The sequence below is a fragment of the Telopea speciosissima genome, chromosome 5 (assembly GCF_018873765.1).
Source record: "Telopea speciosissima isolate NSW1024214 ecotype Mountain lineage chromosome 5, Tspe_v1, whole genome shotgun sequence".
Classification (NCBI taxonomy): domain Eukaryota; kingdom Viridiplantae; phylum Streptophyta; class Magnoliopsida; order Proteales; family Proteaceae; genus Telopea; species Telopea speciosissima.
In genome coordinates, this window is record NC_057920.1 from 63,125,437 (window position 1) to 63,397,672 (window position 272,236).

The 272,236-nt window shown below is 40.3% G+C and overlaps 5 protein-coding genes, 1 long non-coding RNA gene and 1 pseudogene across 6 annotated transcripts; 6 read left to right on the plus strand and 1 right to left on the minus strand.

Moving 5' to 3' along the window:
• Positions 1 to 10,284: 10,284 nt before the first annotated feature.
• On the plus strand, positions 10,285 to 41,408 carry LOC122663239. The gene is made up of 8 exons (XM_043858930.1): positions 10,285 to 10,364; positions 11,465 to 11,472; positions 14,227 to 14,231; positions 25,045 to 25,156; positions 25,484 to 25,660; positions 26,628 to 27,761; positions 37,687 to 37,929; positions 40,209 to 41,408. Exons 1-8 carry the CDS (start codon positions 10,285 to 10,287, stop codon positions 41,345 to 41,347), a joined length of 2,898 nt encoding a protein of 965 aa, XP_043714865.1. The 3' UTR covers positions 41,348 to 41,408.
• Positions 41,409 to 56,392: 14,984 nt separating this feature from the next.
• Positions 56,393 to 179,316, plus strand: LOC122663240 (annotated as a pseudogene).
• On the plus strand, positions 60,203 to 61,406 carry LOC122661549 (wall-associated receptor kinase-like 1). The gene has a single exon (XM_043856974.1). It carries the CDS (start codon positions 60,341 to 60,343, stop codon positions 61,400 to 61,402), a length of 1,062 nt encoding a protein of 353 aa, XP_043712909.1. The 5' UTR covers positions 60,203 to 60,340; the 3' UTR covers positions 61,403 to 61,406.
• On the minus strand, positions 95,458 to 109,107 carry LOC122661550. Its single transcript, XR_006332902.1, has 5 exons — positions 108,989 to 109,107; positions 108,680 to 108,734; positions 108,526 to 108,598; positions 97,241 to 97,242; positions 95,458 to 95,470 (listed from the first exon to the last, which is right to left on the minus strand). It is a non-coding gene; the product is annotated as an uncharacterized LOC122661550 (long non-coding RNA).
• A 47,883-nt stretch (positions 179,317 to 227,199) lies between the features above and the next one.
• On the plus strand, positions 227,200 to 231,794 carry LOC122661548 (putative wall-associated receptor kinase-like 16). Its single transcript, XM_043856973.1, has 3 exons — positions 227,200 to 227,898; positions 228,439 to 228,615; positions 230,529 to 231,794. Exons 1-3 carry the CDS (start codon positions 227,253 to 227,255, stop codon positions 231,704 to 231,706), a joined length of 2,001 nt encoding a protein of 666 aa, XP_043712908.1. The 5' UTR covers positions 227,200 to 227,252; the 3' UTR covers positions 231,707 to 231,794.
• A 3,520-nt stretch (positions 231,795 to 235,314) lies between these two features.
• LOC122663241 (L-type lectin-domain containing receptor kinase IX.1-like) lies at positions 235,315 to 236,451 on the plus strand. Its single transcript, XM_043858932.1, has one exon. It carries the CDS (start codon positions 235,315 to 235,317, stop codon positions 236,449 to 236,451), a length of 1,137 nt encoding a protein of 378 aa, XP_043714867.1.
• A 28,533-nt stretch (positions 236,452 to 264,984) lies between these two features.
• LOC122663242 (zinc finger protein 3-like) lies at positions 264,985 to 265,683 on the plus strand. The gene has a single exon (XM_043858933.1). It carries the CDS (start codon positions 264,985 to 264,987, stop codon positions 265,681 to 265,683), a length of 699 nt encoding a protein of 232 aa, XP_043714868.1.
• The last annotated feature ends 6,553 nt before the right edge of the window (positions 265,684 to 272,236 follow it).

The window sequence follows — 272,236 nt, forward strand, 5'->3', positions numbered from 1 at the left end:
TTATAAAATAATTTAAATTAATTAAACTTCAAACTTCAGATTTCATGCTTTATTTTAACACGTAATTCAATTAGATTGGACTGAAACTTGATATGTGAGCAGAAGACCTTAAGATCTATTTTAGTCATAAAATTTTAGTTCTAAATAATTTGCCACATGGCATATCTTAAAGGGTCTACCCACCATTGTTGCCCGTGAGTTACGATACACCAAAACTAATCCCATGCATAATATGTATCGCCTCTGCCTAACACATGCCAAACGTATTGCCGATGGAAGGAGCTGACCAGCACACCTCGTTTCCCTCGTTTCAAGAATTCTAGTACTTCATTACTACCCTTTTGTTCCACCAAAAAATAAAAAAATTACTTCCCTTTTGTCAAATTTTTTTTTTGGTTCTTTTTGTTAGAAAAACAAAATGAATTGTTACACTTTATGTCATAGTTGGAAAGTCAGATTTTGACTAGACCGAGTCGCCAAACATCTAGGAAAAATATCTCTTCCAATTCCTTGCTTGGCTCAGTTCCCAGTTCCTCTTAAAGGGGATGGTGGAGTGGGGAACTGGCCGGGCAGGGATCTAGAGAAGATAAAGATCCTAATCATCCATGGTTAGAGAATACATCTATGGATATACATGGATGATCAAAGATTGCTATGTACAGATTCCTTTATATCCTTCCCACATAAAAAAACTATGGAATTTATATTGACATTCTTTCTTCTATTCTGATCTTATAGATCCCAATTCCAATGTGAATCCCATATGGATAATACCATTTTACAACCCCCTCTTTGATGCAATGTGCATGGATGCATAGTCATAAGTCTATTTTTGTAGGGAGAAAGTTCTCTATCCGGGAGTGCTGACCACACTCCCATGAGTCTTTCTCTCTCCTTTTCATTTAAAAAGACACTTCTACCCCCTTGTTTTAAGGAAGAGAGAAATAGACACATGGGAGTATTGGCGTACAATATCTGATCATTGTTAGAAGGAACTAAAAAGATTTTAAAGGAGGGTTGAGGTTTCTCACAATGGTATAGTGGGAAATGTAGGAAACTATACCAATGAGAGGCTGCGAGATGAATTTGTTCAATAAAATAAAATTATTTAGTAGAGCATCTATATTTTGATAGAGGAGAGAGAGTTTCAATGTGGACTCCTTGGGTCTTATGTAAGAAAGCGTGCACTTCGACATTGTGGGGAAATTATTCATTATAGTTCTCTTGTAGAAATCCAAATTTGAGAGAGATACATGAAGATGAGATGCCAAGGTTTAATAACCGGAGACTTGGATTGGTCTTGGCTGATATGATCCAGATTTGAATTGGATTGGATCGGAATCGCCCGGATTGGCCTTGGAATCAGAATATTCTAAGCACCTAGGTTTTCTTTGTATAGAATGAACCCAAGCCGGATCAAAGGGAATCAAGATCAATCTTGCCCGATCCAATCGGATTGAGCTCTGATCCTCTCCAGGGTGCCCAGTTCTTAGGGACTGCCTAGGGGGCAGCCAGTTGATGGGCTATGCCGCACACATCCCGATGGCTAACTAGATGCACGCCAAGATGTGTGCAGCATAGCCCAACCTTTGGATGCCCCTCTGGCCCTAGCACTCCTTGGGCGCTGGGTTCCCTGAAGAGGAGCTGGATCCGATCCAATCCGAGTTTTTATTTTTAAAACCTTGTGAGATGTGGTCACATATATGTAGATGGTAAAAACTGTTTTATTTGGGAGGCCAATTTGGTCATTGTTAGAATCCACTTAATATGCATAGGAATATAAAAAAAACAAATTGGCCATGTTCACTGAGAAGATCGAACCAACAAAGTGCATTGAAATGTCAATAACTACATTATCTTCGAGGACTATGGCCGTTTTTTAAGGAGAGAGAGAGAGAGAGAGATTTTCACTTGCAAATGCCACATTTAGGGTATGTTTGGTTGGTAATGACTATTTTATTTGGGATGGCTTTGGTTATTATATAGGAAGTAGTCCACCTATTAAAGATTAAACTGACCATGTTCACCAAGAAGATCAAACCAACAAAGTGCATTGAAATAGGAAATGGTTACATTATCTTGGAGGACTATGGCCGTGTTGTTTGAGAGAGAGAGTTTAGTAGAAATTATTAATGAATAGAATCGCATGTAAGATCTTCCAATTGTGATAGTAGTTGAAGTTTTTAAAGATTTGGATAATGGCCAACTCAAAATGTTTTCTTAGTCTAACAATAATTTGTAAAAAAAAATCTGAGAAAATTTCTCTTTGGGGAATATACTGTCCACGCCCAAACATATAGGTGGGCAAAATGACCGCCCCGCTTCTCATGAAAGGCAAAAATTCCGCCCTCATGATGCCAATGTGTGTATTCTCACTGGCTTTGTGCACATACAAAGGTCACATTCCCCCACAGATGAGAATGTCGACTTAAAAAAAAAATTTCGAGTATTTACATTAAAATTCTTGAATCACATATATATGTATCATATATACATTTTTGGATAGAATCACCTATTGTTGACTATGGAGGTTTAGAACCCCGTGGGAGAAAAATAAGAGATTAGTATAGCAAACAATGAAAATGTCTTTTGTACTTTTATACAAAAGTATCATATACAATAACACCCTATGTGTCTATCTCTCTCTTCCCCCTTTGAAATGACTCCCTTAATTTTCAAAGGGAGGGGGGGGGGGGAAGAGAGAGAGATAAATAGGACTAACATATGATATATACAATTACTATACTCCTCCCATGTAATATATGTATCAAAATTACTTTTAACTATCTGTATATAATAGGAACTGCAATTGAAGTCTTTTCAAAGCTCAAATGGCGTTTGAAGAATTCTGGACGATTGATAGCATGAAGTTCAATGCCAACAGCAGCGCAACCTCGGTGTCTTATCCCTTGATATGGGAGCCCCTCCCCCCCCCCCCCTCTGGCACCTTCAAGGTCAATTGTGATGCAACTTTAGAGGTGGAGGCTGTTGCGTGTGGAAACCTCCGGTGCCGGGTCCGCTCACGAATGAGCCTGCAAAAATCGAGTAGTGAGCACAAGAGAGTCGGTGTGGCTCCGGCCTAGGGCTCTCCGACGCTCAAGTCAGGTCACCAATGCAACAGCGTAACTGCTAGTGAAAAGCAAGATGTCTAATTGTGCTCCATACCTGGGTATTTTATAGAGTGCGGATGAGGTGAAGCGGTTAGGAGAGTCCTAGTATGGTAGGAGTTCTTCTTTCGGAAGGCTCTCTCACGTAGAGCGGAGTGGGGAGTCATTTTTGGGGTCAGACTCTTATTAAGGTAGGAGTCCATATTTGGCGTGATTTCGTATTGTGTTGGGATCGTGACTCGATCCTTATCCCATGATTCTCAGGACGTGCTGACGTGGCTCCGCGATCCCCTGTGGGGCGTTATGGTTGCTTCTGTGGTAGAGAGCTCGGCCTCAAAGGTCTGCTTTATAGCTCGGCCTCGGCTTGGACCTCGGCCATGGTTGACCTGTGTGAGCTCGGCCACACCAGGGGATTTAGACTTTGGTCATCGACCGCATAGGCTCGGCTAAGGAAGTTGGCCACCGCACGACTCGGTCGCATCCTCGGTGGGGCGCGTGCTCGGCCAGTGTTTGGGCCACGAAGGGGGTGGACCAAGCGATGACGCCTGTGTCAAGTCCGCTTACCTCGGCTCGATTCGGTTCATGGGCATCCACCTCGGCTTGGCCACGTGGACACTCCGGTTGGTGAGGTGATTTCTGCCTTATCGAGGCCCCCCACTCATCGGGGTCGGCTTGGCCCTGGTGAGTGAAGTCTTTGGTTAGCTCGACGCCTCTTCTGTGGCCGAAGTCGATCTCATCGAGTCGGTGACTTGATGGTGTACGATGCCCCTGGGGTTCGCCATCCCGAAGAGGGGAGATGGGCCGAGAGCATAGTTACCGAGGCCAATCTCCAACACCTAGATGACTCTAGTTTGTGCTATTCCTTTGCCAGAGCTACAACCTTCACTAGTAAGCCTCCGAGCTCCTGCACTCGGAGAGATCGGCCTGCTTCATGTCGAAAGCCTTGCAATGGAGGTGGCTTCCCTGCATCGCCTGAAGCCAGCCATTTGACTTCCTGGATCATAATTAATTATTATTTGTGGTTATCGCCACGCGGCCATTCGCATGGTCATGTTACAAATTATTGATCATGATACGGGCTTACCATTGACTCACCATGGCAATGGAAAAGTAAGTTCTAGCCTCAAGTCTTATTAATTATTCTTCCTTGGTAAGTGCGGGTCCGGCTTGAACCTCGAGCTATTTCATGAGAGAAGGGAATAATTTAAGTTCGGGTCCCACGTACCTTTAGGAAGTACATTGGGGACTTATACCCATCTCTTCGGTGAACCCATCTAAGAATGGGCTTTTCCCTAATTAAGGTTGTGGGCAGGCCCATTTAACTCTATTTGACCCAAAGATGGGTTAACCCATTCTGTACCCTAAATAAGACCATGGGTCAACCCATTAAGCCCTCTTGACCCATTTAACTTAAACTACCCATTTGGCCTAATGACCCATTTATCTTGGATCCACCCATTTAACTATTTGACCCATTTAACTTAAAGGACCCAAGCCCATTTTCTATAAATAAGACAAAGGGGGGAGAAGGATTCATTTTCATTTCTTCTCCCATCTAGCCTAAATCGTGGAAGAGAGAAAGAGGAGAGAAAGGAGAAAGAAGAAAGAAGAAAGAAGGAAAGAAGAAAGAAGGAAGGAGAAAAGGAGGAAGAAGGGTGGAGAATCTTGGTTGGAGGTTTGGAGATCACTTCTTGGAGCCTCAACATGGAGCCTTCTACCTGGGGTGGGTAAGCCATTCAATCCCATCTCTTTTCTTCTATTTTGGGTTTTGGGGTTTGGGAAATGGGAGAAATTCGACCTAGGGTTCTCTTGGAACCTAAGGAATCGATGGAACCTCTAAACCTAGACTATGGTGGAGTTATTTCACTCCATTACAAGCCCTAAGCCTAAGTAATCTCTTTCCATTTAAGAAATTTAAGGTTTCTACCCTATTATGTCTTAATTTAGGTTCTCTTTGTTTTCTCTTAAATCCATGGGATTACATGGACCTAATGAGGTCTTAGAACCCTAATGGACCTAGGAGGAAGCTTTCTTGAAGCCTCCTACCTTTAAACCCCTTGGAAAATGAATCCCTAGTGAGAAACCCTTCAATTTTCGGTTCTGCGGTATGTGGTTTTACACTCGGATTCGATTTTACAAACCACATCCGCATCCGACCTTGACTAAAACTATCCTAAGCCCCTGGTTAGCTAGGATTTACATGTGGTTTCAGGACACTGCAAGAAATCACCCCGAAATTACCTTTCCGAGAAGGCCCCCGTGAAGGTCGGATTTACACTCGGATTCGTTTTGAAACCACATCGCATCCGACCTTGACTAAAACTGTCTGGCCCCTGGTTTCCTAGGATTTACACTCGGATTCGTTTTAAAACCACACCGCATCCGACCTTGACTAAAACGTCCGGGCCCCGGGTTTCCTAGGATTTACATGTGGTTGCAGAATTTGGGCATGAAACCACACCGCAACCACTTCACTTACGAAACCTTATACTTAAATGATTAATGGGAGACCTTTTGGGGATCCGTCCCTTTACTTAATTAATCCTGTTTGCACTCTTTATTTAGGTTTAAAGTTTTCATCTTGTGACGTGTTACTTGATTGCGGCGACAACTCATAACATCGGGACATAACACAAATAGTGAGTGGGTTTGGTTGTTTGGGCTTGATATTATTATTGCATTGTATATTATGTCATCATTATAAATTATTAAGCATGCTTGCGCATATTGCATATTTTTATATATGAATGTTATGATGTTGATTGGTAATGTTGTAACTTGATGGGTCTCGGTGCGGTGGGTACGGTGGCGAACCCGAACACTATATACATTTATGAAGAAATTTTGTTGAATGTCATGTTGAATCTGTATGCGCCGTGCCGTCTTGGTAACCGGGCACTAAACCGGATGAAAAGTTGATGCGCCGGATTACCTCTCGGGACGATAGGACCTGCATGTAGTATATTGTGGCTAGGATTTCACACCCTTATGCTACGACCCTTACCAACGAGGGGTTTAGGTGTTGGGTAATCAGCACACGGATTACGTGGAGGTGGGAGAGGCCGATCATGGTAGTATTGGTTATCGGGGTCGCACTTGAGTGGTCTTGGAGGCTTCGATCGGCGTAGGTCCCACGTGACAATTGAGGTTTCATTGTGGCGATAAGTTAAGTGACCCACAGTGTCTCCCGAGTTGTCACAGAGCATATGCCATTGACTTAGTTGTTTGTTAGGTGGAAAAATGGACTTAACATGTGCATGCATCATTGGACTATGTGAATTGCGTGTTTGTGCATCCCCATCCCCTCACCGGCTCGGTGGAGCTAACCCCCTCGTGTACACAATTTTTAGATTATGATGCGGTGCGGAGGAGCGGAAGTCGTGTTAGAGGAACATGGCAACGGGTGTCCTTGTGACAATTGTGCCTACGGGCGTGAGAATTCTAGGGACTTGTTCCCCTTTTGTTTATTTTAGGCGTAGGCCCATGTAAAAACATTTTTGTTATACCCTTGTTAATCATTATTAGATGGTAATGAAAAATGGATTAACTACAGTATTTATCATCTAGGCTTTGATCATCTTGTAACTATTGATTTTATACGCTTCCGCAAAACTACGATCATTTGGAATGTAATATTTCCCCTTTCCGCACTCGATATTATATTGTTTTAATATTAGTTATGGTATGCGTTGGGACACTCGTGTCGATGATCCTGGCGCTTAGTAGGATGACAAGCGTTGTCCTAGTCACCCTTATAATGTATTTTATCCCTTGTCTCGGGATGGGGCGTGACACTTCCTGTGCTTGGCCGGTGGACCAGATCTTAGATCACTTCCACCGTCCCAGTCATTGGTGCCAAACTCTTGGCTGATGGTGTTCGGCTTCTATGCCTGTTTTGTGAGATGGGCCGAGGTGCGAGCGTGGTGCTTTTCTCTCGGCTCTTTTTCTTGAAGAAGTCGCCAGAGAAAGGGTGGTATTACTTCACCAGCCGAGCTGGGAAGAATGTGGCCCTGAGTGGCCATAAGTTTCTGGTCGGGACGCCGAGCTTCAATGAACACTGGAAGCCTCGATTTTTCTTTGCCTCCATTCCCGATTGTCCCTTCCGAGCCGAGTGGAAGGAGATCCATCTGGACTATGTCAACAGGGCCTTGCCCTTGACTGAGAATGAGCAGACCTCACTAGATCTGGTTCACCAGCATCCCCCTTTCAACGTCCTTCAACTCCAGGATGAGGGGTTTTTACAGAGGTGGCATATGACCCCCGGTAGGAGTCTGAGTTGATCTGGTCTTTGTCGTCTGAGCTGACCTATTGTCTTAGTCTTTTCCTTTTTTTTCTATATATTGCTAACGCTCTGCTATTTCTTGCAGTGGTCGGCCACATTCCCCTGATGTACAGGGCTCGGCTCCTAGCTAAGATCCAGGAGGAGTGGAGGAGGAAGAATGCCGAGAAGAAATCTCGAGGCGAGTCCTCTAAGGCATAGAAGGGTAAAGCGACACTGCCGAGCTCTACTGGTGCGGTGGTCGGCCTAGAGGCTAAGAAGACTGTTGACCCGACTGGCTCACTGAGGAAGGGGAAGGGCCGTAGGGTTGAGAAGAGCCCTACGAGAGACCCTAAGCGGCCCCAAATTTCTTTCAACCTCACTAGCAGCAACCCTCCTCGGGTTCCCCCTCCTCCGAGCGTAGGTCGATTAGTTTTGGGGAGGTCTTCTGCCGACCACCTCCCTATCCAGTTGAGCTGGCATCTCTTCCCAAGGGACTCAGCTCTCACTTTAGCCGCGCACGCCAAGGAATGGCTGGACGCAGGTCGGCTTCCTACCGACCGGGAGAAGCTCGGGGCACTGTCCGATCCCGAGCTCCTCTCTACCCTGTTTCAAGATTTTAACATGGTAAGTTTCCTGCTCGGCTCATGTCTGGAATCTGACCTATTGAGCTCGGCTTTGCTAATGCTCGTGTGTGCTTTTGTAGGGGTTCTCCAAGGCCGTCGAGACCCTCCTCCGCTTCGAGCAGCTTTTGACGGCCAACAACTCTCTCAAGGTTCAGATAGAGAGGGCCAACAAGGAGGCGCTCAAGGCCATCGAGGCCTGCCGGGAGACGGCCGTCGAGCTTACTGCGGCCGAGGCCAAGATCAATGGCGTGGAAGAGGTGGCAGCCAAGCGAGAGGAGGAGGTCGAGTCCCTAAGGGCTCGACTCGACCAGGCCAAAAAGAAGGCCACAGAGGACCTGGAGCAGGCCCAGGCAGCGGCGGTCACGGCCTACCTTATATCCGAGGAGTATGCCCAGGTCTGGCACGAGATAAGGAAGCTGCCCTACGGCGAAGGCTACGAGGTAGGTCGGGCCGACATTTTCGCCGAGATTAGGGCGGCCTATCCCAACCTCGACCTCTCTCAGTTTGATGACGATGCGACCACCGTCGCTGAGGGGTTGGGAGAGGAGGAAGGCACCAAGGTTACACAGGCTCTGTCGATCGATGACCCTCCGTTGGCCGACCCTTCCATTCACTGTACCGACCTCCCCGATCCGTCCGTCAAGCTCATTACTGTGGAGGCCGTCGACGTCGCTTCCAAGGATGGCGTTGAGGAGACCGCTCCTTGAGAAAATTTTTCCTTTTGATGTATATACCCCCTTGTGCAGGGTTTTAAACAAGTTTTCTTTTTCTTCTCTCTTCTTTTTTTTTTTGATGTACTGGGCCGAGCTGCCCACTTTTTGTAAATGTGCCGAGCAATCGGCTTTCAATAAATGAAAATGTCTTTTCCTTGAGTTTGTCTAAGTGTTTGAGCTCGGCTTTTGTTTACCTTTTATTCCTTGTTTGTGTTGTTCTTGATTGTTTGTGTGCTGTGGCCGAGATGTCGATCTGGTCCCTGAGCTGAGCTCAGGGATTTAGATGTTTTTGGATATACTGTGTTGGGCCGGTCAGGTCGGCCTCTAGCTTTTCCTTGGTAAAAAATGCCTATGACGGTTCGAGGTTAGGAGGACTTTCACCTTGGTCAATTTGCAGTCCCCAGAGGTCACATTAGGTCGGCTATCACATAGGTGGCTGTGTGGCCGAGCAGACTGCATGGCTAAGCGTAATGCCTTAACTTAGTTGTAGACTTTGTTCATCTCGGCCATGGAGAGTTTTGCTCTTACTGGTTCAGACGTCGGCCAGGTCTATGAGGACTAGTCTTACGACTTGGTTGCCGACCTATGAGGGTCGGTCTTTGAGGTCGGCCAGGTCTATGAGGACCGGTCTTACGACTTGGTTGCCGACCTATGAGGTCGGCCAGGGCTATGAGGATCGGTCTTACGACTTAGTTGCCGACCTATGAGGGTTGGTCTTTGAGGTCGGCCAGGTCTATGAGGACCGGTCTTACGACTTGGCCGCCCGACATGTTGCAAGTGTGCTAAGCAAGTGGAGAAAAGACTTTATGTTAGTGAATCAAGAATGTCGAGGCCGAAGTCGAATACATAAATGCTTGTCACGAGCTGTGCCGAGCAGAATACTTAAGAGAATTACTGAAAAAATTTCTTCAAATTTTTTGAGTTCTAAGGCCTCGGTACCTTCTTGCCCCCCGGAGTCTGCAAGCGATATGTCCCTGGGGGAATTTGCTTGGAGACTACGTATGGGCCTTCCTAGTTTGGTGTTAACTTCCCTTGCTGACGTGGTTGTGACGCGCTGAGCTTTCTGAGGACGAGGTCACCTTGGCAAAAAAGACACTCTTTCACCCTTGAGTCATAGTGCTTTACCGTCCTCTGTTGATATGCCATATTTTGGAGTAGGGCATTTTCCCTAACCTCATCAAGAAAGTCAAGGTTGGCTCTCAGCCCATCTTCGTAGGTCTTCTCGTCAAAATTGATCACTCGGTACGACAATGCCATGACTTCGACTGGGGGTGAGGGCCTCGGTCCCATATGCTAGTCGAAAAGGGCTCTCCCCAGTAGGTGTTCTTATATTCGTCCTATATGCCCATAGGACACTTGGGAGCTCTTCTACCCATCTTCCTTTCGCCTCGTCCAACCTTCTCTTGATTCCAGCGAGTAGTGTTCGGTTGGACACTTCTACTTGTCCATTGGCTTGTGGATGAGCAACTGAGATCGGTCAAAAGTCAATATAAAAGTGTTGGCAAAATTCTCGAAAGGCCGGATTGTTGAATTGCGTGCCATTATCTGTGATGAGCACTTTTGGTAGTCCAAACCGATAGATGACCTTATCCCGGAAGAACTTCGCCACGTTCTTCTCAGTGATGGTTGCCAAGGGCTCCGTCTTGACCCACTTGGTGAAGTAATCGATTGCCACAACCACGTATTTTCGGTTCCCCGATGTCGGGGTGAAGTCACCGAGAATGTCCATCCCCCACATAGCGAAGGGAATCAGACTCATTATAGACGTCAGCTTTGTTGCAGGTCGTGTCACGCCCCCATCCCAACAAGGGATAAAATACATTATAAGGGGTGACTAGGACGACGCTTGTCATCCTACTAAGCTGCCAGGATCACTGACATAGTGTCCCAACGCACAGTCATAACCAATATTAAAACAATATAATATCAGAGTGCGGAAAGAGAAATATTACATTCCAAATAAAATCAATAGTTTTTGCGGAAGCGTATAAAATCAAATAGTTACAAGATGATCAAAGCCTAGATGATAAATACTGTAATTAATCTATTTTCCATTACCATCTAATAACTATCAACAAGGGTATAACAGTAAATGTTTATACATGGGCCTACGCCCTAAAATAAACAAAAGGGGAACAAGTCCCAAGAATTCTCACGGCCCGTAGGCACAATTGTCACAAGGACACCCGTTGCCATGTTCCTCTAACACAGCTTTCGGCTCCTCTGTACCTGCATCATAATCTTAAAAAAATGTGTGCACGAGGGGGTTAGCTCCACTGAGCCAGTGAGGGGATGGGAATGCATAAACACACAATTCACATAGTCCAATGATGCATGCATATGTTAAGTAAATTTTTCACCTAACATCACAACTAAGTTAGAGGTATATGCTACTGTGACAACTCGGGAGACACTGTGGGTCAGTTAACTTATCGCCACAATGAAACCTCAATTGTCACCTGGGACCTACACCGATCGAAGCCTCCAAGACCAGTCAGTGGTAGACCCCTGATAACCAATACTACCATGACTGGCCTCTCCCACCTCCACAGAATCCGGTGTACTGATTACCCAACACATAAACCCCTGTTGGTAAGGGTCATAGCATAAGGGTGTAAAATCCTAGCCGCAGATATACTACATGCAAGTCCTATCGTCCCGAGAGGTAATCCGGGCGCATCAACTTTTCATCTGGTTTAGTGCCCGGTTACCAGCACGGCACGGCGGATACAGTTCAACATGACATTCAACATAATTACTTCATAAATGTATATAGTATCCGGGATTCTGGCACCGGCACCCACCGGCACCGAGACCCATTAAAGTAAAGCATCTCCAATCAACATCATAACAATCATATATAAAAGTATGCAATATGCGCAAGCATGCTTAATAATTTATAATGATAACATAATATACAATGCAATAATAATATCAAGCCCAAACAACCAAACCTACTCACATATAAGTTATGTTCCGATGTTATGAATTGTCGTCGCAATTAAGTAACACGTCGCAAGACGAAAACTTTAAACCTAAATAAAGAGTGAAAACATGATTAATTAAGTAAAGGGATGGATCCCCAAAAGGTCTCCCATAAATCATTTAAGTATAAGGTTTCAGAGCCAAGGTGGTTGTATGGGTGGTTTCATGCCCAATTCCTGCAACCACATGTAAATCCTAGCTAACCAGTGGCTTAGGAAGGTCTCTGCCAAGGGTGGTTTTACAGGTGGTTGTCTCAGAATATGAAACCGCACCTAAAACCGACTTTAACAGGGGCTTATTCAGGGGGTGGTTGCAAGTGTGGTTTCTCATAGGTCTTGAAACCGCATGTAAAACCACATACCTGCAGAATTGAAATTTGAAAGGTTTCTCACCAGGGGTTCTTTTCCCAAGGGGTTTAAAGGTAGAAAGGCTTCAAGAAAGCTTCCTCCTAGGTCCATTAGGGTTCTAAGACCTCATTAGGTCCATGTAATCCCATGGATTTAAGAGGAAAAACAAAGAGAACCTAAATTAGGACATAATAGGGTAGAAACCTTAAATTTCTCAAATGGAAAGAGATTGCTTAGGCTTAGAGCTTGTAATGGAGTGAAATAACTCCACCATAGTCTAGGTTTAGAGGTTCCATCGATTCCTTGGGTTCCAAAAGAACCTTAGGTTGAATCTCTCCCATTTTCCAATCCCCAAAACCCAAAATAGATGTAGAGAGGTGGGTTTTAATGGCTTACCTTCCCCAAGGAAGTGGTGCTCCACGTTGAGGGCTCCAAGAAGTGGTCTTCAAGCCTCCAACCAAGATTCTCCACCCTTCTTCCTCTTTTTCTCCTTCCATCTCCTTTCCTTCTTTCTTCTTTCTTCTTTCTCCTTTCTCTCCTCCACGATTTAGGTTAGATGGGAGAAATAAAGAGAAATAATGCTTTTCCCCCCCTTTTGTCTTATTTATAGAAAGTGACTTGGGTCCTTTAAGTTAAATGGGTCAAGAGTTAAATGGGTGGATCCAAGATAAATGGGTCATTAGGCCAAATGGGTACTTTAAGTTAAATGGGTCAAGAGGGCTTAATGGATTGACCCATGGTCTTATTTAGGGTAAAGGAATGGGTTAACCCATCTTTGGGTCAAATAGAGTCAAATGGTCCCTCAAGTTAAATGGGCCTCTTAACTAAATGGGCCTACCCACAGGTTTCAAATAGAAAAGAACCCACTTGGGGATGGGTCCATCCACCATGGAATTATAAGCCCATCACACGCTCCCTTAAATAAGTGGGACCCACAAATAGAATATTTTTAACTCAACTAAAATAGCCCGGGTGGTCTAAATCTTGACCCGCACTTCGAGGGCATCGAGGGAAAGGATAAATAACTAAAATTAAGGGCTAGAACTTACTATTTCCTTATCATGGTTTGTCCCCCATTTTCCTGAATAGTTTCCTCCACAGGTAAACCCGCACTATGGTCAATAATTTTGTAGCTGGATTTGACCATCAGTGAGAACAGCTCACCAGCATACGTGGCACTGATAACCACACGTCACGGGAAAGAAATAATAATTAATTATGATCCGGGGTACGGGTATAACAGGTCGGCTAGGTGCTAGCGCGAAGAGCTGTCACTTTTTGCATGTCTTTACATATTTCATGGCCTCTTCTTGCATTCTCGGCCAATAAAACCCTTGTCGAAGTATTTTTTATGCTAGTGCTCGGCCACCCATGTGGCTTTCGCATATTCCTTCATGCATGTAGGGCAAGCCGTACTCGGCTCCTTTCGGTCCGAGGCAATGGAGAAGGGGTACCGAGATCACTCTTTTATAGAGCACTCCATCGATCATAGTGTACTTGGCAGCTCGGATCTTGACCTTTCTTGCTTCGTCTCGGTTCTCCTGGAACTGGTCATTCTCCAAGTAGTTGACAATGGGGTTCATCCAGGTCGGCCCGTCCTCTTCAATATACTTGACGCTTTTTTCTTGCAAGGAGGGCTTCTCCAGGATCTCTATGTACACTGATCGGCTCAGGTTTGGGAGGTCGACCTCAGCCAATTTTGACAGGGAGTCAGCCGCAGTGTTCTCCTTTCGCGGTACTCGGGTAATTTCAAAGTGCTCGAGGTCGGAGATCAGAGCTCGTGCTCGGCTCAAATAGGATATCATTCTTTCATCTTTTGCCTCGTAATCTCCGTTGACCTGGTTGACCACGAGTTGGGAGTCTCCCCGTATCTTTAGTCGTTTAACACCAATGGCCTTGCTAACTCAGAGTCCGACTATGAGGGCTTCATACTCGGTCTCATTATTTGAGCTGGGGAACTTGAATCTCAGAGCATATTGAATCCGAAACCCCTCGGGGCTTACTAGGATCAGCCCAGCCCCGCTTCCTCCAAAGTTGCTCGAGCTATCGACATTTATGGTCCAGGTTGGGTCGGCCTTAGCCTTAGCTTCTTCTGCTGTCTCCTTTTCTCCAACTTTGTGGTCGGGTATGGTGCACTCGGTGATAAAGTCAGCCAGTGCTTACCCTTTGATCGCGGTCTTCGGGTGGTAGCTTATATCATACTCACTCAGCTCGATCGCTCAGGTGATCAGCCGACTCGACACATCAGGCTTGTGCAATATCTTCTTGAGGGGTTGGTCGGTCAGTACCACGATCGGATGAGCTTGAAAGTAAGGCCTTAGCTTTCTCGCGACTGTGACAAGGGCGAATGCTACCTTCTCGAACTTGGAATATCTCGTTTTAGCATCGACGAGAACATGGCTAATGTAGTAGACGGGCTTTTGAGCTCGGCCTTCTTCCCTAACCAATACCGTGTTGACCGCTACCGGGGTAGCGGCTAAGTAAATTTGTAGCTCTTCCTTAAGAGCGGGTCGGTTGAGAAGAGGTGGGTTCTCCAAGTATTTCTTCAATTCTTCAAAGGCTTGTTGACATTCATCTGACCAGACGAAGTCCTTTGGGTTTCAGATGTTCTTAAGGGCCTTAAAGAAGGGTAGGCATTTGTCGGCCGACCTCGACATGAATCTTGCTAGTGTCGCGACTCATCCATTCAATCTTTGTACTTCTCGGATCGTCCTTGGTGGGTTCATCTCTTGGATGGCCTTTATTTTGGTCGAATTTACTTCGATGCCTCTAATGGAGACCATGAAGCCAAAGAATTTTCCCGAGGTCACACCAAATGCACACTTGGCGGGGTTCAACTTCATTTGGTTCTTCCTCAACACACCGAAGGCCTCTTCCAGGTCGGCCAAGTGGTGCTCGGCCTTCAAGCTCTTCACCAGCATGTCATCCACGTAGACTTCCATATTCCTCCCGATCTGCTCACAAAATATGTAGTTCACAAGCCGCTGGTAGCAGAAATTTTTTTGGTCAGTTCGGAATGCCGTGTATGAATCGTCCTCCTCATGCATCATGATTTGGTTGTAGCCGGAGTATGCGACCATAAAGCTTAGCATTTCGTGTCCAACCGTGGCATTGATCAAGAGGTCGATCCGAGGTAGCGGGTACTCATCTTTTGAACAAGCCTTGTTGAGGTCGGTATAGTCGACGCACATTCTCCACTTCCCGTTCGGCTTAGGGACCATAACGACATTAGCCAACCAGGTTGGAATTTTTCCTCCCGGATGAACTCTGATCGACGGAGCTTCTCCACCTCTTCCTTGATGGCAGCTTGGCGATCGAGTGCATAGTTTCTTCCTTTTTGTTGAACCGGCTTTCTGCTCGGATCTATGTGTAGTCGATGCTCAGCTATATGTCGAGGTATACCGGGCATGTCGGCGGTCGACCAAGCAAAGACGTCGGCATTTTCCTTCAAGAAATTTCCAAGCCGATTCCTTTGCTCCTCGCTCAGCAATGATCCGAGCTGTACTACTCTTGTCGGGTCTTCTTCGCTGAGGGGGAATGGGGTCAGGTCTTCCCCAGGTCGTCCTCTTCTTTCAGTAAGCTCATCTCGCTGGTCTTCCGGGGAGTGTTCGACACACATGGCCATTCCTCGGACATTCCCTTTGTTTTGCTTGACGAATGCAATATAGCATTCTCGGGCCCTCTTCTGGTCACCTCGAATTTCATCGACGCCGTTCTCGGTAGGGAACTTCATCTTCAAATGCATCGATGAGATGATGGCTTGAAGGGTGGTCAGCGATGGGCGGCCGAGAATGGCGTTGAAGGCCACCACTGACCGTACTACCATAAATTTAACTTGGATCGTCGTTTGACATGGAGCTTGCCTGAACATGACCAGTAGATCAATGGAGCCCTTGATGGTGGCGGCGGCTCCCTAGAACCCATGGAGCGAGGTGCCTTCTGGCTTGAGCGCATCATCGTCGAAGCCGAACTATCGATACGGGTCGAGGGACATGAGGTCCACGAATGCGCCTGTGTCGACCAATACCCGATGAACGGGTCTTCTTGCAATTTTGACCTGCACCCCCAAAGCATCATCATGAGGTAAACTTATGCCTTCTAGGTCGGCCTAGGTGAAGGAGATCGTCGCCTCGGGCTTGAGCTTCTTAGTGGGCATTTCAGCGACTCCAATGAATCGTGCGTTTGCTTTGGCCTTCCGAGTAGACTCTTGTCCGGGCCCTCGGAGGATTGTGTATATGGGAGCTCCTTTGTCGCTGCTCAGCCCTACCTCCTTGTCATTTTTGTCAGGTCGACGACCCTCTGACCTCGGCTCTGTCTTCCTCTGGTCGCGATCGTCGCCTCAGTGACCACTTTGTTCTTCCCGATCTCCTTTAATGTACTTCTTCAGGCGCCCGGCCTTGATCAACTCTTCAATTTCTCGCTTCAGCCGATAACAATCTTCGGTGTCGTGGCCATTGTCCTTATAGAACAAGCAATACTTGTTCGGGTTTTGGGATGAGCCGGCTTGCATTGGGCGAGGTCGGCGGATGTACCCATCGTCTTGGATTTGGATTTGCATTAAGATCTCTTTTCATGACGTATTCAATGGAGTGTAGTCGGGACTTCGAGCTCGGTCCGACCTCTCAGCTTTGCGGTCAGTCCGAGTCCTCTTCTCATTCTTTTGGTCACCAGTGGATGACCTCTTCTTCTCACCTTTGCTTTCATTCCCCTTACGTGCTCGGAGGACGTCTTCCATGTTTGCAAACTCGTTGCACCGGTCGAGGAGCTCGGCTATGCTTTTGGTCGGCTTTCGGGCCAAGTCCTTGATCAGGTCTTCATGTGTGAGTCCATTGCTCATCGTAGTGTGAGTCATGGCTTCGTCCAAGTCTCTGACATCTAAGGACTCCTTATTGAATCGGGAGACGAACGACCGAATTCACTCGTCTGACCTTTGCTTCACGCTGAGGAGGTTTACAGTCGTCTTCTTGTGCTTCATGCTGCTCTAGAAGCACTTGACGAAGGCTCGACAGAGTTGAGCAAAACTCGTGATGGAGTTCGGCGGCAGCCATGAGAACCAAGAGGTTGCCGCACCCTTAAGGGAGGAAGGGAAAGCTCAGTAGAAAACAATCTCGGTCCCCCCGTACATGGTCATCATCGCGTTGAAGTAGTTGATGTGGTCGATCAGGTCGGTAGTCCCATCGTATCGATCAAAAGGAGGTGGCTTGAACCCTATCGACAGAGGTGCGATCATGATCTCCGGTGGATAGGGGTGGCGTCCGACCAGCGAGTAAGCGTCCGGGTTGGCTTGTTTCTTCAATCCTTCCACCTGCTTGGCCAGCTCGCGTAACTTCCTTTCCATTTCAGACTCCGGAGCTTGGCCATTTTGTTCATTAGCTAGGATCGGGTCTTGCTCTCCGCACTACCGAGGTCGGCCATGGTGACCTTCGTCTTGTTGCAAATTATCTTGCTCACCCGGCCGAGGTTGGCCATCATTTTCTTCAGCTCGGATCGCCTCACGTGGTCATCTCTCAGAGGTCGACCATGGTGGTCGGCCTGGTCGACCTCACCCCTTCTTCTTTCCCTCGGGTGGTTGGACCCACGAGGGCTTCTCTGTTGCTCTTCTCGCCGAGGTGGGCTCCTGCACCGAGGACTATAGAGAACTCTTTCCCCACGCTGCTGGTAGCTTTTCGGTCGCCCCTGCTCTCATAGTTGACCAGAAAACACCGACCTTCTAGCGGCCGACGTCGCCGCTTCGATCTCTCGCCTAGGCCTCGGGCTCCGAAGATGCTCTTGCTCATCTCGCCAAGCGCTTCTATTTCACTATGGAGGAGGGGTCCTCTATCGCGGTGGACCCAAGGAAGCCGCCCGGCTCGGGTCGGCCTGGCGGTGACTCCCGTTCTGCTGCGGGTTTCCCTCAATGAGCGTGGGTGCTAAGCGTGGTGCCACTAGCGGCTGACCTAACCCTCCACCCTGAGCCATCTGTTACCCCATGAAAGTTCGCAGCATCGCGTTGGTCTGCAACAGTTGGAGCTGAAGATCCATGACTTGTCGATTGTTTACCGGTGCTTCGGGGTCCAAGTTGTCCGACAAAGGCGGTGGGGGCGGCAAGGTCAGCCCATTCAGGTTAGCCTCGGCTTGGGGCCTCCCTTCCCCTGCCGCCGTGTCCAACACGCTTCCTCCATTCCCACCCTTCGACGGTGGAATCGGGTTAGCTGCGGCTCCTGTGCTCCACTAAGTTGTTCCCCCTAGCGGGGGTCTTCCCGTTGCGCCTTGCCTCGACGTTTCAGGAGGTGGCGAATGCCTCGCCTGCCTATCAGGCTACAGTTCATCTCCACGGGAGGTTGAGCCATGTTGACCTGATCTTGTGTGCACCGTTATTGCTGCTCTTGATGTTGGTAGAAACGACAACGACTTGCTGATGTCGTTCCCACAGACGGCACCAAATCTGTTGCGTGTGGAAACCTCCGGTGCCCTATCCGCTCACGGATGACCCTACAAAAATCGAGTAGTGAGCACAAGAGAGCCGATGTGGCTCTGGCCTAGGGCTCTTTGACACTCAAGTCAGGTCACCAATGCAATAGCGTAACTGCTAGTGAAAAGCAAGATGTCCAATTGTGCTCCATACCTGGGTATTTATAGAGTGCGGATGAGGTGAGGCAGTTAGGAGAGTCCTAGTATGGTAGGAGTTCTTCTTTCGGAAGGCTCTCTCGCGTAGAGCGGAGTGGGGAGTCATTTTCTGGGTCGGACTCTTATTAAGGTAGGAGTCCATATTTGGGGTGATTTCGTATCGCGTTGGGATAGTGGCTCGATCCTTATCCCGTGATTCTTGGGACGTGCTGACGTGGCTCCACGATCCCCGGTGGGGCGTTATGGTAGCTTCTGTGGCAGAGAGCTCGGCCACACCCGAGGATTTAGACTTTGGTCTACCTGCATAGGCTCGGCTAAGGAAGTCGGCCACCGCACAGCTCGGCCGCATCCTCGGTGGGGCGCGTGCTCGGCCAGGTGTTTGGGCCACGAAGGGGGGTGGACCAAGCCTGATGACGCCCAGGTCAAGTCCAGCTCACCTCGGCTCGATTCGGTTCATGGGCATCCACCTCGGCTCGGCCACGTGGACACTTCTAGTTGGTGAGGTGATTTCCTGCCTTATCAGAGGCTAGTTCAAGTGGGATTGGATGTGTGATTAGGGATCATCTTGGGACGTTACAAGGAGCGATTTCAGATCCTCTTGTTTTTGATGAAGTTCTTGTTGGTGAGACTTTAGCAATTCAGGCAGGTTTGTTCAAGGCAATCGAGCTAGGATTAATTACATTAAGTTAACATCGAGATAGATAACTTGGAATTGGCAATCATCCTCAAGGATCCAGATTCTTCAACTCCTAGCAGCATTTCAAACCTTATCTGGGATATCCGACAACTAGCTAATCAACTGTTCTCATGTTTCTAGGGAAGCAAATGTTATTGCACACTCCCAAGCACGGAAGGCCCCATCTCTGGCTAGTAAGATGGATTCGCCTATTCCACGCCTTGGTTGATAGATGCTTGTAATCTTGATCCCTTGTGTTCTCCTAGCACTTCTTATCAATAAATTTGCTTCTTACTCAATAAATAAATAAATAAATAAAATAGAAACTGCTAAACAAGGAGGGTGAGGCTCTCTTGTCTGTAATCTTTTCGTTTAAGTAAACAAGATAAAGTCTCTACCCTTAACCTCTTCATTGATTAAAGTGGTACAATAATCTCAATCTTACCCTCCAAATGAGATTGGATACAACAGGTAAATAGGTATCCACTCACAATTATTCTTCAATGAAGTTCCAACTTATTTATCATACCAAATTGCGAAACGATTAGCAGTTCTTCTGCTTAATCAACTTTCTTATTGCTTGTTGTAACTTATTTATCAATGTAATTTGCAGAGAAATTCTCAAATTTTCTTCTAAAATGTACTTTTTTCATAAAAATCTGCTTGATTAACAAAATGAAAAAGATTTGACAGGAGTGACAGGACCTCATTCCTGGTGGGCTTAATGGGCCCAAGGTCAATAAACAGCTAAAAAGCTTCACTCGTATTTGAAAAAATAAAAGCCCACTCGGCTTGGACATGTTATTTTCTTCTTTAAGTGCCATAGCCCATAGCCATGGCTGCTGTAGATGAGGTTCTTGAGATATCATTAACGAAAGCCCAAGTCATAGTGGATGGTGGATATCCTCAGGATATTGTACATCGCTCCTTATTTGAAGAAACCTATACAATAGCTTAAGTATGAACTGAACCAATCATGGTTCACATGGTCAGACAACAAAATGTTCACAGCCATCGGATGCAATATCGCTGCATCATACATACGCCTCGGAAATTTATGAGCATGTGCATGTCTCTGTGCGATATTGTACTGTGCCGCTTGAAGTGACAGAGGAGTACTGTTGATCTAGAATTGGTTGTTGCCAGACCTCAATTTCTTCAGGTCTCAAAACTCGTAGATGCACTGGGCAGTGTACTGCACTTGTGACGATAAAGATCCGCCAAATTGAAGTAAAAAATGGGCCAAACATTTATCTTTCACGCCTCAATCCTTGCCAGCCCCATGTGAACCATCAATTTTGTTCAGACAAAACTTTTCCCCATTATTATTTTTTGGGTACCAAAGGCTGTTTTGCTATATAGGAGTACAAATAAATGGGTCAAATATGGGCTAAATATTGGTATAGTTCGTACCCGGCCCAATTGCTAACCAAATATCTGATATCTGATTAAAGAACAATCGTATGTATAATACTTGATCTTTATCTTTACCTGATTAATCATCCCAATATCAGATATCCGATTAAATTTAAAAGCAGAGGATTCTCTACCTAGTAGCGTGTTTCCTGCACCTGAGTGAGGACCAATCACAAGGTGCACGGGAGTATCAATAGGACTGGGTTTAGCATTTCATGAAGGGCACATCAGTCATTTTGCCCTATACTGTGCGGGGCAACGTCTTTTTCCCAAATTTATAACTTATAAATACCAAAAAAGAAAAAAAAAAAACATAATTAACTTAAATAAAATAAAACATAGAAAAAACAAAACTAAATATATGTATATTAAAAAATATGTAAAATATTATATACCACAAAATACCTTTACTTTATCTTTGAAAAAGACTTCTAAAACCTTATTCATATATACAATGCCACACATATAATTTACATATACTTATATGGGTTTTTTACAATTATCACCCCAAAATCTTTTGTAATTACGATTACCCTCCCAAAAACTTTGAAACAACTGTTACCCTCCCCTATTGCATACTAATAACCAACTGACCCCCACCGTTACAGACCAGTAACAGAAGGGTTAGTCGTGAGAGTATGCCTCTGTCACGAATTTTTTAGGACCAAAATACCCTTATGTCAAAACGAAAATTTTCTTCACATCATCTGCGCTTCATCTTCTTCACTTCCTCTTCACTTCACCTGCACTTCATCTTCTTCACTTCCTCTTCACCTGTTGCAGCAAATCGGTGGAAGAACTTCTTTGTGTTTTTTTTCCTTCCGTTTTTTCTCCTTTTAAGCTTTCCTCTCTTCTCGCTGTTTTCTTCCTCTTCGATCAACCCGGAAGCTATGTGCAACAGCAGAGTATACATTTCAAACACCAGTCTCTCCTCTTTAAAGAAGATCTTCTTTCACACCATGGGAGTAAGGTTCGAGCAGCGTTGTCTCTGTTCATAAGCACATCTGCCACAACATTTTCTTGTGCAATCACTCGATCTCCTTTATTTCGTACAACTTCGGACTTCTCAAATCTCAATCATGTTCGGCTGTGTACTCTGCAATCATCGCGAACCCAGAATCCAATTCTCGCTGTAAGAAGAAATCGAAGAAGGATCGAAAAACCATCTTCGTCTCCCTCTCCTTCTCCTTCTCCTTCCTGCTCCCATTTCAGGTATGATTGATATAAGCAATAACAGTTTTGAATAGTTCTTTCATGGGTGGACTGAGATTTGGATATGTAAATTATAATCTTTTCTTTTGCTAAAATTACAGTAAACAACGTCACTACTACTTGGCCGTCAATAGACCCAATTCAAGATGGTAAAACCAGAATCTATTATGCCCTTATCGAAATTTATTTTATTTTCCTGAAACCAAATAGATTCGGAGGGGGAGGATTTGAGGGATGGGGATTTGGAAAGGATTCGGAGGGGGAGGATTTGAGGGATGGGGAAGGAGGAGGGAGATAGAGGGTTAGTTGGGTGTTTGTGGTTTGATGATTTTGTTGAGTAATAGAAGGAAACCTGAGACCGATTTGGCCTGTGGAGTTTTAGGGCTGTTACTGTTAGGATCTTTGGTTTGGGATTGCTAGAAGGCGATGAAGAGGTGGGTTTTGGGGTTCTGCTCTTGTGCTTTGATGGTGATTTTGGGGTTAAGGAGTGAGCATTTACACATACGCTTTAAAGATTTAAGGGTTCGCTCTCCCTTCATAAAGATTGCCAGCAAGGAGAAGATGAGCTACCTAATTTAGATTTGACAAAAAAAGAGGAGAAATTTTTCTGATGAATTCTATTCTCCACAGTTACAACTGTTGCTAGAACTCTCTCTTTCTTCATTGAAGAAGAATCCATTACTCACTCTTGATGTAGTGATAGAATTTTTTGAAATATCTGTCTCTGTGACATTATCACAAGAAGCTGGACGGCGAATCAAAGAAAACCCAAATTCTGAGCTCGTTTCCAAATGGGTTTGATTCTGATTCAAAGTTCTGGAATCTTGGTGGCTTTGATACAGAAAGTTGGGATTAGATCCCGTTGGATTGATTGTGCTCTCTTGGAATTCAAACAAAGGGAAAGGATCAAAGACTTGCTTGATCACAGGCTGAACATAGTAGTTTGAATCGTTAATGGAAACTGTAGTCCCAAGTTGTAAACTTGATAAGGTTCTCTGTTTCTTGGGCTGAGATGTTTGCAAGTAGTCTTCATTTCTCTGCATTTCTTCTCATCTTGTGCTTCAGTTTCAGTCAAGGGCTTGTGGGTGTTTGGGTCAATCCCTATCAGTGTACAATCTTCCCCTAGTCTACACCGTTTTCTCTACAACCGACATCATGGAAGAAGAAGAAGGAGAAGGAGGAGGTGAACGGACGGTGATGGGGGTGGGAGGTATTTTACAATTACCACCCCAAAAGGGCATTTTGATCCTAAAAAATTCGTGACAACGACATACTGTCACAACTAACCCCTTCCGTTACGGGTCTGTAATAGTGGGGGTCAGTTGATTATTAGTATGCAATAAGGGAGGGTTACAGTTGTTTCAAAGTTTTTTTTTTTGGGGGGGGTAATCATAAATACAAAAGATTTTGGGGTGATAATTATAAAAAATCCTACTTATATTAACACCCAAGATAATCTGATTCGATAATAGGTGGGTTAAATATGCTGTTTACCCTAACCAATTCAACCTTACTACTATTATATTTTTTTTTGGTAAATACCTTACTACTACTATTACTATTACTTTATATTTGAGTAAATTACTCTAACCTTTCTTGACCTTGTTAACAATTCACCGACAATTATTCAAACCTCTCTTACTTTTCAACGAAATTAAAAACTTGAGAAAAGTTAAACGATGACAGGTTAGGGGTTTGTATCAATAATAGAGAGAGGAAAAATATATCTGCCGTGGGGAATGGTCAATATTCATGATAGAGAATTTTGATTGCATCGTGAGTAACACGGTGTTTATTGAAAGGTGAACGTATATGTGAGAATCAATCACGTATCCTATTTTTGTCATTTACAAGAGGACGATGGATTTTTATGAAAATAAAATTAAAATATGATTGCCTCTCAGAGATTTACACACATGATCTCTGCTATGCCGTCGGATGTGCACTGTCGCCCCACCCGTATTGTAGAGGATCCTGATCCTTTACGTTCACCTCTGTTAATACTGCAGTCGATTCATTCTCTATCCTTATGCTTGATTGAAACGATTTGATTTTTTTGAACTCTGATACAGACAAAAGACAAGTCACCTCAAAGATTGAGACTATAGAAGGACGCTATTAAGTTGTATAATGACTTGAGAATACCCAAAAAAGTAGTGGTGGAAAATTCCAAATACTAGACAGTTCCTACCTTGACAAAGTCTTCTTGTGTTCTTGATTAACTCCGGAAAAAAAAAAAGGAATATAAACAGGGAAAGGTCGAGAAAGGTGGAGAAAGACATTCTTCCTTGAATTATTGAATAGATCCAAGGGCTATAAGCGTAGCCATGGTTCCGAATCTTCTGAAACTTCTTAATCTTAGTTTCTCATTAGTTGCAGTAGTAGCCATGGCGGTTCCTCCACCACCATTAGCCTTGCCGGGTTGCCAGGAGAAATGCGGAAACGTGAGCATACCTTACCCATTTGGCGTCACAGAAGGATGCTTCAAGGATCCCGGTTATCTAATTACATGCGAGGCCAAGAATGACAGCACCGGCCGCCTCAAACCCTATCATTTTAATGGTACACGTGAGGTTTTTGAGATCTCATTATTGGAATCTCATGTGATACGGGAAGGTAAAAATTATGCTTATCAATGTTTCAATTCTCTTGGACAGAAAACAGAGGAGCTAGTCTACTCGTATACACTGAACGAATCGGGGCCATACACGTTCTCGTCAAGCCGCAACAAGTTTATAGCCATCGGATGCGACACCGTTGCTTATATTAACGTGGGTGACAAAAACATTACGAGTGGATGTGTGTCTCTGTGCGGTAGTGTGAATAGTGTAACAAACGGATCTTGCTCTGGAATTGGTTGTTGTCAATCCTCAATTCCTTTGGGACTCAAAATTTTCAACGTTAGTCTAAATAGTTTTTATAACCGCACTGGGGATATTTGGAAGTTCAACCCTTGTAGCTTTGCTCTCTTGGCCGATCAAGAATGGTTTACCTTTTATTTATCTGATCTTTCGGCTCATAGATTAAACAGATTGAATTATCAAGTGGTGTTTGATTGGGCAATTGGGAATCAGACATGTAAACAAGCAAATTCTCACGATTGTGGTCCAAATAGCTATTGCTCTGATTCAACCAATGGCCGTGGATATCGGTGTAACTGCAACAATGGTTTTGAAGGCAACCCTTATCTCCCTCAAGTAGGATGCCAAGGTAATTACTTTCTAGAGATATAGAGCCACGCGTAATGATTGTCTTACTCTTTTGTTAGAGTGCCTTGCCTGAATCCAGGTAAGGTAGTCTTTGTTTGCCGTCCTATGTTTTCGTAGGACAACGCAGAACAGACAGTGCACCGTTGAAGATCTGAGTCTTTAGCTTCTTTTTCTGAATTACAGGGTTTTTCACTTCCACCCTCCACCCAAAAATAAAAAAAAAGGGTGTTAGATTGCTTGAAATGCTTAATTTTATTTGTGTAAATAGCTAACAAATTTTCATCATTCTTGTGATATTTGTGATGCGGTGGTGAATTTGATGATGAAGATATAGATGAATGTGAAAATGGGCACAACAATTCTTGCCATCACAATGCTAAATGCCATAATACGATTGGGAGTTATAACTGCTCGTGTCAAAAAGGATATCATGGCGATGGTTGGAAAAATGGGACTGGCTGTACTGAGTACCAAGGCAAGATTCCATGGATAAAAACTATTTCAGGTAATTTTATTTTATTTTTAATAATAAAATTGCTATATTCTTGTTTGATTGTTTCGGTAAAATTCTGTCAAGGAAAACTTTCAGCTAAAATTAGTATAACTACAAGTCAAGTCTATGCCTTTGGATAATATCCGAGGTCGTACAGTTTAGAATCAAAAAGCAATGTTACCTGGATAATCTTCGGATCGGCTGATATCGGCTGGATCATTGGATATCGAATCGGCATCGAGATTTGATTGATCTGACAAAATATTCTTGGTTCATTCCTTGGATTGGTCAATTCAGTTGGATTGGTCGACCGATCTGTTACTTGTCATTTTTTGGGGTTTTTATATTGATATTTTGGGGATTTTGATCCTCTTGAATTTTTGTTCAATTTATACCAATTTTTAGTATTTTATTAATATTTTTGACCGATCCAAACCTGATACAATAAAACTTGGATTTTGATCAATTTTAATCAATCCAAACCGATTTTAACCGATTCGAATCGATATCTGCTATGACAGCTCCCGAGTTCGATACTTGGATTACGAACCTTGGGCTGGTGGAAAGTAATCTCCAAGACTGATTTTTGTGTGGAGGGGGGGGCGCAATATTAGTAGAAATGTTCTTTACGTGGGATGCAGGGAACACACCCAGACACATGGGAACAGAAATTACTGGCGTGCCTCCATGAATGGCTGTTGCACCACTGACGTGCCAGCGCATGAGTTCTCATTGACTGCCACGTTCGATGTACCCCTACATCCCACACAAAGAATACTCCCCATTTATTAATATTGGAGTTCAACATGAATTCATCCAAAACCCAGCTCAAAATAGGCCATAGACAATTAGCTATTGAAACAACTCACTCCCTACTAGTCTTGTATACATTTAGCCAAAATTCTCAATGATAGAGATAATTAATTTTGAGATTCAAAAAAGAAATTAAATGTCTAATTAAAATCTATTTCTAATGCAGGTGTTGGTGTGGGATTTATATTTATATCTGTATGTTTTTGTTTTTCATACTGGGGAATTCAACGGAGAAGAATCATCAAACGTAGAGAAAGATTCTTTCAACAAAATGGAGGTTTGCTATTGCAACAACAAATTGCTTCACGTAGGGGTGTCACAGATATTGCCGGGATTTTTACCCTAGAACAACTCGAGAAAGCAACCAACAACTTTGATGAGAGCCGAATACTTGGCCAAGGAGGGTTTGGTACAGTTTTTAGAGGAATCTTATCAAATGGCAGAGTAGTGGCTATTAAGAAATCCAAAATAATGGATAAAGGCCAAATTATACAATTTATCAATGAGGTTGATATCCTTTCTCAAATCAACCATAGAAATGTGGTGAAACTCTTGGGTTGTTGTTTAGAAACAGAGGTTCCATTGTTGGTTTACGAGTTCATCTCTAATGGAACCCTCTTCCAACATATCCATAACGAGAATCAAGCAGTGTCTATTTCATGGGCAAATCGTTTAAGAATTGCCGCGGAAACAGCTGGAGCATTGGGGTATTTGCATTCTGCTCACTCAATACCCATCCTCCATAGGGATGTCAAGTCTTCCAATATACTTTTAGATGATAATTATATGGCTAAAGTATCTGATTTTGGAGCTTCAAGATTGACTCCTTTGGATCAAGCTCAGGCCACAACATTAGTTCAAGGGACCTTAGGTTACTTGGACCCAGAATGCTTTTATACAGGTCGACTTATCGATAAGAGTGATGTTTATAGCTTTGGCGTTGTCCTTGTCGAGCTTTTGACCAGGAAAAATCCAATTCGATCAGAATTGTCTGAGGAAAGTGAAGGCCTTGCAATGCATTTTGTTTCTTCAGTGAAAGATAACAATCTTTTTCAAATTCTTGACTACCAAGTAGTGAATGAGGGAAATAGAGAACAATTAGTGGCAGTTGCTGAACTTGCAAGAAGATGCCTGAAGGTTAAAGGAGAAGATAGACCAACAATGAAAGAAGTTGCAATGGAGCTTGATTCATTGAGGATGTTGTATGAGCACCCATGGATACAACATAAATATGAAGAAAGTGAAAGATTTCTTGGTGAGCCATCAACAAGTTCTACTACCAATGGGATGTTCATTAGAGGTTTCTAGTTGAATGTTCAACACTAGCAGATGATCTTTGCATTTACAACATAGTTCCATTTTAGTGTCTTGATCTGTTTAAAGTATTGTAGACCTACATAGCTATAAAACATTGTAAAAATTTATGGGAGATCTATTGGCATTAAATTCTTCTTATCATATATGCATGTGGCATGAACTATTAGTGGGATTTACCTCTCCCCTAAAAAAATAACAAAATAAAATAATTGAAGTTATTTTTATTGGAAAAAAATTGGTTATTGGCCGTCACGGGCTGCCACCGTGTGATAACGGTTGGTCATCGATTACATACATCTCCAGGAGATAAATTAGAATTCATAATCATAAATGCTATAGCGGAAGACTCCAACATCATAAACCATACATATATAACGGCTCTGGTGGCCCTAACACCCACAGGATCGAAATATCGAATAATTACATTCTAAATCATTGTTAGATCAACATTATAACATTCATATCCATACCCTATACCGTCTAATAACAATTTTCTAAAATGTTCAGTTACACTAAAGCATATTTAACATAATATCGTATCTGTATCATATTACATCATATCTCAAAATGTAAGCAAAAGAAACATCTACTATCCCTGTGTCATCATCACCCCTCTGAGGGTGAAACTCTTCGCTCTTGTGCGATTTCCTCTGCTTCTGTGCGTGATAACTCATCAATCTCTTTCTTAGAAATAAACTACAATTCTCACTACCCTGATTAGTTTCTTCATGGCAACTCCTCTTGAAAAACTTCAGATATCTCATCTTGGAGAAGTTTCTGTTCTCCAACAGTCTCTACATCCTTCCAAAATACTAACCTCTCTTTTTTGCTAGAAGATCATATGTATTAAGAGAAATTAAAAAGGAAAAAGAATGTACAAGCTGGGTCAGTGAGAAAGCAGAAACAAAAACAAAAATGCAAGCAAAATGAGGCTACCCTCCACCAATGGGCAAGGCCATCGGCAGGGGTAGGATTCATCTACCCACAGACTACAAACTAAAGAAAGTGAAATCTTGGTCTATGCTGAGCATTGACCCGCAACTCATCTTGAATCAGAGGGGGAAACCTTGGAGGTAGGGTAGATTCTCCACTGTCAACAACCTTTTTTGTTAGAAAACCTACTATGGGATTTGCCTCCCGGTAGTAGTGAGTAATTTTCTAATGAATATCAGCAAGGTAAGGCTGTAGAAACCACCAAATTTGCAAAACAAACCAAGGAATCTTACCATTGTAGACCGCAGACGACACAACGATCGAATCCGATTCAATCCAAAGATTTTGGATTCTTAAATGCTTTGCAGTCATGATACCATTGATCAAACTCAGGAATTCTGCTTCATAGTTTATTTTTATACCAAGAAAATCTCCAAAACATGAGATAATTCTTGACTCGTGGTCACGAATCACACCACCACCCCTAGCTCTTCCTGGGTTACCAAGCGAACACCCATCTACATTTACTTTAAACCATGGAAAAGAGGGAGCACACAAGAATATTTCCAACGGTCTTTGCATCCTATAGGTGCGAATAGGGACACCCAATCTTCTTGAAGTTAAGAAATCATCCATCGAAAGGGTTCTACAGTTGCAGAAAGGCAATTGTTCCTTTCATGCATATAAAATCTGCCACATAACTAACTCCACCCGCATCAACTTATCCTCGAATCTTCTTGAGTTTCTTTGCAACCAAAGAAAAAAAGAAACCAAGATGAGGCCTACAAGCCAGGCTTCTTTGAGCCAAACTTGTATACTCTTTGCCTTCCACCATGACACCAAACCACCAATGGAATCTTGGGGAAGGGCTGCCAAGCAATATTGAAAAGAGAAACAAACTCCTTCCAAACTGTTGTGGAAATGCAACAATCCAAGAAGCAATGTTGCATCAACTCTGATGAATTCCTACATAACTCACATCTAGAAGTAAGTTGGATACCTTTAGATTGAACCACCTCATCAGAAGCAGTCTACCCCACACCCACTTCCACCCAAATAAAGATTGACGAGGAAGCAGGTTATTTTTCCAGATCAAAGAAAACCAGGGGACTATTGGATTTTTCCTACGAATCTCCTCCCAAGCCGACTTGATCGAAAACGATCCCGACGGATCTGGATTCCAACAACACATGTCCTCAACCTAATGTGTAGGAATTCTAATATCCTTCACCTTGGCAAAAATATTTTGCACTAAGATAGAATGAACCTGCGGCAAGACCCAAGAAGAATTTTCAATAAAATCTCTAACCAACCTATCCCAAGGAAATAGAGATGGCTCAACACCTAAATGTTCTTCAAGGGATTGGTTCCCTATCCATCTATCCTTCCAGAAACGAATGCAATCACCTTTCCCAATGATCCACCTTTCTTTGGATGAAGTGAACTTCCACGTTTTTTTTAATTTCACGTCAGACAGAAGAAGATTTAAATGTTCCTCTAATCTCACTTGACTTTGATAAAAATCTTGCGCGGAAAAAATACTAACCTCTTCAACATCAAGTTCTTTTAGTACCTTTCCCTTCTCCATTACCATATGCCACTATGAATTGTTATTGTCTACGATTCCCAAATCGGTGCGGTGCCCTAGTGCCTCTCACAAGAGGGGGGTGGGACCCACCCGGGGCACCTGACCGAACATTCTGCCTAGGTGGGGTCCACCCTCCTCTTGTGAGAGACACTAGAGAACCGCACCAGTCAGGGAACTGTATACGATAAAAATTCATGCCACTATTCCGTCCACAGGTCCATCTACTTCCAAACCACTAACCTTTCTAACCTCTCCCACATCATGTGCCCTTCCTACACCTATCCCAACTCCTTTACCATCTACCACTATTCCCTCGACTGACCCATCTCCCTACCATCCAAACTTCTATCCACCAAACTATAGATGACACTCTAGTCTTTGCTACTGATTTATCTTCATCCGATTATGATACTTACACGTTGGTTGAACATTTGGAGGATCGTATTGTTGTTGACTACGCATACTCCCTGGTTGGCGAAGGGGGTGACCTGGGGGAGGGGACGGGGGTAACCCAGGGAGATATTGGGGGTATTCGATTGGAGCAGGTGGGGGGAAACTCAGGTAGAGGGAGGGGAAGGACAGTAGTAGAGGGAGGGGATGGCACCATGGGGGATGGGGAGAATGGGAAAACACCCTCATGGAAGATGACGTCCCTAGATAAAAAGATAGTATAGGAGGTGAGGTCATATACATGGTAGCCCTTCTCGCCATAAGGATAGCCAATGAATATGCAATCCTCCATGGAGATCTCCATGAAGAAGTCTACATGCGTCTTCCACTAGGTTATTGCAACAAGGGGAGACTCGTTTCTATAGGCTCAATAAATCACTTTACGGCCTTAAACAGGTGTCCAGGAATTGGTTTGCCACTCTTACAAGCCCTTACCGAAGTACCGTCAGTCATTAGCCGATTATTCTCTTTTCACCAAGTCCGACAGCTCTAGTTATACAACCTCAGTTCTTATTTTTGTGGATGATATCATCATTGTCGACAATGATTCGCCTGCAATTCAAGGACTCATCAACTTTCTCCAACTTCATTTTCACATCAAGGACTTGAGGTAGCTTAAATATTTCTGCAGGATCGAGGTTGTACAACACTCTACTGGCATCTTCATCAACCAGCACAAATATACATTGGACGTTCTCTCCAAATATGGTTTGCTTGCCGCCAAACAGGTCACTTTTCCTATCGAACATCAGTTTTACCTTGATCATGAAACTGTCCCTCTGCTAGTTGATCCTTCTTTGTCTCGTCGACTCATTGGGCGTCTCATATATTTCACCATCACTCGTCTTGACATCACCTACTTCGTCAATACCCTGAGTCAGTTCATGCAGGCACTGCGACAACCGCATTTGGATGCAACAATGCGAGTTCTCTAGTACCTTAAATCGGTTCTTGGAACTAGTTTATTTTTCTCGGCTAGGAGCTCTCTCCACCTCACTGCCTTCTCAGATTCCGATTGCCTCTCTAGATGTCGCTCTATCACTAGCTACGCCACTCTCCTTGGTAGCAGTCCCTTGTCTTGGAAATCTAAGAAGCAAAGTATAGTTTCTCGTTCCTCGACGGAGGTGGAATATCATTTTATGGCAACCACCACTTGCGGGCTTGTTTGGCTAATTCGTAGTCTTTTGCGTGATCTCAGTGTTTCACAATCCACCCTTATGCACCTCTACTATGACAATCAGGCCGCACTACACATCACCGCCAATCTAGTCACTCATGAGTGCACCAAGCACATTGACATCGATTTTCATGTTGTTCGGGAGTGTGTACTATCTGATTGCATCGCTACTGCTCACGTCCCTTCCCATTTGCAGCTCATAGATATCCTCACGAAGCCCCTCAGTCGTGATCTTTTTCATTCTCTCTTTTCCAAGTGGGGCATTTGTGACCTTCACACTCCAACTTGAGGGGGAGTATTACATGGCCTTATTGGAGGGAGGCCAGCTGTTCCCAGCCGTACCCTACTTGTCCTCCAAGTCTATTGAAGTCTAGTGATATTTCTTTCCTTAGGATGAGATTGAGTCAATCTCTCCTTACCTAATTATCTCTTGTATTTTATTCCATCATATCTCAATTTCCTTAGATTAAGATATTAAAATCCTTTGCAGTGCACCGATCATGCAGTGCATTGCAGTTCGGGCCTGAGAGCTCGACATGTGGAAGATGCTTCATCCAACAGTGCGAGCTCGATTGACCCAGTTTTTTATTTCTCTTTCTTCTAGAGCTCGACACCATTGGATGTCGCATCTTCCATGTGTATCCCATTACCATCTGTATTCACCGGTTGTGTATATCACTGCACACATGTGATAATAAGATTATTCTAGCGAGTTCACGCTGCAGCATTCTCACGTTTCAGAATTTATCAGTATCTTCAGTGTGTAGCCATGGTTTTAGTGCATGGTATCGAAACAGGGTATCAATAACTTGTAAAACCAATATTATACCGATATGGTATTGGTCGGATCGCCTGTATCAGAAAACTTTGCTCCTGATTCTCCTTAAAAAATGAGTTTTTTTTTTTTCACTTTTATCCCTTGTCCGTATTATGGTATTGATACAATCTTGACACAGTATCAGTATCAGCGACCAGTAAAACCGGTACATATCACCTGATACGGGCGATACGATACTAATACCTCAAACCATGTGTGTAGCATCTTCATGTTCTTCTCCACTCCCATGTATATGAATGCAGTAACTACATACGACATATGTACAGGTAAATGAACCATCGAAAAGCTCCCTCTTGAGAGGAAACTGCACATAAATTCTTACTTTGACTTCAGTAGGATGTCTCAACCCAAAAAAAAAAAAATTCATAGGATGTCTTATGACTTATGAGTAAGGACCACGGCCACAATAACTTTTAGCCCAATTTAGTTTCCTTGTCGCGTATAGCAAAGTTTCCAAAGACTAAAGAGATATTGTTTGTAATTTAGCCAAGCACAAGCAGGATTTATAGGTTGTATGTATTTTGTTTTCTCATCAAAAAAAAAAAAAAGAAGAGATATTTGTCCTGGCGAATCTCCAAAGACTTTAAGAGATATTTATCTTGACGAATCGCCCCACCTCACAAACAGACACCAAAAAAAAAAAAAAAAAAAAAAAAAGAGAGATGAAAATTTCTCGCTAATGGCTAGGTTTCTACTAGATTGAAACGGTCAGAATTTTCGACCTACACACAGACATGATCAGATTACTTATTTTCTATGTTGACTCTGAGTAATGATGGAGAATTCTATGATTCATCGTTCTTGTGATGCGGTGGTGGATTTGATGATGAAGACATCTATGAATATGAAAATGGACACAACAATTCTTGCCATCACAATGCTAAATGCCATAATACGATTGGGAGTTATAACTGCTCTTGTCAAAAAGGCTATCATGGCGATGGTTGGAAATACATTGAGGGGGAGAAGAGGTCCACGACAGTTAGGATTGAGTAGTAGATCCAAGAGTCGCTCAGCAGTCAACAACCGCATTTGCCTCACGTAGGGTATGCTGGAAGGAAATAGAAGCAAAGTGTTGGGCTATTGAAATGCAATCCTCAATAACAGTTGCCATACGCCAAGGAGGGACCTGCGAAGGATTGTTGAGAAGATGTACCACAAGCCAATTATCACTCTCTCTATGATGAGCCTGTTGAATCCCAGTTCTACAGCCATTTGCAAAGTTTTCCGGACTGCTAAGGCCTCAGCTACAAGCGCATAGTTTCTCCCAATTCCCTGAGCGAAGCTGCAAAGAAAACTTGAGTTGTGGTTTCTACAGACTCCACCAATGCCAGCATTACCTGGATTACCACTACTGGCTCCATCTACGTTGAACTTCAGGAAACCTTCTGGAGGGGGTATCCAACTTACCCATCTTGTTGCTGCCTGTTGAGGCATTGCGTGACATGCAATCTACTCTTTGGCATAAGTAATAGCTCTCAACATGATTGTGTTGGAGTTAAAAGGTTCATTCCTGAAGAGAAGATCCCAATAGCCTCTCCAAATAATCCATATCACACTGCAGAAAAGAGCAGACTTTAGCTTGTTGTCTCTGGTGGAGCTAGAATGCTTCATCGCTGTAATTATTCCAGCCTTAACCGCCTGGGTGTGAAAAAAGTCGAGTACGTAATCCGAGGGAGGCCCATATAACATGCACTTTTCGGCAATTCAGGAAAAGATGGTTCGCACTCTGTTGCTCCTCATTGCATAAGATGCAAACTGGATTGAATTGAAACCCTCTCTGATTTAGAAGATTCGGGAGGGGGAGTTTCTGGTTCAATATTTTCCACACCAAGTGTTGGGTTTTTGGAGCTGTAGGAAGATGCCACACTTTCAACCAGATTGGACTTTGCATTATCCTATCATCCTCAATGTCCATCTTATAGGCAGAAGCAACAATAAACAAGCTAGATGAGGTGCCCAACCACACAATACGGTCCTGGCAAGGGAAGGTAGGGATGGGAATAGATAAAATCCGGAACGCTATACATATCTGGTGGCCACCAGTGAAAGATCTGATTTCTGTTCCATGTCAGAGTGTTAGAATCAAATAAAAGATCAACCGAAAGTGGGGCAAGAGGGTGGAGGGGGCCGGAGAGGAGCTGCTAGGGGGGACAGTCTGGTATACAGTAGTAGTCAGTCCATGGGTTGATAGAGCATCCGTTTCCAAGGAGAAAGAAAATTCATACACACCATAAACCATTGCCACACATATCTAGAAGCTTCAGCAACTCTGTCAACCTGACCGTATTGCCAAGTCATTGTCTGTGACTGTAGGTCATAAAAACTTCACTCCCAGTACTATCATAACAATGTACATATCTGTATTGCCATTAATTGGTACACTGCACTCACAACTACCTCTCTATACTAACATTGTGCTGATAATATATGACCTTCCACACTGACATCTGACTCTGACTGTTGCTACAATGTCATTAGTACATGCTCATCTGAATACTCTATATCATCACAGGTGTATTGCAGTTGTGCTATGTACTTTGTACATGTGTCCATATATATACTATGCCACATCAGTTTTGTACATGTGTACACATCAGTCTTGTACATGTGTACACATAAGTCTTATCACTATATTACCACATCACGTATGTCCACCACATACGTTCATTGTACCACATCACACATGCTATCTATCTACTATTTGATTGTGTGAGTGTGTCCATTATGTCTAAGTGTCTATCACTGCTTCTGTGTTCGTGTGTTTACACTGGCTATGTTAACAATAATGACAACATCAACTGTCATTTGCCCAACCAGTTTCCCAATAGTTGGAAGTGTGTCCATCAAATTTAATTGATTAATTATTTATTTATTTATTTTTAATGCTATAAAGGGGTGGAGGGGGTGGAGGACAAAGGGGATAAAAAGGGGGTGGACTAGATGCCTTCTATACTGCACTAATGTGGTGGAAAGTAACAAGATCTAAACTAGTGGGTCTAATAGCATCTAGGTCTAGTACCCAAAAAATGCATCTTTTTGAGCATATCTATATGTACACGTGAGTTTCAAGTTTCACTAAATAAAAAATAAATAAATAAATAAAGGATGATGAACAATGGCAGCACCAATAAAGTTTGATCGAATAAGAAATTTAAGTTTAGACTTGTCCAATTAAGTCCAAATTTTTACAAAAAACTTATACTCTAAACCTATATATTGAGATCTTAAAATTTTTAATTTCAGGACTGAGCATACTCCGACTCTGAGAGTGCGAATTCAATAATCTATACCTAAAAATGCCATTTATGGAAGAAAGATTCGGTCACTGAGGTCTAGATGTCTATATAAATACAATTTGGATCCTCTACTGCCGAGCAGCTCGGCAGGACCCTATTGCCAAGACACAGCAAGGCGAGGAATGACCGCCTTACCCCTGCCCAAGCACCTTGCCCGAGTAAAGGTAGGACAGTCATTTACCGCTGTGTCTTGATAGTAGGGTCCTGCCGGGCAGCTTGGCAGTAGAGGATCTGAATCCTTATAAACATGGGTAAATGACCCAAATCCAAATGTGTGCTCAAATTCAAGTGGTTCTTTCTTCTTCTTCTTCTGTTTTTTTTTTTTTTTTTTGGATCACATGTTGGAGCTCTACTCCTCACATTTCAATTTGATCATTTTGGTACTTTCTATATACTCCAATTTATTTTCTTTTACTTTTTATTATTTTTTGATAGATAACTACTGTGAAGGTTTCATATGTAAGTATCATACACATCAAGACAAGTTTAATGATAGCTAATCCTCTCACCAAGGCATTAGCGCCTAAGCATTTTACTAATTTTGTATCTGACATGGGTTACTGGTCATATTATGTTAGACACTTTCACTTATTGAAATTATCATATTATGTTGTTTTTGAATATTTCTTACTTTCTATATAATCATCTAAGCAAAACGCTAGACATATTATCAATTATATCACAAATGCTCTCAGGAGGAGGTATCGTGTAACTCAAATTGTACGCATGGAAAATCAAGCTAGGGCTGTTGTTGACATAGAAGGGAAGGCATAGTTGAAGAAAAAGTAGGATCAACGGAACTTCAACGTAGGGTTGCCAAGCATAGGGAAGAACACATTGTTGAATAAGAAGTAACTGTTGAAAGACTCTCAAGTTAACACAAAGTCCTTGAAGCATTCCCTTGAATCTTGAAGAGTTCTCATTGAAACCTAGAAAAGGAATGTAAGCCACCTTATTAGGCAATTAGGCATCTAGCTAGAAGGTAGTCTTTTTTTCCCTTGGTAAGATCTTGAAGCTAGTCCTTTATTATTAGGGGAGTCAATTCTAGGCCCGACCTAGCTGAGCATATTGATTTCCAACCCCAAGATGAAGATTGTGGACAATGGGCCTTAAGGAATGGTATTTGGGAAATATTTTGACTTCATGACGGAGGACCACTGGGAGAAAGATGGAAAGAGTAACTCCCAAGCCTTTTTGGCTAGCAAAGCCTGGTTCATTAGACCAGAGAGCTTGGGTAGCGGATCTGAACACGATGTTAAGTCCTCCAAGCCTTTTTGAAATGGTCAATATTCAAGATAAAGAACTTTGACTGAATCCTTAGTAACACCGAGTTACAGACAAAAGAAAAATAGGCTATTAATTTGTATGTTGACTTGAGAGAGAGAACCCAAAAAAGTAACATGGTGGAAAATTCAAAATACTATACAATTCCTACCTTGACTAAATAGGTCTTCTTTTGTTCTTGACTAACTCCGAACAAAAAAAGGAAGATAAATAGGGAAAGGGTCAGACAGGGGGAGAAAGACATTATTTCTTCCTTGAATTATTGAATAGATCCAAGGCCCAGAACCGTAGCCATGGTTCTGAATTTTCTGAAACTGCTAAATCTTATTTTTTCATTAGTTGCAGTAGTAGCCATGGCGGTTCCTCCACCACCACTAGCCTTGCCGGGTTGCCAGGAGAAATGCGGAAATGTGAGCATACCTTACCCATTTGGCGTCACAGAAGGATGCTTCAAGCATCCTGGATATCAAATTACATGCGAGGCCAAGAATGACAGCACCGGCCGCCTCAAACCCTATCATTTTAATGGTACACGTGAGGTTTTTCAGATCTCATTATTGGAATCCCATATCATACGGGAAGGTAAAAATTATGCTTATCAATGCTTCAATTCTCTTGGAGAGAAGACAGACGAGCGAGTCTACTCTTATTCACTGGGCGAATCGGGGCCATTCACGTACTCAGCAAGCCGCAACAACTTCATAACCATCGGATGTGACACCGTTGCCTACATTAAAGTGCCTGACAAAAACTTTACGAGTGGGTGTGTGTCTGTGTGTGGTAGCCTGGATAGTGTGACAAACGGATCTTGCTCTGGAATTGGTTGTTGCCAAACCTCAATACCTTCGGGTATTAAAGATTTCAACGTCAGTCTAACTAGTTTCTATAACCACTCTGGGAATATTTGGAAGTTCAACCCTTGCAGCTTTGCTCTCTTGGCCGATCAAGAATGGTTCACCTTTTATTTATCTGATCTTTCGGCTCAGAGATTAAACATATTGAATTATCAGATAGTGTTTGACTGGGCAATTGGTAATCAGACATGTCAACAAGCAATAAATTCTCACGATTGTGGTCCAAATAGCTATTGCTCTAATTCAACCAGTGGCCGTGGCTATCGGTGTAATTGCAACAATGGTTTTGAAGGCAACCCTTATCTTCCTCAAGTAGGATGCCAAGGTAATTAATTAGCTTTTCTTTTTGAATTATAGGGTTTTTTCACTTCCCCCCCTCCCTCTCCCTTGACCGATCTGGCTCTCCTCCTGCAGTAGCGGGAGCTAGAGGGTCCCATCTAACGTAAACAAGGGTATGGTCATCTAGGGGGGGTTTTGGGTCCCACCTTTGAAATGATCAAAACCTCCTTTGTTTCGTTCTCTTTTCGTGGAAATAGCTAACAAATTTTCATCATTCTTGTGATGCGGTGGTGGATTTGATGATGTAGACATAGATGAATGTGAAAATGGACACAACAATTCCTGCCATCAGAATGCTAAATGCCATAATACGATTGGGAGTTATACCTGCTCTTGTCAAAAAGGCTATCATGGCGATGGTTGGAAAAATGGGACTGGCTGTAGTGAGTACCAAGGCAAGATTCCGTGGATAAAAACTATTTCAGGTAATTTTAATTTTTTAAATAATAAAATTGCTATATTCTTGTTTGGTTGTTTCGGTAAAATTCTGTACAGGAAAACTTTCAGCTAAAATTAGTATAATTACAAGTCAAGTCAATTCAAGTACGTCTATGCCTTAGGATTATACCAAAAATCAATGTTATCCGGATATTCTTTGGATCGTCTGATATCAACCGGATATCGGATCGGCATCGAGATTTGACTGTTCCGACTAGTTATTCTTGGATGATTCCTTAGACCGGTCAACTTGGTTGGATCGGTCGATCCAATCCGATACTTGTCATTTTTTTGGATTTTTTTATCGACATTTTGGGGATTTTGACCCTCTTGAATTTTTGCCCGATTCATACCAAATTTTTTGTATTTTATTGATATTTTGCCCGATCTAAACCTGATACAGTAAAACTTGGATTTTGGTCAATTTTGATCGATCCGGATCGGTATCTGCTATGACAGATACTGAGTTCGATACCTGGTTTATGAACCTTGGGCAGGTGGCAAGTAATCTCCAAGACTGATATTGGGGGGGGGGGGGCAATATTAGTAGAAATATTGTTCGAGCAAAACTCATTTTATTTATGGAGAAATGTTCTCTGCGTGGGACGCAAGGGCCACGCCCAGACACATGGGGGCGGAAATTATTGGCTCGCCTCCATGAATGGTTGTAATTGCACCCTAATGTGTCAGCGACTCAGCGCACATGCTCTCATTTAGGGATGTAAATGAATAGCCGAAATCCGTTTCCGTATTCGTGTTCGTATTCGTTTAACACTATCCGAATCCATCCGAAAGTTAAACAGATACGAATATGGATAGGCTATAGCTATCCGAAAAGCTATATTTACATGTAAATGGATAAAATATTCGATTCATATCCATGTCCGTATCCATTTAGCACTATCTGAATCCTGTCCAAAAGCTAATCGGATGCGGATGCAGATATAGCACTACGAGCCGAATCCGATCCGTTTACATCCCCACTCTCATTGACTGCCATGTGAGGCATGGTCCCTACGTCCAACATGAAGAACACTGCCCATTTATTTAAAATATAGGAGTTCAACATGAATTCATCCAAAGCCCAGCTCAAAATAGGCCATACACAACTAGCTATTGAAACAACCCACTCCCTACTAGCCTTGTGCACTTTAGCCAAAATTCTCAATGATAGAAATAATTTTGAGATTGAGAAAAAAATAACATGTCGAAAATCTGTTTTAAACGCAGGTGTTGGTGCAGGATTTATATTTGTACCTGTATGTTTTTGTTTTTCATATTGGGGAATTCAACGGAGAAGAATCATCAAACGTAGAGAAAGATTCTTTCAACAAAATGGAGGTTTGCTATTACAACAACAAATTGCTTCACGTAGGGGTGTCACAGATATTGCTGGGATTTTTACCGTAGAACAACTCGAGAAAGCAACCAACAACTTTGATGAGAGCCGGATACTTGGCCAAGGAGGTTATGGTACAGTTTTTAGAGGAATCTTATCAAATGGCAGAGTAGTGGCAATTAAGAAATCCAAAATAATGGATAAAGGCCAAATTATACAATTTATCAATGAGGTTGATATCCTTTCTCAAATCAACCATAGAAATGTGGTGAAGCTCTTGGGTTGTTGTTTAGAAACAGAGGTTCCATTGTTGGTTTACGAGTTCATCTCTAATGGAACCCTCTTCCAACATATCCATAACGAGAATCATGTAGTGTCTATTTCATGGCGAAACCGTTTAAGAATCGCCACTGAAACAGCTGGAGCATTGGGGTATTTGCACTCTGCTCATTCAATACCCATCCTCCATAGGGATGTCAAGTCTTCTAATATACTTCTAGATGATAATTACATGGCTAAAGTATCTGATTTTGGAGCTTCAAGACTGACTCCTTTGGATCAAGCTCAAGCCACAACATTAGTTCAAGGGACCTTAGGTTACTTGGACCCAGAATGCTTTTATACAGGTCGACTTATTGATAAGAGTGATGTTTATAGTTTCGGCATTGTCCTTGTCGAGCTTTTGACCAGGAAAAATCCAATTCGATCAGAAGGATCTGAGGAATGTGAAGGCCTTGCAATGCATTTTGTTTCTTCAATAAAAAATAACAATCTTTTTCAGATTCTCGACTACCAAGTAGTGAATGAGGGAAATAGAGAACAATTAGTGGCAGTTGCTGAACTTGCTAGAAGATGCCTGAAGGTTAAAGGAGAAGATAGGCCAACAATGAAAGAAGTTGCAATGGAGCTTGAGTCATTGAGGATGTTGTATGAGCACCCATGGATACAACATAAATACCAAGAAAGTGAAAGCTTTCTTGGTGAGTATCAACAAGTTCTACTGCCAATGGAACTCGTCAAGAGTATTTAGGGGATTCTATCATGCTAGCATCAAATATTGATTGTTGAATGTTCAACACTAGCAGATGATCTTTGCATGTATAACACAGTTCTATTTTAGTGTCTCGATCTGATTGAAGTAATCTAGACCTACATAGCTGTAAAACATTGTACAAATTTATGGGACTTCTTGGCATTAAATTCTTCTTATCATATATGTGTGTGGCATGAACTATTAGTGAGATTTACCTTCCACCCTAAAAAAATAATATAATAAAATAAATTAGTTGGCAATTACTAAACTTGAGCTTGCCCTCCACAAGAACTTGGCATGACATGGTGACCATACTTTTTTTTGGTTTATCCTACCCAAGGCCAATAGGCCATAAACTAAAAGCTAACACTACAACTACCGGGGGAGAGGGGTGCGTTTTTCAGCATAATATATATGCAATCCAGTAGAGTCGATTCTTTGACCTCCTGGGGGCATGCACTCAACTGGCAAACCACCGACCAACTAAGCCAACTTCAAAGAATTGAATTAATGAGATTTGAAACCATGCTACGATTTGAGTTTATTTCTCTATAGCTTTAGATTAGGTTTTGGATCTATCTTCTGTCTTTGAAGGTTCTATACTACTTGAATACTTGTCTAAACAACATAAGCATAGATATGGTTAAGATGATTAACTGTTTGAATTGCATATATCCCAACATAGATATGACGAATGGATGTTTTGAGAGTTAATGTAGGGTATATTTTGTGGAAAAAAATTTGTGCTACACTTATAGCAGGAATGTTCTTGCTACAAGGCTGGCAGCAACATTCCCAACCAGTTGGTACCCCTAGTCAGATAGGTTAACTAGAGACAAGTAGGTGTTTCACACGGTCGGCTTGATATTGGGTTATCATCATCAGTTGGATATATTATTGGATATGCCCACTCGACTGGGACATATTATTTTCTTCGAGTCCCATGGATATGGCTGCTGTACGTGAGGTTCTATTGGACAAGTGTGTGTCCATCAAACCTGGTTTAGTCCGGTTCAACCCGGTTCACCTTTGTATTGAACATTTATACATTTTAGTTTAATATTGTCACATGCGATATAAACTTTTTGAGCATTATGTGTCCGTAAGTTATACTTAAAATGGTAGTCACGACTAGGGTTTGGGTTGGGCACTCTTATTATATGGTCGTCGCATTGGATATGCCTAGACATGTGATGTCAGGGTACGAATGCGAGTGCTCACATGTTTGATGTGTGCATTGGCGAAGAATCTACTTTGTCGATTCCCTCATGCATTACTGCCAGATGTAGGAAGGGATAGACATGTGTCACCGACACCCTGCACTGAGGGAACCTTGTCACCGCAAAGTGTGATCGTATTCTTTGGTTCATCAATGACCGAGACTCAAGCGAGTCAAAGCCGGTGTTCGGGAATGCATGAACACTTTGTGAGTGAAGGAGTTATCCAACACGGTCACCTGCCCGATTGGGGAACACCAAGATAGAGACTGTCGTGCATGGTCGGATCGAACGGATCGATCGTTTGAAAATGGTTTTGCAAAATTTATTTTACATAAAATGATACATTATTTATAGTTATTTCAAATAAAGTGTTTTATCGAGTTTTGCGGGACCTGATCGGATGCACAGACGCTCTTATATGGACATGTACTATGGATTGGGGTTTGGCAGTACATGTGTACATACCCTAGATTCCATAATGATGGTGTTGATTAGTGGGGGGGTTGTATATGATAAATTGTTATCATATAGGGAGTTATTTGGAATTTGCTAATTTAATTGGCTCTTTATTTAATTAATGGATTTGGTGCTAATTATAATTATCCATTAATAATTAAATAAAGAATCTAATTAATACTTTTCCTATTAGATTCTGCTTCTTCACGTGTAGCACTTTGAGTTTAAACATAACGCTGATCGAGAGAGAGAGTCGACCCTCACTAGGGCTCTATTAAATCTATCTAGGATTTAATTAAACCCTATTATTATAAATAGGGGACCAAAAAACGTAAAAGAGGAAGCTCTCCACATTTTTGGAGCAGACACTCTCTCTCCCTCTTGTGATCTCTCTTCTTCTTCTTGCTTCTCTCACCTGTGTTTGAGAGTTAGGGTTTGTGAAACCCTAGATCTGTGCTGAGGAGTTTGAGGGCATCTGGGACTGGCATGTAGAACCTTGGTAGCACCATTGGAGGTTCAGATCTGTTTGCTTGGAGCGCTTGCTGGAGGAAGATCCACTATCTATTGGAGGAGCAACACTTGAGGCTCACCAGGTTAGCAGTTCTTCATTAATTCCTTCAGTTTATTGATTATTAATATTTATGGGATGCGAAAGAAACTTGAATCGACCTTTTCCGCTGTGCATTCGAGTTAGGGATGGATCCCCCTTGCCATGCGATGGACTAGGGATGAGTTTCTTCGTCCCTGCTGTGATAATAAATTTTATGGGACACATGAGGGAAGGAGGAACCCTAACAGGGATGCACCAGGGTTCCCATGGGCAACCATGGGAAGCCCTAAAAATTAAAATGGGGGACCCATGGGACACCATGGGCTAACCCAGGGCGTGCAAAACCCTAAGAATAAATATATTGGTCTCCTTAGGGAACCATGGTTTGATCCCTGGACCGTTGTTTGGCCAACAGTGTGGTATCAGAGCCACCTTTCCCACCCATGAATATTAGATAATTAATAGTTTAATATAATTATTATGAGTGGGATGCAAGTTGGCACTGGGTGGTTAGACTATGGTTGTTGTAACAACCTTCCCATGTGCACATGGGTAGTTACAAGGTTGTTAGTGTAACAACCTACCAATGTGATGATGGATTTGGTTTCTTTTATTTATTCCAATTATTGAAGCATGTATCCAATTAGGTTGTGATTACTAATTTTTAATTTTAAAAATTTTTAATCATATTCTATATGCGGGGGGGGGGGGGGGGAGCGCACGCTGCCAAGCCTCTATACACGCCCTCCCCCATGAACCTACCCTTGTGCGCATCCCCTTGAGGGCTGCTGCCTACAGGCTGCGGGCCTGCAGCCCAAGGCTGCTGTCCGTGGGCCTTGTGCATATGGGCTGCGCAGGGAGTGCCTGCAGCCTGTGCAAGTGGGCTGCATGCACCCCCCTTGTTTTCCCTCCAGTTTAACAATAAAAAATAAAAAATAAAAACAGATTTTTTAAAACAGAATTTTATTATTTTGTTTTGTTTTTTGGAGGATGATGATGGGTGAAGAGATTCCATTTTTACCCACTTGCAATTAAAATGCGATTTTAATTTTATGGGCTTGGATACATGTTATCACATGTGATGTGGTGGTTCAATAATTGAAAGAATCCATGTTTTAATTTTTGGTTTACTTGCTTTAATGCCCATGCATGAAATTATATTATGATGTGATTATGGGAATGACATTCTAATAAATGGATGGATTGTTTATGTATGTGATACATGGGGTTATGGGTGGATGTGATGCTTCTCTCTCTCTCTCTCTCCCCCTATCTTTTTTATAAACAAATGTACTTCACCCCATGGGCAGCCCAAATGGTGGGTAGGTTTCTCCATGCGGGGTTTCTTTATTATTATGGAAAGGAAAGTGTATAGAATTTTTTCTAAGTTTCCATTGTAATTTTAGAGGAGTTAGGACTCCCAGGGCATGTTGATGGTGATCCACATGTGGTGCTCAAAGCTTATGGAGATGCAAGTCATCTACTTTGAAGACGTAATCGGGCGGAGGAGATGATCGAGGCGTGGTATCCATGGCATGATAAATGCACCCAAAGTTATTAGTTTTATTTTTATTGGGAGGGTTCTTTAATTGCTTTTGATAAAAATGCCGCCATCCCATAATCACTTTTAATTAATGTTGATTAATTATGTTGTTTAAATCTATCCATGTATGTGAGAGTTAATTAATCCCTCTTTATTCACAATACATGTATGATATAGACTAGTCTTAATCGGTAGACATGTCCATGGCCTCCTATTGAAGATAAATGTAGAAAGTATGTGATATGACCCCGCATAAGCCAACAGGACATTGCCAGGACCTCTGTCACACATTTATCTATATTTACCTCTATCTAGATACGTTAGGGTATGGATAGTGAGAGGGCACTGCGACAGTGGGCCATCTTTCATGATTCCATGATTCTAACTAATGCAATAGGTAAGTACATGACTTGGGTATATGTCAGTCGACAGGATCTAGACATGACACCCAGGTGGCCAAAAATATTGGAAGCCCATGAGGCGGATAGCTTAGTCCACACTACCATGGTGTGTATAATGACTCCCGACAGAGTAAGTTATGCATGCAAGGGTTGTAGGTATCCAATTCATCTTTTGGGTTATGAGGGAAACCCAAATCATGAAAGACCATTGATGTGTGTGTGCTCAATTTATTATTTTCAATGGTCATTAATTAGCATGTGGTTATTTACTTGTGCACGTGTAGATTAATATGCGATGGCTGCCGTTAATTCCAATCTGTTAACACTCATTAGCGAATACAAACTTAATGGTACAAACTATGTCGATTGGTACCGGAACATTAAGTTGCTCCTGACTGCTGAAGGACTATACATAGTTCTAGATGAACAAGTTCCTCCTCAACCCGACCCGAACGATTTTGAGGCAAATGAAGAGATGCAAGAGTTCCTCATGAGGGATTCCAAGGCATCACTCTATATCCTAGGATCGTTGAAAAAGTCAGTTGTAGACTCAATCAAGGATATACGCACTGCTGGGGGTAAAATGGATAAGCTTGCTGAATTGTTTAACAGGCAGTTGACACACGCACATTCTGATGCAGTGAGTCAAACCCATAACTCTAAGATGTCCCAGGGGACTCCAGTGATGGATCATGTAATGAAAATGATCAACCTATTTGAAAACTGAAATCCATGGGGACTGATTTCAGCCTGTGATACAAGACTAATGTGATCTTAGCGTCACTCACTTCTGCCTACACACCTTTTAGGATGTCCTACAAGATGTCCGAGAAGGAGATGGAGCTCACTGAGCTTGCTAATGCACTGGTAGAGGCTGAAGCATCCTTGAAAAAGGACAAGGCTGAGGTCAATGCAACTGAGGCAAAGCCTTCTTCAAATGGGAAGAAGAAGAAAAAGGGAAGTAAAGGCAAGACCCTGAAAGCCAAGGGTGGGAAGTCTGGCAATAAAGGCAAAGGCAAGTGCTTCTATTGCAAGAAGGAGGGTCATTGGAAAAGAAACTGTCGTGCTTACCTGGCAACTTTGAAAGACAAGAAGCCGGATGAAATAGAGGCTGCTAAAGAAGGTACATGTGATGTTCACGTTCTTTATGAGTCTAATTTATCTTTTGAACCGACCAATTCTTGGTTGGTGGATAGTGGATCCACTGTTCACATTTGTAATGATTAGCAGGGGTTCAAGGAGACAAGGAACCTGGAAAGAAATGAAGTGTGTCTTCGGATGGGCACTAGAGCTGAGACCATGGCATTGGCTGTGGAAACTTTTATTTTAAATTTTAGTTCAGTTTAGTTTTAAAGGATTGCTATTATGCACCCTCTTTCAAGAGGAAGATAATTTCAGTTTCAAAACTAGTTTTGGACGGATATAGTTTTTCCTTTAATTCTAAATTGATTATTCGTTTTAATAATTCCTTTGTGGCATCCGGATATATGCAAAGTGGTTTGTATTTTCTAGATTGTCCTATTAGAACGAATGTTGTTTCAAATGTTGATTTGAAACGGAAACCAGCTTTAGTGAACTCAACATGTCTGTGACATCTAAGATTGGGTCACATAAATATGGACCGAATCAGTAGATTGGTGAGGGATGGGCCCTTAGAGAGTCTGAGGGTGAAACCATTCCCCACTTGTGAGTCATGCCTTCAGGGCAAAATGACCAAGAAACCCTTTAGCAATAAAGGTGCTAGAGCCACAGATCTGTTGGAGTTGATACACACTGACGTGTGTGGACCCATAAACATACAAGCAAGATATGGGTATGAGTACTTTATCACGTTCACCGATGATTACTCTAGATATGGTTACATATACTTGATGCGTAGGAAATCGGAAGCCTTTGATAAATTCAAAGAATTTCAAGCCGAGGTCGAAAGACAGCTCGATAAATGCATCAAGTCCTTACGATCAGATCGTGGAGGAGAGCATCTATCGGATGAATTTAAAGAACATCTCATATCCCAAGGGATAGTTAGTCAGCTAATTAATCCAGACATACCACAACAAAATGGTGTATCCAAACAACGCAATCGGACCCTATTGGATATGGTCAGGACGATGCTCACTTATAGTGAGCTTCCTCTTTCTTTTTGGGGGTATGCTTTAGAGACGGCGATATATATCTTGAATAGGGTTCCATCTAAGTCTGTAGCTAAGACACCCTTTGAGTTGTGGAAGGGGCGAAAGCCCAGTATTCAACACCTTAGGGTATGGGGTTGCATAGCACATGTGCGAAAGCAATGATGCACAAGTTGGAATCCAGACTTCGAGATGCTATTTCTTAGGCTACCCCAAAGGCATGATAGGCTATTATTTCTATGACCTAGTTGACCAAAAGGTCATTGTAAGTAAACATGTCACATTTTTTTAGGAAGAAATGATGACCCAGAGATCCGAACCAGTAGTCATAAAAGAGCTATCAGATGGCTAAAAAACATCACTTCCAGAAGTGAGACCAACTGACATACCCGCTGAAATACTAACACTTGAGGAACCTCGACGCAGTGGGAGGACTATTAGACCACCCACCAGGCTAACTCTTCTAACTGAAGAGGAAACTGTGGAAGAGTTCCACATGGTATCGATTGAATCGGATGATGATCCAATGACATACGTTGAGGCTCTAAAGGATGTTGATGCCACTAGGTGGCTGGGGGCAATACGCTCTGAAATTGATTCGATGCATTCCAACAAGGTCAGGACTCTAGTCTATCCACCACTTGGCGTCAAGCCAATTGGATGCAAATGGATCTTTAAGAGGAAGAAGGGCACAGATGGAAAGGTCGAAAGATTCAAAGCGAGATTGGTAGCAAAGGGCTATACCCAGAAAGAGGGTATAGACTATGAGAAAACCTTTTCACTAGTAGCGATGATGAAATCCATCAGGATTTTGTTGGCTATCACAGCACACTTTGATTATGAGATTTGGCAGATGGATGTGTAGACTGCATTTCTAAATGGGTTCCTTCAAGAGAAAATCTACATGGAATAGCCAGAGGGGTTCTCTTCCTTGGAGGAAGAAAGAAAGGTGTGCAAATTGTAGAGGTCCATTTATGGGCTGAAGCAGGCTTCCAGGAGCTGGAACATCAGGTTTGATCAATCAATCAAATCATTTGGTTTTGACCAAAACATGGATGAACCATGCGTTTACAAGAAGATCAGTGGGAGGGCAGTATGTTTTCTTGTTTTATACGTAGATGACATATTGCTGATTGGTAACAATGTAGGATTCCTTTCATCAGTAAAACAGTGGCTATCCACAACGTTTTCGATGAAAGACCTTGGTGAAGCTAGCTATATCCTTGGGATCAAACTCGTAAGAGATCGCCAGAAAAGGATGTTAGGCTTGTCACAAGCTACCTATATAGATAAAGTCCTGGCCAGATTTAGTATGGAGAACTCCAAGAGGGAAAGTATTCCCTTCAAACATGGAGTCAGTCTTTCCAGATCGCAATGTCCTCAGTCTCAGACAGACATTGAAGAGATGAAGAGGATTCCCTATGCCTCAGCAGTAGGGAGTCTTATATACGCCATGTTGTGTACGAGGCCAGATATTTGCTATGCAGTAGGCATGGTAAGTCGTTATCAATCTAACCCTGGACACGAGCATTGGAGTGCTGTCAAGAATATCCTCAAGTACTTGAGAAGGACTAAGGAATATTTCTTGGTTTTTGGATATGATCAGTTGTTAGTATTGGGATACACAGATTCGGATTTCCAAACTGACAAGGATGATAGAAAATCCACATCCGGGATGGTATATCTAATGGGTGGAGGTGCCATTGTGTGGCGGAGTGCGAAACAAAAGTCTACAGCCGATTCTACTACCGAAGCAGAATACCTTGCAGCTTGTGATGTAGCAAAAGAAGGTGTTTGGTTGAGGAAATTCCTATCAGATTTGGAGGTAGGCCCTGATCTTGTTAAGGGCCCTATTCCCCTGTTATGTGACAACAGAGGGGCCATTGCACAAGCTAAGGAGCCTAGGGCTCATCAGAGGAACAAGCACGTGCAACGGAAGTATCACCTCATCAGAGAGATTATCCAGCAGGGTGACGTGAGTATCTCCAAAGTGGACACAACTGAAAATGTGTCTGATGCCATAACAAAGGGTTTGTCACCAGGTGTGTTTGAGAAACACATGGAGGGCATGGGTTTAAAATGTATGGGGAATTGGTTTTGATGTACAAGTGGGAGATTGTTGGACAAGTGTGTGTCCATCAAACCCGGTTCGATCCGGTTCAACCCGGTTCACCTTTGTATTGAACATTTATACGTTTTAGTTTAATATTTTCACATGCGATATAAACTTTTTGAGCATTATGTGTCCGTAAGTTATACTTAAAATGGTAGTCACGACTAGGGTTTGGGCTGGGCACCCTTATCATATGGTGGTCGCATTGGGTATGCCTAGACATGTGATGTCAGGGTACGAATGCGAGTGCTCACATGTTTGATGTGTGCATTGGCGAAGAATCTACTTTGTTGATTCCCTCATGTATTACTGTCAGATGTAGGAAGGGATAGACATGTGTCACCGACACCTTGTACCTGAGGGAACCCTGTCACTGCAAAGTGTGATCGCATTCTTTGGTTCATCAATGACTGAGACTCAAGCGAGTCAAAGCCGGTGTTCTGGGAATGCATGAACACTTTGTGAGTGAAGGAGTTATCCAACACGGTCACCACTCCCCGATTGGGGAACACCAAGATAGAGACTGTCTGTGCATGGTCGGATCAGAATCTGGATCTAGTACCGTTTTGGAAATGGTTTTGTAAAATTTATTTTACATAAAATGATACATTATTTATAGTTATTTCAAATAAAGTGTTTTATCGAGTTTTGCGGGACCCGATCGGATGCACAGACGCTCTTATATGGACATGTACTATGGATTGGGGTTTGGCAGTACATGTGTACATGCCCTAGATTCCATAATGATGGTGTTGATTAGTGGGGGGGTTGTATATGATAAATTGTTATCATATAGGGAGTTATTTGGAATTTGCTAATTTAATTGGCTCTTTATTTAATTAATGGATTTGGTGCTAATTGTAATTATCCATTAATAATTAAATAAAGAATCTAATTAATACTTTCCCTATTAGATTCTGCTTCTTCACCTGTGTAGACTGAGAGAGAGAGAGAGAGAGAGTCAGACTCTCACTAGGGCTCTATTAAATCTATCTAGGATTTAATTAAACCCTATTATTATAAATAGGGGACCAAAAAATGCAAAAGAGGAAGCTCTCCACGTTTTTGGAGCAGACACTCTCTCTCCTACGTTTTTGATTTCTCTCTCTCCCTCTTGTGATCTCTCTTCTTCTTCTTGCTTCTCTCACCTGTGTTTGAGAGTTAGGATTTGTGAAACCCTAGATCTGTGCTGAGGAGTTTGAGGGCATTTGGGACTGGCGTGTAGAACCTTGGTAGCACCATTGGAGGTTCAGATCTGTTTGCTTGGAGCACTCGCTGGAGGAGGAACCACTGTCTATTGGAGGAGCAACACTTGAGGTTCACCAGGTTAGTAGTTCTTCATTAATTCCTTCAGTTTATTGATTATTAATATTTATGGGATGCGAAACAAACTCGAATCGACCTTTTCCGCTGTGCATTCGAGTTAGGGATGGATCCCCCTTGCCATGTGATGGACTAGGGATGAGTTTCTTCGTCCCTATTGTGATAATAAATTTTATGGGACACATGAGGGAAGGAGACACCCTAACAGGGATGCACTAGGGTTCCCATGGGCGACCATGGGAAGCCCTAAAAATTAAAATGGGGCACCCATGGGACACCATGGGCTAACCCAGAGGTGCAAAACCCTAAGAATAAATATCTTGGTCTCCCTAGGGAACCATGGTTTGATCTCTGGACCGTTGTTTGGCCAACAGGTTCTTGATATATCATTAACGAAAGCCCAAGTTATAGTGGATGGTGGATATTCTCATGATATTGTACATCGCTCCTTATTTGAATAAAACTATACAATAGGTTAAGTATGAAATGAACCAATCATCATTCACGTGGTCAAACAGCAACATGTTCACAGCCATCGGATGCAACATCGTGGCATACATTCGTCTCTGTGCGATACCGTGCCACTTGAAGTGACAGAGGAGTCTTGTTATGGAATTGGTTGTTGCCAGACCTCAATTTTGTTAGGTACTTGATCAATACGCTAAAAGCTCCAGAGCTAATAAAACGGGTTAAATCAAGTCCTTTAACCTATCCTATACTAAGCTGGTGCAATCTAACGCCTATACACTAGAATGGACCACATTAGACACATAACAAATTCCTTCATAATGATACCACTAGATTTGTTGATACGAGTAATCCAGCTGAATCCTTATGAAATGACATTGTTTCCATGGCAACCCTTATCTGTGAAGGTAATAAGCTTATCTTTACTGAGTTATGTATTTATCGGATCCAGCTCCTTGAATACTTAGGAGCATCTCATGGCGCTGGGCTGCTGGGTATGCAGGGATGTGTGCCTGGTGCACATTGTGATGCGCCCAGTAACCCAAATGACAAAAGTGTTAGATTGCTTGAAATGCTTAATTATATTATTATTTTAGTTTTGATTTTTTTATTTTTTGGCCAAAGATTTCATACACAGCCGTACAAGCATGCACGGTCATGTCCCCTCTCACAAGGAGTTACAAAAGTCATAAAACCTCACTCCTATTTTAATGCCTTGAAATTCTCACCATCTCACGTGCATGGCTTACACAGCCGAGTATGAAAACTGTCCCATTTCTTTTTTAATTTTTTTTAATGTTTGAGTTTAGTGTTGGTGTTGTCCAAAATCCTCTCGCCATGAAAGTTAAAATTGGGGCATTACATGAGCCAGGCGCTTGTGCCAAATTGAAATAAAAAATGGGCCAAACATTAATCTTTCACGCCTCAATCCTTGCCAGCCCCATGTGAACCATCATAATTGTTTCTTTTTTGAGCCACTCGAATATCAAATATCCGATTAAATTTAAAAGGAGAGGGTTCTCTACCTGGTAGCATGTTCCCTATGCTAGTGTGGGACGGGGGGCGCAGGAACATCAAGAGGGTGGAATTTTAACATTTTATGAAGGATGCATCAATCATTTTGCCTTAGACTGTATTTAGGCGTCAAAACCACCATACAAGGCAACATTCTTTTTCCCAAATTTAAAAATACAAAAAGAACATAATAAACTTACATAAAATAAAAAAAATATATATAATTTGGTAAGTTAGGAAAAAAAAAACACTAATTCTATGTAAATTAAAAAATTATATAACACAAAATACCTTCAATTACTTATCTTTGAAAATGACTTCTAAAACTTTATTCATATAATGTGACACATCTAATTTATATATACTTATACTAACACGAAAGATAATTCTACCAAAAAACAAAAAAAAAAAAAAAAACATGAAAGATAATCTCATTTTATAATAAGTGGGTTAAATATGTTATTTAGTCCATCGCATTTTACGATATTTGAGGGGCACTATTACTTTGGGTTTGTTCTTTGGCCGTGGTTCTTTTGTTTCACTAACGGCCTATTTCGATTTTGACTGGGCTGACAGCCCAGATGATCAGCGGTCAAACACTGGTTTTTGCATTTTTCTTGACGCCCATCTTGTTTCATGGTGTTCTCGGAAACAACACACGATGTCTCCGAAGTCAACTATATAACCCTAAAAAAATGAATAAAAAAACCAAATTGATTGAATTTTCTATTCACAAATTAATTGTGCCTGGGGTGGGATTGGTAAAAGTCTCCAACGTGAAAAATACTCTCATTTTTGCGGAAAATAAAAAAAAAAAAAAAAAAAAAACTGGAATCCGCCATTTTGGACTGTGTCAAAGTTATAATCTAGAAAGGGTTTTAAACATTCAAAGGTTGTGGAATTTTCAGAAGACGTGTTAGAAAGAAAACACAAAGAGAGAGCGAGAGAGAGAGACGATCCATAAAAACTCAAACTGGTCATTATTAGCATCTAGCAGCAGCAGCCTTACTGCCATGGTTTCCACCAAGTTGATCTTCTCAGTCGTAATTGCTGTGCTCACAATAATGGCGAGTGTTTCTCACCTTGTAAATGGAAGCTCAATTACGGTATGGAGTGGTCCAGGTTGCAACAACCATGCTGAGAGATATAGTGTGTGTGGATGCTCGGAGATACACCAGAACGCAGGTTATGAATTCACCTACGCTGGACAAGCTGCTGTTATGTACAACCAGCCCGGTTGCAGTTTGGAAAAACATTTCATATTTAACGGCAGTGCCCGGTCTTGCACCCCTGTTGGGTGGAAGAGTATCTTCATCCAGTGCTAGAAGATCGGAGAATTTCAAGGCCAAGCCCAATTGCATGCCCTATTCATACTACATGTGGCTATATTGGATCATTGGATTAAGGAGGATTTTTATATTAAAGTGGATATCAATAAGGCTTCGTCTATCGTTACTACTATAGTACCAGTGGTTTGTTCATCTCTCAAGGATATTTTTTTCATGTATGTTTTTGTCTATTTATGCTACCAATCACTTAGTCTGGAAGGCCATGTCGATGACATGCGAGATACTTTGGCCATGATCCATTCCATGGCTTTGATTCTTTGTAAAATCCAAACCTTGTATTGCTTGATCATGTTGTTTATTTGAATAGAACTATTTCTTAACAAAAAAAAAAAAAAATTTTATAATAGAATTAGTAATTGTTAAAACAAACACTGAAAAACACAAATTAAACAAAAACAAAGCAAATAAAGATGACACAAATTTAACTTGGTTCACACACCAATATGATGTGCTACGTCTATGGGTGAAGCTGAAGATGATAAACTATGTAATAATAGAAGAAGATATAATGTAGACATCTCTCAAGAACACGGTACCCCGAGACCGGCAGTAAGAACTCTCACCCAAAATTTTAGCTCGAAAATCCCTCTTTTCATGTCTTTTCGCTTGTTTACAAAACTAGACATTAAAGCATAAATACTCCTCCAAACGGGTCGATCCATTGGGTCGGGTTGTTGAGCTTGAGCCCTCCACTACCATCACATAACTCAAAAAAAATCTCATTCGGATCACCACCAAAAAAATGTCAGAGCGGATTAATCTACGAAACAGGTACAAGAATTCAAGACACATATAATAGTAAGTGCTTGTACCTTGGGGAATTGGGCCGAACAAGGAACTGGAAGAGATAAAGATCCATATACGACTTGTAGGGATGTCTTTTTGGCACTACCATGAAATTCAAGAGAGTTGATCTCTTGACCTCCTGAGGGGATATGCACTCAATTTACAAGCCACCAACCAAACGAGCTAACAGTTGTTTGCGGTGGTAGATAATGAGTTAGGGAAGTTTGGTGGAATCCGGGTCAGCTCCGGTCCTGTACGAGCATCTCTATTTTCTTGTGGACCTTCCATGGCATGTGTCAATGGAATTGCCGTGTCCGTTTACTTCATTGGAATGGGCAAATTTGTCACCTACATGAGAGAGAGAGAGAGAGAGAGAGAGAGAGAGAGAGAGATTCTTCCATGAGCATATTGTATTGATAGGGCTGGATCAAATTAAAACATAAGCGTAGCCATGGTTCTGAACCGTCAGATATTGCTTAATATTTTTTCATGTATCTAATTATCTATTGGGTTTTCAAAAAAAAATAAAATTATCTATTGAATAAAAATATTTACAATTATAAGGTTGAACTAAAATTTTTAACCCAAAGAAAAGTAATAGTCAATTGAGTATGAAAGAAACTAATACCTAATAACAGGACAAGTTAGGACCAACCAGGGCCTAATAAATTTGAATCCGAATCAGCTACCCAGGGGATGGGTGGGGACAAATTTGACCCCTCCATGGGGTGTGGGTCCCACACCCTAAAGGCAGACCCCACACCCCCATGGAAGGTTCAAATCTGTCCCCACCCGTTCCCATGTGGGTAGTAGATCTGAACTCAATAAATTTGACCAATCCAATGAAGTCTACTTGCAGCGTAGTGGGGTCCGTTATAGATACGACCTTTAGATGTGTCTTTTTGGAATTTGGATCGTCTATGGTGCATGCAGTTGCCCATCCTGTCTATTCTGTGTAGACACAAGGCCGCATGCAAAAACCGTCTTACCCCTGCTCGAGTGGGGGTAAAGCGGTCTTTGTATACGATCCTATATCTGTGCATCGCAGGTAGGACAGGCAGCTACGCCGTAGACGATCTGCATCCATCTTTTCGGGCACAATATGCAATTCACAAGAATTAGGGAAGCCACCAACCAAACGAACAGGCGATTGTTTGCGGTGGTTGGTGCGGTGGTGGTAGATAATGAGGTAGGAAAGTTTGGCTGGGTCCTGGTCAGCTCCGGTCCTATTTTCTTGGGAACCTTCCACGGCATGGTCATTTTTGGTGGACCTTCTATGGCATGCATCACTATGGTGGATCCGTGTCCATCTACTTCATTGAAACGTCAAATTTGTCACCCACAGAGAGAGAGACATTATTCCTGAGCATATTATATTGATAGACTTAGATCAAATAATTTTGGTGGACCTTCTATGGCATGCATCACTATGGTGGAGCCGTGTCCATCTACTTCATTGAAACGGTCAAATTTGTCACCTACAAGAGAGAAAGAGAGACATTATTCCTTGAGCATATTATATTGATAGACTTAGATCAAATAAAAATGATAATCACACAGGAGTCAACGATGACGTTAATTTCCTGTAAAATATAAAAGAAACAACAATATACAAAAGAAGAAGAGAGGTGCTTGATACCGTCCACCGGAGCCCGAATGTGCAAAGGAGAAGTTCCTCCACCATGATTATGAATCTTCGTATCCTGCTTAATCTTTTTTTATTAGTTGCAATAGCCATGGCGGTTCCACCACTAGCTCTGCCGGGTTGCGACGACAAATGCGGAGATGTGGTCATACCCTACCCATTTGGCTTCAACCAAAGTTGCTTCATGGATCCTGATTATCAAATTACATGTGATGCCCGGAATGGCACCCTCAAACCCTACTATTCGAATTTCACGGAGGTTCTTGAAATATCATTATTGGAATCCCAATTCAAATTGGGGGATTTATATACTTCTACTGAATGCTTCAATGCTTCAGGAGGGACCACAAAAGCTATTTATTTCGGGTATAGTGTGGCAGACTTACCATTCACCTTCTCAGCCAGCCGGAATAAGCTGATAGGCATCGGTTGTGATACTCTTGCTTACTTAGATTCAAATTTCGGTGGGAATAACGTAAATTTTACTAGTGGGTGTATATCACTGTGCGATAATGTGAATGGTGTGAGCAACGGGTCTTGCTCTGGAATGGGTTGTTGCCAGACCTCAATCCCTTTGGGCCTAAAAAATTTCGTAGTGACTCTTCAGAGTCAAAAAAATCACAGTCAGATTTGGAATTTCAATCCTTGCAGCTTTGCTTTCTTGGGCGATTATGAATCTTTCACCTTTAGTTCATCATATCTTTCGGGCAATACATTTGACAGATCAAGGATTCCAATTGTATTGGACTGGGCAATTGGGAATAAGACATGTGCAGAAGCAGAACCTAATACGACTTGTGGTCCAAATAGCTATTGCTCTAATTCAACCAATGGCCCTGGCTATGTGTGTAACTGCAAGAATGGTTTTGAAGGCAACCCTTATCTCGCTCAAGTAGGATGTCAAGGTAAATTATCTTATCTTTTCTGATTTATACATATGGCGTTTAATTTGTAGAGGGTGGGCTTTGCGGCAACGGTAAGGTTGCTCCATTGTGATCAATTTGTCACGAGTTTAGAAACAACCTCTCTACGAAAGCCAAGGGTAAGGCTGCGTACGCCCACCCCCCAAAAAAAAAGTGTTTCATGGCTTGAAATGTTCAATTATATTATTTCTTGTGTGTTTGTCAATTGTTCACTTTAGCTTTGTTATAGTAGCTAACAAATTTTCATCATTCTTGTGATGTGGTGGTGGATTATTTGTTGAAGACATAAATGAATGTGCAAAAGGATACAATAATTCCTGCGTTAAGAATGCTATTTGCGTTAATACGTATGGGAGCTATTACTGCAATTGTCCACAAGGCTACTACGGTGATGGTTTGGTAAGCGGGACTCTCTGTATTGAAGACATGGCACGCATTCTGGTGATTAAAATTATTGCAGGTAATTTTCTTTTGGGTAAGAGTTCTTTGTGGGGGAAGTGTGACCCCTATGCGTGCATGGGACCAATGGGAGAATGCCCGGTGGCATCAACTGGGTAGTGATCATTACCGCCTATTGTGAGATGGGGCATCATTTCGCCTCCCATGTGTCTCTGGGCAGGGTACACTTCCCCCACAAAGAACACTGTAATTCTCCTTTTCTTTTTAGATAATAATTTTGCCATTTTCTTGCTTTTATATATAGCTTCCCATCTGTTTCTACGTGAAAGAAACATAAATCATATTTTTTCCTCATATTTTTAAATTTGGTTATTTAATTAGGCACGGTTGAACTGTTCTCATTCCCGCAAGTTATGACCCTCTTTTATTTTAGGTGGAAGTTTTCATACACGGCCGTGTAATGTACGATCCTGTCCCCTTTCACAAAGAGTTGGAAAAATCATAAACCCTCACCCATTAATTAATGCCTTGAAACTCCCTCCCTCTCACATACACGGCTTAGACAACTGTGTTTGAAAATTTTCCTCTTTATTTTATATGAAACCAATTGAAGCGTTAAGTATAACTACCAGGCACTTGTGCCAAATTAGAATAAAATTTTGGGCCAAACAATTGACTTTGGACGGGTGTGAGACCCACCTCTGGTGTGTGGGACCCACACCCCATGGAGGCTCTGCATCTGGATCCTCTAATTCCAAGCTGTCTAACCTGTTGTGGGCCCCACACATAGCAAGGTGTAAAAGACCGACTTACCCCACTCATGTAAGGTGCTTGGGTAGGGGTAAGGTGGTCTTTTTGCCACCTTGCTATGTCTAGGATGCGCACAACAATAGGGGCAACTCGGCAATAGAGGACCCCGACGCTTGGATCTGTCCTCACCAGTCCCCAGGATGAGCCTCCTAGGATCCTTTTTGATTGAGCTGTGAATAGACTGAGAGAGCCGAGCGGGGAGTCCCACAGTCGACCAGTACGTCCTCTAGCTGAAACCCACAATCCACACCGGCTTCCTCTCTATGTTTTCTCTCACTACAAATTCGGAGGTCAGCAGCTTTTGAATTTATTCATCAAGTGAAGTTCGAAAAACTCTATAATTGCACTTCGTTCTCTCTTTTTGGTCATTTTCTCTTTCTCTCTTTCTCTTAGATTTAGAAGAGTAGTGCATAGAAAAATTCTAAAACCCAAAGATTTATGAAAATCCATAACTTTTCTTGGTAATTCATTTTTAGGGTTTGGCTGATTCTGATCCAGATCCCGATAAAAATTGATAGAGATAGATCTTGTGTTTGATTCTGTGTTTGTAAACCTTGATCAATCTTGGACAAAGATTCCAGACTCATGAGTCTAATTAACCTCAAGTATTGTTTTTTTTTAAGACCAATAACAGTTTTGGTGCATAAGTTGATAGGACTTAATTTTCTTCCAGCCACGATTAAGGGAGAATCCCATGACTGCAGCCTTTGGATGGGCAGAAGAGGGTATTGTGCATGACTTGGGGGTAATGTCGACTTCATCTAATAAGGGGTTTTTAATTACCCAAGGACCAGCCACCTCTGGATGAAAACTTTCCCCTAAGGTGATATGTCCCAAATCCATATGGAATTTGTAGTCTTTTTTTCCCCCATTGTCTCTCTACTAAGTAAATTTTGATTCACTTTTGTATCTACTTCCTTTGATTTGAAATATATAAAATTTTAACTAAAATATTCACAAGATTTGAAGTTAGTTACACAATAGTGATTACAGAACTTTCATTCTCTTGTCTAAATTAATTGGGTAGTTATTACTTTCACAATTTTTTGTGATTCTTTCAGAATTCACAATAATATTATATGTCCATTTTCATTGTTTTTCCTCCCAAAATTATCTAATCCTACTCAAAATTGGGAGAGTCCACACTAATGTCTACAGTAATGGTACACATGCATGGACATACAGTGGATGCATGCCAATACAAAGGGTATTTGATTGAATTAGACTTTGAAATTTGACAAATGGCTAATTTGGATCATGTCTTCTCTATCTAATTATTGGAATGAACACATCATCTTGCGTGACAGAATAGTTGCCTTGTGAGCAAGGATATAATTCATGGTATCGGTACCAATAGGCCAACACCGATATGGACCATATCGGGTCCGAATCGGCTGCAAGTTTAGAAAATAACACATTTTTATTCTATACCACTGATCCATACGAATATCGTATCAATATTGGTATACGCCAATACTGATATGTACAATATGATATCCATATCTAAATCCATGCTTGTGAGGTTTAGAAAAGTAAGCCCAAGCCCAAGTAATTTATATTATGTTAAAATCCTAAGCCCACAAACAAAGCCCATTTGAATAATGGACTCTAAGATTTGTCCAATCCCTTGCCAGCTCAGTGTCTGGCTAAGTGCCCACCACCAGTTAAAATCCTTGCACACCTCTAGCTCTAGCCAAATAAAATCTTCTATGTTAAATATAGTTATAAATCTAAATCTGTTTTTTGTGCAGGTACTGGTTCAGGTTTTTTGGTTCTATCTGGTTTCATTTGGATTATATACTGGGCAATTCAGAAAAGACGTAAACTTAGAGAAAAATTCTTCCAACAAAATGGAGGTATGCTATTACAGCAACAAATTGTTTCAAATAAAGGGGACAAAGATATTGCCAAGATTTTCTCCATAAAAGCACTAAAGAAGGCAACCAATAACTTCCATGAGAGTCAAATTATTGGTCAAGGTGGGTTTGGTACAGTTTATAAGGGTATCTTATCAAGTGGCAAAGTTGTTGCCATTAAGAAATCCAAAATTGTGGACAAAGGCCAGATTTTACAGTTTATAAATGAGGTTGATATTCTCTCTCAAATCAATCACAGACACGTGGTGAAGCTCTTGGGTTGTTGCTTAGAGATAGAGGTTCCATTGTTGGTTTATGAGTTCATCTCAAATGGGACCCTCTTCCAACATATTCATAATGAGAATCAAACACTTTCTCTTTCATGGGAAAATCGTTTAAGAATTGCTGCAGAAACGGCCGATGCTCTAGCCTATTTGCACTCTTCTCATTCGGTACCCATCTTTCATAGGGATGTCAAGTCTTCTAATATACTATTGGATGATAATTTCAAGGCTAAAGTATCTGATTTTGGAGCTTCAAGATTGGTTCCTATGGATGAAACTCAAAAGATGACAGTAATTCAAGGGACTCATGGGTACTTAGACCCAGAATGTCTTCCTACAGGTCAACTAACTGATAAAAGTGATGTTTATAGTTTTGGAGTTGTTCTAGTGGAGCTTTTGACAGGGAAAATGCCGCTAATAAGGGAAGAATCCGGGGAATGTATAGGCCTAGCAGCGTATTTTTTATCTGCGATGAAAGATGACAATCTTTTTCGTATTCTTGACGATCGAATAATAAGCCATGGAAAGAGAGAACAATTATTGGTAGTTGCTGAACTTGCAAGAGACTGCCTAAAGAATAAGAGGGAAGATAGACCAACAATGAAGGAAGTTGCAAAGGAGCTTGATTCTTTGAAGATGTATTATGAGAAACCATCATTACCACATAATCAGGAGACTCAACCTTTTCTAGGTGAACCATGGACAAGTTCTACTGATGCAACTTTTGAAATAGAGAATGGTTATAGCTTCACTGATGATGATCGATCTTTCTATACATAAAAAGGTAATTGTTTACTGACATGGCATCATACAAATTTTATTAGAGATCTATTGGCATTTAAATTAATAATATACACAACCTTGCCACCATTGTGAGGTCTGGGGAGGGTCATAATATACGCAACCTTACCCCTGCTTTACGAAGAGGCTGGTTTCTCTTTGGAATTTATATTTTTCTATAAGTTGGGTAATTTGAGAGGCCAAAATAGATGGGCCTTTTTGATGTGTTGTGGGAGCGATTATTGTGATGTTAACTGTTTTAGTATTGTTGTTGATTATATCTTTAAGAATAATAAAGGGGGAGATTTCAGGTTTTCAATATTTATTCTAATGAGTTTCTTCCTTGTGCAGGAGAGAGGAAAGGCATACTATTGAGTTAAGCACTTCAAGGCTTATTCTATACTTGGACGTCGGAGGAGTTGTGGAACCTTTTTACTTCTCTACATGTTCTTCGTATGTGGACTAGGGGTTTAGGAATGTTGGATCCAGATCCTCTACTACCGGGCTGCCCGGCAAGACCGTTCTGCCTAGACACGTGTGTAATGATTACCTTACCCCCACTCGGGCAAGAGTGCTCGGCAGTAGAGGATCCATATTCAGGAATGTTTGCTTAGATTTTCTGTACTTGTGAGTGTCTTTTGTATCCATCATTATTTTATGGTGTGATGCTCAATGTGGGAGAATAATCACAATTTGGAAGCTTAATTTGGCTCTAGTCTTGATGGGGTTTTTTATTGGCCCGGTTCTTTTCTTCCTTGGTTATACGTCATATCTAATCGATTGAAGTTAATTTTTATTGAAGGAAAAAAAAATGGGTGTTGGCCCTCACGGGCCACCGCCATGTGATAACGGGTGGTCATCCATTACATACATCTTCAGGAGATAGATTAGAATTCATAATCATAAATGCTATGGCGGAAGATTACAACATCATAAACCATACATATATAACGGCTCTGGTGGCCCTAACACCCACAGGATCGAAATATCGAATAATTAAGTTCTAAACCATTGTTAGATCAACATTATAACATTCATATCCATACATTGTGCGGACTACTAACCATTTCCTAACAAGTTCAGTTATACTAAACCATATCTAACATAATTTGAAGGATATTGCTTTAGGTGGCTTTCTTCTTGATACAATAGAATGTTGTGAGAATTAATTTTCTTCAGGTTTGGAATTTATGGACAGAGAACTAACTGATCAGATTGGAATAGTATTGTATATGTCATGGAAATAAATTGTTTATTTCTAGTAATAAGCTATGAAACATGTTGTGGAGTTCTGATTTGCTGTCAGCGGATACCTGCAAAGTGCAAAGGAAAGGGACACCAGAGATGGTCGGAGTGGACTCCGGCCTGATGCCTAAGTCCATTCTCTGGCAACAACAGAGCATATTCACACAGCTTAGAGTTCGCCCCTACATGTTCGAGTGAGATCTTATTTATAGTGCAATACCTTGTGATATAACACAGGGATTAGAGTCATTCTTGGGCACGTCGTCTTCCCCAGTTAGTAGTTTTCTTTTAGGAGACGGAATAAACATGTAGAGTCATGTTATGGGAAGTTTCCATTCATGGAGTTCTTGGGGAGATTCCCTTACTAATTTGGGAGTTCAATCCTGCTTTCTTAGATCTTCTTTAATTGGTTATGGCGAGGTGATGCATCTTTCTAATTCTGAGTAGGATACTAATAGTAGGTGCTTGATTTGAAGTTGGTTTCTATTTGGAAATATATGACCTGGCACAAGGATCCAACTCACCAATCTTCTTCAAGATCTACACTGTCCACGTGTCATATTTTGGACGGTTGGTTTATTTTACCGGTATCAAAACCCACAAAATACTTTAGGAAGGATTGTTAGTGGGTTCAGTACCTATGTTGTCTATTTCTGATTTTTCTCATGTTTGAAAAAGATTTTTCCATACTACGGCCGCATATATGGTGTAAAGTAAAACAAGCTTAAAGAGTGAGGTAGATGGAAGCGAGCACCTAAACGAGGAATATGACATGAGTACCCAAAAGAGAGAAAAGTTACAGTGGAGATGAAGATGGTTGGAGCACTGTAATATCTGCTAGAATGCCGGACCCAACAAAAAACCAACAGAAATGAAAACTGGCCCTGACGAAGATATTGACATTGAATATGTTTTACGAAAGGAGCTGGAGATAAGGATTCTAAGAAAGGAAGCATATCTATAGCTACTATGATTTTATCTATACAATCAAGCAAATCAAATTCAAAAGAATTCAAAATCATAAAGTCTCAGTTGAGATTTTATCTCCAATACAAACTAAAGTGGACAACGTGTTCACAAATTACTTGGGCCACGTGGGTGGTCGATATTGAGTTAGGCTAGTTTGGCTGACAAGTTGAGTCCTGGTAAGCTCCAGCCAGGGTCTTGTAGGAGCCAATTCAACTATTCCACAATCATCACCCTTTTACGTGGAACTGTGTCCATCTCTACTCGATTGAAGCTGTCAAATTTGTCGATCTACATACATATATGAGACTATTCACATGAAAAACATGTATCAAGTCGATCTGTGTCTCGCTCGTAAAGCATTATTTTCTTTTACTTCTATGTATATATTATTGCTACTACAAGTGAATAAATGCGGTAACTACATCTTGTGTCGTAAAACTCAGGCAGCCCAAGGCAACTCAGGGCTCTCTTTGCCATCTAAAATCATCAAATTATTCTGCTACAGAAGTTGAGTTTCCAAAGGCAAAGGTCACCCCTTTTTTAAACTAAAAATTAAAATGTGGTGGAAAACAGAAATGGAATAAGTAGCAAGTGATTGTAAAGAAAAAGATCAAAACTCCAGTCATTGGAGGGGCGAAATAGAGAGGGACTGGAAACACACATTCCTTCAAAGATGAGATTTCACAACAATTCCTACTTTGTCTTCATTATAGGCTTTTAAAAGAGAGAGGGCGAAATAGAGAGGGATTGGTAACATACATTCCTTCTAAGAGGAAATTTCACTGCCATTCCTACTTGGACTTCATTATAGGCTCTGAAAAGAGAGAGGGTGAAATAGAGAGGGACTGGCAACACATATTCCTTCTAAGACGAGATTTCACAGCAATTCCTACTTTGACCTAATTATCGGGTCTTAAAAGAGGGAGGGTGAAGTAGAGAGAGCAATTTTTATCACCTCCAATTCGCTGCCCCTCCAATTCCCTCCAATCCCTCACATAGGAGTAGAAATGACCACCCTACCCCACCTTGGATAGTGTGTTTGGGAAATAGGAAAGGTGGTCATTTTTGCTACTATCTGAGAGATTGGAGGGAATTGGAGCGGGTAGGAATTGGAGGTGATAACGATTCGTAGAGAGGGACTGATAATACACATTCCTTCTAAGAGGAAATTTCACTGCAATTATTTACCAAAAAAAAAAAAAAATTTCACTGCAATTCATACTTTGACTGAGTGTGCTGATTGGATCTAGATCTTCCAGACAGGGCAAGTTCACGCCAACCCAGACCTAACAAATTTGACCATTCCAATGAAGTTTGCTGGCAGCGCAGTCGGGTCCGCTATAGATACAACCTTTAGATGTGTCTTTTTGGAATTTGGATTGTCTACGTTGCAGCTGCCCGTCCTGCCTGTACTGCATAGACACAGGGGCCATGTGCAAAGACCGCCTTACCCCTGCCAGAGTGTCTTGTTCAAGTGGGGGTAAGGCGATCTTTGCGCATGGCCCTATATCTGCGCAGCACAAGTAGGACGGGCCGCTTAGCCGTAGACGATCTGCATCCATCTTCTTTGGCACAATATGCAATCCACAAGAATCATGAAAGCCACTAACCAAACGAGCTAACGGTTGTTTGCTTGCGGTGATAGATAATAAGTTAGAGAAGTTTGGCTGAGTGCTGGTCAGCTCCGGTCCTGTACGAGCATCTCTATTTTCTTGTGGCCTTCCGTGGCATGTATCACTATGGAAGAGCCGTGTCCATCTACTTCATTGAAACGGTCAAATTTGTCACCTACGACTTAATTATAGGCTCTTAAAAGAGAAGAGGGCGGCATAGGGGAAATTCACAGCAATTCCTACTTTGAATTAATTATAGGCTCTCTAAACAAACAAAGACAGAGTTTGACTCAATCCTGATCAGTTCCGGTCCTGTTCAAGCTTCTCTATAATTTGTTGGAGGCTTAATTTGTTTGTTGACTTGAGAGTTCCCTAAAAAGTAGTGGTGGAAAATTCCAAATACCAGACATTGAGTACCGCAGGCAACTCCTTCAGGTCTTCAGCCACAGTGGAGCTCAGGTCGTCGGGCGAGATGACTTGCAAATGGTTAGGGTTTGGAGGAGGTGTTTGATTTTCTAAGGTTAATTGGTAAGTTCATTCCATAGCTAAGGATAGATTTGCCATTTTAATTTTATACTCATCTGACGTAAGCAACTAACAACTTACTGACTAACTGAAGGGGCCGTGAGTACCAGGTTTTGTGAACTAGGGGTGATTAGTGTAGTTTGTAAAACCTCGAGGGTGGTCAGTGAAGCCTAATTAAGTACAGGAAAGATTTGAGTAATTTATACTTGTTTCTATCTTTCATTTCTTTTTAAAGCTTCGCTATTAGGTATTGCTTAATTTCTTTGGACTTCCACTAAGGAGATTCAAGGGTGGGTCATGTTATTTTCTTCATCGGAGGGGCGAAATAGAGAGGGACTTGTAACCATGGAACAAGGAACAAAAACTCAATCGAAACTCATCGAAACCACCAAGTTAACTTGGTTTCCTAAGTTTCCGAGACAAGTTGAAGGGGGATTTTATAAAATCCCTAGATTCGACCAGGTTTCAACTTGTTTTGACCATATTTCGGTGGTTTCGACAAATATGTCTATCAAAACTAGGAGAAACTTGGCTCGAACCCAGGACAGATAGTTATTTATATCAGAAACCAGGACAGATACTTAGTTATGTCTAATATCATTTAAGCATTGCTGGACATGCAGGGATGTGTGCTTGGTTCGAATCCCAATGCACCAAGTAGCCCAAAAGACAAAAGTGTTAGATTACTTGAAATGCTTAATTACATTATTGTATGCGGATATCAGTAGCTAACAAATTTTCAAGGATCTTATAATGCAAGACATAAATGAATGTGAGAACTGGAGAAAGTACTCGCTGTCATGATAGTGGGAAATACAATAATACGATTGGGAGTTATGACTGCTATTGTCAAGAAGGCTACCAGGGCGATGGTTTGAAAAATGGGACTGGCTGTACTAAGGACCCGAAAGGCATTCCGGTGCTAAAAATTATTGCAGGTAATTTTTTTTTTTAAATAATAAATTTGTTATTTTCTTGCTTGGTTATTTTGATAAAAATCATACTAATTAAGTGAAAATTTTCAGCTAAGATTTGTACGCAAGTTCTCATTTGTTTATGGACTAAGTTTCCCTTCACCCATAGAGGACGGTTCACCCACCATCTTAGGGTTCACATGCCCCTCTTAGGGTTTTAGTATTTTTTTGAACATGGCTTTTCAGTTGTATTATGGCTTTTGGGATCAATATATATTAGTTTTGGTGTTTTGTTTTTTTTTTAATGTTTGCGTTTAGTATTGGTGTTGTCCAAAATCCACTCGCCATGAAAGTTAAAATTTGGGTATTACATGAGCCAGGCTCTTGTGCCAAATTGAAGTAAAAAATATGCCAAACATTTATTTTTCACGCCTAAGTCAAAATTTTGTTTGAGCCATCCGACCAAACTTTTCGTTATTATTATATTTTTGGTTACCAAGGGCAGCTTTGCTATATAGGACTGTATTAAATGGGTCAAATATGGGCTAAATATTGGTATAATTCGTTCCTGGCCCAATTTTTAACCAGATATCTGATATCTGTCTGATTAAAGAGCAATCGTATATATAATACTTGATCTCTATCTTTACGTGATAAACCATCCCAATATCAGATGTTCGATTAAATTTAAAAGGAGAGGGTTCTCTACCTGGTAGCGTGTTTTATGCACTGGGTAAGTGTGCAGGAAATTGTTCCATCCCTTTCAAATTCAAAAACTTATCTTCCCCAAACTCTAAACGATTTGGAAAAGATGAGTTGCAAAGGTTTTTTTATTTTTTATTTTTAAATAAGGTTATTTTTATCATTCTATCCTATCAAGGGGCAGAATGATCCATAAACTTTCAAAAACTAGGATCCATTATAACATAACGTCTGTGACTAAGGGGAGAGACTATATTGGTACTTAGTTTGGAAAGTAGAGGTGTATGTGGCATTAGTGAAAGTTCAGGGGGGCAATTGTAAGTTGGCCATTTTCAGGGGGGCATTTGGAAATAATCCAAATAAAAAAATACAAATTTAATTTGGAAACTTAGAAAGAAAAAAACTAAATCTATGTAAATTAAAAAAATATATCTATAAAATATTATATATCACAAAATACCTTTATTTATCTTTGAAAAAGATTTCTAAAGCCTTATTCATACAATGTGACACATTTAATTTACATATACTTATATTAACACGGAAGATACTCTCATTGGATAATAAGTGGGTTAAATATGCTATTTACCATAACCAACACAATTATTAATCAAATATACTCTAATCAGATTGGATTTTTTTTTTTCTGGCTGGATATCACTATATTTGAATTCGGTTTAAGCAGGCTAAATCTAAATATGGCGCTAGATAGTATCTGACCAATTGACTGCCCTACTACCTTATATTATGTTACAATTGTAAGTTAGAGCTGGGCCCATTTAATTAATATTGGACTAACATGAGTTCGTCTTTCTTGAAAAATCTAGCTTTTCTATAAGACTTTTATTCTTTTACTTATTTGATTGATTTAAAAAAAAAAAAAAAAGGCATGAATTCATTTAAAGCCCAGCCCAAGGTAGGCCAGACCCAAATATATATTGAAACAACCCGTATGAGCTCTATCACTTTAGTCTTGTGCACATTTAGCCAAAATTTTCAATGAAAAGAGCCAATTGTGAAATTGGAAAAACAAAAAATTAAATATCTAAAATCTGTTCTGTTTTTATGCAGGTGTTGGTGTAGGCTTTATATTTTTATTTGTCTTTTTTTATTTTTCATATTGGGGAATCCAGAGGAGAAGAATCATCAAACGTAGAGAAAAATTCTTCCAACAAAATGGAGGTTTGCTATTGCAGCAACAAATTGCTTCGCGTAGAGGTGTCACAGATATTGCTGGGATTTTTACCATAGAGCAGCTTAAGAAGGCAACCAATAGCTTTGATGAGAGCCGGATACTTGGCCAAGGAGGGTATGGTACGGTTTTTAGAGGAATCTTATCAAATGGCAAAGTAGTGGCAATTAAGAAATCCAAAATAATGGATAAAGGCCAAATTATACAGTTTATCAATGAGGTAGATATCCTTTCTCAAATCAACCACAGAAATGTGGTGAAGCTCTTGGGTTGTTGTCTAGAAACAGAGGTTCCATTGTTGGTTTACGAGTTTATCTCTAACGGAACCCTCTACCAACATATCCACAGTGAGAATCAGGTGGTGTCTATTTCATGGTGAAACCGTTTAAGAATTGCTGCTGAAACAGCTGGAGCACTTGGGTATTTGCACTCTGCTCAATCAATACCCATCCTCCATATGGATGTCAAGTCTTCCAATATACTTCTAGATGAAAATTACATAGCTAAAGTATCTGATTTTGGAGCTTCAAGACTGGCTCCTTTGAATCAAACTCAAGCCACAACATTAGTTCAAGGGACCTTAGGTTACTTAGACCCAGAATGCTTTCATACAGGTCGACTTATTGATGAGAGTGATGTTTATAGCTTTGGTGTTGTCCTTGTCGAGCTTTTGACCAGGCAAAAGCCAATTCTATCAGAAGAATCTGAGGAATGTAGAAGCCTGGCAATGCATTTCGTTTCTTCGATGAAAAGTAACAATCTTTTTCAGATTCTCGACTATCAAATAGTGAATGAGGGAGATAGAGAACAATTAGTGGCAGTTGCTGAGCTTGCAAGAAGATGCCTAAAGGTTAAAGGGGAAGATAGACCAACAATGAAAGAAGTTACAATGGAGCTTGATTCACTGAGAATGTTGTCTGAGCAACCATGGATACAACATAAACACAAAGAAATTGAAAGCTTTCTTGGTGCAGCATCAACAAGTTCTACTGCCAATGGAACTGATCAAGAGTATTTAGGGGATTCTATTATGTTATCATTAGAGGTACGTAGCTCATTGACTATTCAGCACAAGCAGGTGATTTTTGCTATTATGGCAAAGTTTTCTTTTAGTGACTATGGCTGGTATTCTAGACTATTGTACACATTTTATTAGAGATCAATTGCCATTTATTCTAATTATGTAATTATGTATAGGGTGACCGGTAGCGGGACGTGCGTGGAAATAAGCTGGAAAAACGTTGTTGAAATCTGACCTTCCATTTCAAACGTTTTCTTTTGAGCTGTCGATTATGCGTTGAGCATTTATGTGTTACTCTGACAGCCTGATAGTTGATTTGTATTTCTCGTTTTTTTTATAGGAGGTCAAATTGGTCAATTACCCCGTTTAAGTTTTTTGGTAGAACTGAACCGAGTTTGTAAAACGTCATATCACGTAATGGCGGGAAAGGGTAAAAGAGGGTTTTACATCATCTTCCCTTTTTCATTATTCACTTTCACGCACGGACCCAGCATCTCCTTTCTTCTCCATTTTTACCGATTTGTTCTACTCTGGCATCTTGTTTGTAGGCGCAGACCATCGGGCATCTGATTTGCTGTCCATATTTTCGTCGTTATACCCCTGCAGCTTAGATTCATCGCCACTGTTTTCCTTTGGTATCCATTTTGACATTCTTCACCACCGACAAGGTTATCATTCAACACATTTGCAGAGGTTAGTATGTTGTACCCTTGCTCCTAGCTAGTGTGGCATATTAATGAACTTCATTCCGTCAGTTCATTTAGAGCTTCATTCCAGCAGTTGATTTTCTTCTTCCCAGTTCATACCAGAACTCATCTTTGAAATGGCTTAAAACTCAATTCTTTTTGAGCTTTATTCCGGCACTTGAATATTTTAAATTATTTTTTGATAAGTTCCGGCAGTTGTTGTTCCAATTTGTAGACGTTGATACTCGAACTGATCCAATTTGTTTTTTTTCAATAAAGTTGTTGAAAATGGCTTAAAACTGAATTTATCTTATATAAGTCACAGGTTCACTTTGTTCTGTATACTGTAATGATTCATTTGAGTTGATTAATGGTGAAAATACTGATACATAGAAGTGCATACAAATCTTTGTTTACAGGGGGGTTCGAAATGGAAGGCAGTAGTTTATCTGAAGTCGAATTATCCATATTGCTTCCGGTCCCAGAACATAATGTTTTGGACCCTCATGAGGCAATAATGGAAAGGGGGAACAGTTCAAGAGATCAAAATGCAACTGGAGAGATAGTTGTACGAGGTAAGAAAAGGATGGGGATTGACAGTTCATCCGAAGAAGATGAAAATGATATGGATGATTGGTCTATCAGTTCTGGTGAGCAAGGGTCAGATTATATGGATACCGATGGGAGCGATGATAGCAGTGCATCTTCTGGGTGTAATGTTGATGTTGGTGGTGTTGAGGTAATGAGGAGTAAGGATCCCCAAGAAACGAAGTTGAATGAAGATGACAATAGCAATGTTAGAAGTTCAATCCCGGTATTGGAACCATGTCTTGGCATGGAATTTGAATCCGAGGATGATGCATATAACTTTTATAATGCTTATGCAAAAGATATGGGATTTTCAGTTCGGAAATTCAAGGTGGAGCGCTCCAGAGTGGGTAACCGTGTACTTGCTAGATCATATGTGTGTTCGCAACAAGGTGAGAAATGGTGTAATGATAAGAGGAGAAAGGGAATAGATTACAAACCTCATGCAACCAAAAAATGCGATTGCCATGCAGTAATGAGGATCAAGTCCAGGAATGGGAAGTGGGTAGTTGATCTTTTGGAAAAAGAACACAATCACCCACTGGTGGACCCTAGCCAATCATTTAGACTTCGGTCACACCAGAAAATGACAGATGCTACGATGCAACTAATTAGCAAACTGCATCAATGTGGGATTAAATAGAACGACATCATTTCAATTGAATCGGAGTTTGCGGGTGGCGAGCAGAATGGTAGTGTGAGCGAGGAGCGTTGCCGGAATATTTTCAGAACGAAGAGTAGGAAAACCTTAGGTGTAGATTGTCAGTTAGCGGTGAACTATTTGAAGAGCAAAGCAATGTCGGATGCATAGTTTTTTTATGCAATCAGTATGGAGGCGGAGCAACGATTGACAGGGCTTTTTTGGGTGGATGGTCATTCAAGGGAACAGTATAAAAATTTTGGAGACGTGATTATGTTTGACACAACCTACAAGAAAAATAAATACAAGTTTCCATTAGCTCCATTTACGGGGGTTAATCATCACATGCAATACACACTCTTCGGTTGTGGGTTAATAGCCAATGAAACCAAGGAATCTTTCATATGGCTGTTTCAGTCGTGGCTTAAAGCAATGGACAATCTCCAACCAAAGTCCATATTGACCGACGAGGACTCGGCTATAATGAGAGCAATTAGACATGTTTTCCCAAACTGTGTACATCGTCTGTGTGGTTGGCATTTGGAGTAGCATAGGACCAGTCACATGGGTTCCTTATACAAGAAATACCCCGATCTGAAGAACGCATATTATAGTTGCATACATGATTCGAAAATAATTACAGATTGTGAGCAAAAATGGCGAGGAATGATTGAGAGATTCAATTTATAAGAACATAAATGGTTGAGGAGACAGTTCAAACGACGGAAGCATTGGGTTCCATGTTACTTTCCTGACATATTTTTTGCTGGTATGAGCACAACCCAAAGAGGTGAGTCAATGAACAAGTACTTCAAAGGCTTCTTCTGTCCATCTACTCCAATTTGTGAATTTATTACACAATATGATGAGGCTGTTAAGAAAAGAAGAGAAAAGGAAGTGAACGCAGACATCAAATGCATGACCTCCTTACCATGTTTGCATACAGAGCATAAAATTGAGAAGTAAGCCAGACTTTTTTATACAATGAAGGTGTTTGGGGTATTCTTAAAAGAATGGCGTGCATGCTTTGGACTTGTGGCTAAGGTTATAGAATTTGATACCCACGAGAGAAGGTATAGGGTATTTTCAATGGATGGCAGTCGAGAAATTGACTTGAACTATGTGGTTGACAATGAAGATGGTGAAATGAGCAGTTGTAGCTGTAAGAAGTTCGAGTAGTTAGGCTTACTATGCAGGCACATACTGAAGGTGTATGTAATAACGGATAGATCCGAGATCCCCCAAATCTACGTTTTGCGTAGATGGACCAAAGGTGCTAATACTAGTGTTGGACAACATCGTGGGGGCTCATCTCAGCAGCAGACCCTACAGCCTATGTGGTTACTTCAAGACATTGCTAACCGGATATCTAGCAAAGGAACCCTTTCCACAGAGAGGTATGGTTTGGCGCATGAGCGTATAAGCCTATGTCTTAATGACTTGTTGAATTTGCCATCAACCAGTGGGGTTTCCACTACCAATTTGGGATCACAACGTTCCACTGTACTTCCATCAGATCTGAATACCACACTCGTCTATTGTCCAAGGGAGTCGTCTTTAAATAAAGGGAGACCTAATAGTAGTCGGTTGAAGTCGGCCCTGGAAAAATTGAGGAATAGACATCCTTACCATTGCTCGTGTTGTGGAAGTACAGGACATAACACGGTGAAATGTCATTTATCTCGTAAGTGTTTTATAGCCTTAAAATATTGTGATGTCGTCGTAGTATTCTTTTTTAATAAACTAATTGGTTACTTTTATGTAGGTTAATGGATATGCAGGTGATGCTAACAGTCAACCTCACAATCAATGAAATCTGCATAACGATTTGTAGGGTACAAATATGAGAGCAATTACATTTTGCAATGGGTAGATAAGTCGGATCATGGATTCGTGAATAGAGCAATATCGAAGATGTTGTGTGATGCACTCAACAATTGTATCATTAAATTAGTTATTAGATGATGGGTCACATTGGTCAAAATAATGGAGGATACTCATTCATAGTTATCAGAAATGATATTTTAATCAAAGTCTTTTGCGGATTAGTTGCTATCCTGGTGTTCAAAATATTATGTGTTGAGGTTTCCTTGGAGGTGTTTACAAAAAAAGAAAAAAAGGTTTCGATGGAGGTTTCGAAACCGTGGTATGAATGTATAAAATTTTAGGGTGTTAAAGAAGCCCCAACATGACCTGATTCAATACCCCAACTCAAAACCCCATATATGAAAGTGTACAAGGAACATGAAAGTAAAGAAACCAAATTTGCACGGTCATGCCACTTACAACACATGCCATATTTCAATGTGCACAGAACTTGACAAGTAGATGGCAAATATATGTTTACTGGGAATGTTGAAGTTTGTAAGAGTATAAACTCAGTCTCTCAGTTCATCAGGTGCAGGTAAGTAATGAATTTGTAGAGAAGCCCTGTTTCTTGATTTTTGTAGAATAGTAGTACAATACACATAACCGTTGAAAAATAAATGGAATAACAAAAAGGATTGGACTTGTAAACCCTTATGCTTCACAAGTTTAAATTCTTGATAGAAATTCCAAGCAAGGATAATGGCAACCTAGCTGTTTGATTCTACTCGAGCTTTAGTCCAATAGCTTGTTACCCTTACAAGAATCCAAATATCAGTCCTAACAATTGATGTGTTGAGATTAGGTATAATGATGAGTGGTTTCAAAATCATGATTAAACTTATCAAAATGTCATCAGTTCATCTGCAGTTTATGAAATCTAAGTACATCTAAATAACGTCACAGCAAATATTAAGTGAATATAGTATGAAAAAGTGCGCAGAATACTGTTGTAAAGGCAAAGAGGAACTGAAATTGCGATATACTCATGTTACATGAATAACATTTAAAATGTATTAGGCTAATCAAAGTCTAACAGAACACAACCCATATCTTTGTCAAAGATATTAACTGAGTAACCCTTACTTAAAATTACAGAACACACCAAATATATATGGCTTATCATAATGTAGGACGTATCCCAGTGGAAATATTGTTCCCTCCCCCTCCCAATACTATAATCATTGTTCGACATCACTAACAAGTACACCTTTAACAAACCTTTCAAGATCAAACTCCCCTAAAAATAGTTGTCCTGAATATAGTTTCAGTATCTGTTTTGTCAATTAAATCAAAAACACAAACATCCCCCAAATGTATATTGTTTGTCTTTGCAAATTCAGCCCAACCAGCACCCAATCTACCCTAACCTTTGCATTGGGCGAATCCAACAGCGAATCTTCTACCATGCGAATCCAGGAGTGTGACTGTATCACCTGCATCCATTAGGTGCTCACAGACGAAAGCCGCGTTGACAATCTGCAATACACCCATTGAATACAATAATGGTTAAGAATAACATAATTGATTATGGAAAATGTATGTGCATATAGAATTATTGGTTGGATCCTGACCATGCCTTCTCTATGTGCATAGCTTTTATGCATATACACAGAGTAGAATGGGTAGTTAGAGTTGAAATTACTTGCAACTTGACAAGTAGGATGGCAAGTACGCATTTTTATCTCCCTCTACTTCAGAATTGTAGGAGATACAAATTCCTGATGTGGATATGATAAATGTATGTGCAATCTTTTTTTGTTTTTTTTGATGAAACAACAACAAAGTGAAGTGCAATCACACAAACCACACTACAGCACCAAAAGCTTAACCGACTTTTGGAACCGTGGAATGGCGGATATACACAACACATACACCACACACACACCCGATGTGGGACTAAACCCACCCCTTTTTCTTTTGATGAAACAATAACTAAGTGAAGTGCAATCACACAAACCACACACCTGCACCAAAAGGTGTATCTGCAATCTTTTGTTCATAACTTCCTCCCAAGTACTGCAATTAGCTGTGATGCAATAACTACAAATGATCTAAGTGGATCCCACAATATAGTGAGGGAGATGACAGGTGATCAGCCTTATTATGACCCGATCTTGGTAAAAGCATTTGAATGACCACTTCAAGTGACAATTCAAAGCCTATTAGTAGAGTGGAGGGAGGGAGTGATAATGAGACTGTATTGGGAAGGTAAGGTAAGTGTACAAGAACGAGTAATATGTTTCTTTGGTTTTTGTTTTTTATAAACACAAGCTAGAGTGATTGATTTGATTAATTTCAGAGTAGTGGTACACTGGATTTAAAAAACAATAATATAAACAACGATATGTGTACATCACGGCCCATGAGAAGATTAGTTTTTCCAAGTGGGTCAGTTCCAAGTCAAAGCCTAGTAGAGGAAGGGAGTGACAATGACACTAGATTCAAAGAACAATAATATAAAGAACTCTGAGTCGAAAAAGTTTGTGATCATCCTGTCAGACCTAAAGACCCAAGTTAAACCCCAAAACAAATTTGAACCGGCCGGAAACATGTGGAAGGGTAGGTCAGACCCCGACAATGCTCGGCGAATCGGAAATTTCTACCCCTGCTTGTGATACCACTTGTTAGCTAGTTGAGTCTCATCTTCAAAAACTAGATACCACGGACAGGGTATGCCCAAGTACCTATTAACCACCTACATCCCATTTCACATCCGATGTGGGACTATTTATTTTGCCTTATGCATGGATATCCCAACATCTGCAACTGCGTTATACATGGTGCGACAAAAGCAGCATCTGCAACTATCCCTCTCTATTGTTTATATTACATACGTCAGATAAAAGAGCAAAGTCCATTCTTCTCTTCTGTTCTTCTCTCTCCATTCTGCTGTGCGTCCACCAAACTCCCTTCTTCCCTTATGTTCTTAAATGTCTTTTATTTTTTAACTTGATATTGGGAAAACGTGCTACTCTTGTTTTGCTATTCCCATACCAATAATTTGTCTGTAGCAGGCTTTGAGTCTTGCATTCACGGCCTTTGTTTTTGTCGTTTAATTTGTGATTTGGAAAAATATCTGAGAAATCATTTGGAAAAATATCTGAGAAATCAACCAAAATCCCCTCAACTCTTTTTATTACCCAAATATGAAAGTAAAAGTCATCAAACAAGATGAACAAATGTTCACCTAGGATCAATTTTTAAGCTATCAACACAATAGTTCTAATTTAGGACATACCAAATTAACCGAGAGTAGACGTAAAGATAGCTAAACAAGTATTCAACGTTTTGGATTATCCTCCACTTTCAATTAGGTCTATCAACGAAAAATCGATGAATGAAAACCTAATAGAAATTCGAAATAAATGGTTGACACACTATTTATAAGAAATCACAATAATTGTTGCTAATCCGTTATAGAAAATGTTCTTTATATACAGAAAAATATATATTTCCCTAATGTAAGGTATGATGTATAACAAGTTCGTACCATACGTCTTGGAAAACACAGAACATCTTTTCGATCCCGTAAGGTCTGCTTTTCCAAAACTAATGGTCTACATCATAGCTTAAACTAAGGAAATGTGAATCTTTCATTAATAGAGGACAACCTTTGAATTGGGTTTTACTGTAAACGCTCATGAGAACACCGTACATTGATCATAAACTCGTTCCATGAGAAATTTTTTTTTAGTTAAACTTCTCAAATTACCCTTATTTAAATAGACTTACCTAAAAATACGGGAGTGGATAATAGATTTGTTTATATTTTTTTTTTTTTTTTTTTTTGATACAGGATTAATGAGGGGTATTTTTTTTAGATTTATAGATATTATTGAAGGGTATTTTTGGTACAAAAAGATTTGCCATGACTTTTGAGTTTCTATAGTATGAAATATGAAGTATGATATGATAGTTGTTAGGGACTTGGGTCTCATCCTCAAAAGTTAGCCTTTATGATATGACAGTCGACTGCTCATTATTACAAGTCGACCCTTTGATGACAAATAAGTAATACCACTCTGGGTAAGAGTAATATCCTTACTTAACACTGTACATAGATTTGTGGACTACAAAATAATTCTCAGTTTTCCGAATCTGGGTAATAACCTTAAGGATATGGAAATTGAGATGATTGGACAAACAGGGGTAATATATAGTCGACCGCTAATTGATGACAAGTCGACAGTATGGTCGTTGGAGAACAGTCGATCACCTCTACTTTCTTCATCTTCTTTTTTCTACCTAGTCGATCGGTTCTTCAAAATCCCCTACTATTGAAGAGGACAAATCTGCCTTCTTATACATTACCTAAGATGTCGTATCTGCATACTGTTTTATCTTCAGCAAAGAACCGGAGTAGCGAGAGGGAGAAAAAAGGTGTTATCTTCTGAAGCAAGATAACTCCATTGTTTGGAATGATCTTCATCAGACGACTACATACGTTGACAAAAGATCACCCCTGCTAGGAATAATTATATGCTCCGGTTTCCTTTACCGGTGTAACATCGACAGAAGATCACTCCTGAATATGAAACAATAGTCTTACATAAGGAGGGTAGTCGGCCTGTCCAACGAAAGTAAGAGCAGAAAAGGGCCCTGAGTAAATCCATAAGGGGTAAAACGAGAGCAGACAGTCAGAAACCAAAACAAATATGCACTAGTTAGCTACTCATGTTTGTTGATCTTGTGTGAGTAAAATTTAGGAAGTAAATTTGAAAGATATATTGGAAAGATGCGCAATAAATGTAGTAGATAGAGTGGAAGGGAAGGTGAGAAACAATAATCACTTTTGAAGGTGTCATTGTTATGGAATTTGAAAAGTCTTATTCATTACACAGTTGAATTGGTACTTGATTCACCAAAAAAAAAAAAGAATTGGTACTTGATAGATTGTGTTGGAGGATGGAGAGAATGAGGGAGTGGATAAGGAATGAGGGATTGAATTTAGCTAAAAATTAGGAGAATTAAGTGCTCTCAAATTAAAACAGTTTCATTTAAAGAAAACGAAGTGTATGGAGAGAAATAAGGCAGCTGGAAATTAAGAGAATTAATTGGGTGGGGGGGGGGGGTTATCGATTGAACAAGTGTATAGAGAGAATGATGGAGTGGATAACGAATGAGGGAGTGAAATTAGATGAAATAGCAATGTAGAGTCTTATTTTTTTTTTTTTTTACAATGGAAGACTCGTTTTTTTTTTTTTGTTTTTTGAATAATGGAAAATTCCTTTTATTTTTCTCAATTTAATTATACTTACCTATTAGGAGAATTAACTTTCCCTCAACTTGAACCAGATTCATTTTAAGAAAACGAAGTGTATAGAGAGAATGAGGGAGTGAATTTAGCTGAAAATTAGGAGAATTAATTGAGGGGGAATTTAGATGAAAATAAGGAGAATTATTTGAGAGTAGAGGGGGGGGGGTTTATCGATTGAACAAGTGTATAGAGAGAATGAGGGAGTGAATTTAGCTCCAAAATTAGGAGAATTAACTTCCCTCAAATTAAAACAGTTTCATTTTAAGAAAACGAAGTGTATGGAGAGAAATAAGGTAACTAGAAATTAAGAGAATTAATTGGGGGTGGGGTTTTATCGATTGAACAAGTGTATAAAGAGAATGATGGAGTGGATAAGGAATGAGGGAGTGAATTTAGATGAAATAGCAAAGTAGAGTGCTTTTTTTTTTCGTAGAAAGGAAGGGTCGTTTTTTTTTATTTTTTATAAGAATGGAAAATTCCTTTTATTTTTCAATTTAATTATCCTTACCTAAAAACAAGGGAAAAGTTTGTTATTTTCTTAATTTATGAACATTAATTATGAATGTAAGTTTGTTATATACTTACCTAAAAACAAGGGAGTGGATAATAAACTCGTTTCATGGGAAAGTGTGTTTTTTTTTAACTTTTTGAATAATTACACTTACCTAAAAAAAAGGGAGTGGTTAATAACAGACTCGTTTCATGGGAAATTTTTTTTTAGTTAAACTTCTCAATTTATTTAAATATACTTACCTAACAAAACGGGAGTCGATAATAGATGTGTTTGTAATTTTTATTTTTTTTAAACAGGATTAATGAGTGTTATTTTTTTTAGATTTATAGATATTATTGAAAGGTATTTTTGGTACAATAAGATTTGCCATGACTTTTGAGTTTCTATAGTATGAAGTCTGATACCATTTGTTAAGGACTTGGGTCTCATCCTCAAAAACTAGCCCTCTAGGGGAAGGTGCCACCCACATCCCCTTTCATATCCGATGTGGGAATCTTTTTCAGCCTTATGCGTGGATATCCCAACAATAGTATGATATCATATGTTATAATAGATTATTGAAGTGCTACATACCCAAGTAGTACACCGTTTTACAGTCCGTCAAATGAAATTGAGCATACCGCCTATTTCCAAGTCCCTGTGCTTTTAAGGATTTTTAATGGTAAGATCCGCATAAAATCTGAACGATTGACAGTGGAGGTCAGTACTGGCAGTACATCACAGTATAAGAGGGATTTATCTATTCGATAATCTGAAAAAGTTGAGTTTTCTGATCAAACCTGTCATGACACATTACCAAATCTTAGTTCTTACTTTTATAATATAGTATGATATATATTTTTTTGACTTATACTATGAAATCTTAGTTCTTATAAGAAATCTTGACTGGATACATTAGTGTTAAAAAAAAAAAAATACCCAAAATATATTGGTTTGATTGTAATATATATCTACTATTACATAATCAAACTTATAGTTTAAAAAATAATTTAGATTTAATGTCATATATATATCTACTATATATAGGGAGAAGTATATCGAGAGATAGAGAAAGAGTTATTTTCGGTTGCTAATTAATCGTTGGAAAGTAAGTTTAATTTTATTTTTCTTTTTTTTTTTAAGTTGTACTTTCACAAAACTTTAGATAATAGTTACGTGGGGAAAATAGATATTGGCGTGGTCAATCTTGATTTTTTTTGCATGATTCAATGTTGCTTCCTACTTTTCCAAATTCCACACTGCACACGCCACCTATGAAATTATCAGGGTTCCCTTCATTTTTCTGTTTCTTTGTTTTAAGTCTCACAGTACCCTCTTATGCACGATATTGTCTTGTCACACCTCAGTTACGTAATACCATTTTGGGTAAGATATATTGTCACAACTCACAATACAACCAATTCAACCATGGTTTATAGACTTTCATATCATGGTCGTTGGACAACAGTCTACCTATCTACGATGACAAGTCTACTGAATTTCGCAACACAGTCCACTGCTCATTATTACAAGTCGACCCTTTGATGACAAATAAGTAATACCACTCTGGGTAAGAGTAATACCCTTACTTAACACTGTACATAGATTTGTGGACTACAAAATAATTCTCAGTTTTTCAAATCTGGGTAATAACCTTAAGGATATGGAAATTGAGATGATTGGACAAACAGGGGTAATATACAGACGACCGCTAAATGATGACAAGTCGACAGTATGGTTGTTGGAGAACAGTCGATCACCTCTACTTTCTTCGTCGTCTGGTTTCTCCCTAGTCCATCGGTTCTCCAAAATCCCCTACTATTGAAGAGGACATATCTCCCTTCGTATACATTACCTACGATGTTGTATCTGCATATTGTTTTATCTTCAGCAAAGAACCGGAGTAGCGAGAGGGAGAAAAAAGGTGTTATCTTCTGAAGCCAGATAACTCCACTGTTTGGAATGATCTTCATCGGATGACTACATACGTTGATAGAAGATCACCCCTGCTAGGAATAATTATATGCTCCGGTTTCCTTTACCGGTGTAACGTCGACGGAAGATCACACCTGAATATGGAACAATATTCGTACATAAGAAGGGTAGTCAGCCTGTCCAACGAAAGTAAGAGCAGAAAAGGGCCCTGAGTAAATCCATAAGGGATAAAACGAGAGCAGACAGTCAGAAACCAAAACAGATATGCACTAGTTAGCTACTCATGTTTGTTGATCTTGTGTGAGTAAAATTTAGGAAGTAAACTAGTGAAACCCATAGTATTTATAAGGGTCAGGATGTCACTTGATGACCTACAAGAGGGATTTGTTTATCTCTATTTGTAGATTGTAGATTTAAAATCCAAGGAACATGAGAAACAATCCATCTACTCCATCATATCATATATCGGATTTCTCACACGTCACATCGCCGCTACTTTTTTATGTTGTAGTTAATGGCAAGATGCGTTTGTACCAAAAAAGATATATTGGAAAGATGCGCAGTAAATGTACTAGATAGAGTGGGAGGTGAGAAACAATAATCACTTTTGAAAAAATCTTCCTTTCTACAAAAAAAAAACACTCTACATTGCTATTTCGTCTAAATTCACTCCCTCATTCCTTATCCACTCCATCATTCTCTCTATACAATTGTTTTTTTTTTTTTGGGTGCAATTCAAGGGCCCACCGGCCAACAACCTCAACAGGAACCCACAAGGAGGCAATGAGGGGACCCACAATGGGTCAAATATGGTACCCAAAGGCTCCACTTCTTGGAAAGCAAATAAATGTGGACTAGGTGTCGCTAAGGAGACTTGAACCACCGATCAAGCGCCTGACGCAGATCTCCCAAGGGAGTACCGAACCACCAGGGCAAGCCCTAGATCGACCTCTATACACTTGTTCAATCGATAGATATTGTTGAAGCTATTTTTGGTACAAAAAGATTTGCCATAACTTTTGAGTTCCTACTTCTATTTTATTTTTGTTTTGTTTGGAAGCCGATTAATGAGGGGTATTTTAATACTATAGTAGGGTATAGTATGATATATAATTTTTTGACTTATACCATGAAATCTTAGTTCTTATAAAAAATCTTGACTGGATAAATTAGTGTTCAAAAAAAATTATAAAATGCGTATCCATTGCAGAATTAGTTTAGATGGTAGTTAGGTGGACATTTAATAAATAATGGCACCATAAATAATTTAGTTTGATTGTCATATATGTCTATTATTATCCTACTCAAACTTATTGTCTAAAAAAAAATTTAGTTTTAGGCTCATATTTTTCTTTTTTTTTTTTATGGATGTAGTTTCACAAAACTTTAGATAATAGTTACATGGGGAAAATAGAAAATATTGTAGGGTCAATCTTATTTTTTTTTTTGGTAGAAATCTTGATTTTTTCCGCATGATTCAATGTTGCTTCCTACTTATCCAAATTCCACACTGCACACGCCACCTATGAAATTATCACTGCCCCCTTCATTTTTCTTTTTCTTTGTTTTAAGTCTCATAGTACCCTCTTATGCACGATATTGTCTTGTCACACCTCAGTTACGTAATACCATTTTGGGTAACAGATTTTGTCACAATACAACCAATTCAACGATGGTTTATAGTCTTTATAGTCGTTGGACAATAGTCGACCTATCTATGACGACAAGTCATCTGAATTTCGCAACACAGTCCACTGCTCATGATTACAAGTCGACCCTTTGATGACAAATACGTAATACCATTTTGGGTAAGAGTAATATACCCTTACAAAACAGTATACATAGATTTGTGGACTCCTGTTTTTATGACCCCATCTTTTCCGAATGTCGGTAAAAACCTTCATTAAAAGTATGGATATGGAAATAGAGATGATTGGACAGACATCTATAATATACAGTAGACCGGTTAATTGATGCAAAGTCGACCGAATAATTATTCACATGCGAGTGGTCCATACTAACCAATCCACCTTGTAACGAGACTAAAGCAATAGCATAAGTCAACAGTAGAGAAATACAGAGGGAGAGAGACAGAGACACCTAGAGTACACAATTATGGTTGTCTAGTCTTAATTGTAGACATTTCAAAGTTCAGAATATAATATATAATGGTATCTCTGTCGTAGTTAATGGGAAGATCGGCAGCACATCTGAACGACTGAGGCTGGATCGTCGCAATTATAATGTAAATTAACTAATTAATACAAAATAAAAAATTGGTGGTATGAATGCATTAAGGTTGACTTTGTATGCATTCTTGATTGTAAACATGATATTGTCACAATACAACCAATGCAAGGATGGTTTATACCACGCTTGTTGGAGAACAGCCGACCTATCTATGATGACAAGTCGAGTAAATGTCGCAACACAATCGACTGCTCATGAGTCATGATTAACTAGTCGACCCTTTGATGACAAATAAGTAATACCGTTCTGGGTAAGAGTAATACCCTTACTTAACACTGTACATAGATTTGTGGACTACAAAATATTTCTCAGTTTTCCGAATGTCGGTAATAACCTTAATTAACAGTATGGATATGGAAATAGAGATGATTGGAGAGATAGAGGTAACCACTGAATGATGACAAGTCAACCGATTAATCATTCACATGCGACTACTCCATAGTAACAAATCCACTTTCTAACGAGACTAAAGTAATAGCATAAGTCAACAATAGAGAAATACAGCGGGAGCGAGAAAAATAGAGATAGTGTACACAATTATAGTTCTTTTGTCTAAGCGAGGAGATTTCAAAGTTCAAAACATAATATATAATGGACCCTAATAAAAGCCAGTAGGTCATTTGACTACATTTCAAACAGTAGACTGACCATGCCATCACTCTTTACCCAACACAATTTTTTTATTAGGTGCATACACAAGTATATAAAACATAGTTGCCAACCTCATTACAAAAACACACTTCATTTCCAAGGGTGATTATGACCGGGTTTAGCCGATTGGTGATGCTGCTGCTGCTGTTGCTATTGCTGTTGAGCCTTAGGAGGTTTTTGGGGTTGATACTGAGGATGGGACTTATACTCATGCTGTGGTTGAGACTGATGTTCAGCCTGATCAAAATTACTAGTTGAAAAGAAACTATTCCAATCAGGCTCTGCTGCAATTGTGAGTATTGCCTTTTTTATCTCACCTACTTCTTTCAACAATTCTCTACAAAAACCTAAGTTTTTTAACTATCCTCATTCCATTTTTTCTGACCCTCTCTTGTTGCAATGGTCAGGAGATGTAAGTTGCCTACATCCATTTTAACCTCTTCCACTACCTCCTTCAGACCTGTAATTTTAGATTGAATGTCTTTCATCCAATTTTTCATATCTCCAAATGAGGATTTGAACCACTCTTTCAGTTCCACCATACCATTCTCAATACTAACAATCCTACTCATTACATTGGGCTCTAGGCTCCTAGTGTTAGTATTACAACCATCTGCTGTCCTGTCCTGTACTCCTGTTCTTAGGGGCTGATCAGCTGAAATTGATCTGTCAAAACCATCTATTACTCTTCCAAGTTGTTCAGGCAAAATTGATGTTTCATCATGACGAGATGCATCTGGACTGCAATGAATGTGGTCTTCATCACACAAATTGGGGACGGTCGATTGCTGATGTTCAACATTGTGAGAGCGAGTTGGAATTATAGACATCCCCATTCTCTTGAACTCACTCAAATTGAAATCCAATTCCAATTTCTTTTTTTCCGCTTCTTCACTCAAGTTTATCCCAAAGTGTTTCCAAACTAGAGTTAACATCCTTCCGAATGGCAAAGCACGTGACTTATTTTTAAATTCAAAAACAAACATGTACTTCCAAATTACATATCCAAGGTTCAATTTCTTCCCCACTGTGACACAGTAAATAAGAAAACCTAGGTAAGGGATAACACTGTCCTTGTTGCCTTTCCTAGGGAGGATATTGGACTGGATGACCAAGTTGATTATCCTTTGCTGATCCCTCAATCCTAGTTTTGTGGTCTTACTGGTTTTTTTGTGCAAACCTTCTTTGCCAATGGCCCGGAATAGATTAGATTTGGTTACATGCTTTTCAATTTCATCACCACCATAGAAGAAAATTTCATCTCCTTCATATGATATGTTTAAAATTGATGCTAATTTTTGTGCATCAAAATTAATACGTTTACCTCTTACAAGAGACACAATCTTTTGATTATCCCCTTTTGTTTCAATCTTTAGATTGCAGTAGAACTGTCTGACAAGGCCTGGGTAACATTTCTCTTTGCATGTTATAATTCCTGTCCAACCTAAGTGATTAAACAACTTCCCAATGTCAAATGCCTCAAAATCCTAAAGTTAAACATACCTACCTGTGAATACGTCTCTGTCATCATAGTTCTTCCAATTTTTTCCGGCTTTCCGATTAGCATACATCTCATCCATCTTGTATTTCGTTATGTTTTCACATTTGAGTCGCCCTTGATCGGTGTTACTTGATGATGACTTTTGCCTCCTATCATTCTTTTGTCTCTTTTTCCTCTTATCTTCGTCTGAATCTGCCAATGCGTCATCTGAATCTGCCGATGCTTCCCTGGTTGCTGACGGTTCATACTCAGAAGTATCTACCTCACCAGACTGACCCCTTTCATTATTGCTTCCTACTTCAACTGATTGCTGTTGTTGGGGGAGCCTTCTCAACTCTAAAGACTTGGTCGATGACTCACAAATCCTGCTATCACGATCGGGAGATGAATCTTGGGATATGCTGTGGTTTTGCGCTCTACCCTTCCTTTTTGCCATACTCAGTCGTCAGAAACAAAGGAGATGGTTGAACGATGTATTTGCAATCAGTGGAGGGAGATGGAGATTTGAATGAGACCTAAGTCGGTTCATCAGGTTGAAAATAAACATTACAAATAAAGGGATTTCAAACACATAAAAAATTAGGGAAAATTTCACTCACACCCCCTAAAAGTATCCAATATCTCAGAAACTTACCACATTATTTTTTTTCTCTCTTTCGATAGGTAGGGGGGATCAGGGATGTAGGATGTGAACTGGGAGGCTTGAGGCCTGAATTTATTTCAATTTAGTTCACTCCGTTAGTCTCTACAGTTAAGTCTCAGTTAATTCTTTTATAATGGCAAAGTTACCCTTACCATAGGTCAACTTCCCATAATAGCCTTAAGGGTATTACACAAACGGATTTTTGACACCTGGACAGAGATGATGGAATGGTCCAATTTTATCCCTAAACCTTAACCCCCTAACCCTATTCAGATACGGCAACCGCTCACCTCTCTCTCTCCTCTGTCATTGACTGCTAGAGTTTGTATTCGTAGGTGATGGCAACTGCACTGATAGTTCACCTCCTTCTCTCTGTGTAGCAGGTGTTGTGGACAGGTAAACAACCTGTATAATTTTCAACACCATGAACAACCAAATGAACTGTTATAAAAAAATTAAAAATAACCAACAGAATTGTACCGACTTAATTCCAATACATTGACACAAATGCCCCTATATGACCTGACTTATGAAAAAAACAAAATAATAAATCCAAAAAGTATACCGACTTAGGTCCTATACCGATCAGTTGGCGATCGAAATCGATCGAAATCGCATAGTAAAAAATGGTTAAATCCCCCTACATCCCCAACTCCATGCACCCGCGGAGTTGAAGCGAAATCAATAAGTAAGACAATAAGGACCTTAAACATCATTGTTTACATGGAATGAAATATTCCCTTCATTCTTTTAGGAAACAAAAATACTTAACAATATTCCCTTCATTTATTATATGGTCATACACGGTCACATTCCCTTTTTATACCTTAGTTTGAAACCTTATATGCATTGTCCTTGTATAAGACATTGATTATTTGGTAAGAATTAAATTGTATAAGATTCATTGAAACACATACTTATGTATGTGTGAATGGGATCTGCCAAAAATTTGGTTTGTATGATATTAGAACAAATTTCTTTATTTTTGAAACAATAATATAATCATAAAAAACATCAACCCATCGAGTCATTGAGGATGACAAGTCGATCGATTAATGGAATAAAGTCGACTGTACATTTGGAACATTCGACAGATACAGTTAAAGACTATAAATGGCTTAGGTAACAGTACATACATATATCATTACAAGTCGACCGATTATTGTTACCCTAATTCCTATTATTCTCCATACAGAACGCATATAATGCATTGTTGCTCATTGATCCATCATATGCATACAACACATGACCGGTTACTAAGAGCAGATCCATCCATCATAGCCGTCTTGGTTCCAAGTCATAAAAGCATACTAAAGAATTTTAGTGACTTTCAATTGACCAAACAATTCTACCAAAAATATATTATCAAACAAAAAAAACTTTAGGGACTTTCATATTTGATTTACATGACGAGGTTCGAAGAAGCTCTAACACTGATCTTTCGAAAATACCACCAACATCACTTCTCACAACCGTCCCATTATGAACCAAAAAAGTAGGGGTGTAAATGAATAGCCGAAATCCGTTTATGTATCCGTATCTGTTTAGTAGTATCTCAATCCGTCGGAAAGCTAAACAGATGCGGATACGGATAGGATATAGCTATCCGAAAAGCTATATTTTCATGTAAACGGATTAAATATCCGATCCGTATCCGTGTCTGTATCCGTTTAGCACTGTCTGATTCCGTCCGATAGCTAATCAGATGTGGATGTAGCACTATCCGAGCCTAATCCCATTTGTTTACAGCCCTATGGGTATTAGATATCTTCTATCGGGGTTAGGGTTTTGAATGAATTTTCATTATTCCAATTGGTACTTATTTTTTATGGTATAAGGCTCAAACACAGTAATTAGCCAATTAAATGTTACAAGGCACGATTTTCTTCTATTTTGTTGATATATTTTGTTAATTTTGTTTTTTTACTTGCACAGAGTATAAGTCAGAAGACTCAGAACCACTGTTAGGAGGCACTCGATAGCAGGAATTCAGTTGTAAAGAAGGTACATGAACAGATGACCGATTATGAAGATGAAGAGACTGAAACTTCCAATGTTAAGTTCTAATCAGTTTACCGGTTTACTAAATGGGGCGTCTTGTTAACATGATCCGTCTGCGTGTATGTGTGTCAAAGTCCGATTAAGATAGTGGGCCAAATTATTTTGTTACCTTCGTCCTCGTCGTAACAATGGCCCTTTACACCCCATTATCTACCATTACCAACTGTGCTATTATTCAATTGTTTACCCAAACAAAAAAAGTTAAAATTATTTAACAATTCCTCAACAGCAAAACCACAACCGAGATACGCCAATATGTTAATTTCCATTAAATAGAAACTGGTGAAAAGAACTTCCATCATAATGCCCGGGACCAAAAAAACACAAAACCATTCACCCAAAAAAAAAAAAAAAAAAAAAGACGATAAAATAAAGAACATCTTGGCCAAAATAAAAATAAAAAACTGAGAAAGGATATGAATTCATGACCGAAACAACAACGTCAGCATTATGGGGAATGTCGCAGACGCTTGTGTAGATTCAAGGCTTGGGAAAAGCCTTCATCGACTGTGGCAGATGTGTTCTTCCAACGCCTATTCATCTCTTCCATCTCCGTCTGGTAACGAACAACACGTTTCCTGAGCTCATATTCATCCTCTAACGCCTCCTGCACACCCCCCTTAATGTAATCTAAGACCTTCCGCAACTCCTCCATCTTGGACTGCAACACCGAAGTCTTTCTCACAATACACTCCTGCCCATGTACCAATTGGACAACGATCTTGTTCATGTCCTCAAGCTGATTATCCAAATACACGACCCTGTCTACAAGGTCATTGTCAGGGTTGACAGTGGTCGCCTGGCGACTGAACCCGGGAGGCGAATTCGGCCACAGCGGAATACCACCCAAGTCATGAGAATTGGGCAAGCGCATTTCAGAAGTACCTGCTGTTTTTGTACCGGAGGTCATCCCCGCCGAACCTACTACGGCGGATGGGGTTCCCACATCAGGAAGATACCGTTCACCAGATTCATTCATGGTCTCGGACTCCATCTTCACCATTCTGTGAATCAACTACCGTCCAACTCTGTAAATTACTTTATAGGAAAACGGGTCCATTCAAATGACGGTTCATACGGTTGTGCCCCCTCTCACTAAGAGTTCAAAAAGTCATAAATCTTCAAACCTCCACCCCCAATCCCTTTACCAAAAAAAAAATTAAAAAACCCTTCCACCCCCAATAATGAATTCGAAAAGTCATTGTAAGTTGTCATTTGTATTCCTAAACTGAATAGTTACAACAGATACAGTTACAATGAGACCCATTGGGTTAGGATTCTATGAAGGATTTATTTGTGATAACTATGGTACTTACTATGCTACCAAAAAAACACTATGGTACTTACTATATCTCAGATGCGATAATAATAGAACGATTCTATTATCGCATGTGGTGGTTAAAGGTAAGAGGTTGAGACTGTTAAGTAAACCGAGGATACCCAATATCGCACGTCACTAGAATGGTAACGGATAACGGCTATATTGGTCAATACTGGTAAACGGATACGGACACGAATACAAATCGGATATTTTATGTGTTAAAATGTAACTATAGCTTTTCGGATACATATGGCCTATCCGTATCTGCATTCGTTAAGATTTCGAACGGATTCCGATAGTGATACACGAATACGAAAACGGATTTTGGCTATTCATTTACACCCCTACATACACAAACTAATAATCGTAGCACCAACTAAGGATGTAAATGGATCGAATTCGGTTGGATAGTGGCATTACCATATTCGTATCCAATTATATTCGGACGGATTCGAATAATATCCTATCGATTTTCGGCAAGATTCGGATAATTTCTGGATAATCATTTTTTGAATACAAGTTCTCCTAAATGGATATGAATACGGATCAAGCCTCAATTTTTTGACTATCCGTTGACATATTTAACATTTTTATGATGAGGGTTAGGGTTGAGAGTTGAGAGTTCAGTGTACCCTTTTTTCTATTCTTCTTCATCTTTATTTATTCTCTTACATTTTTTACTTTTCATTTTAAATTTTTTAATAGATATGTAATTCCATGTATCACATTGCGTAAAACAACCAACAATATATATAATAAGGGTGTTAAACGGTGCGGTTTTGGTTAAACGGTCCAGTTCGATTCAGTTTGGAGTGCTTGACAGTACAAACCATAACCAGACCATTTAACTAAACGGTTGCATATCCAAAACCGTAACCATTTGGTAAACGGTTTCGGTTATACGGTTTTAAAACCGTTTCGGTTTAATGGTTATTACATGGTTTTAAAATGGTTTCAGTTTAAGGGTTATTTAATTTTTCCTTCTTTTTTGATTGCAAACTGTGTATCTTCCATAATTCCATTTACTAATTACTAATTAGTTATAATTTCTTTTCTTTTTTTAAAAGGAAAGCATTTATTGAAGAAGTGGAGACGTGAGAGGGTGGAGTTAGTGGTTAGTAACTTAGTAGTTCAGTTTTAAAACGGCCGTTTAGCTTTAAAAATAAGTTTTAAAACAGTCTGGTTATAATCGGTTTTAATTGGATTAATCGGCCTGAAACCGTTGGATTAACCAGTTAAAACCAGACCGAACCGTTTAACTTAACGGTGTCATTTTAGAAACCATAACCGGACCATTTATTGCAACGGTCTGCCGGTTCAGGTTTAAAAGGTTCGGTTCAGTTTCGGTTTTGTTTTGACAACCTTAATATAATCCAATAGCAAATATACAAAAAGAATCACATTATCTTAACTTATAAATAAATATAAAAATAAGATAACAAAATCCAAAATGGTAACTTAAAAGGATAGACAAACACCGAGTTATATTTCACACATTTTATTACCGTCACACCGGTAAACGATTCGGATAATAATCGGTCCGATAGGGGGATTATCATATTCGTATCCGATTAGTTTCGGACAGATTCGGATTCTCCTAAATGGATACGAACGTCAATCGAATGCGGTTTACGAATATCGGATCATTATCACCTCCAATTCCCTCAAATCCCTCACATAGGACCTGAAATGACCACCCTACCCACACTGCCCAAGGTGGGGTAGGGTGGTCATTTCAGTACCTATGTGAGGGATTCGACGGAATTGGAGGGGTGTCAGAATAGGAGGAGATAAAAATCCCCATACTTGGGATGGGGGATGGTTAACACTTGTGAAAATTCCAAGGGATATTTACTTAGAGCCCACATAGTAAGTGACGATAAAGGCAAAAGTTGAGCTTCGCTTCGGGATACACAACTGTTCAGCTTTTTATAACCTCAGGTGTGCAGTTGTATCACAACATAGCACGATGAAGAGTACTGAAGACACTACAACCTACTCTCATTGATTTGATTGACACTTATGACTTGATGGCCTTATCTAGCCCATTCTCCGGCGTGCACATTAAATGCGTACATACATAATCATTGCGCTTTGGAGAGGAAAACCCTAAATCAAAATATCGGATGTTGCATGGTAAGTGGCTTTTTTTGTTTACCAAAAAAAAAAATTGGGTAAATGGTAAGTGGCTTTTGGGATTGAACGACTCCCTTTTTTTTTTTTTTTTTTTTGGTAACAGGATTGAAGGACTCCCTACAGAGAACTTTTTCCCTAAGTTAAATATGGGATCGTGGCCAATGATGTGCTCAACGATGAACCTTTGTTTTTTTTTATAAGAGATGAACTTTTGATGGATGTGTAAATTTTGTAGGATTTGAAAAAATTTGCATGGATTATGAAATTAACACTCGGCCTTAAAATATAATAAATTAATGGTACTTGTGTGGGGATATCCACGCATAAGGCTGAAAAATAGTCTCACATTGGATATGAAAGGGGATGTGGGTGGGTTGATAGGTACTTGGGCACCCTCTCCTTAATGGCTAGCTTTTGAGGATGAGACCCCAGTCTCTAACAATTGGCATGATGTGATTTGTAGCATTAACCCAAGTATTTTTTTGTGGGAAAATTATTGGGTTTTTTTTATAAGAGATGAACCTTTGATGGATGTGCAAATTTTGTAGGATTTGAAAAAATTTGCACGGTTTATGAAATTAACACTCGTCCTTAAAATGTAATAAATTAACGGTACTTGTATGATGTGTTTTGTAGCATTAACCCAATTATTTTTTTGTGGGAAAATTAACCCTAACAGTGAACTGATCAGGTTACTCGGGTGATGATGAAATGTCATAAGTTGATCTATTATTTGTACCACTCGACCGATCATTGCTGACCACTGTAATAAACCCATCCAAATAGGTTGATTGATATGAAGGTGGGCGTATTCATTCTGAAACGTCTAAGGTGAATCTGACACTCTTACATGAGTGAAAGTACATATAGCACAGTATGGGTCTGTTTTCCCATACACTCACAACTACAGATGTAAACGGATCGGGTTTGGGTCGGATAGTGCTATATCTGCATCCGCATCCGATTACCTTTTCGAAGAATTAGGATAGAGGTAAACGGGTACGAACACGGATCAAGCCTGGGAGATTTAATCCGTTTACATGTAATATAGCTGGTCGGATTGGTATAGCCTATCCGTATCCACAGCAATTTACCTTTCGGATGGATTCGGATAGTTCTAAACGGATACGGTACCGGATGTGGGCTATTCATTTACACCCCTACCTCACAACTGTTACACTATTAAATATTGTATATATAAATTACCATCAGCAGGTGTTGTATGGGTCAATAGGGTGTTACAATTGATTGTGTATGGTTGTCAGGGAAGTTAGGGTAAATTTTGTGTATGTGTTCTATATATGTAATTAGTAAGTCTGTATATGTGTTAGGGGTGTAACGGTTACTTTGAGTTATGTGTATACAACATTTAATAGTTGTCACTCAAATATAAGATATCGGTTATCTTCATAGTCTGACTCGTGTCAACATGTGACATTGGTTAGTACACTTATGTATGTGTCTGAATGTCTACAGGGGGTGTAATGATATTTGTTATGTGAATAGGATATATGGAATTAGTACTTGTGGTTTGGGTATGAAAGGTCCCGAAACGAAGTTTGTGTTTCCCTATATCAATTATATATGTATATAATTCATAACTGTGTATCATTGTAAGCATTCGAAGGGGTTTTTTTTTTTTTTTTGTTTTACGTAATCTTAAGGGGTTGCACATGACTGATTTTATATGAATTCTACATATGTAATTGTGAATGTGTCAACGAGATGTGCCACAAATTAAATGTTTTCTATGAAATAATTTTTAAAATTTTGGCTTAAGAGTTTCTGTGAAATCTTATTAGTTATAAACTCATTCTGTTGATATAAACAAGCTCTTTATTACTTATAATATCAAGGTATTAATGTCCTAAATTAGAAGAAATTTCTTAATATTTGAAATAGTCTTATAAAAATCAACCCATCAATGATTCCAAGTCGACTGCAAACTGGGCATATTCGACCGATAGAGTTAAATATTGTATCATTACAAGTCGACCGATATTGTTACCCTAAACAAAAAATTTAGTAAGAAAAGTGAAATCAAATTAAACACTAAAATTATTTATTGTTTATCAGTGCCAAATCTCAATAAAACGACGGTCAACTTCCGCAAATACCACCAACATCACTTCTCACAACTTGCTATTTTTAAGTGCTAGGGCCTATGATGGGAGGTAGGATGTGTACCCGGAGGTAAACCTTATACTTTATTTATGTATCGTAAACCTTTTGTTAATACAACCTCTAATACCTGCACAACCATTATTCAAGCAATATTCACAAGATAGGCCAAATCTTAGTTATCTAAAATGTAATTTGTATTGACTAAATTACATCAAAGGTCAATATCACTGGATTCTTATCCAATGATTCACAGGTTGGTTGCGTGGAATAGACACTACCTACACGACCAAGTACAGTTCTTTCTATATCCTGTCGTCTCATACATACATCAAAACCTAATTCCTAGTATCCTCCATACACAAGGGTAATCATGCATTATTGCTCATGGATCCATCAGACGCATACATTTCATGACAGGTTACTAAGACGAGATACATCCATCATACCTGTCTTGGTTCTAAGTCATGAAAGCATACTGGAGAACTTTACGGACTTTCAATTTATCAAAAATACTTTAGCAATAAGCCAAAAATGAATTATCAAACATAAAGACTTTGGGGACTTTCACATATATATATTTTTGGTAATTGGGAGCTTTACATATATTTGATAGAAGGGGACTTTCATATGTATATATATATATATATTTTAGGGACTTTCATATTTTGTTTTTTTTTTAAGGGACTTTCATATTTGATTTACCATCAGGAGGTTTGAACAAGCTCTAACACTGATCTTCCAAAAATACCACCAACATCACTTCTGACAACCGTCCCAATATGAAAAAGGGAAAATGTTTCATAGACGGTGCTAGTGTCAAGGCATTATTATTAGGTGGCTGGGGGTTTATGACATTTTCAATTCTTTTTGAGAAAGGGCCACAACCGTGTGAACCGTCATTTGAATGGACCCATTTTCCTTTAAAGTCTTTTTTTATTTTTTTTGGTTAAAATTGAGCTTATATATTATAAATTACCAGTAGAGAATTACATTCTTAGATATTTACACACTTGGACGGTCGTTACTTGGTTGAATCAGAGAAGGGTGAAGATGGAGTTCGAGACCAAGAATGAATCCGGTGAACGGTATCCTGTCCGAGTGGGAATCCCATCCCCCGTAGTCGGTTCAGCAAGGAAGACCTCCGGTACACAATCACCAGGTACTTCTAAAAAGCGCTCTGCAGAATCTCTTGAGTTGGGTGGTATTTCGCCGTGGCCGACGTCGCCTACCGGGTTCAGTCGCAGGGCGACCACTGTGATCCCTCTCAATGATCTTATAGGCATGGTCGCGCTGGATAATCAGGTTGAGGAGATGAAGATGATGCTTCTCTAATTGGAACATGAGTAGTATTATCAGAAAGACTGGGGTGTTGCAGTCGAAGATGGGGGAGTTCCAGAAGCTGTTAGATCAGATGAAGGGGGGTTTGCAGGAGGCTTTACAGGATGCAGATCAGCAGTGGAAACGTGCTGATCGCTATGAGAAGGAGATGGAATAGATGAAGAGTCTTTGGAAGAACGCAATTGCCACACTGGATGAAGCCTTTTGCCAAGCCTTCAATATACCCAAGCGTCTGCGACATTCCCTATAGTGCTGACGGTGTTGTTTCGGTCATGATTTGACATCCTTTCTCAGTTTTTTTGATTTTCGGTCAAGATGTTCTTTTTGTTGTCTGCTTTTTTGTTTTGGCCCCATAGCTGGGGCATTATGATGGAAGTTCTTTTCACCCGTTTGTCTTTAACGGAAATGAACAAGTTTGTGTTTCTCCTTTCTGGTTTTGCTCTTGGGTGTCTATATGAAGGCAAGTCAGAGGACTTGTTAAATTTTTTTTTTCTGTTTTGTTTGGGTTAACGTTTGAATAATATCGCAGTTGGTAATGGTAGATACTGGTGTGTAAAGGGCCATTGTTACTAGGAGGACGAAGGTAACGAAATAATTCGACCGACTGTCTTAATCGGACTTCCATACACATACACGCAGACGGATAATGTTAATAAGACGCCCCATTTCGTAATGTCAGTAAACTGATTAGAACTTAACATTGGAAGTATCAGTCCCTTTATCTTCATAATCGGTCATCTGTTCATGTAGCTTCTTTCAAACTGAACTCCTCATATCGGGTGCCTCATAACATTGGTTCTGATTTATACTCTATGCAAGTATTAAAAAAAATTAACAAAATATATCAACCAAATAGAAGAAAATCGTGCCTTGTAACATTTAATTAGCTAATTATTGTCTTTGAGCCTTGCACCATAACAAATAAGTACCAATTGGAATAATGAAAATTTATTCAAAACCCTAACCCCGATAGAAGACATCTAATACCCATACACATAACTAGGGATGTAAGAGGATCGGATTCGGCTCGGATAGTGCTATATCCGCATCCGCAGTCGATTTGCTTTCGCACGGATTCGGATAAGGCTTATTGTCATTTTAAGTTGCGATTTGTATTCCTAAACTGAATAGTTACAAGAGATGATATTTATAGTTAGAATGAGACCCATTGGGTTAGGATTCTATGAAGGATTTGCATGTGATAGCTATGGTACTTACTATATCTCACATGCGATAATAATAGAACGATTTTATTATCACATGAGGTGGTTAAGAGGTTGAGAGTCTTGAGACTGTTAAGGAAACGGAGGATACCCAATATAGCGTGTCACTACAATGGTAACGGGTAACGGCTATATTGGTCAATAGTGGTAAACGGATACGGACACGAATACGGATTGGATATTTAATCTGTTTAAATGTAACTACAGCTTTTCGGATAGATATGGCCTATCCGTATCCACATCCGTTATCATTTCACACGGAATCAGATAGTGATAGACGAATACGGACACGGATACGGAAACTAGGGATGTAAATGGATATTCGTAAATCCGTATTCGATCCGCGTTCGTATGCATTTAGGAGAATCCGAATCCGTCCGAAACTAATCGGATACGAATATGATAATCCCCCTATCTGACCGATTATTATCCGATTCGTTTAGCAGTCCAACGGTAATAAAATATCTGAAATATAACTATGTGTTTGTCTATCCTTTTAAGTTACCTTATTGGATTTTGTTATCTTTTTTTTATAAATTTATAAATTAAGATAATGTGATTCTTTTTTCTAGATTTGCTATTGGTTTAATATATTGTTTTATGCAATGTGATACATGGAATTACATAACTATTAAAAAATCAACAGTAGAAAACGAAAGAGAATAAAAGACTAAGAAGAGTAGAAGAAAGGGTAGTTACAGAACTATCAAGTCTCAACCCTAACCCTCATCATAAAAATGGTAAATATGTCAACGGATAGTCAAAAATTCGTATTCAATCTGTATTCATATCCATTTAGGAGAACCTGTATTCAAAAAATCCCTATCCGAAAATTATCTGAATCCGTCCGAATATAATCGGATACGAATATGATAATGCCACTATCCGATCGAATTTGATCCGTTTACATCCCTAACGGAAACGGATTTCAGCTATTACACCGCTACATACACAATTAATAATCATAGGACCAACCATACCCATACATAACTTTTTTTTTTGGTTGAACCATACCCATACATAACTACTACTAATTAATTTCGTAAGGAGATAGCTACAAATTTGGAAAGGACCTGATCTATTCCTAACAATATGTTATAGGACCAATTATCGTAATGAAGGGTAGGTACGGATCAGTTATCCTTGTCACTACATTAATACAAAATCAGTCCTCCTAGTCGTAACAAAACTCATATGCTACCCATATTATTCCAATAAAAAATTAATGACAAGCCGTAATACCCAAATATGACCCGTAATGTACAAATTTTCATTTTCCCTATTGGTTTTTGCCTTTACACATTTCCCTTCAACTAAGGACGAAACCTTGTGGCCCATACTTGGATTGGTCAACAGTGGTGAATTTTCCAAGGGAAATTTACTTACTTGCCCACCTAGTAAGTGACGAAAAGGTAAAAGTTGAGCTTCCGGATACAAATAGCTATGCAGTTGTATCACAACATAGCACAATCAATAGTACTGAAGACACTACAACCTATTTGATTTGATATGATTGACAGTTAAGAGTTGATGGCCTTGTATATCTTCCCCGCCGTGCACATTAAATGCCTACATACATACTCATTGCGCTTTGGAGAGGAAAGTGGTAAGTGGCTTTTGGGAGAGAAGGAGTCCATAATAAGTTAAAACCCAAAATGGGAAGGGCGGTACAAGGTGTGGAGATAAACTCCCACAAATATATATTTACCCTAATCAGGCGAAATAGTACAAAACGAAATTAGGATTGAAGTAGGTGATCCACAAATTCAGGATTGACGGTAGTATCAGGAAGGTTAAAATTAACTGAAACTTGACGTTAACAGATCTTCACGTGAAGAAAGATCTCTGAAAAAAAAAACAACTAAAATTAAAAGGACAACAAACAGAGCCACTATGGCTTTGTGTGAGACCTTGAAAGAAAGAGAGACAAAGATTTTCCGGGAAAAGGAGTGTAGTTGGCGGGAAAATATAAGCAAGATAGCTATGGTAATATGAGAGAAAGACACCCAATTACTTGAAAACTTTGAAAAATCTGACAAGGAAACAAAGAACTTTGCCCGCCAAATTATTTCCTATAAAAGCAAGGAAATGGTATCAGGCTATCAGTATCACTCCACTCTACTCCATCCAAGAACTCTTCCTTTAGACCACCGATGAAGATTCCTATGAATGTTCAAACTATCAACCACAGCAGGAGGCAGATACCCCCTCTCCAACTGAGAAGCGCCCAAAATCATTGACGCAACCACCTGGCTCTTCTCCATGCCCACCGCCGGATTCCTGCTCAACATCAAAGGCCGGGTCCAAGTGCCTTGAACCCAATAATTATACCTGATGATCCGATGGTGGTGGAATACATTGACATCACCTCGAGTTCTGACGAGGAGGATGAAGTTCCAACTATCAAAAAAGAAGAGGGAACTTCTAATCTCCCTTTTTTTATAAAAAGAGAGGAGGTGGAAGCGACTGCGATGGGGGATGAAGTAAAGGTGAAAGGCAAAGGCGTTAGCGCCACTGCTACCAAAGATTGGGCTGGACCGAGTACACCAGCAAAGGGAAACATGGTACGTTCAACGTACTCTGTACGTCCTGATCGTGTACTCACTCTCCCACCTTCATATTTTAGGTCGATGTTGCTCAAGCGTCGTTCGTTATCTGCATTATCTTGTAGCAAGTCGAACACAGCGGAAAACTCTACCAAATAGTTCACTACCTATCAACTTTTGGTGGGCTGACCAATTGTGCACCACTTTTGTTTGGTCTGGGAAGCTTCTATGTCTCAGACTTTTTTTGGGAATGTTTTGCATATGTGTGTTTCTTTTTTTTTTGGTAATGACTTTTCTATGTTTCGTCCTTGGTAGCTTACCTTTTGCTCTGGGAAGCTTTTGTCTTTTTCACCTTTTTTGGGATGTTCCGCATAGTGTTTGTTAGCGTAACTTTTCTATGTTTGTGTACAAAGAAGGAATCCTGTTTATTAGCGTAACTTTTCTAAGTTGTAAGTTTTGTTGGGGTAATGTTCACCTGCTCAACCTTACGTCCTCAACTCAAAGTCATACAATATTATAAAATCGTTCCATCTGAATGACTGTGAGTTGACTCTGTACGCCCATTTACGTCAACATTCATTCACCTCCTCACAAACAACTGCTTAGCTCAGTTGGTGAGCCGTGGTGCGCTTCATGCCCATGCTCACTAAGAGGTCTCGAGTTCGAGTCTGTTGGCTAGTATCTTATCCCCTCCCTGGTTCGATCCTCTCCCCCCCCCCCCCCGCCCTTCTATCAAATTATATATATATATATATATATATAAAGCTCCCAATTAACCAAAAAAACATTCACCTCCTCCTGTACCCGTGTCCAAATATTTAATGAAGTACTTTTTGAATCTTCATCTTCTTTATATTAGGGTATTTTTACTCAATTTCTATATGCTATGACCTCTTACCATAAAAAAAATATATCTTATGAGGTCAGTGCCTCATTATAGCTACACACTTGGTTTTGGTCCATTTACAACGGTAGCGGATGGACTGAATGTTGTAGATAAATTTGGACCAATTTCGTCATGGAATGATGGAAGAACAAGCCCGATGTGTTGGGCCATGCCGCACACATTCCTTTTCAGTTTTTTCATCAAACCAGGTGGTGATATGAGTGTCTGCCAAAAATAAGGGGCTGATATGTAATTTATCCTTTAAATTATCCATTTCCCATCTCACATTACTATATCCAGCACTCTCATACTACAAACACTTCTTCATAGTATCTACATCAGCTACCCACATGGGTAAGCATGCACTTTACAACATGTCATCCATCATACCCCTACATGACATGACGTCTGACAGAAACTACTTCATTTTGTTTGATAATGAGAGAAACTACTTCATTCATAACCCTACTTTTTTGTTAAGTAAGGCACTTGAGGATTTGGAAGGGTCAGTGGCGCTTTCGATTCACTATCCCTCTTTGCTCCCCTCTTCTTCTGCTCTGTTCTCTACTCCTTATTCTCTGTCGGGTCCTTTCCTCTACTTTGGCACTAACCGGTTCTGCTTCCCTGTTCACCCCACTGATTGCGGTGTCCTACGGCTGTGTACTGAAGCTTGCATTGCTCCTCTGGAGCTTTGCTTCCCTGATTGTGGTTGACCACTGTGATGGCCTCTAGGCACTCTGATTCTCGCTATCGTCGTCCCTATCACCGATCTACGGATCGTTCTATTTTTCGTCGCAGTTCCTAGATTAATCAGGGTTTACCGGGTTAAACATGGATTTCGGCACAGAACTCTTGCCCAGTCGATGCCCCTCAGGTCGAAGCTCACTCTCTTTATCGGTTTACTATTGGTTTTCCCAATCCTAAAATCGAGGATCTTGGCAACCTTCTTGGTAGGCTATGGGAGCCTCTTGGAGTTGTGACTATTCGCTTTTTTAAGAACACATGTTTTTATGCTGAATGCCAAACTTTGACTCAAAGGGATCTAATTCTAACGTTAGCACCATGGTGGTTGAATAAGTGTTTGATACAAGTGTTCCAGCACCCTCCTGATGACCCACATTTTCGCTTTGAAAGGGAAACGGTCCAGATTTGGGCCCAGGTTAATGGGATACCTGATAACTATTTCTCGGCCAACTTGGTTGGCCAAGTGGTTGTGTGTGCTGGGAAGGCACTTGAGGTTGAACTGAACTTTGGTGATCTAGGACTACCACGGGGGACTGCCAGAGTTAAAATTGCATTTAAGAAGCACCGGTCCATCACTAGTTCCTCTAAGATCCGGGACGAGTTGGGTATTGGATACCCTATCCAGATTTGTTATGAACTGTTGCTTTTTTGCGAGTGCTGCGAAAGTATCTGTCATGACATCCGTCATTGTCCTTATCTGAGGCTGAGGGGGGCCCCTGATCCAAACCTCCCCCCGTTAGGGTTTTATCAACGTGCAGTGGTTCCCCCTATACAGGTCAATATTTACTCGGTGCCTCAACAGCGAAGCCCTATTAGGGTTGAACGGTCTTCGTCGGCTTTGGAGGCCTCACATGATGGCGAATTGAAATCCTTGGACCAACCCCTTTCAATCAGGCTTCTGTACAGGATTGTTCAGTTTTGGCCCCTACTGTACCACCCAAGCTGGCCCGGATGGATTCCGCTGGCACTTTTGATATTAAGAATTTGCCCGAACTTAATGTTGCACGGACACAGACTCACTCAAATTTCTTTTCAATGGCTGAACAGATGCATAGGAACTGTCTTGATGAGGTGAGGCCGATAATTTATGCCTACTCCATTGTCGGAGGCCCCTCCTACAGTGGCCATCCATAAAGTTTTTGAATCTGCGAATTTCTTCCACAACACAGTCATCGTTGCTGTTGGCTGTTCGGGGGAGCAGTATTCCAAGCAGGCTGTGTCTTCGGGTGCAGTTCTTGTGGGTGCTCAGACCGCGCTGCCTGTGTCTAAGAAGTGCAAAATTACTTTTCCTGCATGGCCCTCCGCTGTGCTCTCAGAGTTTGACAAACTCAAGCAGTCTCTTTCCCATGTTCTGGAACTGTCCTCTGATCCCCAACTGCTCATTGCTATGCTTCAAGATTGGTTTTGTGCCATTTCGTTCTCTGATCACGACGAATTGCCCGTCAAACCTCCTCTGTACTCCTCCATCCCCACTTACTGTGTCAGTGACACGAACGATACTTGCGCCCAACCCCAGGTAAGTTACTCTTTCTCTGATCATTATTCTCTTGTCTTTGAATTCTGGACTATTTTCTCTGTTGTTCTCCTTTGCCTCTCCCTTTCCTGCTTTGTACTGGAACGCCGATATTTGAGACGTGAATTTTAACCCCGAAGGTTACTGTTAGTTCTTACTTATCTTTTACATTCTACTTTGGTGTTGGTTGTACTGTCTGCCTAATTTAGTTCTTTGTTGCCAGTTTTCCGATTTTCTTCTTTATTTACTCTTCTTGTTTTAGGATGCTCTATTTTCTGTTTTAGGTTTGGTGTGCTTGTGTTCTCTAACTGTCTGTTATCCTTGTTTTTGTATGGACTGTTTGTTGGGGCCATCGTCATTCTTCTCTCTTGGAACGTTTGGGGTTGAACTAATCGTTTCACACGCCGCTGTCTTCACCATCAATTAACAAAATTCTCTCCTGATCTAATTTTCCTTTCTGAAACCAAGGTGGTGAATTATGATAACTGCTGTTGTAAGGATCTTAGTTCCCAGTACTGTTCGGTGGCCTCTTTCCCTAGTACTGAGGTAAAGGGTTTAAAGGGAGGGCATTGTTGGGTTCTACCTAAACCTGATCTTAGACACCAATATTGCTGCATCTCCATGCACATTTTATTTTCATCCTGGGGAACGGCTTCAATATTACCCAATGGATGGCTGTCTGTGTCTATGCTCCCCCTCACGCTTCTAACCACAATAGATTTTGGGGACTATTGGACGATTATATTGACACTTTAACCTTACCTTTCCTATTTTTCTCTTGGGAGACTTGAAGGAAATTTGGTCACCCTCTGACATACTTGGGGGTATGATTTCCTCTTTTTCTCCAGCTTCTTTGACCCTAACATCGCTTGTGAATGGGCATTTCCCTTCAACCTTTGTCTTTCCCTGGATCCCCCTTTACATGGACTAATAAACAACGCCCTCCCAAATTAATTGAAGAATGTGTGGACCGACCATTTCATCACCCTGCCTGTCTTCTTCTATTTCCTTTGCCTCGCATGCAGAAAATGCCTTCGGCTGCCTCGGATCACAATCCCATTCTTATCCATACACACCTATCCTTATGTGAAATCCTATAAGAAGTGTTTTCATTTCCAATTTGCCTGGACTTATCACCCTGATTTGAAGGACTGGTGTTCCCATCAATGGGCCACCCTCTCTCCCGGAACCCTTCCTTCTAAGCTACCTTGTTTTAGTAAGCTGTTACTTAATTGGAAGAAGCAGGTTTTTGGAAACATTGCACATGTGCGAACTAAATACCTTGATCGCCTTGGAATCTTCGAAGACATTTCTTTTTCTGATTCACAACACTTGAATATCAGTGGTCTCTCCATGCGTTTGGAGTGCATCTTTGCTGCTGAGGAAGTCTTTTGGCTCCACAAATCCAGACATGATTACATTTTTAGAGGTCATGATGCAGATTTATCTCCAAAGTGGGCTTCTTTTGTTTGGAATAAATTAGGCCACTGTTTTAAATTGAACCGGTTCAACCAATGGTTGAATTTAAGTGATTTTATTAGTTTTTCTTTTAGTTGTTTAGTTAAGCTGGATTAGAACTCTAATTTGACCCTATTTCAGTTTCCTAGTTAGTATAAGTTAGCTAATAGGTTAGGGATTGGGTTAGAACATTCATTTTTAGTGTCTTAAGTGTATTTTTACACAAGAAAAACCATGCAAAGGTAGGGTATGTGGCCATTAAATTCGATATGTGTAAAGCCTATGATCGGGTGGAATGGAATACGGATCGAACACATCTGTCTATTCTAAGGCTTCCATACCCAATTGGTCCATCTGGTACACTCCCTTATATCCACCACTTCCGTTTCTATAAAAAATAATGGCAGTCCATTTGGGTTCTTTTGCCCCTCGAGGGGACTTAGATAGGGATCCCCGTTCAGCCCTTACCTCTTTCTTCTTACGCTGGGAGTACTTTGTCGCATCTTGATTTCTAGTCGTGATGCAGGGCTTTTTCAAGAGATTACAAATTGCACCACTTGCCCCGGAGATTTCTCATTTGTTTTTTCTAAAGACATGTTTATCTTGTGTCATAATACGGAGTATGATGTAAGATCAATTAAAGTTGCTCTGGAAATCTTTTCGGATATACATGGCCAACAAATTAACTTTGCTAACAGTGAAGTGCATTTCAGTAGGAACACCCTGAAAAGAAAAAGTCCATTGTTTCAATCTTAGGTGTTAAAATAACGAACCCTTCTTCCCGTTATCTGGCCACAAATCTATTTCATTCCCGGTCTAAGGCGAAGGATCTTTCACCGTTGATTGTATTCCACCAACCTTCTTACACATGTCGGTACAAATGGGAAGTGATCTCTCTTCTAAATCTGCTTGGATTTTTCCTTTACTTAACGATTTAATGCCTCCTTGCTTTTATTTCGGAAATTTCAAGAGTCTGTATTTCAGGCTCTGACGATCAGTGGAAATGCTCCTTCGCAAAAACTGGGACTTTCTCCACTCGACAGCCTGCCTCTTGTCTACAAACCACTAACCTAAGCACCATATCAAGCTTCTGTCCACTCGGTGGCGTTTTTTCTACAAACTTAAACTTCATCCGAGATTTAAAATGTTTTTTTGGCGTGTCTTACATGCAGGTTTACTTGTCAACGATATTATCTCTCACTGGCTGCAGGTCGAGCCTACATGTTTTATCTGTGGTGCTCGTGATGAAACCCAATGGCATCTTTTTATATCTTCTGAATGGACTAAGCATGCCCTCGGCCTCAGAACTGAGCACCTTACCAGTCCCAATATTGCACATATTTGTGCCTCCCTTGTCAATTCCAAAGCTCTGGATTTTGACTTCTGCCTCATGCTTTTTATCCATTTTTATTTGAAGTTGTTATTTTCTGTGGTTTGTAAGAAACAAGGTCTCTGAAGGGTTGGCCCGTACTTGGTTTTATGTAATGTCAAAACCTGGATGTGCTATTTGAATTTAACCCATCCTATTAATGCACTCACAACCCCTACCCCCAAAATCTAACATGCACCACTAATTGTGGTACCCTATCCTGCCTAATAATAATATCACATTCCCTATTCTGTGATGCGCAGGCCTCTCTAAAGCGTCCATGGGCCTAACTGGCTGGGGGATTGCTTTTTGTTAGATGGAGAAAGTGTTTTAGTCTGTGCACGAATTCTGCGTTTGACTAACCCAAGGGAGGCTGAGCTAACAGGATTCTTGCAGGGGTGGAAACATGGCTCTCCAATTCAATCCTAAGGGGATCTAACAATGGTCTTATTTCTGTTTTGCGACCTAACACTCCCTTCAATATGCTCCCTTTTTTTACAACTACTAGAAGTCACATCTAACTTCACTAATATCCAAATATCTCTAAAATATAATCAATGGACAGCTTCTCTCCGACCCCATATTTTGGCTACACCGAACTAAGGATGCCTCGTAGTGTTTTGTCTATGATGTACATGCTTTTCTTCTTTGGGAATAATAAACTTCCTTTTTTCTCAAAAAAAATATAAAATTAATTTAAAAGTAAACTTCCCGCACCAGTGTCTTAGGTTTAATGAGGATTTTACTCTTCTCAGGTTCCCCCTTCCCTATGGAGGTCTTGAACACTAACTCATTTTTTGAGAAGATCTAATGAATACATTTATTCACACCAAAAAATTGAAAAAAAGAGGTTTTTCATTTTTCTCGCTAATGCCCATTGCCGGAGAGGAAAGAGGTGAACCAGCCGCTGTGAAGGAAATACAAGGCACTTGCCTGGAAATTGAGCCTTAAAATGTCCACCACCTTTTCATTTTATTGCCCAGTACTACTGATCATCTAAAGCCTTTCTATGAACTTATATTGGGATACTATTGGAAATGCTTTCTGGGGACTTAGTCTGTGTTCAACTTTTGCTCCTCTTTGACCTCAGGAGGGGACTCATCTCATCTCGCAGGTATGTATGAGGGTCCCCATGAATACTGGGATTAAAGGAAGTGGACAAAGTAAACTCATGAAGGGGTACAGTTCGTGGATTAACTTAGCCCATAAAAAATCAAGTATTATGGTCGCCAAAACGTTATTTTCTCATTTCCATCATTCCTTTTTTACTGGTGTCTGCCCCAAAACCGTATACTTGCATATCTTAGCCAAACTCTTGCAATACAAGTTACTTTAACACTTCATTATGCGTTATGATAGACTGCTTTAGTTAAATTTCACCATGAATGATAAACTCGCATTCCTATTTCTTGATTTCTCTATTAAATCATTTCTCATACGCTTAGGGTACCGCCTTTATTGAAGTATCCCTACCCCTGTTTAATGGGAACTGCTGAACATTGCACCAAAATTAAGCTATAGCTATTACTGATGGTTGAAATTTATTTCCTTCTCCCATACACCCCTTCAACCTAGGGCACACACCCAAGGTGATCCAATACGTTAGCTGATGTGTATGTTCGAATCAACATTATTGAACGTAGAATTAAATTCCTTGTCATTTTCGTTCATATACTTTTGCCGATTCTTAATGTCAATTACTCATTAAACCACCCTTCTTATTGTGCCTCATATCCTCAAATACGTGGTGCATAATCATACAATAGATAAACTATTCCGTATACTTCATTACAAAGGGACTATATAATGCTAATCTTGCATTTTTAGTGCACATAATATCAAATCATCTCGCTTTCTCTTCAAAAATGTTGCATTATTCTCATCAGATTTTTGCATGGACAATCCAAATGAAACAACCAAATCGTTAAACATTGAGGAGTATCTTCGGGTCACAACTCATCTAATTTGTGCAACCAACATGACTAATAATTAAAGTAACGTAATTTCTACACCGGTTCACCACCACATTTCTTGGCATAACTTGTACGTTCCTAGGTAGTAAACCTACATTCAAGATTGTTCTTGTATGGAATCGTATATGTTAGAAACACACAGATGGATAAACACTACTTGTTACGACACATCCATCCAAACCCACAATCCCACCTCCTATATAACCGCATTCCAACTTTATAAAAAAACCCATAACAAAACCACCTTACCTCCTAAAATGGGGTAAAATGTAACATGAACATTTACTAAAACCCATACCTATGTTTTGGAAACTCAGTCAAATAGCAGGACTGAATGAGTTGAAGGCAGGCAAACAAACTTTGGGTTTACCACATTGACAATAGAGTAATAGATGAACTGATTGCTACAGGAACTCGGTTACGAGATATAGAAATTTTAGGTATCTGAATTTCAGATTTTAGGTTCCGGAGGTTGAAGAAGATGAATCAGGGTTAATCTAAAGGGGAAAAATTGTATTCACATAGATTACCCATCAGGTTTTGACCGATGGGGTTTGGGTCTTAAAATGGACGGTGAAACTTAAACAAGGCATTCAGAAATTAAACTAAGAATCATTAATGAGTTCTTGTTTAAACGTTTGACAGGCACAACAAGAACTAAAAATTCATTAAGGAGTTTTGTTTGAAAGTCTAACAGGCACAACAACAACCACTACAAGAAATTGGGCCTATGACGGCGTTTTTAAACGCTGCTATAAGTTCAAAAAATGCTGCCATAGGATATAACGGCGTTTATAATTTGTGCCGCTGAAATGTCGGCAAAGGTACTACCTTTTTGTACAACGGCGTTTTTTGTGCGTCTGTGTATGTACCTTTTTCGCGACGTTTTTTGCCGGGAGAAATGCCCTACAACGGCGTTTTTATAAGTGTCGTGATAAGTATTGAATTTCTATTCTTTTGTGACATTTTTTAATAATCACCGGAAAAAGTGTATTACTACGGCATTTAAAAAGTGCCGTTGTAGGTGTTGAGTTTATAATTTTAGCGGCATTTGTAAAAAAACGCCGCTAAATGTATTTTTTTTAAAAAAAAAAATTATTTATAGATTCAATCCATTAACCTGTTTCAAAGATAATAGATTCATCATGTCACCTATCTTTATATCCAAACCAAATTCATATATAAAACAGAGATATACCTCACCAAATACCCTACCCATTTCAAATTCGAAGTGCATCCACAGAGATGAGATGAAATAAGAGATTTAAGTAAATATATCCAAGTCATGTTAAGGTCTGATACATTTAAAAAGCAATGGACTGAAACAGAGATTAAGCGATCAATTCTCCAAATCAAACTCAAATCTGACCCATATATAAGCAATACGCAGAAACAAGGACTTGAGCAAGTAATTAATCCAAATCAATAGACTAAAATAGCGTGTCCTTTTATGCACAAATTCAAAATTCATCTCAAATCATCTAAAAAGAATTCTGAGTTTGAGATGCTCAGGTCTAACTGATGCATTTACACACTTGAGGGGATTGTAATCTAATAATTGATGGTATATCTCTAGAACTATCATGAGATGGTAAGTTACAATGAATGCTCTGGTCAATGGATCACCAAATGGTAAAAAGCACAACCACGTGGAGAGTATGAGATACCTCAGACTTCCTCATCATTTGAAGGGTTCTCCCAGGGGAGAAAAAGAAAGAAAAGAAATCTAGAACAAACCTATCAAAGAAAGAATAACCCAATACTTCTGATAAAATCTTCCCAACTGTTGTTTTACCGGAGCCCATCATTCCTGCATTTCACGCCATACTAAATTCAACCACTAGACAACAACACACAATCTTAATACAGGTTTCAGACAGAGAAAACCGACCAACAAGATAAAAACAGCGTCCATCTAAGTGTGGGCCAACCTCTTGTGCCTTCTTCTGCCATTATAGAAACATTATCATTCAATGTGCAAAATATCTTTCATGAACAAATAAGCAAGGCAGTGTGATTTATACAGATCACATAAACAAAGTCTAAAGGAAGTTCTTGCCACATGGAATCAATTACCATATAAATAACAGAAAATAAAAAACTAAACTAAGTTTCTCCAAAAAAAAAAACTAAACTAAGTGTTCCATGTTCTTCAATCCTTTACAACTCAAAAAATGATTGTCAAGAAGATTATCTGTACCTTTAAAATCAACGCTTCATCAAAGGAAGTACAAACCATCCCAGATTCCAATGCTGAAGCTACAAAACAGAGTAAGTTCAACATAAAATGCCAATGATCAAGGAACAGGAAGAAAAATAAAACAGAACTACTCAAATTATATGTTATGAAGCCTAGACAACAAGTTGACCATCATCTTGATGCCCAATGTGCTGCAATTTATATAGTAAATGAAAAAAAATAAGAACTACACACACGAGATACACGACCTTGTCTCCTCTGCAAATGAGATCCCAGTGGTTGAGCCAAACATACACACAACCACACTCACAACTTACTAGGACATGGCAACCACACATATACACACAAGAACACACATGCACACACACGCAAACATAAACACAAGTAATAGCATCGCCTCCTCTTCTCCTTATTATTTTCTTTCTTTTCTCTTCTTTGTTACTTTTCTTTTCAGTTAGTAGCTGTGGCTGAGGCCACTTGAACCTCAACCAAGCACCCAAACACCACAAAACACACACACACACACACACTCATACACACAGCCTAATGGGCAGCCACATAAACACCCAAAGACAAACACACTCTCACAGCCAGTTGGGCAGCAACACACGTGCACCTGGACTTACACAACCCACACATGCACATCAGTCTCTCTCTCTCTCTGCTGGCCGAGCTCCTTTGCCCCACAATCTAGGAATTTAACTAGGTCTGATTATAGCCCTTTGATTCGAAGCATATTACCATGAGGTTTTATAGTCGAGGTTTCCGAAAGAATTGGCAACATGTGAAAAATTGTGATTTGGGTAATTTCCTTGATAAGATGATATTATAATACTTCAATGGTATGCAATTTTTATAAACTCCCAATGGAATCATTCTTCTTGAAATTTAAGAATCACATAATTGAAATGCAAGTCTTTTATATTTGTTTTTTGTTGGGTCTTTCTAGTTGTCACTATGCCTACTGAAGTATAACTTTTCACTATTTGTCACATGGGTTAGTCCATATGATAAAGGACTCCATATAGATTTCAATGACCAAATTTTAGTCCAAACTCCAAAGTAAGGAAAGTTGCAGCTCTGAAAAGAAAGAACAAATCAGTGAATGGGTTATAATGGGACAAACAACTTTCTGCCACAGACTATCTGACTATGGAATGAACCCCCCGACAAGAAAGGGTAGACCAACAACTCTAAGAATCATTGGACACATTAAAAAGATTAAAAATCTTACATTGACATTTGACACAATTGTGTCACTTACTCCATCTTTCAAAGTGGAAATTAATGTCTTTGGCATGTCATCAAAAAGGCTGTTCACTCATTGGGTCTCCTAATAGTCTTTAATTTTAGCCAAACATATATGCATGAACATTATAATGGCAAACACATTCTTTGAATCCACTTGGTCTTTGGATGATATATGACAAAGTCAATGCTTGAGGGGTCTTGCAAGCAAGAGGGGACCAACCACCGAGAGAAATATAAGACATGAATCAGACATGTTTTTCCCTTGTAAAATCTAAAATGATTGAGAAAAGTAACACTACATGGAAGCATTTCCCCTAGAGGTCTAGAAAGGTAAAAATAAATCAAACTTTTAGTTTTTATTTTTATTGATAGACACTTCATTATATTGCAAATACATGCATCACATCACAAATAGCATTAGAAATGACCCTTCTTTTAACTAAAGCATAAAGCAAAACACTTCCCACCACATCATTTAACACATATACATGCTTCTTTTCCATTCATTTAACCAGGTTCTTAAAGATGGAATTAGACCTAACTTGCTTTTGGATCCTAGTATAACAAAGTATAAAAACTTTGGACCATCAAAAGTCCACCTTGAACAGTCAAATTATTAAACAAGGGAAAAAAAAGAAGATAATAAGGAAAGTGATCTAAAGGCAATAGACCTAGAGGGTTTAATAAAGTGAGTCTAAACCCAACCACATACATTATTGTCTCTCTCTTTGTAATGCTTTTCTTTTATACAATATTCAAGTAGAAGGTGAAAAAAAAAAATTCATTAAGAAGATAATGTTATTTAAAGTATAATAATATTGTCATCAACCACATGCTTTGAAGAGCTATGGTGCTCTAATTCTTCCTCATAAGAATCATGTGGTGGAGTGGGTGATAGAGATGGATTGTAAGAATACCATCTTGAACAAAAGAGATGATTAAAGAAGTTAATGATGCTAAGGGCAGCTAGCAACCAATAGAAAAAGTCTAGCCTATCTTTGTTGAGGTCATTGTCACTGAGCCAACCTCCACCAGATGAATTTGAAGTGATTTTGTTCACTAGAGAAACAAGGAGAGAACTCAAGTAGAACCCAAATGAGTATGAGCAGTAAGTCATTGCTGTAAGAAATGCTTGCATCCCTGATAAGGATTGTGTGTAGAAAAACTCAATTAGACCAACTGCAGTGAACATCTCTGATTAGTCCAAATATGAGAAATTGTGGAGCAATCCAGAAGATAGAATCTCTTTTGAATTCATAGCGGAGTTCCTCCTCTTGTTCTCTACTAATGCAGCTGATACCATGGAGAAGGTAGCAAAAAGGAGGCCGACGCCTATTCGATGTAAAGGGGAGATTCCTGATTCTTTCCTGTAAATTTTCTTGCAAGTGGAACAAAGACACCTTCATAGAGAGGAAGTACAAATATGAGAATGATGTAAGGAATAGATTGAAGTGAAGCTGGTGGGATTTTGAAGCTTTTTGTGAGTTGGGTATCCATTGCACTTCCTTGTTGAACTGAAAATGTTTGGAGTTGAGCTAGAATATACGGCAGCAGTGGCAAAGGTAGATGGACCACAGGAAAGGCCACTGTTACTTCAGGAATGACCATAATTCGGTCTCAGTTCAATCATTTACGGAGATTCATTATGGAAATAAAATAGAAAAAAGAAAAGAGAGCATGAACCATATTGCTCATATCAATCTGAAAATATTGGCCAAAATGAACTCAGAATTGCATGAGAAATGAAGACTTGACATTATACATTCAACAAAAGTAACTATGAATCAGCAAGTCGAATTCCTTCAATAGAATAGCTATTCGATGGTACATTTGCCATGCCAGACCAAATTCAGCTCCATTGTCCACAAAAATTCAATAAGATGAGAAGAAAATGGAGAACTAGGTAAAAACACATGAATCAGCTCCCATAGCTAACACCCTAAACATGAATTTCCACAATTTTCTCCTAACAGAATCTCATAATCAAATAGGACAGGAGGCCCAAGAATTTAATCAACTAAAATGTAATTTGAGGAAGAATCTTGCCTCAGGAATGAAGAAATCAAGGGAATATAGGTTGGATGTTCACTAAAAGATAATTCGGTGAGCAAACACTCGTGAATCTGGAAGCTCCAAGGGCATCTCGCAGTGAATCTCTATTGAATCAACGGCTTAAGCATTTGGCAGAGTCAGTTCTCAGATCTGATTTGAATCGAGCAAAACCTCAATCATTCCAATCAAAAAACCTTGAAGAAGAAAGCCTCAAACCCCTTTTCTTTCTACTCTCTCACATTCTCTATCCCTTTCTTTCTCTCTCACTCACAGTCTCTCTCCATTTCCCTGTTTCTCTCTTCTTTTCTCTCCCACCTGCTCGATTTACCTTCTTTCCCACTTTGTATTTGCCCTAACTCTCACTCCCACCTACTGTATTTGCCGGGAGCAGTGAGAGACGAGATCACAGCGGCAGTGCGGTCGCGGCAGGCAGAGAGGAGATCGCAGTGGGAGAGAAGTCTGGAGTAGTGAGAGAGTTGACGGTTGCTCCGTCGCTTGAAAGAGATTTCAAAGAGGTTTGACGGTTGATAGAGGAAAAAGGGCGCTGCTCTGGAGTTTGAAAAGATTTTTTAGAAAACTTTGAGAGAGAGATGCAAAGAGCAGGGGAAAACGAAAAGATTTTTGAGAGAGAGACGGAAAGCGCGGAGAAGTGAAAACATTTAGGAAATCTATTATTTTATACGGTTGTATTTCAACATACAACGACATTTCTTTGAAAACGCCGTTAATAAAAATATTAAACCAACTTTTAACAGTAGGCTACAGTGGCACTTGTTGAAGAAAATGCCGCCGAAACTAATTTGTTTAACGGCGATTGTGTACAAACGCCATTATATATTCATATATAACGACGTTTGCACCTGTATGCCATTATACCTTTATATATGAGGGCATTTTTAACAAAATGTCGGTATATCTTCATATATGACGATATTTGTAAAAAATGCCGCAATAACTCAACCCAAAGTGCCACCGTTGCACCAATTTCTTGTAGTGAACATAAACTGATGAATAAACCTCATTATTCTAAAGTAATAAAATTTATATCGCAAACTAACCTCTCCAAATTATAGTCGCGGTGGTAAAAAATAAACAACTTCGATATACCGATAAAAAAATCTTCACGATAATGGAGATGCCGGCGGTCCCTATTTGTTCAAAGGTATGGAAGATGATGAATACAAAAAAAACCCACTTTAAGGGAAGACGATGAATAAGGAAAAACCCTCTTTTACCCTTTCCGGTCAGTATGACGTTTTGCAATATCCTTTAGTTCCGCACAACAACTTGGAGTGTGCAATTGGCGGATTTGTCCTCATTTTTAAATATTTACTTCAAAAGGGAAATTTCAAATCAACTGTCAGACTGTCAAAGTAACACATAAATGCAGTAGACATAATCGACGGCTCAAAAGAAAACGTTTGAAATGGAAAGTCATATTTCAACAACGTTTTTCCAGCTTATTTCCACGCACGTCACGCGACCTTTACGCCTTATGGGGTGGGGTGTATATGGCATGAACAATTAGGAGGCAATTGCTAAACTTTGGTTTTCGCATCTTTTCTCTATAGCTTTGGATTAGCTTTTGAGTCTATCTTCAATCTTTAAAGATTCTACTACTTCCATACTTGTTTAAAAAAAAACATAAGCATAGTGTGGATAAAGGGTCGGCACCTAGACAAGGCTCTAGGAGCCATAAATGTCTTCCCCCTTTCGGGGAAAGAAAAAACTCCAATGGATAATTAAGGCTTTGGTCTTTCCAGACCTTGGGTAGGATTAAGTGACGGACTGAGTGTAGGTGCAGCGGATGGAGGGTCGCTGGGCATGCACCCAGGGGGAAAGAAAGAAAATGGGAAAATGGGAGTCGCCTAGGACCCATGAATGGTGCCCCTCCTTTGCAGAAGGGGCGCTAAATATGACTCAATGGATGGTCTGCCCCAGATCTCTGGGTAAGTGTTAAGTTACGGGCTGGGAAGGTGTTAGGCACCCAGTAACCGCCCGGCCGACGGCCGGTCTTCCTAGATCAAACTCTGTTGTGTACTGTTGTGTTATACATATTATGCACTTAATTAAACTAATTTTTTTGAAGATTTTTTATTATCTTGATTGAAATTTATGAACCTAATTAGGCTAATTAAGACTAATGTTTTAATCATAATTACTATCACTAGGCTAGATGATTATGTACATTATGCATCCTAGTTAAGCTAATTAATGAATTTTACCTAAATTAGAAAGCCTAACTCTATGGTAAAAAACATGGTTGACTGTAAAAAATAAAACCAAGTTTAATTATCTCATGGAGAAGGACAATCATTGATAAGCAAAACAGTTCATAGGCCAAAATAGCCAAAATTACGAAAATGCCACTAAAGGGCCAAAATATGTACAAATGCATGAAATCATATTTAAATGTTGTAAGTAAGCAAAACATGATTAAATAACATTAACATCATGCATCTGGGTCATCAAGAGCACATGAAATGCTATAGAGATGCAAGGTGGTAAAAATTACCAAAACGCCCCTGTCAGGGCAAAAATATAAATATGCATGAAAATGCAAGCTTATACTTAAAACATGCTTATGAAAGTTAAAACATGCAAATAAAGTGACATAAACCTTTCCAGGGCCCTAAACATGATTCGGTCATAAAATGACCAAAATGCCCCTGAAGGGTAAAATGGTAAAAATGCAAGAACATGCACTTTCAAGTAATTTCAGGCATTTGATATGTCATTAAACATCCTAAAATTACTGAAATGCCAAATAATGCTACTGGATGGTACATTGGACCCACATTTGGTAAAATTACCAAAATGCCGCTAAGGGTAAGAATGAGCTTTATGTATGGTTATGTCACATGATATGCATGTATGCATATGAAAACATCCTAAAACATTCTAAAACAGCATGTTATGCATAAAAGCATCTTTTTCTGATTTTCTGAAATTTTTTATTTTTTTGGGTTTTCCACCTACAAAATCACCATTATACCCTTGTGGTGAGAAAAGGCATGGATGACAAATCAAACTCACACACGGTTAGGGATTGATCTCTGTAATATGATGCATTACAGAGAACACTCCATGTCCTTGCCTATAAAGAAAGTCATAAAAAAAAATAAAAAAAAAAATTTATATTTTTGGATGGGAAAAACATGGATTAGAACAAATAAAATGAAAAATAAATATTAAAAATCCGAATCAGACTAAACCAAAACATATACATACTAATATAAACGTGCTCTTCATACTCATGTCAGTGGATAAACCCGAATCCAACTTTGTGGGCCCCACTCTTGTAAAACCCCAAAATATTCACAAGGGCAAAAGTGTCCTATATAACATGATTTAGAGCTCGGTAAAATTAATGGACATAAAAAACAGAGAGAAACATCATTCCTGAAATTTTCAGAATTTATCACTCTTCTATGATTTATAATATTTTTGTAACTGGAAAACAGCCTCTTTATGTAAAGAAAATCAAATAAAATATATACAAATATATAAAAATATGTAAAAATACTCTTGAATCTTGAAGGGCCTAGGCTCAGCTTTGGTAACCTTGTTTGACCGTGAATAGTCTCCGGAAACCTCTGAAAGCCGTTCCAAATGTGGTTGCTCCAAATGGCAAAAGTGGTGAGCAAGGGGTATGTTTGGAATTTTACATATCTACTGGACCATGGTCTGTGGATATATCTAGCATGGATTGAAAGAGGGGAGAATGGGCTTCACGAAGATAATTTTTTCATGATTTTTCTCTGTCCTTAAACCCTCCAAATGGCCTCCTATTTATAGGAGAATAACTGTTCGAGGAAAGGTCTCAAAGACCCTTGGGCCTCAATGGCTGGGGATAAGGTGGGTGGGCAGCTGGGGCTTGCGTGTGCCTAGGCCGGTGCAGCCTTGGCTTGACTTGGCTGGCACATGCATGTGGGCATGGGTGATGGGCCTTGTGTGGCTCAGCCTAAATTGTGGGGGTTTGTCCCCTGCCGACAGTCCAGCTGGGCCGGGTCAAACTGGGTTGACCCGATTCGGGACAACTCAGTTTGCCTCACTTGTTTTTTTTATTTTTTTATACAAATCTTCTAAAGATTTCATTTTAAAGGTCCACATTCAAATGCTAATATTTTTAAAATCGAATGGCCGATTTTGACGTGCCACATATTGCCACGAAGGTCTCAACACGTATTTTCAATCAGTGTGGTAGATATGGCTGGATTTTGCGTAAATATGGCATGGATATCGAGGAAAATACATAGGCAAAATGGTCATTTTCACAAAGGTGTTGGATTTAGGTGAAACTTCAAATGTGGACTTAAAATGGTTAAATACGGCTATGTTAGGGGTTTAGGCTCTATTTGGGACAGTTGGTTACAAAAAGTGGGGTAGGGGTAATTTGGTAATTCTTATCATTCAGTCACCACACGAGTTACGAACTTTACCATCATTGCCAAGACACACTTCCAAGGTGTCAAAATGTGGTGTCTACACTAAGAAGGTATTGGGCAGCCAGTCCTCCCGGCCAAAGGCTGGTCTCATTCTATTTAGACCATTCCAAAGTTTACTAGTCCTATGAACTAGTCTTGTATAGTAGCATGCATAGTAAATTAGTAAATCTAACCCTAGTTTAAGTAGCTAGGGTAAAAAGCAATATAAAAGCATGTGTGAAACCATATTAAACATGGTATAAGTTGTCATGAAAATGGCATAAAGAATATAAAAATTGATATGAATGAAAGGTTAAAGAATACTATGTAAATGGACCAAAGAGGGCGGACCTCGGTGCAATGTTAAGACTACTCTATCGTAACCTAGTTGTCACAGGTTTGAGTAGGGAAATAGTCTATCCGTGAAGTAGGGGTAAGGATGCGTAAATCATGACTCTCTCCAGACTCTGCAGTGGCGGAGCCTCGTGCTTTGGATATGCCCTTTTATTTAAATGGATGAACTTGAACATAACTTTGTCAAACTATCTACGCAACCTCAATAGGGATCAATTCATAAGTAGTTTCGGAGTTTAGGGTATTTTAAGATCTTGAATATCTATTCTTTGTTGACATACTCCAATGATACTGATGTTGATCAAACTCCCACATAAAATGATTCTCTTTCAGGGGCCCTGATTGGCCGACCAAATCCACATCAAATTTTGGGGTCACAGGGTCAAAACCACCTATTTGTAAGATATGACTCCAATAGTATTAACTGGGTCTCAATCAGATTCGTATAAAAAAAGATCCCATTTCAAGGTTCCAGATTGGTTGATGGAATCCATATAAGTTGTTTGGAGGCACCGTGGGTCAAATCAACGTAATTACAGAATGAAGAATCCAATGGCACTATCTTGGGGTCAATCGGATTCCCCCAAGAAAAACTAGCAACCCAACGGTTTACATTGGGATTATTATCTTCTCCAAGTCTTAAAGTTCCGCAGTGTGGCAATGGTAGGTGGAGATGCCAACACATGGCAGCTCGGATATCTAAACACTGCCATATGTCCGAACTGCCACATGTCGGCATCTCCATCTAGCATTGCCGCACTGCCGAGTTATAAGAAATTGGAGAGGATAATTTTTCTTTACATTGGGGATTTTTGGAAAAGTAAAGAGTACAATAATTATGTTAAGTAAAGAAATTAAATAAATTAATTAATAGATAAAAAGAGGAGAGATAAAAATGCCTTAAATAGCCTAAAGGACTCGCAAACTCAGTTTGGTAGAGTTCTGATGCTCTTATTCTGATTGTGGCAAAATCCCAACTCTAGGGGTATTTTGAGATTTTTAGGGTTTTCTAGGGATTTTTTCTATCCGTCTATCAATCTAGCTCTCTCTCTCTCTCTCTTCCCTCTTTTCTCTTCGGAATTCTAAACTTTGTAAAATGAAGGGGAGTCTTATTTATTATGGATGCAAGTTTGGCCTTGTAGGCCTAAACCTGCCCTGGCCTGTCTTGAGTTCGAATAGGGTTTGGGTTGAGATATTTGGCCCTGAGGGTCGATCAAGATTGGAAATTTCTGACCCTGAGTCAAGGTCGGATCAGGCCAGGATTGAGGCCACGGGCTAAGCCTAACCAGACCCGATCCGACCCTGTTTTAAGTTATAGTATAAATTATATATTGTTCACACGACCCAATACCCTATTGGTGATCACAGAGATTATAAATGTCGTTATTGAATCTGCACGCAACCGGTTGGGTCACCCATCGCTTGAATATCAAGTGGCACTAAATGATCTTCCTGGGAATGACTTCAACACCATTTTCAAATCCTTGTCAGTTTATATGAGAAATTCAAGAAGGAGAAGGGAGATCAGTTTGGTCCATGTTTCATATCAGGATTGCCTGGTTCTTTTCTTGGAAGGCTCTTCCCAAGCAAGAGTCAACATTTTGTTCACTCTTCCTACATTGTTCATTGGCTCTCTCAGGTCAGAATAATCCTTAATGGAATCATCAATTTCATTCTGGTACACTCTTTAATTAGGGGTTCAAGTTTGTCCCTGTCGGCCCAAGCCCGCATTGGTTAGCCCTGAGCCTGAACAAGGGCTAGGTGGAGGTACCGTGGTCCTGAAGGCAGGTCAGGACTGGGCCAAGGTTGAGGCCATGGGCTGAGACTGGCCCAGCCCGGCCTGGCCCAATCCTTGCATCTATCTTCCCCCTCCTCCTCCTCAACAATCCCCATGGTCAGGGTTAATCAAGATCAACCTGGCCCAATCCTAAGGGTGGTTTAGGGTTGGATTTCTCAGGCCGCAAGTTAGGGTCGTGCTAGGCATGGGTCCAACTGAGAGAACTCAGGGTTGGATTGGGGTTTTAAAAAGTCTGGCCCGATCCAACCTTGTCGCAGCAGTAGTGTTTATGTACTGTACTCTCCTTTTAACACATTTAAGGCTGAATTCCCATACACATATCATGACAGGTAACATATAGAGCATCTCGCAGATAATTAATCTTGATGAAACCCACTTAAGAGCCCTCTTCGCTGACCTTCATTTTTGGGGTTTAAGTGGAATAAAGGGCATACCCAGTGCACAAGGCTCCCCCGTCACTGCGGGTTCTAGGCAGGATCATAATGTACGCAGCCTTAACCCTACTTTGCAGAGAGACTGTTTCTAGGGATTCGAACTCATAACCACTTGATCATAATGGAGCAACCTAACTATTGCACCAAGGTCCACCCTCAGGGTTTAAGTGGAATATTCTTACCAAATCTGCAATGTTTCCATTAATCATTTTCTGAGATTTCTCTATGTGATTAATTACATTATAGACAATCTAACCGTGGTATAATGATAGGTTCCTCTTGAACCTGAGGCTAACAAGGAACACATTTACCTAGCCAAGACAAGTTCTTCTAGTGTGTACAAGGCATACTTAGAGCAATTCCAGAAGGATTTCTCAGTGTTCCTAAGGTCACGTTATGAGAAACTAGTACCTGGAGGGCATATGGTCCTAACAATTGTTGGAAGAAAAAGTGTGGATGATGAATTTAGCAGAGATTTTTGTTCCCTCATGGAGCTTTTAGCTCACTCAACAATCTGGTCTCTGAGGTATGCTTGCTTACTTTTTATTAACTTTTTGGCCAAATGTTCTCTGTGCTGACATCGTAGGCTGTGCCCAAACACATGGGGGAGGATGAAATGACCACCCTGCCCCTTGAATGGCAGGTCCATGTGTCTGGGCGCAGGCTACCCTGCAACATAGAGAAAATCAGCCCCAACTTTTTTAACCTTTTTATGGAATAAATTTTGTTAGTGTTGTTGATCTGTTTCTTATATTTGACATTAGGGGTCATTGAAGAGGGTAAAGTGGATTCATTTAATATGCCAATTTACACGCCTTGTCCTGAAGAAGTAAAGAAGATAATTGAAAAAGAAGGATTATTTGAATTGGAAAAGCTAGAAGTGTTTGATGTGAATTGGGATCCCAATGATGATAATTCTTACAATAATGAAGAAGAAGAAGAATTCAAGCTTGATAATTTCTCAAGTGCAAAAAATGGGGTAAGGTGCGTAAGCCTTGCTTATTCATCACTTTGGAGATGATATAATAGACAACTTGTTCCAGAGAAATACAGAGATGGTTGAGGACCACTTGTCTAAGGAGAATGCCAGAGAGAAGTCCAAATATGTTAGTCTATTAGTTTCCATGAAGAGGAAATGAAGGCTTGATCTTATGTGGAATTGAATTGTTTAAGTTGACAAATTAATTTAACAATAGGAATTACTTTCTTTTTTTCTTTTTTTTTTTTGGGGGGGTGGGGGGCGGGAGGGGGTGAAAGTAATATATGTTATCTAATGTTTTGAGTATGCACTGTAAACAAAGAAGTTTGATATGAAGATTATAAAAATGAAAAAATAAGAAAAGAGAGTTCATAATTTTATGGAATAGTATATATGATTTATAGTTTTGTAGAACAATTGTTTAATTGGACGAATCCGAATTTCACAAATTATTTGCCCGAATTCGAATCATACTCAAATAGTCAGAAAAAAATTGTGATATATAGAGACTTACCGAATAATTCAGCAAATCCAAGTTTTATCTGAATTATTTAGTCATTGTTTAAAAAATAGTATTTGGATTATGGAATTATTCAGCGAATTAAACAACTATGTTTACGACTGTCTAAAAAAGATAAAAATTAAGTATCCAGTATGTAATTCGTTAGAAGTCTTTTTTTATATATATATAGAAATTCTTGGTTAGAACTTAGACGTCGATAGAAAAAAAATGGCCACGTAATTTTTTTTTTTTGTGTGTTCGATGGTTTAAAACAATAGAATCGTTAAGAACATATATTTTAGCACATATGACTCAATAAAAGATCCAAGATAAATTCAAAAGTTCTCAACTTGAATTTTAGGTATAAAAAAAAAATGACCTAAAGTGTGTGATTTTTTTAATTAGGGATGTAAATCGATCGGATGTGATTGGATCCGGATATTCCCTAGCTGAATAGGGATACCTCTAAATGGATTTGGAGGCGGATCGAATTCAGATTTTCAAACTTCTATTTACATCTTTGCCTAGTGTATCTCGGACCTTCCTCCCCCTAGCAGATACAATTTACTCTCAATCCATATTTCTTAGATCTTGATTCTCTTTTTTTTTCATATTTTAGAACCTATGAATCTTAAAAAACCCTCAAGATCATTATTTACTTAACTTTTTATTATTAAGCATTTGGATTTTTTTATTAGAGTATTCGGATACCATTACTAATAAAAGAAAACATATTAAACTTATATAGATTAAAGAAAAAAAAACATAATGTGGTAATTTAGAAAAAACTAAATCTAAAATATTATATACAACAAAATACCATTACTTATCTTAAAAAATGACTCTTAAACCATATTCATATAATTTTACATATATAATTTATATGTACTCACATAAGACATTGAGCGATAATAAGATCAGATAGTAATTGTGTTGAATATGCTAATTTTTTTTTTCTAAAAGTCAACAAAGATATATTAAGAAATAAAGGAAAATATTTAAGTGTTTAATGTCTAGGCATATCCAAATGAATACAAGATAACAAAGGAAAGGAAGAACAAACCCACCTATGGCATGGCCATCAGCGGGAAAAGCTCACCTTTCAATTGACAATCCAAAAAAACCTCTAAAAAAATCGAAACCGAGGCCGATCCAGAATATCACCCATTATGACATTCTTCAAAAGAAGAAAAAAAATCGACATCTAGAGGAGTGTTGAATATGCTATTTACTATATCAAACATGTCAATTATGAATCAAATATATTCTAATCTAATTGGATATTTGTTTGGTTGCATTTTTTTTTTTTTGTTTAGTCAAAGACGAAGCAATTTTATTAAAAGAAATCGGCAACAGAGAAACTCTGGTTGGCTGGAGTTACAAGGATAGGAGGTGGGTTAGACCATAAAAAACAAGACAAATCAAACCTAGAAGCCCCTATAGCAAGGAGATGAACCACTTTAACACAGTCTCGGGAAACATGCAAAAAGGACACAAAGGAGAAAGTATTACAAAGAACTAAAATATCATCAACTACTAATTATGATGCCCAATCCAATGTGGATGACGACCTTTGAAGGGCAAGGACAACCGGGAGGCAATCAGAACAAATCTGCAATGGAGGTAGCTGAAGACTGCTGGCAAGAGTAACAACATCACGAATGGCTAAACCCTCTAACATAGAAGCCGAACATCCAAAAGATGACCTGCTACGAGCTACCATAAACACTCATGAACAATCGAATAGAATAACCCCATGCCCACCTTTAGAAAAATTGGCAGACCACGCACCGTCAGTAATAGCCCAAGCACAATGCACAGACACACTCAAAGGAGGGCACGGATCAACCAAATGTACGTCCGGTAGTGAGTGAGAAGACCGAAGTCCAACACTACTTTCTTGCAAGAACAAATAAAAAGCAGATATTAGAGTGTGAGAATTAGGCTGAATAAAAGAGAAAACAAATCAATTCCTACTTTACCAGATTTTCCAACAAAGGGATGCCCAATGTAATGCAATATCATTTGGGTTTGGATAATGCTGGCCTATTGTGTTTAAAAATGCAATCCAGTCTTTAAAGGTTGGTCCATTAAACAGATTGATATCAATCCGAAGAGGAGAGAGCCGCCAGCAAGTGGAAGCAAATGGGCAATGTACTAAAGAAGACTATAGACTCCTCAATATTATTACAAAAAAAAGCAAATTGAGGTTTGACCCAAAGGTCTCCTAAACAGGAGATCATTAACAGCCAAAGCATTAGAACATGCTCGCCAAAGAAATAGCTTTATCTTGGGTAAGAGCTTCAGGCTCCATAACCAATTCCAAAAAAGGTCAGAGGACGAGGAGGGAGTGCTAATGTGATTGCGAAATATAGTATGATAAGTTGATTTGACCGAAAAAGGCCCACTCTTAGAATAGGTCCAAATCCAACAATCCTCTATATCCGAAATAGGTAAAGGAATACGCCTAATAGCCATTCGTTCATCAGCTTAGAAGAGATTAGAAAGGATAGAGGAATTCCAATATTCCTTAAGAGGTTGATGAAGAAGGTTGGAGATCAAATTCTATCTAGGGTTTGAAAGACAACTAAAAATATGCCCTCTAGGGAGAAAAGGGATCCATGAGTCCTCAAATGTTCTAGTCGTATACCCATTACCAATACGCCTTCTTAAACCAGAAAGTAAGGATTCCCCACCTTTAAGAATGCTACGCCAATCCCCAGAGCAATTTTATCGACCCTTAGCTGGTTAACTCCATAGAAGTTATGGCGGAGGGTGGAGAATCATTCAACCAGCAGGTTATTTATGAATGGAGGCCTCCGCACTGCGAAACTTGCCGGGTCTTTGGACATGGAGATAAACAATGTGCTCTCAGTTATCATTCTCAAAAGATGGCTGAAGCTTCAAAGGATTTGGTTACAGATTTGGGGAAGAGAAGAGAAGAAATGGAAGAGGGTTTTCAAAAGGTGCAACCGAGAAGGAAGGGGCGTCCTAACAGTGACTCCACAAACCTTGGGAAAGGTCAGGTCGCAGGGGGAGGCTCGCCTATTGGTGCAAGTGCCACAGAGGTCCCTATCCAACCTTCACCGGCCCTTGCCTTAAGCGGAGGAGTTGCAGCGGCTGTGAGCAGTTTGGAGGTGGCTGTGGTATCTGATTCAAGGGTGAGAGTAGGGAAGGGTGTGGTCCCTAGTTGTAGGGATGAGGTGGAAAGTGGACTTCCTCAAATGGAAGGGGAGCTAGGTAGCGTGAACCAAGGTAACTCTAAAGGCTACGGCAAGGGTGCAAATAGGTACTCCACTCTTGCAATTTTGGAGGCTTGTGCAGAGGGAGCTGTGGTGGACAATAGAGAGATAGATGTTCAGCGGGTATGGGCTACGGCAGATGCCAGCCACTGCCAGCAGCATGTGGTGCAAGTGGATAAGAATTTAAATACCTCTTTGAGGAAGGATATAGGGTTTGATGGGAGGAATCAAAGGCGTTAGTTGCCCCTTTCATGTATTAGTCCTAGCCTTGGAGGTGGAGCATTAAAGCCAATAGAACGTGGCTTGTCTTGTGAGGTTGGTAAAGTTATTTCAAATGAAGAGTGTAGGAGAAGCATCAGATTGCGCAGGCAAACACAAAAGTGGGGTGACTAGGATAGTGCTGAGGTGGCTAGCCTTGATAGAAGAGAAATGGTGGCATGCAGTCACGGTCTTCTGGAGGAAGTTTGTGACGATGTGGTGAGCAAGGGAAGTGAAAGAGAAAATGAAGACGACTGTTCAGAATATGACTCTCCTATTGGTGATCGTTGGTACGATCAGATGAAAGAAGCTTTTCAAGGTGCTCCAAGTGTAAATGAAGATGAAATTGATCAGGAATTTGGAGGAAAAGATGGAGGCAGCAGCCCGGTCCAGGTCAGCCTTGATGTTAGGGAGCAAGAAGTTGGAGATGGTGTAAGGTGCTCCAACGGTAATCACAGGGTGATGGTGGATGGGGAATCGGATGGCATTGGAGGGAATTCTCTTAATAGGGAGGTCATTTTAGGTAATCACCTCAGGAAAGGAGGGAGTATAGAGATTCTTTTACCTTTGTCACATGGGGTGATTACAAACCAAAGCCCGAAGCAAACAGATGTTGGAGAATCTAGGAATGGAGAGAAAAAGAAAGGAAAAGGAAAACCAAAACACAAAAAGACTAAAGGCTCGAAGAATGGAGGAACTAAGGGTAGCAGCTAAGGAGGGAGTTTGTGTTTGGGTGGATAGGTGCTCCCTAGCAATAAGTTATGTATATTTGCATTGGTACTGCACTTTTTATTGGTTGTTAATTGATGAGCACATTTATGTGTGAAATCTTAGGGCATAAAGCATACATTTTACCATATTGGACAGAGTTACTCGGTGCTTTCTTATGCTTTTCAGGTTTTAGGTGAATTCTTGTGAAAATGGAGGAGATGATGCTAAGTAAATGTTTTTAAGGTGTTTAAAGGTGTTAATGGCTTAGATGCGTAGCCCATCGAGTCAGCTTCGCAACGGTTTAAACCGCACATGATTCCGAGTTGAAACGAAGAAGTTACGGCCGTTTTCGTAACGAAGCACGAAAATGGTCTATAGGGGTTTATTTGTAATTATTGACAGTCGGCTGGGGACAAAGTGAAGCGAAAGTTCAGATTGTAGGGGCCTTAGCAAAATTATTAGAAGTTACATTTCTTGTACCCGAAAGATTCCATTTGGAGGGCTCTGGACAGTCCAACTTCAACTTGAGATATCTTGGGCTCCCGAACTCCAAATTGGACGAAATTTGGGTCTATTTTGGGTGATTTTTCGCAAGGAACACAATGGTGAGGCCTATATAAGCACCCCATGCTCCACGTTTTCTGAAGGACAGAATGGATATTTTATTTATTCTTGAAGGAATCCTAGTCATCACCCTTACTCTCTCTCTCCTCCAACTTCTCAAGGGCACTTCTGGAATTCTACTTGGGATAGACTTATTTTGAAAGACATTCTCACCTATAGAAAGTTGAAAAATCAAAGCATCTTTGATTTTATTGCTTGGAGAAGATATTTACAAAGAAAAGGAAGCACTTGTTAGAATTGGAAGTTTACTTTTCTAGAAATAGAAGGTCTATGTAAACAATCTTCTCTTCTTCTTCTTTCTATTTTTTTTCTTTTTTCTTAGGATTCAAGGCATTGTAAAAGAGGAAGGAGAAGAGAATATTATCTTTTCTTAGGGAATATATCTCCTACACTTCCCTCTTCTCCCTTCTCTTCTCTTCCCCCTATAAATACCCCTTGCCCTTTGGGTTGTAAGAAGTGAGTTTTTTAGTTCAGTTTTTAGTTAGTTTCTAGTTCAATTTTAATTCAGTTTTTTAGTGTAATTTTTATTTCATTCACTTAGTGATTTTCTCTTCTTTTTCTATTTGTGGCTTAAGTTCTTAGTTTTGAATTCAAGTTCTTAGTTTTGATTTCATAAGTCTAGTTTAATGGTTGTAATAGTTTTAGTTTAAAGCTTCCTAGTCTAAGTTCCTATGTTGATGACAAGACATGGAGATTTAGAAGAGGAAGGCATGGTGAGTTTATTCTAGTATTCAAGCACATCAAGGTATCTCATTCTCTAAACCCTTAATCTCATTCTCCCTTTCCTCTATCTCTCTCTATCTTCTTCTTCTTCTCCCTCTATTTCTTTTATTTTTTTTATATGGTTGTGGTATGTGGATGCACTTTTATTCCCTTATTTTTTTTTATGTGATTATGAAGTGTGGCTGTGTTTTTGTTATTCCTTTCAATTCGCTTTAGTTTGATAGGTTAGATGCTCACGTGTTAGGACGCCAATTTAATCCCTTAATTTTGTTAGATGCTTATGAGTTAGGATGCATTAATTTTCATTAATTTAATTAGTTTAATTTAACACTTTAATTTGGTTCACTTTGCATTACTTTTAAGTTAGTTAAATAGAGTGGCATATATCTCCTCGTGTTCGACCCGTAGCTACGATTGACCCGTACGCTTGCGGTATTATTTTAAGTCAAACATTAATGAAAGTGTTATGTTGGAATATTAGGGGTTTCAATGCCCCTGAAAAGCGGAGAGCAGTGAGGGATTTAATTAAGAAATCCTCTGCTAGCATTTGTGTTTTGTTGGAAACTAAGGTGAAGGAAGATGGGATTGAGTCCATTTTCAATTCGGTTGTTCCGGGTTGGCAGTTTGCTCATAATTGCTCTCCCCAGTTTCATACCAGGATATGGGTAGGCTGGAATACATCAATTCTTAAGGTTGTTGTCTTACATAAGACATCTCAGTTGATTCATATGGGTGTTTCCCTTAAAGGAACGTCAATCTCCTTCCACTGTTCCGCAGTGTATGGCTTCAACAATGTGGAGGGTCGTAAGGAATTATGGAAGGACTTGATTTCAATTGCTAGAGGCATCCAGGGGGCTTGGACGGTGTTAAGTGATTTTAATGTTGTAAGGCATCATAGTGAGAAAAAGGGAGGAGATGGCCTGGTTCAACATGCGGTGGATGAGTTCAACAAATTCATCTTTGACGCAGGGCTTCTTGATATCAAGGGGAAAGGACAGGAGTTTACATGGTGCAATGGCCAAAGTGGTAATAGAAGGATTAGTTGCAAGCTGGACAGGGTGTTAGTTAATTCTCATTGGGTGGACCAATTGAGAAATTCTGAGGCTGCTTTTCTTCCCCCTGGGGTGTCGGACCACAGCCCTATTTGCTTATCCATCTTAGGGGACAAGAATTTTGGGCCGAAACCCTTTAAATTCTTTAACACTTGGGTTTCAAGGGGGGAATTTCAAGAATTGGTGACTCAAGGGTGGTGTGAGGCTGTCTATCCCAATTTGAATCCTCTCTCTCGTTTTGCAGCAAGGCTGAAAAATGTCAAGAAGATTTTGAAAGATTGGAACAAGAATGTGTTTGGTAATGTTTATGAGAGAGTTAAAGAGTTGGAGGATCATTTGAATATTGTCAGGAATGCCCTTAGTGCTGACCCCCTTAATGAGCATTTGGCTAGTGAAGAGAAGATTACCAAGATAGAATATGTGGCGGCTTTAAGGGAAGAGGAAGAGCTATTAAAGCAAAAATCTAGAATTAACTGGTTGAACCTTGGAGATGGCAATAATGGGTTCTTCCATAAGGCTGTCAATTGTAGATTGAACTCTAATCATATCCTTGAAGTTGTTAGAAGTGATGGTTTGGTTACTGAGGATCCCCCCCCTTATTAAAGTTGAAGCTATTCAGTATTTTTCTAGACTCTTTGGTCCTTGTCAAGAGGATGGAGGACCTATCCCTGCTAGCCTGCAGTTCAGTCATACTCTAGGTGACTCCCATAGAAGATCTTTGGAAGATGAGGTTACCGCTGAAGAAATCAAGGAGGTGGTTTTCTCCTTCAAGAATAGCAAAGCCCCTGGGCCGGACGGATTCAATGCATACTTCTTCAAGAGCACCTGGAGCATTGTGGGCCACGAACTCATTGAAGCCATCCAATGGTTTTTCCCCAATGCCTTCATGCCCCGGTCAGTGAATTCTACCTTTATTTTGTCTTATTCCGAAATCTGATCATGTTTTGGGCTTTAGTGGGTATAGACCTATTGCTTTATGCAATTTGCTATACAAGTTCATCTCTAAAATCCTAGCTAATAGGATTCAAAAGGTTGTTGGTCTTCTTGTTTCCCCTAATCAATCAGCCTTTATCAAGGGAAGATCTATTGCTGATAACATCTTGGTGTGCCATGATGTGGTGAGGGGTGTATCTCAAAAATACTCTCCGCCCACTGCCATCCTTAAAATTGATCTTCACAAGGCTTATGACTCGCTCAGGTGGAGCTACTTGTTCCAGATCATGAAGTTAATGGGGTTCCCAGTAAAATTTGTTACTTGGGTTAAGCAATGTGTGGAGTCTACTATGTTCTCAGTCTTGGTGAATGGAAGCCCCGCCGGGTATTTTGGTAGTAGTAGAGGTATTAGACAAGGAGATCCTTTGTCTCCCTATCTTTTTACCCTTGCAATGGAAGGTCTATCCATGATGTTGCAACAGCTTGTGGTGGGTGGTCGGATTAATCTTATCCCTAGATGCAAGCCTTTATTACTTTCTCACTTGATCTTTGCTGATGACTTGATGGTGTTTGTTAAGGCTGAGTTTGTCAGTGTCTGCTATTATGGAAACCTTGGGTACCTTCTCATCAATCTCTGGCCTTATGGTGAATCAGTCTAAATCTTCTATCATTCTCGGTGGGGTTAGCCCCCAAATTCGAGAGCAATTACTGGTGTTGTCTGGATTCACAGAAACTCAGTTGCCCATTAAGTACCTCGGTGTCCCCTTGATTTCAGGAAAGCTGTCAGCTGAAGATTGTACCCCCCTTTTTGATTTGGTTAGGAAGAGACTGAAAGGTTGGAAATCCAGATTTCTATCCTTTGCTGGCCGCCTTCAGCTTATTGTATCTGTACTTCAAGTAGGCTACATTTATTGGTCTGGTTTATTTGGATTACCTAGCCATGTTATCAGGAAGCTAGAATCCATGTTTTCAAACTTTTTGTGGTCTGGGCCTAAGTTGGAAAGGAGAATTCACTACATTGCTTGGGATACCATTTGTAAGCCCAAAGGAGAAGGTGGGTTGGGTATTCGACGAATTAAATACATGAATGTGACTGGGATTCTTAAGCAAGTCTGGTGGGTGGCGTCTAAGAGAGATTCTTTATGGGTCAAATGGGTCAAACATAGGTACTTGAAAAGAGATTCTATTTGGACAGTGCAGCTGATTCAAAATTGCTCATGGGTTTGGAGGAAGATGCTTAAGTATAGATCTCGTGTAGAGCCATTCATTCAACACATTATTGGAGATGGGTCCTCTACCTATATTTGGCTTGATCCTTGGCACCCAGCAGGGATATTGATCAACATATTTGGGGACAGAATAAGGTATGATGCAGGATCTAATAGACTAGCTAAAGTTCAGTCCATTCTATTTGAGGGCAAATGGAACCATGATCCACCCAATTCTGAGGCTCTAATTGACGTATGGGGGCAACTGGATAATATTCAGCGCAGAAATGTTAATGCTAAGGATGACATCATTTGGAAAGGTTCCTCATCTGGGACCTTCTCTACTAGATCAACCTGGGACATTGTCAGGTGTTCGTCAACTAAAGTGACATGGGCATCTACTGTATGGTTCAGCAACTGTATTCCTAGACATTCAGCGACAACTTGGAGGGGCTTGGTCGATGGTCTTCCTACTAAAGATCAGCTTAGGAAGAGGAATGTATTGGTCCCCCCTTTTTGTTGCTTTTGTTGGGCGGGTATGGAGAGTAGGGACCACCTATTCTTTGAGTGCTTGTTTACTAAACAAATTTGGGGGAGCATAAAGCGGCTTTGCTCTCCATCTGGGAGACCTGGGAGCAACATCATCTTAGAAGCTCAATGGATTGCGAATAAATTTGATGGGGATTCTATTGGGTGCATTGCCAAGCTGGTTTTTTGTTCAACTATTACTCATATTTGGAAAGAGAGGAACTTCCGTATATTCCGGAATAGGACAAGGCCGATGCCCTCCCTCATATCTAATATCCGTGCAGATGTTGAAGATCGGTGTAAAACTGTCATCCCAAAAGGGAAGAATTCTCCAAGAAATTTATTCCTTGTCGAGAAGTGGGGGATCCATTCATTTTGGGTGGTGAGATGATTTTGTCCTTTTGTTTGTATTTTTGGTCCAGTTTTTGTTATTGGTCTAGGCTTGAGGAGTGGCCTATGGGTAAATTCCTGTTGTTTTCTTTGGGTTGGGGCCTTCCTGGGGTTCTGATCTTTGAATCTCTCTTACGCTGCCTTTTTAGGTTGTAATTGTTTATATATATATATTTTGGAATAAATTGATTTTACCTATCAAAAAAAAGAAAAGAAAAGAAGATGATGAAAAATACTTCCCTTCGAAGACACGGATCCAAAGCGCATTATTATGATACAATATACGCCACCCTTGGCGAGCTAAGAGCTAGATTAAACGACCTCAAATCTCTAAAACCCAAACTACCCAATGATTTATGGAAACAAAAAACATCCCATTTTTAACAAAATATCCTTTTTCCATTCCTATTCTTCCACCAAAATTGTCTGATATGGTTAATATATTTGAATTAAGATTAATCAGCCTTTTTTAACATGAAAAACATGGTGGAAAATAAAGTGGGACGCTGCAAGTCAATAAGGAAAAGAAAAAAAACGACAACGATCTGAACTTGGTTGTCTACATGGGTGCGGTACATGGGCAGTCAATAGCAGTAGGCGGATTATCCTTTATTTGGTTCCTCTTCGGTCATTGGAGGGGTCCACGGAGAGGAAACAGAGAGGGGGAGCCACTGTCTTCTACCGAGCCTTACTCCCACGCTCACGTTACCCACGACATAACGTGAGTAACGTGAACTACCCACCTCCTTTTCTGCCATTACTCAATTTGTTTGTGCGTTGAACTCCTCCGTAGCGCGACATAGTGTGTGCACAGGATCCAAATTCATAGGTGGGCACATAGTACCCTGGAATTGTCCACGGATAGAAAGCAGAGAGGGGGAATCAGTCTTCTACCCGAGCATCACTCTTTTGTTTGGAATTCTGCCCAAGGCTGCGTTTGATTACTCACCTCCTTTTCTGCCATTACTCAATTTGTGGGCGCGTTGGACTCTTCTGTAGCGCGACATGGTGTGTACAAAGGACCCAAATTTATAAGTGGCACATAGTACCCTGGAATTGTCCACGGATAAAAAGTAGAGAGGGGGAATCAGTCTTCTACCCGAGACTCACTCATCTGATTTGAATTCTACCCAAGAGCTGCGTTCGATTCAAGATAGAATTGAAGTTGCAATTTTGTTTGGAGCATCAAGCTTGCGTTAGATTCTAATGCTTAAGTTCTCTTTGGTTGATTGGTCGTGCTCTACATGTATGCACTTCACCGAATCATTTCTGTTGGCTCATAAAGTGATTCCTTTTTATTGAATATGTCCACCCATCTTGAATAAATTGTAGCATAGCTTACGCTGCCAGCTCATAGACATTTTTTACTTTCTTATAAATTATTATAATTTTTCTATCATTGTTAGTCTGTTATGGTATTTCCATAGATTTCAATTTATCTTATTATCATAACTCAAACTCAATCCAGTCCACCAAACTGTTAAGGGCCGGTAAGATATTGTTTCTTGGTCATGTAGAACTTGAACCAATGTAGGAGGTTAATGAGAGAGCACACATAGAGGCATCAATATGAATGAGATTTTTTATTTTACCATGGACAATATGGGAAAATCATGTACTTCTATGTCTAGGCGCATGATTATAAAGATTAGGATAAAAAAAGGTTTAAGATTGCGACCCAGGTCCGAAACAATAACCCACATATTTAACTGAATTTGATCATTTCCAACCCGACCCGATGCTTGGAATTCCTCCTTATTAGTAGTCAGTACTCAGTAGTCAAGTACCCGCCCTCTGACTGGGCGTATTGGTGGTGGACCCTACACGTCAGTTACCCACCATCACATTTATCTCTCAGTTTGAAAATAAACATGTCATATCCATTCTCCTATTGCCACGTGTAGACGACAGTTGGCTCTAAAACTGCGTACAAGCTGAGCAACAGCATGCACACGGTGAATCTTTTCCGCAAACGAGAATCGTACCGTGTGGCGTACACAAGCAATGTATTGATACGGTCCACTCCATCTAGCCGTTAGATGGACCTCAGCCTGTGGGACCCACATCACAGTGAATGTTCTAAATCGCTTGACCGTAGATGCTAGCTGGTGTAGTGTTTCCCTTGTACACAGCCGTGTGTGCAAAACTTACTTTTACAGGACATTTATTTATGTCAAGATTTTTTGCCTTAAAAAAGAGTGGAGGATTTCGTGTGCAATAAAATGACAGAAATACCCACGGTCTTTCCCTATCAAACAAAAAAAAAACAAAAAAAACAAAGAAAAAGAACATTCCTAGATTAGATATATAAATACCAATAAGTCTTCTAGAAAGATTCCAATCCAACGGTGCCCATGCAACTATCAACTTATGGGAAGTGGCGAACCCATCACAGAATGTGATCAGTTGGATTCTCGTAAGCGAAAGGTCATTTCCGTCACAAACAGAAGATTCACAGAAAATCACTTCGCGTCGGTTTCCATATTCTATTTTTAGTAAACCAATCAAGAAAGAACGCTTCGTGATGAAGTATATAACGCTTTACCTACCTTTTAGGAATAGGATAGGATTCGAGATTAATACCAAGGCACAGTCCTCTTCAGTTGCGTTGGCACATGCCAATCCAAGCTTCAGCTTCCAGCCTAGAACCGAAATCATATATGGCTCATATTTCATCAGGAAATTGGCAGCTTAATTTCATTCTTTTTCATGTGTCATTATTGTATCTCTTGCTTTTAGTTCTTCCTGCAGCATCATTAAGCTTCAACTTTCCCAGTTTCAATAAATCACTAGAGATTGATGGCACCATCATCCTCCATTTAGATGCAGTAGTCTCTAATCCAATCATCGACCTCACAAGAAATCGACAGGATGAACTCAGTAATATGAGTACTGGTGGAGTGTTGTATAATGCACCAGTTCAGCTTTGGGATAAGAAGACAGGAAACCTAACCAACTTCACCACCCATTTCTCCTTCACCTTCAGCAATTCCTTAAACTACGACAAATGCGACTATCATAACAAGACTCTCTGCTCTGCAGATGGGTTTGCTTTCTTCCTTGCTCCCTATGGTTCAGTAATACAAGATCAACACCACAATATGAAAGGAGCTAATGGTTTTGCAGGTGCTGGGCTTGGTCTTTTCAGCGAAGCAGGTATACCGAGCAATAATTCTATCATTGCAGTGGAGTTTGATACATTCAAGAACGATTGGGACATAGATAACAGTCACATAGGTATTGATATCTCTTCCATCGTATCTATAAAAAATATATAGTGTAATAGTAGTCTTTGGAATTGGATGAGAGAGAATTCTAGTCCATGGGAGGCTTGGGTTGGTTATGATTCAAGTTCTCAAAACTTGAGTGTTGTATTGATTTGTTCTGATAAATCTATTCCTTGTGAGATCTGTAGCCTTAACTATAAAGTTAATCTTAGTGATTATCTTCCAGAAGAGGTGACTATTGGGTTTTCTGCAACCACTGGAACTGCCTACGAGCTGCATCAGCTAAACTCCTAGGACTTCAGATCTGGTTTGGAGATTGATAATTCGAACAATACGGCGGGCCATCTATCAACTAAAATAATTGTGGGAGTAGTTGTGGGTGGAGCTGCCATGATTATTATCTTGGGTTTGTTTTGGGTCTTTTTCAGGTGGAGGAAGAATAGAGAAAATAAATCAGATGGTGATGATGTGGTTTTAGATGTGCCCACGGGGCATAGGGAGTTCTCCTATGCTGAATTGGCTGGAGCAACTAGTAACTTTGATGAGAAACAAAAGCTAGGAGAGGGAGGATTTGGTGGTGTTTATAGGGGTTTTTTGAGTGATCTCAACATGGAAGTTGCTGTGAAGAGGATCTCTAAAGCGTCTAAACAAGGGATAAAGGAGTATGCATCGGAGGTGAAGATCATTAGTCGATATTGCGGCATAGGAACCTCGTGCACCTTCTTGGTTGGTGCCACCAACGGAAAGAGCTACTTCTTGTGTATGAGTTCATGCCTAATGGAAGCCTTGATTCACATCTATTTCAAAATAAAGGTTCCTTGACATGGGAGTTGAGGTACAAGATAGCTCTTGACTTAGCCTCTGCATTACAATATTTGCACGAAGGGTGGGATCAATGTGTCATCCACAGAGATATAAAATCCAGCAATGTAATTCTAGATTCCAACTTCAATGCTAAACTAGGGGATTTCGGTCTGGCTAGGCTTGTGGAAAATGAGAAGGGGGGACAAACAACTAATGTAGCTAGTACCACTATGGGAGGATGGGTAGTGGAACATGGGAAAGTGACACAAACAACCAATATAGCTGGTACCAAGGGATACATGTCACCTGAATATGTTTTTAGTGGGAAGGCTAGTAAAGAATCTGATGTCTATAGCTTTGGCATTGTTCTCTTAGAAATTGCTTGTGGGAGAAAGGCCAATGCTATGACGGCTGACTCAAGTGAAGTACGTTTGGAACAATGGGTTTGGGAGCTCTATGGAAGTGAAAAGCATCTCGAAGCTGCTGACCCAAGTCTATGTAAGGATTCTGTGAAGCAGCAATTAGAGTGCATGATTGTTGTTGGGCTATGGTGTGCTCAACAAGACTACAATCTCCGACCTTCTATTGGGCAAGCTATCAATGTTCTCAAATTTGATGCTCCGATGCCCATTCTCCCATATAAGGTAAGTGTTTCTTCTCCATTGAATAGGAATACATTCTCGATTACATCTTCCCAGGGTTCTACAGAATGTGATACAAGTCAAATCCAATGTACGTCCAAAAGCTGCCCAACTTATTTTGCCAAGTTAAACATGTCATCTACTTCAACTTCAACTTCAACTTCAGCCTCATCTTCCCTCTTGATTAATACATGGTAAGCAGAAATGTAATAAATTAAGCTCAAGATTGCAGTTCTCTCCCCCCACCCCAACTTTTAATGTAATTAAGTACTGCAGATCTTTTTGTTTTCCTCTTTTGTAACTAGGAATTGTTTTCACATGTCATTGTATTCAATTCCTAGTATATTAACAGGAAATTCCCTCCTTATGTTCTTGTGGTGTTATGCTTCTTGATATTCTGCCTTTCCTGAGTATTGTGTAGGAATCCTCTAGTGAAAACAACTGTTTGTTGGGAAGCCCTAGGCCCCTACCCTTGTATTAGCTCTATTTTAAGTTTCAATCAGTTTTTGAAGTTTTGTGTCTTTTGCATGGGAAAAACTTGACAGACTGAAAATGATGCATGATGTGCTAATTCTCTTCCATTTGGTTTGGCTTTGACAACCTATGGCCATGTTGCAATGATGATTTCTCCTCATTATTTCTTGAAGATTGATAAAGTATTTATAGAGTTTTGTGATTGAATTAATTGTGGAATATCTCCATGTGATTGAGTTGATTGGGGAATATCTCCTCTATACATGGAATGGGGATTTGAATCTTCATCACAGTTCAATTTAGTTCTTTGTGAATTTGAATTCTTCCCATCTTTAGTTCTTGAATTTGAATTTTTACCAACCCTGGACTCCTCTTGGATAAGATTTCCACGCTAGTGTTTGGTGTCTTGAGTTTGAATTTGAATTCCTTCTGTAAGCATATATATTGGGGCTAAAATTTTTGGACATGTTTTATGTCATCATTTACTAGCTTGGTAAATTTTACGCCAATACCATTTTCCAATAAGGTGATACAAGGTTTTAAAATTGATTGAAATCTCAATATTTGAAAATTTGACATAACTTTGAAAATACAAACATAAAACTGTAACATCTTGGCCAATCTAAGGGGAGGGATTCCATTTGATATAGTCTTTGACGTCGAACTATCAGAGGCAGTAGAAGTTTGCTCAAAAAATCGGGGGGAATGAATAAAAGCGCGCTTTGGAGAGATGCCTTGTCTCTGAGGTCTTGCTATTCGGTTCGGGTATAATAATCAAACTTAAGGCTTAGTGGCTTTCGAATGAGATCCTGTAGTTACTGCCTGTTGACTTTGTCTTCATTTCATTCTTTGACTACTATGAGCTTGAGGCAGAGTCGGCTAAAGGTACAAGGAGAAGAAGAGATTTTACAATGCCCTTTCGATCGCACAAAAAAATATGTGGCTGAACACCTGTCTTTATATTAAAGCTTCCGCTACCGGTCTGATGAGATATTACGGAGGCTCTTTTGACCGGGTCCAAGAGATCTTGGCAAAGAAATTGTAGACTTTCTAGAAATGTAAATAACTTTTTCCCATAAATAATCCCATTTTTAGAATATTTTAAAGGGTCTTTCTTCGTGTTATTACTTTCTTTTTTCCCTCTCTTGCAATCAGTCATCTGTGAACTGGAAGCCTCTCGATCGGGAGCTATCAACGGTCGGTTCCACTCTCTATCTCTCCTTTCACAATACTATAATGGAAATTTGGTGAGAATTATTAATTTCCTTGTCCGGTTCAAACAAGCTTTTTTACAACTTGCAATAATTACAACATGGGAAGGGTTCTCCTACGCCACACCCATGGCAACACATTTAATGATTTCGTCAATAGGGCTCCCATAATGGTCAGGAAAGAGAGAGAAATTAAATAAGAAAATTCCTATGAGAGGGCATACATTAAGCCAACAACAGGGGGATCTTTTCCATTGTAATATTATAAAAGAAACTCACATCTATAGAGAAAGAGAACACTACCTGGAGTAGGTACAGCGGACGGAGGGTCGCTAGCGTGCACCCGGGGGGAAAGAAAGAAAATGGAAAATGGGAGTCGCCACCTAGATTTAGGGTCTAGGACCCATGAATGGTGCCCCTCCTTCGCAAAAGGGGCACTAAATTAACTCCAATGACTCAATGGATGGTCTACCCCAGATCTCTAGGTAAGTGTCAAATTACGGGCTGGGAAGGTGTTAGGCACCCAGCAACCGCCCGGCTAATGGCCGATCTTCCTAGACCAAACTCTGTTGTGTACTGTTGTGTTATACATATTATGCACCTAATTAAACTAATTTTTTTTTATTAACTTGATTGAAATTTATGAACCTAATTAGGCTAATTAAGATTAATGTTTTAATCCTAATTACTACTCCTTAGTTTGTTGATTATGTACATTATGCATCCTAGTTAGCTAATTAATGGATTTTACCTAAATTAGAAAGCCTAACTCTATGGTCTAAAACATGGTTGACTGTAAAAAAGAAAACCAAGTCTAATTATATCTTGGAAAAGGACAATTATATTGATAAGAAAAACAGCTTATAGGCCAAAATAGCCAAAATAGCCAAAATTACGAAAATGCCACTAAAGGGCCAAAATATGTACAAATGCATGAAATCATATTTAAATGCTGTAAATAAGCAAAACATGATTAAATAACATTAACATCATGCATTTGGATCATCAAGAGCACATGAAATGGCAAGGAAATGTGGGGTGGTAAAAATTACCAAAATGCCCCTGTTATGGCAAACATGTAGAAAATACATGATAATTCATGAAAATGCTGACTTAAAAACATGCGGCAAAAGTAACAGGAGCCTTTCCAGGGTCCTAAGCAAGGTTTGGTCATAAAATGACCAAAATGCCCCTAAGGGCAAAATGGCAAAAGTGTCAAAAGACACTTAGAATCATATTGTAGGCATCGAAAGTGATGTTAAACATCCTAAAATGACTGAACACACCAAATGATATTTCCAGAATGATAGCCTAGGCCCACGTTTGGTAAATTACCAAGATGCCCCTAGAGGGCGCAAATGACTTTGTATGCATATTTATCAAGCATGATGGTCACGTATGCATATGAAAACATCCTAAACCATTCTAAAACAGCATATCATGCATAAAAACATTTTTTTTCTATTTTTCCAGAATTTTTCATTATAATTAGAAAAATGACATTTATACCCCTAAATGAGATGGGAAATGTATAAAAACTATCAAACATGCATGTCAGTGGATAATGATTCCATAAAATCAAGCATGATGAAATATGCATTCCATAATTTTTTTGTGAATTTGTATGCATTTATATTATTTTTAATATTTTCTGAAATGCTAAAAAAGAAGGGAAAACAAAGAAAAATACAAAATCCCCATCACAGATCCGAATTGGATCAAACCAGAGCCCATTCCCACTAATCAAAACATGATCTTTAACATGGTCATAACACTTTTGTCCAAATACCCACCCACATGTTCAGATTTTACATAATCCGAAATCCTTTACAGGGGTAAAAATGTCACAAAAAAAATGATTTGGAGCTTGAGAAAATTAATGAATGTCAAACATAGTGACAAGGATCATCTCTGAAAATTTCATATTTTTATCACTCTTGAATTATTTTTAACATTTTTATAACTGAAAAACAACCTTTGTTGTAAAGAAAATCAAAACAAATACTTAGAAATAAGTAAAAAATATGGAAAAATACCCTTGAAGCGTGGAAGTGCCTGGAATCAGCTTGAGTAACCTTTTTTTGACCGTAAGTATTGGCGGAAACCTCTAAAATCCTCTCCAAGTGTGGGTGCTCCGAATGGCAAGAGTGGTGAAGAAGGGGTAATTTTATATCAGTAATGGAGCATAAACTATGGATAAAAAAATAATGGATAGAAAGAGGGGATCAAGTACTACGTGAAGGTAATTTTTCACTAATTTTTATCTATCCCTAACCTCTCTAAAACACCTCCTATTTATAGGAAAAAAAGTGTTCGAGGAAAGGTCTCAAAGACCCCTGGGACCTTAATGGCTGGGGATAAGGTGAGTGATGGGCTGGCTGGGCTTGCGTGTGCTCAGACCTGCTGGGCAGCCTAGGCCGGTGCAGCCTTACCCTGGCTCAGGCAAGTGGGCATGGGGCCATGTGTGGCTCAGCCTAAATGGTGGGTGCTTGACCCTGCCGACAGTCCAGCTGGGTCGGGTCAGACTGGGTTGACTCGGTTCGGGTCAACTCAGTTTGACCCACCTTTTTTTATTTTATTTATTTTTTAATAAACCATTTAAAGATTCCATTTTAAAGGTTCACGTTCAAATGCTAATATCTCCCAATCCATGTGGCCGATTTTGATGCGCCACATATTTCCGCGAAGGTCTCAACCCGTACTTTCCATCCGTGTGGCAGATATGGATGGATTTTGCCTAAAAATGGCACGGATATTGAGGAAAGCACATAAATTGTGTTTCACACCGATCAAGGTCCAAATGATACCAAAATTACATGAAATTTTACATGTAAGCACAATATGACCAAATAAAGTTATCCAAATGGTTTCAGGTCACATCGGGTGGCTCGGGTACCAAGAACCATGTCAGGGGCAAAATGGTCATTTTTCTCAAAAGTTGCCCGATTTGGCCGAAACTTTACGTGAAAGCTTAATATGACCAAATGAGGTCATCCAAAGTGTTTCAGACTAAATCGGGTGATCCAAATACCGAGAATCATGCCAGGGGCAAAACGGTCATTTTCACAAAGGTGTTGGATTTGGGTGAAACTTTAAATGTGGACTTAAAATGGTTAAATACGGCTATGTTAGGGGTTTAGGCTCTATTTGGGACAGTTTGGTTACAAAAAGTGAGGTAGGGGTAATTTGGTAATTCTTGCCATTCAGTCACTATACGAGTTACGTCCTTGACCATCATTGCCTAGACACACTTTCAAGGTGTCAAAATGTGGTGTCTACACCTGGCCATATACAGTACGCTGCACCTACGCTCAGACAAGAACGTGCAAAATAACCGCTATACACTCAATAAATTCCACCTTTCCATGAGGGCCCTGCGGTCATTTCACCCATGAAAAGGCGGAATTTCCCAATGGTTGTGTGTAGTGGAGCCATCTTCCTATATAGATTCCTTTCTATAAATTTGAGGGACACTATGACATGCATTATTTCTAATTAAGTGCATCTCCTTTATATCTTATGGAAATCTCATAAATTTTACTTGGGAAAAAGATCTCTGTCCGGGAGTGTGGCCTACGCCAGCACTCCCATGAGTCTATCTCTTTCCTTCCAATGTGAAAAGACACCTTTGCCCCCTTATTTTAAGGAGGAGAGAGATAGACACATGGGAGTGTTGGCGTAGGCCACACTCCCGTACAGAAAACTGCTTCCCATTTTACTTTATAGAAAGTTATATAATGATTGTTAGGTCATCAACGGAGACCTTGCTACATTACAATGACGTGCTAGAAAGAGGGTTTCAAAGCTATTGAGTCATTCTTTGTTTTCGTCTTGGCGGCCTTTGTGTGGAAAAGATAGGGTAACACACGGAAAAGCAACCGTTGTATGGGAGTCAATCAACATTTTTTGTCATTCTCATTAGCTACTAAAGCAGCTGTCCATCCACTCATGCATATATGTGAATCTCATCTTTCTTGCTTGGACCCTCAGCAGCACTGACATTACTATTTGACAAAAGTTTTCGAGGGAGGAAGAATCCCTTAAGCCCATAGGTTGCATGGACGGAAATCCGATGTGTACCAGGGGTGAAGATGGGAAAACGGGAGTCGCTATTTAGATTTGTGGTTTAGTGTTAGGGACGAATGCACAACCACGAGGAAGAACTCAAGCGAACATCACACACTACGTAAGGAATTTACCGTGGTTCGGCAAGATTGCTTACATCCATCCGAGAGAACCAAAGATTTTCACGATTTTCAATATTTCCTAAAAAACTCTCTACATCACTCTCCACCTATAAATTTACCCTTATACATGAATACAAGACACACCCAACCCCAACAATCTCCACTTGTTAGGGACTTAGGTAGAACTTATCCTCAAAAGCTAGTCGTTAAAGAGAGGGTATCCAAGTACCTATTAACCCACCCACATCCCCATTCATATCCGATGTCGGACTATTTTTCCGCCTACCACGTGGAACTCCAACAATCTCTCCCTCTACGCGGGAGCTACTGAATCCTCATCTCCCCCTCCACACGGGACCATTCCAAGATCTTCAGATACAACCACTTTTAACATTGCATTTGAAGATGCCTGCTTCAATCCATTTATGAATAAAGTCTGATCTTTCAAGAAAAACACGATAAGGGAAATAGGATTAAAATGCTCGTGGAAGGATGGATACTTGCAACTCATCTTCCCTTTTTCAAACCCTAAACAATTTGGGGAAGATGAGTTGCAGATTTTTTTTTCTTGAAGGGGCATTTTTGTCACTTTACCCCTTGATTTTAACATTGTTAGTCCTAAACTAACGGAATGGGGGCATGTGTTAACTTTTAAGAATCTCAAGGGGCATGCAGAATTTTTCAAAACTGAGGGGTGTTTTAAATTTGTAATTACAGGATACCTTAAGGGAGGTATGTGAAAAAAAACTAAGAAAAAGTTACCCTGTTAAAGTGGTACCAACTAAGGATCATTATCGTCATCGGTTCCCTGCCAGGTACAGTTGTTCGGTTCCTCTCATAGGGAGGCAGAAATGACGACTTAACCTCACTCAGGCAGTTCCCTATGAGAGGAATTGGACAACCGTACCAGGCAAGAAAAAAATTCTACCAACTAATATGGATGAAAATTTATCCCCTCAGGTGCGGTGCACTGCCCAGTGTACCACACTTAAGAATCCAACCGTCCACTCAACACTTAAAAAAATAAAAAGACATCACTGCCCATGGTTCTACGGTTAGATTCTTATGTATGGAAAGTGGACAACGTGTTCACAAATTAAATGTGCCACGTGGGTGTGGGTGATCGATATTGAGTTAGGGTAGTTTGGCTGACAGGCTGAGTCGTGGTCAGTTCCAGGGTCTTACAGGAGCCAATTCATCACCCTTTTACGAGGAACTATGTCCATCTCTACTAGATTGAAGCTGTCAAATTTGTCGATCTACATACATATATGAGACTATTCATCTGAAAAATTTAGACCAAAAACTGGTGGAAAATACTTTGATCTCGACATGTATCAAGTCGATCTGTGTCTCGCTCGTAAAGCATTATTTTCTTTTATTACTTCCACATGTATATGTTATTGCTACTAGAAGTGAATAAATGCGGTAACTACATCTTGTGTCGTAAAACTCAGGCAGCCCAAGGCAACTCAGGGCTCTCTTTGCCATCTAAAATCATCAAATGGAATAAATAGCAAGTGAATGTAAAGAAAAAGATCAGAACTCCAGTCATCAGAGGGGCGACATAGAGAGGGACTGGTAACACATTCCTTTTTAGAGGAAATTTCACTGCAAAAACTCTTCTCTATGAGATGGGTAGGTCTGTTAAGAACTCTAGAAAAACTCCTTTCTATGATGAAGCTCGGCAGCAATTCCTAGTTTGACTTATTTATAGAATCTATTGAATCTTCAAGAGAGAGAACCATGTGTCCACAAATTATATGTAAGAGAGAATCACGTGTGGACAAGTATTTGTGCCACGTGGATGGTAGATATTTAAGTTGAGAAAATTTGACTTTTAGTCTTGATCAGTTTCGGTCCTGTTGAAACCCCATCCTATCCTTAGTAAGTTCAGGAATGGTAATTGAACGGGAATGGATACTTACGGCAATTAAACAGACTAGATGGTAATAATATTTTTCAAAAATTCGGCTTAATAAAATACATACGGTAATAATACGATACGCGTTTAATACGTGTTTAATGCGGCATAGACGCCAATAATACTTTTAAAAAAAGGGGCATATATTCATTATGTAACATGCATTCACCACCTAATAAACAAAATAATTTCATGATTTTATGAGTGAATTAAATATTTAGTTAATTGGCATGATTCATGAATGTTGTTTCTCCAGAAAATGACATCCATACTAGCATTCAATTTCTATGAAATTAGCAGAACATAATCTCTTTGCTGTTTGTTTGATCTCATCCCATGTCATACCCGGCCAGGAGGCCATGGTAAGCCAGGGTGTATATCTCTGTACTCTTCACACTTGATTTAGTGAAATATATTTCAACATTTTCATATATACAAACAAACAGAGCATATATTAGCCATTGGGTAAAGAAAAACTGCAATAAAGGGCCATTACCCAGTGCTGATCCCTCAAGATTCGAACTCGGGCATTGAAGAAGAAGAGTGTTTTGGTGTCAAACTGACACCAAGGTCTCTCTCTAAGGTCTGAACATTTCAGTATTTTGCTTGTCTCTGATCTCTACATCTCCTCCTTGCCTACATTGATTTTCTTCTTCACAACCTCTGCTATATGGGTTTGTAGGCTTTACTTGACATCTAATGTCAAACTTACCCAGTGTGGGAGGAAGAATAAGATGATGATGGATGTAATTTTGTAAGCTAAAGCTGCAAAGCTGTCCGTTTTTTCTTATCAAGTATGCTCTGTTTTGCTTTTAGAAAAGAGGAAAGATGAAGTGTTTCACTCTCCAGGAGTCATGCTAGCACACATGAATGGAGGGAAAGAAATAGAACTTAATAAATCGGGAACAGTGGCTTGAGAACAATAGTGGAAGAAGAAAGAAAGGGATACTAACCACAAAGGAGATTTTAAGGAAACTAAGCCCTTGCCGAAGAGAAGAGAACAGTGAGGTCCGTGAGGCCTTCAAGATTGAGAAGCGTCGCCGTTGCCGTCGAGGCTTTGACGATCGCCGGTGGCTGTTGAACGGAGATGGTGAGGATGATTGGTGATTAGGGGGGCAGATGCCAGGGTTTAATGCAAGTCGCAGAATGGAGAAAGGGAAAGTGAAATATCGTTTCTCTTTACGTTTTTTTTTTTTTTTAAACATTAGGGTTAAAAAGTATAATACCATATGATACCCGAACTATACAAGTATAATACTCGGGCGTTTAAAAAATGCATTTTTTTTGTAAAAATACGGGAAAGTGCGGGGACGAAAGTATTTTTCATCTAAACATTCGGGTACGCGTAATACGCGTACTTACTAACTAAGGTCCTATTCCCATCCGCCCCACCCCCACCCCTCTGCACCCCATCCCCGCCGAGAATGGATCATCTACACATACCAATAGGTGAACATACATGTGAGAGTCAATCACATTTTAATTTTGTTTCCATAAAAACCCCCTCCCCTTGTAAATGGTAAAAATAGGACAGGTGGTTGGCTCTCACATGTACGTTCATCTATTGGTACGTGTAGGGGAACCGAACTCATTCCCGCAGGCCGCAACCCACCTCTCTCTTATTCTTTTTCTTCTTTCTTCTTCCTGCAACCTCACCCGCACGGTTTCTCCAAGAAAAGAGTTGGCAACAGTTGAAGGTATTAATTTCTAAATGCATTAGTTTTTGTTTTCTGGTTTGGTGGGTGGGAAGTCCAGATCACAAAATTGATCCCAGGGAGAGAAGAGGAAGCAGCTTTGGAGAGAAACAACAAAGACAATATAGGAGAAATTAAATTACAACATATCAGTGAATCTCATCTAGGTCAAACCCAGGTCGAAGGTAAGTCTTACATTTCAGATAAATCCAAAGGTTGGATTCAAAGATCTAGAGGTGAGATGGAAGATGAGGTTGGAACGTAGAAGGTTGAGGAGATGGGTTTGTGTTTTGCAATGTAAGGGTAAAAGGTTAAAACTACACTAATGAAGAGTAATATGACCATTTATGAATTTTTTTGCTTCAGCTACCAGTTTCAACTGAAGAGACTGGGGTTATTTATAAGCCCCACCATAGTCCAGGATTTTTCTCCTCTTAGATTCCCCCATCTATAAGTTCTTGTAAGTACCCCTTAAAATTATGACATGTGGCACTTTTTAATCCAACGGTCATAAGAGTATTCAACATTAACCCAACCCAACCCTAACCTAACCTAACATTCTCTCCTCTCTCACTCCTCCCCATCCCTCCATGACTTGGTTCCTTGGAGGTTTACCTTCTCCATCGCAGCTGAGCTCTCATGGATTCTGATATGTAGGATCCGCTCTATGTTAAAATGCTCTAAGTTTTAACATCTTTCTTTGATTTCTTCATTTTTCCTTCTCTTCCCTTCTTCAATCTTCTCCACAGATTTTTTATTTTTCAGAAGAGAAGAGGAGAAGAGGTTTGGTGTAAATAATACTAAAAACCAGTGAAAGAATCACAGAAATTAGAATCCATAAGCAGCCTAATATCTATTTCCCATTAAAATAATCACTCCAGATTGAACGTAACCCATTGCAGCCCATCTCCTCTACTGCAAATCTGCAATGAACGAAACCTTCTGCAGTCTACCCCTGCTATGGATTGAACGAAACCCGCTGCATTCCAAAGTTTGTTCAAGCGATTCCTATATGATAGTGATCCCAGCCCCCACCATTGAAACCCACTTCTACCCCAACCCTACCCCTTCCGCTCAACCCCTTTGCTCGATGGTTGAAGAAGAGTTAGCTTGGACAGCTAGCTGTTGAATGGATCATTACGGTGGTGGTGGTGTTCACCAGAGAAGAAGAAAGAACAACGGAGAAAGAAAGAGAAACAAGGGATGGGTAGGAGTGAGAGAGGAGAGAGAATGTTAGGTTAGGTTAGGGTTAGGTTAGGTTAAGGTTGGATATTCTCATGGCCGTTGAATTAAAAAGTGCCACATGTCATGATTTTTAGGGGTACTTACAAGAACTTATAGACGGGGGAACCTAAGAGGAGAAAATCCCATGCAGAGGGGATCACTTGGGACACACGACTCTGAACGACTCCACTCCCACTCCTAAACTAACTCCTGTAACTGATGGGCCCCATTGCAGGAAGCACTCCTAGAATCAAGGGGACACGATCCCCTCTCAAGTTGCCAATTAAGGGTCAAGCCAAAGAAAAGTAGAAGCTCCATTACCTATCTTGTGTTGAACAAGCGATCCAATTTGATCCCGATACTTAATGACTTTCCTCCACACCCAAGAACTATTTTGAATTGGTTGTACTGTCCAAATAGAAACTGTCTTCAAATACCTATGTTGGACTCACTTAACCCATAAGGAATCCTTCTTGGAAGCTATCCATCACACTTGCTTAAGGATCCCAGTTGCATTCATATCTTTGATGCGTCTAACTCCTAGACCCCCTTCTCCTTTAGGTCTACATATGTTTATCCAGGAAACATAGTGAAATCTTCGTTCCATCTAAGGGCCAGACCACAAGAAATTAGAGAACATAGACTCCAACTTCTTGATTACATGTTTAGGCAAGCCAAACAAACTAGACCAATAAATGTAACCTCCCTGCAAGACGGATAAGATAAGTTGCAGACGACCAGCAAACGATAAAAATCAAGATTTCCATCCTTCCAATCTCTTTCTGACTAAATCAAATAAGGGTGCTCAATCTACAGCTTTCAGTTTTCCTGATATCAGGGGGACTCCAAGATAATTTATTGGGAGCTGCATAACAGAAAAACCAGACACCTCCACCAGTTGCTCCTGAATCTGAGGGTTAACCCCGCCAATGATGATTGAGGTCTTAGAATGATTCACCTTAAGGCCTGATACTAATGAAAAAGAATTAAGAGTTTCCATCACTGTCGCTACTAAGACACAATCCGCTCTCACAAATACCATCAAGTCATTAGCAAAAACTAAATGAGAAAGCATCATCGGTTTGCACCTTGGAATAAGGTGAATCCTCCTATCAACAACCATTTGCTTCAACATTATAGAAAGGCCTTCCATAGCAAGTGTGAATAGGTAGGGAGACAGAGGGTCTCCTTGTCTTATTCCCCTACTACTAGCAAAATACCCAACAGGGCTTCCATTCACTAAAACCGAGAACATAGGAGTCATTACACATTGCTTCACCCAAGACATAAATTTGGTGGGGAATCCCATGAGGCTCATCATTTGGAAGAGAAAGCTCCATTTCAAAGAGTCATAGGCCTTGTGAAGGTCAATCTTAAGAATGGCAGATGGTGGGGAATTTTTTTGGGAAATCCCCCCCACAACATCATGGCAAACTAGAATGTTATCGGCAATAGACCTCCCCTTGATAAAGGTCGATTGGTTGGGGGAGACTAGAATACCCACAACCTTCTGAATTCTATTTGCCAGAATTTTAGAAATAAATTTATAAAGTAAATTACATAAAGCAATAGGCCTAAAACCACTAAAACCCACAAGTTGATCAAATTTTGGAATAAGACAAATGAATATAGAGTTTACTGACCGGGGCATATAAGCATGGGAGAAGAACCATTGAATGGCAAAGATGAGATCTTAGCCAATAATGTTCCATGCTTTCTTGAAGAAAAAAGCATTGAATCCGTCTGGCCCAGGAGCTTTGTTATTCTTGAAGGAGAACACCACATTCTTTATCTCATTAGCAGTCACTTCCACCTCCAAAGAGTACTTGTGAGGGCCATCAAGAGTTTGTTGAAGTTGAATAGTAGAAGGAAATACTCCCCCAAACTTTTGAGAGGGTTCGAATAGCCCAGAGAAATACTGCACAGCTTCAGACTTGATGAGGAAGGGGTCTTGAGTAACTGAGCCATCACTTTGCACCACTTCAAGAATATGGTTGGAATTCAATCTACAGTTGACAGCTTTGTGGAAGAACCCATTATTGCTGTCTCCAAGTTTCAACCAGTTGATTCTAGATTTCTGTCTGAGAATAGCCTCCTCTTCTCTCAAAGCTGCAACATAAGATGTTGTAGCTTCTCTTTCATCCATCACCAATTGCTCATTAAGGGGGTCAGACAACAAAGATCTTCGAATAGAATGTAAAAGCTCTTCCTTATCTTTCACGCTCATGAAAATGTCTCCAAACTCATTCTTATTCTAAAGCTTCAAATACTTTTTGACATTCTTCAGCCAAGCTGCAAAGCTCAAGAGAGGGTTCAGATTGGGAGCAATTTCCTCACACCACCCTTTAGATATCACCTCTTGAAAGTCAATCCTAGATGCCCAAGCATTAAAGAACTTAAAAGGTTTTGGCCCAAAGTCTTTTGCATCTATGATTGTCAAACAAATAGGGCTGTGATCTGAAACTCCCGACGGAAGAAATTCCGCTTCAGAATTCTTTAATTGGTCAATCCACATGGTATTCATGAGCACCCGGTCAAGCTTACAGCTGATCCTACAAGCTCCACTCTGACCATTACACCAAGTAAACTCCTCCCCTCTTCCCTTAATTTCAAGGAGACCTGCATCAAAGATGAACTTGTTGAAATCATCCACTGCATGTTGCACTATAACATCACCCCCTTTTTTCTCCCTATGATTCCTCACCACATTAAAGTCACCCATAACAGTCCACAGCCCTTGCATATTGCTAGCTATAAGGGAAAGATCCTCCCACAAATCTTTTCTACCAATAGCACTGTTCATCCCATAGATAGCGGAACATTGAAAGGAAATAGACATGCCAATAATATCTACAGACATGGGGATCAACTGAGGATTTTTATGAATGATATGTACCTTTAGGATTGAAGCATTCCATCCCACCTAGATCTTGGTCGCCAAATGAGGGGTACAATTGTGAGAGAACTGCCACCCTGGCACCACTGCCATGAATGAAGAGTTGATCGCATCGTCCTTCAACTTAGTTTCTAAAAGAACACATAAGCATGTTGAAGATTTCCTAATTAAATTCTTTACTGCTCTTTGTTTTTCAGGGGCATTGAAACCCCGAATATTCCAACAGATAGCTTTCATTACGATAACCATCTCAATAAAAAAGAAAACAAATTCCCCACTATCTCTCTCCCCTTGGGCGTCACATCACACCTAATGTTTGGTTTTTCTCCCATTTGTATTTTTGGGATTCTTAGGCGAATTTTTCTTTTTACCACTTGACTTCTCCTTCTTGCTTTTTTCCTACTTACCCTGAGCCATGGTAGATTCAGCATTACCACCCTTCGATGTAATTTTCTCCACCTCTTCTTGCCCCATAGGAAGTTGGAAATTCCTCTCACTCCCATCCGATGAGAGATGAATAGAGATACTACCTCCCATCTGGCTCCCAAACCTCGTCCTTCCATCCAAAATGTCTTCCAGTACATCATCAACCTCCCTTCTCTAATGATCACCTATCTATCACTATCTTCTACGTTAGCCTGGTCATCACATGGCTCAATATCATCCTCTTTTTCAGATGTGTCTACCTGCCAAATTTCCTTAACATGATCATACCATGGCACTCCCACAGGTGATCTCTCATCAGAAGATACTCCATCAATATTCTCTTTTCTATTATCTCCAAGCTCATACCCTTTTGAAAAACCAGCTTCCTTATTCACTTTAGGTGTCGAAACAGTAGCTCCCTTCTCTCTTCTACTTTTTCTAAAGTCCTCTTTGCCCCTAACACTACTTGCCACCACCTCAGCTTCTCTTGGGTCCCACTCACGCTGAGCTGGTCTGCGCATTCGGGTGCTCCTCCTGCACTCACCACCCTCTTCTTGCTGGCTCGCTCCTTCTCTCTGAGCAAGTGAATGGGAAGCACATGGCTCCTGCCTTTGTATAGTACCCGACCTAGGCACCACTAGATGACTAACCACGTTACCATCTTGTGGATCAGCCCCACTTGGCTGCTGCCTTTGAGAATTGTATGCAATAGGCAACACATGTTGTGCCTCAATTTCCACATGGTGGACCTCACCCAAATTAGAATGCGTGTCACCAAGTATTACCTCCTCTTGTTGCCTACCCAGATGCATAGGGCATTCAGATGAAATAATAACCTCCTTAATTGTATCAAACACACCTTCAACTCCATTTCCATTGGTTCCACCTATTGCACAAGCTTCCAAAATGCTTAGAATAGTATATTTGTTTGTCTCCTTTTGCATGCAACTAGTTTGATTATCATGGGAAAGGAAACCTTGCTTCTGCTCACATCTTCCCACACCCTCCCTAGAAGTAGGCCTTCTTCCATCATCACCTCTATCCCTTAATGCCTCCACCGGACCAGAGTTTGCCGCTACAACTTCGCCCCCGGAGTTTGATGGAGCACCCTCATAGAGATCGTTGCCCCCGTTGCCTCTACCTAAGCCTTCCTCCCTCCCAGAATCCGTGTGCTCTCTACCCTGATGCCTCCTTCGCTTGGGCCTAACTTGCTGGAAAACATTTTTGCTTCCATTAACTTGATCCCCATTTAGTTGAGCACTCCTGATAGGTATTTGAGGACTAAGAGCACACTGGTTGTCTTCGTGGCCAAATACTTGGCACCTCTCACACCTTGGAGGCTTCCATTCATAGATCACTTGCTGCATGAATGGCGCTTCCCCTTCCTCCCTGATTTCTATAGAGTTACACAACTCTCTTGAAGCTGACACTTCAATGCATAATCTGGCATATGAAAGTCTCTCCTTAGAACATGTCCATCTATCAAAAAATAGAGGAATACCCACGTTACTACCGATGATACTCATAGCATCCTTACTCCATAGATGAAAGGGCAAGTTGGGCAGAGAAACCCAAATATGGATTGATTTCAAAGAAACTTTAGACAAGCTGGCTTGAGGAGACTAGAGTTTGAGCACCATTGGTCATCTTTGAACATACTAGATGTCTCTCTCCAACACATTGAACATGTCTTCTTTAGATGAGAAAGAGAAAATGAAAACCCCTGAGTTGAGCATTGAAATTTCCACATTACCTCTGCATCTCAATTGTTTTAGTAGAGAATCCTTAGCCAAAGGGAACGGAGGTCTTCTTCCCACAAAATAACCCAGCAATGTGTTGTCCCATAACCTGGCTTCCTCATCTACTATCTGCTTTGGACAGGTAGCCACGAACCTTCCCTCAAAACTTGCTGGCTCTACATAGTGTAAAGGAAGTCCCTCAGTGCTGCCTGAGGATTCTTTGAAAAGAGAACTCCGTTTCCCTAAAAGACCTGAAGAAAAGCTAGCCATAGCATCTCTATTAATCTCACCTTCCTCTACTGAGTGTTGAGAAACCTCCACTCCTCCAACTAGATCTGGATATGGATCTCCAACCCTTTCCTGAGAACGGATGTCAGAACTGATACACTCCTCCACCTCAGAACCAGGAAGCTGAACAACGCAAGCCTCTAAACAGCCGTCCATGGACACACCACCACCCTCCAATGTTCGTTTTAGTCTCAGACCTTACGCTGTTGCCATTGTTGCTTTCCCTCTCCTGATCATTTGGCCTTCCCCTTGCTCATCTTCTTCTCAGGCAGTCGTCTTCTTCCTCTTGCCTTCTTCTTCTTTTTTTTGCTAAAAGGTCAGCAAATTGTATTAGATGTGCAAGGACTATGCGTAGACTCTGGACAGAGGTTGGGGTGATGAGAATCGGGGAAGAAGATGGAGGTGCGTCGGGGTTGCAGCGGTGCGAGGGTGGGCTTATAGAGTTGTTGGAAGAGGGGGTGGGTGCGTGGGTGAGAGTAGGGGAGGGGAGTACAATGAGAACAACATTGGTGGGGTTTCTAGGGTGGGGTGTGGAGGCCGAGGGGTACGCAAGACTTGGGTGTTGCCGGAGAGAAACCTGCCCCTACCGTAGCTGGTAGGGGTGGGGTTTTTTTTTATTAAAACATTGATATATAGCTACGGTTTTAGAAACCGTGGCTGATGTTATTATATTAAAAATAATTTTTGAAAATAAAAACTTTTAATAATTAATTACATTTCGTGTAGAAATGCATGCGGTGATTTGTGGCCATGGTTTTCCAAAACCGTAGGGAAAAAAACTCTACACGCGGGGATTTAAAACCGTGGGGATAGACCGATTTTCAAATACGGCACTACTTTCGGCTGCGGATGAGCCGCGGTTTTAAAACCGTGGTTAAAAACCTTTTGTCGCGGTTTTTGGATCAATAGCCATGAAAAAAATCGCCGTTAAAAAACTCATATTTTGTAGTGCAACTCGGACACGTGCCGAAAAGTGCACCAACTACCGCCTTGATAACTGACACCTATATATAAGAGGAGAATAGGTACCCAGAGAGGTAATTCACTTTTACACACAAAAAGCTCTGACTCTTTCCGTACTCGCTCTCTTCATTAACTGTTCTTCTGGGCTGACTTAAGCATCGGAGAGTCCCCCCTTAGAGTCCGCTCCGGGTCTCTTTAGTGCCCCTCATCACCTTTTGTAGGTCTCCACGTCACTCGATTAGATTTCGGCGGAAATAGATTGGCGTCGTCTGTAGGAACACCGAAAGAGTAAGAGCATCCATCATGACTACTATCAAAAGCAAACACCAAACCGCATCGAATCACGGCGGTAGAAATCGCAACAACTTTAGATAGGCTCGATCAAGGAGCTCCTCCTCTCGAGGGTCCACAACCGATACTTCCCAACCAATGTCGAGGCAGCAAGGCCCCAAGGCAGGGGTCAAGAAAGACTCAACAACAACATGGCCAAGCGGGTCATGAGCCGCTACAGATTGACTTACAGGCCTCAGGGGCAGTTCCGGGCCTTACAACAACAATTCCAGGAGTTGACTTAAGTTCTCCAACATAATTCTCGAGTGCTTGCCCAAGCGCATTCACACGGGGTTCAACCTCCATGACCGTGGACGTAGGAGCAGGACAACAACGATAGTAAGAAAAGCAGTTCGGGTTCATCAGATGCCGAACAAAATGATCGGAACTAGGGAGTTGAAGTAGCCATTATCCGAGAAACCTGTCTTCTCCGGGAAGACAACACTCTCGGATGAGATTATGAGCGTCCCCTTACCCAAAGAGTTCAAGATGCTGACGCTTGAGTATTACGACGGCACGATCAATCCTGTTCAACACCTAGAGGGCTTCAATTCAATCATGGCCTTTTGCGGAACCTCTGACACGATCATATGCCAAACCTTCCCCACGAGGACACGACATCAAGGAAGGCGATGAAGGGGTGGGTGAAGGGGTTCTGCTCTTGTGCTTTGATGGTGATTTTGGGGTTATGGAGTGAGCATTTACACATACAGCTTAAAGATTTAAGGATTCGCTCTCCCTTCATAAAGATTGCCAGGGCAAGGAGAAGATGAGCTACCTAATCTTAGATTTGAAAAAAAAGAGGAAAATTTTTCTGATGAATTCTGTTCTCCACAGTTACAACTGTTGCTAGAACTCTCTCTTGCTTCATTGAAGAAGAATCCATTACTCACTCTTGATGTAGTGATAGAATTCTTTGAAATATCTGTCTCTGTGACATTATCACAAGAAGCTGGACAGCAAATCGAAGAAAACCCAAATTCTGAGCTCGTTTCAAATGGGTTTGATTCTGATTCAAAGTTCTGGAATCTTGGTGGCTTTGATACAGAAAGTTGGGATTAGATCCCGTTGGATTGATTGTGCTCTCTTGGAATTCAAACAAAGGGAAAGGATCAAAGACTTGCTTGGTCACAGGCTGAACATAGTAGTTTGAATCGTTAATGGAAATTGTAGTCCCAAGTTGTAAACTTGATAAGGTTCTCTGTTTCTTGGGCTGAGATGTTTGCAAGTAGTCTTCATTTCTCTGCATTTCTTCTCATCTTGTGCTTCAGTTTCAGTCAAGGGCTTGTGGGTGTTTGGGTCAATCCCTATCACTGTACAATCTTCCCGAGTCTACACCATTTTCTCTGCAACCGACGTCATGGAAGAAGAAGAAGGAGAAGAAGGAGGAGGAGAACGGACGGTGATGGGGTGGGAGGTATTTTACAATTACCACCCTAAAAGGGCATTTTGGTCCTAAAAATTCGGACAACGGCACACTTCACGATTAACCCCTTCTGTTACGGGTCTGTAACGGTGGGGTCAGTTGGTTATTAGTATGCAATAGGGGAGGGTAATAGTTGTTTCAAAGTTTTGGGGGTAATCGTAAATACAAAAGATTTTGGGGTGGTAATTGTAAAAAACCTAATAATAATAATAATAATAATAATATTATTATTATTATTATTATTATTATTATTATTATTATTATTATTATTATTATTATTTATATTCCATATATTATTGCTAATAATATAAATGAATAAATGCAATAACCGTTGTGCTGTAAAACTCAGTCAAAGGCCATCTAAATTCATTTGAATACTCCATATAATATTGTTAATATTATAAATGAATAAATTCAATAACCTAATAAAACAATTATAATATTTTTTTACGTCTAAGCATTTAGACCTTAACATTTTTATATTCTTTTTTATCTTTAAATATATCTTTGCTGATCTTTAGCAAAAAAAAAAAACATACAATAACCCTTGTGCTATAAAACTCGGTCAAAGGTCGTCTAAAATCATCAGAATATTCTCCACTGAAGCTGAGTTTCTAAACACAAGATGAGCCCTTTAGAATTTAAAAAAAAAAAAAAAAAAGGACAAAATTCATAGTGGGGCCTGGGGGAGTGTGCGCCCAGTGTCCAGACACTGGGGGGGAATGACTGCCTCACCCCCATGAAAAATGGTAATTTCACTGCATGTGCTCTTATTGTACCCTTTTGTATTTGGGTGTGGATGGTACACTCCCCCATAGAGAACTTTCTTCAAAAAATAGTAGTAGTAAGTTAACAAAATAAAAAAGAAAAAGAGTTTTCTGTCTAGGATCATTGCCCATGCATCAGTGTGTAAGCCAATGGAGCGCGTGAGAAAGTATCAATAGGGGTTGGATATATGCTTTTCATGGGGGCAAGGCAATCGTTTTGCCCCATGATATCTCAGATCGAAGTAGAAAGGATATACAACCATGGTTGAGTGTGTAGGGTGCATGTACATGTGAGAAGGCTTTCTCTCCTGGATGACTGGAGAGAATCCTTATTACAAGTGTGTTGGCCTTGGGGGGGAATGATTCCATTATTTGGCACATACAATCACTAAAAAAGGTCACAGGCTAAAACTTGTGATCCATTTTGATCCATATGGCCCACTGCATAATAAATAGCCTTTTGGCCTTGGATAAATTGGATGGTGATCTAGCTGTTCTGATTGTTAAATACATCAAATACCAGCCGGATTCATTTTGTATTGGATCTTTCCCTTCTAGTATATCAGTCTTCCAATCCTATTTGTAGAAAATTTGAGCCCAATATATATTTCTTATGATAATGAGATCTATATTGACATCCCCTAAAAAAAAATGAGATGTGTATAATGAAATATAGAAAAGTTCCTTCTAAGAAGAAACTCAACAGAAATTCCAACTTTGACTTCGTAGGGGGATCATGTCACTATGGATGAGATTATTAGTTTAGTTGTCTTCTTGAGTATTTAAGTGTCCAAAGACTAGAGTGATCTCTATTTTGACGAAGACCCCTTCCCCATAAGAGGGGTGAAAAGCCTCTATCTTGACGAAACCCCCCACCCCAGTGATAGAGAGAGGTATCTTTGTCATAAACTCTAGAGAGTAACTCCGTCGCAATTTCTTGCTTTGACTAAATAATAGGGTCTCTTGACTCTTCATTCCAGAGAGAGAGATTTTTTTTTTTGGCGTGTGGGGAGGGTTAAGCCTTCTTTCCTTGAGCTAATTTATAGCCCATCAAACTCGTCCGGCCAAAACATGGAAGAGAAGGCAAATATGAGCAAAGCCATGTTTCTGAAACATCTGATATTGCTTTCACTCCTTAGTTTTCTATCAGTAGGTGCAATAGTTGTGGTGGCTTCACCCCAAACGTTGCCTAATTGCACGGAGAAATGTGGAGATGTGCGGATCCCCTATCCATTTGGGGTTCAAGGATGCTCCATGGATGATAATAAATATGTTATAACATGCGAGGCCCGGAATGGCAGCAGCTTGAAAGCTTACCAAGGAAATAAAGATGCTACAATTGAAGTTCTTAGTATATCATTAGATGGCCAAGCTTCATTCGTTAGCCGCTTTTATGCTCATGACTGCTACAATTCGACTGGGAGGTCATCGTATGAATCCTATTATTTTGATTTGCGACAATCTCCCTTCCGATTCTCAGCCACCCACAACAAATTTATAACCATTGGTTGTGACACGTTTGGCTACATTAGTGACTACGAGTACCAAGACTTCACCACTGGGTGCATGTCTGAGTGCCGTAACCTGAGTGGTGTGAGGAACGACGGGTCTTGCTCTGGAATCGGTTGTTGCCAGACCTCAATCCCGTGGGGGCTCAAACATTTCAACGTGAAACTTGGATCTTTTTCTAACCATAGCAGGAACTTGTCGTTCAACCCTTGCAGCTTTGCTTTCTTGGCCGATCAACAATGGTTCACCTTCAATTTTTCAGATATCTCAGCTACTACCTTCCAGAGATCGCCGATTCCGTTGGTGATGGACTGGTCAATTGGGAATCAGACATGTGAATTAGCCAAACAAGATACGCAATCTTATGCTTGTGGTCTAAATAGCTATTGCTATAATTCAATCAATGGCCCAGGCTATCTTTGTAAGTGTAAAGATGGTTTTGATGGTAACCCATATCTCCCTCAACTGGGGTGCCAAGGTAATTAGCTTATTATCGATCTTTTCTGAATTATATATGGGGTTTTGTTAATTCTTGTGATTCAATTCCTTAGATTGATTTGATCTCAAATTGGAGATTAATTATATATGTTACTAGCTAGGAGGCAAGTTTAGCCCTGATGGCCTGAGCCCGCCCTGAGCCTGAATAGTGTCTGGGTTGAGATATGCTAACCTGTCCGTTAAGGTTGGGAATTTCAGACCTTGAGTCAGGGCTGGATCAGGTTAGAGCTAACGCCTTGGGTTGAGCCCGGCCCAGTCCAACCCAACCCAACCATTTCTTCTTTCTTTCTTTCTTTATCCTTTTTTCTTCTTCTTCCCATCCTGGCCAGCCCATGAATCTTCTTTCCCCACCCCCACCCCATGGTCAGGGTCAATCAGGATTGGTCTGACCCTCAAGGTGGGTCAAGATTGGATTTTTTTGGTCCAGAATCAGGGCCGGGCCTGGACCCAGCTAAGGGAACTCAGGACTGGGATGGATTCCTAATACATGAAATGCTCAATTATATATATTGTTGCATGTAGTTGTCAATTGTTCGCTTTGGCTTGGTTAAAGTAGCTAACAAAGTTTCATTATTCTTGTTTGTGATGGGGCCATTGATTTGATGAAGACATAAATGAATGTGCAAAAGGATACAATAATTCCTGCTATGAGAATGCTATTTGCAATAATACTGTGGGAAGTTACAGCTGCTATTGTCCAGAAGGCTACCATGGCGATGGTTTGGCCAACGGGACTCGCTGTACTCAGAACCTGAAAGCCATTCCATTGATAGGAATTATTGCAGGTAATTTTCTTTCTAATTAATTAATATTAAAATTTCTATTTTCTTTACTAGATTTTTGAGTAAAATAAAATCCTGCAAAGGGAAAACTCTCAACTAAAACGACATAAATCTTATTTTTTTAATTTTTGTTTTTCTTGAAATTTAAAAATTTTATTTACATGGAAACCAAGGGAGCTGGACTTTCACTCAGTCACGGCAGCTGAACTTTTTTCATTCCATCAAGCGATGGTCCCATTCATTGTTTACATAATTTCCCTCCACCCATAGAGGACGGTTCACCTACCATCTTAGGGTTCACAAACCGCTCCTAGGGTTTTTGTATGTTCCAAAATACCCTCCTAATACCCCTTCCAGCCTTCTCCCGCCCTACAGTGAATTGGAACTCGGTCTTATAATTTACATGTGATAGGAATTACGTTCATGCTCCGTTTGTTTCACTTCAAAAAATTTTAGATGTAAAATTTTGAATGTTGAAAAGTTTTCCAATGTTTGGTTTTTTTTTTATTGAAACAAACATTAGAAAATTTTTCAACATATATAATTTTATATTTACAAAGTAAAATTTGTCGTGTAAAATTTTCAGGCGCCAAAACAAATGGAGTCTTAGGCAAAGCCAGCCCAAAAATGAAATTACACCCCCCCCCTCACATTTCACTTTTCATGTGAGGGGGTGATATGTCATAAACGCCTCCTCTCCAATTTTCAGATTCCAAAGGAAGTTTCCTCATTCGCCTGAAACTGCACTCGGCAGTGTAAGGAACCCTCTCCCATTTATGCAATTAATTATATCCAAAACAATTATTAATCAAATGTTTTTTAATCAGATAGGAGATTTATCTGCTTGGATATCGCTGTATTCAAATTCATCTTAAACAAGCCGAATCTGAATATAATATCCGAGCGTTGACAAACCTATTACTTTTTCTTAAGTTACAACCATAAACATAATCCAGGTTATATTGGGCTTCAACATGAATTCGTTCAAAGCCTACCAGAAGGTAGGCCAGACACAAATATCTATAGAAACAACCCACCCGCTAGGCAGTGTTTGGTTTATATTCTTGGAATGCATTCTAAGTTGATTTTGTAGTGTCGGATGATACAAATAATTATTTTATTGTTTGCGAATGCAAAATCGACCTAAAATGCATTCCAAGAATGCATACCAAACACTACCATAATGTGGAAATTGAAAAAGAAATTTAATGTCCAACTTGTGTTTTATATATGCAGGTGTTTGTACGAGCTTTATATTTGTACTTCTCTGTATTTATTTTGCATACCGGGTAATCCAGAGAAGAAGAATCATCAAAAATAGACAAAAATTCTTCAAGCAAAATGGAGGTATGCTATTGCAACAACAAATTGCTTCGCGTAAAGGTCTCGCAGATAATGCCGGGATTTTTACCATGGAAGAGCTCATTAGGGCAACCAACAACTTTGAGGAGAGCAGGATACTTGGACATGGAGGGTATGGTACAGTTTTCAAAGGAATCTTATCAAATGGCAAAGTAGTGGCAGTTAAGAAATCCAAAATAATGGATAAAGGCCAAATAATACAGTTTATCAATGAGGTAGATATCCTTTCTCAAATCAACCATAGAAATGTGGTGAAGCTCTTGGGTTGTTGTTTAGAATCAGAGGTTCCATTATTGGTATACGAGTTTATCTCTAATGGAACCCTCTACCAACATATTCATAATGAGAATCAGGAAATATCTATTTCATGGGGGAATCGTTTAAGAATTGCCGCTGAAACTGCTGGAGCATTGGCATATTTGCACTCTTCTCATTCAATACCGATTCTCCATAGGGATGTCAAGTCTTCCAATATACTTTTAGATTATAATTACACAGCTAAAGTATCTGATTTTGGGGCTTCAAGGCTGGCTCCTTTGGATCAAACTCAAGTAACAACATTAGTTCAAGGGACATTAGGTTACTTGGACCCAGAATGCTTTTATACAGGTCAATTAATTGATAAGAGTGACGTCTATAGCTTTGGTGTTGTTCTTGTTGAGCTTTTGACTGGGAAAAAACCGATTCTATCAGAAGAATCTGAGGAACATAGAAGCCTTGCCATGTATTTTGTTTCTTCATTGAAAAATAACAACCTTGTTCAGATTCTTGATTACAAAGTATTCAATGAGGTAGATAAGGGACAGTTAGTGGCAGTTGCAGAGCTTGCAGGAAGATGTCTAAAGGATAAAGGAGAAGATAGGCCAAAAATGAAAGAAGTTGCAATGGAGCTTGATTCCCTGAGAATGTTGTGTGAGCATCCATTGATACCTCATAATCACTTGGAAATTCAAAGCTTTCAAGGTAAACCGTCAACAAGTTCTACTATCAATGTGTCTGGTCAAGAGTCTTTAGGGGATTCTTTCATGCTACCATTACAGATTGCTCGTTGATATATTGTGCAGCACTAGTAGGTGGCTTTCGCATTAATGATGATAAAGTTCTCTTTTAGAAATTAATATGATTGGTATTGTAAACCTATATAAGTATGTAGCACTGTACAACTTTTATAAGATGATCTCAGGATTGATGCGCAAAGAAGACCAAGATTTCATTTGTTTAAGCGTTGAGCTTTTGTGATTTTTGTTCGTCCTGGTGTTGTACAATCTAATCATTTGTTCTTTCCTTTTAATACAATATGATCTTTTAGTGAAAAAAATATTTACATTAAATCTTATAATGTATCTATCCATAAGAGTTGAACCGATGACCTCAAAGGAGCATGCACTTTATTGGAAAAGCAGCAAACAATTGCGCTAGCAGTTGTCTTCAATTTTAACATGTATATGGCATGAACAATTAATGGGTGTTGACACCTCATTTTGTCATTGTAGCACTAATCAACCAATCCAATAATAACAATGTTGGTGTCAGTGAGCAAGAGAGGCACAATGGCACTTTTTTCAAATCTTTCTTTGTTGCTTGCTTCACTAGCTATGGCTTACCCAAACACGCAGTGGAGAACCGCAATGGATCGGAGAAAGAGGGCAAAGCATCAAAATAGAGGCTGATAGCCTAACACCAAGAATAGGTTTCCATAAATTTTGCTGACATATAAGGATAAAAGGTCATGATCCCAGCTAGAGAATGAGAGGGGGTGAATAAGGTTCACTAAAAACCTTTTCAAATTCTCCCAACACTGAACTTGATATCCCTATACTGATGGCGGTCTCTGATACAGTTGCTCACAATCACCAAATGCAATACACTGAATTGCTAACACTGATGCACTAATACGTACAACCTTTTGCACTGAACACTTGTCACACACTACACAAACACCGACTGGCTGGGGAACCCCAATTTTACCAGTCTAGAGTTTCGTGTGCACCCTTGCTTCACAACCAACAGAATGGCAAGGCCTCCAAGATATGCACACCCGCCCTCACTCAAACGCACTCCAATATAATTTCATAAAGTAAATAAAGTACATGACATAGTGGTTATCAGAACTTATAAATTATGGAACATGGAAGGAGAACAATATTAAACAGAACTTCATTATGCTTGAATACCTTGATCACTCAGATTACAAAGAAGGGGCCTCACATATATAGGCCTAAGAGAAACTACTTACCTAATATAAGAGATACTACTTACCTATAATAGTAGGTGTATATATGGGTGAAGGAATCCACATGTTGGAAGCTCAATCACCTATTATACACATTCCAAATATAAAGGATTACAATATGACATTCTACTATTCATGGAAGATTGAGAGAGATACATTGAAGATTGCATGATATTATGAACTTGATTCCTAATATAAAATTACCTAATGTGCTGTTGACATAAGGATGGAAGATCCTTCTCTTATTCTAATACTAATATTCCTAATATATCTCTAATACTCCCCCACAAGATGAGCGTGGATAGAAGAGAAACGCTCAGCTTGATTATTGAATTGAAAGGTCTACACAATCTACAACACGCATGTGACTGAAATGACGAGCGTCTTGAATGGCGAGGTCGTGGGTGCTCGTAGGAGCTTGGTGTGGTATGATTCATCGGCCGAGATTGGGGTGCCCGCGCACTGTGGAGTTGCTGCTGGTGCACAAGTGAGAAAATGACTGAGAAGAAACTGGGGTGCCCGCGTGCTGTGGAGCTGCTGCTGGTGCACAACTGAGAAGAAATTTGGGTGCCCGCGCGCTGTAGAGCTGCTGCTGGTGTACAGATGAGACAGGAATTGAGAAGAAATTGGGGTGCCCGCGCGCATTAGAGTTGTTGCTGGTGCACGAAATTGAGTTTTTTTTGTTTTGTTTTGTTTTTTTTTTTTTTTTGTGTTAAAGCCTTAAGCCCTCTACTTGAGGCACGCCCCGAAAAAGAGACCTCAACTCAGGGCACGACTTAAGGATGACAGAAATAGAACAATCAAAGAAAATAAAAGAATAAGGCAGAGATTAGATGAGAGACAAAAGAAAGGTGGATGATTTTTTTTTATGCTTAGTGGAACTGAGCCGACAATGGGTTGCTTTTTGTTTTTTTTTTTTTTTTTGATGGAACGGAATTAGGCCATGATGTTGGATGATGTGGTGATGGTATTGCGGTTGCAGACGTGAGACTTCAAGAGGGAAGGGATTAAAAAACGAAAACTAGAAGAGGGAAGCATGGCGGATGGTGTGCTCATTGGAGCCTTGAAGGAAGAATGGTGGCTCGATTTGGAGATGAGAATATTGAAAAAAAAAGGAATGAATCTCTTGCTCGGTGGAGCTAGAGGCTCTTGATACCAGATCAGAACTTATAAATTATGGAACATGGAAGGAGAACAATATTAAACAGAACTTCATTATGCTTGAATACCTTGATCACTCAGATTACAAAGAAGGGGCCTCATATATATAGGCCTAAGAGAAATTACTTACCTAATATAAGAGATACTACTTACCTATAATAGTAGGTGTCTATATGGGTGAAGGAAGCCACATGTTGGAAACTCAATCAATGGTTTACGTGGTTTGACAATATGCCTACATCCATAGTGCAATACGTTAACCAGGGTTTCGTATATTACACGATACACTACTCAATTTTTTACTTCAACCACCATCTAGGAACTTACAATTCCTATTTCAGTTTGTGCGACCAAACAAATGAGGGCTACTATCCCAATTACGGTCAAGCACCCCACTTGCCGAAGTTATAATGATTAAAAGCAATTAACAGAAGCATATCCCCCAATACAATGACCAAAATAGACTTATAGTCCAACCAAAAATCTCATACAAAATGGGGATTTACAATCAAGGATTACTTCTTGCAGAATAATTCTACAACCAACAACACCTATGGAATAATTTCAAGATATTGCACGTTTCCCATGAGTGCGAAAATCGAAAAAACAACCCCTTCTTGCTCTTTCATGCACAAAAGATTTTTTTGTGAATTTTCTGAAGTTTTCTTCCTTCATATGTGTTTTTCTTGTTTAGGTTAGCACACAACACTTTGCGGCTTGTAAATCGGAGTCCAGATGGCTGAGATATGGCATTCCAAAATTAGGCAAACCAAAATAGTAACTTGGGGGGGGGGATTTGCAATTTAGAAGATATTTCGTGACATTTGGAATCTCACCATTGGTGGCGTTATTGTCAGCATGTCATGAGGTCTGGCGGCTAAGATATAGGCCGTCCAATCAAAGTTTAAATGGCGCCTTGAATAAGAGACGTCAGATCGACATACAAAGATAGGGAGCTCTTAGATCCTATAAAATGGAATCTCATATGCTCTTATAGTAGAACCGATTTAAACCTTAGCGAGATCACGGGGTACATTAGACGGTATCAATTCTTTTCATTAGATGAGGATTCAAGATGGCATGTGACTTTTTCGAAGTCAAATCTTGACGGTATTGTTAGCTGTACGCGCAAGTTATTTAAACCTGTAATATAGAATCTTCCTTCGACAATCTATATGTGCACGACTCACTAGATCAAGACTTGATTTTTGTGGTGCGTGGAGTTTGTATGCACCAACCAACCATAACACTAGTACAAGAATTTTTTTCATCGCAAAGAATCGTACCCTTGCAAGCCTTCGTAGAATACAAGGATTTGGAATCTTATGATCACAGCCATCTAACCATAATATGCTGTATCACAGAAACACCTTTAAAGGATCCTCTCGAACTACCAGAGTGCACCAAATGGAATCTAAGCCATAAAAATGTTATTTTAATGAATTTTGTACTCATTCTAAGGGGAGGAGAGAGAATAAAGGCCCAGGAGAGAGGTAAGCTACTGGAACCACCCATGTATGTAGGAAAAAGGGTTCTAGAATGCTCCCCAAACTCGTCCAAGCTTATTTAACCTTCTCTCAATTCACTCCATTTTCGCACGACGACACGAAAACCAATGTAACTCCCTCGTTTGATATTGAAACGATGTGAACAAATTGTGTTGGAGATAGGCTTCTAAGTATTGCCAGTATTACTCTATATTTCAAACGGAATAATCTTCCAAGGAAAAAAATTCTATCCCGACCATGTAATGGAGAATATTTGTAACTGGATTGTGGATAATAATCTGTTAACCACTGTTGAGAAAGACAAAAATGTTGATGGCCATAAGGAGAACCAAGCTCTCATGGATATCAACCCTGGCCTTGACTATTACCTAAACCAATGTACAATGGACCATGTCCTACTCATTTCTGATGGTAGTTTTGATACATCCACTAAAAAGGGAGGATGGGGATATTTTATCTTTCACAAAAATGAAATCCTTGCCTCTTGTATGAACTCTAGTTATGCAGGGACAGCCCAAGAAACGAAACTTAGAGGAATCAACGAAGGTGACGAAAGGACCCTACTGACGGAGTGTAGGAACATAACAATCTGGATTGATTCGGAGGAGGTGAAAAACTGGCTGACAGATCAAGAAATACATCCATGACCTTGGTATTTGTTTTATTTGCTTGTTAACTTCTATTCTCTTCCTATGTCTTTTGGGAATGTAACTATTATTAAACAACCTAGAAGTTTAATACTTCCAGCTCATAGGTTAGCTACGCAGGCAAGACTTTCTAATATGGATGATTATATGTCGAACTATTTTTCATAAAAAAAATATATAATTTTGTGTTGGAACAATGACTCGACAAACTAAATTTCTTGTGAAGAATTTTCTGCCTAATTCTGCCATTAGACCTTCCAAAAATGGCATCAAAGTGGCTGCCAATGCGTGGCTTGTGAAATTCCAACTTTAACTGTATGGGGCCTTCACCTGTTGCTCCGGTCCTTCACCAAACACTAGTAAGGACCTAAGACATTGCCAAATGGTGTCCCACTAGTCCGGAAGCCTCTATATCTCTGTCAAATGATCAAACTACCCTTGTCACTTTGTAATTACCTGTATAACCATTCCCGCTCTTCCAACTCACCATAATCCACTGTCACATCACCAATACGACCATTCCAATTGCCAACAACACACTTTTGAATGTTTCGGTTGACCAACAAAAGGTAAGGAAATAGTAAAGTAAAATAAATTGAAAATTGAGATAACGTTGGTAACTACCTCCTGGTAGGACATGTGGTGAGTCACCAGCATACGCATACATGTAGAGTAATTAACCTAAACATAAGTGCAGCTGATCAAGACTCAGGAACACAAACACCATACAGGAAGGGGGTAGAGACACAAAGAGTGCACAGGAGAGACTGTATGTGAGAGACCGCATGATGTGGCTGCATGCTGGTTCTTTTCTCAATTTCTTTTACTCTACAATTACACTCTTCCTGAAATTTCATCAAGATTAAAAAAAGAAAACCTTCTCCCAATACATAATTTAATGGATCAAAAGTTTTCCTTAAGACAAGGTGAATGGGAATCTATTATTTCTACTCACTGAGGGGCTTTAAAGGTATTGAAAAAATATTTTGAAAAGTATATTAAAATCCTATAAGGATTGTGAACCATAGAATGATGTGAGGAACGTTCACTGCATGGTGAAAGAAAACTTTCTGTAAAGATGTGGTAAGCATTTCCAAGGTCATTCGATTCGAGACCTTATGGGCATTGACTTAGCATAGGAACGTCATTCAGGGCTTTCACTTTTACAGCTATTGGATGTGACACTGTGCCTACCATTACTGAGTCCAACGACAAAGACTTCAAGACTGGGTGTCTGGGTGCGTGTAAACAAGGCCGTGTAAGCTACGGGTCTTGCTCTGGAATCGGTTGATGCCAGACCTAATCCCGTGGTGAGACCAAGGTCCTCTAGGGCCATTCACATGAAAACTATCTCGCCTGTGAGTCTCACAGTGGATTCCATGTAAATGGCCCTAGAGCACCTTAGATGGTACTTTGTACAAGAGCAGGATCCACGTTCTCTAGTGGGGGCTCAAATGCTTCAACGTGCGACTCTGAGTTTCTATAACCATACCAAGACCTGGTCGTTCAACCCTTGCAGTTTTTTTTCCCTTTTTTTGAGGTTTAATATAATTTTTTTAGTTACCCAATAAAATGTCAAATATGACCTGAATATTAGAATATTTAGATAATTAAACAAATACCCATCATCGGATTAAAAAGCCGTTGATACTTAACATTTGATCCGTATCCATACCTGATTAAATATCCAAATATCAGATCAGGTATCAAATAATGATTGGATTAATAAAAAAAAAAAAAAAGAACACATTAAACTTACAGAAATTAAAGAAAAATCAAAATAACATAATGTGGTAAAAAACTAAATCTAAAATATTATATACTACAAAATACCAATTACTTATCTTCGAAAATGACTCTTAAAACCTTATTCACATAATTTTTACATAAATAATTTACATGTACTCACATAATACATTGAGAGATAATAAGATCGAATAGCAATTGTGTTGAATATGTTTTTTTTTTTTTTTTTTTTGCTAAAGGTCAACAAAGATATATTAAGAAATAAAGGAAAAATTACAAGTGTTTAATGTCCATGCATACCCAGACGCATAAAAAATAACAAATGAAAGGGAAAACTAACCCACCTACAACATAACCATCAGCGGGAAACACTCACCTTGAAAAGACAAGCTAAGAAAATTTCATATGTGGGCACATTACCGAACTTTTATCCTCTCTAGCATGGTGTACCCAGTGAACCTTTAAAGTGTGTCAAACGATCATCTCACTTGTGCATTTTTAAAAGTCCAATGTACAAGTGAGGTACACCGTTGATGCACTGGATGATGCACCGCACTTGAGAGAATGAAAATTCTGTTACACACCATCTTTTCTGTTGTTTGTTCTCCCTTAACCGATTGACACTATCGACACGGTCCTAACAAGTTCAGTTATACTAAATCATATCTAACATAATTTGAAGCATTTTTGCTTTAGATGGATTTCTTCTTGATACAAAAGAATGTTGTTAGAATTAATTTCCTCCTGGTTTGGGATTTATGGATCCTGAGAATTAACTGATCAGGTTGGAATAGTAGTGTATATGTCATGGAAATAAATTGTTCATTTCTAGTACTAAGTTATGAAACATGTTGTGGAGTTCTGACTTGCTGTCGGCGGATACCTGCAAAGTGCAAAGGAAAAGGACACCAGAGGTGGTCGGAGTGGACTCCGGCGGGGACTCTCTGATGCCTAAGTCCATTCTCTTGCAACAACAGAGCATATTCACACAGCTTGGAGTTTGGCCCTACATGTTCATGTGAGATCTTATTTATAGTGCAATACCTTGTGATATAAGTCGGTGATTAGAGTCCTTCTTGGGCACATCATCTTCCCCTATTAGTAGTTTTCTTTTGGGAGACAGAATAAACATGTAGAGTCATGTTATGGGAAGTTTCCATTCATGGAGTTCTTGGGGAGATTCCCTTACTAATTTGGGAGTTCAATCCTGCTTTCATAGATCTTCTTTAACCGGTTATGGTGAGGTGATGCATGTTTCTAATTCTGAGTAGGATACTAATAGTAGGTGCTTGATTTGAAGTCGGTTTCTATTTGAAAATAAATGACCTGGCACGAGGGTACAACTCACCAATCTTCTTCAAGAACTACACTGTCCACGCGTCATGTTTTGGTCGTTTGGTTTATTTTACTTGTATCAAAACCCACAAAATACAACCTCAAGGGGTTAGTGCAGCTGGCTTGGAGGGGACATGAGACTCTGCCTCAGGAAGCGAGGTCTCGTGATCAAACCTTCGTCGCTGCATAATTTCTTGGGGCCACCCGTCTGAGGCTCACTAGGGCCCAGAAGCTCCCGATTCGTGCGTGGCACGGGTGTACGAACCCAGGGGGGATGTAGTGAGTAACCAAAAGAGAGAAAAATTGCAGTGGAGATGAAGATGGTTGGAGCACTGTAGTATCTGCTAGAATGCCGGACCCAACAAAAAATCAATAAAAAATGAAAACTGGCCCTGACGAAGATATTGACATTGAACATGTTCCACGACAGGAGCATGAAATATGCTTCTTTTCTTAGAGTCCCTTGATTCTTTCCTGTAAATAAGGATTCTAAGAAAGGATGTTAGAATTATATTTGGAATATAATTATATATTCTTTATTATGGATTAATATTAAATAACTTAAAACTCAGGCTAATTATGGTATTGGGATTAAGGAGGTCATTGGGTTATATTAGGAATCCTATATGGACTAGATTCCTATTGGGATTGTGATGAGTCAGGCCCTATAAGAATTACCATATAAGGAGAGCTAGGTCCCCCCTCTACCCATAACAACTAATTATTCTCAATCTCTATTGAGGAGTGCATTCTGGACAGAGAGGGAGATATTCAGTGTTCATCATCCCTCTGCATACAGTATTCTCATCAAGCCAGTTACTTTGGGAATAAAGGGGAAGTACCTAGAACTTTGGTCTTTATTTTCTGCTACGATCATCGTCACTATGAATGCGAAACAAAGTTGATGGTTCTATCCCTGTTTTCTATTATTTATTTGATTGTGTTCTTGAACGTCCTATGAAGATCCTAGCTTTTGGGATTTTGTCCCTATTCGGATCAGATTAATGTAACAAAGAAAGCATATCTGCAGCTACTATGATTTTATCTATACAACCAAGCAAATCAAATTCAAAAGAATTCAAAATCAGATTGAGATTTTATCTCCAATACAAACTAAAGTGCACAACGCGTTCACAAATTACTTGGGTCACGTGGGTGGTCGATATTGAGTTAGGCTAGTTTGGCTGACAGCCTGAGTCCTTGTAAATTCCAGCTAGGGTCTTGTAGGAGCCAATTCAAGTATTCCACATTCATCACCCTTTTACGCGGAATTGTGTCCATCTCTAATAGATTGAAGCTGTCAAATTTATCGATCTACATACATATATGAGACTATTCGCCTGAAAAATTAAGACCATAAACTGGTGGGAAAATACTCTGATCTCGACATTAAAATATAGTGGAAAACAGAAATGGAATAAGTAGCCAGTGAATGTAAAGAAAAAGATTAGAACTCCAGTCATCGGAGGGGCGAAATAGAGAGGGACTGGTAACAAACATTCCTTCTAAGAGAAAATTTCTCAGCAATTCCTACTTTGACTTAATTATAGGCTCTTAAAAGAGAGAGGGCGACAAAGAGAGGGACTGATGACACATATTCTTTCTAAGAGGAAATTTCACAGCAATTCCTACTTTGAATTAATTATAGGCTCTCTAAACAAATAAGAGAGAGAGAGAGAGAGAGAGAGAGAGAGAGAGAGAGTTTGCCTGAGTCTTGATCAGACTGATACGAAGTCATTTATACTGTTTAATGAGCTATTTCAACCACACCTGAGTTAAAGGAAAGAAGGTGGCAGCCGTGGGGCTGCAGGAGGAGGAAGAAGATGATTTTTTTTTTTTTTTTTGGATGACAACAAAAGAAAAGTAATTAAACAGAAGGTGAATGTACAATAGAATCTATGTCCCTTGAGCAGGCATTCCTAGCCATATTCCTTGCTAATGTTAGACAAAACCTATCTCCAAACATAGAAAAGTTTACATCCTGAGTACGTTCAGAAATAGGAAGAAGATGATTTGGGGATTTTAGGTTTGGGAATTTAAAAAGGATAAAATTGGTATTTCAATTTTATCTTTTAGTTTAAGAAATAATAAGGGTAAAAATGTCTTTTACATTTCATTAACACGGTCAGGTTTCATGGATATGGATGTAATTGTTGAAACTATAGGGAGTTTTCTGTTATTGTTTCAAATATGAGGGGGCTACATGTAATTTGCTCTAAAATTATGCATTGAGTTGTCGCTCAAAACAATCACCATCTCTCTACATGCATCTATAGCAATTTGGATCTGTCCTATCGAGTTGTCCCGCAGGAGATCTTTATCCCCTCAATTTGCCTGTCCTTCAATTTCCTCAATTCCATCTAATAGGGGGATAGAAATGACCACCTTATCCTCTGCCCCAATACATTACCCGAAGGGGGGTCCACCTCCCTCTATTAGAGGGAATTGAGAAAATTGACGGGCAAACAAATTGATGTGATATTTTTTCCGTTCAACCGTTGCAGTTTTTTTTTCCTTTTCTTTGGGGTTTAACATATTTTTTTACTTACCCAAGAAATGGTCAAATATGACCTAAATATTAGAATATTTATATATGGCTCAATAATTAAACAAATACCCATCATCAGATTAAAAAGTTGGTGATACTTAACACTTGATCCGTATCTATACGTGATTAACTATCGTAATATCTGATCAGGTATCAAATATAGAGAAAATTACTCGGACACCCCCTGTACTATGGGGGCAAGGCCAGTTGTGCCCAGCCGTACCCATCTTGTCCTCCAAATCTATGGAAGTCCAGTGATATTTCTTTCCTTAGGATGAGATTGAGTCAATCTCTCCTTACCTAATTATCTATTGTATTTCTTATTCCATCCCAATTTCCTTAGATTAAGATATTAAAATCCTTTGTAGTACACCGATCTTGCGGTGCTTTGCAATTCGGGCCTGATTGCTCGACATGTGGAAGATGCTTCATCCAACAATGTGAGCTCGATTGACCCAGTTTTTTTTTTCTCTTTCTTCTAGAGCTTGACACCGTTGGATGTTGCATCTTCCACGTGTATTCCATTACCATCTATATTCACTGGTTATGTATATCACTGCACACATGTGATAATAAGATTATGCTAGTGAGTTCACGTTGCAGCATTCTCACGTTTCAGAATTTATCAGTATCTTTAGTGTGTAGCCATGGTTTTAGTGCACGGTATCGGAATGGGTATCAGAACGGGGTATCGATAACCTGTAAAATCAATATTATACGGATATGGTATCGGTCTAGATTGCCTGTATCGGACAACTTTGCTCCTGATTCTCTTTAAAAAATGAGTTTTTTTTTTTTATACTTTTACCCCTTGTTCGTATTTTGGTATCGATATGATCTCGGTACGATATCAGTATCAGTGACCAACAAAACTGATACATATCGTCTAATACGGGTGATACGATACCGATACCTCAAACCATGTGTGTAGCATCGTCATGCTCTTCTCCACTCCCATGTATATGAATGCTGTAACTACATATGACATATGTCCAACCAAAAAAAAAAAAAAAAAAAACTACATATGACATATGTACAAGTAAATGAACCATAGAAAAGTTCCCTCTTGAGAGGAAACTGCACATAAATTCTTACTTTGACTTCGTAGGGTGTCTTATGAGTAATGACCACGGGCACAATAACTTTTAGCCCAATTTAGTTTCCTTGTGGCGTGTAGCAGAAGTTTCCAAAGACTAAAGAGATATTTATCTTGACGAATCGCCTCACCCCACCCACAAACTGAAAGGAAAAAAAAAGAGAGAGAGAGGGAAATTTGGTTTCTACTTGATTGAAACGGTCAGATTACTTATTTTCCATGTTGACTCTGAGTAATGGTGGAAAATTCTGTGATTCACATTGGAAAACTGGATCAGGATCGACTCCAGGGAGACGTGTGCCTAGGATGCTGTTAGGGAGCATCCAACGGTTGAACTGTGTCGCACACATCTTAATGCACACATAAAAATGTATGTGACACCACTCAACGGCTGATAGCACCCTAGGCCCTGAGCTAAATTCAGAAAAACTCGACTAATGTACTTCAGTTGAGTCCCATGATGTGATGATTATGTGTCCCAATAAGAACGGTTGTCCTATAATACTAGAGTACAAAATGGGGCATAGCAGTTCCAACCTTGACTCAATAGGTCCTCTTGATTGACTCCCAAAAAAAAGAGAATATAAAAGGAGAAAGAGGGAGAGACATTCTTCCTTGAATTAGTGAAGAGTAGCTAGCCACCATGGTTCTGAATCTTCTGAAACTGCTTAATCTTATTTTTTCATTAGTTGCAATAGTAGCCATGGCGGTTCCTCCACCACCACTAGCCTCGCCGGGTTGCCAGGAGAAATGCGGAAATGTGACCATACCTTACCCATTTGGCGTCAAAGAAGGATGCTTTAAGGATCCCGGTTATCAAATTACATGCGAGGCCAAGAATAACAGCACCAGCTTCAAAGCCTATAAATATGATGGTTCACGTGAGGTTTTTGAGATCTCATTATTGGAATCACATCTCATACTGGAGGTTAATAGTTATGCTTATCAATGCTTCAATTCAGGTGGAGAGGAGACAGAAGATCAGGACTTCACGTATAATCTGAATGAATTGGAACCATTCACGATGTCAGCCAGACGCAACAAGTTCATAGCCATCGGATGCGACACCCTTGCCTACATAAGCGGGCCTGCAGACAAAAGCTATACGAGTGGGTGCGTGTCTCTGTGTGCTAGAATCGATAGTGTGACAAATGGGTCTTGCTCCGGAATTGGTTGTTGCCAAACCTCAATCCCTTCAGGCCTCAAAAATTTCCAGGTCACGCTTTCTACTTTTTATAACCACTCGGAGTTCAACCCTTGCAGCTTTGCTTTCTTGGCCGATCCAAACTGGTTCACCTTTGATTCATCAGATCTTTCGGCTTATAAATTAAACAGATTGAATTATAAGCTGGTATTGGATTGGGCAATTGGGAATCAGACATGTAAACAAGCAAAATCTCACGATTGTGGTCCAAATAGCCATTGCTCTGATTCAACCAATGGCCCTGGCTACCGGTGTTACTGCAATGAAGGTTTTGAAGGCAACCCTTATCTCACTCAAGTAGGATGCCAAGGTAATTAGCTTTATCTTATCTTTCTGAAATGCTCAATTATAATTTTGTTTGTGGCTGTCGATTGTTTGAATATTTATCCTCTCCTGTTACATCACGGTGCTGTAATGCATCGTGCGGCAGCTGCACAGGCCATGTGCATCATGTGGGGTCCGCTATACCACATGGCTTGTACGTGCAGCACCGCACGATGCGTTACAGCATCGTGCTGTAACAGGAGACGATAACGATTCCAATTGTTCACCCTCCATAAAATCTTATATGGAAAGTTTTACTAGTAAATTTTCATTTCAAAAAATTTTAGATGTAAAATTTTTTATGTTGAAAAATGTTTTTTCCAATGTTTGTTTGTTTGTTTGTGTTTTTTTTTTTTGGGGGGGGTAAATTACACGTCACCGTCTGATTTTCAAACGAAACTCAGATCAACCCCTTGTTTTTGAGAAAAACTCAAATCACCCCTCTACAGTAAGGTGTTAGTCTACTATTAGTTATTGGTGTGAAAGGATTATTTTACCCTTGTACTACAACATTAGAATTAAATTTACAATACTATCCTTCCTTCATCTTCAACATTGGTCAAAGGTAGTTTAGGAATTTAAATTTATTTAACTCGCTGACATCATCACTTAACAGCATAAAACTAACGATAGGGACTAATTTGTCATATTGGGATCTAAACCAAGGGGTGATCTGAGTGTTGTTTGACAATCAGGAGGTGATTTGTAATTTGCCCTTCTTTTTTTTTTTTTTCTAAAAATAAACATTAAAATATTTTACAACATGTAAAATTTACATTTACCAAATAAAGGTCCAAACAAACGGAGCCTATATTGTTTTCGTGGAAATAGCTAACAAAATTTTCATCATTCTTCTTGTGATGTGGTGGTGAATTCGATGAAGACATAGATGAATGTGAAGAAAATGGACACAATAATTCCTGCCATCAGAATGCTACATGTCATAATACGGTTGGGAGTTATAACTGCTCATGTCAAACAGGCTACCATGGCGATGGTTGGAAAAATGGGACTGGCTGTACTGAAGACCAGAAAGTGGAAGACAACATTCCTTGGATAAAAACTATTGCAGGTAATGCCATTTTAGTTTTTTAGATAATAAAATGAAGAGAGTTTTTCGTACATGGCTGTTGATGCACTTTCAACCGTTGGATGGGTATGATTGTATATAGTAAACAACCCTTTACTCTTATTCGGTCGTGCACCATGCACGAAACCTTTTGCCTAATAAAATTGTTATATTCTTATTTGGTTGTTTCCCTCAAAATTCTGTAATGTCTCTGATCATTAGATAAGGGTGTCAATCGGTCTGGTTTCGATTATTGGGTTTGGTTTCGGTTCAGTTTAATAAACAAAATGTAAAAATCAAAACCGAATCGAACCAACAATAGCAATACATTTTCAAAATCAAAACCAAATCGAGTTGGTTCGGTTTGGTTTCGATTTTTATTTGGTTTTGTATTCAGCTTTTTAGTGGGTTTTAATTTGATTTCATATTCAGTTTAGGTCATATTTTAAATGTTTAGACCAATTTTTTTTCTATCTTTACCAACAAAAAACCTCTTATTTGTTAGGATCATAGTCCACCAAACTTTTTCCAAATAGTAAGATGGAAAAGAAATTATCATTCATATTTGATTATAAAATTTTAAAAATATATAATTTTATACGGTTCTGTATTTGGTTTGAAAATAGGTAATTCGTTTCGGTTTAATAGTTTTAGGCTTGAAGCCCAAATCGAACTAAACCTAGAAAAGATTCCAACTTTGAAAACCAAAGTTCGATTCTAAACAGCCGATTTCGGTTTCAATTCTAAATTGACACCCTTACCTTCAGACCAGAGTTTATTATTATTATTATTTGGCTACAAACTACAAAGGCAGTTTTACTTTATAAGGCTTGATCAAATATGGGTCAGATATTGACCAGACATCTAATATCTAATTAAACAAGTGTTGGGTATTTTAATAATTGATCCTTACCCATACCTGATTAACCATCCTAATAGTTCGATTAAATTAAAAATACGAAAAAGAACATAGTAAACTTACATAAATTAAAACTCTAAATAATATAATTTAGTAACTTAGGAAGAATAAATTCCAAGTAAATTAAAATAAGGGAAGTAGTTTTCTGTCATGTGTCTATCTCTCTCCTCTTCAAAACAAGGGGGTAGAGATGTCTTTTCATTTGAAGAGGGGAGAGATAGACTCATGGGAGAGCCAGTGTATGCCACACTCCTGGAGAGAGTATCTGACCGATCAACTGAGCCTATTACTTTATCTTAAATAATCACAATCATGAGTCCGAGCCAAGCCAATTTTATTTAAATATTGGACTTCAACATGAATTCAAAAGAGGCCATACACAATTAACTATTGAAAATTTGAAACAACCCACTCCCTAGTCCCTACTAGTCTTGTGCACACTGGAGAAAGCAACCAACAACTTTGATGAGAGCCGGATACTTGGGCAAGGAGGGTATGGTACAGTTTTTAGAGGAATCTTATCAAATGGCAGAGTAGTAGCTATTAAGAAATCCAAAATAATGGATAAAGGCCAAATTTTACAATTTATCAATGAGGTTGATATCCTTTCTCAAATCAACCACAGAAATGTGGTGAAACTCTTGGGTTGATGTTTAGAAACAGAGGTTCCATTGTTGGTTTACGAGTTCATCTCTAATGGAACCCTCTTCCAACATATCCATAACGAGAATCATGCAGGGTCTATTTCATGGGCAAATCGTTTAAGAATTGCCGCTGAAACAGCTGGAGCACTGGGGTATTTGCACTCTGCTCATTCAACACCCATCCTACATAGGGATGTCAAGTCTTCAAATATACTTCTAGATGATAATTACATGGCTAAAGTATCTGATTTTGGAGCTTCAAGACTGACTCCTTTGGATCAAGCTCAAGCCACAACATTACTTCAAGGGACCTTAGGTTACTTGGATCCAGAATGCTTTCATACAGGTCAATTAATTGATAAGAGTGACGTTTATTGCTTTGGCGTTGTCCTTGCCGAGCTTTTGACCGGGCAAAATCCAATTCTATCAGAAGGACCTGATCAGGAACGTAAAAGCCTTGCAAACCATTTTGTTTCTTCAGTGAAAGATAACAGTCTTTTTCAGATTCTTGACTATCAAGTAGTGAATGAGGGAAATAGAGAACAATTAATCGCAGTTGCTGAACTTGCAAGAAGATGCTTGAAGGTTAAAGGAGAAGATAGGCCAACAATGAACGAAGTTACAATGGAGCTTGATTTATTAAGGATGATGCATGAGCACCTATGGATACAACATAGATACGAGGAAAGTGAAAGCTTTCTTGGTGAACCATCAAGAAGTTCTACTACCAATGGGACTGGTTAAGATTCTTTAGGGGATTCTATCATGTTAGCATTAGAGATTGCTCGTTGATTATTCAGCACTGGTAATTGATCTTTGCAATTATGACAAAGTTCTCTTTTAGTGACTATCCCTGGTATTCTAAACCTATATAGCTATAAAACTCTGTACACATTTTATTAGACATCTATTGCAATTAATTCTAATTATGTATATTTCATGAACAATTAGGGGGCAATTAAAAGAGTGCCACGTTGTATGTTTTGAGGCACCTCAAAGTGATGCAGCATGACTCACCCTTATAACCAGCTAGCTCCGGCGTTCCAGACGGATCCATGAGAGGCTGACGTCCCATCTACCGCAGCACTAGTCTTCCACGAGATCCTATTATTGCAAGCTTTAGTTATTATATTATGATTGCAAGCTTTAGTATTATTTTATGTTGTCTAAGTTGTTATCTAGTTCATTATTCTACGAGTTTCCTATTCTACTTTACACTTGTTTTGTTGTTTAGTTCCCTATTCTACTAGTTTCCTATTCTATTTTAGATTTCTTTGCTTTTTAGTTATTATTTTATGCCCTCTTTCCAATCTTACTTAGACTACTGTTTGTAATCAGTCTCCTGTAATCTCGTGAACTCTATGGCTATTTAATGGCTATTCTATTGGAATGAAGACATAAAATATTAGTATTAAAATCACATTTGAATTGATCTATTGAACCAGCTCCATTAACGAATCTTGAAGAGTTCTATGGCTAGCCTTGAAGAGCTCCTTTTTCCTTAATTAATGATCTTGAAGAATCACTCCCCTTACAAGCCTTCTTCTTTAACAATCCTGCACTATTTTGGTATCAGAGCCGAGAGAAACAAGGTTGTTTTCATGGCACCGAAGAACCGCAGGGGACGTGCAGCCTGGGTAAGAGACGTTCATGCACAAGATGATCATGCATGATGCCCGAGCAGAGGCAGCATTACTTCGGTGTCAAGTAGCAAATCTAACCCACGAGTTACCCCTGAATCTCCTTAAAAAATGAGTTTTCTGACCATTTTTCCTCTTGTTCGTACAATGCTATTAATACAGTATCAATACGGTATTGGTGACTAGCAAAACCGATACATATCACCCGATACGGGCGATATGATACCGATACTTAGAACCATGATCGATTTGTTCGAAGAAGAACGACGAGGCTGAAATGTGAAATAAAAAATTAATTTAATAGAAAATTTGAAGAAAAAAAAATGGAGTAAAAAACGGGAGAGAGAAGAAGCGGGTGGGTGCTTTCAATTTTTACTATTTTAATGATAAAAATAGTAAAAAGGGAGAATGTTCTTCGTACTGCAGCGTAGGCTGCGCCCAGGCACATGGGCTTGCCACTCAGTGGAGTAGAGTGGTCCTTGCGCCCATCACCATGTGCCTGGGCGTAGTCTACGCTGCGGCACAGAGAACAGCACCCCTAGTAAAAAATAAAAGAAGAATGGTAGGTTAAATAGATTAGCAGGTTACTAGGTGAAAAGGAAAGGCAATCTGAGTATTTAAAAACATGAGGGTAGAAGGAGATGTAAAAGTTTAAAAGTAAGATAGTTTTAGAAAAGAAGTTTAAGGTAAGATAGTTTTAATACATATTGATTAAGTGTAGGGTAGTGATAGTAATTGCCCCCTATTATTGCATGTAGTTGTCAATTGTTCACTTTTGCTTTGTAAAAATTAAATAGTTAACAAATTCGCATTAATTATTCTTGTGATGCGGTGGTGGATTTGATGATGAAGACATAAATGAATGTGAAAATGGACAGAGTAATTCGTGCGATAAGAATGGTAAATGCAATAATACGATTGGGAGTTATAGCTGCTATTGCCCACAAGGCTACCATGGTGATGGTTGGGAAAATGGGACTCGCTGTACTAAGGATCTGGTGAAAAGCAATTCTTTGATAAAAATTATTGCAGGTAATTTTTTTTTAAATAAAAAAATTTCCATTTTCTTTCTTGCTTGATTGTTTCGATAAAATCCTGCAAAGGGAAAATTTTCATCTAAGGTTAGTATATATCCTCCCATTTGTAGATCCTCCAAATCATATTTTCAACTCTTGTTTTACTTGAAAATTTATCTATTTTTATGCAGGTGTTGGTGGAGGTTCTATATTTGTACTTGTCTGTTTTTATTTTTCATATTTGGAAATCCAAAGGAGAAGAATCATCAAACGTAGAGAAAAATTCCTTCAACAAAATGGTGGTTTACTATTACAACAATAAATTGCTTCGCATAGGGGTGTCACAGATAATGCCGGGATTTTCACCATACAACAACTTGAGAAGGCAACCAACAACTTTGATGAGAGTTGGATACTTGGCCAAGGAGGGTATGGTACGGTTTTTAGAGGAATCTTATCAAATGGCAGAGTAGTGGCAATTAAGAAATCCAAAATAATGGATAAAAGTCAGATTATACAGTTTATCAATGAGGTAGATATCCTTTCTCAAATCAACCATAGAAATGTGGTGAAGCTCTTGGGTTGTTGTTTAGAAACAGAGGTTCCATTGTTGGTTTACAAGTTCATCTCTAACGGAACCCTCTTCCAACATATCCATGATGAGAACCAAGTGGTGTCACTTTCATGGGGAGACCGTTTAAGGATTGCCGCTGAAACAGCTGGAGCACTGGGGTATTTGCACTCTGCTCATTCAATACCCATTCTCCATAGGGATGTTAAGTCTCCAAATATACTCCTAGATGAAAATTACATATATAGCTAAAGTATCTGATTTTGGAGCTTCAAGACTGGCTCCTTTGAATCAAACTCAAGCCACAACATTAGTTCAAGGGACCTTAGGTTACTTGGACCCAGAATGCTTTCATACAGGTCGAATTGTTGATAAGAGTGATGTTTATAGCTTTGGTGTTGTCCTTGTCGAGCTTTTGACCAGGCAAAAACCGATTTTACCAGAAGAATCTGAGGAATGTAGAAGCCTTGCCATGCATTTTGTTTCTTCAATGAAAAGTAACAATCTTTTTCAGATTCTCGACTACCAAGTAGTGAATGAGGGAGATAGAGAACAGTTAGCAGTAGTTGCTGAGCTTGCAAGAAGATGCCTAAAGGTTAAAGGAGAAGATAGACCAACAATGAAAGAAGTTGCTATGGAGCTTGATTCACTGAGAATGTTGTCTGAGCACCCATAGATACAACATAAACACGAGGAAATTGAAAGCTTTCTTGGTGCAGCATCAACAAGTTCTACTGCCAATGGGACTGATCAAGAGTATTTTGGGGATTCTACCATGTTATCTATTGGACTTAATTACCGGCTCAAATCGAGTCTCCTAGCTGTGTAGATAAACCTCACCAACTGTACAGATATTCTTTTCTTTTTCTTTCATTCTTATCCCTCAATCAATGGGATCTCATACTCTATATATGTAATCATTCATAGATAATAGAATTATTCACTATCAACTTTACATGGTATCAGCCTTATCACGATTCTGTCTTCTTTTCATTCTCTTTTCTTCTCTAATGGCTCACACCAACAACACCAATAACACCAACGATTCTAGCAGCCCCATGACCGCCACCACCATGGTTCCTGCTGATTTGGATTCTTCTCCATTTTTTTTGCACCACTCTGATAATCCAGGTGCACTTTTGGTTACCCAACCGTTGAAGGGAGATAATTATCCCACCTGGAGCTGTGCCATGCACATGGCTTTGGAAGCTAAACACAAGTTGGGTTTCATTGATGGTTCCATCGCCAAACCGGAAGCTACTTCTCCATCCTTGCCGCAATGGGTTCGTTGTAACAGCATGGTGCTTTCATGGCTGTTCAACGCCCTTGCTTCTGATATTGCTCACAGCGTGCTCTATGCATCTACTGCCCGTGATGTCTGGGTCGACCTCTTCGACCGTTACTCTCAGAAGAATGCTCCACGCATTTTCGAGATTCGCTGTAACATTGCCACTCATCGCCAAGGACCTTCTTCTTTGGCCACTTATTACACTGCTCTCAAGGGTTTTTGGGATGAATTATCCTCTTACAATTCATTCCCTCCCTACTCATGTGGTTATCTTCAAAATCATACAGATGTCATGCAACGTGATCGTTTGCTGGAATTTTTGATGGGACTAAATGAGTCTTACGCATCCATTCGAAGCCAACTCCTTCTGTTGGAACCGTTGCCTACTATTAATCTTGCCTGCTCATTGCTACTCCAAGAAGAACGCCAACATTCGATCAATACAGCACCGGACCCCGCCCTTCAACACTCGGCTCTGTCCATCATTCTTCTGGCTCCAAATCAGCCAAACCAAAACCTCATTATCATTGCGATTTCTGCGGACTCGATGGCCACTCTGAATCCCGTTGTTTCAAAAAACATGGTTACCCGCCGAAGCGCTGTTCAAAGGCTCCTTCTGTCGCACCGGCCGCACACTCTCTTGTAGCCGCCATGGTTGATGTTTCTCCGGCACCAACATTTACATCAGATCAGTACAACCAGCTTCTCTCCTTAATCCAATCGGGTAACACCACTCCGTTGGCAAACGCAGCAGGTATTACACAACCACCCCCCCTTTGGATAATTGACTCTGGTGCCAATTTTCATATGGCATCAGACCCCTCTGTGTTTACTCCTCACAGCCTTCGTCCCCACACTTCTCCTATTACAATGCCCACTGGACAAACCAGTTTGGTTACCCACATTGGCACATGCCATCCTCTTCCCAATTTAACTCTACATGATGTACTTCTCGTTCCATCTTTTCATTTTAATCTACTATCTGTAGCACAACTTTCTAAGACATTGAATTGTTCCATCAATTTTTTCTCAACCCATTGTGTTCTACAGGACCTACAAACGAAGGCGACGATCGGATTGGGTAAAGCGTGCGGTGGTTTGTACTTCTTGGACGTTCCTCATATGGCTGTTGCTGCGTCATCCATAACTAATAAAATTGATCTTTGGCACTATCACTTGGGCCACCCCTCTCCGACCGTTTCACGCCATATATCTCGTTTGGATCCTTCTCTCTCTCTTTCCAATAAATGTGTTTGTTCTATTTGTCCATTAGCAAAACAAAGTCGTCTACCATTTCAAAGTAGTTCTATTTCAACAAAACATTGTTTTGAATTAATCCATTGTGATGTATGGGGACCATATTTTAAACCAGCCTTATGTGGTGCTAAATATTTCTTAACCATCGTTGATGACTATTCTCGTTGCACATGGATTTTTTTGTTGAATCATAAGTCGGATGCATGGACTCAATTACGCAATTTTTTTGCCATGATAAAGACTCAATTCAAATGTCAAATACAACAACTCCGTACTGACAATGGGCGTGAGTTTTTTAATCACGACTCCTCTCATTTTTTCAGTACTAATGGTGTTGTACATCAGCATAGCTGCGTTGACACACCTCAACAAAACGGTGTTGTCGAACGTAAGCATCGACATTTGCTAAATGTAGCCCGAGCCCTTTCTTTTCAAAGTAACCTACCCATAGAATTTTGGGGCGATTGTATTCTTGCTACTGCACACATCATTAATAGGTTACCTACTAAAGTCTTGCATGGCAAAACCCCAATTGAAATCCTCAGAAACCGACCCCCTTCCTATTCTCATTTGCGCACTTTTGGGTGCCTTTGCTATAGACACAATCACTCCACCATCAAACACAAGTTTGACCCTCGTGCTTCACCAAGCGTGTTTATTGGCTACCCATATGCTCAAAAAGGATACAAAATATATGATCTTGAAACCAAAAAAGTCTACACCAGTCGAGAAATCAAATTTGTTGAAACATCCTTCCCTTTTCAAACCACTCGAACCACTCCCACCACAGCACCAGTCTTACCTCTTCCCATATCTGATGATACATTCTCCAACCAACCGCTGCCCACACCTTCACCAAGTCCACAACCTTGCCTTCCTATTGTTACTAGTTCAACCACTCCGCTGCCCACACCTTCACCGAGTCCACAACCTTCCCTTCCTATTGTTATTGATTCAACCCCCATTGATGCTTTACCACCCCCTCCAACTCGACCAATACGGTCTCGACAGCCACCGGTGCACTTGAAGGATTACCACTGCCACGCTTCTCAACTCCAATCATCGCCATCCACTGCAGGTACTCTAAGCCCTATTGATTCCTCTTTATATTATGATAATCTCTCTCCTTCTCACCTTAAGTACATCAAGTCTTTATCTTCTCACATAGAACCTACCAGCTTTGCCAAAGCAGTGTCATCACCCGATTGGAAGAGAGCCATGCAAACAGAAATAGAGGCGCTGGAACAGAACCACACATGGTCCCTTGTGCCTTTACCACCAAATGTCAAACCCATTGGATGCAAATGGGTATACAAAATAAAACGTCATGCTGACGGTTCCATTGAACGGTACAAAGCCCGCTTGGTGGCGAAGGGTTACACACAAACTGAAGGTATTGATTTTCATGAAACGTATGCTCCCGTTGCCAAGCTCACTACTGTCCGTGCTTTACTTGCCATTGCCGCTGTGAAACACTGGACACTTCACCAACTGGATGTCAATAACGCCTTCTTACATGGCGATCTTGACGAATTAGTTTACATGAAATTGCCACCAAGCTATCATCGGAAGGGGGAGAATATGGTTTGTCGCTTGAATAAGTCTCTTTACGGTCTCAAGCAAGCATCTCGAAACTGGTTTGCCAAATTTTCAACTGCTCTCGTGGGCCTTGGTTTCACTCAGTCCAAGTCTGACTACTCTCTCTTCTTTAAAGGAACAGGATTGAATGCTCTGTTTGTGCTCGTCTATGTGGACGATATTCTGGTTGCAGGGCCCAACTCCAATGCCATATCGGCCTTAAAAGCAACTATCCAAAAACAGTTTCGTACAAAGGATCTCGACCTTTTGAAATATTTTCTTGGTTTAGAAGTGGCCCGCTCAAAGAAAGGGATATTTTTAAACCAAAGGAAATATGCACTTGACATCATCTCTGATATTGGACTTACTGGTGCCCGTCCTGCTGAGTTTCCCATGGAGCAGAATCTAAAATTGACAACCACTGATGGTGATTTACTGCCAGATGCAACACGATATCGCCACTTGATTGGGCGACTGATTTACCTCACCATCACAAGACCCGATATTGTCCATACTGTGAATCTCTTAAGTCAATTTATGAGCCAACCACGACAGCCCCACATGGACGCTGCAACTCGTTTACTCCGTTATCTTAACTGTTCCCCAGGTCAAGGTATCTTATTGTCTGCAGATAGCTCCTTGTCTCTTCAAGGCTACTGTGATTCCGATTGGGCAAGTTGTCCTAATGCACGCCGTTCCACTATGGGATATTGTGTTTTCCTAGGATCAAGTCCTATCTCTTGGAAATAAAAAAAGCAACACACTATCTCTCGATCCTCTGCAGAGGCCGAGTACAGGGCCATGGCTGTTGCAACCTGCGAATTGATATGGTTGACTTCTCTACTTCAAGATCTTGGTGTCCAACCACCTCGACCCATTACTTTATTTTGTGATAATCAAGCAGCCATGCACATTGCGGCAAAGCCAGTGTTTCATGAACGCACAAAGCACATCGAGATTGACTGCCATATTGTTCGTGACAATATCCAAAATGGGCTGCTTCAAACTCAATATATTCCCAGTGCTGCACAACTAGCCGACATCTTCACCAAATCCCTAGGCAAAGAATTGTTTATATCACATAGATCCAAGTTGGGGGTTCTTGACATTCACCGCCCAACTTGAGGGGGAGTATTGGACTTGATTACCGGCTCAAATCAAGTCTCCTAGCTGTGTAGATAAACCTCACCAACTGTATAGATATTCTTTCCTTTTTCTTTCATTCTTATCCCTCAATCAATGGGATCTCATACTCTATATATGTAATCAGTCATAGATAATAGAATTATTCACTATCAACTTTACACAATAGAGGTTTCACTTTAATGCTATAAAACGTTGTACACATTTTATTAGAGATCTATTGCAATTAATTCTCATTATGTAATTATGTATATGGCATGAACAATTAGGGGTCAATTGCTAAACTTTGGCTTTCCCTCCATAAGAACCCTGCATGACATGATGACTATAGTTCACTTGTCATAGTATTTTGTTGGGGCCTCATCCAATCAGCCTGCTTTCTATAGTTCCATGTTGAAACAAATTGTATTAATATGCTTAGAGACCATGCTATGATTTGCATCTTTTCTCTATAGCTTTGGATTAGCTTTTGAGTCTATCTTCAATCTTGAAAGATTCTACTACTTCCATAGTTGTTAAAAAAAAAAAAACATAAGCATAGTGTGGGTAAAGGTGTCCTTGATAGTCGGCACCTAGACAAGGCTCTAGGAGCCGTAAATGTCTTCCCCCTTTCGGGGAAAGAAAAAACTCCAATGGATAATTAAGGCTTTGGTCTTCCCAGATCCTTGGGTAGGATTAGGTGACGGACTGAGAAGGCATTGGGCAGCCAGTCCTCCCGGCCAAAGGCTGGTCTCGTTCTATTCAGACCATTCCAAAGTTTACTAGTCCTACGAACTAGTCTTGTATAGTAGCATGCATAGTAAATTAGTAAATCTAATCCTAGTATAGGTAGCTAGGTTAAAAAGCAATATAAAAGCGTGTGAGAAACCATATTAAACATGGTATAAGTTATCATGAAAATGGCATAAAGAATATAAAAATTGATATGAATGAAAGGAAATAAAGAATACTATGTAAATGGACCAAAGAGGGTGGACCTCGGTGCAATGTTAAGGCTACTCTATCGTAACCTAGTTGTCACAGGTTTGAGTAGGGAAATAGTCTATCCGTGAAGCAGGGGTAAGGCTGCGTAAATCATGACTCTCCCCAGACTCTGCAATGGCGGAGCCTTATGCATTGGATATGCCCTTTTATTTAAATGGATGAACTTGAACATAACTTCGTCAAGCTATCTACGCAACCTCAATAGGGATCAATTCAAAAGTAGTTTCGGAGTTTAGGGTATTTTAAGATCTTGAATATCTATTCTTTGTTAATGTAGTCCAATGATACTGATTGGGTGTCAATCAGACTCCCACATAAAAAGATTCTCTTTCAAGGGCCCTGATTGGCTGACCAAATCCACATCAGATTTTGGGGTCACAGGGACAAAACCACCTATTTGTAGGATAGGACTCTAATAGTATTAACTGGGTCTCAATCAGACTCATATAGAAAAAGATCCCATTTCAAGGTTCCAGATTAGTCGATGGAATCCATATAAGTTGTTTGGAGGCACCGGGGGTCAAATCAACGTAATTACAGAATGGAGAATCCAATGGCACTATCTTGGGGTCAATCGGACTCCCCCAAGAAAAACTAGCAACCCAACGGTTTACATTGTGATTATTATCTTCTCCAATTCCTAAAGCTCGGCAGTGCGGCAGCGCAACAGTGCTAGGTGGAGATGCCGACACATGGCAGCTCGGATATCCAAACTCTACCATATGTCTGAGCTGCCACATGTCGGCATCTCCACCTGGCATTGCCGCACTGCCAAGTTATAAGGAATTGGAGAAGATAATTTTCCTTTACATTGCGGATTTTTGGAAAAGTAAAAAGTACAATAATTATGTTAAGTAAAGAAATTAAATAAATTAATTAATAGATTAAAATACCTTTTATAGCCAAAAGGACTCGCAGAATCAATTCGATAGAGTTCTGATGCTCTTATTGTGATTATGGCAAAATCCCAACTCCAGTGGTATTTTGAAATTTTTAGGGTTTTCTAGGGATTTTTTCTATACATCTATCAATCTAGCTCTCTCTCTCTCTCTCCCCTCTTTTCTCTTCGGAATTCTGAACTGTGTAAAATGAAGGGGAGTCTTATTTATTATGGGTGCAAGTTTGGCTTTGTTGGCTTGAACCTGCCCTAGTCCGCCTTGAGCTCGAACAGGGTCTGGGCTGAGATATTTGGCCCTGAGGGCATGTCAGGACTGGAAATTTCTGGCCCTGAGTCAGGGTCGGATCGGGCCAGGGTTGAGGCCTTGGGCTAAGCCTAGCCCGACCTGGTCCGACCTTGTTTTAAGTTATAGTATAAATTATATATTGTTATAATATATATTATAAACTTTGAACATCACCCACATATTGTTATATAATATATTATATATGAAGATAATAAGTGATATAATACATTTTATTATAGTGTTATTTTACGTAAAATTGATAATTTTCTCCCCGGCCCATTTGAGTCTATGCATTCCCTTCCCCCTCACCATGATCAGGGCAAATCAAGGTCAGTCCGACCCGACCCTGAGGGCGGGTCAGGTCGGGCTTGGGCCCAACTATGAGGACTCAGGGTTGGGCTAGGGTTCTTTAAAGCTCGGCCCCTGTTGCAGTCCTATTATTTATAGTAAAATAAAGGTCATGGGTAAAATAGTCAACAAATCAAAAAAGGGGGAAGTGGCACCACCAAGATGTCCTGGGCGGTGCCGCCTAGTGGCTGCCACATCGCAGCCTTTGGCTGGACAGAAATATCCGGATTTTTCCAAGAACTCTAATTATGTGCTACGATCTACGGATGGTGATAACTTTTGGTCTAACCATCATATTTTTGCAAGCCATGTCATTGGAAAGGTACTTCCACAATACAATGATGCAGAGATCGAGCATAAGTTCACCTGGAACATAGTTAAAACTATGCTCAAAGTCGAGAAATCCGCAAAATAATAATTCTCATAAAAATAAGGGAAATTTACACAAAACTCCCTGAGGTAAGGCCTTATTATAGATCCACCTGTGTGTTTTGGATATTTATGCATGCCACCCTTGCATTCAAAAATAATTAAGGGAAAAATACACCTAAGGTATCCAACAGTCCAGGGACCGTAAATTCCCAGATAAATTGTTCAATTGGTAGGTGCCCTTAACAGTTAGGTGAGAAAAGAATGAAATGCCCCAGGTTAGCCCCATATAAAAGATGAGCAGTCTAAAACAACCAACAACAACCGAGCCTTTTGCAACTGAGTAGTCTGCCCGCAGGCCTCTTGTGGCTTGGGCTGTGAAAGCTTTTTTTTTTTTTTAAAATAAAAAAAGGGATCTAAGTAGAAGAAGAATGTGATGAAGCTGATTTAGCAATCGGCCGATTATTCCACCATGGATCTCGCTCCCTCCCTCTCTATTGCCTTCCCAGATCACAAGGCTTTCCAGGTAGAAGAAGAAGAAAAATGAGGTAGAAACATGCCTTTCTAAAAATGAAGCAAATGATGCTTTTACCCTATGACTTTGAGGGTTTAAGAGCACATGCTCATTAATCTACCGAAAAAATTAAAGCAAAAGGGAAAATTATGTCCCCCTCCCCTTTATTTTGGCCTAATTATAGTTTCCTCCCCTGTATTTTCCCCAACTATATACCCCTCCCCTCTACTTTGAAAATAATTATTATTACACCCCTGCCATTAGGATCCGTTTATTAAGTGCTGACATGGCATAGTTAGATTTTTCATAATTCCCAAATTAACCCTGGGTCCTTGAGAGATGACCCATTTACCCTTTTGATTTAATCCCCAAACTAACCCTAGGTCCATGTAAATAGACCCTTTTACCCTTCTTCTTCTTCAACCCCTTTCCTGCAACTCCGCCCCAACCTAACCCTGGGTCCATACCTAAGCACTTTCATCTTGTATCCTCAACGATCCAATTGAGGATTTCTAGGGTTTCATTTTAACCTTTAATCTCAACGTTAGTAAGAACGAACGACAAATTATTTTGATAAACAATAAAAATGCACAATTATAAATATTCAGAAGAGGAAAGCACCAAGAGCTTTGCAGATTTTATCAACCTCAGGAGCATAATTAATCTTCTGTGATGTCATTATAAGCTCAAGCACACCAGCACAGGACTGCATCAAAGATAGGCAAAGCCAAGGTTCCCCTGACGTTGTAGTGCAAGGCATGATAAATCGTAGATACTCTTTGCTGCTGGAATACTGCACATTTGGGGTCCATTCTGGCAATTTTTGCGAGAAAACACGGCCAGGTAGCCTAGATCCTCAACTGAAGAAGACCATTGTTAAGCGGATCGAGTACAAAAGGTTGCCCGGAAGTTATTGGATTTCTTCCCAAACTTAGATACATAATGCAACATACAGGAAAGTTGAAAAGCTGAGGGGCTTTTCTGCTTTTGTGGGTTGATTGAGACTTCGTTATTTTGTTTGATCTCGGATTTGGCAGGGCATTTCAGAACAGAACAGTGTTACCCTTCCATTAAACACATTTGGAAGGGCGTTTCAGCATCAGAACAATGTTACTCTTCCATTAAACAGTTCCATTGTTGTAGGATTCCTGCTACGAGGTTGAGTTCCAACTCTAGGGCTATCGTCTTCTCCAACTAAATTAGCTAGTTGACCAGGTTTGGATTGCGAGGAAGAAGTCGACGGATAGAAATCTAGAGTGCATGAGCGTGATAGGGTTTTTTTTATGTGAGCAGGACGGAGGAGGTTGCAGCGGTGGTGGGGTTTCTTATGTTTTAGTCAGTAGCAACCTTCAGTGATCTAATACCAATCGATCCCCTTCTTTCTCCTCTAATCTCTTCTTATTTGTTTTCTCTGTAATGTCTTTCTGATCTCCTCTAATTTCGTTTGAACAACAGTATAAAACACTCAGTAAAGAAGCGGTGGTGGTGGAGGAGGAGGCCGCAGCGGCAGTGGTGGTGGTGGTGGTGGAGAAGGCGGCGGACGGCACTGGTACCTTGGTGGTGGTGGTGTTGGCGGTGGAGGAATGATATGTATGTTTTAGGTTGAAGATGATAAAAAAGGTACCATTGTAATTCTCTTTGTGGTGTTTTAGAACAAGGGTAAAATAGTCTTTTCAAAACAATAACTAACAGCAAGTTAACACCGTCAGCCAGAGGGGTTCTATGTGTAATTGAAAAAATTGAAAGGAAAGAAGGTGTAATTAGGTCATAGTGTAGGAGAAGGGGATGTAATTTTTTCAAAGAAAAATATTTTTGACCATAATCCATTATAGACTCCTGAGTCTATCTATTATCATTTTGGAGGTATTTTCATTTATTTTAAATAAAAACAAGTTTCAAAAGTGATACTAAACACATGAAAAAAAATGAAAAATTGTCAAAAAATGAAAATGAAAATTGATACTAAAAAGGCCCTTAGTAGCAGTGAATCACTGAAGCCAATAACTTAAAACCAGATATGGAAAAGGGTAAAAGGAAGATCTTATGAAGATTCTTTTACAGGAAAAGGAACTGTTATCCCTATTCCTCATACTGTAATGGCAGTACAGTAGGCACTCCTCACTTCTCGCTCCACAACACTCGTACATTGTAGCACTAATCAACCAATCCAATAATAACAACGTTGGTGTCAGTGAGCGCGAGAGTTGGAAAACATAGAAATCTCGAAGAAGCACAATGGCAGTTTTTTCAAATCTTTCTTTGTTGCTTGCTTCACTATGGCTTACCCAAACATGCAGTGGAGAACCGTAATGGATCGGAGAAAGAGGGCAAAGTATCAAAATAGAGGCTGATAGCCTGACACCAAGAATAGGTTTCCATAAATTTTGCTGTAAAGGATAAAAGGTCATGATCCCAGGTAGAGAATGAGAGGGGGTGAATAAGGGTCACTAAAAACCTTTTCAAATTCTCCGAACATTGTACTTGATATCCCTATATTGATGGCGGTCTCTGATATAGTTTCTCACAATCACCAAATGCAATGCACTGAACTATTAAGAACGATGCACTAATGTGTATAACCTTTTGTACTGAACACTTGTCACACACTACACAAACACCGATTGGCTGGGGAACCCCAATTTTACTAGTCTAGAGTTCGTGTGCACCCTTGCTTCACAACCAACAGAATGGCAAGGCCTCCAAGATATGCACACCCGCCCTCACTCAAATACACTTCAATATAATTTCATAAAGTAAATAAAGTATATGGCATAGTGGTTTATGTGGTTTGACAATATGCCTACGTCCATAGTGCAATACGCTAACCAAGCATTCGTGTATTGCACGATAGACAACTCAATTTTTTACGTCAACCACCATCTAGGAACTTACAATTCCTGCTTTAATTTGTGTGACCAAACAAACAAGAGCTAATATCCCAATTTCTATCAAGCACTCCACTTGCCAAAGTTATAATGACTAAAAGCAATTAACAGAAGCATATCCCCCCAATACAATGGCCAAAATAGACTTATAGTCCAACTAAGTATCTCATACAAAATGGGGATCGGATTTACAATCAAAGATTACTTCTTGCAGAATAATTCTACAGCCAACAAAGCCTAAGGAATAATTTTAGGACATTACACTTTTTCCCATGAGTGTAAAAATCGAGAAAATAACCCCTTCTTGCTCTTTCATGCACAAAAGAATTTTTTTGTGAATTTTCTAGTGTTTTCTTCCTTCATATGTGTTTTTCTTGTTTAGGTTAGCACACAACACTTTGCGGCTCATAAATCGGAGCCTGGATGGCTGAGATATGGCATTCCAAAATTAGGCAAATCAAAATGGTAACAAGGGGGATTTGCAATTTTGAAGATATTTAGGGACAATTGGAATCTCAACAACGGCGGCGCAACTGTCAGCATGTCATGAGGTCTGGCGGCTAAGATATAGGACGTCCAATCAAAGTTTAAATGGCGCCTTGAATAAGAGACGTCAGATCGACAAACAAAGATAGGGAGCTCTCAGAGCCTATAAAATGGAATCTCATATGCTCTTACAGTACAACCGATTTAAACCCTAGGGAGATCACGGGGTACATCAGGCGATATCAATTCTTTTAGGATTCAAGATGGCAAGTGACTTTTTCGCAGTCAAATCTCGACGATATTGTTAGCTGAATGCGCGAGTTATTTAAACTTGTAATATAGAATCTTCCTTCGACGATGTATATGTTCGCGACCCACTAGATCAAGACTTGATTGAGTAGTTTGTGGTGCCTGGAGTTTGTATGCACCAACCAACCATAACACTAGTACAAGAATTTTTTTTCATCGCAAAGAATTTTACCCTTGCAAGCCTCCGTAGAATACAAGGATTTGGAATCTTATGATCACAGCCATCTAACCATAATATTTTGTATCACAGAAACACCTTTAAAGGATCCTCTCGAACTACTAGAGTGCACCAAATGAAATCTAGGCCATAAAAATGTTATTTTAATGAATTTTGTACTCATTCCAAGGGGAGGATGAATTTTTCTCCTCTCAGTTCCCTACCCAGTTAGGTGCACAGGTTCCTCTCATAGGAGGGCGTAAATGATGACCTCACCCCACCCAGGCAGCGTGTTTGGGTAGTGGATGAGGTAGTCATTTCTGCCCCTCGTATGAGAGGAACCTGCACACCTGACCGGGTAGGGAACCTGAGAGGAGAACGTTCCGGGGAGGATAGTGAAAGAGGCCCAGGAGAGAGGTAAGCCACTGGAACTACCCATGTATGTAGGAAAAAGGGTTCTAGAATGCTCCCCAAACTCGTCCAAGCTTATTTAACCTTCTCTCAATTCACTCCATTTTCATGCAACTACACGAAAACCTTTGTAACTCCCTCGTTTGATATTGAAACTATGTGAACAAATTGTGTTGTAGATAGGCTTCTAAGTATTGCCAGTATTACTCTATATTTCATCTGGCAAAGCAGGAATGGGATAATCTTCCAAAGCAAAAAATTCTATCCCGACCATGTACTGGAGAATATTTGTAACTGGATTGTGGATAATAATCTGTTAACCACTGTTGAGAAAGACAAAAATGTTGATAGCCATAGGGAGAACCAAGCTCTCATGGATATCAATCCCGGCCTTGACTATTACCTAAACCAGTGTACAATGGACCATGTCTTACTCGTTTCTGATGGTAGCTTTGATACATCCACTAAAAAGGGAGGATGGGGATATTTTATCTTTCACAAAAATGAAATCCTTGCCTCTTGTATGAACTCTGGTTATGCAGGGACAGCCCAAGAAACGAAACTCAGAGGAGTCAAAGAAGGTGTCGAAAGGACCCTATTGACAGAGTGCAGGAACATAACAATCTGGACTGATTTGGAGGAGGTGAAAAGTTGGCTGATAGATCAAGAAATACATCCATGGCCTTGGGATTTGTTTTATTTGCTTTTTGGCATCTATTCTCTTCTTATGTCTTTTGGGAATGTAACTATTATTAAACAACCTAGAAGTTTAATATTTCGTGCTCATAGGTTAGCTACGTAGGCAAGACTTTCTAATATGGATGATTATATGTTGAATTATTTTTCAGTAATGCTAAGTTTTATTTTTCGTCAAAAAAGAAATTATGTTAGAACAATGACTCGACAAACTACATTTCTTGTGAAGAATTTTCTGCCTAATTCTGCCATTAGACCTACCAAAAATGGCATCAAAGTGGCTGTCAATGCGTGGCTTGTGAAATTCCAACTTTAACTGTATGGGGTCTTCACCTGTTGCTCCGATCCTTCACCAAACACTGGTAAGGACCTAAGACATTGCCAAATGGTGTCCCACCAGTCCGGATGCCTCTATACCTCTTACAAATGACCAAAACACCCTTGTCACTTTGTAATTACCTGTTTAACCATTCCAGCTCTTCCAACTCACATAATCCACTGCCACATCACCAATATGACCATTCCAATTGCCAACAACACACCTTTAAATGTTCCAGTCGACCAACAAAAGTTAAGGAAATACTAAAGTATAATAAATTGAAAATTAAGATAACGTTGGTAACTTACTCCTGGTAGGACAAGTGGTGAGCCAGCAGCATACATGTAGAGTAATTAACCTAAATGTACGTGCAGCTGATCAAGACTCAGGAACACTAACACCATACAGGAAGGGGGTACAGACGCAGAGTGTGCACAAGAGAGACTGTATGTGAGAGACCGCATGATGTTGCTGCATGCTGGTTCTTTTCTCAATTTCTTCTACTAAAACCATCTTTAGTATAGTTTGTATACTGTTACACTTTTCCCAAAATTTCACCAAGATTAAAAAAATGAAAACCTTCTCCCAATGCATAATTTAATGGATCGAATTTTCCTTAAGACAAAGTGAATGAGAATCCATTATTCCCATTCACTGATGGGCTTCAGATGCACACAGGAGTTCACCAAAAAAAAATGTACACGGGAAATATCAAAAAGTATTTTAGAGAACATACTACAACCCTATACGAATTGTGAACCATAGAATGATGTGAGGAACGGTCACTAAGTGGTGAAGGAAAATTTTCTCTCAACACTTTGACAAAGATGTGGTAAGCATTTCCAAGGTCATTCGAGACCTTATGGACATTGACTTAGCATGGGAATCTTAACTTACGTCAGTCAGGGCTTTCATGGATCAATAATGCAAAGTCAAGTTTCTGAATCTTGTGATATTGCTTCCACTTTTACAGCTATTGGATATTTGGATGTGACACTGTGGCTACCATTACTGAGTCCAACGACATAGACTTCATGACTGGGTGCGTTTTTGTGCAGTAAATAAGGCAGTGTAACTTACGGGTTTTGCTCTGGAATCGGTTGACGCCAGATCTAGTCTTGTGAGGAGATCAGATCCTGTCGTTGTACAAGTACCGTTCAAGACCCTTCAGGGTTACTCACATGAAAACCACTTCTCTTGTGGGTTTTACGGTAGATTTCATGTGAATGCTTCAACCGTGTGACTGAGTTTCTATATCCATACCAAGACCTGGTCGTTCAACCCTAGCAGTTTTTTTCTTTTTTTTGATGAAATCAACCCTAGCAGTTTTTTTCCCCTTTCTTTGGGGTTTAATATAATTTTTTTACTCATCCAATAAAAGGTCAAATATGACCTGAATATTAGAATATTTATATATGGCTCGATAATTAAACAAATACTCATCATCGGATTAAAAAGTTGTTGATACTTAACACTTGATCCGTAGCCATACCTGATTAACTATCCTAATATCAGATCAGGTATCAAATATATGATTAGATTAGAGAAAATTACTTGGACTCCTTCTGTATTATGGCCTAATTACTTAGTCTCTCCAATGTTTGAAACAATTACTTGAACACCCCCTGCAGTTTACCATTTCTTTCAAGTAGCCTTGTCCGTTAGTCAATCACCATTATCATGCATTAAATATTTTGTAAATGCCTAAACTACCCTTAAGGTGTAGTGAAGTGACACATTTGCCCCCCTTCTCTTTTTTCTTCTTCTTCTCCTTCCTCCTGCAACCAAACAAAAAAAAAAAAGTTTGAAAAACCATTAGGGCATCTTCAAAGATTAAGCCCGAAAGGTCGAATCAGAATCAAAGAGAAAAGCTTCATTCGTGGCTCTTATGGTGGTTGTCCTCGCCGTCTTCTCCTTCATTGGAGATGCTATCGCTGCTGATTCCCTGACTCTAAGTCCTACTTCTGGTGCCAGACTCGGTGTCGTCTCCGCATCGGTCGCCGCTGCTTTCCTTGTCTCTTTCCTCGCATTCATGCTTCGATCGTTCTACCGATAAACGATTTGAAGATCTCGTACGTCTCTGAATCTATTTTCTACTATTCCATATAAACTACTCGGAGACTAACGGATTTTCATTTTTTACTTTGAGATTTATACGATTCGATTCCTTGTACTTCGACTGTTTTCAGGTATTTTAGTAGGTAAATTTATTTTTCTTCCTTGATGCAATTTTCGAATCGTTCATCTACTATGGATCGGAGAATGTTGAAGTGTTGATATCGATCTTTCGTGAAGTACACCATCTGATTCTACTATACATAGCTTCGACATCTAATGAATGCTTGGGGGTTTATATGGTCACAATCCTACAGAGTCGGTGGTAGGGAATAAGATGTCATAGATGGATTAAAATGGATTTCTTTACTCTTTAAACGTGTGATCCATAGTCAGCGATTAGGGGGTCCTTGCTTTCTCCCTCCCCCGTTCCCTGCAGCACCCCCTCCCCGCCACCTACTGTGCTCCCTCCCTGCTATGAGCACCCTGGCCAGAAAGCCCACTCACACCCCTTACTGCTTTGCACCATGAACCCTCAGACCTCTGCCTCTTGCACCTGTGCCCCTCGACCTCTACCTCCCCTCTCCCAATTCAAAACAGAAATCTAATGAGACACCGAAATCAAAATCTCCAAATCCACCAGAGTTGTAAATCAGTCCCCTCTATTTCCTACTCTCTCCTCTCCTCTTCTTTCTAAAGCTCTAGTTCGACCATGGATTGACGAATCCACCACAGTCCAGTCACTGACGAACAACGAATACACTATTAATTGTAGTCGGTTCAGACATCATGTAAACCGCCGCTGCCTCGCTCCATCTTTAACTATTTGACTATTTTAACAGATTCTTGCTTCAAATGGGGGGAGTTGTTTATTTTGAGTTCTCTGCAAGAAGTAGAAGAAGAAGAAGAAAGAAGGGTAATTTGGTACTTTTAATTTTACTGTATTCTATTGAATAGGTAATAAGGGTAAAATAGATATTTTTCATTTAAACACTAACAATAGACTAACACCGTCAAGTTTTGGGGGGCATCAAGTAATTGTTTCAAACGTTGGTAATCGTAAGCAAAATGGCCATAGTACAGGGGGTGTCCAAGTAATTTTCTCATTAAAAAAAAAAGAAGAAGAACTATTAAACTTACATAAATTAAAGAAAAATCAAAATAACATAATATGGTAAAAAACTAAATCTAAAATATCATATACTACAAAATACCATTACTTATCTTCGAAAATAACTCTTAAAACCTTATTCATATAATTTTTACATATATAATTTACATGTACTCATTTAATACATTGAGATATAATAAGATCGAATAGCAATTGTGTTGAAAATGCTTTTTGTTTCTTTTGTTTTTGCCAGAGGTCAGCAAAAATATATATTAAGAAATAAAATAAAAATAACGAGTGTTTAACGTCCATGCATACCTAGACGCATACAAAATAACAAATGAAAGGGAGAACTAACCCACCTACGGCATAGCCATCAACGGGAAAAGCTCACCTTCAATAGACAAGCTAAGAAAACCTCTAAAAAAAATCGGAACCGAGGTCGACCCATATAATATCATCCATTATAGCATTCTTCACAAAGGAGGGAAAAATCGATATTTGGGGGAGTGTTGAATATGTTAAATTATTTACTATATCCAACATGCCAATTATGAATCAAATAGATTCTAATCAGATTGGATTTTTGTTCGGTTGCATACATGGTTCTAAGTATCGGTATCGTATCGCCTATATCGGGTGATATGTATCGGTTTAGCTAGTTACCAATATCGATACCGTGCCAATATCGTATCAATAGTATGGTATGGACAAGGGGTCAAATGGTCAAAAAATTCATTATTTAAGGAATTTCAGGGGTACTTTTTTTTTATACAACTGATCCAGATAGATACCATATCGGTATCGTATCGATTTTACGTGTTACCGATACCTGTTCCGATACCGTGCACTAAAACCATGGTTGCATATCATTATATTTGAACTCAGCTTAATCAGCCCTTCGGAACTTAAAAAAATGGTGGAAAATGACCTGAACTTGGTTCTACATGGGTTCGGTACATGGGCAGTCAATAGCGGTAGGCAGTTTATCTCTTGTGTGGTTCCTCTTCGGTCATTGGAGGGGTCCACGGAGAGAAAACAGAGAGGGGGAGTCACTGTCTTCTACGGAGCCTTACTCTCACGCTCACGTTAACCACATAACGTGACGACCCACCTCTTTTTCTTCCATTACCCAATATATGGGCACACGGTACCCTGGAGTGGTCCACGGATAGAAAGCAGAAAGGGGGAACCAGACGATCATCTCACTTGTGCATCTTTAAAAGGCCAATGTACAAGTGAGGTACACCGTTGATGCACTCTAAAGGTGCAGTGGATGGTGCACTGCACTTGAAAGGATGAAAATCCTGTTACCCACCATCTTTTCTACTGTTTATTCTCCCTTGACCAATTGGCACTACCGACACAGTCCTCCATCATTCAAGACAGTCTTATGTATTGTCAAAAAATTTGCTTTACTGCTTTGTACTATTACACATTCAACTTGTGGTGTTTGTGAGTATTCTAATTAAGAGCCACCTACCCATTGTGTGGTCCACTCGCCTATCAAGGTGTGAATACAATCCTTGTGTTCGAGTTTTTCGTTTGATTGTTACGGCCCAAGGTCACAGTTGTTGACCGTTGGCAACGTCACGACAGGTACCTGTCAGTAAAAATTCAATTTGGCATGAAAAATTAGGGTGTATTTTGGGCGTGGGTGTAACATTCCCCCAACCTTACAAGAAATTTCGTCCTCGAAATTTGACGTGTTTGGGGATCCAAATTGATGAGGATACTCCTACCGCCTTTCATCTTCTCATCACTTAGACACTCCTTGATCAAAATGCTTACTCCACGGTACCTTCACAATGAGATAGTATGGTTGTGGAGATTGAGCTTGTTGCACCTCAGGTTCTCTTCAGGTTTTCACCATAGGTCAAGACGGCAACAAGTTCAGGTTCTCACCCAGTTTGAGATGTACCTCCCTAGTATCAATGTATGGAATACATCATGGACTCTTGCCAATTATGGTGGCCATGCCAACCCGTACACTTCGGCTCCAAATTTGCTGTTTCTCCTCCCGAAAACAATCCATTGACTTCAACGTTGCATCGGCAGGTTGGGCTTCTTTAATCTTCTCTATCCATGATGATTGTACCACTATACTTGTAAGTGACCTAGTGGTACCTTCTATCAATATCCTAAAATCCTCTCTTGAATAACATCCATCCTTATAAAGGTGGCCTGAAAATTTATGAGTTCGATTGATCTAAAATTCAGCATATCTAAGGTCCCAAGAAGAATCGATTTTCGAAAAATCTCAAGAATCAACAGATCTAACTATCACTATGTCATACACCCCGTGTCTATATATTCTTGGGGTTTTAGGTTGTAAGGTATAAGTTTGTACTACCTTTTTTCTTACAAGGCTTTTGCTCTGAAGACTCTCACTTCTAATTCTCCAATATTCAACTCAACTTTAGAATGAATTAGAATATTGATGGAATCTCCTATTGTTCACTCCCAATACAGAAGGAACGCATTGGTGACCCATTACTCCACTCATACCTATTATTGAGTAAAGTTTTGTCAAATCCTTCAGTTCTAGTTTTCAAACCATTCAACCACACAAGACAATAAGACCAACTCCCGACAGAATATTCTACACCAACTTCCATCCCAAGAGCTATTACCAACTTCTTACCTCTGGTTTAGAGTACCTCTTCTAACTATCCTTGGGTTGTGGTTGAACAGCCGTATTAATCCTCCACTACATGCCTTACAGTCTTTCACCACCCTTTCAAAATTTAGACACAAATCTGGGATCCTACAGGACAAGGTCCATGGACTGGGCCCATATACCAAGTCATTCCCAGCATTCCCGATAGGGTTACTGACAAGTCTTAGGAATGGCACTCCCAAGTGACATGGGTGCCATAGGCTCACCCAAGAGCACTCAGGACCATTCTTAGTACTTCCAATATGGTCACTATTGAGTTCTAAGAATAGCACTCCCAAAGGGATGCATGGGGCCGATGCTCAAACTCGATCGACTCACCCAAGTGATGCTCAAGGCCAGACAAGATTTAAGAATCAGTTCTCCAGAGGTACACTTAGGGCCAATACCAAATTCTCCATCTGACAATCTTAAGCAGTCCTCAGAGTCAGGCAAGATCTAAGAATCCGCTCTCATGAGGATGCTCAGGGCTGACACCGAGATCTCCATTTGATGCTCCTGAGTGGTACTCAGGCTCAGGCAAGATCCAAGCCGCTTTCCCAAGGATCGCTCAGGGTTGATGCTGAAATCTTCATCTGACACTCCTAAGTGGTACTCAGGGTCGAACAAGGCCAAGGATAGGCATGCCCAAGGGTATTTGGGGCCAATCTCAACACTACATATATCTCCCAAAGAAGCCCAGGCCAATCACTGAGGCCACGAGAAAACAAGAGAAAAGAAAAGAACAACCCCCCTTCTAATCGTTAGACTACGTAATAAGTCCTTTGGTGAGTCTCTCACCGACAGTAGGCTACGTACTAAGGGATTCCTACAACAATGATCGACAACTAAAATTGAGTTCAAAGTTCTAGAAAATAGAGCATATGCAGGTAATAGGTATGAACATATGGTACCTGACACAATGAACTTCATCTAGTAATGTTTGCAATGTGAAGAAAACAATGCATGCCAGGCATTAGGAATAAGATACCTGTCACTGCGCTCGATGGTGACTCTGTCCACTCTAAAACCATGGTGACACGTTGTCTTGGGATCCACTGTTCTGCTGTCACTTTTCGGGATACAAGACATTCAGATACGGCAGGTACTCAGCCTTACAGTATGGGTAAGTCTTAATCATATGCCCCCCGTTGGCTGCATCTATAGCAAGTAATATTCAGATCACAAGCCTGAGGGGTATTGGTGGGCCGTGACGACCGGTTATGTGGACTTGCATTCTGTCTCCTGGGATACACCGGAGTTGAACTAGGGTGGGTCCCTTTAAAATTCTTGTTGGACCCCACTGGTTCCGGTGGACTTGTAGGTCTCTTTCTGGATCTTGGCTGAGTTACATATTCCTCCTCTTGTCCGTCCTTCCAAGATTTATCAGGTACAGGGTAATAGAGGATACCATATTGGATTGTGTAATCAGAATTTCATTCATATTTTGTGTAGTTGGTTACAAGTTACATTTATAGAGGATCAAAGGATCCAAAGAGATCAAATCTCCACATGTGATAATAGGAAAGAATCCACATCACATGTGGCTATAAAGGGTAAGGAGATATTCACAAATCATGGTGTGCATGGTAAGAGTACAAATGGAAGATGATCAACATGGTAGATAGTGAAAAGATGAAAGGGAACAAATATAGCACGTTCCAATAATGAGAAAGGCTATATTTGTCAATACGGGTGAATGATTCTATTCTTTGGCACATACCACCAATGAAAAATGTCATTGGCTAAAACTTGTGATTCATTTTGATCCATATGGCCCACTACATAATAAATAGCCTTTTGGCCTTGGATAAATTGGATGGTGATCTAGCTGTTCTGATTGTTAAATACATCAAATACCATGTGGATTCATTTTGTATTGGATCTTTCCCTTCTAGTATATCTGTCTTCCAATCCTATTTGTAGAAAATTTGAGCCTAATATATATTTCTTATGAAAATGAGATCTATATTGACATCTCCTAAAAAAAAAAAAATGACATGTGTATAATGAAATATAGAAAAGTTCCTTCTAAGAAGAAACTCAACAGAAATTTCAACTTTGACTTCATCCTGGGATCATGTCACTATGGATGAGATTATTAGTTTAGTTGTCTTCTTGAGTATTTAAGTGTCCAAAGACTAGAGTGGATATTGGATCATTCTTGTAGGTGTGACCTTGTGAACATGCCAATGATAACAAAAATTACTTTTCATTATTGTTATCTGTGTTATATTATTATTTATTTGCTTTTGGACATTGAAATTTCTGATATACTGTGGATGGTGATAATGAGCATGTTGATAAAATGATTAATGACTAAAATGCATGCTATGTGAACTGTTAGATTAGATGCTGTAATAGACGGCTTGGAAATGAAAGGCATGGTGAGCCGTAGTATGGGCTACGGGAGCACCGTGCATTTCATACTGGAAATGAGGTTTGTGGTAGCCCGTAGAATGGGATACGGTTGACACCACTCAACTCATACTTATCATGTAGATCATTGGGTTAGGTGAACATTCCCCTATGCTACAGCCCTTCCCAACAGGGGTGTAGGTGTTGGGTGATCATGGCCTCCTAAACAGCCGAGGGTAGCAGATGTCGGGTCAGGTTGACGTGGTTAACTTGGGGTCTGCCAAGGGAGGGAGTCAGTGCTCTTGGACCAGCTCGGGTTCCACCCACAATGATTGGGGTGGCAACCGAAGAATGGACGAGGAGCGACTGAGGTTGTTGCCCGAGTCATTGCAAGTAGCATATACCTAGTGACTTAGTTGTGATGTTAGGTGGACTAGAGTAATAAAATTGAACCCAACATGTAGATTGATGATGATGATGGTTGTACCTGCTTGTATGATTTATTATTCATTCGCTGGGCTCGGTGGAGCTCATCCCTCGTGGATTGTTTCTTTTAGATGATTTTGCAGGTACCATCTCAATTACCAATGCGTGATGAAGCTGTAGAACTTTCGTACCCTGCTGCTTATGAAGATCTTGTAGTTTTTATTGGTTCCATCCTTTCGGAAGCATAATTTTCTTGTGTACTGTACTTACAAACATAAAGGATACGCATATGATATAACATAGGTACTTGAGATTTTACTGTAATAAATATAACCTATCTTTTGGGTAGTTTTTCTTTTATCTTCCGTGGTACTCTGATATTTATTTATTATCTTTTACCTTCATTGTGTGGTTTGTGACATGTAAATACTGCTTCTGGATCCTTGGGGTTTGGCGGATGTGGTTCAACATCCGGGTCACCCGTCCGATCCTCCTAGGGGCTGGTTTGGGGTATGACACTCAGGGCTGACACTGAGATCTCCATCTGATACTCCCGAGTGGTACTCAGGCTCAGGCAAGATCCAAGCCGCTCTCCCAAGGATCGCTCAGGGCTGATGCCAAAATCTTCTTCTGACACTGCTATGTGGTACTCAAGGTCGAACAAGGCCAAGGATAGGCACACCTACAGGTATTCGGGGCCATTCTCAACACTACATATATCTCCCAAAGAAGCCAGGGCCAATCACTGAGGCCACGAGAAAACAAAAGAAAAGAAAAGAACAACTGCCCTTCTAATTGTTAGACTACGTAATAAGTCCTTTGGTGAGTCTCTCACTGACAATAGGCTACGTATTAAGGGATTCCTACAACAACGATCGGCAACTAAAATTAACAACTAAAATTAAGTTCAAAGTTCTAAAAAATAGAGCATATGCAGGTAATTGGTATGAACATATGGTACCTGACACAATGAACTTCATCTTAAAGTCATGCTAGCAATGTGAAGAAAACAATGCATGCCAGGCATTAGGAATAAGATACATGTCACTGCGCTCGATGGTGACTCTGTCCACTCTAAAATCATGGTGACACATTGTCTTGGGATCCACTATTCTGCTGTTACTTCTCGAGATACAAGACATTCAGGTACGGCACGTACTGGGCCTTACGGTATGGGCAAGTCCTAATCATATGCCCCCGCTGGCTGCATCCGTTGAAAGTAATATTCGGATCACAAGCCTGAGGGGTATTGGTAGGCCGTGACGACCGGTTATGTAGACTTGCATTCCGTCTCCTAGGATACACCGGAGTTGAACCAAGGTGGGTCCCTTTAAAATTCTTGTTGGGCCCCACAGGTTTAGGTGGACTTGTTGGTCTCTTTCTGGATCTTGGCTGAGTTACATATTCCTCCTCTTGTCTGTCCTTCCCAGATTTATCAGGTACAGGGTGCGTATCAAGCACTGGGGGAGTCCCTGGTACAGCCTGTGCCTGCTGCGCAGTGTGAAACTGTGCATTCAGAATAGCCATGAACTGCTGCAGCTGATGCTGCACTGCATTAGTTACCTCATTCATGAATAGTTCTTGACGTTGCTGAAGGTCTTTTAGCATGTCCAAGAACGTGTCCTTCGAAAATTCATCTTGGCATCGCAGGAAACTTCTCATCATATCATTCACCATAGTGGTGACATCATGAGTAGTGAGGGAGGGTTGTGCAACAGGTGCAAGGGGTGGGTTGCCCATCACCCCAGTGGCAGTAGGTTCCAGGGAAGGTATAGGTGGTGGCACCTGCGGTGGGGGCACTAGCTTCCTTTCCCTTTCTATTGCTTGAAGCTAGGCGTTCATGGTTTGCATGAATAAGTGCTGCTCTTGTTGCATAGCCCGTTGATCCTGTAGTATAGCTTGCAACATGTTTCCCAGCATTGTCGTAACCTCTGCATTATTTTGAACTAGAGGAGTCTCTAGCAGAACTGCACCTGAGGAGTCTGCGGCCTCATCATGGGGAGGGGAACGGATTTTTATCCTCTCAATTTGCCTGCCCATACTTGACGTCAAGTACATCTAACAGAGGGTTCGGAAATGATTATCCTCCCCACTGCCTGAGGTGGGGTCCACCTCCCTCTATTAGATGTACTTGACGTCAAGTGCGGGCAGGCAAATTGAGAGGATAAAAATCCGGTTGAGTGTGTAGGGTGCATGTACATGTCAGAAGTTTTGCTCTCCTGAATGACTGGAGAGAATCCTTACATGTGTTTTGGCCTTCGGGTGAATGATTCTATTCTTTGGCACATACCACCACTGAAAAATGTCATTGGCTAAAACTTGTGATTCATTTTGATCCATATGGCCCACTGCATAATAAATAGCCTTTTGGCCTTGGATAAATTGGATGGTGATCTAGCTGTGGTTTCAGTAAGTTGCAACCACAGGTAAATCCGAGCTTTCACAGAACCAATTTTGTTATTAGAAATTCATGGATTCTCAGTCGATTTCACAAAATTGAATCCACGGATGAAACCGCATGGCCCAAAAATTAAAATTTTAAAACCCACGACTTAGAGGTTTATTTCCCTCCTTCAAAACACAACTCTAATACATTTGAAGAACCAAAAGCCGCGATCGTTCTTGCTCTCACTTCCCTCCTCGGTGGATTTTAGTGCTCCAAATTACTCCTCAACAACATCCAATCGCATTCAGGTAAGATCTTTCTCTCTCCCATCGAGTTCTCTCAAGGAGAAACCCCAAAACACAATTTAGGTTTTGGAAACTTGGGGGTTTTGCTTTCTTTTGCTCAGTAGACTGTTCACAATCTAATCTTAACCATTTTCTCACCATAAGCAACCTATACAAGGGCTTGCATACGATCTTGGCATCTAACTCAAGGATTTAGGTTGGATTTTGGAAAAACCAAAACCTACTCGAATTTTCCTCTTCTCTTTTGCCATGTATGAATCGGTCTTACTAGATAGGGCTTAGTTTACATCCTTTGAGTGGTCACAAGCCAACTTTACTTGTTTCTCAAGATTCAAACTTCCAATCACAAAATCTAAAAATTTTCTTTAAAGTTTATAGCATGTTTCAAGATCAAATAAGTCCATATTTTGCTTGAACTCACTGTTTTGCATAAAGCATTACTTTCTAGGCATATTATGACCATGAATCTTCATTATTTATCATGCCATTCACATAATGGTCATGCCTTTTCTTTTTTCCCTAACTTCTTAGATCACAATTGGATAAAATCAAAATTTTCTAGCCTAAGAATCCTGCTGAAATTTAATTTGCTTTGGAAGGAAAATCAAGGACTAGGTTTTGAACTTCACAACCTTACATTGATCATCTACTTAGGCCTTAGCATTCAAGGTACAAATTTTCTATCAATCTTGGCTTTTAGCTGCAGGTTAAAACAATCAATGGCTCCAAGAACACAGCGTGCATGTGTTGAACAAGTTGCACCAACTGTCCTAGATCCACTATGGTTTCAAAAGATAGAGGACCCAGAGCTTTACCCAGACTACTTCCGCTTTAAAAAAATATAGTGGAAGGGCGGGATGTAGTATTGGATGATCTCAAAGCTTCCATGGTGGGGCAGAGATTCGAGGCATTGGGGTGGACCAACATTCTCAACCTTCCTGAACCATACTACCTACAACTCATTTACCATTCTATACAAATCGGACACCGAGAACCCGGCATACGAATTATCGGGTTGTTTCATGTGTCAAGGGGGTTCCTATAGCCTTCATTGCAAAACCGGTTGGGGCGTTATCAATGTGTCCATTGGAGGAGCAAGGACCTATTGTTCACTTAGAAGGAATCCCTATACCTTAATCAAGTGGGAGGTATTGACATTCTCGATGGCCATCAGCGGCTGAACCTGCGAGTGGTGGATGGCTTCGATGAGGTCACGAAGCAACTCTCCAATCAGACTTGGCGCCTAGAGGGTATCGAGAGAGGGGTAGATGACATCAACACCTTTCTTGGTCGCGGTGGTGGCGGTGGTGCAAATGACTAGCCCAACTTTCTCTCAACAAATTGAAGTTATCCCGGATCAGTTCTTCTAGTTCTTATCTTAGGATGACCAACTAGGAACTTTTTGAAATGGTAGACTTGTATATTTAATCTGAGATGAACATAATCAAATGTTTTGAGTTGAAACAGATGAGATCTTGCATTTCGAGTTGGGAAAGACACGTTATGCCGAAGGCAGAACGGAACAATCATGGTGTTTAGATTAGTATCTTTTGATTGAGCAGGATAGAATCACATGTCTTTGTTGGAATAGATGAAATCATGAATGTTGAAATGGGAAGGATATGATTGCCTCCCAAGAAGATTTGGAACAATTGGATATTTGTAATTTATCTCATATATATCTTTGTGTATTTGCTTAATTCTCTCTTGTTTAAATCATTGTTGATAATTATGCTTGGTTATAATTGATTCATTGTTGTTTATGGATTTTAACATATAGTCGCCCATTTATAACCTACTTAAGACTCAACCAAGCAATTACGTAGTTGTAGCTTAACAGCCTATGGTTCAAGTCCTAAGTTCCATGTTACCTATTATCTTCTAAGTTCTTGTTTCACCACAATCAGTCTTCTCCTATGTCTGCACACCATCATTTATGTTCTTGAAGATTTTTAGTTTAGAACCTAATTGTGGAGAGTAAATCAAGAGTCCGCGAGACTGTGGTCGGTGCAGAGCATCATTGCTCTGATACCACTCTGTCACGCCCCCATCCCAGACAAGGGATAAAATACATTATAAGGGGTGACTAGGACGACGCTTGTCATCCTACTAAGCTGCCAGGATCACTGACACAGTGTCCCAACGCACAGTCATAACTAATATTAAAACAATATAATATCAGAGTGCGAAAAGGAAAATATTACATTCCAAATGATCAATAGTTTTGCGGAAGCGTATAAAATCAATAGTTACAAAATGATCAAAGTCTAGATGATATATACTGTAGTTAATCCATTTTTTTCAGTACCATCTAATAATGATCAACAAGGATATAACTGTAAATGTTTATACATGGGCCTACGCCCTAAAATAAACAAAAGGGGGAACAAGTCCCTAGAATTCTCACGGCCCGTAGGCACAATTGTCACAAGGACACCCGCTTGCCATGTTCCTCTAACACAGCCTCCCGGCTCCTCCGTACCTGCATCATAATCTAAAAATTGTGTACACGAGGGGGTTAGCTCTCCACTGAGCCAGTGAGGGGATGGGGATGCACAAACACACAATTCACATAGTCCAATGATGCATGCATATGTTAAGTAAATTTTCCACCTAACATCACAACTAAGTCAATGGCATATGCTATCGTGACAACTCGGGAGACACTGTGGGTCACTTAACTTATCGCCACAATGAAACCTCAATTGTCACCTGGGACCTACGCCGATCGAAGCCTCCAAGACCACTCAGTGGCAGACCCCTGATAACCAATACTACCATGACTGGCCTCTCCCACCTCCACAGAATCCGGTATACTGATTACCCAACACCTAAACCCCTGTTGGTAAGGGTCGTAGCATAAGGGTGTAAAATCCTAGCCACAAACTACATGCAAGTCCTATCGTCCCGAGAGGTAATCCGGCGCATCAACTTTTCATCCGGTTTAGTGCCCGTTACAAGACGACGGCGCATACTGATTCAACATGACATTCAACATAATTTCTTCATAAATATATATATTATCCGAGGTTTCTGACCGCACCCACCAGCACCGAGACCCATCAAAGTAAAGCATCTCCAATTAACATCATAACATTCATATATAAAAGTATGCACATGCCAAGCATGCTTAATAATTTATAATGATGACATAATATACAATGCAATAATAATATCAAGCCCAAACAACCAAACCCACTCACAATATGTGTTATGCCCCGATGTTATGAGTTGTCGCGAAATCAAGTAACACGTCACAAGATGAAAACTTTAAACCTAAATAAAGAGTGAAAATAGGGTTAATTAAGTAAAGGGACGGATCCCCTAAAGGTCTCCCATTAATCATTTAAGTAAAAGGTTTCAGAAGTGAAGTGGTTGCAGGAGTGGTTTCATGCCCAAATTCTCGCAACCACATGTAAATCCTAGGAAACCGGGGTTCGGGATGCTTTTAGTCAAGGTCGGATGGATGTGGTTTCGTAAAACAAACCGAGTGTAAATCCGACCTTCACGGGGCTCAGGACAATTTTGGTCAAGGTCGGATGCGGATGTGGTTTCGTAAAACCGAAACCGAGTGTAAATCCGACCTTCACGTAATCCTTCTCGGGAAGGTAATTTCAGGGTGGTTTCTTGTAGGTCTGAAACCACATGTAAATCCTAGCTAACCAGGGGCTTAGGATAGTTTTAGTCAAGGTCGGATGCAGATGTGGTTTCAGAAAACTGAATCCGAGTGTAAAACCACATACCTGCAGAACCGAAAATTGAAGGGTTTCTCCCTAGGGATTCATTTTTCAAGGGGTTTAAAGGTAGGGAGGCTTCAAGAAAGCTTCCTCCTAGGTCCATTAGGGTTCTAAGACCTCATTAGGTCCATGTAATCCCATGGATTTAAGAGAACCTAAATTAGGACATAATATGGTAGAAACCTTAAATTTCTTAAATGGAAAGAGATTACTTAGGCTTAGGGCTTGTAATGGAGTGAAATAACTCCACCATAGTCTAGGTTTAGAGGTTCCATCGATTCCTTAGGTTCCAAGAGAACCCTAGGTCGAATTTCTCCCATTTCCCAAACCCCAAAACCCAAAATAGAAGAAAAGAGATGGGATTGAATGGCTTACCCACCCCAAGGTAGAAGGCTCCATGTTGAGGCTCCAAGAAGTGATCTTCAAACCTCCAACCAAGATTCTCCACCCTTCTTCCTCCTTTTCTCCTTCCTTCTTTCTTCTTTCTTCTTTCTCCTTTCTCTCCTCTTTCTCTCTTCCACGATTTAGGCTAGATGGGAGAAGAAATGAAAATGAATCCTTCTCCCCCCCCTTTGTCTTATTTATAGAAAATGGGCTTGGGTCCTTTAAGTTAAATGGGTCAAAAAGCTAAATGGGTGGATCCAAGATAAATGGGTCATTAGGCCAAATGGATAGTTTAAGTTAAATGGGTCAAAAGGGCTTAATGGGTTGACCCATGGTCTTATTTAGGGTAAAGGAATGGGTTAACCCATCTTTGGGTCAAATAGAGTCAAATGGGCCCTCAAGTTGAATGGGCTTCTTAACTAAATGGGTTTGCCCACAGGTTTCAAATAGAAAAGAACCCACTTGGGGATGGGTCCATCCACCATGGGATTATAAGCCCATCACACGCTCCCTTAAATAAGTGGGACCCACAAATAGAATATTCCCAACTCAACTAAAATAGCCCGGGCGGTCTAAATCTTGACCCGCACTTCGAGGGCATCGAGGAAAAAGATAAATAAATAAGCTTAAGGGCTAGAACCTACTATTTCCTTGTCATGGTTTGTCCCCATGACCCCGAATAGTTTCCTCCACAGGTAAACCCGCACTGTGGTCAAAAATTTTTTAGCTGGGTTTGACCACTAGTGAGAACAGCTCACCAGCATACGTGGCAGTGATAATCACACGTCACGGGGAAAAATAAAAATTAATTATGATCCGGGGTGCGGGTATAACAAGCAGTCTAAAACAACCAACAACAACCGAGCCTTTTGCAACTGAGTAGTCTGCCCGCAGGCCTCTTGTGGCTTGGGCTGTGAAAGCTTTTTTTTTTTTTTTAAATAAAAAAAGGGATCTAAGTAGAAGAAGAATGTGATGAAGCTGATTTAGCAATCGGCCGATTATTCCACCATGGATCTCGCTCCCTCCCTCTCTATTGCCTTCCCAGATCACAAGGCTCTCCAGGTAGAAGAAGAAGAAAAGTGAGGTAGAAACATGCCTTTCTAAAAATGAAGCAAATGATGCTTTTACCCTATGACTTTGAGGGTTTAAGAGCACATGCTCATTAATCTACCGAAAAAATTAAAGCAAAAGGGAAAATTATGTCCCCCTCCCCTTTATTTTGGCCTAATTATAGTTTCCTCCCCTGTATTTTCCCCAACTATATACCCCTCCCCTCTACTTTGAAAATAATTATTATTACACCCCTGCCATTAGGATCCGTCTATTAAGTGCTGACATGGCATAGTTAGATTTTTCATAATTCCCAAATTAACCCTGGGTCCTTGAGAGATGACCCATTTACCCTTTTGATTTAATCCCCAAACTAACCCTAGGTCCATGTAAATAGACCCTTTTACCCTTCTTCTTCTTCAACCCCTTTCCTGCAACTCCGCCCCAACCTAACCCTGGGTCCATACCTAAGCACTTTCATCTTGTATCCTCAACGATCCAATTGAGGATTTCTAGGGTTTTATTTTAACCTTTAATCTCAACGTTAGTAAGAACGAACGACAAATTATTTTGATAAACAATAAAAATGCACAATTATAAATATTCAGAAGAGGAAAGCACCAAGAGCTTTGCAGATTTTATCAACCTCAGGAGCATAATTAATCTTCTGTGATGTCATTATAAGCTCAAGCACACCAGCACAGGACTGCATCAAAGATAGGCAAAGCCAAGGTTCCCCTGACGTTGTAGTGCAAGGCATGATAAATCGTAGATACTCTTTGCTGCTGTAATACTGCACATTTGGGGTCCATTCTGGCAATTTTTGCGAGAAAACACGGCCAGGTAGCCTAGATCCTCAACTGAAGAAGACCATTGTTAACCGGATCGAGTACAAAAGGTTGCCCGGAAGTTATTGGATTTCTTCCCAAACTTAGATACATAATGCAACATACAGGAAAGTTGAAAAGCTGAGGGGCTTTTCTGCTTTTGTGGGTTGATTGAGACTTCGTTAGTTTGTTTGATCTCGGATTTGGTAGGGCATTTCAGAACAGAACAGTGTTACCCTTCCATTAAACACATTTGGAAGGGCGTTTCAGCATCAGAACAATGTTACTCTTCCATTAAACAGTTCCATTGTTGTAGGATTCCTGCTACGAGGTTGAGTTCCAACTCTAGGGCTATCGTCTTCTCCAACTAAATTAGCTAGTTGACCAGGTTTGGATTGCGAGGAAGAAGTCGACGGATAGAAATCTAGAGTGCATGAGCGTGATAGGGTTTTTTTTATGTGAGCAGGACGGAGGAGGTTGCAGCGGTGGTGGGGTTTCTTATGTTTTAGTCAGTAGCAACCTTCAGTGATCTAATACCAATCGATCCCCTTCTTTCTCCTCTAATCTCTTCTTATTTGTTTTCTCTGTAATGTCTTTCTGATCTCCTCTAATTTCGTTTGAACAATACTATAAAACACTCAGTAAAGAAGCGGTGGTGGTGGAGGAGGAGGCCGCAGCGGCAGTGGTGGTGGTGGTGGTGGAGAAGGCGGCGGACGGCACTGGTACCTTGGTGGTGGTGGTGTTGGCGGTGGAGGAATGATATGTATGTTTTAGGTTGAAGATGATAAAAAAAGGTACCATTGTAATTCTCTTTGTGGTGTTTTAGAACAAGGGTAAAATAGTCTTTTCAAAACAATAACTAACAGCAAGTTAACACCGTCAGCCAGAGGGGTTCTATGTGTAATTGAAAAAATTGAAAGGAAAGAAGGTGTAATTAGGTCATAGTACAGGAGAAGGGGATGTAATTTTGCCAAAGAAAAATATTTTTGGCCATAATCCATTATAGACTCCTGAGTCTATCTATTATCATTTTGGAGGTATTTTCATTTATTTTAAATAAAAACAAGTTTCAAAAGTGATACTAAACACATGAAAAAAAATGAAAAATTGTCAAAAAATGAAAATGAAAATTGATACTAAAAAGGCCCTTAGTAGCAGTGAATCACTGAAGCCAATAACTTAAAACCAGATATGGAAAAGGGTAAAAGGAAGATCTTATGAAGATTCTTTTACAGGAAAGGGAACTGTTATCCCTATTCCTCATACTGTAATGGCAGTACAGTAGGCACTCCTCACTTCTCGCTCCACAACACTCGTACATTGTAGCACTAATCAACCAATCCAATAATAACAACGTTGGTGTCAGTGAGCGCGAGAGTTGGAAAACATAGAAATCTCGAAGAAGCACAATGGCAGTTTTTTCAAATCTTTCTTTGTTGCTTGCTTCACTATGGCTTACCCAAACATGCAGTGGAGAACCGTAATGGATCGGAGAAAGAGGGCAAAGTGTCAAAATAGAGGCTGATAGCCTGACACCAAGAATAGGTTTCCATAAATTTTGCTATAAAGGATAAAAGGTCATGATCCCAGGTAGAGAATGAGAGGGGGTGAATAAGGGTCACTAAAAACCTTTTCAAATTCTCCGAACATTGTACTTGATATCCCTATATTGATGGCGATCTCTGATATAGTTTCTCACAATCACCAAATGCAATGCACTGAACTATTAAGAACAATGCACTAATGTGTATAACCTTTTGTACTGAACACTTGTCACACACTACACAAACACCGATTGGCTGGGGAACCCCAATTTTACTAGTCTAGAGTTCGTGTGCACCCTTGCTTCACAACCAACAGAATGGCAAGGCCTCCAAGATATGCACACCTGCCCTCACTCAAATACACTTCAATATAATTTCATAAAGTAAATAAAGTATATGGCATAGTGGTTTATGTGGTTTGACAATATGCCTACGTCCATAGTGCAATACGCTAACCAAGCATTCGTATATTGCACGATAGACAACTCAATTTTTTACGTCAACCATCATCTAGGAACTTACAATTCCTGCTTTAATTTGTGTGACCAAACAAACAAGAGCTACTATCCCAATTACTATCAAGCACTCCACTTGCCAAAGTTATATTGACTAAAAGCAATTAACAGAAGCATATCTCCCCAATACAATGGCCAAAATAGACTTATAGTCCAACTAAGTATCTCATACAAAATGGGGATCGGATTTATAATCAAAGATTACTTCTTGCAGAATAATTCTACAGCCAACAAAGCCTAAGGAATAATTTTAGGACATTACACTTTTTCCCATGAGTGTAAAAATCGAGAAAATAACCCCTTCTTGCTCTTTCATGCACAACCAAGAATTTTTTTGTGAATTTTCTAGTGTTTTCTTCCTTCATATGTGTTTTTCTTGTTTAGGTTAGCACACAACACAGATGGCTGAGATATGGCATTCCAAAATTAGGCAAATCAAAATGGTAACAAGGGGGATTTGCAATTTTGAAGATATTTAGGGACAATTGGAATCTCAACAACGGCGGCGCAACTGTCAGCATGTCATGCGGTCTGGCGGCTAAGATATAGGACGTCCAATCAAAGTTTAAATGGCGCCTTGAATAAGAGACGTCAGATCGACAAACAAAGATAGGGAGCTCTCAGAGCCTATAAAATGGAATCTCATATGCTCTTACAGTACAACCGATTTAAACCCTAGCGAGATCACGGGGTACATCAGGCGATATCAATTCTTTTAGGATTCAAGATGGCAAGTGACTTTTTCGCAGTCAAATCTCGACGATATTGTTAGCTGAATGCGCGAGTTATTTAAACTTGTAATATAGAATCTTCCTTCGACGATGTTTATGTGCGCGACCCACAAGATCAAGACTTGATTGAGTAGTTTGTGGTGCCTGGAGTTTGTATGCACCAACCAACCATAACACTAGTACAAGAATTTTTTTCATCGCAAAGAATTTTACCCTTGCAAGCCTCCGTAGAATACAAGGATTTGGAATCTTATGATCACAGCCATCTAACCATAATATTTTGTATCACAGAAACACCTTTAAAGGATCCTCTCGAACTACTAGAGTGCACCAAATGAAATCTAGGCCATAAAAATGTTATTTTAATGAATTTTGTACTCATTCCAAGGGGAGGATGAATTTTTCTCCTCTCAGTTCCCTACCCAGTCAGGTGCACAGGTTCCTCTCATAGGAGGGCGTAAATGATGACCTCACCCCACCCGGGCAGCGTGTTTGGGTAGTGGGTGAGGTCGTCATTTCCGCCCCTCGGATGAGAGGAACCTGCACACCTGACCGGGTAGGGAACCTGAGAGGAGAACGTTCCGGGGAGGATAGTGAAAGAGGCCCAGGAGAGAGGTAAGCCACTGGAACCACCCATGTATGTAGGAAAAAGGGTTCTAGAATGCTCCCCAAACTCGTCCAAGCTTATTTAACCTTCTCTCAATTCACTCCATTTTCACGCAACTACATGAAAACCTTTGTAACTCCCTCGTTTGATATTGAAACGATGTGAACAAATTGTGTTGTAGATAGGCTTCTAAGTATTGCCAGTATTACTCTATATTTCATCTGGCAAAGCAGGAATGGGATAATCTTCCAAAGCAAAAAATTCTATCCCGACCATGTACTGGAGAATATTTGTAACTGGATTGTGGATAATAATCTGTTAACCACTGTTGAGAAAGACAAAAATGTTGATAGCCATAGGGAGAACCAAGCTCTCATGGATATCAATCCCGGCCTTGACTATTACCTAAACCAGTGTACAATGGACCATGTCTTACTCGTTTCTGATGGTAGCTTTGATACATCCACTAAAAAGGGAGGATGGGGATATTTTATCTTTCACAAAAATGAAATCCTTGCCTCTTGTATGAACTCTGATTATGTAGGGACAGCCCAAGAAACGAAACTCAGAGGAGTCAAAGAAGGTGTCGAAAGGACCCTATTGACAGAGTGCAGGAACATAACAATCTGGACTGATTTGGAGGAGGTGAAAAGTTGGCTGACAGATCAAGAAATACATCCATGGCCTTGGGATTTGTTTTATTTGCTTTTTGGCATCTATTCTCTTCTTATGTCTTTTGGGAATGTAACTATTATTAAACAACCTAGAAGTTTAATATTTCGTGCTCATAGGTTAGCTACATAGGCAAGACTTTCTAATATGGATGATTATATGTTGAATTATTTTTCAGTAATGCTAAGTTTTATTTTTCGTCAAAAAAAAAATTATGTTAGAACAATGACTCGACAAACTACATTTCTTGTGAAGAATTTTCTGCCTAATTCTGCCATTAGACCTACCAAAAATGGCATCAAAGTGGCTGTCAATGCGTGGCTTGTGAAATTCCAACTTTAACTGTATGGGGTCTTCACCTGTTGCTCCGATCCTTCACCAAACACTGGTAAGGACCTAAGACATTGCCAAATGGTGTCCCACCAGTCCGGATGCCTCTATACCTCTGTCAAATGACCAAAACACCCTTGTCACTTTGTAATTACCTGTTTAACCATTCCAGCTCTTCCAACTCACCATAATCCACTGCCACATCACCAATATGACCATTCCAATTGCCAACAACACACCTTTAAATGTTCCAGTCGACCAACAAAAGTTAAGGAAATACTAAAGTATAATAAATTGAAAATTAAGATAACGTTGGTAACTTACTCCTGGTAGGACAAGTGGTGAGCCAGCAGCATACATGTAGAGTAATTAACCTAAACGTACGTGCAGCTGATCAAGACTCAGGAACACTAACACCATACAGGAAGGGGGTAGAGACGCAGAGTGTGCACAAGAGAGACTGTATGTGAGAGACCGCATGATGTTGCTGCATGCTGGTTCTTTTCTCAATTTCTTCTACTAAAACCATCTTTACTATAGTTTGTATACTGTTACACTTTTCCCTAAATTTCACCAAGATTAAAAAAATGAAACCCTTCTCTCAATGCATAATTTAATGGATCGAATTTTCCTTAAGACAAAGTGAATGAGAATCCATTATTCCCATTCACTGATGGGCTTCAGATGCACACAGGAGTTCACCAAAAAAAAATGTACACGGGAAATATCAAAAAGTATTTTAGAGAACATACTACAACCCTATACGAATTGTGAACCACAGAATGATGTGAGGAACGGTCACTAAGTGGTGAAGGAAAATTTTCTCTCAACACTTTGACAAAGATGTGGTAAGCATTTCCAAGGTCATTCGAGACCTTATGGACATTGACTTAGCATGGGAATCTTAACTTACGTCATTCAGGGCTTTCATGGATCAATAATGTAAAGTCAAGTTTCTGAATCTTGTGATATTGCTTCCACTTTTACAGCTATTGGATATTTGGATGTGACACTGTGGCGACCATTACTGAGTCCAACGACATAGACTTCATGACTGGGTGCGTGTTTGTGCAGTAAATAAGGCAGTGTAAGTTACGGGTTTTGCTCTGGAATCGGTTGATGCCAGATCTAGTCTTGTGAGGAGATCAGATCCTGTCCCTGTCGTTGTACAAGTACCGTTCAAGACCCTTCAGGGTTACTCACATGAAAACCACTCCTCTTGTGGGTTTTACGATAGATTTCATGTGAATGCTTCAACCGTGTGACTGAGTTTCTATAACCATACCAAGACCTGGTCGTTCAACCCTAGCAATTTTTTTCTTTTTTTTGATGAAATCAACCCTAGCAGTTTTTTCCCCCTTTCTTTGGGGTTTAATATAATTTTTTTACTCATCCAATTAAAGGTCAAATATGACCTGAATATTAGAATATTTATATATGGCTCGATAATTAAACAAATACTCATCATCGGATTAAAAAGTTGTTGATACTTAACACTTGATCCGTAGCCATACCTGATTAACTATCCTAATATCAGATCAGGTATCAAATATATGATTAGATTAGAGAAAATTACTTGGACACCCTCTGTATTATGGCCTAATTACTTAGTCTCTCCAATGTTTGAAACAATTACTTGAACACCCCCTGCAGTTTACCATTTCTTTCAAGTAGCCTTGTCCGTTAGTCAATCACCATTATCATGCATTAAATATTTTGTAAATGCCTAAACTACCCTTAAGGTGTAGTGAAGTGACACATTTGCCCCCCTTCTCTTTTTTCTTCTTCTTCTCCTTCCTCCTGCAACCAAACAAAAAAAAAAAAATTTGAAAAACCATTAGGGCATCTTCAAAGATTAAGCCCGAAAGGTCGAATCAGAATCAAAGAGAAAAGCTTCATTCGTGGCTCTTATGGTGGTCGTCTTCGCCGTCTTCTCCTTCATTGGAGATGCTATCGCTGCTGATTCCCTGACTCTAAGTCTTACTTCTGGTGCCAGACTTGGTGTCGTCTCCGCATCGGTCGCCGCTGCTTTCCTTGTCTCTTTCCTCGCATTCATGCTTCGATCGTTCTACCGATAAACGATTTGAAGATCCCGTACGTCTCTGAATCTATTTTCTACTATTCCATATAAACTACTCGGAGACTAACGGATTTTCATTTTTTACTTTTAGTAGGTAAATTTATTTTTCTTCCTTGATGCAATTTTCGAATCGTTCATCTACTATGGATCGGAGAATGTTGAAGTGTTGATATCGATCTTTCGTGAAGTACACCATCTGATTCTACTATACGTAGCTTCGACATCTAATGAATGCTTGGGGGTTTATATGGTCACAATCCTACAGAGTCGGTTGTAGGGAATAAGATGTCATAGATGGATTAAAATGGATTTCTTTACTCTTTAAACGTGTGATCCATAGTCGGCGATTAGGGGGTCCTTGCTTTCTCCCTCCCCCGCTCCCTGCAGCACCCCCTCCCCGCCACCTACTGTGCTCCCTCCCTGCTATGAGCACCCTGGCCGAAAGCCCACTCACACCCCTTACTCGCTTTGCACCATGAACCCTCGACCTCCGCCTCTTGCACCTGTGCCCCTCGACCTCTGCCTCCCCTCTCCCAATTCAAAACAGAAATCTAATGAGACACCGAAATCAAAATCTCCAAATCCACCAGAGTTGTAAATCAGTCCCCTCTATTTCCTACTCTCTCCTCTCCTCTTCTTTCTAAAGCTCTAGTTCGACCATGGATTGACGAATCCACCACAGCCCAATCACCGACGAACAACGAATACACTATTAATTGTAGTCGGTTCAGACATCATGTAAACCGCCACTGCCTCGCTCCATCTTTAACTATTTGACTATTTTAACAGATTCTTGCTTCAAATGGGGGGAGTTGTTTATTTTGAGTTCTCTGCAAGAAGTAGAAGAAGAAGAAGAAAGAAGGGTAATTTGGTACTTTTAATTTTACTGTATTCTATTGAATAGGTAATAAGGGTAAAATAGATATCTTTCATTTAAACACTAACAGTAGACTAACACCGTCAAGTTTTGGGGGGCATCAAGTAATTGTTTCAAACGTTGGTAATCGTAAGCAAAATGGCCATAGTACAGGGGGTGTCCAAGTAATTTTCTCATTAAAAAAAAAAGAAGAAGAACTATTAAACTTACATAAATTAAAGAAAAATCAAAATAACATAATATGGTAAAAAACTAAATCTAAAATATCATATACTACAAAATACCATTACTTATCTTCGAAAATAACTCTTAAAACCTTATTCATATAATTTTTACATATATAATTTACATGTACTCATTTAATACATTGAGATATAATAAGATCGAATAGCAATTGTGTTGAAAATGCTTTTTGTTTCTTTTGTTTTTGCCAGAGGTCAGCAAAAATATATATTAAGAAATAAAATAAAAATAACGAGTGTTTAACGTCCATGCATACCTAGACGCATACAAAATAACAAATGAAAGGGAGAACTAACCCACCTACGGCATAGCCATCAACGGGAAAAGCTCACCTTCAATAGACAAGCTAAGAAAACCTCTGAAAAAAATCGGAACCGAGGTTGACCCATATAATATCATCCATTATAGCATTTTTCACAAAGGAGGGAAAAATCGATATTTGGGGCAGTGTTGAATATGTTAAATTATTTACTATATCCAACATGCCAATTATGAATCAAATAGATTCTAATCAGATTGGATTTTTGTTCGGTTGCATACATGGTTCTAAGTATCGGTATCGTATCGCCTATATCGGGTGATATGTATCGGTTTAGCTAGTTACCAATATCGATACTGTGCCAATATCGTATCAATAGTATGGTACGGACAAGGGGTCAAATGGTCAAAAAATTCTTTATTTAAGGAATTTCAGGGGTATTTTTTTTTTATACAACTGATCCAGATAGATACCATATCGATATCGTATCGATTTTACGTGTTACCGATACCTGTTCCGATACCGTGCACTAAAACCATGGTTGCATATCATTATATTTGAACTCAGCTTAATCAGCCCTTCGGAACTTTAAAAAATGGTGGAAAATGACCTGAACTTGGTTCTACATGGGTTCGGTACATGGGCAGTCAATAGCGGTAGGCAGTTTATCCCTTGTGTGGTTCCTCTTCGGTCATTGGAGGGGTCCACGGAGAGAAAACAGAGAGGGGGAGTCACTGTCTTCTACCGAGCCTTACTCCCACGCTCACGTTAACCACATAACGTGACGACCCACCTCTTTTTCTTCCATTACCCAATATGTGGGCACACGGTACCCTGGAGTGGTCCACGGATAGAAAGCAGAAAGGGGGAACCAGACGATCATCTCACTTGTGCATCTTTAAAAGTCCAATGTACAAGTGAGGTACACTGTTGATGCACTCTAAAGGGTGCAGTGGATGGTGCACTGCACTTGAGAGGATGAAAATCCTGTTACCCACCATCTTTTCTACTGTTTGTTCTCCCTTGACCAATTGGCACTACCGACACAGTCCTCCATCATTCAAGACAGTCTTATGTATTGTCAAAAAATTTGCTTTACCGCTTTGTACTATTACACATTCAACTTGTGGTGTTTGTGAGTATTCTAATTAAGAGCCACCTACCCATTGTGTGGTCCACTCGCCTATCAAGGTGTGAATACAATCCTTGTGTTCGAGCTTTTCGTTTGATTGTTACGGCCCAAGGTCACAGTTGTTGACCGTTGGCAACGTCACGACACCTGTCAGTAAAAATTCAATTTGGCATGGAAAATTAGGGTGTATTTTGGGCGTGGGTGTAACATTCCCCCAACCTTACAAGAAATTTGGTCCTCGAAATTTGACGTGTTTGGGGATCCAAATTGATGAGGATACTCTTACCGCCTTTCATCTTCTCATCACTTAGACACTCCTTGATCAAAATGCTTACTCCACGGTACCTTCACAATGAGATAGTATGGTTGTGGAGATTGAGCTTGTTGCACCTCAGGTTCTCTTCAGGTTTTCACCATAGGTCAAGACGGCAACAAGTTCAGGTTCTCACCCAGTTTGAGATGTACCTCCCCAGTATCAATGTATGGAATACATCATGGACTCTTGCCAATTATGGTGGCCATGCCAACCCGTACACTTCGGCTCCAAACTTGCTGTTTCTCCTCCCGAAAACAATCCATTGACTTCAACGTTGCATCGGCAGGTTGGGCTTCTTTAATCTTCTCTATCCATGATGGTTGTACCACTATACTTGTAAGTGACCTAGTGGTACCTTCTATCAATATCCTAAAATCCTCTCTTGAATAACATCCATCCTTATACAGGTGGCCTGAAAATTTATGAGTTCGATTGATCTAAAATTCAGCATATCTAAGGTCCCAAGAAGAATTGATTTTTGAAAAATCTCAAGAATCAACAGATCTAACTATCGCTATGTAATACACCCCGTGTCTATATATTCCTGGGGTTTTAGGTTGTAAGGTATAAGTCTGTACTACCTTTTTTCTTACAAGGCTTTTGCTCTGAAGACTCTCACTTCTAATTCTCCAATATTTAACTCAACTTTAGAATGAATTAGAATATTGATGGAATCTCCTATTGTTCACTCCCAATACAGAAGGAACGCATTGGTGAACCATTACTCCACTCATACCTATTATTGAGTAAAGTTTTGTCAAATCCTTCAGTTCTAGTTTTCAAACCATTCAACCACACAAGACAATAAGACCAACTCCCGACAGAATATTCTACACCAACTTCCATCCCAAGAGCTATTACCAACTTCTTACCTCTGGTTTAGAGTACCTCTTCTAACTATCCTTGGGTTGTGGTTGAACAGCCGTATTAATCCTCCACTACATGCCTTACAGTCTTTCACCGCCCTTTCAAAATTTAGACACAAATCTGGGATTCTACAGGACAAGGTCCATGGACTGGGCCCATATACCAAGTCATTCCCAGCATTCCCGATAGGGTTACCGACAAGTCTTAGGAATGGCACTCCCAAGTGACATGGGTGCCATAGGCTCACCCAAGAGCACTCAGGACCACTCTCAGTACTTCCAATATGGTCACTATTGAGTTCTAAGAATAGCACTCCCAAAGGGATGCATGGGGCCGATGCTCAAACTCGATCGACTCACCCAAGTGATGCTCAAGGCCAGACAAGATTTAAGAATCAGTTCTCCAGAGGTACACTTAGGGCCAATACCAAATTCTCCATCTGACAATCTTAAGCAGTCCTCAGAGTCAGGCAAGATCTAAGAATCCGCTCTCATGAGGACGCTCAGGGCTGACACCGAGATCTCCATTTGATGCTCCTGAGTGGTACTCAGGCTCAGGCAAGATCCAAGCCGCTTTCCCAAGGATCGCTCAGGGTTGATGCTGAAATCTTCATCTAACACTCCTAAGTGGTACTCAGGGTCGAACAAGGCCAAGGATAGGCATGCCCAAGGGTATTTGGGGCCAATCTCAACACTACATATATCTCCCAAAGAAGCCCAGGCCAATCACTGAGGCCACGAGAAAACAAGAGAAAAGAAAAGAACAACCCCCCTTCTAATCGTTAGACTACTTAATAAGTCCTTTGGTGAGTCTCTCACCGACAGTAGGCTACGTACTAAGGGATTCCTACAACAATGATCGACAACTAAAATTGAGTTCAAAGTTCTAAAAAATAGAGCATATGCAGGTAATAGGTATGAACATATGGTACCTGACACAATGAACTTCATCTAGTAATGTTTGCAATGTGAAGAAAACAATGCATGCCAGGCATTAGGAATAAGATACCTATCACTGCGCTCGATGGTGACTCTGTCCACTCTAAAATCATGGTGACACGTTGTCTTGGGATCCACTGTTCTGCTGTCACTTCTCGGGATACAAGACATTCAGATACGGCAGGTACTCAGCCTTACAGTATGGGTAAGTCTTAATCATATGGCCCCTGTTGGCTACATCTATAGCAAGTAATATTCAGATCACAAGCCTGAGGGGTATTGGTGGGCCGTGATGACCGATTATGTGGACTTGCATTCTGTCTCCTGGGATACACCAGAGTTGAACTAGGGTGGGTCCCTTTAAAATTCTTGTTGGACCCCACTGGTTCCGGTGGACTTGTAAGTCTCTTTTTGGATCTTGGCTGAGTTACATATTCCTCCTCTTGTCCGTCCTTCCAAGATTTATCAGGTACAGGGTAATAGAGGATACCATATTGGATTGTGTAATCAGAATTTCATTCATATTTTGTGTAGTTGGTTACAAGTTACATTTATAGAGGATCAAAGGATCCAAAGAGATCAAATCTCCACATGTGATAATAGGAAAGAATCCACATCACATGTGGCTATAAAGGGTAAGGAGATATTCACAAATCATGGTGTGCATGGTAAGAGTACAAATGGAAGATGATCAACATGGTAGATAGTGAAAAGATGAAAGGGAACAAATATAGCACGTTCCAATAATGAGAAAGGCTATATTTGTCAATACGGGTGAATGATTCTATTCTTTGGCACATACCACCACTGAAAAATGTCATTGGCTAAAACTTGTGATTCATTTTGATCCATATGGCCCACTGCATAATAAATAGCCTTTTGGCCTTGGATAAATTGGATGGTGATCTAGCTGTTCTGATTGTTAGATACATCAAATACCATGTGGATTCATTTTGTATTGGATCTTTCCCTTCTAGTATATCTGTCTTCCAATCCTATTTGTAGAAAATTTGAGCCCAATATATATTTCTTATGAAAATGAGATCTATATTGACATCTCCTAAAAAAAAAAAATGACATGTGTATAATGAAATATAGAAAAGTTCCTTCTAAGAAGAAACTCAACAGAAATTTCAACTTTGACTTCATCCTGGGATCATGTCACTATGGATGAGATTATTAGTTTAGTTGTCTTCTTGAGTATTTCAGTGTCCAAAGACTAGAGTGGATATTGGATCATTCTTGTAGGTGTGACCTTGTGAACATGCCAATGATAACAAAAATTACTTTTCATTATTGTTATCTGTGTTATATTATTATTTATTTGCTTTTGGACATTGAAATTTCTGATATACTATGGATGGTGATAATGAGCATGTTGATAAAATGATTAATGACTAAATGCATGCTATGTGAACTGTTAGATTAGATGCCGTAATAGACGGCTTGGAAATGAAAGGCATGGTGAGCCGTAGTATGGACTACGGGAGCACCGTGCATTTCATACTGGAAATGAGGTTTGTGGTAGCCCGTAGAATGGGATACGGTTGACACCACTCAACTCATACTTATCATGTAGATCATTAGGTTAGGTGAACATTCCCCTATGCTACAGCCCTTCCCAACAGGGGTGCAGGTGTTGGGTGATCATGGCCTCCTAAACAGCTGAGGGTAGCAGATGTCAGGTCAGGTTGACGTGGTTAACTTGGGGTCTACCAAGGGAGGGAGTCAGTGCTCCTGGACCAGCTCGGGTTCCACCCACAATGATTGGGGTGGCAACCGAAGAACGGACGAGGAGCGACTGAGGTTGTTGCCCGAGTCATTGCAAGTAGCATATACCTAGTGACTTAGTTGTGATGTTAGGTGGACTAGAGTAATAAAATTGAACCCAACATGTAGATTGATGATGATGATGGTTGTACCTGCTTGTATGATTTATTATTCATTCGCTGGGCTCGGTGGAGCTCATCCCTCGTGGATTGTTTCTTTTAGATGATTTTGCAAGTACCATCTCAATTACCAATGCGTGATGAAGCTGTAGAACTTCCGTACCCTACTGCTCATGAAGATCTTGTAGTTTTTATTGGTTCCATCCTTTCGGAAGCATAATTTTCTTGTGTACTGTACTTACAAACATAAAGGATACGCATATGATATAACATAGGTACTTGAGATTTTACTGTAATAAATATAACCTATCTTTTGGGTAGTTTTTCTTTTATCTTCCGTGGTACTCTGATATTTATTTATTATCTTTTACCTTCATTGTGTGGTTTGTGACATGTAAATACTGCTTCTGGATCCTTGGGGTTTGGCGGATGTGGTTCAACATCCGGGTCACCCGTCCGATCCTCCTAGGGGCTGGTTTGGGGTATGACACTCAGGGCCGACACTGAGATCTCCATCTGATACTCCCGAGTGGTACTCAGGCTCAGGCAAGATCCAAGCCGCTCTCCCAAGGATCGCTCAGGGCTGATGCCAAAATCTTCTTCTGACACTGCTATGTGGTACTCAAGGTCGAACAAGGCCAAGGATAGGCACACCTACAGGTATTCGGGGCCATTCTCAACACTACATATATCTCCCAAAGAAGCCCGGGCCAATCACTGAGGCCACGAGAAAACAAAAGAAAAGAAAAGAACAACTCCCCTTCTAATCGTTAGACTACGTAATAAGTCCTTTGGTGAGTCTCTCATTGACAATAGGCTACGTATTAAGGGATTCCTACAACAACGATCGGCAACTAAAATTAAGTTCAAAGTTCTAAAAAATAGAGCATATGCAGGTAATTGGTATGAACATATGGTACCTGACACAATGAACTTCATCTTAAAGTCATGCTAGCAATGTGAAGAAAACAATGCATGCCAGGCATTAGGAATAAGATACATGTCACTGCGCTCGATGGTGACTCCGTCCACTCTAAAATCATGGTGACATGTTGTCTTGGGATCCACTATTCTGCTGTTACTTCTCGAGATACAAGACATTCAGGTACGGGACGTACTGGGCCTTGTTTGGGTAATTCCCAAGTTGCTTCCGCTGATTGCCAATATTACACCCACGAACTTGTCGATCCAACAATACCAACATTTGAAAAACCTGATGAAAAACTCGTACGCATTCGAGACAGTCAATCTTTGTTGAACAAATCGCTTCCATCCAGCCATTGACAGAGGAGGATACACTCGCATAGACCCGGGATGGTCTATTTTCTCCGCCATGCCTGGCTCTGATACCATTTGTTACGAGCAAGATAATCTGAAAATAAAATAAAATAAAAGAGAAATAGTAGGGATAGAAAGAGAAGAAGAGAGAGATAAATTTGGGATAGAGTTTTGCTTTACAGACGAAGCAATGGCATCCTGGCGCAATTGGGAGGTCGCCAATCCTCTCTCAAGATAAACTCAAGAATTAATTAATATTTTTCTCATTCCTTTCTACTTCTTCATACATCAATAAATACATAGCTAATATTAACTATCCACTTCCCCACTCCTACAATTTCTCTCAACTCCTAAAATATCTCTCTAAACTTATCCTACTTTTAGTAACTACATATAATAAATAACCACTATCCCGTAGATACATATAATTAATAATAAATTTATAATAACTAACTATAATCACAAAGAACTACACCTAAATAAAAATCGACACATAACAGGGTGTCTATGCTACCCTTGGTTGTGGTCCTGCAGCCAAATGCCCGACATAAGCTGGAACCTCGTTCTAACCCTTGCATTTTCCTTGGATATTCCCTCGCACACAGAGTGTACAAGTGTTTAGACCTTTCTGCTAAGCGTCTCTATGTGGCATGCCACGTCATTTTTTATGAAATCGTGTTTCCATTCTCTACTACTTCTTTTATCTATTACATATGCTACTCTATTATCTATGGGTCAGAATATTGCCGTGTTGTGGGGGCGAAGTAGTATCTTACAATCACTTGTCCTGATCTTAGTTTTGTGGTGAGCAGAGTCGTACAATTCATGAACCAACTCACTGATGTTCCATGGACTGCAGTTAAGCGTATTCTACGCTATGTTAAATATACTCCCACTTATGACTTATTTTTCGGTCACAAATATGAGGTGTGACTTGTTGTGTACTCGCATGCAGATTGGGCTGGCTGCCCGCTTATCGAAAATCAACCACTGGTTATTGTGTCTATTTGGGGTCTCAATTGGTTTCTTGGTCATCTCAAAAACAAAAAATTGTTTCTCGCTCCTCCACAGCGGAGTATCGAGTGGTATCTTCGGTTGCTACTGAAATTGTTTGGATGTGATCTCTACTTAAAGAACTAGGTATCTTTTACCCACAGCCCCTGTTGTGTGGTGTGATAACGTTGGTGTTATGTACCTTACGGCCAATTCAATATCCCAATAAAGAAATTGAAGAGATACGAAATGTTTATTATGAAATATAGAAAAGCTCCTTCTAAGAAGAAACTCCATAGCAATTCCTACTCACAGGGAATTATGTGACTATGGGTGAAATCAGCTTCTTGTCTAAAAAAATATGCCGAAGTGTCCAAAGACTAAAGACTTCTCTCTCTTGATGAGTAGCCTCTGGTGAATAGAAGTGTCCAAAGAGTAAAGACTTCTCTCTCTTGATGGGTACTCCCTACGCTCGAGAGAGAGAGAGAGAGAGAGAGAGAGAGAGAGAGAGAGAGAGAGAGAGAGAGAGAGAGAGAGAGAGAGAGAGAGAGAGGTTAGAAGTTTATCCTCTCAAGTGTGGCATCACACTTAAGAATCCAACCATCTATCCAACACTTAAGATGATAAAAAGACGTCACTACTCATGTTCTTATGGTTGATTCTTAAGTGTGGTGCACTGAGCAGTACACCGCACTCGAGAGGATCATAACTCGAGGGCTTATCTGGAAAACTCTCTCCTCAAGTTCCCTGCCCCGCCCAGTTTCCAGTGCCTCTAATAAGGGGTGATGGACCCCACCCGGGCACTGTTCGGGCAGAGGTAGGGTGGTCATTACCCCCCCCCACACCTTTTTAGAGGCATTGGGGAACTAACTGGACCGGACAGGAAACTAGAGAGGATAAAGATCAGGGGTTATCTATCTTTGTTATGAACTCTTATAGTGAAAACGGAAGTTCTACCGCAATTTCTAGCTTGACTTGGTATTAGGCTCTCTTGACTCTTCATTCCAAGCAAAGAGAGAGAGAACCGCGGGGTTGGTGGGGGCGGGTGGGCGTTGAAGTCTTCTTCCTTGAGCATATTTATACCCCTACCAAACACGTCCAAGGGGAAGAAAAGAAGAGAAAAATTTGAGCAAAGCCGTGTTTAAATTTATTCGTCTAAAAAAAATGTTTCTGAATCTTCTGATTTTGCTTCCACTGCTTAGTTTTCTGTCATCAGGTGCAATAGGTATGGTGGCTTCACCCCAAACGGTGCCTGGTTGCAGGGAGAAATGCGGAGATGTGAGCATCCCTTACCCATTTGGCGAAAAAGAAGGATGCTTCAAGGATTATCACTGTAAAGGTAGAATAATTTCTGGAATTTCTCCTTGTCTCAAACGATGAGTTTGAGGTGTTTTTATATTTGAAAAACCGATGTACATCAAGTTACAATTTGATTCTATCCGTTGTAGAGTTGGGATAGAATAGAACAAGCTAAAATATAGGGATGAGAAGTTACACGTAGTTTGAACAATTCAAACAATTTTGAAAGTTTAAAAATTCTGTTGGAGATTCAAATTCAAACTTCAACGTAATCCTAACATCCCTCAAGATGAAGACTGGCGACATTGCAGAAAATCTTCAGCGAGAGGATAAATGATTTGTCACGAAGGAAGGCAAAACGAGCCTTGCTTGACAGGAGACTCTTCATTCCAAGTTTTGTGAGGTCGGGAGAAGATGGTAAATCGGAGGTCCGTTGCAGCAGTAGCGAAGAATCCGAGTTGATATTCGACAATAGGTGGGCAGATGTAGAACCATCGATGAAACCCACAAGATCATGGGAACGGAGAAAGCGGGTTTTCCATAACAGAAAATTACTGTCGAAAGTTTGATATGGTGTTGGAAATCAGCAGAGGAAGAGAAGCGAGGGGCAGTGAGGAGCGAAGACATTGTTGGCCACTGAGAGGACGTGTAGCAGGTGATACCACAAAAGGTAGAATAATTCTGAATTTCTCCTATCTCAAACGATGAGTTTGAGGTGTTTTTATATTTGAAAATGTACACTGTTGCCACATTTGATTCATCCTGTAGAGTTGATAGAATAGAACAACTAAAATATAGGGATGAGAGAATGTAGTTTGAACAATTCAACAATTTTTGAAAGTTTAAAAATTCTGTTGGAGATTCAAATTCAAACTTCAACGTAATCCTAACAATCACTACCATAAAACATGCAAGGCCCCCGGGAATGGTAGCAGCAGCAGTAGCTTGAAAGCTTATCAAGGAACTGGCAACATGGAGGTACTTGAGATATCATTGGCAGGTAAAGCTAAGTTCAAGAGTGAATATTATGCTTATCAATGCTTCAAATCTGATGGAAACATAACAAAGGAGCAAGACTATTGGATTGATATGGGAGAATCGCCTTTCTGGTTCTCACCCACCGACAACAAATTTACAGCCATTGGGTGTGACACTGTGGCTACCATTAGTGAGTCCAACGACAAAGATTTCATGACTGGGTGTGTTTCTGTGTGCAGTAAACAGGGGAGTGTAAGGGACGGGTCTTGTTCTGGAATCGGTTGTTGCCAGACCCCAGTCCCCTGGGGGCTCAAACGTTTCAACGTGAGTCTTGCGAGTATAGATAACCATAACAAAACCTGGTCGTTCAACCCTTGCAGTTTTGCTTTCTTGTCCGAGCAAAACTGGTTCACCTTCAATTTATCCTATATCTCAGCTCTTAGCCTCCAGAGTTTGAAGATTCCGATCGTGATGGATTGGGCAATTGGGAATCAGACATGTGAAGAAACACTGCGTGATACAGAATCCTATGCATGTGGTCCAAATACCAATTGCTCTAATTCAATTAATGGCCCTGGATATAGGTGTTACTGCAAAGATGGTTTTGAAGGGAACCCTTATCTTCCTCAAGGATGCCAAGGTAATTAGTTCATCTTTTCTCAATTGTATATTTGGGTTTTTCAGAAAAAAAAAAAAAGAAAAAAAAGGGGGGGGGAGGGGGAGATGGGGAGTGGGTTTAGAATTCAGATTGCCTTTTTCATTTTGAAAAAATAAATTCTATTTGGGAGTGTGGCCCCTACGCCAGTACCCCAGTCAATGCTAAGAGCGAAAAAGCATAGACCAGGAGGAGTGTGATGGTCATTTTGCACCCCTTTTCTGGGTGTATGGGCTGCTCTCAGACAGAAAACCTGTTCATTTTTGTTTTTGTGACATTTATGTTGTGTTTGGTATATTTATTGAAATGCATTCTAGGTCGATTTCGCTTTCTTGAGCAAACAAAACAATAATGCATACCTACCGCTGCCTTAAATTACTTGAAAGGTTGAATTATTGCATGTGATTTTTTTTTTTGTTAAATTTATTGCATGTGACTGTGAAGTGTGAATTGTTCACTTTGGCTTTGTCATAATAGCTAACATATTTTCATCATTCTTTTGATGGGGCCTTGGATTTGATGAAGACATAAATGAATGTGAAGATGGACACATTAATTCCTGCTACGAGGGTGCTATCTGCAATAATACTGTCGGAAGCTATAGCTGTTATTGTCCAAAAGGTTATCATGACCACGGTTTGACAAATGGGACTCGCTGTACTCAGAACCTTAAAGCCATTCCCTTGATAAAAATTATTGCAGGTAATTTTCTTTCTAATAATACAATGAGACAGAGAATGCTATTTGATCAGAGCCACCTGAATTGATTGCCGTACACAGAGATGGTCTCCAATGACATTTAACCTAACCATCAGAGTCAATCTCCCACCATGGGGTGTGGTTTCCACATCCCAGAGGTGGTCCTCACACTCCATGGATGGTGGGAGATTAAATCTGATAGTTAAATATCATTGGAGAGCTATACATCGTACACAACCGAGTAGCATTTTTTCTTAATAATTTTTTGTTTTCTTTGCTTGATTTTTGAGTAAAACTCCTGCAAAGAAAAAACTTTCTGCTAAAATTACTATGCCTCTGTTTGGTGTTGGAATTGTCTAAAATTCATTTTCCATGAAAATGAATAATAGGCTTGTTTGTGCCAAAAATGCTTGTGTCAAACATTATATATATGGCTCGATATTTGAACAAATACCCACAATTTGATTAAAAAGCCATTGATACCATAGTTGAAAAATCAGGTTTTTTTCACTCGACTCACCCTCTTCAAAACCTGGCGAGTCAAGCAAGTCAAACATGATGAAAAACAAGCCATATTATTTTCAATATATTAAATATAAATAAAATCCAAAGAGGCAAGTCATATTCCTTGTAATACATTTAAGGGAAGCAGTTTTCTGTATGGGAGTGTGGCCTACACCAGCACTCCCATGTGTCTATCTCTCTCCTCCTTAAAACAAGGGGGCAGAGATGTCTTTTCACATGAGGAGGAGAGAGATAGACTCATGGGAGTGCTGGTGTAAGCCACATTCCCGGACAGAGAACTTTTTTCCCTATATTTAATTTAAAAATAAAGGCCAAAGATTTCATACACAACTGTGCAAGCATGCACGGTCGTGTCCCCTCTGAAACTCCCACCCTCTCCCATGCACGGCTTACACAACCATGTATGGAAACTGTCCCCAAAAATAAAATCAGGAATGAATGCATGATGTATAGACTTTTCACAAGAAACAATAAAGTGGGTGGATGACATTAAATGTATCATTTTCTGTATCATGTTACTCCTCCTAGACAGCAATGCTGTTTTATCTTTCTGATATTTACCAAGTGTGTCTTAAATGTTCTCTCCTTTTTCTTATATTTCACAAGTATGAAAAGTGTCTTGCATCATCTCTCAGTATAGGAATGTCAATGGACAGAATGTGAAACACAGTGTATAAATAGTAGATAAAAGATATATGGATAGAGTGAAAGTACTTTAACTCGGTGGTTTTTGCATGACTAGGGAAAAATTGCGAGTCAAGTGAAAAATCAAAGTGACCCGGACAGAGTCTAGGCATTTTTAAGCTTTCAAGACTCTTGACCAGGTTTATGATTTTTTGACTCAACTCGGGTGACTCACCCAAGTCAAAATCTGATTTTCCAACTGTATATGGTTGCTACTTAACACTTGATTCCTATCCATACTTGATTAATAATCCAAATATCAGATCAGGAATCAAATATCTGATTAAATTAAAAATACAACAAGAACATATTTACATAAATTAAAGAAAAATCAAAATAACATAATGTGGTAACTTAGAAAAAACTAAATCTAAACTATTATATACTACAAAGTACCTTTACTTATTATCTACCAAAATGACTCTTAAAAACTTATTCATATAAAGTTTACATATATATGATTTACATTTACACACATTATACATGCAGAGATAATTAGGTCGGATAGTAATTGTGTTGAATATGCTATTTACTATATCCAAAGCCTAGCAGAAGGTAAGCCAGACACTAGTATCTATGGAAACAACCCACCTCCTAGTAGTCTTGTATACAACTAGCCAAAATTCTGAGATTGAATTCTGAACAGATATGATTTTTGGGATTAAAAAAGAAATTAAGTGTCTAAAATCTATTTTTTATATATGCAGGTGTTTGTACAAGCTTCATATTTGTATTTGTCAGTATTCATTTTACATACTGGGGAATCCAGAGAAGAAGAATCATCAAGCGTAGAGAAATTTTTTTTGAACAAAATGGAGGTTTGCTATTGCAGCAACAAATTGCTACGCGTAGAGGTGTCACAGATAACGCTGGGATTTTTACCATAGAAGAGCTCAATAAGGCTACCAACAACTTTGATGAGAGCCGGATACTTGGCCAAGGAGGGTATGGTACAGTTTTTAGAGGAATCTTATCAAATGGCAGAGTAGTGGCTATTAAGAAATCCAAAATAATGGATAAAAGTCAAATTATACAGTTTATCAATGAGGTAGATATCCTTTCTCAAATCAACCATAGAAATGTGGTGAAGCTCTTGGGTTGTTGTTTAGAAGAAGAGGTTCCATTGTTGGTTTATGAGTTCATCTCTAACGGAACCCTCTTCCAACATATCCATAATGAGAATCAGATAGTGTCTATTTCATGGAGGAATCGTTTAAGAATTGCCTCTGAAACAGCTGGAGCACTTGCATATTTGCACTCTGCTCATTCAATACCAATCCTTCATAGGGATGTCAAGTCTTCCAATATACTTCTAGATGATAATTACATGGCTAAAGTATCTGATTTTGGAGCTTCAAGGTTGGCTCCTTTGGATCAAACTCAAGTAACGACATTAGTTCAAGGAACCTTAGGTTACTTGGACCCTGAATGCTTTCACACAGGTCAATTAATTGATAAGAGTGATGTTTATAGCTTCGGCGTTGTCCTTGCTGAGCTTTTGACTAGGCAAAAACCGCTTCTATCAGAAGGATCTGAGGAACGTAAAAGCCTTGCCAGGTATTTTGTTTCTTCATTGAAAGATAACAACCTTTTTCAGATTCTTGATTACCAAATATTAAATGAGGGGGATAAAGAACAGTTGTTGGCAGTTTCTGAACTTGCAAGAAGATGCTTGAAAATTAAAGGAGAAGATAGGCCAACAATGAAAGAAGTTGCAATGGAGCTTGATTCCCTAAGAATGTTGTGTGAGCATCCATGGGTACAACATAAACATGAGGAAACTGAAAGATTTCTAGGTGAACCATCAACAAGTTCTACTATTGATACAACTGGTCAAGTGTCTTTAGATGATTCTTTCATGCTACCACTAGAGATTGCTCGTTGATGTTTCAGCCCAGCAGGTGGTTTTTGCAATGATGACAAAGTTCTCTTTTAGTGACTATGGTTGGTAATGTAAACCTATGTAACTGTATAACATTTTAAAACTTTTATGTTGATTATGTATATGGCATGAACAATTGGGCATATGCTAAACTTGGGCTTTTCTTGCACAAGAACCTACCATGACATGGTGGGATTAATCCTCTCCAATTCCTAAAAGTGTGCAGTGCAACAGTGCTAGGTGGAGATGTCGACACCTGGCAGCTCAGACATCCAATGGTCCAAGCACAACAGAAGTCAACGAGCTCGGACTGTTGATGTCCAAGCTGCCAGGTGTTGACATCTCCACCTGACACTGCCATACTGCACACCTTTAGGGAATTGGAGAGGATTATTTTCCTGACACGGTGACTGTAATTTGGAATAAAATTTGCGGTTACAAAGCTAATAGCCAAGGAAATTGAATAATTCACTTTCCCCTTTGGGTTTATAAATACCCTCTTAGGTTTTAATATTTTCTAAAATACTTTTAAGATCCCATTTCCTTGGCTGCCAGCCTTGTAGCAGGAACATCCCTACTACAAATGTAGCAGCAAATTCCGTCCCCATAATTTTTTAGTCGTAATATTTTTGTTGGGCCTCTGCCTATAAGCCTGCTTTCTAAATTCCACCATAACGGTCATCTAAGACTAACTATTTGTATTAATATGCTTTAACACCGTACTAGGGTTTGAGTTTTTTTCCATATAGCTTTGTATTAGTGATGCAGGCCTGGATTCCTAATTATTTTAAGAAAAGAAGATTATGACTAATTTGGGAATTATTTAAAGAAAATAAGATCGGACCTGACCAAGCCAGCCCAGAACCGTTGGAGAAGTCTCACTAATTTTGAGCCACTATCTACTTTGAGCAACTATTTAAATAAAGAGAATTAAGGGGAATTGGATATAAAGAGAGATTGGAGGATTTGGACGATTGGAATTAAATTAGGGATGATTGAGATTGGTCTAATTCCTAAAATAATACTAGCATGCGATTTTAATCTTGGCCATAGGATTATAGGGGAACCAAGATTGGGTTGAGGGAAATCTTTTTATTTAAACTGAGACTCTTGATTGTAATGGGCAGAATATGTTGAATGAATTGAACGTTGGTTTTCCTCCAACTTTAGCAATCTTGAAGAATTGCATCCTTTTGCTTGAGTTTTCTTGATGTTGTTCGTTTCAATTGAGGTGCCTAGAACAGTATCTTCAATCCAATAACTTCAGCAACTGAATCCAAGCATCCCCCTGCATTATCTGGTATGATTTTTTGTAATTCTTCAAGATTGCAAGAAGAGAGTCCAAGACCCACATTCAATTCAAATTTCATATCTGAGAATTACAACAATGACTTGCCTTTTTAAAAGAAAAACCCTTCACCCAATCTTGGTTCCCCTAAGATCCTATGGTCATTCACCCAAAAAAAAAAAGATCCTATGGTCAAGATTACAACTTAATTATGGTAGAAGCTAGGTGGGGAAAGATACCATGCTCAATCAATCCCACCATTTATTCTAGGAAATAAACAAATTCCACCAATCCTCCCCTAATCTTTCTTGATTGCTAATGCGCCTCTTGATTGCCAATCAATTTATTCTAGGAAATAAACAAACTCCACCAATCCTCCCCTAATCTCTCTTGATTGCTAATCATCCTCTAATCCCTCCCTCACTCTCTCTTTATTTTAACTAATTACTTGAAATAGAAAGAGGCTGATTAGGATCGGTTCTTTGAGGCCTGGCCGCTATTGGCCTTGATGTGGGCTGAGCGTCTCAAGGCTTGTGGGTGGTCTTTTTGACCAAGTACCACATCAGCTAGTTGTTCAGCCGTATCTGCAATTGCATCACCAACAATGGCGACCACGAAGCTCAATTTTCTGATGCTCGACGGCTCGTACAACAGGTAGCTCTGTGGCTTCTCTACAAAGCCATTCCCTTGTAGGTCAGACTTTTCCTTATTCTTGCAGTGTGGGTGCAGGCCAGGCGACAGGGGATGAGTGCGGGTTGCAGCGTGGAGCACAGTTGTAGGTGGGGAAGCAGGGGTTGGGGTGGGGGCGGGTTGCAAGGTGGGGCGAGTTTAAAGAGGAGTGTGGGGCTGTTGCAAAGGGGGTGTGGCGGGGAATGAGGAGTGGTTTGGGGTGTTGCGAAAACATCGCCCAGAATGGCGATTTGCAAAAGAAAAACAAAAAAGAAAGAGAAACACACAATGCACAACGCAGAGATTTACGTGGTTCACCTCCAATATGGAAGCTACGTCCACTGCCGAGCAGTAGAGCAGGTTTCACTATTTCTCTGAAATGTTACAAACCCCTCATCTGTCTATCTCAAAGAGATAAGAATAATATATAAGAAAACCCTAACCCAGAAAGTACACAAATGCCCCCAGCCCAAAAATGCCCAAAAAAACCTAGGCCGGACCAAAACATAATACATGGCTCAAACGGTATTCGTTTCGAAGATCTCGACGAGCCCAACACCACTCCAGCCTTTGGCATGGAGCCCCGCCAGTTTTCAGCATTTCAAGATCGTTTCGAGGTTGAAACGGCCCTCCGAAGGTCTCAACCGCACTTTCTAGACCAAATCAGGCTTCATCAACAACATGGGGGATGGTCGTGCAAAGAGGAGGGTGAGAAGGATAGGTCGTAGGTCATTGAGGTGGAAGAGGGCAAGAATGCTGGGGCAGGGTCTGGGGTAAAAATCTCAAATAAGATAGGTAAGGGACGGAGAAACACTGTAGTGGTTAGTTATAAAAACCTATACTTAATGTTATATAATTTTGTTAAATAAAACATACTGTGGAATAAAGGGTGTCAATCGGTATGGTATTCGGTATTTGGTACAATACACTGCACATATACCTCATACCGATATCATATTGAATACCGATCGGTACAGGTGTCTCATACCAATACCATATAGAATCTATTCGGTATATTGTTCGGTACAAGTATTTTGTATGATATCGATACCGTATGGTACATTTTCATTGTTTTGTCCATACCGATATGATATCAAATACTGACTTGATACATGTATCTTATACCAAATTTATTCGGTACGGTTCGATACAAGTAAAGCAGTACATCAAAATCGATATATGATATGCGATACATATTGACATCTTACGGTGGATAATTTTGTAAATGAAACTCAAAAGTGACTAATCATATAATTTAAACCTTTGAATCATATTAAGTACAAAAAATTAAAAAGTCCACCACGGCACGCAAGTAGAAAGTCTCCATCAATTTAAAAAACAAGCAGCAAAAGCAAAAAAGTCCAACACGGCATCCCTTTAACCACAGATACGCATTACTAATTTTCAGTTCCATTGGCACATTAGCCCATTAAAGCTTCAGCTTCAAGCCTTTAAGTCATGGCCCTTATCTCATCAGGTAAATTGGAATCTCCACTCTCCAAACCTTAATTTCATTCTCTTTCAGGTCTCAATATATTTCTTCTTTTTAATTTAGTCCCTCCTTCAACTTTCCCAGTTTCAATGAATCACTATATCCCTTGAGAGGCTTCAGGTGATTATGATTCAAATTCCCAATACGTGAGGTGAAGCTGCCATGGTTATTACTTCCTTGATTTTGTATTGGTTTTTCAATCGGAGAAAGAATCGGGAAATTAAAGCAGATGATGATGTGGTCTTGGATGTGCCAACGGGGCCTAGAAAGTTCTCTTATGCTGAATTGGCTAAATCAACTAACAACTTCGATGAGAAACAAAAGCTAGGAGAGGGAGGATTTGGAGGTGTTTATAGAGGTTTCTTGAGTGATCTCAACATCGATGTTGCTGTGAAAAGGATCTCTGAAAGATCTAAACAAGGGGTAGAAGAGTATGCATCGGAAGTGAATATCATTAGTCGATTGCGGCATCGGAACCTTGTGAAACTTATTGGTTGGTGCCACCAACAGAAAGAGCTACTTCTTGTGTATGAGTTCATGCCCAATGGAAGCCTTGATGCCCATCTATTTCGAAATCGGGGTTCCTCCTTGACATGGGAGTTGAGGTACAAGATAGCTCTAGACTTAGCCTATGCAATACGTTATTTGCATGAAGAGTGGGATCAATGTGTCGTCCACAGGGATATTAAATCCAGTAATGTAATTCTGGATTCCAACTTCAATGCTAAGCTTGGGGATTTCGGTATGGCTAGGCTTGTGGAACATGAAAAAGAGTCCGAAACTATCAATTTTGTAGCTGGAACTCTGGGATACATGGCGCCTGAATATATTATTACTGGGAAGGCTAGCAAAGAATCTGATGTCTATAGCTTTGGTGTTGTTCTTTTAGAAATTGCTTGTGGGAGAAAGGCAGTTGAGATGAAGGCTGATCCAAGTGAAGAAAGTTTGGTAAACTGGGTTCGAGAGCTCTATGGAAGAGGAAAACATTTAGAAGCGGCTGACCCAAGCCAAGGTATGAATTTTGACGAACGGCAAATAGAGTGTTTGATGATTGTTGGGTTATGGTGTGCTCATCCGGACTATAAGCTCCGACCTTCTATTTGGGAAGCTATTCTTGTTCTCAAATTTGATGCTTCACTGCCGCCCCTCAATTCCGTATGTTTACATTCCGGATTACATCATCTATCTGTTGGTTCTACAGAATGTGATGCAAGTCATACCCGACGATCGTTCAACGGCTGCACCATTGATTCTGCTTCATCATCTTCTTACTCGGCATCACTCCTATTGCCACGTTAAGCAGAAATGTTAAATAATATGTTCAAGATTGTTGTTCTTCCACCCCCTCCCCTTTTCTCTCTCTTGTTTAATATAATTTTGAATTTTAGATCCTTTTGTTGTTTCTTTGTTGTAATTTAGAATTGATTGAAAGATGTCTTTGGTATGCATTCTAAGTCCATATATAATGCATTCACGGCTTATAGAAAAAGTTGTTTTTATGATACAAGAATGCATTATCGACCTAGAATATATTCTAAGAATGCATATCAAACGAAGCAGAATTCCCTGATTGTGTTCTTGACGTGTAAACGTGTGATGCTTCTTTCAGATTCCGTCTTCGTAATGTGTAGGAATCCTTTAGTCAAATCACTTTGATAGGAAGCCCTAGCCCCTTTTTTATTTGCTAAAAGGTAATGTATATTAAAGAATGAAAGAAAAATACAAAACAAAGACTGGCAAAGCTAGAGGCAACGAACAAAAACTGCCAATTCCAACCCCACCTACGACATTGCCATTAGCAGGGGGTCAAACTGCAAACAAGCAGAACAGACTAAAAAGAGACAGAGATGATACTAGCACCATCCGAATCTAGGTCTTCCATGAGCATCTGTTGCGTGTGGAAATCTTCGATGCTTGGTTCGCCCATGGATGAGCCTGCAAAAACCAAGTGATGAGCACAAGAGAGTCGGTGTGGCTCCGGCCTAGGACTCTCTGATGCTAAAGTTAGATCACCAGTGCAACAGCGTAACTGCGTGGTGAAAAGCAAGATGAGGAATGGTGCTCCATACCTGGGTATTTATAGAGTGAGGATGAGATGAGGCGGTTGGGAGAGTCCTAGTATGGTAGGAGTCCTTCTTTCTGAAGGTTCTCTCGCGTAGAGCGGAGTGGAGAGCTATTTTCGGGGTCGGGCTCTTATTAAAGTAAGAGTCCATGTAGAGTGTGATTCCGTGTTGCGCTGGGATCGTGGCTCGATCCTTATCCCGTGATTCTCGGGATGCGCTGACGTGGCCCGGAGATCCCCGGTGGGGCTCTATGGCAGCTTCAGTGGAGGAGGGCTCGGCCTCAAAGGTCGGCTTAGGAGGGCGGCATGGTAGGTTGGCCTTGGCCATCACCTCGGCCTGGGAGGTCGGCCCGAGAGGTTGGTCTCGGCAGTGAGCTCGGCCAGGAGTCTATGGCTGACCCGTATGAGCTTGGCTCAGAGCTCGGCCTCAGCCACCGGCTAGCTTGCGCGAGTCTGGCTCAGTCAGGTGACTTATCGGAGATGGGTCGGTTCTCGGACAGAGGTCAGGTCGGCCATGTGGCAGCCTCTGATAGGTGGGGTGTTTTATGCCTCATCACAGGCCCCCCCCACTCATCAGGGGTCGGCTCGGCACTAATGAGTGAAGTTTCCAGGTCTGCTTGTCTGGAAGATTTTTGCGGTCGAGCCCTTATTTTTTACCAGTGGATTTGACGTTGCACAGTCGACGTTGGGTGTCGGTGCCACGTCATATGAGTCATTATGGCGGCTCGGGAATTGAAACGTCCTTTGATCGGGCCGTTGAATTATCTTTGAGCTCTGCTCGGGCCGTTGGATTAGTTCAACCCAAGAATTATAAATAGGCGATTCCTAACTATTCATTCTTCACTGCTCTAAGTTATTGACTTCTCGGCAAGCTCGGATTCTTCATCTTTGTAGCGCTCGGTGCTTTCTGGTTCGTGATCAGCTCGGCCTTTGCTTCGTTCGCGCTTAGGTCATCCTTAGCTCTTCTTCAACCAATAAGTCTTCTCCGCCCGTATGTCGGTTGGTAGTAGTCCCATGGGCGAGCTGTTCACCGGGGCGCAGAGGCGCGAGTTCGAGCCGAGAGCTCCCGCTCGTTCACCCACCATAGACTTGTTGGGCTCGACGGATGAGCCCGATGTAGTGGAGCCTCGTCAGCCGAGGTGGCCGAGCCTCGTTGCTCCCGGAGTTTGACCACGCGCCCGACCAATCACCGCAGATCGAGCCGAGAACTCGGGTCATCCTCATCCGATGAGGAGTCAAGTGAGGAGATTCGTCCGAAGTGGGGTTGGCTCGATCGGCTGGTCCGACACCCCTAAGCTCGAAGAAGGAGTATCGGCACCGTTCCGAGCACGATCACGGATGCCGACCTCGAGTATCTGTGGACGACCTATGCCATCCCCGAGGACATTCAGCTCCGAGCTCCTAACCCCGGGGATGGCACGCTTCATCGAGCCGGTGAGGTGGCTCGCATGCGGGACGCCTTTCAAGTACCCGTTCAAGCTCCCCATCCTCGGCTTGGTGGACCAGATCTTGGACCACTTCCACCTATCCCCTGGTTAGCTGGTGCCGAACTCTTGGCTGGCCGTGTACGGCTTCTATGCCCTATTTTGCGAGATGGGCCAAGGTGCAAGCGTGGCGCTTTTCTCTCGGCTCTTTTTCTTGAAAAAGTCTCCAGAGAAGGAGTGGTACTACTTCAGTCGCCGATCTGGGAAGAGTGCGGCCCTGGGCAGCCACAAATTTCTGATCGGCACGCCGACCTTCAATAAGTATTGGAAGCCTCATTTTTTCTTTGCTTCCATTCCAAACAGCCCTCTCCGAACCGAGTGGAAGGAGATGAACTTGAACTACGTCAATAGGGTACTGCCCCTAACCGAGAATGAGCTGACCTTGTTTGATCTAATCCCCCAACGTCCACCCTTTGACGTCCTTCGGCTTCAGGACAAGGGGTTTCTTCAAAGGTGGCACATGACCCCTGGTAGGAGCCCGAGCAGAGCCCATTTTCGTTCCCGAGCTGACCTCTTTAGTTAGTCTTCATTTCTTTTTTTAATTTGTTTTTTACATTTGATTTCTCTTGCAGTGGTCGGCCATATTCCCCCTATGGATACAGCTCGGCTAAGGGCCGAGACCCTTGCGGAACGAAGGAAGAAAAATGCAGAGAAGAAGTCTCGGGGCGAGTCCTCTAAGGCCCCCAAGGGCAAGGCCGTGTTGCCCAGCCCGCCCGACGCTGTGGTCGGCCTTGAGGCCGAAAAGAGTATGGGTCCAGCGGGGTCTCCGAGGAAAGGGAAGGGCCGAAAAGGCGAGAGGAGCTCGCCGAAAGAGGCCAAATGTCAGAAGCTCTCAGTCAATCTGACGAGTGGTGGTCTTCTGCCCATGGCTTCTCCCCCCAACATTTCCCGCTATGTCTTGGGGAGGGCCTCGGCCAGCAACGTTCCTGTTTGGCTGACCTGACGCCTCTTCCCAAGGGACTCGGCATTGACGTTGGCCGCACATACCAAGGAATAGCTGGACACAGGTCGGCTGCCGGCTGACAGGGAGAAGCTTGAGGCGCTGTCTGACCCTGAGCTCCTCTCCACGCTGTTTCAGGATTTCAACATGGTGAGTTTCCTGGCCGGCTCTTGTGGTTAGGTCCGACCTGTGTAGTCTGTCCTGACTTTTGTTCTCATGCCTTTTTGCAGGGCTTCTCCAAGGCCGTGGAGACCATGCTTCGTTTTGAGCGGCTCTTGACCGAGAACCACTCCTTAGGCGTCCAGTGCAAGAAGGCCTACCAGGATACCCAGGATGCCGTTCAGAGGCATCGGGAGACCCAAGAAAAGCTTACTGCCGCCGAGGCCGAAGTGGAGAGCTCTCAGGCCGTGGTGATTAGGCAGAAGGAGAAGGTCCGGGCTCTGCAGGTTCAGCTTGCTGAGGCGAGGGAGAAGGCTAAGGAGGACCTAGCCATGGCTCGGGACGAGGCGATCAGCGACTATCTCCAATCGAAGGAGTACGCTGATGTGTGCCATGAGATCAGGAAGCCTCCCTACCCTGAAGGTTTTGAGACAGGTCGGGCTGATCTCTTGGCCGAGATCAAGGCGGTCTACCCCGATCTCAATCTCTCACGTTTTGATGATGACGCAACTACCTTTGCCGGGGAGTTGGGAGATGAGGAGGGAGCCGAGGTCACCCAGGCTCTGCCCCTAGAGGAACCTGTGCAGATTGACCTCTTCACCCTTGACGCTGAACCCCAAGACCCCCTTGCGGAGCCTGTCGCTGTGGATGTCGCCGAGGTCGCCCCTAAGTCAATCGCCTAGGAGATTGAGATGTAAAAATTTGTTTTTTTTTTTTTTTTTTTTTTTTTTTTTTGTGCCGAACTTTCCTCATTGTAACCATGCCGAGCAGTCGGCCTGTACTGAATAAAAAGTCTATTTTTGCCAGAATTTGTCCAAGTGTTTTAGTTCAGTACTCTTAACCTTCCATTCTTTGTGTACGTTGTTTCATTTGAGGTTGCGGCCGAACTGCTGAGTCGTTCCACTAGCCGAGCTTTTGACTTGTCTATTTTTACCCATGCTTCACGTGGTCGGCGGCTCGGCCATGTCATGCCCGAGGTCAATGTGATTTTCTCTTTGGTTAGTTAATTCCCCATTCCCATCGGTCCGATTGGATAGGCTATCATATAAGCGGAAGCGTGACCGAGCAGCCTTCCTGGCCGAGCGTAATGCCTTAGCTTAGTTTCAAACTTTGTTAGGCTCGGCCAAGGGGGGAGTTTGCTCTTGAGAGGTCGGCCAGGTCTATGAGGACCGGTCTTACCACTTGGTTGCCGACCTTCGAGGGTCGGTCTTTGAGGTCGGCCAGGTCTATGAGGACCGGTCTTACGACTCAGTTGCCGACCTATGAGGGTCGGTCTTTGAGGTCGGCCAGGTCTATGAGGACCGGTCTTACGACTATTTGCACCTATGAGGGTCGGTCTTTGAGGTCGGCTAGGTCTATGAGGACCGTCTTACGACTTGGTTGCCGACCTATGAGGGTCGGTCTTTGAGGTCGGCCAGGTCTATGAGGACCGGTCTTACGACTTTGATTTAGGAGCTTGTAAATACGTTAAGTGGTGGAGAAAGACTTTATTTAATTGAATCGACCATCGGGGCTGAAGCCGAATACAAATATGCTCATCAAAAATCTTGCCGAACAGAATACTTATGGAAGTTACTGAAAAAATTTCTTCAAATTTTCCGAGTTCTAAGGTCTCGGTACCTTCTTGCCCCCCGGAGTCTGCAAGCAATACGAGCCAGGAGAATTTGCTCGGAGACTATGCACGGGCCTTCCCAATTTGGTGCTAACTTTCCTTGCTGCCTTGGCTGGGATGCGCTGAGTTTTCTGAGGACAAGGTCCCTTTGATGGAAGTGCCGTTCTTTTACTCTTGCATCATAGTACTTTGCCGTCCTCTATTGGTATGCCGTGTTCCAGAGTAGGGCATTTTCTCGAATTTCGTCGAGGAAGTCAAGGTTGGCTCTCATCCCATCTTCATAGGTCTTCTCATTGAAATTGAGCACTTGGTACGACGATGCCATAATTTTGACCGGGGCGAGGGCTTCGGTCCCATAAGCGAGGCAAAAAGGGCTCTCCTCGGTTGGTGTTCTTACTGTCATCCTATATGCCCATAGGACACTTGGGAGCTCTTCCACCCATCTTCCTTTGGCCTCATCTAACCTTCTCTTAATGCCAGCGAGTAATGTTTGGTTGGATACTTCTACTTGTCCATTTGCTTGCGGATGAGTTACTGAGACGGGTCAGAAGTTAATGTAGAAGTGTTCGTAGAACTCTCGGAAGGCCGGGTTGTTGAATTATGTGCCATTATCTGTGATGAGCACTTTCGGTAGCCCGAACCGGTAGATGACCTTATCTTGGAAGAATTTCTCCATGTTCTTCTCGGTGATGGTTGCAAGGGGCTCGGCCTCGACCCACTTGGTGAAGTAATCGATCACCACTACCACGTACTTTCTGTTTCCCGATGCCGGGGTGAAATCTCCGAGAATATCCATTCCCCACATAGCGAAAGGGATTGGGCTCAGCATTGAGGTCAGCTTTGTTGCTGGTCGGCTCGGGATTGGTGCAAACAGTTGACACTTCTCGGACGTCTTCACATACCTCATGGATTCTTCTTGCATTCTTGGCCAATAGAATCCTTGCCGAAGTATCTTGTATGCAAGAGCTTGGCCACCCATGTGACTCCCGTATATTCCCTCATACACCTCGGCCAAGGCATACTCGGCTCCCTTCGGTCTAAGGCATAGGAGAAGAGGGGCCGAGATTGCTCTTTTGTAGAGCACTCCGTCGATCATGGTGTACTTGGTAGCTCGGATCTTGACCTTTCTTGCTTCGTCTCGATTCTCCGGGAGCAGGTCATTCTCCAAGTAGTTGACAATGGGGTCCAACCAGGTCTGCCCGTCCTCTTCAATGTGCTTTACGCTTTCTTCTTGTAAGGAGGGCTTCTCCAAGATTCTATGTATACTGATCGGCTTAGATATTAGAGGTCGGCCTCGGCCAACTTTGATAAGGAGTCAGGCGCGGTGTTCTCTTTTCTCGGTATTCAAGTCATCTCAAAGTGTTCGAGTTCAAAAATCAGATCTTGTGCTCGGCTCAGGTAAGCTATCATCCTTTCGTCTTTCGCCTCATAGTCTCCATTGACCTGGTTGACCACGAGTTGGGAGTCTCCTCGCACCTTCAGCCGCTTTACGCCCATTGCTTTGCTGACTCGAAGTCCGACTAAGAGGGCTTCATACTCGGCCTCGTTGTTCGAGGCGGGAAACTTGAACCTCAGGGCATATTGGATCAGAAACCCTTTGGGGCTCACCAGTATCAAGCCGGCCCCACTTCCTCCGGAGTTGCTTGAGCCATCGACATTCATGGTCCAAGTCGGGTCGGCCGTAGCCCCGACCTCTTCTACTATCTTTTCTTCCCCGACTTCAAGGTCGGGCCCTGTGCATTCGACGATGAAGTCGGCAAGGGCTTGTCCTTTTATCACCGTCCTTGGACTATAGCTTATATCGTATTCACTCAGCTCAACCGCCTAGGTGATCAGCCATCCCGAAACGTCGGGTTTGTGCAATATCTTCTTGAGTGGTTGGTCGGTCAGTACCGCGATCGGATGAGCTTGGAATTACAGCCTTAGTTTCCTTGCGACCGTAATAAGAGTGAATGCTACTTTCTCGAACCCGGAGTATCTTGTCTCGGCGTCGACAAGAACGTGGCTGATGTAATATATGGGTCTTTGAGTTCGACTTTCTTCCCTAATCAACACCGCGCTGACCACTACAGGGGTAGCGGCTAAGTAAACTTGAAGCTCCTCTTTTGGCTCGGGTCAGCTGAGAAGAGGCGGGTTCTCTAAATATTTCTTCAGCTCTTCAAAAGCTTCCTGGCACTCGTTCGACCAGATAAAGTCCTTCGGGTTTCGGATATTCTTGGGGGCCTTAAAGAACGGTAGGCACTTGTCGCCCGATCTCGACATGAATCTTGCCAACGCCGCCACTCGTCTATTTAGCCTCTGTACTTCTCAGATCGTCCTTGGAGGGCTCATCTCTTGGATGGCCCTGATTTTTGCCGGATTGGCTTCAATGCCTCTGACAGAGACCATGAAGCCGAGGAACTTTCCCGAGGTCACGCCGAATGCACACTTAGTGGGGTTCAGCTTCATTTGGTTCTTCCTCAATACGCCAAAGGCTTCTTCCAGGTCGGCCAAGTGGTGTTCGGCCTTCAAACTTTTCACTAGCATGTCATCCACGTAGACTTCCATGTTTCTTCCAATCTGCTCGTAGAATATATAGTTCATGAGCCGCTGGTATGTCGCTCCGCTGTTTTTTAATCCGAATGGCATGACCTTGTAGCAAAAATTTTCTTGGTCAGTTCGGAATGCCGTGTATGACTCGTCCTCCTCATGCATCATGATTTGGTTGTAGCCGGAATACGTGTCCATGAAACTCAACATCTCGTGACCTGCCGTGGCGTCGATCAAGAAGTCGATTCAAGGTAGCGGGTACTCATCTTTTGGACAAGCTTTGTTGAGGTCGGTGTAGTCGACACACATTCTCCACTACCCATTCGATTTGGGGACCATGACGACGTTAGCTAACCAGGTTGGGAATTTTTCTTCTCGGATGAACCCTGATCGGCGAAGCTTCTCCACCTCTTCTTTGATCGCGGTTTATCGATCAAGTGCGTAGTTCCTTCTCTTCTGCCGAATTGGTTTTTGACCTGGATCTACGTGGAGCCGGTGTTCAGCTATATGCCTGGGTATTCCCATCATGTCGCCAGCCGACCAGGCAAAGACATCGGCGTTCTCCCTTAAGAAAGCTCCTAGCTAATTCCTTTGATCTTCATTCAGTAATGATCCGAGCTGGACCACCTTTGCTGGGTCATCTTCGCTGAGATGAAATGGGGTCAGGTCTTCCACGGGTCATCCTCTCCTCTCGATAAGCTCATCCCGCTGATCCTCGGGGAGGTGTTCGACGCACATTGCCATTCCTCGGACATTACCTTTGTTTTGCTTGACAAAAGTAGCATAGCACTCCCGCGCCTTCTTCTGGTAGCCTTGAACCTCGCCAACACCGTTCTCGGTGGGGAACTTCATCTTCAGGTGCGTCGGGGAGATGATGGCTTGGAGAGGGGTCAATGAAGGACGGCCGAGTAAAGCGTTGAAAGCCACTACCGACCGTACTACCATGAACTTGACTTGGATCATCGCCTGGCATGGAGCTTGCCCAAATCGTGACCAGCAGGTCGATTGAGCCCTTGATGGTGGCGGTAGCTCCCGAGAACCCTTGAAGTGAGGTGCCTTCCGGCTTGAGCGCTTCGTCGCTGAAGCCAAATTGTCAATACGCGTCTAGTGACATAAGGTCCACGGATGCGCCGGTATCAACCAATACACGGTGGATGGGTCTTTTCGCAGTTTCTACCTGCACCACTAAAGCATCATCATGAGGTAAACTTATACCTTCGAGGTCGGCCTCGTTGAAGGAGATCGTCGCCGCTGGCTTGAGATTCTTGGTAGGCATCTCGGCAACTCCGATGAACCGTGCGTTTGCCTTTGCCTTTCGAGTAGTCTCTTGCCCGGGCCCTCCGAGGATGGTGTATATGGGAGCTCCCTTGTCACTGCTAGGCCCGAACCCGTCATCTTTCTTCTCAGCTCGGACTTTATCTTCATCTCGTTCGACTCGCTTATTTTCGGGCCTCGGCTCGGCTCTTCTTTGATCCCGCTCTTCAGGCCGCCTACCCCCACGCTCTTCTCGGCCTCCTTTGACATACCGCTTCAAATGGCCCGCTTTTATTAGCTCTTTGATTTCTCTTTTCAGCTGATAACAATCCTCGATGTCGTGACTTGTGTCCTTGTGGAACTGACAATATTTGTTGGGATTCCGAGATGACCCCGCTTGCATTGGTCGGGGTCGGCGGATGTACCCATCGTCCTATATTTGCATCAAAATCTCCTTGCGCGAGGTATTCAGTGGGGTGTAATCGGGGCTCCGAGCTCGATCCGACCTGTCGGCTCGGTGATCCATCCTGGGCCGTTTGTCTTCCCTACGGTCGTCTGTTGTCGGCCTTTTCTTGTCGGGTCGGCCTTCGTTTCCCTTCCCGGCCTGGAGGACCTCGGCCATATTTACAAATTCATTGCATCTCTCCAAGAGCTCGGCCAGGTTTCTGGTCGGCTTTCAAGCCAAGTCCTTGATGAGGTCCATGTCGGCCAGCCCGTTGCTCATAGCCATATGGGCCGTGGCCTCATCCAGATCCTTGATGTCTAATGATTCCTTGTTGAAGAGGGAGACGAAAGCTCGGATCAACTTGTCGGGCCTTTGCTTTACGCTGAGGAGGTTGATCGTTGTCTTCTTGTGTTTCATACTACTCTGGAAGCGCGTGACGAAGGCTCGACAGAGTTGAGCGAAGCTTGTTATGGACTTTGGCGGCAACTAGGAGAACCATGAGGTCACCGCGCCCTTGAGGGATGCAGGGAAGGCTCGACAAGAAACGATCTCGGTTCCTCTGTACATGGTCATCATCGCATTAAAGTAGTTGATGTGATCCGTCGGGTCGGTTGTCCCTTCATATCGGTCAAACGGGGGAGGTTTGAACCCGGTCGGTAGCGGCGCGGTCATGATCTCAGGAGGATATGGGTGACGCCCGACCAACGAATAGGCATCCGGGGTCGCTTGTTTCTTCAACCCCTCCACTTGCTCCGCCAAGTCTCGTAGCCGCCTCTCCAGCTCGGTTTCAGGTGCTCGACCAACCGGCTCCTCAGCCCGAGGTTGGTAGGCTCAGTCGTCCCGTTGTAGTCGGCCATTCTGGTCAGCTCGGTCCGCACCATCCTTCTTTGTTCTTCTTTCCTCCTGGAAGTTGGACCCATGGGGGCTCCCCTATTGCTCTTCTCGGGGAGGCGAGCTTTGACGCTGGGGGGTACGATGAGATCCTTCTCCTTGTCTCGCAGCACTCCTTTCATTCGGCTCTTTCCCTTGTTCTCGGACTCTCCTCGACTGTCCGTCCTCTCTGAGCCATCCAGAAAATACCGACCTCCTCGCTACCGAGTCGGCTAGTTCGATTTCCTGCCCTGTTCCCAAACTTCGGCGATGCTCTTGCTCATCCCGTCGAGCGCCTCTACTAGGGCGCGGAGGTGGAGTCTTCTGACGAGACGGGTGTGAGGACGTGGCTCGGCTAGGCTCGGCCCTACCCCGGCCACCATTTTGCTGTAAGTTTCTCTCTGCGCGGACCGGGGCTGGAGGGGGCGAGACTAGTGGTTGGCCCATCAGCCTTCCTCGGGCCATCTGGTTCATGAAGGTGCGCAGCATCTCGTTGGTGTGGAGCATCTGCAACTGCAAGTCCATAACTTATCGATTATTTACCGGGGCTTCGGGGTCCAAACTCTCCAGTAAGGGCGGAGGCTCCGGTAGGCCCAGCCCACCCAAGTTGGGCTCTGCCTGTACCCGATCAGCCACGGCTGCGGCTAGCACAACTCCCTCATTCCCACCCTCCGGTAGGGGAATGGGACTGACCACGGTGCCCGTGATGGGTCTTCTATTTATCCCCTGTCGCGAGGCTTCGGGGGGCGGTGATCGCCTCATCTGCCCAACAGGCTGTGGCTCGTCCGTACGGGAAGTCGAGCCATGCTGCTCTGATCTCATGTGCACCATTATTGTTGCTCTTGAAGTTGGTAGAAACGACGATGGCTTGCTGATGTCGTTCCCACAGACGGCGCCAAATCTGTTGCGTGTGAAAATCTCCGATGCTTGGTTTGCCCACGGATGAGCCTGTAAAAACCAAGTGATGAGCACAAGAGAGCCGGTGTGGCTCCGGCCTAGGACTCTCCATTGCTAAAGTTAGATCACCAGTGCAACAACGTAACTGCGTGGTGAAAAGCAAGATGAGGAATGGTGCTCCATACTTGGGTATTTATAGAGTGAGGATGAGATGAGGCGGTTGGAAGAGTCCTAGTATGGTAGGAGTCCTTCTTTCGGAAGGTTCTCTCGCGTAGAGCGGAGTGGAGAGCTATTTTCGGGGTCGGGCTCTTATTAAGGTAAGAGTCCATGTAGAGTGTGATTCCGTGTTGCGCTGGGATCGCGGCTCGATCCTTATCCCGTGATTCTCGGGATGCGCTGACGTGGCCCGAAGATCCCCGGTGGGGCACTATGGCAGCTTCAGTGGAGGAGGGCTCGGCCTCAAAGGTCGGCTTAGGAGGGCGGCATGGTAGGTTGGCCTTGGCCGTCACCTCGGCCTGGGAGGTCGGCCCGAGAGGTTGGTCTCGGCAGTGAGCTCGGCTAGGAGTCTATGGCTGACCCGTATGAGCTCGGCTCAGAGCTCGGCCTCAGCCACCGGCTAGCTTGCACGAGTCTGGCTCTGTCAGGTGACTTATCGGAGATGGTCGGTTCTTGAACTGAGGTCAGGTCGGCCATGTGGCAGCCTCTGATAGGTGGGGTGTTTTATGCCTCATCAGCATCAAACCTAAGATCCTCTACAACAGAAGTAGTCCAAGAAACAATAGGAATAGAAAATTCAAATTTTGCAACCGACTTAATAAGGTGAAATTTTCCATTCAATGCCCCCAATGTAGGGTATAATATAACTTTGACAATTCAAAGATAAAACTCCTAAAATAATGGAGTTATATAATAGAGATGGGAACAAAAAAAATTGACATATAGATCACCTTTGTTTATTTATAGTAGAACTCAAATCATATGACCCATCCTGTAGTAGACTTTTTCCCTTTATTATAAAATCGTCAAGTTGATATGCATTTTTTTATATATAAGAAAATATGAATAAAGTATAAGAGGATGTGAATCAGATTTGAATATCCTCTTATATTATTCATATTGTGAATTTTTTAGCAAAGTTTTGACCATCATTTTTGTCACATGTAAGAGTAATAGAGTCTTGTGATCCCATTCACACTGGAGCCCTATGATTTTTTGCGCATGAATTCTTTCATTATTAATATAGGGGAAGGTGTTGACGCACGGGAGATTTCATGCATCGAAGATATTTGTTATTTTGATTGGGGGATTTTTTCCCTATCCAAAGTCCTATGCGCGATCATACACCATGAGCTGTAATGCATAAAACTTTAGAGAAGTCAATGTGTTGTGTATTTATGAAAAACAATCACATGTCCTTTTTGTTTTCATAAATACCCCTCCTCTCCTTATAAATATCAAAAATAGATCATGTAGTAGCCTCTCACCAGCACGTTTGTGCAGAGGAATTGAAACTAAAATTTCTACATACGTTATCGACCCATCACCCTAAAATCTCTCTCTCTCTCTCTCTCTCTCTCTCTCTATACCCAAGAGCCCTATGACTCCAAGCAGCCGCAAAAATGTTTTTAATAAATCTACAAATTAATGGAAAAGAGCACGAGGGGAGGGGGCTTGAGCCCTACCTTAACTCAAAATACTCTCTCAATTGTTAGAAAAACAAAGGTAAAAAATAGCGATTTTGCAGAAGAAAAGTGAAGATAAAGAGAAGACAAACACACATGCAAGACCAGATTCTACGTGGTTCACCCCCAAGTAGGTAGGCTACATCCACGGCGAGCGATAGAATGGTTGTACTACTTCGCTGAAGCAAAAACTACAAACCCTCAAATCTCACACACTTCTCAAAGAGATAAAGACACTTTATAAGAGAACCTTAACCCATAAAAGTGCAGAACTGCCCCTAGAAGCCCAAGAGACCCACTCAGTCTAGTTCGGACTTGAATCCAACATATGTTGACATACATATCAAATCAAAGATCTCGGGGATTAGGCCATTCTGACGCATTTCGAAGGTGAAACAGCCTGCCAAAAAATCACCACATCACTTTCTGGACTGAGATCAGGCTTCACCAATAACATCAACAGGAACCCAATCTAATCTTAAAGGATATGGACCCACCTTAGCACGTTGGTAAAGATAAAGGAAAAAAATATATCAAGTGATCACAGGAGTGAATACAGCTGACTTTGCTTGGCAAAAACATCAGAAACTTAAAAAGATATTACTGATCCTAATAGCAGCAACTTCCAAAGCCAGGATCTTGCACTCTAAAGAAACACACTTCGAACATTATTCCTTTGAACCACCTCAAAAAAATTCTAACTCAACTGTCAAACCATGAACCCAAAGTTGCAAAGATGCACTCAAAATATCATGAATAATTGGGGTCTCAATGTCTGATGTGGCAAAAAATGCCACATCATCTAGGAGTTACTTTTTTGGCAGTTAGTATTGGTAGTTATCCAACTTCAGGATAATTCCCCTTGATGATAGGGGAGGTTATGCATATACAAACAAAAGGGGTGTTCTAGTTTCGTGGTGTATTACACAGAATTTACCATCAAATTGTTTGAAATTAGAGACTAATAGAGGCTACAAGAACTCTCGATTGGAGTAGTAGACTTCATCGAGAAGAAGATGGTTTGCCGGATTTTGCAAGTTGATCAGAGACCTGGCTTCAAACGCACAATCAAATATATTTCTGGGTCCCTTCGGAGGTAGAGTGCATTACCTATTTTTATTTAATTTTCAGGACTTAATTGTGTATGGAAACCCTTACATCAGATAGAATTTAATCTCTAAACTAAAGGTAAGCCAAGCAAGCTTCTTCAAAGTCATTACACTTTCTACTAGGGCCAGATCATCTAAAAAATGGAAAAGTGATCTCGTATCTTCTATCTTCCCATCTGACTTCGCTCTTGAAGTGGCAAAAATTCCGTTGAGCTCCACTATCTTAGATGACGGTTAGATTTGGACTTTTGATAAGAAGGGTGTCTTTTCATTGAAGTCGGCTTACTACGTTTCCAAATCATCTTCTCCCTCTTTTTCCCGCTCAATTAGACCTAACCTTCTCCCTTTCTCTACATGAAAATCAATTGGAATCTCGATCTCCCCCCAAAAATTAAATCATTTGTTTGGAGAGCATGTCATGATGCTTTGACTGTAAAATCCAACTTGGTTGAGAGGAATCAAATCTCCGACCCTTCTTGCCCATGTTGTAATGAACCAATAGAAACTGTTGCCCATGCCCTTTTGTCATGCAAGCATGCTAAGTTAGCTTGGTTCGGATCTCCATATTACCTTCGACCTTCAGTATCCTACTTTACATTTGTAGAGTGGGTTAAGTCTCGGTTTGAGGTTCCCGGTTTTTATAAGAGAGATTGTAGAAAACTAGCCCAGTTTTATGCTATTCTCTCTTGGGAAATATGGCACACAAGAAATAGAAAAGCTTTCAATAATATTGCTACTAACCCACAAGAAACTTTATTCTTGGCCAACAGAATGATGCAGCACGTAGTAGCCACCTTCATGGGCAAACCTCCATCTATGATCAATCCCTCACAGGGAATTACTCATTGGACACCTCCTATACAAGGATATGCCAAGCTAAATTCTGATGGTGCCTTCATTAAAGGAACAACTTCTGGTTATGGTGCTCTCATCTGAGATGATAAAGGTTTTTTCTTGGCAGGTGTTGCTCTCAGAGATATTCCAAGAGCTGCCCTTTATTCTGAATGTGCAGCCATGAGACTAGGCTTGTTTCTTGCTTTGGAGTTGGAGATCCATGATTTGGTGGTGGAATCAGATTATGCAGATTTAATTAAATATGTTAGACATCTTTCTAATCCACAATGGAAAATTTTACCACTTATGCAAGACATTTGGAGCTTTCTTTCACACTTTCATTATGTTATTATTATGCATGTTGTGCAATCTGCAAACTCTTCAGCATATCTCTTAGTTGCTTTAAGAATTTCAGTTTATGAATCATCACTTTGTAAATGGGTGGGTATGTCCCCTACTTTCTTTGGGATGTACTTGAACTTGATCGTGGGTATATTTCTAATGCATAACTTTCCATTTGACCTTAAAAAATAATAATAAATAAAGAAGTAATACGAGTGATCAACCACTTATAGACTGGCCAAGAAACAACTTTAAGAAAATCAAAGATCTGTGGAAGAGAGGCCATCCTCTGTCCTTTCCACTAGACCAGCCCACCCGCCCTATGGTCTTTTAACCCGCCAGCCCATCTATTCCCCCTCCCTCCAACCAAACACCAAAAAAAAAAAGAGGCCATAAGTCACAACCCAACCTGTCCACTTATCATTGAACCCATCTCCATGCTTGTAACCTTGTCCCCTGTAGTTTGCAGACATTTCTTGTTGCTCCTGTGGCTAACTCTTCTTCTTCACCATCCGCTTGCAATGATCGATTATGTTCTCTCTTGTTATGGTACAAACTCTTCTGTCACTGCCTTCTCTACCATATTAGGTAACTCCTCATGATTTATTGATTTTGGTGCACACATTCATGTATTGGTCCCAAACAATGATTTTGTATAGTCAAATACAAAATTGATGGGGATTTATTAAACTAGTTACCTATGTCGTTGGGTAACCGTCGGAGATGTTGTAGATCGGATGTCTACAACCAATGATGATCTCCTCTGTCTTCTTCCTCCTTTCTTTCTCTGAAACCTTTGCTCTTATTTTCTTTTCAAACTCTACTCAACCCAAACCCTTGATAGTGTGTGAAGCTCTTGAGAAACCTTGCAATGGCAAAAATCAATGATTGGCTTGAAGATGATCTTCAATTCTAGGGTTCCTTATGGAGACTCTCTCATCTCACCCTTAGGTTTCTCTCTTTTTCATGCAAGAAGATATCTGAATGAATCCCTAAAAAACTTTATTAAGTAGGCTAACAAAAGCCCCAATCCTGTGCATAGTTCAACCACCTGGTTCAAATCATTCTTTGCTCGTCATTGACAAAATCTTGATATCTCTCTTAATTGAAGTCTCATTAACCTGGTTCTAATGGCATTTGAAAAAGGACTTGAAGATCTACAACTTTCATTGAAATTCCATTCTTGCAATTTTTTTTAGAAAGTGCTAAACAATCCACCCAAAGATATATGAACCAAACCAATGTTGCTGTCTGAACTTTGATGCCAGCCAGCTTGGCCAGCTTTCTTCTGGTGCTGGCAAACCATCAAACAGAGCCGGATTAGCTCCATTTGGATCCAGACAGAAATTTCACCGAGCCGTTTCTTGTCAAAACCCTAGAGCATGTGTCTTTTCAGTCTTGATCAACGTTTATTTACTCAAACCTCCATATCTTCCTTGTCCGAACTCTGATTGATCTGATTCTTTGGCCTGGCTGACTCAAAAGGATACATTGCTTCTGATATGACCTTCAATTTAGGTGCAATTTACAATCCCCAAAAATGGATTTGAACTCGATTGATTTGCAGGCACTGCTACCTTTAGCATACCGTCAAGCCTGAAAATCTTGCCATAACTTTCCATTTTGATACCGGATTGATCTAGTTCAATTTGTTTTTTTTTTTGGAAAGATAACTCAAAGATTTTAATTTCTTTTGATTTGAGATCCTGCAAATACCAATTAGAAGGCAACTAAAAAAATATGTAAAGTCACTCTAAGTACACAAAAAATCTACTGATCAATATGAACCTCTCTATTACAAGTCGCTACAAGTCCATCTCTTCTCAATTCACATGTTAACCCTACCACACACTATACCATCCCATACAATCAACCCTCTGCTTTTCTACTAATGTCATCTACCAATAACCTTCCCCACAACATTAGAACCACAATGTAAGTGTGTTGACCATTTGACCATATTGACAACAATGACAATATCCACAGCCAAAGCTTCAACAATCTACCCTATTGTATTTGTTAGCAATAGTATAGACACTATATTTTGACACCATAGGATATCATCCCTACGATAATGATCCAGGCCCAGTTCACTGCCGTGGTGGTCAAATGGAAAAAATGACCACTTTACCCCTACCCTATTTTTTGTTCCCAGACTGTCCCAAGTAGAGACAATACCCGTACGATAACCTTATTTAACCATTTTAAGCACCTACGGGCCTGCGTGAAGTTTCAAAAATGCGACACCTTTTTTGATAATGACTATTTTGCCCCTAATGCTTCCCTTGATTTTCAAACCACATTGATTTGAGACAAAACTCTTTATTTAGTCTCCTATGGATATTTTAAACATGTATGTAAAATTTCATTCAAATCCAACATCATTTGATATTTCTTTAATTGCAAAATAACCATTTTACCCCTCAGTATCTGGAACCCCAATGTGGCCGAAAGCCCTTCGGATAACCTTATTTGGTCATATTAAGCCTGCATGGAAAATTTCATGAGATGCATTTAGATCTCGTTTGGTAATTCATTTTATAAATTCCTCGATTTTTGTGCCAATTTTTGACAGAATCTAGTCATGATTTCCATGCGGATGAAAAATACGCTTCGAGACCCTCATGGTAATATGTGGCACACTAAAATTGGCCTCACATATTGGGAGAAAGTAACAATTTAAATTTTGACCCTTAATAGTAAATCTTCAAAAAAAAATATTAAAAAAATATCTTATTTCGGGTCAACCCGAGCTGACCCAGCCTGAACCAGCCCAGCCCATCGGTCATGCCTTGGCTTGGCCTGCGGACATGCAAAGCCTAGCAGGACGCAAGCCCTGTCAATGGCCTTGCGTGCGTGTAGGCCATGGCTGGGCCTTGCATCCGCACAGGCCCACTTGGCTTGCGTGCCAGCCTGTAGCCTATGCGCCTAGGCCTACACCCCCGTGCCCATAGTAGCTTTATGGGACTTTCATCAAACACATGGCCCATAAATTGCTCCCCATTTGGAAGCCTTAGAGGGTTTCAAATTTTGTTAAAAATATCACTTTGTAGCTCTGACTCCCCTCTTTCCATTGCAATTTGTAGTGTCTCCAAATCCCTTCCTAATATATTTATAAAATTCTTCAAATACCCTTGGTTCACCAATTATGCCACTTAGAGCAACCATACTTGGACCGACTCTTGTTGGATTGCAACAGCAAATTCCAGCCATCCAAAGGTCCCTACATTGAGCTAGGACACTTCCACACTTCAAGGATAATTTTTCCTAATTTTTATTTATTTTGATTTTTTTCTTGGTGAAAATGATTGTTTTGAGTTAAAAAATTTTATATGCAAGATGTTCCCCATTGTGTTTGATGTCCACTAATTTTCCCGAGGTCCAAATGCTTCATTTGGACAATTTTTCCCCCGTGAACATTTTAAGAATGTGTGAAATTTGAATCTATGGAGGATGTTTTGGGTCTAACCTTTGTGTTAGGCTTAAAGTGTATGTTTTGATTAGTGTACCTATGTTTTGGTTAGAGCCAATTCGGACTCCAAACTTGGTTTTTGTATTTTTCTCTTTTATATCCCTCTTTTTGCATTCTAGGAAATATAATAAGGGAGAGCGTTCTTTGTGGGGGAGCATAGGGGCTTACCGAATCCTTTGAGTCTGTCTTCATAAGTGGAGGGCACATGATGAAGGACGTGTTCCACACTTGCACATACACTAGTAAATATTTTGGCCTTAAAGTGTATGTTTCGACCATATATAGAATTAGTATTTCTAACTTAGGAAAAATGCATAAATTAGATCAAAATAGGACCTATCATGTATTTAATCATCTAACCTAGAGTTTGCAAGTGAGATTAAGACGTTAATACTCATTAGTCTAATTAGGTTCATTAATCTTCAACCAAGATAGATAAACTTTCCAAAAAAAAACTAGTTTAACTAGGGCAAAATACGTATAACCAACAAGTGTATAGAAAATAGTGTGGTTTAAGAAGATCGGCCGTCGGTCGAGTGATTATTAGATTACCAAGAGAGCACCCATCAATATTCAATTCAAACCACCCAGGGCTTGGCTTACACCACCGAACTTCCCTAATATGTTGTAAAGATCTGGGAATAATCAGTATGTTTAATCTTCTTGCACATAAAAGATCCAATACGGATCTTACCGATTAATGCTTTAACACGCTCCCCAATTCACACAATTCTTTTAACACCGTTCGAACTACAAACCCAGTAGATTTCCTTCTGTTTTCATACCGTCGAGCATTTCTTTCCATCCAAATATGAAATGGAATCAGCAAAATAGCAGAATTCCATGTTCCTTTAAGAGAGCTTGTCCTTGATTTCCTTTTTCACCATTGTAGCAGTTCTAAAATAGCAAAGTTACATAGAGCGTGATTGTCCTCTACTCAAAATTTTTGTTATTGTTTTTATATCGTTGAGCATTTCTTTCTATTCAAATTTACCATTTAGGCTCAAGTGTGTATTTAGCTTTAGAGTTGTGTTTAGAACTTCACACCTTCATTTAATTGCCCCGTGTCTTATTGTTAAAAGAATTTAATATTGTTTTTCAATGAGGATAAATGTGTCATTTCACATTGGAACTGCTTTAAATGACTTTCAACTTTATGAAAACCCATTTTTTTTTATCCCTACATTAAGTATGACATTAAATAACTTTTAGGAATAAATAAGAGAAAAAGTGTAATTACAAATCTATTGACACCTAAAGTTTTTTTTTTTTTGGGTGAATGAAACATAAATTCAACCAAGCAGAACTTTCCACTTTTAATTATGGCTCGCTATTCAGCCAGCATGGATCAAGTTTGATATGTGATCCTAGGTACAGAGTTGCAGCATATGCAGACAAATAAAAATATCAAAATGGATATTAATTCTCATATTTGTCTGATCAATCAGAGGAGAGATTTGGGTTTTTGGAGAGAGAGGAAGGGGGGGGGGGGGGGGAACGAAGTGTAAGGTTACCTAGAGGGGCCAAATGCAAAATATAATGGCTTTCAGTCTGTCTTCATAAGTGGAGGGACTATTTTGTTCTGTTTAAGAGTAATTGATCTCTCTTTTCATTTCATGCGTGTGCAGAGTACCTTTTGTTCTTAGTTGGCATTTCAAAACTTTTATATGTTAGGTAGATACTCATTATCTTTCAAAGATTTGGAAGAACACTATCATACAAACAAGCCAGGGATCATATCCATATGAGTTGTTTGTGATTGACAAGCCATTATTGCTCGCGCTCAATAATGTCTAGTATACATGAACCTTCTTTGTATCTTTGTTTCTAATTTTGGGGGGTCGGGGGAGGCTTGAATGAGTGAAAGCAAGCAAGTGTCTTGGTGTGATAGAAGATATAACTTATCCTTGGGGATGTGAACATGATATGCTAGTATTCATAGTCATTTTAGATAGGACAGCATTAGGGAATTATTGGAGAAAGAGAAGAGTTGAGTTGTGGTGAGGGGGCCTCATCAGCTTCCCCATATGTTGGCCTTGCGTCCCCAACTACATCTCCTATCGATAGACACCTCTATCCTCTATCTGTATGTGAGAGCTATATATGGTCTGTCCCCCCCCCCCCCCCTCTTTCTTGTTTGTTTTTATTAGCGTGATCTACTGGGAGAGATCACGTCAGCTGTGTCTCCCATATTTTTATGTCTCTATCTATTATCACATGTGATAATAGAAACCAAATCAAAGCAATATTTCTATTATCACATGTAATCAGATCAGGATCTTAGGTTTCCATATTGCAATCAATCTCAATCGTGCTATATATATGCACTATCTCTTGTATTATTCTTCAAGTCAATACAATCAATTCATTCCAAACTTAACAGTTTTGAAGCAGACATTCATAATTGTACTAAAGATAGATGTCATATTAAAGGTTTATACAAATAAAGCTGTTATGTTCTTTGAACAATTGGACAAAGGATAAGGCCGGCGTGTTGTGTGAATCCTCTCTTGCACTACTGAAACAGTAGAAACATGAAAAAGGAATGGGTTTTTCTTTATTGGAGTGCATCACGCCTCATTAATGAAGATAGATAGACTGTGGATAGAATGTGATTCCCAAGCAGTTGCGAGCTGTGTTATCCGAGAAAAAATTGTAAGATTTTCATAAGGTGGGCTGGCATAGTCCTACTTTTATTTTATTAAAATCGATTTAGTTGTGTTGATGGGAGCTGCCTTAATGGTATGAGTCCAGTTACTATGTGTGGATCTAAATTGTTGTTTCCTTAATGGGAAGGAAACCTTAGTTTCTATGCAGGGTTGGTCCCTGCCCTCACCACTATAAATAGTTGTCACTGACCCATTAAGTGACTAACTAATGAGAAAACCTAAAGTTGTGTAGAAGAGGGCAGACCAAACCAACAGTTCGTGTGCGACAGGGATCGTCAAGAGTTCAGCTTCCACAAACATGGATCCAGGTACGCCAAGAACACCTCTATGTTTTTGTGTGCTCATTGATCTCCATGGATGTTCCGCATGAATTTATTCTATAAAAAATATCATGGTATTTTGAACAAAGATGGTGGTTTTACAAGCAGCATTTGGGTGGAATTTCAAGATCTATCTCCCATGTTTTTCGTAAAGCAAATGTTGTGGCTGACAAGCTGTCAAAGCATGCGGCATCTACAAGATCATCCACAATATGGGAGAGTGCTTCCTCTTTTGCTCTTGATGATAATAGCTGAGACTCTCAGATGAGATCCAGTCATCTAGATACAGATTTTCATAAGTTTTTTGATGTTCTTTTGATTGAGTCAGTGCCTTGCTGATGGCAATGCCGAAGGTGCTAAGGCAGTGGCTCAATACATTTTCATTGTGTTGTATCACTATTTTCCCATATTTCAATTTATACTCTTGATGACTTCTAGCCAAAAAAAAAAAAAATTATGCAAAGAATAGGGCAAGTGGGTGTAATATAGCTATCAAAAAGTACCAGAAAGGTTTTCTATTAGATCCATGAAAGCAACTTCTTCCACGCTAAAATCAATATGGATCTTTAAAGTAATATTAAACCTAAAAATAATAGTCATACAAGGTAAGATCCTATGACCTTTCTTGAACTTTATCCATATATTGTCTGTATTAGGTTAGTTGCAACTTGCAATTGAGAATAGCTATTCGTTGTTCATTGAAAATTCTGAAGATCCAGTAGTTTCAGTGGCAGACCAAAGGGCAACAGGGCCTACCTCCCAAACGCACCCTGCCCTCCAAATTAAAAAAACAAAGTTTTTTTTGGAATCCCCTTTATGTGTTTGTGTTATATGATAAATTTTTTAACATATAGATGCCATACTATATGCAAGTTATAGCCCCCTAGCGTTAGTCTCAATACATAGATTAAGAAACATTAATAGTCTTTTTAACTTGAGGGAAAAAGAACTTTCTCTGGGAGTGTATGCCTTACATTCAGATACAGAGGAAGTGAAATGATCGTCCTGTGCCCATGAAAGGTGAAAACGCTGCCCGAACAGATTCTTCTCTGTGCACTACCATTGACAATTGTGCTGGTACAAGGGCCACAAACCTGGATAGAGTAGAACGTCTTCCCTTAAATTAAATACAATGCGTATCTTGCCTACAAGCCAAGCTCAAGATCAAAACTGGAATTTCTATCCTATGCAACCATGATTGCTAGAGAGATGAGATCTCTATAATTGCAGTGTTGTTAATTACTACGGTACAGAGATCAGCCTCATATATAGTCTTAGCTCTTAGGCCTCATAACCTATCATAACAAGGCAATCTTACACAAATTCTTTGAATATACCCACATATACTTAGTGTATAAGTCGGAGATTTCCTTATTGAACCCAATACCAAAATCCATTAAATTAATGTCATTACTACTTGCATTTTGTATTAATAAAGAAATTTCTAAGGGCTACTTGGTATATATTAAGAAGACATTTCTTGAGTGAAAACCAAAAAGAATAAAATTTGTGAGGCTAAAATGGAATCCCCCAAAATAAATAAAATATCAAATCCGAATGATCCAGTCTCATCTTACTATGATGATACATATTCTCATATTATGGAAAACAATAAAGGTTTGCTTCTATTGAATTCAAAATGTCATGCTACTTCTACTTATTATTTCACATGGAAATGGCATACTTTTTTCCCCCCTCTTCTCAAATGCAAATAAATGACATGCTAAACGTTTGTGGTTTTGCTAATCAAACTAGGTTAACCAAGGAACCATCTAGGGGTGCAAGTTTGGCCCTGGTGGCCCGAGCTCACCTTGGCCCGCTCTAAGCCCAAATAGGGCCTAGATTGAGATACCTTGGCCCTGAGGCCGGGTCAGAGTTGAGAATTTTTTTCTTGAGTTAGGGTCGGGCCGGGTCAGGGTTGAGGCCTCGGGTTGAGCCGGGCCCGACCCTACCTTGTCTTCTTCTTCCTATTCTTTTTTTTTTTTTTTTTTTTTTTTTTTTGTTCTTGTTCTTCTTCATCTTCTTTCTCCTTTCTTCGTCTTCTTCTTCTTACCAGCGTAGCCAGCCCATGCATCTCCCTTTCCTAGCCTAGCCAACACATGCATCTACCTTCCCAACTTGGTCAGTCCATGCATATCTCCCTTCCCCCATGATCAGGGCCAATCAGGGTCAGCCCAACCTGACCTGATGGTTGGTCAGGCTTGGATTTTTCTTGCCCTGAGTCAGGGTCTGGTTGGGCTTGGGTCTAGCTAAGAGGACTTAGGGTTGGACTAGGGTTTTAAAAGGCCCAGCCCAATCCGATCCTGTTGCAGCCCTAGAACCGCCCTAGAACCATCCGTGGCATTGTATTTAGGGACCATCAAATACACCAGCAACAGCTAACATGTAAACTTAGTGCATATGAATGTTGTGGTCAGAGATTCTTGGTGTCATGACACCAGAGAAGCTTCGTTTAGTAAATAAGATAACACCCTGCTACAAGAATATCTCTTGCAAAAGCTTTTATTTTTTCCTGTTATATAAAATTTCTTTCAAGTAAACATAGGAAAGGAAAACTAATTCTAAAAACAAGAAGCATTTTCCATTCTATAAGGGTGGGATTGTGATATTAAAGCTTTATGCCACCATCTCATCGGTCACAGTCAAATCCTGCCTTTATTATTTCATCAATAATTAATGAAAAATTGTTTTCTACGCTGGGAAGCAGGTTGCGCCAGACACATGGGAATGGATGAAATGACCACCCCACCCTTAAATGGTGGAAATGCTATCCCATGTTTCTAGGTGCAGCCGGTGCTGTGACACAGAGAACATCAACCCATAATTAATATAAAAACATTAGTTACCCATCGAAAGAAGAACCTTTCTTAATAAGCACCCGTAAGAATGTTAGCTTTCATGATACTGTGTGGTGGGGATCGATTTGGGGACATGATTTTCTTTTCTATGTTTGTTCATGCACCCTCACCCGGACCCCCCCCCCTCCCCCCCCTCCTTCATTCATAGAATGAAACAAAAGATGGAATGTTCTAAAAAACACAATTTATGCACTGAGGTAGGGAAAGAAACTATTATGCATATCTAGTATATGTAACTAGGTCAAATGGTTTATTTGACCTCCTTGTCTTGAATACACTATTCAAAATTTACTTTAAAAATAGCTATAACCACAATAAAAGGACACTTCATAAGCCAAAATCATTTCTATGTGGAAGCTCACCTAACTTCCACCACAACAAATTCAGCCTTGTATCATTATCATCTAGTTTCCACTGTATGTACAGTGTAAACTAATGGATATAACAAGAAACGATGAATTGGAATGTATCAGAGACAAAGATATCTTAAAAAAACTTAAGATTCTAAATACAATCATAAGGGTTTTCTAAGGGAAAATGGGTAATGATCAGAATTGAGAGATCAAACTATAATGATCGTCACCCCTGCAAGTGATTCACCCAATCAATTTCGTTAAGCAGAAAAATAGGGCTTGTAAAAATTCGAACCTTCTAAGTAGGGATGTTAATGGATAATCGAAATCCGAATCCGAATTCGCATCTGTATCTATTTAGAGGACATCCGTATTCGTTTAGAGATAACCAGAAAAAAATCGGTCCGAAAAAAAAATCCAAATACTTAATAGTAAAAAGTTAAGTAATTAATGATCCTGAGAGCTTTTAAAGATTCAACAGGTTCTAGAATATGAGGAAAAGAGAATCACGATCTACGAGATATGGATTGAGTGTGAATTGTATCCGCTAGGGGGAGAAAGGTCCGGGTTAAGAAGGCAGAGATGTAAATGGATGGTAAAAAATCCGAATTCGATCTGCATCCGAATCCATCCGAATCCGTTTAGAGGTATCCGTATTCGGCCAAGAAATATCCAAATTTGATCACATCCGAATGGAATCCGATCCGTTTACATCCCTGCTTTTAAGGTTCATTTAATCATGTCCACTTCAGTCTAGGGGATTTCTTAGGTTTTGTCCAATTTAAAGATGGGTTTCAAATTAAGGATCAGATGTTCCCCTTAGGCTTGTCTCTTTGGCTTCTGTGTTGTAGTACTCTGTTTTTTCATTTTAATTTTTTTTTATTATAAAAAATGGATTTCGAATTACTATATGGTGTGACACATTCCTTGCACTACAAGATATATATGGAAAATTATCGCCCCCAATACTGGGGGCGGTGTTGTGCGCATCGTGCGGCGCAGCACCGCCCATGTGTGCACAGTGGGCACGATGCGCACAGCACCGCCCCAATACTAGAGGCAATAAGGACCCGAAATATATAAAAGATTTATGAGTTCGTACTACCACCCAAGGTTCCTAATCTTGGGATCGGTCAGAGTCGATATCGGTCTGATACCAATCTGGATTGGATGCTCTAAAACAGCCACTTTCTAGTGCTTCGAAGCCACCACCTACAATTGTGGGTGTGTTAAAACTTAAAACTACTAAGACCTGAAACAATCTTGGAGGTGCCCCCGCAATAGAGCCCCCAAGCGGGTTCTTAAAAAATAAAAAAATTTAACATTTTAGTGGTGGCAACTTGATATCCCTTAATCAGTTGATTTTTCTTAAAGGGAAATCCATATTTAGCAATATCTTGGTTTGCCATGACGCTGTGAGAGGTATTTCTCAACAATAGTTCTTTCCCTCTGCAATTCTGAAAATAGACCTCCAAAAGACTTATGATTCGTTGAACGGAAGAATATCTATACATTTTTTTTTTTTGGATGAATGAAAAATATATTAACGAAGCAAAGAGATACCTTATTATGTAGGAAATTAGATTTCAATCAATTCATTGTATAGATAAAAAGCAGTATCAAATCTACCATGTTTTCAATCTCAGTAAATGGGAGTCCAACGGGTTACTTTGCTGGAGGTTGAGGGATTTGTTAAGGAGATCCGATGCCTCGATTTTTATTTATTTTGGTCATGGAAGGACTTACTTGTCAGCTAAAGAAGAGGATGGAGGATTGGCAGATTTATCTCCTCCCTCGATGTAGGGGGGACTTAGTTGAGGCATTTGATATTTGCTGATGACTTGATGATTATTGTTAAAGTGGATACTGGTTTCACCATCCTATTCCAGTTGGTCACCTCAAGGAGGTGTATTCTTGATGGTCTTCCAATCAAAGATCAGCTTAGGAAGAGATCAGTCCTGGTGTCCCTTGGTGTTGCTTTTGTTGGGTCGGAGATTAAAGTAGAGATCACTTAATATTCTTAGATTATTTACATCACTACAACAAAACACACTTGTAACTGCGAATAATTAGCTACGGTTTTTAAAACCGCACTATATATGTCCTATAATTGTGGTTTCTTTATCTGCAGTAATATGAGATACTTATTGCTATGGTTTTTAAAAAACGCAGTAACAGAGGACCCTTTAAATGCGGAAACAAAACTACAATTAAAATCCGCAGCTATAGATATATTGCGAAAAAATCCATAGCTAAAAAACCACAACTATAGTTTGCTGCAGAAATATCCGTAACAAAAAATCCGCTGCTACAGAATATCATTTTCCTAATGACACTTGTCTATAGCTGCGGATAGAAAACCATAGGTAATCCACAACTATAAGCTATTGTTGTGGATTTTGGACTTTTTATTAGCGGAAAAAAAAAAGCAGTCATAGACCCTTTTTGTTGTAATGCATTCCAGATTTGGGATGTGATTTGTAGACTTTGCTCTACCCAATGGAGACCATCTAGGAATGTGCTTCGGAAGCAAATTGGATTGCAAAGACATTCAAAGAAGACTCAATTAAAAGCATTGCCAAGCTTACTTTCTGTGCTACCATTTTTCATATTTCAGGCGTCCTCTCCTGTGTGCATATATCTTTTCTTTTTTTTCTTTCTAATAAATTCGATCTTACCGATAAAAAAAATTGGTGTTTATCTTATAGCTTTAGTTTCTGTCACTGAAAGTCTGAAAGTATCGTTAAAGTGCACCGAATGCACGCTTTTCTTTTAGTTTTGTATGATGCTCATTAGGTGGAAGTTATCAATAGCTACCGTATATACAACTTAGTAAAACTATAGCTTTTGCAAACCATTTGTCATCTAAGAATAAATGTGCTTTCCGAGTATAATTGCATTCAACAACCCCAAACCTCCCCCCCCCCCTCCCTCCCCACTCCCACTCCCACTCTGGTAACAAATAAAGGGTAAAGAAAAAAGAAAAAGGAAACTTTTGAATTATTGTTGGATAACTATCATAAATTATTACAAAATATAATAATTAACTTTTTAAATGGAATCTTTATATTCATTCTTAAATCTAAAGAATTTAATTGTAAAATGTTTTGGTGGTGTTTCCCAAGCTCTCTCACAGGGCACCGTGAGATGACGCCTCTATCCCTTGAGGTAGTACCCAGACGTGCTCACCCATTGACCCAGACGCTTGTGTAGAGACCATGTGACCAAGTAGAGATCATTACTTGGTGTTTACAATTATATTTGCAATGTTTTGTAGTCAATTATACAATCATGTTAGGTAATAATTACAAAAACTTCCCATTTTATTTTTTATTTAATTTTACTTCACTTCCCTCTTATTTCTCTAGCAAACACGCCTATACACTTGCATCTGACATTCGCAAAGGAAAATAATATTTAGGAGAAATGTTCTCTGCATAGAATATAGGTGCCATGCCTAAACACATGGGGGCAGAAATGACTGGTGCACCCTTCATGAATGGTAGAAATTTCGTCCTCAAATGTACCAGTGCATAGGCTCTTATTAGCTGCCACGTGCAATGTGGCCCCTGCGTCCCACGCAGAGAACACTCCCCCTAATATTTATTTCTAAAAATCCCAGGACAATGAAATCTTGGAGACCTAAATAGCTAAGACAGAAAAATTTAGAATGCATGCATGAGCAAAGGGACTTTGGAGATGCATGCCCCACATTTTCCTACCTAGTTATAGGTAGATATGTAGTTTGATGTATAGATAGTGACAAAACATAGGGAAGTTTCCTTCTAAACTTTATTCTTATTTTTGTCTCTCTTTCTATGGATTTATAAACTCTCACATTTTGTCCCAAACTTCCAACTGTGAAACAGATTATCATTCAATATACATAGCCAAATTACAATATATTCCTCTATACATACTACTTGCTTTTCTATCTTCCTATGGATTCCCTGAAGAGTACTGAACCATGTTCCCATAAGGCTCCAGCATGTCCTACCACAGAAGAGAAGAATCAAAGAAAGGTGAAACAAGAAGAAGAGGAAGAAAACAATTCTGGTCTTTTTTTAGATCTTAGCCTTTGTAGCAAAAATACTGATCATGAGCCACGGATCTTCCCTTGCAACTACTGCCACAAGAAATTCTATAGCTCACAAGCACTTGGAGGACACCAGAATGCACACAAGCGTGAGAGGACTCTAGCAAAGAGACAGAGGTTAGGAATGGCTATAGCTGCTTTTGAAGACTTGCAATTGGACTACTACCCATACCCAAGCTTTGCTTCTTTTCCTCTTCATAGTTCTTCCAACATGTCTCTTGGCATTCAAGTGCACTCAATGATCCATAAGCCATATCTTAATGGACATCAAGGTAGGTGGTCAAGAAACCCTATTGATCAACAACCAGCAATTGGAAGGTTAACAGCTATGGATAATAATAGCGAATCCAGCAAGCACTTGGGCGGAGTAAAGCGGATCTACGAGCACTGTTACGCTGACGCGCGAGCTGTTGGAGTGATCACTGGAACATCATCTAGAAGTTTCAACACTGCCACAGAGGAAATTGGGGGGTTTTCATGTCCTGGTAATTCTAAGAAAACACAGAAGGTCACAAGGAACCTTGATTTGTCTCTCAAGCTCTAATGAGTATTTCTTTCCCTCTCTATCCAATTATTCCCCAAAATCTGTTTTTTTTAACATTTTTGTTTTGGCTCTGATCTTTTGCTACTCTTTAGTAAGAACTTGGAAGCTTCCTATATATGATGCTTACCTGAGAATCTTGTCCATGTGAAAAAGGGTAAGATTCAGATACTCGTTTAAGTTCCATAAGATTCCTAAGATACTCTTGTATTAGTTCCCGCATGGTAGCAAATCTCACTTAAGAAGCCCTTTTAATGGGATTACATTAGACTAGAAAACAAGGAAATTAGCACTGTGAGACAATTTAGCTATAATTGACCTTCAAAATCTGTAATGGTGACAAAATTCTCCATGAATCAAGGAATCTGTACTGTCCTATACATGACCCATGTCTGGATTCGTTCGGATCTGATATCCTTAGATTCTGTAAATAGAAAATGCAAAAAAAAAAAGAATAAACTATTTGCTTTGAGGTAGTTAGATTTGTTAGATATGAGATTCGATGAATGGTTGGTCTTAAATCTACCGCAAAATGTCAAAATATTCTCTAATTTATACACATGGTTTACAAAATTAGATCGTATTGATCTACCCCAGTTCCGATTACGTCTCATAATTTTAGTTTTTTTTGGTGAATGTGTCTTATAATCTTATTTTGGACCAGTCATGAATGCACATAGATATTTCTTTTTGGCAATTTTTACTTTCTAATTTATAGAGAATCTAAAATGAAACTTACCTCAAGTCTAACACTTTTGGATCAGAAAATTTTATGTACAAAATCCAGTAGAACTAAGACCGAATATATGGTGTGTAGCTTTAAATGTTTTGGGACAGATAGTAAAGTGGTAAATATTGAGGAGAGGGAGATCCTACGAAATGACCACTTTAGATATTTGGGATCAATGGTAAATAAGGAGGGCGACATAGGCGACATAGCTGACGATGTTGCCCAAAGGATTAAAATTGGGTGGATGAGGTGGAGAGGCATGATTGGAATATTCCGTGATCGGTGTATCCCGATTAAGCTTAATGAAAAATTTTATAAGACTGTCATTAGACCGGCTATAATGTACAGGGCGGAATGCTGGGCTGTGAAGAAGTGTCATATAAATAAACTTTGTGTTGTAGAGATGGGGATGTTGAGATGGATGTGTGGGAAAATGAGGAAGGATAAAGTAAGGAATGACGTCCATATTAGAGTTGGATTTGAAGTAGCTCCGATTCATGATAAACTTAGAGAGTCATTTGAAGTGATATGACCATGTTCAACGAAGACCTTTAGGTGCCCCAATATGGGGGAGCGACATGATCCTCATTGAGGGAACCAAAAGAATCAAGGTCAAGCCTAAGATAACCTTAAGAGAAGTGGTTAAGAAAGACATGCTTAGCTTAGGCCTTGTTCCTAGTATGACTTCAAATAGAGCTGATTGGTGATCAAAGATCCATGCAGTCGACCTCATTTAGTTGGGCTTTGATGTTGTGATGCTGTTTTTTGTTTTACTCTCCTTTACGAGACCTAGAGCAGAATGTTGGGTAGTTAAAATAATACGTAGCTCAGAAAGGTTGATGCCCTAGAATTTGTGTCGGTGTTATATACCCCCCTCCCCTTTATTTCTTTATTATTAGTCTACTGGCTCTTATAGGATTCATGCATGTAGCCGACCCCATTAAATTGGGATAAAGCTATGATGTTGTTGGTGTATATACAAAATCGGTGTTTTTTCTTTTGCAATTCTTTTTTTCTAGGATTTTGGCCCATTCCTTACCAATTCCGATTCATTTTGGTGCAAATTGAAATCAATGGAGGCAGATCCCATACTCAGTTTTGAATTTTTAAACCTTGAATCCATAGTGAAATTCGTCTTGACCAAGTTAGCATTATTTTTTTGGGAAAAGACTGGGTATGCTAGCGGTATACCTTAAGCTAGCACCTTATGTGTCTATCTCTATCTTCCTTCCTTTAAGGGGTAAGGGAGTCATTTCAAAGGAGGGAGGGGAAGAAGTGAGAGATCGACACATAAGGTGCTAGATTATTGTATACCCCTAGTATACCCATCTCTCTCCCTAAATTTTTTTAGCCAAACTATTGATAACCTCTTAGGTAAATGGGTGCTGTTCAATTAGTTGACTGGTTCGAAAATTCGTGTTAATGCAGGGTATGATATGATTACTTTTTATAAATCTCAACTATACATTGGCTAATAAGAAAGGTTACCCAAAAGAGAATATAGTGATTAAGGAAACACTAACACCTTTCACATATGAGGAGTCTCATATTCAATCACATTCCTTGCTCCTTGGTTGAAAAAGACTATATAGCAGTCAATAGCTTAAATAGGGACCAATTGCCGTCTCGATCTACCTTTCCCTTTTAGGGGAGAACCTTACGAAGATGCTTCGTTGATTGAGTTATAATCCTATTTCTAACTATCCTCCCCCTTTCCAGAAACAAGTAGTGGGAAATAATTGGTGCCTTTCTAACCAAAAAACAATGGTTGGACCCAGCGTGTAAAAGAAGGGACCCATTGTATTGTGTGGTCTGCATAGCCTGCTAGTGGATAAATGATTGAACTTCTAATACCGTATTTGAGAAACACTAAACACCCTTATTGTTCAGAAAAGATTAAAGAGAAGATACGGATCTCACTTTTATTAACTTTAAGATAAAATCAAAGAATTGAAATGAGTCTGTCCTCCCATGTCATTTTCTCATACAACTTCCTCTTAGAGCCATCCAAAGTTTGAAAGTAGCTATTGTCATATGGATGAAAATATTATTTATCTTTTAAGTAATGGAAACTGGGAGGTAAGGTTGTAAATATGATCCCCCTCCCCTCTAAGTATTCATAATATCAAACCCGTCCTCACCTATTTTTGAAAGATTCTATCAACCGTACATTAAGTGGCTAATGGTGTTATAACAGCAATTCAAAAGACGATATTACCCTTTAATTGGAGTTAAAATAACTATCCTTATATAACTGCAACCTTTGCTCCTTTCTCTCTCTTATTAACCTATTTTAATTTACCAAAAAAAAACCTTTTTTAATTTTTTTAATCAAAGGAGTGGGAGTCAGTTTATTTAGGGATGTAAACGGATATTCGAAAATCCGTATTCGATGCACATTCGAATCTGTTTAGGAGAATCCGAATCCGTCCGAAGCTAATCGGATACGAATATGATAATCCCCCTATCTCACCGATTATTATCCGATTTGTTTAGCAATCCAAAGGTAATAAAATATCTGAAATATATATCTGAGTTTGTCTGTCCTTTTAAGTTACCTTATTGGATTTTGTTATCTTATTTTTATAAATTTATAAGTTAAGATAATGTTATTCTTTTTCAGATTTGCTATTGGTTTATATATATATATATATATATTATTTTATGCAATGTGATTCATGGAATCACATATCTATTAAAATAAATACAAGATAAAATCAAAAATAAAAAATGTAAGAAAATCAAAGACTAAGAAGAGTAGAAGAAAGAATAATTGTTGAACTCTCAAGTATCAACCCTAACCCTCATCATAAAAACGGTAAAGATGTCAATGGACAGGCGAAAATTCGTATCCGATCCATGTTCATATCCATTTAGGAGAATCTGTATTAAAAAAAATCACTATCCGGAAATTATCCGAATCCATAGGATATTATCGGAATCCGTCCAAATATAATCAGATACGAATATGATAATGCCACTATCCAACCAAATTCGATCCGTTCACATCCCTAAGTTTAATCTTCTTTTTCTTCTTCTCGCTCTCAACCAAGACTTTCTCGCTCTCAACCAAGACTTCCATCTGTCACCACCACCACTGTGAACCCCTCCCACCGAAGATTGGTCACTGGCATTCATGGTTTTGGTACACACCATATTTGAATTCTGCAAATGGATCTCTTAGGGACTCTTGATTTCTGTGATTATTTCTACCTTCACTTCGTCCAATACAGTTTTGGTTTGAGATGGTTTCTCGAGATCACAATCCGACAAAAACCCATCCTTTGGATCGAGCGAATGATTCTCAAGTGAAAACTCATCGATTCGATTCAGTTTCCTTACTCTGCAGGTTTACTTCAGTGAGAGTCTCAACCTCTGTTTTACAGTGAGAATCATTGGTTTCATCGTCCAATATTTCTTCTTGAACAGTTTCCATCTCTGAATTAAGTTGCAGAAGATCTTTTTCTGACACAAACCCTTCATCAATAATCTTTTTGTTGCTGAACCACAAACAATTTCCATGAAATCTGTCATACAAATAATCTAATCAGGAGGCAAGAACAGAATAAATTCAGTCAATTAAATAGTAAAGATGATGCTTACCTGAAGAGATATCTGCTTACAAGTCTCCATCTAAGGGTATTTAGGTATATGGGTTTTGAGAGGGTGGACGTTTCATAAATGGAAGAGAAGACTATTCCCGGCATTGAACTGGTAGAAGAGAAGAAAAAGAAGAAATGCCGAGGGGTTTTGGGGGGGAAGAAGAAGCAAAAGGGGTTTTAGGGTTGAAGAAGGCAAAATTGGAATAAAATTACATTAAGGGTATAGTGGGGTATTAGAAAATTTGTACATGCTACGTCATCACTTAATGGCGGCCCGCCTCCCTTGAATGCCCAAAATCCCCCTGTCCCACCCCACGTGTCTGGGCGCACCCTATGCGCCCAGATGCGTTCCTGGATAGAGAACCTGCGCCCAAGGTTCCTAATCTCGAGATCGGGCAGGACCATTATCAATTCGGATCGATCAAAATCGTCTTAGATCGGTCAAAAATGACTAAAATCCAAATTTTATCGGATCAATTGTTGTATCAGTCATAAAAATATTAAAAAATAACAAAATAAAAAAATGAAGGCTTAAAAAACGATAATCGCTTCATAATCCTATTTTTTAGGTTGAGTTGATCTTTCCACCTCCTCAACCTCACCCATTACCACCATTACCTAAAAAACTCCAGGTTTTGTGAGATAGAATCAATGTTTTCAAGGAATGAAATCTTCCCATAATAGATTCCTAGTACAAAACGGTAAGGTCCCCCCCCCCCTTCACTTGCGGAATTGAGAATAAATCTCTAAATAACAACGTGAAAGACTTGGAATTTGGGTTTTAAAACCCTAACCACCTTAAGCAGATCAATGTTTAAATGGAATAAAATATTTCCTTAATCGATTCCCTAGTAAAAAACGGTAAGATTCTCCCTTTTTTCTCACGGATTTGAAACCCAAAATATATGATTCACAGCTTGAAAGGCTCGGGACCAAGAAAACATATGGATTTGGCAAGTATCGATTCGGATTGATCGATCCAACTGATTTGGCCGACGCCGATCTAGGGAAACCTTGTAGGATCGGTTTAATCCAGTGATCGGCTTCGACCGATAGCTATCCAATAGGCTGATATCGGCCAATCCGATCCGAGATTATGAACCATGCATGCACCCATTTTCATATTAATTTTTATTAATCGAGGGAGAGATATCTATCCATGAGCTTATATTCTAGCTAGGAATGTCAACGGGGTGGGCTGGGCTGGGCCTGTCCTAAACCCTAGCCCAATCCTATGGGTTTTAACCTAAACCCAAGCCCGGCTCGGCCCTGTCAAGACCTTAAATTACCTCAACCTAGCTCGGCCCGACCTTGATTGACCCTGATTGGGTCGGGTAGGATTGACCCTGTCTTGGCCCTCAATCATATCACAATATACATACGAAAACTATCTAATATCGAAATTACATTCAACTCAAGATGATTTAGAAAAGTTCAGAGCCTTATTTTACTCAATAAACAATATTTCACCGAGGATTATTGTTTGTTTCAAGATGTTCAATAGGTCCAGAAAATATATAGAAACTAGAGACATTCTAGATTGTATCTAATGAAATGTAAGATAAATTCTTCCATTAGCTGGAAATTAGATTCAACTCAAGATGATTCTGGATCTTTTAAGAATAATGTCTCTTTGTTTATTTGTTGAAATACTCATTTGATTCAGAAAAGGATCAATCTCGGAGAAAAACCTTTGACAAAGGAAGATACTCTTACAAAAAAGAGTGGACCTGCCTTGTTGTTGGGTCGATTCCGTAACTGCAGCAGGGATTGCTTCAGCCTTCAGTGAGAGAATGAGAAACAGAGTTGAGAACTAGTAGTCGAGAGAAGAAGCGTTGAAGTGATTAGGATTGATTAGGTTTTGGCTTAAGGGATTGTATGGCCCCCTTTTATGTCGGGATATATTTTTTTTTTTTTTTGGTTTGGCTTTAGCTGAATCCTAATTAATATAGGGTCGGACTGGGGTGGGCTCAGACCGAGGCCTAAACCCGAGCTCAACCAAACCCTGCTAGGGTCAGGTAATTACTAAACCCAATCCCGTCCTTCGGACTGAAAAATCAAGGTCGGGTCCGGGCCTGGTTCAGGGGAAGTTAGGGCGAGCTGGGCTTTTTAGACACCCCTAATTCTATCTCGGCCTCTGATCATGTGGCAAGTTTGAGCCCCATACGAATAAAACCAGGTGTAAGAAAAAGATTCAGAATTTATTAGAAAAGCCTAATCTCCG

Excerpts from the sequence above, each read along its gene's own strand:
- LOC122661549 (XM_043856974.1), top strand. The coding sequence starts at position 60,341 with ATGCTATTACAGCAACAAATTGTTTCAAATAAAGGGGACAAAGATATT.
- LOC122663242 (XM_043858933.1), top strand. The coding sequence starts at position 264,985 with ATGGATTCCCTGAAGAGTACTGAACCATGTTCCCATAAGGCTCCAGCA.
- LOC122663239 (XM_043858930.1), top strand. The coding sequence starts at position 10,285 with ATGACCTTATCCCGGAAGAACTTCGCCACGTTCTTCTCAGTGATGGTT. Across the intron at positions 27,762-37,686 it reads CAATGGGATGTTCATTAGAG|TTGCAGTAGTAGCCATGGCG; the intron begins GTTTCTAGTTGA and ends TTTTTTCATTAG. Across the intron at positions 37,930-40,208 it reads ATCCCATATCATACGGGAAG|GTGTTGGTGCAGGATTTATA; the intron begins GTAAAAATTATG and ends TTTTAAACGCAG.
- LOC122663241 (XM_043858932.1), top strand. The coding sequence starts at position 235,315 with ATGGTTATTACTTCCTTGATTTTGTATTGGTTTTTCAATCGGAGAAAG.
- LOC122661548 (XM_043856973.1), top strand. The coding sequence starts at position 227,253 with ATGGAGGTACTTGAGATATCATTGGCAGGTAAAGCTAAGTTCAAGAGT. Across the intron at positions 227,899-228,438 it reads TCTTCCTCAAGGATGCCAAG|ACATAAATGAATGTGAAGAT; the intron begins GTAATTAGTTCA and ends GATTTGATGAAG. Across the intron at positions 228,616-230,528 it reads CTTGATAAAAATTATTGCAG|GTGTTTGTACAAGCTTCATA; the intron begins GTAATTTTCTTT and ends TTATATATGCAG.